This window comes from Bacillus rossius, chromosome 5, assembly GCF_032445375.1.
Source record: "Bacillus rossius redtenbacheri isolate Brsri chromosome 5, Brsri_v3, whole genome shotgun sequence".
Classification (NCBI taxonomy): domain Eukaryota; kingdom Metazoa; phylum Arthropoda; class Insecta; order Phasmatodea; family Bacillidae; genus Bacillus; species Bacillus rossius.
In genome coordinates, this window is record NC_086333.1 from 37,344,294 (window position 1) to 37,574,348 (window position 230,055).

Consider the following 230,055-nt stretch of genomic DNA (forward strand, 5'->3'; position numbering starts at 1 on the left):
ACTTGTCCATGCACATTCGTCAAGAAGGCAAAACATTAAATAAAACATTAGTAAAAAAGGAAGCAAAATCGTCAGAAAGGAAGCACATTCGCCAAAAATGAAGTACATTAAAAAATAATAAAACACATTAGTCAAAAGGGAAACACATCAGGATACAATGCCTCCAACTGTCATTGACTCCAACAGTCATTGACTCCAACAGTCTTTGGCTCTAACAGTCTTTGACTCCAAAGCTACAATTTATCCAAAGAGCTAATGCTTTAATGTTTCAAGTGTTTCAAAGCTCCAACTGCTCCAATGCTCCAATACAATGCACAAATTTTCCAATGTTCCAATGCACCAATCCTCAAATTGTTCCAATGCTCAAAATGCTCCAAAGCTTCAATTGATCCAAGTTTTCCAATGGTACAAAGCTTCAATAGCTCCAATGCGCCAATTCTTCAATGCACCAAGTGTTTCAAAGCTCCAAAGTGCCAAAGCTCCTATTGATCCAATGCTGCAAAGCTCCATTCAGCAGCGAAAATTTATTTATCTGATATAAGAAACTTGACGCAAGTAGTCCGCGATTCTTGCAATATTTGGCGCCACACATTGTATTGAGGTAAATATTATTTATTTTTTATGTGGTATACGGGATGCTCATTCACGATCGCAAGAGAAGGATGGATTCGCTAGATATCAAGAAGAAGAAAGTTCGTCTTGCATAATAGTGTTTCTCAGCTGTTTCAAAACATAGCAATCCACTCAGTAATGTAACTTTTATTCGATGTGTTTTACAGGCAATCGCTCTTTCATGTGGGATGCGATATGCTCCCTCACGATCGTAAGAGGATGGCTTCGCTGGACATCAGGGAGAAGGAGGATTTGTCTTGCATGATATTGTTTCTCAGTTCTTTTAAGACATAGTAATCGTTTAATTTTTGTTTGAATTCCATCTTATTAAAATATTTGTAAGTGCTGATTAAGTGACAGTAATTCCGAAATTCATTCGAAACTCTGAATGAAATTGCTTGTCTCATTACGAAACAAGTTACATGCAGGGATTGTTTTTTCAGGAATAACCAGAAATACTCAGAATATTAGCAGAAGTATCGTCAGGAATAACCAGGAACACATGAGAAAACAATAGAAGTCTCGCTATGAATGACCAGAAGAACCTGTAGAATCCAACAAAATATTGTCAGGAATAATGAGGATCACACGGAGAAAACAAATATATATATATATATATATATATATATATATATATATATATATATATATATATATATATATATTGGCAGGAATAATAAAGAGCACACGGATAAAACCTACGCACGTGGGCTCAATCAAGATCACTGCATGACAAAAAAAAATAATTATAAAACAGCTTCTGGCTTGTGATATAACTATATCCTTGCCAAACAAAGGAGAAGTTCATCAAGCTGGCTGAAGTTGTTTTCGTATCTCTCCGGTGAGATCGTATCCTACTCAGTTGCATTTTCGTCCAAAGCTACGTTCTTTTAGTTGAATAGGCTTCCTTTTTAATGTGCTTCCTTTTTGACGAATGTGCTTTCTTTTTTGAATTTGCTTCCTTTTTGACGAACGAATGAGCATCGACATGTTTTTACTTAAGACATGAATAGCCTCAAGATTTGGATGTGCTTGGTTTAAACCCCTGTCAATGAACACGGCCTGTTTAAATTTTCGTCGAGTATCGTCGGAAAATACCTCTTGGTTCAGAGACGCTTGGCTTAAACGCATGAGTTTGTACATGGCCTGGTTGGAAAGTTTTCCAATTAGACTTCCATTATAGGTACAGCGACAACGTATTTATTTCGTCGGATTGGTATTTTGTATAGAGAAGTTTTTTGTAGAGAGAATGATTAATAAATTATATGAAAGGGAATGAGAAACATAATTAAAATTTATTTTAAGCATTTGTTAATCTTACCACTGGTAGAGAATCGAACAAGGGCGGATGTAGACCGAATAAATAACTACACAGACCAACAATAGCTTTGGTGCCTGGGTATTTGCTACCCTAAATTATAATATGGCATTATTTTTGGCCTAGGAGGTCAAATTTCTAAGATATAACATTTTAGTAATGTAAGTTTAAGTTATATTATGTTAAATCCATGAATCAAACCTAAAAATTAAACATGAAATTCTTATTATTAAATTACACAAATATTACTATATTATACAAATATCATTATATTATACAAATATTATTAGTATATACAAATATTATTATATATACCAAGATAGTAACAAGTCATCGATGGAACCAACTAGTCACTCAACACTTCAGAAGCTTCTTTTTCGTGAACTTCTTGAATATATCTTGGAACAGTCCCTTTTTAAACTCCAGCAATAATCTACCATAATGACAAGTATTGACACTGACAATATTTATTGTGAATGTGGGAGAACTACCACAAAACTACTTCCAAGGTGGACTGTATTCAGTGCAGCATGTGTGCAAAGTGGCTTAATAAAACACGTACTTTGTACGGCACATTGTGTAATGAATGTGGAAGAGAAGATAGAGAAAACTTAACTCTCAACAAAAATGATAAAAAGCGGCATCTCTCCTGCAGGTAACTCTTTTCTGAAAAAAAAACCCTATAAATTGTTTACTTATTTCGAGACATATTGTTATTCTTATAAGTATTTGCCATTTTTTCTGATAAAGGACAACATTTAGTGTATGTAAAATTTTTATAGAATATTTTTTTACAGATTATTTTCAAAATGTGCGGCGTCTCTCCTGGAATTACACCATTAAAGTAAAGTGCTTATGTTTTATCATTTTTCACCGGGCACCTTAGGCGCCTTACAACCCCCTATGATCAATGTTGCCAAACGCGTGAAATTCGAAAAGATACAAACACATTTTTAAAGAAAGATACCAAAATACACCAACTTGGTTTCAAACATTCTGTGTTCAATTTTGCAAGATTTTGCGGTTGTTCATCATATATGATATAAAAAATTAGGGAAAATGAGAGCGATTCAAAAGTGGACATAATACATGTTTATGGTAAATTTTATGAAATAAAATCATCATAGCTGCATCATAACTGTTCCGAAACTACCAGAAGTGCATAAAATATACCGACTTTGAGAACAATTATTGTAGGAAATAAATAAAAATTAGCTTAACCCAACCTGGGTTTGGTTGGGTTGGGTTCGGTTCACACCAAATCATCGTAACTGATCCAAAACTACCTGCAGCGCATCAAGTGAACTTTTTCTTTGAAGTCACCCTGCCCACACCAGCGAACGAACTGCATCACAACTGTTCCGAAACTACACCCTTATAAATATATTAATTTAGAGAAAAGTCTTTTTTGAATATTTGTTGGATTAATGGACATCAGATGTTCACATAAACACATCTGATGACTTTCATAAGAATGTGTACCTTTCGGTGAGAGACAGGACTACTGAACATACACAACTATGTAAAACAAACACCACTTGCTTATTAAACATGACGAATGAGTATAAACCTTTAAGGTCCTGGTAATATTTCAGTCTTTAAAGAGACCGCGTGCACAGTGTTTGGATTATCGATCGTGTTTGACTACTGAAGAAATGGATGGCAGTATTTGTCAGAATTTACTTCTTTAAAACATACTCGTTTCGTCATAGACGAAATGACTTCTACTGCGGTAGTTAATGACTTAAAAAGGGTACAATGTTTGGTGCCGTTAAAAATACTGATTCCGTGAAGAGCCGATAAAGAAAAGTAGTGATTTCTGAAAACTGTTGTTGGTAGTTTATCTTAACCATTGAAGGCATTGTAACGCTTTATCATTGAAAACTATATTGGGGCGCTAATATCAAACAAGTGTAAACGGGATTGCGGAAGTACTAACTGACGATTATTATTTATATTATTTATAGAATGCCAAATAACATCTAAAATTAACTTAAGATTGATCATACAAACTGACAAATATTTTTCATGCCAAAATAAGGCTAAAAATAACTTCAAAATTAGCACACGATTAGGCAATTATTTTCAATCAACCTCTTTAAAGATGCAATATAGTGACATTGCTTACGTTGATGTTTATTATAAAGCCATTTGGAGGAGTTTGGCTAAAGTTCAATAGATCGATTGCACAAAACTTAAATCGACAACAATATTTATAGAACCAGCTATCTGGCATTAAGAAACAATTTACCCTATAGAGAGTACCTACTGGATGGGGCCTGCATTAAAGTAAATGTTTGTATGCATATCTCGTTAAAACTAAAATATATGTTCCAATTCATCAAACAATTGTCTAATTAAAAAAAGTTATGAATTAATTAATTAATAAATTTTTTTTCCTGCTCACGATTCTAATTACCTGATATCCTCAAACCTATAACTCAATTTGTAACATTGTCCATACGTTGATAGTTTGATTGAAACTATTGCCATCCAAAAAATAATACAAATTTTACATGTTGGTGAGGTCACGGACATACGGAAGTCAAGAAAATATTATACATACTTGTTTTAAATTGTTGTTTTAAAGTTCTTAGACAAAGAAATCGCTTGAAACCAACCTAATAAAGTTCATAGTTGAAGGAAACCGGGGAAAGAAATCGTCAAAGGCTTATGAAGAGAAAGTGGCAAGGAATCCTTTAGGATGGTAATTTAGAACAAGAATGAACAAGCTTGCTCCGGGCGAGTGAACGAGATTGTTGAACTGACGCACGCGCCTGCAGCCAGACGGTGAGCGCAGGCGCAGTTCCAACCAGGAGGAAGGGCGGGAGTGTGACTGAGATGGAGGCGGTACTCCCACAGCCGCACATAGCCGCCTCGCAGGATGACGAGACACTCTGCCAGTAAAGACAGGGGGTGCTTGTTCCTGGTTCAATGAACACCCCGCACAGTCCCGAGTGTCTCCTTCTGTCCGCCTGTCGCATGTGCACGTGGCCGGGCGTCTCCAAGCGATGCCGCGACAGAGACGACTCTACGCTCCAGGAACGTTGCATCAGGGCCTTACGCTCGTGTCAGTGTCAACGAACGTATTGCTTCCTTAACTGAACACATACCTACCTGCTCAGGGACGTGGATTCAAGGAGCATACTAATAATGCGCTAAGGATTCGACAGTCTGCATATCATTAATTAATAAATCCACGAAATTATACTTCACTTTATACTCAAAAAGAGAATAAAAATTTTCATCACATAAAAGTTTATTAAGTAGCTGTCAAGGACATTATTTTCTTTCATAACAAAATTAATAAATTTTTATACCTTTTAATATTGATAAAACTAACATAATTTATTACATATTTATATTTTAACATAATAATTAGTTACACAGCGAAAATAATGTAGTAGAATATAAAACATTAAATTTTAGATACACATTTTGCGATGTTATAAAATTATGTTATATTATTAAATTATCAAATTACTTTTTCAAACACAAAAGCACCTTTCAATTACAATATTAAAATGATTTGAACCATAAATTTTAATACTAAGTAGTGACAATATTATTTACGTATAAAATATGTTGTTTTATTATTATTTTATTTCAGTTGTAAAATTATTTTTTTTTAATTCTTTAGACTTATGACATATAATTCTCACGCAATTTCTCTAGTCTTTCTAGGCCGCTCATTTGATATTAATCTTATAAATTTATTTTTTACTTAAATTATTTTCTGTTATTTTTTAATACATTTAAAATTGTTTACAAAAATAATTTTAATATTGTGTGATTTGTTTCTTTACTTAATACTTTTAAATCAAAATTTTCTAATAAGTTAAACGTAATTATGTCACCTCAGGAAAAAATTATTTGTGTTAACAATGGGTCAGATAAGACTTTATAACAGATCCTACATGTGATCTCACAAAAAATTTAAGGCTAAGCGAATAGCAGGTACATAAGATAATATTGTTTTGTTTTTTAACTAGTCAAGAAAGGGGAACTCAGCAATTTCTATTCCTTCAATAGTGTTTAATCAACAATGCTTGTAATCGTTAAGGATTTGCAGACATAGTATACTGTGAAGCAAAGTGGACACGGGCAGCCGAGCATTATAGCCTAGCGCGGTTGAATCTGCATGCACGATTTTTGACCTGACGTTTACGTTACACCACGTGATTTATACATCAGTTGAGTTCAAGCGTTCGTAAGAATTGCCCGTCTACGGTATGCAGAAAATTCTAATGTGGCGTATAAAACAGTAAAGACTGGAACCTCTGCGTTTCTCCAGCCAACAACACCGGCGACCTCTCCGGATGAAAGCCACAGCCGCGTGTAGGGCCTGCATCTCGCGATCCAGCGAGCCCGCTGCTCCACGAGCAGGCTCGCGAGCCGCGCGCGCCCCGAATAACTCTCTCCGCCGGATGCAGGTGCAATGGCCTTCTTTACCGCCTCGAGGCAATTGCCCAACAGTGCGGCGCAGACACATCACATCAATGTACGGAGGGAGAAGAAAGGGAAGTCACAAAGCCTCACCCTGTGCCCGCCCGTACATTGTACAAAGGTTTACGCTATTTTAAACTAACCGTCACATGCTGTCAAGAGACACGTCACTGGTACTGTTCGATGATGAAGGGGGGGGGGGGGGGGAAAGGAAACAATTTCGAAATATTTAGAACTATTTAATTCGTCAAATTTGGGGACCACGTCAGTGCTGGATCAGAGTTTTTGCCGGTTTATCGATCGTCAATAGCAGGGCGTGGCCTTGTCTGCATGATTACATGAGTGAAGCCACTAAATGTTGCGCCACTTTGGCTAGACTCACAAAAATTGGCTGAAGTGGAGGTTTTTGCATTGTGGATGCAGTTTTAAATGACCTTTTATTTATGAAAGTTAATTTTTTTAACGACAAAGATTTTAATTCGCACTTACTATCCATCATCTGACGTCATCAAGCACAATTTCCGAAATGTTTTGAGTGGAACAATGTGGAACAAAGTGACTTCAAATTTGTCACACGATTCCGACTCCTGACATTTCCCAAATCTAAAGTCAGTAGATTGTAGATATAATGGGAATACCGTGGATGATCTAAAATCTCGGAAATTACGGAACGTTAATGTTCTTGCGTTACACGGGCCTAATCTCACACGTCGGACTATTTGTTAATGAAATGTTATGAAATGAAATGAAGTGTTATTTAAATACACCACTTCTTCCGAATGTGAAACGTTTTTTCCATCACTAAAGGAAATGAAAACATCAAATCATGCCGGACTAGAAGCGAGCGCCCAGCTTGAAGTCCATTTTAAGTAGCCTGTTGTAAAGAAAAAGTGATTTTATTGTTAATAGAGAATTTTTTTTTATCATTAACATATCTTTAAAATTATAACAAGGCCAAGGCCTGTAAACCTGAGCTATTGCCCCAGGTCGGGGGAGATACCGTGATAACTTCTAGGTCCTCCACTCTCCCAATTGGTTCGAGATAGCGGACCAGACGTCACCGAAATTGGTAGCGGCGCGGGGTGGTCCTGCTTGTGGAATGGGTCCCCGCTGAGGTTTCCTTTATCAGCCCAGGACTACAATTTGTGTCGGCCTCGCACTAGGCTGTGGTGCCCCTGTGCTTTAGGGGCAAGCACAAGGGTTTCCTAGCCCTGAGACATGCTGACGCAGTGAGCGACGGAAGACAGCTCCGGTTTACCGGCCTGGATACCGACTGCGTGAGGCTAGACAGAGCTGTTGGGCGGGAGAAACTGGGCGCTGCAGCGCGGGCAGGACGAACAGTGCCGAGTCTCTCCCTCTCTCCTCTCTCGGTCTCGGGGGACGGAGGCCCCAGACCCGCCTACTTGTGTCTAGCCGCTGACAACTGTGCCGCATCTTCGGCTTCATTCGGGAGTTCACGCCGCTGCTCGTGAGTGTGACAGTGCATGAACGACACAACAACCACAATAATTTTTTTGTGCGCTCACACTTTCAGTTACCGTGTTCAAATGAACTGCCTTCAACTTATAAGATGTCATTCTTAAAATTAGCAAGAAATAATTTAAAGAATCATTCAGTAGGTTAGCTACATTATAAATACTTTAAAAAATTGTGGATGGTTGGTTATGTTAGGTAAGTACAGCTACATCAAAAATTCTGTAAAATCATTTTATGGTTGCTTAGCAAATAACTTTTTAATATGTAGCTATCTAGCGCTAGGAAACCGTTTACATGATTTCACAATATCTTTAATGTAGCTATCTATCCTAACCAAATTAACCGTCCACAATGTTTTTAAGTATTTATAATGTAGCTAACCTAACCTAATTGACCATTGGTTATCATGAGTTGTCCATCCTTCCGCGCCGTCTTTTTTCGTCAGGAGTGTCGGGTGTGCCGAGCATACCCGAGGCTAGCCGAAGATGCGGCAGAGTTGTCAGCGGCCAGACACAAGTGACCCACCTGGGCCCGGCCTCAGTCACCCGGTGACTCCTCGTGACAGCGGGCTCACTCCGGACCTCAACCCCGTGTAGCCGGCGGGCAAGGGCGAGGACTGTCAGGTGAGCGCCTGGCTTCAACTGCGAGGACCTGTGTTTCACCGGCTACACTGCCATCTACGAAACTACACACGAAGTGACGTGATCGAAAGTGCGCAGTGATACAATGTATTGAAAAAAAAATATATTTCCAACCTTTTTTTTTTAAACTCGAACGAGGGCACCAGATAAGTATCATCAGCAATTATTGTATAAGGAACAGTTGGGAAATTGGTAAGAAACACGTGAGCCAAGTGATGTCAGCGAACCTGGCGGCATAAAGTGTACCTACGTTTTGGTACAATGTGTCTTAAGTGCGTGAGACCTAGTTAAACTGGTGACATCTAGCGGTGTGGAGTGTAAAATAGTTTTGAAGAAATGCAGTAAAGTGTCTCGCGCTTTGCCAATGCTAATTGGCCAGAGCTTCCCATATTGGATTATTGCGATATTTGCTATCAGTCTCGCAAAGTAGAGAATTAATAATAATATTCGCCTTAAGACTTGTTCATGACAACGATTTTCGATACATTTTCAGATTGCTGAAAGGGTTTTTCTTTTATTCGTTATTTAACCATTTCTTCTTTATATTATATACTGTATTATAACTGCTAGTTACATTTTCTTCAGTTATTATAGAAGCGATCAGGAGGTAACTCACTAACGTAAAAAAAACTTACTAAACCAAGATTGATATTAAATAAGACTTTATGTTGTTACCACAATTTATTATTTAATTGATATATTTGATTCTGTCACAAACATTTTAATTAATCTTTAATTATAAGTATTATGAATTTACAAAAGAACTATCTAGCTACAGTAGCGCTATCTGTCTTGCCGATTTGAAACACTACTTGGATACGTATCGGGCTGTTATAGTCGCCACCAGCTGGCGAGGATTTTCAAGCGACCAATGTCATGCCACTCCTACGGAAACTTTGGCACCGTGTGTTGGGAGACTCGATCATTCAGATTTTGGTTACATTTGATTCCTGATATCACTCTAAGAAAATGCTTTTACAGTTTCTACTACATGACGCAACCGGGTGTTAGCCCAGTGTTTTTGTTCCAAGTCATTTGAGTTCCCTTTGAAATGACCTAAATCTTTCAGTCCCTTTTTGTCAATTCCTAAGATATAACTAATTTTGAATTTTTATTTTATTAAAAAGTTATTTTTAAGTTTCGTGTGTTAATAATCATATTCTATAATTATAATGTTAATATATAATTATTTTATAATAATTTAAAAAGTAAAATAACATGTATGTATTTCATAGCCATAAAGTATGTGTCCACTAGAATAAAAATCACACCTTAAACCAAACATTAAAGTTTTGATAAACTCAATGTAACATTGATATATGAATTGTCCATTTCAGTGGACGAATAGACTGACATGCTTAATCTCGAGTCAAATAACAAAATAAATAAATAAATAAAAAGCAACGGAAATAGCAGAGCCACGGTGATTTGACTTTCAGAACACTTGATTCCCTCCAAGGAGATCTGCATGCTGTTTCAGGCAGGACTGAAACTAGACGCCGTAGGTGGCATGTCTTCTGAGTTTCCCTATACCCATGCGTTCCATCACTACCCTCTCTCATTTTTGCACCCCTTGTTCGTATCTAATGAACTAGATTTTAAGGAAACTTAATGTAGATATTAGTTAGTGCATTCACCCATAAACCCGAATCCATAAACGTTATGCTCTGACCTGTTTACGCTAAAAGTCCTCTAATGTTCAAAACGGGTTTCGATAGAGAAGCAGCAAAGAAGCGGGTTGATAGGAGGAGGGGAGAAAGTTACGTAAGAGTGACTTTCTTGTATTTAGTCATAGATGACTTGTATTCCTTGTTGTAGATATTTAATGTTACCCCCTACCGTTCTGGGCCGTTAGACTAAGTGGAGAATCAACGAACATATCAAACAAATTAAGATTTCTGAGTCACGCCTAATACTGGAATGTTGTTCTTGTTTCGGCTTTAAATAGTATTTTATTTAGAAAATTGAAATTGCTTTAGGTGATGTTTAAAAAACCGTTTATAGAAGTACTTAAATAACCACGATAATTATCAAAGCAGTAGGTAGGCCATCTAGTACTTACAACACAACATCATAAAATGGCAAAGTCACGTGTACGTAAATGTTGCTCAGAAACGATTTTATTACCGGAGAGGCTAGTGTCTTGCGTTTAGGGCGATATGGTGATTGGTTCGCCTGTCAAAGTCGTCCTTACTGCTTCCTGTGTACTTATGGTGGAGTTTAATTGCATTTACGGAAGAAATTAAATGAATTATGAAAAATACTTTTATTAGCATCTAGAATATGGTTATTATTGTGGTTTCCATTCAGATTTTGCCTGTTGACGTTTCAAAATATTTCAGGGGCAAATTTGATATTATCCTTATTTAATGAAGCAGTCTGTAAATTATCCCTCTGTGCAATGTATTACAGGATCAATTCTACTTACAACATAAATTATATACAATTTAATTAAAAATTATTTAGTTTTAAAAGTAGTGACATTTTCATGATGAAGATATTGTTGTAATGGGTTCCATTTTGTCATATCTGGAATAGTTATATTTACTTAATTTTTAACATAATTTACACGATAGTTTTAAGTTTCTCATGAAATTTAATAATAACAAAATCAAGCTTGTGCGTTAATTATACTAGTTTCTTTATGCTACAAGCGGTAATTTAACTATAGGTATTATCCATGTAATAAAATAGTACAAAAATGAAAAATACAAAAAATATAACAAATTAAACTCTTCTACTTCAAATACTAGTAATCTAAGAGCTAGCAACGTTTTCGAGAGAGAATTTTTGAAAAGCTGGTTCATTAATATATTTTTCTCTATGTTTTTCCGAACAGCGTGCGGGCTACCTGGCTGCCGGTAAACGTTGTGTTTATTAATGCGCATCACACCTGTACATGAAAAAATATTGATTTTTAAATAATTCTCTGTAGAGGAAGATTTTTAATACAATGGGACACTTTTTTCCTGTTGGAGTATTCCCGGTAGCCTAACTGGCTCCCATATAAATAATCATCGCAAGATTTGCGAATAGTGGGGCAGAACGCGCCGCGCGATTAGTCCACCCGCCTCAAAGCGGCGTCATGAGGGAGAGGGAGATACAGGCGCTGGCCCTGTTATCTCTGTTCCCTGGCGGCTAACTTCTTCGCAGAAGGCATCGAGAAGCCTGTGTTACGAAATGAAAAATGCCTAGTTCATTTGGGCGATTATGTAGAAAAATAAATAAGACTCTGCTGAATTTTTGGTGATAAAATTATTATGTTATGTAGATTTCTTTTTCATAGCCCATTTGAAGTTGAATAAAAACAGCCCTCGTATATTACACTTATCGAACATATGTTGTAAACAATTGTAAAAAAAGCAAATGCAACTTAGGTATCGCGCCAAAATTTCAGAAAAGACCCATTAATATTAGCAAGACGAACTTAAGCATAATCCTTAAGTCATAGTCTCTAGCCTCGTTGAAGTTATTTCACTGAATTTTAACTATTCTGGTAATTTTATTTATGTATATAATAAATATACATTTATGAAACCATTTAGTTATTGATCAAATAATAACAAATAAGCACTGTTTATTTCTTTACTATGAAAGCTATAATAACACAAGCATTTTCCACGGAATATTAGCTATTTTTACATTTGTTTAGTAATAAATATAAAAGATTTTTGTAAATTATTTTCTTAAATGCAGAATTTTAAAGTAATTCGCTATTCGAAAAAAATAATTGCTAGGGAAAAATACTAGAATTATTTAACATTTTTAATGTTGATTTTTATATAATGACTAAGAGGACTAAGATATATGTTTAGAAAAAGAAATTATGGAGACGTTCATACAAACGAGTACCATAGTGTTACAGTATATTTATTCGCGTATTATTTAACACATCGCACACAAAACAATATTATTTGGAAGATTGTTTGCGGTTGATCTTGCGTTCTGCTGCACGTAGTTGTTCACTCGGGACGTCGCTGGCCGAGAGTTGGTTTGCCAGTTTCTGGTCACCGCGATGATGCTTTATTCCTCCGCGACCTCCCAGGTGCATCGTTGGAGCAGGGCTCGAAGCAGGGTTTGAAGCAAGGCTCGAAGCAGAGTTTGAAGCAAGGCTCAAAGCATTGCTTGAAACAGGGCTCGAAGCAGGACTCGAAGCAGGGCTCCAAGCATTGCTCAAAGCACGGTTTGAAGCAGGGCACGAAGAAGGGCTCGAAGCAGAACTTGAAGCAGGACTCAGAGTACGGGCCGCACCGGCTGGCTTGGAGTTAAGAACGCAATCAGATGCTCCACCTCGAGTGTCACTCACTCCACGCGGCTACATGCACAGCTGCATGCAGAGCCATCAAAAGAGGGAAATCAATGTTCGGTCGAACCGAAAGGAGGAAGGGGGGAGGGGTGGCAGGTACCAAGAAGGCTCGTTAAGATTCCTGATATTTTTCAACGCGTGACTTTACACTGCTAGAGTAGTAAATTATATGGCTATTGCCAGGGCTATGTATTTTTCGCGAAAAGATTTACACACCAGCTGTGTGTTAAACATTTGTAGCATTATCTGTGTTTCGTGGTTGGCTGTTTTTTTTTTTTTTTTTTTTAGATAAATGTATACGGTCAGAACACCAATCATAGCCATCCAGTGCGGAAGCTAAGGTGTCCTGAATGTCCTGGCCAAATAAGGCAATGGCTTTTCTTGCAGACGGCCGCCAATCACAAGGAAACAATCACTAGCGAAGGCATACCTTATTGCAGTTTAACAAGCGATCATGAATTTCTTTTCGCCAAAAATACATCACCCATCCTTATTGCCAATATAATTAATTGAAACATTAAATAATTTTGTGATACGATCAGATCACATTCACAGCAATGGCCACGGTTGCATGTGAAACCTTAAATATATATTAAATATTGAACGGTTTGAAAAGTTGCTCTCTAAGTAATGGGGAAGGGGCCGGACCTAAATATTTGCCCCCTGTCACTTAGCTTTTCTTGACAGCCCTGGATGCACAAACACGTCAACCACACATTATTTAATTAATTTTGCTATAGTGAGTTAGCACATCCCTTTCTTACATGTTATAAAAAGGGATTGCAGTAAATACTGTTTGGAAAAAATATTGGTTTTTACAGTTTTATTATTTAGCACCACGCGAATATTAATGGGAAGTAATTACTGGTGCAAACGCCAAACAGTCTGTGTTAATAATTGCTCTCATCACGAGAACATTTCGTATACATGTCATATATAAATCAAAATTTATTGGCATAAAAATATTTTTTAAATGAAAAGACTTTTGCTACATGTTAAAAGAAGAACAAAGGGTAAACATGAGTCTTAATTACAAACAGGTGCATTGATGTGTTTCTTAATTATTTAATGGTTAAAAAGTCAAAGAAATTTTAAGATAGGCTATAATGGCACCTGCTTTGCTTCACTAATCTCGCAGTTATTTTGTCAAATACAACTAAGAAAATAAAATGGCACTATTTAAATAGTTACATTACTAAGAAAAAGTTATTTTAGAACTACAAATTGATTAATTAAATGGCTACTTCATTATTAGAAATTATTTTGAAGAAGATGTTCTTATTCAACAGGAATTTCGGGCAATCATTTAAGATATGCTCAATTAATTGATTTAAATGATATAATTTAGGCTATAGAAATTTTCAGAAAACATATTTCTATAAAAGGGAGTGATTTTAATGACTGAAATAACATTAAATCTAAAACCAAAATCTAAAATTTACAATATTTATACATTTCCACAAATATATTATAAATACATGTTGTTCTTGAAGTATTATTATACTTTTTTTTTGCTTTTAGAATTTTACGCAAAGATTTTGGAATGTGATTTATAAAGGAAAACAGATGGAGTTTTTATTAGCCACCTAAAGCTTAACAAATATTAAGGGTTTTATTCGCATTCATCTGTTTTAAAAATAGAATTTTTAAAATACCACTAATACCTATTTTGAAATGCATTTTATTTTCCGGAGACAGTACCACGGAGTTATTCACTCTTGTTAGAAAATGGTAAAAATCTCCCTTCTCATTCATCAGTATAAGAGGGGGTGGCACCCTCGATAATGTTTTTAACTTCCCATGTTAACGATACATGAGCCAGTATCTGCATTCAATCACAGGTTTTAAGTCGATGACGTCGTAACTAGTCAATGTAGGCATGTAAATCTCTAGGTTAGCAGTTCACCAGGCTGCCTTCCGGCCACTCAAGGCTGTGAGCTACAGAATGTGTCCAAGAAGTACTGCGTGACAAACAATGGACAAACAGCAACTGAGACGCAGACAATGCTGTAATGAATAGTTGACCCACAGGAAATTTTCATTCCTGTTGTAGAGTCGCTTATAATAAAATGCGTAACTGCCATCAGATATCTTAATAGTGAGATATTACTGTAAATTTTTATACTCTCTCAGCCTTCCTGAATTTCATATATTACTGATGAAGTTACATTACGATATTATATTATTTTAACATACCATTTACGAAAAAAGCTTGAGAAATAAAGTTAAATGTTTAAAAATTAAACATATTGCGATTTATGATTCCATTATATCAGATATTCTAAACGTTTGTTTGGCAAGATTTGTTTGGCAGCTGATTTTCGGTCATTTGGAAGTTTTGCAAAATATTAAATTTGATGATTACGCTCGTAGCAGGTTCATACTAACTTTCAGTCAGATGTGTGCACTCGTTCGCTGGATGAATCACACTCACGTCAGTACAGTCACTTCCCCTTGAGAGGAAGGCGGTTGGGGGTCTGTTTCTCGCATCGCGGAATGCCTACGCGCAAGGTATGAGGAATAGGCAGAAACTTGTTACACTTATTTCAGTAGATACTTTAAAATCGCTCCATCGATCCATCGATCCCTTATGTCTTAAAACATACCCCAAAATGCTCAAAAAAATATTAATTCCTGACAGCCCTCCCGCATAAATTTAATTTGTTCGTACATATTAGCCATTTTGACTCATGCTTCTACGTAGTTTTTAATCTGCCAATGGTTTTCGTTTTCTGTCCATCATAACACATCACAAATTCATAAACACTACTTAAATTTAACATGGCGTCAAAATTACTGAAATGGCAAACAATTTAAGTAAGAATTACGCCATGACACTTATGACGTTATAAAATACCAAAGAACACTTATCCCAAAACCATATAATTGCTGTAACTTTAGAACCTACGTTAATCGATGTCTTCGGTGAAATTTATTTTGGTCTGTAAAATTTAAAGCTCACAACAGTCATGGCACCACACAGAATGGTAACTGTTCGGCGTCCGACGTCTCTATGTTGTTTACCAGCGGAGTGGAATTTAAATATTTACAGGAACGTAATTTTTTTTTTTTGGAAAATATTAGTCTCACGCATTTTAATGTTAATGAACGATACTGATTTTCCACCAATCCATTTTGATCATTAAAAATCCGTGAAAAATCATATAATCCTAAAAAAAAAACCAGCTGGTTTGTAGTATAATGTAGGGGAGACCGGGGTAAGTTGGCGAACGGGGTAAGATGACTAATCGTATGTAACTAATCCAGAAACACAGATAGACGGTTGGCGCACCTGTGACCTTGTGTGTCACCATCTGCACCTACTAGGCAGGTGCAGCGGAATTTTCCAGTCAGTTTGAATGTGGCAGTTTTGAGAGGCAGTCTGTTTCGTGAGCCATTGTTGTAATATTGAAGGTACGTATGTTAAGCTATTACGAGAAAAGAGTCCATTTGTTTTAAATGTTTATGTATGTAAAATGAAATGCTGACTTTTGGGAGTATTTTAGTGTATAGATTGTTGAAGAAAATTTGTTAATGTTGTTCGTGATTTTGGTAAAGCAAAAATACGGCTGCTGGGGCAAGTTGACGGGGGCAAGATGACGAATTCGTCATCTTGCCCCTGCAATCGTCAACTTGCCATAGGTAATGACAGTGTGAGCATTATTTTGTATTATATGTGTTATTTAAACCAATGATGTACAGATATGACGAACATTTAAGTAAAATAAAAATAATAATGAAATTATAAAATATTATAAATAGTTCCTGTGTTAATAGTCGTAACAATTTTGTTTGATTTTTTTGTAGATGCCTAGGCATATTATAAGCGGAAAACGGAAAGGAGGCGTTGGAGTGACGAAGAGATAGATAGAAGAAGCAGAATGAAGAGAAGACAAATGAAAGAAAAACTAATAAAACTGAAAAACAAAGCTCTGATCATTCTGTAGCAAAACCATAAAGCCTAAATAGCGTTTCTTTCCCTGCATGTGAAGAAGTTTACGTGGAACCTCCAAATGAAGACTGGATTCAGTGTTCCACATGTTCTGAGTGGTGGCACGAAAACGTTTCCAATTATGAAGTCAAGGAATTATATCAAAGTCGTTCAAATATGTTACAATATATCTTATTTACATCCTGCACGTTGTTTAGTGTAGGATATCTATAAAACTATTGTTTACTTTGTCCATAAATATATATATTTTGGTTTCGTCATCTTACCCCAATAGGTTCGTCAACTTACCCCACTCCTGGGGCAAGATGACGAATGTGCTAACTAATTGGTTTCTTGTCAATAACTTCGGAACTACGCAAAGTAATACAACCTTTTCACATATTTAGGTAGAAATTAGAATGTACTTCGTATTGGTATCAAATTAGATATTATATATGCTTATTTATCTGTTAAAGGCCATTTCAAAGCTTAACATCGTCAATTTGCCCCGGTCTCCCCTACTATTTTTGTTTGTTGAAGTTATACTTCTTTAGGCGCGTTATAAAAAAAATGATGAGAGTGAAATTTTAAAATGCGCGCGCATCACCGTAACACAAAATTAACAGGTTGAAGCTGCCCGCTAAAGCGCTCATTAAGTCTCGAAAAAAAAGCTACCAACAAAATAGAAATATAACCTCTATTAGTCGCGCAGGTTGGCACGCTCGTCGCCTCTGATCACTGTTTTCATATTTATAATATTTAACCACATGTTTCTAGTTTCTACATTCACAACACGTGTTTTAGTTTCATACAAGTGCGAATTATATATTTGCTAATAAATCATATTCAGTAGTGATTTAAATTAAATATTTTTATTAATATTATTTACTATTCGTAAATATTAGTAAAATAATTGTGCTTATATACTTTTTCAAGTGCTCTAATATAATTGAGGTTAACTATCCGTATGTATTATTTATTGATATAAATTAAAATATTATTATTTAATATAATTAATACTAAATATTATTAAATTATTAATGTTAAATATTTGTTATTAGTTATTTAATATTTACAAAATAAAGAAATAAGTTTAATATAATATTTAATAAATATTTGTGATAAAAATTAAAAGCGAACAACAAATTAAAATATTAATTTTTAATATTTATTATTAAATTGAATAAATAAAAAATATTTTAAAAAAAGAACTTTAATGAAAACTTTTGGATAACAATGAAAAGTAAATATTTAATTAAGAAAATAATAAATATTTAAAAAACCAATAAATTTAAATTAAATTTTTGTATTTATTATTAAATTTATTTATTTTCTTTAAAATATTAAATAATCAAAAATAAATATTTAAAATAAAGAATCTTATAATATTTAGTAAAAATTATGTCATATATATTTATTATTCTCTAAATTTTATTTATTTAATTTTTCAAATTTAAACTGAACTTTATTGACTGTGTTGACTGTCTTTTTCCAGCCCTTTTATTATTTTATTGTAATTAATTATTTGCATGAAATCAAAAAACTATTTTTAATAATGCAAAAGAAGTATAACTTCTCACGCACGTACATAAGTACACGCACCCATGTTTTAAATCTCAAATGTATTTTTTGGAGTGACAGATACTTACTACGTAATACAAATAAATGTTGAATACATTTTAACTCTGGCGAGGCCCCAGAGTTCATATCCAATTCCCGGAATGACTCAATTTTAAAGACACTGGGGGAAAACTAACCCGTATAAAATATATTAAATATTACATAATTTTGGAGTTCAAACACTTTGTGTAAAATTTTAACATGGCTAATTTATGATAATTGCAAAACATTTTCCTAACTATTGAGTACCACGTAAGTATGACAGCCTTTTGTAATGATATGTGTATTATGAAATTAAAATCATGGCTAAATAGCGTTTGGCGAACTTCTTTAAACTGTTATAATTTTACTTTACATAGAATAATTATGCGTGATTTCATATATAAGATCTTGGAATATTGTTTTGTCTGTTACTTATAATTGTACTAGAGTTTTAACAACTAATGTAATGCAAATATATATTAAATAATAGGAGCTACATAAGAAAAATTGACTGTATTAGTTTCATAAGTTTAAAGTTAAGTGATATACATATACTTATGTATACATATCATGGACACAACGATGACAAGAATAAAAAATCTCTTTCGGCACAACCTACAGGCGTAGGTAGATTTCGAAGTACCTATTACTTCTGAGAATGTTTTGGAAACTTCTATTAACTCCTGGAAAATTTTGAGAACTTAATCTACATAACATCCTATATGTTCGCTTATATTAAAAAAATGATTGATTAAATATTTTCTCATATTTCACACAGCGAAAATATTTCCAATGTTTTTAACTTAATGCATCCAGCATTGAATGTCTTTAAGGAATTTAATATTATTACCACTAAGGTTGTTATGCAATTATTTTTGATCTTCAAACACTATTTTTCATCCCTTGCACTAATACATGGTTGTATAAATTTATTTTTGACAAATGTTTAAGGTCACATTAAGATGGTTATTAATAAATTTCGACGAATTTGATACTACAATAGCTTTATTTTTAAATTTAAAACCCCGTTTTTACAGTAATAGTACTTGCCATCAAAAATTGTTTCATCTAATTTTTTTAGATAAAGTTTAGACATTCTACAAAAAAATTATAATGAATTCCATAGTATAACTTAAAAAAAAAGTAATGACATTGGTCTTTCTTCTTTTGTTACTCCCACCCATTGAAGCGATCAAAAAATGTTTCAGAAAATAAATTTTAGGTAAAAATTGAAAGATTTAGAAACAATTTGAACGGATTTGGTAGTGTACCTAATAAACGAATTATGATTTTTTTTTAATCCTACCCCTATTTTTTCCAACCATTTTGAGCAATCGTTCGTCTAATCAGAAATTGTTTCAGACAAAAGTTTTAGATAATAATTAAAAGATTAATACATATTTTGTACAATTCTAAATTGTTTCTACAAAGGGAGGTATGATTATTTTTTGTCCTCCAACCCCTGTCTTTTCAACCTCTTGCAGTAATGGTTGGTCGTATAAAAAATTATTTCAGTCGAAAAATGTAGATAATTTAAGGATTTACACAAAAACAGAACGGATTTAGCAGTGTACATGATACGTAAATTATGATTTTTTTTTAAATTCTCCTCCTTTATTATTTAACCACCCCCCCCCCCAACTGCAACAATGGTTCGTCTTATAAAAAATTGTTTCAGACAAAAGTTTTAGATACATTTTTAAGATTTACAAACAATTTAAACGGATTTCATAGTGTACCTTCTAAGGATGCTATGATTTTTTTTTAATTCTGCCCCTTATTTTTTCAACCCCTTGCAGCAATGATTTATCTAATCAGAAATTGTTTCAGACAAAATTTTTTTGATAAAAATTATAATTACGAAGAAGCCATTAGGTAACGATGTTCTACTATTCCCGTATTTAGTTTATCATTGTTGATTGCAAGAATTGATTAATTTTAAGCTGAAAATAAAATGATGAACTAAGGACATAAAGATAACTGGTGAAAAAATTGCTCTAGGAAAACATAATTTGTTACTTTTTTAAGAATAAACATAGAGGGAAAATAAAAGCATATAATGATCAGACAGAAGTTTTTAAAAACTTTTCACTGTATTTCACTCCAGAAGAAGTAAAAAAAATTCTGACATGATCTAAGTAATACAGTGGTCATCTGAAGATATTGCATCTGATATATTGTAAAGAAGTATCAGCAATAATGCCTATCAATATTTGTGAAATACGTTTAAGTATTTATTTTTAGCAGCAACAGATTTGAGGATTTTTTTTAAACTTATCTGTGACCGAGCGTTGCACAAACCAATTATTTTTAATGAATTGTTTGCATCTAGTTTTCCCAAATACGAACGTACGACTGGACTGTCTTTTGACAAAATATAAGTCTCAAGTTCGTTTTGTTTGAATAAGAAATTAAGTTTTTTTTACTATCAATAATTACCTTAATTTTTTCATGAGTAGTTATTAATACTAACTTCCTATTAACATTCCGAGTCCTTTTATATAAAAAATGAATTTTTTTAAACAAAGAAAAAATTTACATCCATTGTGATATCTAAATCTATTAAACAATGTGAAATGATGTAATAGCTAAAACTTGATGCATCACTAATCATCATATTCGCTGTGTTTTGTTACGATTATATACAGTTAAACAGAATGGTCCATATGCATGCTGTACAATGTTCATTCCAAAAAGTTCTTACACTTCTTGATAACTTATTATATTCAATTTTTTGAAAATTAACTGTCTCCGCGTGGTATCCCTGCAAGCGCGCTGCGTGTAGACCGGGCGCACACTGGTCCCAAATCCCGAAAAACTGGCCAAAAGTCGAAAAAAAGTTCTTTCTAGGAACATTTGATTGTTGGAGTAGTAGTAGTGGTACCTCTAGCACGTATTATCACTGTTAGGGATGGGTAAGGGTACCTGGCTCAGGAATTCAGATTGTTTCGAAGCGTCGAGCGTGTCGCTTTGTCAGCGTGTGACGCACCCAAAATTTCATCAAGTTCAAACACATATAGAAAAGTGAAATGTGAACCGATTAGGATTCTGCAAAATGGATTATTCTGCACAACGTAAGTAAATTTTAGATATGTTGCCCTTAATTAATATTATTAATTATTTTAATAAAATAATAATAATAAATTATGACGTGATTTCTATATTACTTTTGAAGAAGAAGTTTTTAATAAAAGCCACAAGTTAAAAGTCCCACAAGATCCCACTCCGAAACCAAAAATAATTTGTAGATCATTAATATTTTTAAAACATGTCAAAAAATTTACAATAAATTGGTAAAACTATTTTTTAATAACCTTTAATTCTTAATTTTCAGAATCTCCAAACGATAACAAATAAATTTCTTGCACGAAACAGGAAATTTTTTCTCTGTTTGTGAAAACTGTAGTCTATTAAATGAACATATTAACATGGTGAATGAAATTGTTGAAACAAAGGTATGGAAAAAGTTTAGACATCAATACATTTTTCCACAAAATTTAAAATATGTCATTGCGAAATTGGTATCGAAGTTAGTAGTATATAATAGGGGCGCCGAGCGCACGGCTTCTGGCTGTGGAGCCGAGAGCCGGCTCCGCCATATTGGATTGTGACGTCACGGCGGCCATCTTGGATGGTTGTGACCTTGACCTTTGACCTTGACCTTGACCCCGGCGGCCATTTTGGATCCGCCATCTTGGATCCGCCATTTTGGATGACGTCATTGTGTTCTAGAAAATTCCGGCGATGTGTTTTCCGCCATATTGGATGATGACGTCACCGTTGCAATTTCCGTTACGGCCGCCATCTTTAACTTTTTTATTTATTATCCGATTTTAATGAAATTTTTTTTTAAAATTATAAAAAAATTAAATAATAAAATTTTAATAAAATACTTATAAAAATTATATTTTTACGACACGGAGTTTGGAGTCCTCGGTTCGAACCCGACGAGGTCAAAAAAAATTAAAAATGGCGCCCGATCCTTCCCTCACAGTGGACGCAGGCAGACTGATTCCCACCACTTTTTTTCAAAGCATACATATCGTCACCTAGTATGACGTCATGTCCGCCATCTTGTCTTCGATGCTGGAAGCCATCATCATTGTATCGTCGGCTAGAGTGCGCTGACGCCATGTTAGTTTAACTCTTACCCGCTAGAGTGCAGTAATCATTTATTACTAAGGTGCCCGCCATCTTGAAATTTGGCCGCCATCTTGAAAATCCGTAATTATTTAGCTAAAAATTCGGGAAAAGTTCCAAAATTCATTAAATAAATCACTCATTAATTTACATATTGATTCGATGGATTCCTGTCCTCGGTTCGATACCCGATCGATGCAATAATGTTTAATTTTATGTAAAAAATAATAATTTCAATAAACCATCTTCAACATTAGTAAAGAGACTCCAAATCCTCTACGGCCATCATCCTATCAGACATCAAGACCAACATATTGGAAATTCGTAATTTTAATGCTAGAGATTCGGGAAAAAGTTCAAAATTCATTAAATAAATTTGTAATCTATATAATGATTGATTCGATCGATTCCCGTCCTTGGTTCGATCCCTGGATGATACAAATCAACTTTAATTTTAAAAAAGTACCACTAATGTGTAAGGTTTGAGAAAATAAAAACACCACAAGTTCTATTAAAAAAAATTTATTACAAGTACAAAAAAAATACACAGACAAATTACTAAAGCCTTGTGGATTTCTCGATTGAAACAGTCTTCTTACTATAAAGACTAAGTCCTTTACATGACTTTAAATGTCTATTCAGTTTATCAGGTCGACATATTGGTACACCACAATTTGCACACAAAGCAGAATTATCGACTTCATTAAAAGGACAGTGATATATTTCGTGTCGTTGTGCACTTTGAATATTTGCCAATGTTTTGTTACAAAATATACAGCTTGATTCCGATGAATGTACAGCCAGTCTATCACAATTCCTGAGGTGCCGTTTTAATCTTCCATATTGTACAAACTTGCTTAAACATCTGTTGCACTGATATTTAATGCGTTCAGAGTTACTACTACAATTGTGTATTACATAATCACGTAATTTCAAGTTTTTGATCTTCTCGCAGTACGTGCAGCCGGATGATGGAACACCGTTGGATGCACCTTCCTTCATCAATGCCACTGGAACTGTTGACAACCATTGTAACACTGCTGACATGTTAACTTCTGAAGCCGTTGAGGTCTGCTCTGCAGAAGATGTTGCACGCGTCGAAATCTCCCGCTGTGCTGAGAGAGCAGGTGTAGCTGTAGACATCGTTGTCATCGGGCTCTGCACTGATGATGGTAGACCTTCGATCCAGGTTGGTGTTGATACTGGTAATGATGCCATCGAGTTCTCAAGAATAGATAGATACTGGTCCATTATGTTATACAAGTCTAACTATCCGAGCCGTTCATCACCGCAGCCAGAGACGGACTGAAGTCCATATCACCTGGGGTCTCACTTATATAGTCTCATTAGCCGGTACAACACATGAGTCAAATCAATAACCATGTTCATTATACGTCTCGGAGCATTTTTTATAATGAAGATGCAAGCTATCGAGACGTGAAATTAGTTTATTGCACTTTTTGCACTGAAACAGTATTCTTTGAGCATTATTCTGACAGCTGCTTCTTTCATGTCTGCGCGCATTTGAAGTTCTAGTAAATGGTGCGTCACAGTATTTGCACTGACGCAATGTACGCTCTTCATTAGTTGAAGAATCCATTGCTGACGATGAAACTTCGGATGATGGTGGTATCACATCTGTTGAAATCTCCTCCAATGTTAACGCCGTCGTTGCCAACGGGATCTCCACCGCCGCCGTGGTCTCCTCTGCAGTCAGTATCGGGATCTCCGACTCCATCATCGTTGCTGCCATCGAGGTCCCAGCTGCTGTCGGTATCGGGATCTCCGACTCCATCATCGTTGCTGCCATCGAGGTCCCAGCTGCTGTCGGTAAACATTCTATTCCGGTCGACATAACTAAATCTCACGAAACTTAATGGAGAGAGCACGTCCGTACTGCACCGCGACCAGAGGTGAACTGCGGGTCCAGTCGTCCGAACCTCGCTTATATACCCGCGGTCTACTGGTATACCTCATGAGTCAAAATAATGTCTGTATTTAAAATTTTTTTATTAGGTATCTAAAAATTGTAGAAATAAAAAGCATACGAGTTCAAGTTTTACACATTTATTTATAAAAATTACACAAATACATATTAGGTTAAGGAATCAAGCATTTTCACAAGCAAAGTCTTTAATGCCGCACGAACTGACTCGTCGACTCCGGTTCCAACTGGTTTGTCGACTCCGGTTCCAACTGGTTCGTCGACTCCGGTCCCAACTGGTTCGTCGACTCCGGTTCCAACTGGTTCGTCGACTCCGGTTCCAACTGGTTCGCAGGCCACAGGATCAGGAACACAGGTTTCCAGATGGTCATCTTCTGCGACGTTGACAACTCCGACAAGACATGGTCGGTGACGTCTGTGACCACGTCTACGCCTGGGCTTTGGCTCAGTGCTAGTTGGGACAGATTCACTGCCTGAACTGCGACGACGAGACGCACACCGTTTGGGCGTCTGCGTAGAAGCATCACAGGTCGCAACAGGTTGCAACACGCTCATGTTTGGTGTTGCACATGCAGACGAGGCGACTACCTCAGCGATGCTAGCAGGAAGGATTGTGTGTGGTCTCATGTGATAGACGGCACAGTTTCCAGGTTCGCAACAAGCTACCAGCTGCTGAGTCGGTTCGTAGGACACAGGAAAGTGCGCAAACCGCCAATGCTGAGCACCTCCATCACAGGTTTCTGTATATGTACGTAGATATCCGGAATCCCAGTAGCTGTACTCGACACTGCTGAAGCTAGGTCTTGCGCTCACGTACACGTTAGCAGGATGAAACGTAAACATCTTATTGCAGGTCGAACGTCAACTGAAGGCACGTACATAGGTACGACGTTTATATATGCAGACTCCTACTAACACTGTGTGTGCCATTTCTGCATTAGCTGCGAGTTTGTGCAGGCACAGACACGTTCAAACTTGTCACGTGGCTGCATGTCGTATATTGCACTAAGCTTGCGCAGGGAAGGACAGCCGTAGTCGGTCTGTATATCTACGATTTCAGCTGCTCCGTCGTCACACAACTTGCTCAGCCATTTCTTCTGTTCAGGTCCGGCAACGTAGATTATTTCGTTTTGAACTAGTAAATCTCCAATAGTGTTTTTCACTTGGTGGTACGGAATTTTTCCTTCGTCCCACTCTAGTCCGTGATAATATTTACATAGCCATTCGTTCGACCGTTTACTTTTTTCGTCTAGTAGTTTCCACGGATACGGAGGTCGGAAGCTGCGGGTTCGAGTCTTGTCTCCAGAGGTGACGCTAATTTCCTTGAGCACGAATCCATTTTGGCTCTGGAAACCTTGCAGGTTGCAGTACATCTTGTCGCTAGCAATGCTCGGTCGTAACTAAATTATTATCGAAAACGAAACAGTATTTATGTCAGGATTTTCACAAGTTTGTCTCGACAATTGTACGAAGCAAGCCGATCGTGAAGTATCAGACAAAAAGCATAGGTGTTTGGTGGAATATTTCCGCTAGTCGTTATCTCGATCCTACAGTCGATGATGTTTGAATTTATTCGATCATCCTGTTTGGAAACGTCAAACACCATTAACGGTGCCTTGTTCTTGAAACTGTCGGGACTCAGTATCGGTGACTGTCTCCGCCCATAGTAAGCTTGCTGAAACTTGGCATACATTTGATATGCTAGAAGGAATCTTCCACTTTCAAAGTCCATGTTCATGTCAACGTACGGATAACTTTCGCTGTTTAAAAATATTTTACATTGCGTATTTGACAGTTATCGAATACGGAGCGACTTACTCCTGCATTGAGCTGTCTTCCGGTCTGAAGCCCGACGATGATGTATCTTGGTTTTTCCGTAGCGAAGCTGGACTTTACTATCCAATTGATACGCTGACTATGAGGCAAGCCAGGATAAGTTTCAAGGCTCCAGGATCGGAATGGCACATCGAAATTCTTGCCATTTTCTATGTTCTTCAACATCTTGACTCGTTCAACGGTGCTCACTTGGATGTGGGGCAGCATCCACTCGATAGACTGTAGTGTTAGCGAGACATCCTGAGGGTTTTCTGCAGCGGCGACAATTGCATTAATGTGCGTGTTGGCTAGAAGTAGTACGAGCTCTTGTTTCGAATTAATGATTATATGCTTGTAGTCCTCAGCGAATCCGAGAAGCATGGACAGAGGAACACAAACTTCGAACTTCCCTTCGGCATAAACCGGAAGCTTATATTCATCCTCGAGAGCCCAACCGGCCATCTTTGCAGCAGACAGTTCATTTGGTGTGAGCGAAAGGTAATTTTTCATAGCAGATGTTATGCCTACATCTCTCGTCTGGTCTACCTCGACACCATTGAGTACATAAGTAATGCGCTCGATTAGGTGAAGAATACCATTGCAGGATATTGATGTCGTTGTCGGATGTGTACCATCCGCTTTTGTAAGCGTGCCTCTTATACGTAGAAATGACTGCGAAGGTAAAGTACAAATATCTTGGTGCTGTACTGCAATGCGTACTTCCGATGGTAGTGCGTACGGTCCGAGCAGGAAAGGCTGGTACTCGTGCAATTCCATTTTCGTAATGCTGTCATCAAAAATGACCGGATCTTCCACGTTGAGGATTTCGTCTTCCATATTTATTCGGCACTTGCCCAATACTGAGAAGATACTTTATGTTGTCAGGTGTTAATGCACCGATGTCTGGTAGAGAACTGTTCTTGTTCACACCAATACGATTTCTTTTATAATTGTTCGGTGTTACGAACTTTATGCCCATCGCTTCAAGTGCAGACGTAATGTAATTTCTTCGTCTTGAAAATTCACCAATCGTCCTCGCTGGTCAACGATTCGGACAACGACTTCGTGTGCGCACTTCACGACGACTGGAACGTAAATGATACTTTGCGGTACTTCGACCAGTTTATATCCTGGCGGGACCATCGGCGAAAACTCGTGCAGCATGTTGCTTAGTCTTCCGTTGAGATACGTTCCACTTGCCAAATTACAGTTTATTCTTATGACATTCACAGGTAAAATGTTTACTGCGCGCGTAGATTCGTACGTTCTTCCCGTATCATAAACCTTTGATTCGAATCCGAGCATGGTACCTATGGTGCCAGGTTTCGTAAAGTCGACATTTTCACTGCATGTTAGAATGCTTTTTTGAGTGTTTGGATTTCCACGCAGTTGAAAGTCTACATCCTGTGGTAACATATCCCTGATGTAATTTGCAATGTCGTCAATTTCGTAAGAGCCAACAGGTAACCGTATTTCATGAGCGGTCCCATCACTTTTCAGGAAGCAGATCTTGCAGTTTTCTTCGTCGATATTAGGTATGGCATTATACGTTTGAAAATCTACGAGTCCGATGCTCCATTCTCCGTCTAAATCCAGAGGCGGGAAATGAACCGCCCGCAGCTCAGATGCGTGACCTGTCAGGGTAAGTGTTATCGACATGACTAATAAATTAACATCACTGCACAACCTTTAAGTAGTAATTTTTTTTATTTGTCAGCTAATTTTTGTTTGTTAAAAAGCGAAGACACAAGTGTCCGCAGTTTGTTTGATTGGGCCTCTGTTCCGTTTCGTAATTGTAAAACAACGTAGTGGTCCGACCCAGGTACCACCTAAGTTCGGGCGGAGGGCGTAAATTACCGAAACTGTCGTAGTACTCGGCTATGTTTCCAGACTTTACATAGGCCACCCAGTGCGTGCCGCGACCCGCCGACGTGTCTAAATTAATTATGGCGCACTCACGTGTCTTTGGCTTGCTGGGCAAAGTGTCTCGCATAAACACGCCACGGAAATTTGGTATTTTAAGTTTTCGAGCGTACTTTATTAAATCTACGTTGGTGAGCGGTCGTTTCGGTAGGGAACTTAGGATTTTTTCATTCGTTTCTTTTTCATGCCTCGGCCTGCCTTGTGAGGTCGTAAGTACAGTCCTGCGCCGTTTTTTTTTTTTACCGATGGCAATGGCTTCCATGCTTGAATTATGTCTACGTGCTTCCTCCAACTGCTTTCGCTGATTCTTGCTAGTGTTGACTGCCCGCACTATACCGCTCGTTGCACCGATAAGGCCTCCGAGAGCACCCAATGCAGGCAAAAGCAAAGGAAGAAATCCTCCTATAATCTTCTTGTCGAGAGTCTGTAGTTTTTGCTTGGCTTTTTGCACGCCTGCACCGATCTTGCGCTTCTTGGTCTTGCATGAGTTAGTCTTTGACTTGATGTAGCTGGTTCGACGAGCACCCAGTCCTAATTTCGTCTTTGCCTTCATGATCTTAGATACGCCCCACGCTGCGATTTTCTCTCCTAGTCGCGCGTTCGACGATTTGCTTATATCTTCGTCTTCCTGTGCCAATATCTCGTCGGCCCGGTGCCTGGATTCCAGATCCTTGCTTAATGAATATGCGATATCGTGCTGCTTGCACTTTTCGTCGAGAGAATTAATGCCCGCGTCACCGCGAGCTAACCTTTTCGCTAGTTTCGTGCCGGGGCCGCAGAATCTGTAGCCGGGAATGTGTAGCTCGAATGGCAGATTGTTTATCAGCGAGTTTACGAGTCCCGCGCCGATGTGTTTTTTGTTCTTACCTCTTCGAGTCATTACGCACAACTGACCAGAAAGTATAAGTGTGTTTGATTTTATACAATTACTTTAGTACAATGCAGGTCGTCAAGCAAGACGTGTGTTTGCCCGTACGCATTACGCAAGACGATGTATTTAGTGCGCGTGAATCACGACATGGCTTGCTGTTACCTTCCACCGTACGTTGCATAATGGCGGGTCCGTCCAACTGCGGTAAAACGTGTGTTTTACTGAGTTTACTGGAGGAACCAAATGGTCTTCGGTTCGAGAACGTTTACTTGTATTCCAAGTCGTTGCAACAGCCAAAGTACCAGCGCCTAGCAACTGTTCTACGATCTGTGGATGGTCTGGAGTATTTTCCGTTTAGCGATAATACCGATGTTGTACCTCCAAGCGAAGCAAAAGCCAATTCCGTGTTTGTTTTCGACGATGTAATGTGCGAGAAACAAGGCATAATACAAGAGTACTTTTCCATGGGCAGACACGCCAAGGTAGACTGCGTTTACCTGTGTCAGACGTACAGTAGAATACCAAAACATCTCCTACGAGACAACGCGAATGTCATAGTTTTGTTTCGCATGGACGAACTTAATTTACGCCACGCTTATGATGATCACGTAAACACCGACATGACATTCCAGGAATTCAAAGACATGTGCTCCTTGTGTTGGAAAGAAGAACACGGATTCCTAGTTATAGTCAAAGACTGGCCTCTATATAAGGGCAGGTACAGACGAGGTTTCGATCAGTTTATCGCCAAACATGAGTCATAGCATTTCGAAATTCGGTCGTAGCAGTCGAGACTTACGTACTGCTCTCAAGTCTCATGACGACGTTATCCGCAAATACATTTCGCTACTGGCTCAAAAAATAGACGGGGTGAAAAAGGAATTACTTGAGTACCTCGTAGCCATAGACCAGCGCGTGGAAGCTTCGGATTCTCGCATTCGCGACATGATCGAAGTATCGAATGCACAAAGACGGGACGATCTGAGGACTTTTCAAAGTAGTCTGAAAGCATCACTATCTCACTTGTCAACAAATTCAGATTTGGCCAAACACAAGAAAGAAGTTTCTGCGAACGAATAAAAAAGTATATAAGGAGGTCTTGCAATAAGTTTTCAGCCAGTACAATGTCGGACCTGGCCAGTGACCTTCATCGAGCTATACAGTCTGTTCGCGAAAAATATTTACTTGCTAGACGAACCAGACTTGCACGTGAGATGGAAAATGAGGAGATATTTAAACCAATCACTAGTCGCCTCGACGAACTTAAAAACAAGGAAGAACCAGCCATCATTGTGAAGGCAGAAGTTGAAGATGAAATGCCGACTGTAAAGAAGAGAAAGTATGAACCGGATCGAGAAGAAGAGGACTTAACAAGTACAGAGTCCATGCACAAGAAAAAAATACCGAAAAAGGGACATCAAGTTAATGCAATGGTCCGACCATACCTGATATCATTTACGAGCCGGAATAATGACACGACCTATGGAGTGTACAGAAAACATAATAAGTGGTTCCTCGGTGCTAAAGAAATAGACTTTCTACCAGGAAACATCGTGCGCGTAGCAGAGTTCAAAACGCGCGGGACTCCGGGTCTGTACGAATTGCTGTTTCGCAGGAAACCTAAAGGATATTCTCACAACGACTTACAAGAGTACAAAAAACTGCTAGAGCTAACCAACGCACATTTTCGCGATAACGATCCAGATGGTGGTGTATATAAAGACGTAGATCATGAAAAAATGGACATTCTCGCTAATCTCTTCAGTGAACTAACAATACATGGCGAAGGTTTAAAAAAGCTAGAAAGTGGTCAGACATTTGATTATGTATATTGGGACGACCCTAATGAATTAGTTGATCGTCTTAGAATTCTACATGCTTCGCTTAGTGTAGGAAACTATTCGCACATCAACGAAATAGTCTCCATACTTGAAGAACTGAAGGAAGCCGGCTACATACAATGAGTCGAACCGGAATCGCTCGCGAACTTCATGCTCCTGCTAGACGAAAATACCTTCGTCGCAAAGTCATAGTTCGTGGAATTGATGATTTATTCCAGGCGGACCTTGTTGAGATGATACCGTATTCCCGATTGAATAAAGGTTTCAAGTACATGTTGACAGTCATCGATGTTTATAGCAAGTTCGCTTGGGCTAGACCTGTAAAATCAAAGACTGCAACTGACGTAACCAAGGCCATGAACAATATTTTGCGTGATGGACGTGTACCGTCGCACCTGCAAACGGACCTCGAGAAAGAATTCTACAATGCAACCTTCAAGGCTTTGATGAAGAAGTATGGCATCAAACACTACTCTACATTTAGTAACGTCAAAGCCTCCGTTGTCGAAAGGTTTAACAGAACTTTGCGTTCCAAGATGTGGCGACAGTTCACGGCTAACGGAAATTACAAGTGGCTTGACATCTTGCCGAAACTAATAAGCGAGTATAATTCCACTGTGCATTCTACCACGAAAATAAAGCCAAAGGACGTAAAGGACAATCGCTTGCTTCAAACAGTTTTTCCCAACACGAAGAAGAAAGATCCACGAAAGCGTAAAGCTAACGTCGGCGACATTGTGCGAATCTCCAAGCAGAAAGGTATCTTCGAGAAAGGTTTCACTGCAAACTGGAGTCCCGAACTTTTCCGTGTGACACATGTTCGTGAATCGGAGCCTAGGACCTACTACCTCGAAGATTTGGACCACAAACCTATCCATGGCGGCTTCTATGCCGAAGAGATTCAGCCTACGTTGTATCCCGATACGTACTTGGTGGAGAAGATTATAAAACGAAGAAATGGACTGTCCTACGTCAAGTGGTGGGGCTTTCCACCTCGCTTTAATTCGTGGGTAGCAGATGCAGACGTCGAGAAATCCACAAGGCTTTAGTAATTTGTCTGTGTATTTTTTTTGTACTTGTAATAAATTTTTTTTAATAGAACTTGTGGTGTTTTTATTTTCTCAAACCTTACACATTAGTGGTACTTTTTTAAAATTAAAGTTGATTTGTATCATCCAGGGATCGAACCAAGGACGGGAATCGATCGAATCAATCATTATATAGATTACAAATTTATTTAATGAATTTTGAACTTTTTCCCGAATCTCTAGCATTAAAATTACGAATTTCCAATATGTTGGTCTTGATGTCTGATAGGATGATGGCCGTAGAGGATTTAGAGTCTCTTTACTAATGTTGAAGATGGTTTATTGAAATTATTATTTTTTACATAAAATTAAACATTATTGCATCGATCGGGTATCGAACCGAGGACAGGAATCCATCGAATCAATATGTAAATTAATGAGTGATTTATTTAATGAATTTTGGAACTTTTCCCGAATTTTTAGCTAAATAATTACGGATTTTCAAGATGGCGGCCAAATTTCAAGATGGCGGGCACCTTAGTAATAAATGATTACTGCACTCTAGCGGGTAAGAGTTAAACTAACATGGCGTCAGCGCACTCTAGCCGACGATACAATGATGATGGCTTCCAGCATCGAAGACAAGATGGCGGACATGACGTCATACTAGGTGACGATATGTATGCTTTGAAAAAAAGTGGTGGGAATCAGTCTGCCTGCGTCCACTGTGAGGGAAGGATCGGGCGCCATTTTTAATTTTTTTTGACCTCGTCGGGTTCGAACCGAGGACTCCAAACTCCGTGTCGTAAAAATATAATTTTTATAAGTATTTTATTAAAATTTTATTATTTAATTTTTTTATAATTTTTAAAAAAAAAATTCATTAAAATCGGATAATAAATAAAAAAAGTTAAAGATGGCGGCCGTAACGGAAATTGCAACGGTGACGTCATCATCCAATATGGCGGAAAACACATCGCCGGAATTTTCTAGAACACAATGACGTCATCCAAAATGGCGGATCCAAGATGGCGGATCCAAAATGGCCGCCGGGGTCAAGGTCAAGGTCAAAGGTCAAGGTCACAACCATCCAAGATGGCCGCCGTGACGTCACAATCCAATATGGCGGAGCCGGTTCTCGGCTCCACAGCCAGAAGCCGTGCGCTCGGCGCCCCTATTATATACTACTGAAGTTTAGAGCAAAAGTGGAAACAGGTTAATAGAATTGAAAGAAAATTCTTCGAACAATTCGATATTTGGCTCAACGTTCCTGTATATTTCACAGTTGAAAATAAAGGTGCGGAGGCTTCCGAGAACAAAACAATAGGGCGTCCTTCATTAAGTTGGGACGAATTGAGTGAACGGTCAAAACGGAGGAGACAGAAAAGGTTCGAGAAGAACTTAGCGTCAAAGCACAAATGGGTCTCCGGGCTTCAGAAAATGTACATGCTTCGAAATTAATTAAGGATGTCACAGAAGGAAGTCCGTCAAAAGCATCAAAGTACCAGAAAGCTATGCAACGTGTTACAGAGAATACACTGTCAGGAAACGAAGCATTATCATTTGTTATGGAAAATAAACTTTACAAAAGTCAGTATCAAGGAATACGTTCTTTAAGCGTAGAAAAACATTGTAAATTGTACCCGCTTTATAAATATGTATTGGATTCTAAAAATAAGTGTTACCCTGTAATTCAGAAATTTCTGTAACTGAAAGTGGAGCTACAGTTACACTTCAATCATTGTTAAGTCATACAGTTGAAAGAATTTTAATGGTACAATCAGAGGTAGTTAAAATTCTTCCTGAAAACGAAGTTGTTAATTTAGAATTAGTATGCAAATGGGGATGTGATGGCACTTCTGGTCAAAGTACCTACACACAAACATTTAGCGATGAAGATGGCCATAAATTGGATACCACCATTTTCGTTATTTCACTCGTTCCGTTGCAAATCTATGATGAAGTCAGTTCACATGTCATTATTTGGAAAATTCCTCGACCTTCATTGCCAAGATTTTGTCGCCCAATTAAAATTAAATTTATGCAAGAAACTGCCGAAGCTACCATACACGAAGTTGATAGTATCAAAATGCAAGAAAGAAACCTTGCGCTCTTTCAAACTGCAATGGATGGAAAACAAATTAACATCAATTTCAAACTTATGTTAACAATGGTAGATAGTAAAGTTTGTAATGATATAACGAATACATCGTCGAGTATACGTTGTTTCCTTGTCAAGCTACATCCAAAGAATTAAATGATATCGACAGTATTTTACAAAAACCCATCAATGAGGATCACTTCGAATTCGGAATATCGCCACTGCATACTTAGATACGGTTTTTTGAATGTTGTTTGCACGTGAGTTACAAATTAGAAATAGAAAAGTGGCAAGGGTGCAAGGACGATAAGGAAAGTGTTGAGAGAAGAAAAAAAATACATACAACAAGGTTTTCGTGACAAATTAGGGCTTATTGTTGATCAACCAAAACAAGTATATGGAAATTCAAATGACGGAAATACAGCTCGGCGTTTTTTTTGAAAATTCTAAAATTTCAACTTCAATAACAGGAATTTATGAAGAATTGATAAAACGATTTCATGTTATATTGCAAGCAATTTTTTTGTGGTTTTAAAATCAATGTACAAAAAGTTTCAGAACTACACTGAAGATACTGCACTTAAATTTGTCGAACTATATCAATGATATTTAATGCCTACAACAGTCCATAAAATTCTTATTCACGGTCACAAAATTATAGATTCATTGATTATTCCTATCGGACAAATGTCTGAAGAAGCTCAAGAGTCGTGTAATAAGTACATTAAAAGATTCAGAGAATATTTTGCGTGAAAATGTGACCGAATTAAAAACATGAAATACGTTTTTTGTAGGCTTTTGGTAACGTCAGATCCACTGATATCCTGTTTGCGGAAACTTCCTCCAAAAAAACTTAAATCATTATCCCCACACTCAATTGAACGTTTGGATCCGCCATCATTTGCAGAATAAAGTACCTATTAATAGCTCTTCGATGGATGCAAGCGACGATGGTGGTGGTGGTGATGACAATGAATCTTCAAAACTTTCGTCGGATAGCGACTGAGAAAAGGTAAAATTTTGATGAAAATAATGTTAATTATCATTGTAATAGTTATTAGTTATTAATTACTTTATTCTAGTAATCTATTTTCTCGACCATAATATCTAAAGTATTACAATTTGTATTTATTTGATTAATTATCATAGTTATCAAATGCATTTTCTTATTTTTAAGTTCATTTTCGTTATCAGCAACATTTGAAACTATTACACACTGAATTTCTTGTCCAGAGAGTGACGTTTTCCCAAATTTTTTGTCTATAAAACGTTTGATTTTTTTTTAAATTTATGATTCGTGTCAGTGACTTTTGACAATATCTATATATGTATGTATAATATTCATGTGAGAAACAAATTCTGAGCTATGATATAGTCGCCATTTTGATTTTTTCTTAATTCTACTTTTTGATTTATAATCAGTGACCTTTAAAACCCCCCCCCCCCCCCCCCAGATACGAATTTTCATCGAAATTGATAAAGGCATTGACTTTTGGCCAGCATTTTAGGATTTGGGACCAGTGTGGGGGCGGTGCGACCGAGGTGACGTGCGCAGTAGAGACGAGTTTGGGCGACCGGACTCTTCCACCTCCTCTTCCTTCCACCCTGGCAGCGGCGAACCGTGTCACCGAGTGCTCCGCTCGAGACGCGCTGGGGGCAGAAACTCTAGTAGCCGAGAGTGAATCCTAGTTTTTTGAAGTAGTTTATGACCCACCTGCCAGATAGTACCTTTCATTATATGATACTAACACAGCTACATTGACTGTGATAAGTAATGCAACAGCTATCTGTCATCAGGTAAACACAAAACAGTGAAAATTTAATCAGTTCATTTTGGTAGCCACATAGTTTGTGATGCGGCAAAACCAGAAATACTGCATTATCATTACACAAAAGTAGTAAGTGATTTTTTTTTTTGCTATTTTTAAATCACTTCTACTAAGCAATGAGTCGTCAAGTAGTTGAATTTTCATTATAAAGTAAACATCTTGGATCTGAGCCTCCCACCCGGGTAGTTAATGATGGGTATACCCTAGGGTGACCAAATCATAAACTTGAAAAAACGGGACACATCCAAGGAGGGTTTGGGGGCGATACCCTCCAGCTAAAGGGGGGTCGGAGGGGCCTCCATCGAGACGTAATCATTGAAACATGCTCTTTTTTTTTTTTTTTTGCTAATTTGAGACCTATAAATCTTTTTCAATTTACCAATGAATATGTAATTAAATTTAAATTGTGAGGCGTATAATAAATAAAAACAACAATTTTGCAGTGAATACTTATTTATTATAAGTATTATGACATACTTAAAAACATAATGAAACAAGATAACTAAAATTGTTAGTCAAAGTTATGTTAAAAATCTTTAGGATTTCAATAGGGGATATTTTTCTTTCGTTCCAGCCAATTTTTAAACCTCTTTCTTTTACAATCTAAAGTTGTAAAAAACTAGAACAGTCCATTTTTTAATTGTAGAGTACCTGCAAGATTGCAGAAGGGGTATCCACTCCCATCTTGTTCCTTTCATTAGTCCATTGAATGTTCATAAGCGAAAAGATTCAGTATTACCATTATGGGCAGGGATCGCAAACACATACTGGCATATCTTCAAAAATTCAGAGTGCTGTTCTGGCCTGGTATGGGCGAGTTCAACTGTCGAGGAGAGGGGAAGACGGCCCGGAGGAGAGGCGCGACAAAAGTGTATCATCACCCAACGTAAATACGGGACATTTAGGCGTCCCGGGAGACTTTTTCGGGACCCCGTTTACGATCGTTAAAAAACGGGATAATCCCGTTTTTACGGGACGTTTGGTCACCCTAGTATACCCAGCAGATGGCGTCACGCGTCGTGGCGTGGTCCCGGTTCCTGCTGCGAGAGCCGCGCTTGCAGGCCTCGTGACGCGCCCCTGGGCGACCTCTGGGCCAGGCGAATGACGCGGGATGCAAATGTGGGGTCGCGCCATTGTCCGAGCGACTCTGGTTCGTAGCCTGCCGGGTCAGGGACACGCGGTGTGCGCATCCAATCCGCGACAGCTACCGGCCGCCTCTCAAGAGCACACCGGCAGCGCCACTCCCGTGCACCACTATACAGCTGCGTCCAGAAATTATTGCACCAGTTATAACATACAATAGTGTCACGTTCAAGGTCAGGATTAAAGAGTAGCCCAATCATTTTTAGATTAAGCACAAGCGCGAGTACTAGTTTGTTGTTCTCTCGCTTGCAGCGTGAAAGAATTGCTCTTATCCAATTAGTAAGAGACCTGCAAAATTCGCGGATTCATTTCGTGATATGCTACAATTCAAATAATTATACCTCAGCGCTGCTTCTGCAATTGGTTCACTGTTAATCTGGAGTAATGAGGGCCAATTAGAGACCCTCGCTCAAAGAAGTGTCAAATCAGAGACACTCGGTCGAGACGACTCACAAGTCAGCAGCCAATGAACAGGTGGCATTTGGGCCCGAGTGTGTATAGTGTTGTAGAGTCTATCCTGGAGGTCATTGATTCCGCGAATTTTTCAGGTCTCTACCAATTAGTATAGGGTGAACCTGTAAACTTTATTTGGCAACAGGATGAACCCCCTCCCCATTGGAATCTCTTTGTACGAGGGTGGTCGAACGTCGTAGTTCCTGACCGTTGGATTGGTCGTAATGGTCGAGACTACAGAGCTCTTTTTCGCTGGCCTCCACGTTCACCTGATATAATACCATGCGATTTTTTTTCCTTTGGAGGTTTTATAAATATATTGTCTACCTTCCGCCGCTAAACAATGATTCGCCAGTAAAGTGAACATGGTTTCAGTGAAGTAAAAGTTTGAAGAGGCTATTTCTTCCGTAATTCCGGACGTGTTAACCAAAGTGTGGAAAGAATTGGACTTTAGGTTGGATGTGTGTCGCATGACTAAAGGTGCACATACTGAACATTTGTAAAAGCAAATTAGGCTAGTTTATCTTCAATTTGATGTATTATTTGTTGTATTTAAAACTGTTAACATATACAACTGAAACTGGGACATTCTTTTATGGACACAGTATAGCGTGTCTCCTCCTTCGGTGGCAGCGTGAAATTTAAAGTACTCGTTCCAGTGCATGATTCCTGCCATCAGTGCTGTCTGTGTTTCGGTGTGCTCTGTTGCCAAATATACGTCACTTGACACAAATTTTTATGACACAAATTTATAATTCAATAAAAATTAAATATATCTCAAACATTGTAGTTTGTAAAAGAAAATTCGGAATAAGAAATTTGGAAATACAATTTTGGTTATTTATTCAATAATATTATCTGATAAAATTCAATATTCACTTCTAAGAAACGTCACTGAAAGATGCCGTCGCCGTTTCAACCGTTATGTCAACAAATGTTTTTATACAATTTCATATACAAATGGTAATGAATTGTTCTTACCAGTGACTGACTGCTACAAATAACTTCACCTGTGAAATATAAATATGCGTTAATTTTTTTTTCAGAATCACTGCAGATGTAATTTTATGGCGTTACAAAAATACTCAAAGAGTAAAATTAAAAAAAATAATTTAAAACTTATTAAATTACCGATGTATACAATTTAAGATTTTTAATGTTAACAAGAGTAGTATGTAAATGGGGCTACTGAAACTGGGTTCTGGGTGTGGTGCCGGTGCCGGTGTCCGCCATCTTGGATTTGTGACGTCACGCCGGCAAAAATTCCTCAAACATGACTCAAAATGACTCAAAAATTCCCGTTTTAAGAAAAAATTTCCCGTTTTCGAGGGAAAAATTCCCGTTTCGAGGGAAAATTTCCCGATTTAGTCCTTAAAAATCCCAACGGCTAGAAATGTCCTGATAGAGGCTTAAGCATCCTTAACTCAAGCCTCAGTTAAGCCTCTATCAGGATGTGACCTTGACCTTTGACCTTTGACCTTGACCCCGACGGCCATCTTGGATCCACCATCTTGGATGACGTCATTTCGTTTTCTCGAACATTCCGTCATTGTGTTATCGGCCATATTGGATGATGACGTCACCGTTGCAATTTACGTTACGACCGCCATCTTTAACTTTTTTATTTATTATCCGATTTTAATGAAATTTTTTTTAAAAATTATAAAAAAAATTAAATAATAAAATTTTTAATAAAATATTTAAAAAACAAACATTTACAACACGGAGCTCGGAGTCCTCGGTTCAAACCCGGTGAGGCCAAAAAAAATTAAAAATGGCGACCGATCCTCCTCCCGTGGTGACTTTTGGCAGACTGACTCCCACCACTTTTCTTAAAGTATATATATATCGTCACCTAGTATGACGTCATGTCCGCCATCTTGTCTTCGATGCTGGAAGCCATCATCATCATTGTATCGTCGACGAGAGTGCGCTGACACCATGTTAGTTTAGTTCGTATCCGCTAGAGTGCAGTAATCATTTATTATTACTGTGACACCCGCCATCTTGAAATATGGCCGCCATCTTGAAAATCCGTAATTATTTAGCTAGAAATTCGGGAAACATTCCAAAATTCATTAAATAAATCACTCATTAACTTACATATTGATTCGATCCGCTCCAGTCCTTGGTTCGATCCCTGAATGATGCAAAACATTTAATTTTATATAAAAAATAATAATTTCAATAAACCATGTTCAAAATTCTTAAAGAGACTTTAAATCCTCTACTACCATCATCCTATCAGACACCAAGACCACCATATTGGAAATTCGTAATTGTAATGCTAGAGATTCGGGAAAAAGTTCAAAATTCATTAAATAAATTTGTAATCTATATACTGATTGATTAGATCGACTAAGGTCCTTGGTTCGATCCCTGGCCGATACAAAACAACTTTAATTTTAAAAAAGTACCAGAAAAGTGTAAGGTTCGAAAAATAAAACACCTCAAAGTCTTTTACAAACATAATATTTATTACACAATTTCTATCCTACTACAGAATCACTTGCGAAAGCCAACAACAATCTTATAAACATTTAGCCCTGCATAGACGTGCAACGACTACTTCTTAGCTCCAAATGGCTCCCAAAGCTCCAACAGCCTCCAAATGCTTAACACAGCTCCAAATGGCTCCAAATGCTCCAAACGGCTCCAAATGCTCCAAATGTCTCCAGCAGCTCCAAATGCTTGACAGCTCCAAATGCTTCAAAAGGCTCCAAATGCTCCAACAGCTCCAAAAAAAGGCTCCAAATGCTCCAATAGCCTCCAAATGCTTAACACAGCTCCAAATGGCTCCAAATGCTCCAAACGGCCTCCAAATGCTTGACAGCTCCAAATGTCTCCAGCAGCTCCAAATGCTCCAACAGCTCCAAAAAAAGGCTCCAAATGCTCCAACAGCCTCCAAATGCTTAACACAGCTTCAAATGGCTCCAAATGCTCCAAACGGCCTCCAAATGCTTGACAGCTCCAAATGTCTCCAGCAGCTCCAAATGCTCCAACAGCTCCAAAAAAAGGCTCCAAAAGCTCCAACAGTCTCCAAATGCTTAACACAGTTCCAAATGGCTCCAAATGCTCCAAACGGCCTCCAAATGCTTGACAGCTCCAAATGTTTCCAGCAGCTCCAAATGCTCCAAATGCTTGACAGCTCCAAATGCTTCAAAAGGCTCCAAATGCTCCAAATGCTCCAAACGGCCTCCAAATGGCTCCAACAGCTCCAACAGCCTCCAAATGCTTGACAGCTCCAAATGTTTCCAGCAGCTCCAAATGCTCCAAATGGCTCCAACAGCCTCCAAATGCTTAACACAGCTCTAAATGGCTCCAACAGCTCCAAAAGACTCCAAATGCTTCAAAAGGCTCCAATTGCTCCAAGAGCTCCATCTTCAATTGGTTCCAACTGATTCCTATTACTTTTATCGAACTTGGCATGATTACTAACATGTCTTTATCAGTATACATTTTGACTGGCAGTGGTAACGTTTTTTTACACCTTTAAGTTATAAGTTTTATTTAGAAATCAGATTTCGATAAATGATAGCTTCCATCTGGAAAGAAAATATATTAATTTATCTTCAAGTTTATACACATACATTTAATTTAATACATTATTGTATGTAGCCAGCTTCCCTCAGTTCTTTGAGTATGAAGGATATTTCTTTAATGTTCGAATAGTTTCCTGCACAAAGCGATCCATGTAGTAGTCGTAGCCTGTTAACCAATATGTTAGGATCTTCCCATGAGGTATAATCAATCTCTTCTGCTGCCTTCATCATCCTTGCATGTTTATAATAAATATTATCTCTGGTGTTTATCGTTTTAACACCAACCACAAGGTCACTTTCGTCATCTTGCCAGTGATTATCACAAGCTTGATCAGGATAATTTATTTTATTACGCCGTTTCCATCGTTTTGGTCTCAAACCACCATCACAGTCTTCGCTCTTGCATGCTTTTGGTGCTTCAGTACAGTACTCAATCATGTCAGCCTCAGATGTGTCACCACAATCTTCAATCATGCCAGCTTCTGATGTGTCACCACAGTCTTCAATCATGTCAGCACCACAAACTTGATCAGGATAATTTATTTTATTACGTCGTTTCCATCGTTTTGGTCTCAGACTGCCATCACAGTCTTCGATCTTGCCTGCTTTAGGTGTTTCAGTACAGTACTCAATCATGTCAGCCTCAGATGTGTCACCACAATCTTCAATCATGCCAGCCTCAGATGATTCATCAAAGTCTTCGACCTTGTAAGCTTCAGGTGGTTCTCCATCTTTCACATTTTCATGGAGACGACTAGATATTGGAGTAAATATATTTTCATTTCTAATGTGGTTACAACTTCCTTCGTTTGTTTTAAATTTTAAATTATTATCTTGATCTAGATCAGTAATTTTAGCATTAGCTTTTTCGCCTTCGTTCCTCTTCCGCGATGTTGTAGCCCAGTCTTCGTTATCTTTATTCATCTTAATTGTACAGGTCTTGTAATGTCTATCCAAGTAATATCTTCTACCAAAGGATTTCTGACACTGACTGCAATGAAATGGTTTTTGACAAGGACCCAAATTACACTCGCTTCTCTCATGTCGTTTAGCATTCTTTCTCAAGGTAAACACCTTGCTACAGTATCTACAGTGATGACGTTTTGATACAGCAACAAATCCCGTTTCAGGATTCATATTAGTTATTGAGACTAATGCCAGATGCAAACTAAGAGTTTTAAATTAGATATATTACTTAAATAGAATTTTTTAATTATTTCATCAGCGAGAATTAATTTATCTCATTCAAAGGTACTTGTTGCAAGTAGTTCTGCTTTTCAACAACAGATGTCGCCACATGTTACTTGCAGGTAAATAATATTTAGTTCTTTTATGCGGGATGCGGGATGTTCACTAACGATCGCAAAAGAAGGATGGCTTCGCTAGACTACAAGGAGAAGGAAGTTCGTCCATCCTGTTAGTGCTTCTTAGATTTCTCAGAGATTATTTGACTGAGTAATGATATTTTTTTTTAAATTTCCACCTGATAAAAATATTACAAGTGCTGATTTATTGGCAGAATTTCAATAATTAAATGCGACCTTGAATAAAAAATGACATGACTCATTAAGTAAAAAATTCTTCATGCAGAGATCAATTCCTCATCAGTAACCAGAAGCACCCAGAGAAAACCATCAAAATATTGTCAAGAATAATCAGGAGCACACGGAGAAAACTACCATAATATTGTCAAGAATAAACGGGAGCACACGGAGAAATCCACCATAATATTGACAAGAATAATCAGGAGCACACGGAGAAAACCACAGCAAGTTTTCTTTGATATCATAAAATTTCAGGAAAAAAATAATACTAAAAATAAATTAATAAAAAATTAAAAAAAATAAAATAAAAAAAATACATAAAATTCTGGCTTGTACTAGAACTCTATCTTTGTTCAACAATGAGAAGTTCACAAGCTAGCAGAATATATTTATGTATTTTTTTTATTTTATTTTTTTTAATTTTTTATTAATTTATTTTTATTTTTAGTATTATTTTTTTCCTGAAATTTTATGATATCAAAGAAAACTTGCTGTGGTTTTCTCCGTGTGCTCCTGATTATTCTTGTCAATATTATGGTGGATTTCTCCGTGTGCTCCCGTTTATTCTTGACAATATTATGGTAGTTTTCTCCGTGTGCTCCTGATTATTCTTGACAATATTTTGATGGTTTTCTCTGGGTGCTTCTGGTTACTGATGAGGAATTGATCTCTGCATGAAGAATTTTTTACTTAATGAGTCATGTCATTTTTTATTCAAGGTCGCATTTAATTATTGAAATTCTGCCAATAAATCAGCACTTGTAATATTTTTATCAGGTGGAAATTTAAAAAAAAATATCATTACTCAGTCAAATAATCTCTGAGAAATCTAAGAAGCACTAACAGGATGGACGAACTTCCTTCTCCTTGGAGTCTAGCGAAGCCATCCTTCTTTTGCGATCGTTAGTGAACATCCCGCATCCCGCATAAAAGAACTAAATATTATTTACCTGCAAGTAACATGTGGCGACATCTGTTGTTGAAAAGCAGAAATTCTTGCAACAAGTACCTTTGAATGAGATAAATTAATTCTCGCTGATGAAATAATTAAAAAATTCTATTTAAGTAATATATCTAATTTAAAACTCTTAGTTTGCATCTGGCATTAGTCTCAATAACTAATATGAATCCTGAAACGGGATTTGTTGCTGTATCAAAACGTCATCACTGTAGATACTGTAGCAAGGTGTTTACCTTGAGAAAGAATGCTAAACGACATGAGAGAAGCGAGTGTAATTTGGGTCCTTGTCAAAAACCATTTCATTGCAGTCAGTGTCAGAAATCCTTTGGTAGAAGATATTACTTGGATAGACATTACAAGACCTGTACAATTAAGATGAATAAAGATAACGAAGACTGGGCTACAACATCGCGGAAGAGGAACGAAGGCGAAAAAGCTAATGCTAAAATTACTGATCTAGATCAAGATAATAATTTAAAATTTAAAACAAACGAAGGAAGTTGTAACCACATTAGAAATGAAAATATATTTACTCCAATATCTAGTCGTCTCCATGAAAATGTGAAAGATGGAGAACCACCTGAAGCTTACAAGGTCGAAGACTTTGATGAATCATCTGAGGCTGGCATGATTGAAGATTGTGGTGACACATCTGAGGCTGACATGATTGAGTACTGTACTGAAACACCTAAAGCAGGCAAGATCGAAGACTGTGATGGCAGTCTGAGACCAAAACGATGGAAACGACGTAATAAAATAAATTATCCTGATCAAGTTTGTGGTGCTGACATGATTGAAGACTGTGGTGACACATCAGAAGCTGGCATGATTGAAGATTGTGGTGACACATCTGAGGCTGACATGATTGAGTACTGTACTGAAGCACCAAAAGCATGCAAGAGCGAAGACTGTGATGGTGGTTTGAGACCAAAACGATGGAAACGGCGTAATAAAATAAATTATCCTGATCAAGCTTGTGATAATCACTGGCAAGATGACGAAAGTGACCTTGTGGTTGGTGTTAAAACGATAAACACCAGAGATAATATTTATTATAAACATGCAAGGATGATGAAGGCAGCAGAAGAGATTGATTATACCTCATGGGAAGATCCTAACATATTGGTTAACAGGCTACGACTACTACATGGATCGCTTTGTGCAGGAAACTATTCGAACATTAAAGAAATATCCTTCATACTCAAAGAACTGAGGGAAGCTGGCTACATACAATAATGTATTAAATTAAATGTATGTGTATAAACTTGAAGATAAATTAATATATTTTCTTTCCAGATGGAAGCTATCATTTATCGAAATCTGATTTCTAAATAAAACTTATAACTTAAAGGTGTAAAAAAACGTTACCACTGCCAGTCAAAATGTATACTGATAAAGACATGTTAGTAATCATGCCAAGTTCGATAAAAGTAATAGGAATCAGTTGGAACCAATTGAAGATGGAGCTCTTGGAGCAATTGGAGCCTTTTGAAGCATTTGGAGTCTTTTGGAGCTGTTGGAGCCATTTAGAGCTGTGTTAAGCATTTGGAGGCTGTTGGAGCCATTTGGAGCATTTGGAGCTGCTGGAAACATTTGGAGCTGTCAAGCATTTGGAGGCTGTTGGAGCTGTTGGAGCCATTTGGAGGCCGTTTGGAGCATTTGGAGCATTTGGAGCCTTTTGAAGCATTTGGAGCTGTCAAGCGTTTGGAGCATTTGGAGCTGCTGGAAACATTTGGAGCTGTCAAGCATTTGGAGGCCGTTTGGAGCATTTGGAGCCATTTGGAACTGTGTTAAGCATTTGGAGACTGTTGGAGCTTTTGGAGCCTTTTTTTGGAGCTGTTGGAGCATTTGGAGCTGCTGGAGACATTTGGAGCTGTCAAGCATTTGGAGGCCGTTTGGAGCATTTGGAGCCATTTGGAGCTGTGTTATGCATTTGGAGCTGTCAAGCATTTGGAGCCATTTGGAGCTGTGTTAAGCATTTGGAGGCTGTTGGAGCATTTGGAGCCTTTTTTTTGGAGCTGTTGGAGCATTTGGAGCTGCTGGAGACATTTGGAGCTGTCAAGCATTTGGAGGCCGTTTGGAGCATTTGGAGCCATTTAGAGCTGTGTTAAGCATTTGGAGGCTGTCAAGCATTTGGAGGCCGTTTGGAGCATTTGGAGCCATTTGGAGCTGTGTTAAGCATTTGGAGGCTATTGGAGCATTTGGAGCCTTTTTTTGGAGCTGTTGGAGCATTTGGAGCCTTTTGAAGCATTTGGAGCTGTCAAGCATTTGGAGCTGCTGGAGACATTTGGAGCATTTGGAGCCGTTTGGAGCATTTGGAGCCATTTGGAGCTGTGTTAAGCATTTGGAGGCTGTTGGAGCTTTGGGAGCCATTTGGAGCTAAGAAGTAGTCGTTGCACGTCTATGCAGGGCTAAATGTTTATAAGATTGTTGTTGGCTTTCGCAAGTGATTCTGTAGTAGGATAGAAATTGTGTAATAAATATTATGTTTGTAAAAGACTTTGAGGTGTTTTATTTTTCGAACCTTACACTTTTCTGGTACTTTTTTAAAATTAAAGTTGTTTTGTATCGGCCAGGGATCGAACCAAGGACCTTAGTCGATCTAATCAATCAGTATATAGTTTACTAATTTATTTAATGAATTTTGAACTTTTTCCCGAATCTCTAGCATTACAATTACGAATTTCCAATATGGTGGTCTTGGTGTCTGATAGGATGATGGTAGTAGAGGATTTAAAGTCTCTTTAAGAATTTTGAACATGGTTTATTGAAATTATTATTTTTTATATAAAATTAAATGTTTTGCATCATTCAGGGATCGAACCAAGGACTGGAGCGGATCGAATCAATATGTAAGTTAATGAGTGATTTATTTAATGAATTTTGGAATTTTTCCCGAATTTCTAGCTAAATAATTACGGATTTTCAAGATGGCGGCCATATTTCAAGATGGCGGGTGTCACAGTAATAATAAATGATTACTGCACTCTAGCGGATACGAACTTAACTAACATGGTGTCAGCGCACTCTCGTCGACGATACAATGATGATGATGGCTTCCAGCATCGAAGACAAGATGGCGGACATGACGTCATACTAGGTGACGATATATATATGCTTTAAGAAAAGTGGTGGGAGTCAGTCTGCCAAAAGTCACCACGGGAGGAGGATCGGTCGCCATTTTTAATTTTTTTTGGCCTCACCGGGTTTGAACCGAGGACTCCGAGCTCCGTGTTGTAAATGTTTGTTTTTTAAATATTTTATTAAAAATTTTATTATTTAATTTTTTTTATAATTTTTAAAAAAAATTTCATTAAAATCGGATAATAAATAAAAAAGTTAAAGATGGCGGTCGTAACGTAAATTGCAACGGTGACGTCATCATCCAATATGGCCGATAACACAATGACGGAATGTTCGAGAAAACGAAATGACGTCATCCAAGATGGTGGATCCAAGATGGCCGTCGGGGTCAAGGTCAAAGGTCAAAGGTCAAGGTCACATCCTGATAGAGGCTTAACTGAGGCTTGAGTTAAGGATGCTTAAGCCTCTATCAGGACATTTCTAGCCGTTGGGATTTTTAAGGACTAAATCGGGAAATTTTCCCTCGAAACGGGAATTTTTCCCTCGAAAACGGGAAATTTTTTCTTAAAACGGGAATTTTTGAGTCATTTTGAGTCATTTTTGAGGAATTTTGAGGAATTTTTGCCGCCGTGACGTCACAAATCCAAGATGGCGGACACCGGCACCGGCACCACACCCAGAACCCAGTTTCAGTAGCCCCATTTACATACTACTAACAAGTCAGGTAGTATCGACCTGGCAACATTTGGTGACATTTACTCTGTATTGTTAAATAAGAGTGAGTGGTCGTATATCACTCACGCGCTTTACTAGCACACAAGATTGACAATAACAGCGACAATCGTGTGTGTTCACAGCGAAACTCATTGTTCCTGGTAGTGACACGCCCACGCGGTATTACTGCCACTCGCATGATATTAACACCACTAATTCATGCACGTAGTATCACTCACGTCGTATACAGAGGGGCTAAAATACACGAAGGTTTTATAACTGTGAATAACTTTTTTTATTTATCATTACTTTCCATTGATTAAAACGAATTGTATTCCACACTGAAGTGTAAACACTCTTCCATCCTTTGTCTTTTAAGTCTGTGAAAAATAATGCAAACTAATGATAAATAAAAAAAAATTATTCACTGTTATAACCCCTCCGTTACTTTTAGCCCATCCTATAGTATGTCACTCATTTGAATAAGCGATGCCACACTCGTGTATTATTGTCACCAATAACACACATTTACAGAGCCTCGCACGCAACAGTACCTGGTAGGCACCACTCTTGTGCATTAGTGGCATTACCTCATTCGCGTTAGAACAACACTTAGCGTTTACACACACGCATTCTATTAGCAACACTTACCTGATAAATTCGTTAGTGATGCTAATAACACGTATAATAATACCAAAATGTAGCATGTTATAATATTTGTATACCTTAGTGAGGTATCTCCAAGAGTATTGAAGGTTTTCGAAGTGAAACCTTTTTACAGTCGGTTACATATGGCAGCCGCACGCATGATTTCGTATAATTTCTAATAATTTGTAAACGGTTACACACTTTTGAATACTTTAAATTTTTTTGCATACCCTGCAAAGCATGCTATTTGCATGCTTTTGTACTTTTGCATACTTTTTGCATAATGATTCGCGTACTTCACCTACATTTGCATAATTTAGTATACCTTCGAATACGTTTGCATACGTTTGCATACGTATGCATTCGTTGGTATACTTATACATTATTTCGCATAATTTGTCATTCTTTTGCATACTTTTGCTTACCTTTACACACTTTTGCAACTGGTAGTCCCAACACTAAATACTCCACTCTGAGGTTGGATCCGGCGTTGTCATCAGAATTGGAACAAAATTAGACATTTTCAATATGGTTGTGCATCAAATTTTTAGCTATCATAAACATATTAATTAATTATTAAATTACATTGAAAAATAAAAAAAAACATTACTAACACTATTTATATAGATGTGATGAGTTTGAAGTTTAAAAGCATCAAAGAAAATTTACTTACTTTGTCAAAAACAGGTAGAAAATTTGTGATCAAGAAAAATATTGGGGTGCTCGCAAGGTTTGTTATGTTTGTGTAGAGGATATAGCGAAATTATCTAAAAACCAAAATAAAGCAGTACCCATGGTAAGGATAAGCCAACAATATCATTCAAATATTTGTTATTTTGGCAGTGTTTATGCTTATGGGGATAACTTCAAAAATATGAAAGTAATTTTCTGCCCTAATCTTAATTCAGCTATTCGGGTGTGAGGACATGGATCGGGACTTCCTGTCTTGCGCCACCTCAGTATATTGATGTCCAGTGGACCCGAGTCTGATGAAAGTGGACCAGGTGATGAGATCCTTCTAGAACATTCTAGAATCATCTCTATTATTAAATTTAACAAGAGAATTGGAGGGGCAATAGGAGGAAAGGGGAGGGAGAGAAAATGGGTATATAATCTCGGGATTTTGACCAGTTAGGCATGGAGCAGCAGGACCATCACCACCAACATCATGAGGAATGAGAGAGAGAGAGAGAGAGAGAGAGAGAGAGAGAGAGAGAGAGAGAGTTCGACAGCAGGAAAGGTGTTTTGTAGAGCTAAGTATTGGTAGGGTTGTAATCATCTGTTATGAAATGGCCAAGTAGAGTTTGAATTTTCGATGATGATAATAACTTTGATAGTGTGTGTAGTATCTGTTGGACTTGTGTTTTTTGTGAATATGATGCACCTGTTTAAACTTAAAGTGTTAGCAGTTTTTTCTTGTTTAGGTGCTCATAATTTGGATTTGGCACTTGTTCCATTTTCTGCACCTCCTGTGCATTTTATTGTTTGGCAGCCATATTGTTTTCAATAACTTGATTTAGCGCTCCAAAGACCTTGCCTTATGAGTTGGTTAATATTTTTTTTTAATATTGGTAAATATATTGAGCATTCGAATGTAGCTTATAAATGTTGGCTTTTATAGCCTAGAGCTTATACCAAAGAAAACGTTAAAGTTAGATACAGCATTTATTGTGCGTAAATTATAATATTTGCTTGGACTAACTAGTCTTCATATATATAACTATTTTTGTACTGGAAGTAATTTATGAGATATGTTAAAGATTAACAATAAACGTTGGAACTAATTTTATCTGTTTGGTCAATGTTCTGCCACCTTACAATTTCAGCATAGGTTTTATCCCTTTGTTTGAATTTAATATGCATGTTAGGCCCCATCTGGGCAAGAGTTTACCTTGTGGAAGGTAACAAGAGTTGATGCTTGCAGTGGGAGTTGGGACTCTGATGGGGCCCGGCCTCAAGTTCAAACACTCTTGTCTTGTCTGCTTTAAATATGTCATAATTGTGTGTGTGTTTCAACGGAGAAGGCCTCGTGGTTCGTATACACTTGGCCTATGCGCCAGAAATTCTACATGACTCGGTCAAAATTTATGGCAATTCCCGATAAAGACCTCCTTGGTAGGCATAGTGTTATCGAGTAACATATTTATTCAGGAAGAAGGAGTCCTTGTTTTCAGTGAGGATGATAAATTAAATAAATATTTAAAAGCATACATTACTTTTTGAGTAAACCAAGGATCTACGTAAACATTTACTGAAATAAATTGAATTAATCGTTACATTAATAGGTGATTTTTAAATGATTTTTTTAAGCACTTTTTCCGAATTTATAGGTTAAATATTACGATTTTTTTAAGATGATTATCTATATTTCATTATCAGCTTACTGAAGGCTAGTAAATGAGGAATTTAAGAAGTTTTTAATGTTTTGACCATTTTGATAAAAAATTTTTTTTAACCTAGAATAAACATTTTTGAATCGAGCAAGAATAAAACCAAGGACAGGAATCGTGCGTGAAGAGGTAGGTTCGATTTTAAGAAGAAAAATGCATACTTCCAAATATTTAAGAAGAAGATGCAAGAAATTAATAAACGAACAGAATGCGAATAGAATAAGTTTATGTTGCTATTTTTGTTCATTTTTTTAAAATTAAACTTTTAAGGAAGTTCAAAGATGATAAGTTTTGTTTTATGAAATTTAAAAAAAAAAATCATATTTGCGACGAAAATCATGTTCTAAGTTAAAATTGGAGTACAAAAAATGTCAATGAGAAGTTATTTGCATGTTTTTATATTTTATCGTAATTCGAATACAAATGGGGTGAAAAGGCGTAAGTTTTGTATTACAGTAAAATATCCTTTTTCTTAAAAAAGAAAACAAAGAGACAGGTAAGAAACTGTGCATGAATAACTTATTTAAGAAGTAACGTAGCCTAATTTTATTTATTTTTAGAATTTCGACCGTAAAATAATGAAAACGGTTTAATTTTATTTTTAAAATAATGAATAGAATTTCCGAAACAAATCAAGTGATAAGTAAAAAAAAATAAAAATTTACGTAATGAATAATGTAAATCATTAAACTTTTTTTTAAAAAATTTAACAAAAGAGAGAAGAAAAATTGGTAAATTTGGATTAATAACAATTTTAACCTCTGGAGCAAAACAATTGGAGGTGGTTTGTGGATTTTTACAATTTTTAGAATTTTTACCCTAAAGTTAGTGAAAAGGGGATGGATGAGTTTGTGTTTATAGTAAGTAATCATATCTCATATCAAATACAGTGGGCGATAAGAAACTGAGCAGCGAATAACTTTCATAATGAGTTGGCTAACATTTTTAATTTTTTTTTTTTGCGATTCAAATGCAAAGAAGATAAAAATTTTAAGTTGACTTTATAAATATAGATCGTATCTCCGAAAAAAATTAAGCAGGCGATAAAAAAGCTGAATAAAATGACCTACATAAGTTTCACATAGTGTTTTTTGCCATTTTATTTGTACGTTAACGCAAATGGAGTGAAACAACAGTGTGTTATGTTTTATTATAAAAATCATAATAACGAATCTAATATAGCAGGAGGGGAAATTTTTGAGTGTTTTCTTTCACCAACAAATATAAATCAAAACTACTAATTTACTAATACGCACTAAAAGTATTTTTTATTCCTGTATCGAACATTTAAAATAAATATGCGATTGTTTCAAAAACCTGAAAATCATGTAGGTAATTAATGAGGTTTAACATGGGGAATTTAGTTTAAATTATTCTGTGCATACAACAAAATAAAATGATAGTGGAATTATAAAACATGATATAATATTAATAAAAAATAAATTAGTACGTAATTCACAATTTTAAAATATTTTTCCTCTTAAAATGAAAAGGCGGTAAGTTTGATTTCATCAAGGAAAATATATATCTCTGAACACACTAAAATTTGTCCCCTCTATCTGTATTAAAAGTTAAGTAGAATTATTCATTCTCACATTCATATTTCAACCTTAGACGGGTTTATTACTAAATAAATCTGATATAGATCTGAGATTATATATTTTTTTATTGCTGTTGTTCAAAAAGGTTTGTAATTATTCACAAACTTTCCTTAAAATGGTACAAAATCAGCAATAAATACCCTGAAATTGGCGCAAGCATAGCCACTTGTTATTAGCTAATGTGTGTGTGAGACTATATACCATATATACCAGGCGACGTTACTGTGGTAGACGGCGTGCAGGGGAATATTATACGTAGGCATATCCTATTATGCTTGCTATGCCATGAAAGACACACGCCACATCTAATCACAAAATTATGTTTCGAAAATTATTCAAAGTCCTTTTATCGCCCTTGGGGGATTGTCCCTCCCCTTCCTAATTTCACGGGGCTTCCCACCCTGTTCCTTGGACGAGTTCAATTACAAGTGAAACTTTCCCGTTGACTATGAATTTGGGTTCTAGGGGCCATGAAAAGAAAAACTATGTACTTATACATTTTCTGTAAGTTGCACCCATGCAAGAGGTAGTATTTCTTCGAATCTTACTACAATATTTAATGTGTGTCAAAATACGCAAACTTGCTTTCAAGAGTTACAGTTTCATTTTAGAAACTTATTTTAATTCTCGTATTGGAAAATTCATTTTTTTTGTTTTCACCAATATGTTTCATATTTTTACGTACCCACAGAATACTCAAGGGAGGGTGATAAAGACGCTTATTTTGGATGTATTTTGGATGTTTATTTTTAATGGTATATTATGTTCTGAGTGCATTAATAATAAGTTATAATTGATGCATTTTAAAATTTTATATAAATTTATCATTATAATTTTTTACTCTAATAATTAAATTTTTGGGATATAAGTTCATATCTGTTAATGATTTTGTCACCAACTTAGCACAAAAAAATTAATGGTTCTTTATGAGCTTAACACTTTCTTCTGGAAAATGCAAAGCACTGCATTGGATACATTAAACGTCGAACTGTCTGAAGCTCTAGTACAGTCCAGCTGCACTAACAGCCCGTTTATAAGTTATGTAATTTACTACTCAAGCTGTGTGACTTCTGTCCTTATAACATATTTGTTCTTGTGTTCGCTGTACTCGTTAAGACTTTATTTTTACTGGCTATACGCTGAGACTCTCGCTGCCGTAGATCTTGTAATCGACTTTCTCTTCTGTTACGACACTCAGTAGATCATTGCAAAATAGTGTACGTTCTCGTAAAACATTTAAACGGTATGATATTTAAAAGCATATAATTTCACAGATTATTTGAACACAAGTAATTTGCGCATTGCCATTTAGTGAGTCAATGGTTGTAATTATTGATTGAAAATACGGCTGAGTCAAAAATTAATAATAATAATATTTTACTATCAGAATAGTTTTATAATTTTCGCCTGAAGTTTCAGGGTTTTCTTGACGTCAAAAAGTTTAAAAGTTGTTAGACTTTGGTTTTCGAGAATGTTCTCTAGGCATATTGATATGCACGCTTTGTTATATATATATAATATATGTAATGTATATAATATATTATTAAAATAATATTAATTATCATTTTAAAATTATATTAATTATTATATATAATTATATATAATATATAAATATAATATATGATATATCATATATATAATAAATATATACATAATTAAGGGAAAACTAAATCATAATATAATTATTAGCTTTAATAGTTCTATCAAACCACTCGGAAACAGTACTCTAATACTTATTATGGCAATGATTAATGTACATAGCCTACCAAAACAACTGCTGCAGATGTAGGTGTGTTCCATTAATATAGATGTATTTCAGTCGTTAATATAGCTTATGTTAGAAGTGACACATTAAAGTATATGTTTTTTACCTGCATGGTCATTCACACTTGAATTTTACATATACTTTCATAATTAAAATATCTATTTGGCAAAAAAAAATATTTCTATGATATAGTTACCATCTTCATGTTATACACACATCTTTTATGTAAGAGTTTAAATATTTAAAATTTAAAAAAAAAAGTATTTTTGAAATGATTTTTTCATCAGTCATAACCTATCTAGATCATGTTATAGACCACGAAAAAACCTGTATTGTAAATATTAAAGAAATATTTAACTGTTTTCAAGAATTCCAGTAGTAGTGTGTAAATGGCGGCCCAGGGACTGGGTCCTGGGTGAGGTGCCGAGGCGCCGACCGCCATCTTGGATTGTGAAGTCACGGCGGTAATCTTGGATGAATGTTACCTTGAACTTTGAACTTGACCGTGACCCCAGCAGCCATTTTGGATCCGCCATCTTGGATCCGCCATCTTGGATCCACCATCTTTAAATCGAGCGCCCCACTCATTATGATGAAATTTTCGTCACGGCTGCCATATTGATTTATTTCTGTTCCACTGGAGGCCACCATCTTGGATACCGTCGATTTTGTTTCTGCTGTTTATTCCTAGAGAGCGCCAGCATCGCTCTTGATTTTTTTCTGTTCCACTGGGGGCCACCATCTTGGGTACTGTCGTCTTTGTTTCTGTTGTTTGTTTCTAGATAGCGCCAGCATCGCTCTTGATTATTTTCTGTTCTGCTGGAGGCCGCCATCTTAGATACCGTCGACTTTGTTTCTGTTGTTTGTTCCTAGAGAGCACCAGTGTCGCTCTGTCACATCACATAAGGTCAATGTTCCATTACCTACCAGAGCTATTATGGTCCTTATCGACATATTAAATTTAATTTTTTATGCAAAATACATTGGAAGCGCTGTGATTCGAACCATCGCAGCTCTGATCTCTAGGTTGGAAAACATACGCCCTTAACCGCATGACCATTGAGACATTTGCCAGACTGAGAATTAAATAAGATATATATAAAAATAACATGCAAATTCGGACTTGTAATTTTTTTAATTTGAAGTTATAATATGATCACCTGTTCGAGACAGAACCACCATCTTGTATTAAGATGTAACTGTTGCATTTATCGTTATGGTCGCCATCTTAAAAATCTGTAATTTTTACGATAGAAATTCCGAAAAGAAAAAAAATTTTTAAAAATGGCTACTTAAATGTTTAGTTATTTAAACGATTTCGGTCCTCGGTTCGACTCCCGGCGAGAGTAATCCAGTAATTTATTAATATATTTTAAAAAATTCTCAATAAAAAGTAATAAAAAAGTCTTACGTCACACGCGACATTTTGGATTGTCACCACTGTATGAATTTCCGTTATGGCCTACATCTTGAAAATCTTTATTTATTGTACGATTTTAATGAAAAAAATTCCAAAATTTATTAAATAAATTTGTAATCTATATTCTGATTGATTCGATCGATTCCCTTCCTTGGTTCGAAACAGGTAAGAGCAAAAAAAAATACAACAGATCCTTCCTCCACAGAAGCCACCCACAGACTGACCTCACACCACCAATACCAATGTATATATATATCGTCAACTGATATGACGCCATGTCCGCCACATTGTCTTCGTCCGCTGGAGGCCACCATCTTGTTTTCGTCTGCTGGATAACACCATCTTGTGTGTGTACTCGTATTACTATCATTACCATCATGCTAGTTTTATTCTAACCCGCTAGAGTGCACTAATCATTTATTACTACTGAGGTGCCCACCATCTTGGATTCGGGTAATTATTTTGCTAGAAATTCGGGATAAAATCCAAAAATCATTAAATATATCACTCATTAATTAACATATTGAATCGATGGATTCCTGTCCTCGGTTCGATGCTTGACCAGTGATAGGTGTAACTAAACATTAAATATATTTAATATTTTATTTTCCATTACCTTTCGTGGAATTTATTTATCATTCACTCTACGAAAAACTACTCAAGACAATATACCTGACCAACGAATTAAATACAGTACCGCTATGCCTTACATGAAAGTATAATTTTTCGATAATTTGAATAACCTATAAATCGTTCATGTACAAAGCCACACATACAGGCCAATTGACTTCGGACCATGAGACTGTGTCATGACAATATCACATGTATAGTCTAGTAATTTCAGGACCGCAGGACCTTCTTCGTCTTTAGCTAATTACAGTTAATTATCCCATCATACAATTTTTATACATACTAAAGGACCAAGTTACCTTGAAAAATATTTTAGTAAACCAAGAGGTTTTGAACTAGTAAATATTCAGTCACTACATATTTTACTACGTGCAATCAACAATAAGGAAGCACCATCAACAAAAAGGCAGCACATTATGGAAGCACACTCAAAAAAGGCAGCACATTTTGTAGCACAATCTACGAAAAGGCATCACATTTTGGAAGAGCAATCACAAAAAAGCAGCACATTTGGAAGCACCATCAACAAAAACGAAACACATTTTGGAAGCACAATCAAAAAGGCAGCACATTTGGAAGAACCGTCTAGGAAAAGGCAACACATTTGGAAGCATCATCAACAAAAAGGCAGAACATTTAGAAGCACCATCAACAAAAAGGAAGAACATTTTGGAAGCGCAATAAAAAGGCAGCACATTTGGAAGTACCATCAACGAAAAGGCAGCACATTTGGAAGCAATGTCAACGAAAAGGCAGCACATTTGGAAGTACCATCAACAAAAAGGCAGCACATTTTGGAAGCACCATCTACAAAAAAGAAGCACATTTTGGAAGCAAAATAAAAAGGCAGCACATATGAAGCACTATCAACGAAAAGGCAGCACATTTGGAAGCACCGTCAACGAAAAGGCAGCACTTTTGGAAGCACCATCCAAAAGGAAGCACCATCAACGAAAAGGCAGCATATTTGGAAGCACCATCAACAAAAGATAGCACATTTTGGAAGCACCATCAACAAAAAGGAAGCACATTTTGGAAGCACAATCAAAAAGGCAACACATTTGGAAGCACCATCAAAAAGCAGCACATTTGGAAGCACAAGTTACGAGAACTAAGTCTTAGATAGAAATCCGAATACAACAAATAAAAACATATTTTTACTTTCAATATTAAATTTATTTCTCAACATTATACAATTACAAGTAAAATAAGCCATTATTATATGTAGCCAGCTTTCCTCAGTTCTTTGAGTATGAAGGATATTTCTTGATGCACGAATAGTTTCCTGCACAAAGCGAGCCATGTAGAAGTCTTAGCCGGTCAACCAATATGTTTGGATCTTTCCATGATGTGTAATCAATCTCTTCTACCACCATCTTACTTGCTTGTTTATTATAAATACTTTTAATATCACAATCGTCCCAGTGACCATAATAAGCGTTATCAGATTTATTTATTATAACACGTCGTTTCCATCGTTTCGGTGTCAGGACACCGCCACATTCTTCGATCTTGTCAGCTTTAGGTGCTTCATCACAGTTTATGCCTTTGGTAACAGCCTCAGAGTCACTGTAACAATCACTGTAGAAGACATCCTCTTCACCCAGATTACCGTATAAATTCGATATCGATGATGTCGATGTGTGCTTGCGATCATTCCTGTGGTTTCTCCAAGTGCTTCTGGTTATTTCTGTGAAACCGATTTCTCAATGAAGGAGTTTTACTCTTAATGAGACATGTCATTTTATTCAAGGTTACATTTAATTAGTGAATTTATGCTACTAAACCAACACTTGCAATAATTTTATCAGGTGGAATTTTTAAAAAAAAAATCATTATTCAGTCAAATAATAACATACCCTGAGAAATCTGAGAAACACTAACTAGGAGAACAAACTTCCTTCTCCTTGGAGTCTAGTGAAGTCATCCCTCTATTGCGATCGTTAGTGGGCATCCTGCATTCCGCATAAAATAAATAATATTTACCTGCAAGAAACACGTGGTGTCATCTGTTGTTGAAAAGCAGAACTACGTACAACAAGTACCTTTGCATGAGATAACTTAACTCTCGCTGACGAAATTATAAAATTATATTTAAGTAATGGTTCCAATTGGAAAAATGTCAGTTTGTATCTAAAATTAGTCACAGTAACTAATATGAGTCCTGAGTCGGTGTCTGTCGCTGTATCGAAAGGACACAGGTGTAAGTTTTGCAGCAAATAATTTATCTTGAGAAAGAATGGAAGACAACACGAGAAGAATGGCTGTGTTAAAAAAAATCTACTACGCAATATGATAAGATGTGTTCGATGTAGCAAGTCGTTTACGCGGAGAGAGAGCTTAAAAATACATGACAGAACTTGTAACGTCAAGCCTGCGTACAAGCTAGAGGACAACGATGGATCTACTAGACTAAGGAAGAGTGATCTGCATTTCGACAATAATTTTCCTTGTCTTGGGAGAGATTATGTTCGTGGCTCTTCCGATCACGACGAAGAACTTAAATTGAAGGACGATGATGATTTATGAAAGAATGAATGAAGACAATGGAAGAATCCTTAACGTGAAAAGTGATAATACATTCCAGCCAAATTCAAATAGATCTTTCCTACTTTGTAAAAATAATGGACTCTTAAAAAGGAAGCATTAAGACGAAAATGACACTTCGACATCTCGATATCGAATTTATACGGTAATCTGGGTGAAGAGGATGACATCTACCGTGATTGTTACAGTGAATCTGAGGCTGTTGACAAAGGCATAAACTGTGATGAAGCACCTAAAGCTGACAAGATCGAAGAATGTGGCGGTGTCCTGAGAACGAAACGAAGGAAACGTGAAACGACGTGTTATAATAAATAAATCTGATAACGCTTATTATGATCACTGGGACGATTGTGATATTAAAAGTATTTATAATAAACAAGTAAGTAAGATGGTGGTAGAAGAGATTGATTACTCATCATGGAAAGATACAAACATATTGGTTGACCGGCTAAGATTTCTACATGGCTCGCTTTGTGCAGGAAACTATTCGTGCATCTAGGAAATATCCTTCATAGGTACTCAAAGAACTGAGGAAAGCTGGCTACATACAATAATGGATTATTTTACTTGTATTAGTATAATGTTGAGAAATAAATTAAATATTTGAAAGTAAAATTTTATTGTTTTTATTTGTTGTATTATGATTTCTAACTAAGACTAAGTTCTCGTAACTTGTGCTTCCAAATGTGCTGCCTTTTTGATGGTGTTTCCAAATGTGCTGCCTTTTTGTTGATGGTGCTTCCAAATGTGCTACCTTTTCGTTGACATTGCTTCCAAATGTGCTGCCTTTTCGTTTATGGTTCTTCCAAATTTGCTGCCTTTTTATTGTGCTTCCAAAATGTTCTTCCTTTTTGTTGATGGTGCTTCTAAATGTGCTGCCTTTTTGTTGATGGTGCTTCCAAATGTGCTACCTTTTCGTTGAAGGTTCTTCCAAATATGCTGCCTTTTTGATTGTGCTTCCAAAATGTGTTTCGTTTATGTTGATGGTGCTTCCAAATGTACAGCATTTTTTATTGTGCTTCCAAAATGAGCTGCTTTTTCGTTTATGGTGCTTCCAAATGTGCTGCCTTTTTTGAGTGTGCTTCCACAATGTGCTGCCTTTTTGTTGATGGTGCTTCCTTTTTGTTGATTGCGCGTAGTAAAAAATGTAGTGACTGAATATTTACTAGTTCAAAACCTCTTGGTTTACTAAATTATTTTTCAAGTTCACTTGGTCTTTTAGTATGTATAAATATTTTATGATAATCTAATTGACTGTAATTAGCTAAAGACGAAGAAGGTCCTGCGATCCTGAAATTACTAGCCTATACATGTGATATTGTCATGACTCGGTCTCATGGTCCGAAGACAATTGGCCTGTATGTGTGGCTTTGTACATGAACGGTTTATAGGTTATTCAGATTATCGAAAAATTATACTTTAATGTAAGGCATAGCGGTACTGTATTTAATTCGTTGGTCAGGTATATTGTCTTTAGTTGTTTTTCGTAGAGTGAATGATTAATAAATTCCACGAACGGTAATGGAAAAAAAATATTAAATATATTTAATATTTAGTTACACCTGTCACTGGTCAAGCATCGAACCGAGGACAGGAATCCATCGATTCAATATGTTAATTAATGAGTGATATATTTAATGAATTTTGGATTTTTTCCCGAATTTCTAGCAAAATAGTTACCCGAATCCAAGATGGTCTCTAAATTTCAAGATGGTGGGCACCTCAGTAGTAATAAATGATTAGTGCACTCTAGCGGGTTATAATAAAACTAGCATGATGGTAATGATATAAGACGAGTACACACACAAGATGGTGTCCTCCAGCAGACGAAAACAATATGGTGGCCTCCAGCGGACGAAGACAATGTGGCGTACATGGCGTCATATCAGTTGACGATATATATATACATTGGTATTGGTGGTGTGAGGTCAGTCTGTAGGTGGCTTCTGTGGAGGAAGGATCTTTTGTTTTTTTTTTGCTCTTACCTGTTTCGAACCAAGGAAGGGAATCGATCGAATCAATCAGAATATAGATTACAAATTTATTTAATAAATTTTGGAATTTTTTTCATTAAAATCGTACAATAAATAAAGATTTTCAAGATGTAGGCCATAACGGAAATTCATACAGTGGTGACAATCCAAAATGTCGCGTGTGACGTAAGACTTTTTTATTACTTTTTATTGTGAATTTTTTAAAATATATTAATAAATTAATGGTTTACTCTCGCCGGGAATCGAACCGAGGACCGAAATCCTTTAAATAACAAAATATTTGAAGAAGGCAATGATTAAAAAATTTTTGAAATTTTTTCGGTATTTATAGCTTAAAAATTACAGATTTTCAAGATGGCGATCATAACGATAAATGCAACAGTTACATCTTAATACAAGATGGTGGTTCTGTCTCGAACAGGTGATCATATTATAACTTCAAATTAAAAAAAAATTACAAGTCCGAATATGCTTGTTATTTTTATATATATCTTATTTAATTCTCAGTCTGGTAAATGTCTCGATGGCCATGCGGTTAATGGCGTATGTTTTCCAACCTAGAGATCAGAGCTGCGATGGTTCGAATCACAGCGCTTCCAATGTATTTTGCATAAAAAATTAAATTTAATATGTCGATAAGGACCATAATAGCTCTGGTAGGTAATGGAAAATCGACCTTATGTGATGATACAAAGTAACGCTGGCGCTTTCTAGGAACAAACAGCAGAAACAAAGTCGACGGTATTCAAGATGGCAGCCTCCAGCAGAACAGAAAAAATCAAGAGCGATGCTGGCGCTATCTAGGAACAAACAGCAGAAACAAAGTCAACGGCATCCAAGATGGCGGCCTTTAGTGGAACAGAAAAAAATCAATATGGCAGCCGTCACGAAAATTTCATCATAATGAGTGGGGCGCTCGATTTAAAGATGGTGGATCCAAGATGGCGGATCCAAGATGGCGGATCCAAAATCGCCGCCGTGGTCACGGTCAAGTTCAAAGGTCAAGGTCACAGTCATCCAAGATGGCCGCCGTGACGTCACAATCCAAGATGGCTGTTGGCACCTCGGCACCTCTCCCAGGACCCAGTCCCCGTACCGCCATTTACACACTACTTTCAGTAAAAGGTTTTTTAGCTTAAAAGTTTAATATTATAAAATGAAACAAAGCGGCTGTTTGGTGTTAAAATTCGTTAGTTTTCGAAGAAAAGAATTTATTATAGCCTTTACCAAGGTGAGACTTCCGGAAAATATTTGCATAGTTTTTCTTCAGTAGTCCATAGACCACAAAACCATTGTCCACTCAAAAGTTAGTAAATAAATTATACATACCTACCGTAAAGCATCACTTCCAAATGGGCATAATCCGACCAAAGAGGTAGAATTTGAAACGTTTTTTGAAAACCAGAAAAATGTTTGTAATTCCCTTGACATTATAAATATCTTATCAGTCAACATATATTATTATTCTTTATAAAAGATCTAATAACAAAAATGTTTATCATAACTTTTTGATACCACCAATTATAACCCCAAGGGGTAGAAAAAAACAAGGGTTGGAGGACTACATAATCATTGCTTTCTTACTAGGCACGCTATCAAAACCGTTATAATAGTTTATTAACCTCATAAATATTTTCTAAAACTTCTGTGTGTAACAATTTTTTTTACAACTATTGTTGTTAAATACTTAAAATCAGGGGTTTAAGGAAAAATAAATTCATAACTCCCTTACTATGTATACTATCAAAATGTTTGAATTTATTGAAAAAGAAAGTAAACATTTTTTCAACATTTAGCTGAAACCATTTTCGATAAGCCATTGCAAGTTGCTCCAAAGGGTAGAAAATACAATGGTTTAATTTAAGTACTTTCAAAAACTTTCTTTCGAGCTACATTATCGAATTCGTTGTAACTTACTGGAAACCATCAAACATTATTTTAAACCTTAATCAAAAACCAATTTTTATACGAACATTTATTAATAAAGGAATGAAAGATAGTATTTGAAGGTGAAAAAAATTCGTAACTACCTAAGTAGGCACAGCAAGAAGTTGTTTTTAGTTACTTCGATTCTGGATGCATTGAATTTAAAAAAATTCAAAAAAATTTCACTGCATGGAATATGAAAAAAATATATGATCGATCAATTTGGAATATTAAAAAAAGATAAAGAATGATATGTAGGCCTACATTAAGTTATGAAAATGTTCCAGAATTTTTAAGAATTTTCCATAAAGTTCAAGAAGAAACATGTACTGTGAAATATAACTGCGCCTGTAGGCTATGCCGATAGAGGTTTTTTTTTTATGTTAACTTCGCATAAAATGTGCAAATATGTTCAAGTGTATAGAACAGGAATTTATTAAAAAATAAATTGTACTTTACTACGGGACTAGTATAAAAAACCTTAATAAAGCTTCAATTTACTTCTCATTTACATTGTAACAAATAGTAAGCAAGTCTTCAAAGGTAAGAACGATTTTGTTCGCCGATCGTCTATATTTACATTTACAATATTTACGTTTACATTCGCCCACATTCTCAAAGATTGAGTTAATGCTTCGTAAAGCTGTAAGTATGTAGTAAGAAAAAATCTGATCAAAAAGCACACAACGTTTATGAAGATCGTGCTAATCGCTGTTTGTGAAACACGGAGACAAGAGACGCTACCTTGAGAAATAAGCTGGCCGATCTCCGTAATGTTGTTGGATGCATCCCGACTTTTAGTGCGAGAGGTATAGAAGTTTGATACAAGGGTAAGGCCTTAGCGTAACTTTGTATTTGTCTTAATAAGTCACAACTCTATCATAGAATCAACAAATCGTAATGTAAAAATTAAATTACAACTTTATCAAAATGCCATTAAACATTATATATATATTAAAAGAAAGCTCGCTTTAAGTCGTGTCTTGATACAGGAGTGTGAATTGCCCCGTAAACTTGACTCAGATTAAGCCCATAATGTGCTAAGCTCGAGGGTCCGCTGTCCGGGCGACTGGGGCCATGCCTGTCCGCCTTAGTAGCTTTATGTACGTAATTGTAAGAGCGGTTTTAGTTTCGGTAGCCTCCTCTCAGTGTGAGAAAAAAATATCGATGACTGGCGACCTATCTGCCGTGCTGGGATTGGGCGTCAAGGAGGAGGCAGGGCGGAGCAAGGTTGAGCGGGTGGGAGACACCATCCGCCCCTCAAAGCTCGGAGACTTGGCCGCTCGGAGAAGTGGTCACTCGGACAAGTGGTCCTTCGAACAAAAGGAGCTCGGAGAAGTGGTTATTCGGAGAAGTGGACATTCTAAAAAATGGTGCCCCCCCCTCCCCCCCCCCCCCGATGTAGGTTTCAAGGCAGCAGAAACAGCCACCACACACAGTTCCAGTACCGGCTATTATATTCTACTCTTAATTTTTTTTTTAGAAAATTGTCTCATTTCTCTCTTTCTCTCTATATATCTATACCGTTTTACCCCTTACAATATGCTTACAAGTCGAGGTTTGAAATGCCAAAGAAGTTTCACCTCTATCAAGTGTACTGATTTACACGTGCTTTTTTTTTTTTTTTTTTAAGGTTGTGTCGAACAAGTTCGATGGATCATAAGACTTGAATTAGACACTCAAGTGGTTTTGTACGCCACCCGAAACTATGGATTCGGTATTGGTGTCAGTGAGGCAGTCGCGGCATGGTTCGGGAGGAATATTCCACCGCCGGGGAGAGGGGGGGGGGGAGGATGTCACCGGAGCACACGTGACTCCGCGGCCTTTACACCGGGCGGCCAGAGGGCGGCGGGATATGCTAATGGCCGCCGAGTCGCAGCTGACGTACTCGCGCGCGCCTGCTTACTCAGCAGTTCAGGGCCGGTCGCACGGCAGCGCAGGGCAGACCACCGTCGCATTAGTACTGAGGCCGTACCCCCGGTGGCTTTCCTCGCTCCACAGGTAAGAGTCGCGGTCTTCCGAAACAACCCCGTCAATCATTTTAATTTTCATGCATATTTATTTGTAAATTTATTGATATCTTCAAGGAACAACCAGCTCAGAGCCAAAAAGGAAAAAAATAAATAAATCTCAGGTTTTCGTAGCTATTGTCTAGAGTTGCTTGGTTTCTGGGTCGTAGCCACGTCGAAGGCGAAGATTTCACCGACGTTTCGGTAACCCTTGCCGCCACCATCATCAGTCTGGCAGTTTCTTGCTAACCTTATGATGGCGATTCAGGGTCAACCAAAAGTCGGTGAAATATTCACCATCATTAGAGTAGCAAGATACTGCAACCCTGATGATGGCGACTGCCAGGCCAACCGAAACGTCGGTGAAATGTTCGATTTTGACGTGGCTAAATCCCAGCAACTCCAAGCTCTGAGTTTAGTTTCTTTGAACATGAACTGAATGAAAATTATTTTCGATGAGCGACAAAACAATCAAAAACTGGTTAAATAAACAGTAAACACAATGATATTTCACGCGCATGTGTGCCCTGTTTCCATCGGAACACAGAACTACGAAGTCGGAATCAGACGTTGTTTCTAAGAAGAGTGCTTAGATTTTTTAAGGAGCTTTCTTCACTTGGACATTCATGAACATTAATTTAGTGGATATACGATAACCCCTATCGTTTCTACATCACTCAAATCTAATGGGAAGTAGTTTAGCTGCTCAAAGTCCAAGGTCAAGGTTCATTTGAGGTCCTTTTTGTTTGTTGTTATATTTCAACACTTTGTCACGAAACATCGAACCTAAGCATTCTACGCTATGTTTATTTTTATTTTTGATGGTTTGTCTCAAACGCTTTTTTTGCTACTTTTCTTTTCATTAATGTAACATTTGTATCCTTTCTTTATGTTTGTTCTTAAATATTTGTAAACCGATATTTACTTATTATTATCATTATAATGATCACTAGCCTGACATTCCACAACTCGAAAACTTTCGCTAAGGAATGCCCCTTGACTAATAAAAAAGACAATAAAATGAAATAACTTACATGTTGTGTGAGACAGAGCATTTAAATATTTTTTTTTACCATATTATGTACAATAATTCTATTTTTAACTAAGCCTCAAAATAAGTATCTTATCAGTTCTGACATTTAGGACAAATGAACTTGAAGGAAATGCTTTTTGACGTGAAAACGTCTATTCGCTCATTTCAAAAACCAGTTGACCTAACTTTCCTGTGTGACAAACTACCGTCAGATTGGAATCGCTAATAACTACGAGACTAATAATGCGCCAACAGTGGTTTGAACCGAAAACGGATAAATAATGCCTGTGTTTGTTTGTCGCACAGTATTTGTACTATTCTCTTAAATTCGCATGAAATTGACGCATGAAATTCGGCATGATGCCCGTGACGATTCCAGCCCATACAACATTCGGCATCGCAAACATAGTTGTGACTTTCACTATACACTTGAATTCGATGCAGTGTGTGGTGTATGTGTGTTATTTTAGCTGCCAGAGTCCCTTTATACATGCAATAAATATATATTTACTAGCTGTAATACCCGGCGTTGCCCGGGCTGAACACAGGGTGAAGGGGACCTTTTTCGAAATCAGATGTAGTTAGTAATTGTCTTCTTAATTTGAATGTCAAGTGTGAAAATTAGTTTATATCACTTTCAGATACCGACAGACATTGTTCTGCCAGTTTATAGTTATTTACCTGGTCTGTATGTAATTTAGACTTTATAAAGCAATATAGAAAAAAGCTGAAAAATAAGAGATTACTAGGCCTAAAATTGAAAAGATTCCATTATCTAGCTAATACTCAGCCTGCATCGCAATGCCTCGTTCAGTTTTGTTTTATAATATGTTTGAAGTAGTTCCACATATACAAATCATCTATCCATTTATATATATATATATATATATATACATACATCTATATACATCTATGTATCTCTCTATCTCTATTTATCTCTTAATATCTACATATATACTTCCCACTATTTCTATATATTCTATATATAAGTCTCTATATAGCTCTATACATCTATAGGTATATCTCTTTATCTAACCCATTTCATTCTCTATACCTCACTCTATCTCAACGTATCTCTCCGTCTCTATCTCACTCCATATATATCACTCTATCTCTGTCTCTCTTTTATATTTAAATAAATTGTGTCATGCGTGCGCACTTCTACAACAAAAACAGACGAAGTGCCGCTATATAATGAAATAAACACATTTTTGTGACACGATTCATTGCAAAAATTGTTATACCGTCTCAGTAACCTTCATAAGCATGCGCATAACAAATCACCAAAATTTCATCGCAATCGGATGTATGGTATAGGAACGCATACGGCACAAACAAACGAAAATTAAAGACATGACAAACGCATCAAACGATGGTGCGCTTAAAATTGAATGCAACTCTATCTATTGACGAAGTTAAGAACACAACTGTTATTAGTGCCTTTATTTTGCTAGCCGCTGCGAGCTCCACTAAGCGGACTGGTCTCACCAAGGAGAAAAATATTAATTTGCCAGACCTTACTATGTGTATAATCGTGTGTGAGACATAGAGAAATGACACTCACTCACTATTTGTATGTTATGACCTATCATTTTTTCTGTTATAAAATGAAATTATCGCTTTTTCACTCCCTCAGGGATGGAATTTCATATTAATATGGGGTCTATGTGTTAATCCAGGTTATAAGCTAGCTGTAGGCCAAATTTCATTCAAATCCATTCAGTAGTTTTTACGTGAAAGAGTAACAAACATCCATCCATACTTACAAACTTTCGCGTTAATAATATTAGTAGGATAAATTTTTAATCGAAATAAAAACCATCCTATCTCTCAAGTTGGAAAAAAAAATTACACATAAAAGCCAATTTTCATTGAAATCGGTTGACTTGGTGACATGTACACATGTACTTATTATATCGATGGTCCATTACCTGCTAATGTTATTGTGATCTTTATCGACACATTAAATTTAATTTTTTATAGCTACAAAATTATATGAAAGTGATTTAATTTGAACCATCGCCTCTCTGACCTCTGGTTTGGAAAACATACGCATTTAACCGCACGGCCATCGAGACAATTACCAGAAACAGAATAAAAAAAGTTATATAAAGAAATATCACACACATTCGGAATTTAATTTTTTTAATTTGATGAATAGATACTAAATATCATCACCTGTTCGAGACCGAGCCGCCATAATTATTTTTTCAACACACGCTACCAGGAGCGCTAGTTAAACACATTACCTGATAGAGAGTGCTACCACCATCTTGTTTTCAGTAATCGATAATTGAAGCGCTATTATTATTATTTGGTCGTCGTAACCGCTATCTTGAAATTCATTAATTTTTAAGCAATAATTTCGGAACAAATTCCAAAATTCATCAAAAACACTCACTTATTAAAATAATAATTAATTCTATCACTGCGGTTAGATCCTTGATCAAAGCAAAAATCTTAATTTTAGGTAAAAATTTATTATGAAATTATAATTACTAAAAAAGGGACAGGTTCGAGAAATAGAAACACAAAAAATTTTAAATAAAAAATGTATTACATAATTTCTGCAAGTACATACAAAAAGCAATCAAATGTGTTGTTACCATAGAGTTGTAAAACTATTTGATGACACTTGACTTAGGATTATCCATTTCTTCATTTGAGATTCTTCTTCACCAACTATGTATCAGTATACATCGTAGTATGACCGTGTGTTTGGTCACGAGACGTTTCATCTTTAAATTCTACATTGGAAAACATTAAGGACATTGAGAGACAACACTTAACCTTGCCTGTTGATACCATGTGGACATAACATCTTGTGACATCACAAGTCATAGACAGGCTACTGCTGGGTGCAGGCAAACTCCAACCAAAATTCAGACGTTTCATTCAAAAAACCGTTTCAATATCAGGGGTACCAATTGAGATCTTAGTACGAAGAATACAATCGGAAGACTCGCCTGTGTATCGATTGTTTGGACTACAAAGAAGAACGATTTAGAACATTCTATTTTAGTCTCCGATTTTCTGTTTCTTCCCAGACAGGTGAGAGGCATAGGTGGGAAAGAGGGGGAGAAACTTAAGGTATATAAGCTGGGGATTTGGACAGTTAGTTATGAAGCTATAGGACTATCACTAGACTTGCCATGGATCGTTTACATCGCATATACTCACAGAGAGAGAGGATAACCCGAGACAATGGCAGGTTATTGGAGAGCTATGCATTGATTTGATATGTTCAGTAATGGCCATTATAATATTTTCTAAGCGTAGTTGGTAATGTTTGTTGTATTTTTTGCTGGATTATGTGGTAATTTTCTTTAAATAGTTTCGGTACGATGCACCTTGTTGAGTTAGTGTTTGAATCTGGGTGCTCGAGGTTGCCACCTTCAGTGCCTTAAACTGTTGGCGGCCATATTTCTTTCAGTTTGTTTTCCATACCTCTCCAAGACCTAAAATTATATAAATTGCCAAGTTTATAATGTTTGTTTTCAAGATATTTGTAGCGAATAATCGCATATAAAGTAAATATCATAGTATATTAAAATGAGATAAAGTAACTTTTGGGACATTTTTATAGTACCTAAATCAAAGAGATTTATAGCCCTATCTATTATTGTACGTATTTATATATTTATATGACTGCTTACGGAATAGATTTCTTTCTGTTGGAGAATTTTGTCCAGAGATCATATGATTAATCAAAATAAACGTATCAATGAATTTAATTTACTTGTCTTATTGATGTTCTGCCACCTTCCAAGTGTTCAACATTTAGGTTATCTTTACTTTGTGATTTTCTAATATGCAGGTTAGGCCCCATATGGGCAAGCAAGTTTACCTTGTGGATCTAAACCTTGGTAAATAGAGAGGTGCTTGCAGGGATTCGGGAACAAGTGGGACGGGCCTCAGTAGGCTGAAACTCTTCGGCAAAGAAGCCACCACGAATAGGCTTGTGGTAAAAATCTTCGAGGTAGTAGGTCCTAGGCTCCGATTCGAGAATGTGGGTCACACGGAAAATGTCCGGGACTTCAATTTGCAGTGAAACTTTTCTCTAAGACACCTTTCTGCTTGGAGATACGCACAATGTCACTGACATTAGCTTTGCGCTTTCGTGGATCTTTCATATTCCTGTGGGAAAACCCTGTTCGAAACAAATGATCGTCCTTTACGTCATTGGGCTTCATTTTCGCGATAGAATGCATCGTAAAATTGTATTCGCTTATTAGTTTCGGCAATATATCCAGCCACTTGTAATTTCCATTTGCCACGAACGGTTGCCACAGATTGGTGCGCAAAGTTCTGTTCAACGTTTCGACAATGGAAGCATTGACAAAACTAGATGTAGAGTAGTGTTTGATGCCAAACTTCTTCATTAAAGTCTTGAAGGTGGCATTTTAAATTTCTTTGTCGAGATTCGTTTGCAGGTGCGACGGTACACGTCCATCACGCAAAATGTCTGTCATGGCCTTGGTTACGTCGATTGCATTTTTTGATTACACAGATCTGACCCAAGCGTACTTGCTATACACTTTGATGACAATCAACAGGTACTTGAAACCTTTACTCATTCGGGAATATGGTATCATCTCAACAAGGTTACATCAAGAAAATGTTACTAAAGGATGTAAACTTTCAACATCATGGACGCCCAACCACCCAAAAAACATTCTAACATAGAGTGAAAATGTTGACTTTATGAAACTTAGGACCATAGACACGATTCTTGGAATCGAACCAAAGTTTTACAATGCAGGAAAAACGTATGAATCTACGCGTGCAGTAAAAATATTGCCCGTGAATGTCATACGAATAAACTGCAATTTGGCAAGTGAAATATATCTAAACGGGAGTCTAAACAACATGCTGCACGAGTTTTCGCCAATGGTCCCGCCAGGATAAAAACTGGTTGCAGTGCCGCAAAGCATCACTTATGTTCCAGGCGTCGTGAAGTGCGCACACGAAGTCGTCATCAGAATATTTGACCGCGAGGACGCTTGGTGAATTTTCAAGACGAAGAAATTACATTACGTCTGCACTTGAAGCGATGGGCATAAAGTTTGTGACACCAGACAGTTATAAAATAATTCGCATAGGCGTACAAAAGACCATTTCTCTATCAGACGTTGGTGAATTAACCTGATAGCATAAAATTTCTTCTCAGTATTTGACTAGTACCGAATAAATGTGGAAGACGAAATCCTCAACGTGGAAAACCCGGTAATTTTCGATGAAAGCATTACCAAGATGGAACTGCACGAGTACCAGGCTTTCCTGCTCGGACCGTATTCGCTACCTTCCGAAGTACACATAGCTCTACAGTAGCAAGATATCTGTACTTTACCTTGACAGTCATTTCTACAAATAATAGGTACTCTAATGCAGATGGCACGCATCCGACGACGACAATATCAACTAATGCCATTCTTCACTTAATCGAGCGCATTACATATGTACTCAGTAACATCGAGTAAACCAAACGAGAGATGTAGGCATAACATTGGGTATGAAAAATTACCTTTCGCTGATGTCGAACGAACTGTCTGCTGCAAAAATGACAGGTTGGGGTCTCGAGGATGAATTCAAGCTACCTGTTTATGCCGAAGGAAAATTCAAAGTTTGCGTTTCTTTGCCCATGCTTCTTGGATTCGCTGAGGACTACAAACATATAATCATTAATTTGAAACAAGATCTCGTACTGCTTCTAGCCAACACGCACATTAATGCAATTGTCGCTGATGCCGTGACCCCACATGATGTCTCACTAACACTACAGTCTTTTTAGTGGATGTTGCCTCACGTTCAAGTGAACATGGTGAAACGTATCCGATCGTATACTATCGTATCCAGTCAATCATATATAATCGTATCTTGCCTGCTGTTTCCTATCTTTTCCTACCGATCGTATGCTATCGAATCCTGCCGAACTTATCCTCAGTGTCGAATGTGTGTTAAAATGTGCCTCCTTTTTGTTAAATGTCTAAACTCTGCTGTCAGGACTGAATGTCTAATGTTTCAGATCATCTTGGTATTATAGTAAATGTATTTATAGTTCATGATTAATTCGTTCTATAGTTAGCATAAAACATGCTTAGTTTCGTCAAATTGCTTGCATTAGATTATTTCCATATGTTAAGTATAGCAGTGCGGAGACTCTTGTCTTTTTTTCTAATGTAAATATTAGAGTCAGATTTCAAGTTCGTAGGTCTTATAGTTTCAGAGAGAGAGAGAGAGAGAGAGAGAGTCATCCATTCATTTACCTTAGGTACCCATCCTCATCTCTTCTCTTAGACGTTGGCTCACATAAAATTAAAATTTATTGGATTGCCATAGACTATACGAAGTATTCCCGCCGAATTTCAAGTTTGTAAGTCTCATAGTTTCAGAAAGAGTTTCCTTCACCCAATTCCTCAACCCAATATCTTTTTCCCCCTTGGGCATTATTTTCCGTAAAATCTGTTCATAGTCGATGCTATAAGAGAATAAGGAATAAAATGGCCAATTTTCATTTTTGTGTGTTTTATGTTCCAGTGATTGCGTATCTCATTCAATTACCTAACCCAACCTCCCCCATTCCCGGGTCCATAAATCTCATAGGAAGTTATTTTATGTTAATCATTCCTTATTGGATGCTCATAGAGCATAAGGAACATACCTGCCAAATTTCAATTTTTTAGTTATAGTTTCAGACAGCGTGTAATCCACCAATTCCATAAAACTCCCTCAATATATTCCCATAAAATCAATTGTGAGTGTGTGTGTATGTGTTCATAGAACAAAATAAAAAAAAAAAAACTAGCCAAATTATAAGTTTGTAGGTCTTTTAGTTACAGAGTTGTGTCATCCATCCAATTTAATTTACCTATCCTCATTCACCCCCTTGGGAGAAGATATCAATAAAATCAATTTTTAGTGGGTGCTAAAAGAGCGTTAGGAACATGCCTGTTAAATTTTAAGTTTGTGGGTCTTATAATTTTGGAGCTAGTGTTCATCCCCGTCCCCCTTTGTTAAATGATTTTCGTAAAATCAGTTCCTAGTGAATAATCATAAAGTATAAGGAACATTCCTGCAAAATATTATTTTTGTAGGTCTTATTTTTCCACAGATATTGTCAACCACTGAATTCCTTATCGCTCACCCATTCACCCATATAGGCGTTCATTTCCACAAAATCCGTTCTTAATGGATATTTATAAAGCGTATGAAACATACCTGTCAATTTTCAAGTTTGTAGGTCTTACAGTTCCAGACAACTGATGACGAGTCTTTGAGTGGTATTTCGCTTTTATATTTACAGGGTAAGTGTGAATACGATTTAAAAACTTCGGCTGCAGGTAGATCACGACAAAATAATTGGAATAATGTATACGACTTATGGTCCAAAGTCCTTCTAAGGGTGGTATACATCTAAGAAGATGGAGCTGAAAAATCAATTGTATTGTAAATAATAAAGAAAATATTTACGAAGGATCACAGAGCACCTGGATTTATTTAATTACATGAATTTCTACAAACACTTAAAATTTTGTTGCGGTCGCAAAATTATTTCATTGTTTCATTTAAATAATTAAGGGTAGTAACACGTTACAAAAGTATGTAAAAAATAAAGGCGTTGCCCCAAATTTTGCGACAGCGACAAAATTTGTGAAGGTTGTAGAACTTAATTCAATTAAACATAATCGAAACGTTCAGTGTTAACTCTTAAAAAAAACATTCTTTATTATTTGCCATAAAAGATGTATACTACTCTTGAGAAGAAATTTAAACCATAAGTCGAATAAAGGTTTCCAACTGATTTTTGTCGTGATGAACCTGCAGCCGAAGTTTGTCAGTCGAGATAAGACTCACCGTGTACAGATTTAATGTACAGTATGTCCATAAAAGAATGTCCAAGTTATAAATTTTAATAGTATCAACTGTAAGCGTTGTAGAGTTTTGGTTCAAGGTCACAATTAAAGAGTAACTCAAACAGTTTTGGATAAGCGTATACGCGTTTGTTTTCTCGCTTTCAGCGCCACCTACGCAAAAATGGCGATACCTGAGCGTAAAGGGTTTTGTGTTCTTCAATTTGCTAAGAGTGAATCTGTATTTTCAGTTAAACGTGCGTTTTGTTTTGTAGCCTCTCGTGTTAAACACTCGAGGGGAACAAGGAGTAGGAATGGAACAGAGTGCGGCGAAGTGTCATCAAATAGTTTTACAACTCTATGGTAACAACACATTTATTATCGCTTATACATTAAATTATCCATTACAACTTCATTAATAACAAAAATGTAAACAGTTGATATTTGCGGCGTGGCTCTGATGCAAAAGTCTGCGAACAGAAACGTGTAGGAATTATTGCAACGTGAAACACGTGGATGCAGCTTAACAAATTTACTTCACAATTGCCCGTGCTCTCATACTTGGCACCGCGCTTGGCGCTGGGTACACCGTCAAAACAAAAGCTAAGTTACAAGCAATTAATGTACATAAATTTCCAGAGTGTAAATGAAAGTATATAACAAGACCCCTCGACTTATTGAATATTGTGCGACACACATCTGTCAATGCGCAAGTTAGCAAACATCACCTTAATCATTAATATCATTTAACTAACATGCTAATTATACACAACATCACTAAAACAACAAGGAACACTATACATGTTTTCACGAGGGTACGCAGACCTCTAATTATTAATATAACTAGTCGTCAACTTAGATTACTCTTGTCGACACGTATTTCTGCGGGCAAGTTCTTATTCGTCGATGCAAGGGTTACCATTGACTATCTCCCCAAACTAACATAGCGGGAGAAATGCTCGTCGGTGTGGGGACTGGCATTATTCTTCACGTGTCACTGACGGGATTCGCACCTAAGTGTTGTGTGTCCAGTCAGGTGTAAAGCCTTTCATCGGGACTCACAAGCTCACACCGCCGTCTCCCAGCCTTGCCTCCATCACCACTGCCCCTCTTCTCACTCTAAGTTTTCTACCCACTCGGTCTATAGGTGTCTACGACGAAACAGTACTTTACCAAGTGGTAGCTTCTTCCGACGGGCAGCGTGACGGCAGACCGGCGAGACGTGTTGACAGTGTAGCTTCCTTCGGCAGGGAAGGCCAGCAGGTTTTTTTTTTTTTTTTTTTTTTTTAAAGGTTTGACAAGTCAAGTATCACCTATTGAGTAAGGTACTCACTCGTATAAATTACACGATCCCACCACCTACAGTTGGGTTCAAACGCTCCAGCTCTTGGAGCTCTTTCGTAAACACTGCTACGAGCGGGGGAAATAAAGCAAAGAATGAAAATGAGGTATTACCAGCAAAGGTATAAATTGCTGGGAAAATTTGGAAAACCCAGCCCGCAGCCATGGTGGAGGGGCAGCAAAAAAGAAACAAAATGACATTTCGCCAACAAAAGAAAGAAAGAAAGTGGCACGGGGCAAAAGAAAAACCGATGCTGATGAACAGGTAGGGCGGTCAGCAAGAAGCCACGAGGAAAATAATCTTCACGTTAGAAGGGAGCAGGCAAAGTCATGCCAATGTGAGGATGACAGGCCGTGGTTCGTCACTAAGGTCAAGGGGGATCTTGCAGCAGAAAATCACGAATGCGGCGATGAGCATGTGGTGCCGCGACGTCATAATCGCCGATGGCCGCAATCACCGGGTTGGTATGCCGGCGGATCTTCCGGAAGAAAGAGGCAGCAATCATTCTAACCTGCTCCTGCAGGGAGGGCACATTCCCCAGTCGGTAGAGAAGGCGGACGGCAGTACAGAGCGGCCAGCCGAGGACGGTGCGGAGTCCGCGGTTGTAGCCGGAGTAAACGGGCCGCTTACAGTACTCCGGCACGTACGCCCAGACAACGGCGCCGTACATCAAGATGGGCAGGATGAGTGATGCCCACAGCCGGAGACGGGTATCTTGGTCCAGAGGGCAAGCGGGCACAAGGAGAGGGCGCACCGAACGGAGAGCAGAACGGGCCTTGCCGGCCATGGTGGCAAGATGATGGGTCCATAACAACGTGGAGTCCAAGTGGACTCCCAGGTACTTGATACGTGGCTGCCATGCCAGTGGGTGGCCGAGCAGAGTCGGCTGTGCAGGGGGACGCCGGCGACGTTTGGTCAGGAACATGACGGAGGTCTTCGCTGCGTTGGGCAATACTCCCCACCGCTGAAAGTACGTGCTCAGAGAACGAAGGCAGCACTGCGTACGGGCCTGAAGCTCCAGAGCATTCTCCCCGACCAGGTGGACAGCAGTGTCGTCAGCATACTGGTACACCGTGGCGCCCGGCAGATGTGGGAGATCGGCCACGTAGAGGGTAAACAGCAACGGGCTAAGGAGCGAGCCCTGTGGCACGCCAGCGGCAACAGGCCGCGGCCGGGAGAGGGCGTCGGCCACTCGAACCTGGAATCGGCGTCCGCGAAGGAAACTACATAGCAGTGACAAGAGGCGTTCGGGAAATTGGCGTGACCGAAGCTTGCAGAGAAGACCATCATGATGTACAGAATCGAATGCCCGGGACAAATCGAGTGAAATGAGCGAGGAGTGCTGGTGCAAGCAAAACCCCTCCGTCACTTTGTCAATAAGGGCCGCGACGGCATGGATGGCAGAGTGGCGACGGCGAAAACCGAACTGGTGGTCGGGCAGGAGTTCCAAGACATTAGCAGCAAGGACGAGGCGACCCAAGATGATACGTTCCGACACTTTGGCCAAGATGTTGATCAAGGAGATGGGCCGATAGGACGTCAACAGATGCGGCGGGCCGCCAGGCTTGGGCACTGGCACAACGATGGCCAACTTCCAGGCCGACGGGAAGTACGACTGGAGGAGCATGCCATTAATTAAGTTCACCAGGAAAATCACAGCCTTGCGCGAAAAAGAGCGAATGAGGCATGCCGGAATCCGGTCCACACCAGGTGACTTGTGGATGGATAGCTTGTCAATCGCACGGGCCACTTCCCTGGGTGAAGTCAGATAGCTGTACGGTAGGTCCGAGTCAGCTGCCGGCGAAAAATGCGTGGAACCTAGCTCGGCCCCCACGGCACCAACAGGAGAAATGACAGAGTGGAACGTAGCTTCAAACCGTGCGGCGAGAGCTTCGGCCTTGTCCTGGGGATCCTCGAGGACAGCCGTGGCATCGTGCAGGGGGGGAACGCCCCGAGGGCGGGCTCGCATGCTGCGGACGTGGCGCCACACCGAGCCCGACGAGATGGACAGCGAGCGGAGGCTTGCAAGTTGGACAGCCGCCTGCCATTGAGAGACCGCCCAGTTGGTAGCACGGCGGGCCCTGCGGTAATCATCCAGTCCGGCCTCCGTGCGCAACAACTGCCAGTGGGAGCGAGCACGATCCCGGTGGCGAATCAGGTCTTTGATGGCGCGCGGGAAAGGCATCCCAGCGTTCCGCGGCCGGCATTTAGGAATAGCCAGGTCCGCAGCACGGAAGACGGCAGCTGAGAGCACCTGGACAGCGGCGTCGATAGCGGCCGGCGAGCGAGGCGAAGCGGCAAGATTGAGCTGTCTGTCCAAAGAACGCCTGTACGAAGGCCAGTCGGCACGGTGGAAGTCCCAATGGAGAGTGGCGTCCGAGAGGTCAAACGTAGCCTGGAGCTCGGCCACTACAGGCAGGTGGTCAGAGGCAAGGCCGAAATGAGTGCGAACAGCATATAGGGCAACACCAGGCGTGGTCAAGAACAAGTCCAGCGTGGAAGGTCGCTGGTCGCGACGCACGGGCACATAAGTGGCAGATGGCGGAGCGAGTATGCGGAGACCATCAGCCGTAGCGACACGGAGTAGGCCTCGCCCCCGATAGTCCGTGGCGGCACAGTGCCAGCGGGTATGTCGGCTGTTGAAATCACCAGCGATGATGACAGCTGCATCCAATTGAGCCAGCAGCGAAATGCCCGCAGAAGGAAATGGCCCATGAGGCGGGAGGTAGGCCGCCACAAACGTGAAAGGACGTGCCGTGCCAGTGATGCGAACAGCAACGGCCTCAAAAGGCAAGACTTGAGGCAGTACACGTCGATAATGGCGCACATTCCGGCGAACGAAAAGCGCGACCCCGCCGCGCATCGCATCCAAGCGGTCAGCACGGTGGATGACATAGCCAGCCGGGGAGAAAGAGATCCGGGGTGTGAACCAGGTCTCGGTGACGCCAGCGACCAGAGGGCGATAGGTGTCCAGCAAAAGCGAGAATTCTGCGCGGCGACAGGCCAGCGAACGGGCATTCCACAACAGGAGATTGTCAGGCATGGTGACTGGCAACATCATCGGACGATGGAGGAGCATCGCCGTACCCATCGAACAGCGAGGACAGGGCCATGAGGACCACGTCACATTTGTCCGCCAGAGAGCGCGCCGCTCGAAAAGAAGCCAGCAGATGTCGGAGACGACCGAGCCACGCACAAAGATCCAGCTGACGGAAGAAGGCGAAGAGCTCCCGTAACGATTCCATAATCGGCACGTCTTCGGTCGAGGCAGATGCCGCAGGACCCCGGAGTCCGGAAGACCGGGGGAGACCAGCAGCGGCCGCAGCAAAGGAGCGTGTTGGGTCACGCCAAGCGGGAGCAGAAATCTGCGCAGGAGCTCGTACTGCCTGGGCCTGCTGACGGCGGGCCTTCCGCTGAGTCAATTCATGACGCTTGGGGCAGCCGGCATAATTGGCCGGGTGGTCACCACCGCAGAGACAACAGGTGGGCTTTTCAGTCAGAGGCCGAGGGCATTCCTTCGCCGTGTGGCCTCCTGCACAACGCACACACTGAACAGGCTCGTTACAGTTGTGGGATGTATGTCCCAAGGACTGGCAACGGTAACATTGGACCAGCCGGCCACCACCCCGAAACAGCTCTATCTTCACCGCCACGTGGCCGAGGTGGGACAATTTCAGCACCTCCTGAAGTTGGTCGGTGCCTTCCAAGATGACCAGGAACAGTGGATATGGTTCGCGATACGACCCCAATTTCTCAAGGCGCAGAACGCGGGAGTGCCGAATGCCTGCCTCGCGGAGACTGTCCGAGATATCATCCGTCGGCGTCTCAATATGTAGCTTCCGAATGACCACACGTGCATTCCTATCTTCGGGGCAAGTCCACGTATGATAAGGAATGCCGCGCTGCCGAAGGAGGTCCGTCATCTTGACATGGTCGGCCTTGTTGGCCATCTGAAAGGTAGAGGAATCATTGTAGTGCGCAGCAACGAAATCGGCACCAAACTCGGCGCGCAAGGCAGACATTTCCTTTATGGCAGTAGGTGGTAAGCCACCACGACAGACAATAAGAGGCGGCCGGCGCGACCGCGCCAAGCGTTCGTCCGCGGGCGGGGCGCGTGGCTGTTGAGACGGAGCAACCCGACGGGAGTCAGAAGAGGACGGACCGGATGCATGGACGGCGGGAGAACGTCCAGGAAGAGTACCAGAGGGAGAAGGGCGTGAGCCAACAGGGGCAGAAGGATAGACAGCACGACTCCTTGCGTGCAGGTCGGGAGCATGGGCAGACGTGGAACGGGCCCCAGCAGGACTGGCCGATGGTCGGCGAGAAGCAGGAGAATCGGAACGCGCCGGCGTGACATCACGGCTTCCGGCCCCAGGGGCCCCAGCAGACGAACGAGCAGACGCCCGAGCTGCTCGGGAAGACTTGGCACGTTGGTGCTTGGGTTGAGAGGCAGTCCAGTCGTCGGAGTCGTCACACCAAGCTGTCGGGCCTGGGCGTTTGCCAAGCCGCCCTTCGGCCACATCCATGTGGTCAGGATCAGGCAGCTGGACCAATGAGTTGGTGTAGCGGTAAGCAGGTGGCGCAGGTGGGCCCATAACAGCGTTAGCCTGTTGCGTAGGTGGCAGTGGCAATGGAGAGAGTGCCGCAGCAGATGAGAGGTCAGGCAGCGAAGACATCGTAGTCGATGCTGCCTCAGGTCGGGGCAGCACAACACCAAGCGGCGCAGCAGCCGGAACAGCAAGACCAGCAGGCAAGGCAGAGACAAAATCCTCTAAAGGTGACGAGGGCAGAAGGAAAGGGGCGACCGACTGGCATGGGTAAGAGAGACTCGGGTCAGGGAGGCCGTGCGACTCGGAAGAAGGGTGCGGAGCAGTCACCGAGAGCGACACAGACGTCTGCGACAGGAAAGGAGACTGATCGGAAACAGTAGAGGACCTGGTGGACGGCTGAGAGAGAGACGCAGCAGCAGACATGCACGTGGAGCAGACAGTGGTCGTGTAAGTGCTCGTTGTCAGTGTAGTCGTGGGCGACGAGGCTGGCACTAGCAGGTCCCCCGCTGCAGATGATGGCAACACGGAGACGTGATGCGGGCCAGGGGCAGCACTCCTTGCCCCCTGGGAAAGGGCAGCACCATCCGATTCATCCAGGGACGACGAGGAAGCTGCACGGGAAAATTCGGGCGAGCTGCACGACGTGCGGCTGGAGTGAGACCGCGACGGCGGCTGCAGCGATATTGGGCGAGTGGGGACGCGGCCACAGCCAGCCGCATCGAACTGGTCGGAGGTGGAGGGCGCCTGAGGACGCCTGTGTCCTCTCCCACGGCGCGCAGCGGCGGACTTCGCAGACCCAGCATCGGAGCCTTGACTGGCAGCATCGTCAGCAAGCGCCGCAAATTGATTGCTTGTGGGCAGCAAAAAGGTCGGCGCAGAGTCCGGGATGGACTCGGCCGGATGAGCAGCATGCGGTTGCCTCCGAAATGGGCGATCAGCCATAATGGAAGTACAAAACACAGCCGCAAATAGCGAACAGCAATAGGTGGCACAGACAGCAGGCGACAGAAAACGCAATCAGCAACAGACACAATAGGGCAAAAAACAACAGGAGACTACAACAGGATCCAGCGCAGAACAGGCAGCAAAAACAGGAGCACGAAACAAAAGCAGCGAACAGCAGAACAGAAAAATTATACGAACTAGCAACATAAGCAAAGCACAGGCAGCACAATGCACAGCAAAAGAAAAGAAACCATACGGCGCCAAGCAACAAGGGACTGTACAAGTGAGGCGAAAGCAAGCAGCACTTGGATAGTAACATACATAACACACTAACTCGCATGTAGAAGTAGCAGCAGGAGGAGAATAACATCAGCGACGAATAATCGGAGTCAAAGCGGAAAACCAACAAAAACGAAAAGACGAAGTGCAAGTGACATCGCAAACAGCAAAAGGACTGGCACACCACACAGACAAACAGCGAAAACAGCGAGAAGCAGGGACGACCAGCAGAGGAACAGCAAAACAGCAGTCGTAGATCCAGGATGCCAGCGAGGGTGAAGTAGCTGAGCAGCAGCACGATAGGCGGCAGCACGGCACGCGGCCGATGCTGCCACCCAGTGGAGACGACGTAAGCTCGACGGAGACGGCGATAGGAGTTTGCGTCCGGCGACACCCTACTACAGCTATATGCACAAGTTCCCTAATTACGCTACGACGTTCACGAATGCGGCGCTCGGTGTCGGAGCAGCGAGGCAGCCTGCTGGCTGGATATCCCTGGTGGTCGCGACGAGTCTCCTCTCTCAGCGGAAAATGGGACCCCTTTTATACTCTGTGAACTGCTAGTATCGAGCATGGTAGATTGTTCTCGGTCGGGGCAACCGGAACCGGCGCCTGCGGCGATGTCCAGTTGGCAGCCCGCCAAAACGAGCCTCCCCGAGGGCTCCCGAGCGGCTCCGAACATAATGCGCGCAGCGCGCGAATACTTGGCTTGTGCTGGTTGCATCGGCGCGCGGTTAGGCGCCGCGCGATACATCTTAATGTGCGTATGCGGAACACACGCAACAATTTGTACGAGAGTGTTTGAATATCGTCATTCCTGACCGTTGAATTGGTCTTAATGGTCGAGACCACAGAGCTCTTTTTCGTTGGCCTCCACGATCACCTGACATAACATCAAGCGATTTTTTTCTTTGGGACTTTATAAAAGATCGTGTCTACTTTCCGCCGCTACCTAATTATTTGCCAGAGTTGAGACACAGAATTGAAGAGGCTATGGCTTCCATTACTTTGGACGTGTTAACCAAAGTTTGGGAATAATTGGACTTTAGGTTGAATGTGTGCTACATAACTAAAGATGCACATATTGAACTTTTGTAAGAATAAAGTGGTCGTTTACCTTCAATTTGATGTGTGATTTCTTGTAAATAGTAAAGATTAAATTGTTATAGCATACCATTGAAACAGGGAATTCTTTTATGGACACTCTGTACCATGTTCAAAACAGCGATGTTCAGAACACAATAGAGACGCTCTGTTGTCAGCAGGATCCGCAACTGGGCACGATGGTCGCGGTAGAGCTACTCGCCCACGAGATGTCCATCAGCAACTACCTGTTCTACTTCCTGGTGACCATCACGTCGTGCTTGTTCGCCTACTACTACTGGGAGAAGAGCCGGCAGATCGCCAAGATCGGAAACCTACTCCCGGGGCCCGACACACTCCCGGTGCTGGGCAACATCCACTTGCTGATGAACGTGAAGTCGCCCCAGGGTGAGCACATCGCACTCACTTCCGTGGCATAGAGAGTGCGGTGCCTTATGTTTAACGCCTTAATGCACGCCGAAAATAATTCTGTAGCGGTAAGCAATAGTATTTCACGTGCCAATAGTGTGTTCTATGATATTTTGCAGATTGTCTTTAATCGGAAGATATTTTTTTTCAAATCCAAATGTACCTACAGTTTGCTACATGCAGTTTTTTTAAAGAGATTTTTCCCAAATGTAATACACCTATTAATCGAAAATCCAATTATCATAGACTACCCTAGTTAGTAACTGTCAGACAGACAACTGTTATTTTATATTTTCATGACTGGTTTGTTCGATATATTTTATGGGAAAAACCAGTGACTAAAGCCTAAAAGAAAGTTATAGTCTGAAAAAAATGCAGGAAAGTATGACAGATTTTAGAAATGATTTTAGATGAAAAATTAATTAAATATAGTACAAAACCTTAAAACTAAATTTATAAGTGGTTTTACTTAATGAAGAATAATGAAATTCGGATAAATTTTTGTGAATCAGAAAATTGTAAATCAAGTATGACCTAATTCCTAAGATTTGTCACAAGATTAGCATGAAATTCAGCAGACATGAAATATTTTGTATGTTATTTATATTTGGCATCACAATATCAACAAATTTAATTGAATCTAATATTTATACATAAAATTGCTTATTATGTCCATACAGCTCTTTTTTCAATTTACATTTCAGTATTGCCACACCTATTAAAATATTTTTTTTTTCAAAATCATGAATGCATGCTGCTTCTGAGATGTGAGACAAATACGCATAGCGTTAGTTGGCGAGGGTGTAATATTGTGAAATGCTGGTATACAAACTACCCTCTTGCCGCACAATTGCACAAGGAGCAAAGAAGTATAAGGGCGGAGTTGGACCGAGCCATGCAAATACCAACCCAAAACTAAACAACAAATAATCAAATAAAATAACTGATTACTTTGAACGAGGTGTTAGAGATCAAACCTATAATAACTATAAATAAATTATTTCAATTACCCAGTTAATTTAAAATGTTATTATGACATTATTTATTTTTATTTGGAGCTACCCAAAAAATAAAGGCAAAACATTTTGAACAACTCAATGCGATTGTTACATAGATATTTAAAAACATCTTTCGGATGCTATGCAAACATGGCTAAGCTTATAAACTGTACCAGGAGTGTGTATTGGGGGCTCCGAGCGCAGGATTCAGGCTGAGGATTGAGAATGGGGTCAGTAACTGATTGGTATGACATCATGGCGGCCATATTGGATGAACTTGACCTTGACCTTTGACCTTGACCCGGCGGTCATCTTGGATACGCCATATTGGATCCACCATCCTGGATGACATCATCGTTACACTTTCAGTTACGTCTGCCATATTGAATTCTAGATCGTTGCACTTTTCATTATTGCCGCCATCTTGAAAATCTTTATTTACTATACAATTTTAAAGAAAATAATTAAAATTTATAAAAAATTATAATAAAATTTAATAAAAATACTAAAAAAAAACACACTTACGTCATGGAATCCTTGGTTCGAACCCGGTGAGGTCAAAAATAAAAAATGGGGACAGATCCTTCCTCCACAGAAGACGTCGTCAGACTGACCTCCCACCACTAATGCCAAACTATATATATCATCAGCTAGTATGAAGTCACGTCCGCCATCTCGTTTTCGTCTGCTGGAGGCCGACATCTTGTTTACATCTGCTGGAGTCCACTGACGCCATGTTAGATTAATTTTTTGTTCACCATATCTTTGACCTTGACTATTGGCATTTTACTTTGACCTTGACCTTTAACCATGACCTTGAAATTTGACCTTGACCATGGACATTGACATTGACTTTGAACTTTGACGTGGAACTTTGACCTTGACATTGACACCGATTGCCATCTTGGATCCTCCAACTTGTGTGTTCAGTACTCGTTACCAGGAGCGATAGTTAACATATATATCGTCTGCTAGAGGTCAGTGTCATCATCTGGTTTTCGTCTGCTGGAGACCACCATCTTGTTTTTGTCTACTAGAGTGCGATACATTCATATTAGTTATAATTTAACGTGCTAGAGTGCATTAATCATTTATTATTACTGTGACATCCAGGGACGTAACTAGATATTTTTCCACCCGGGGGAACATTTCATCTTGGCGCCCCCCCCCCCCCTTATTTAATTTTTCCCCAAACCAACAAAGAAAAATTTATCGACAACATGTCATCATATTACCACTACATATGAATTCCACAATTCCAAATATTTTTTATTAATTAGATAACAAACGAATGTATTTATTTACAGAAATTTCATTTTTACTACAAGATAAAATACCCACTTATGTCTAAGCTACTTAATTGACATGTAATCTAAGAGTAGCATTTTTGATATATACTTTCACAATATTTAAATAAATGCTGCAAATTAAATAAAAAGTTTATCATCAAATGACAGAACAATATGTGTGGACTGAATCGACAAAAAGAACAGGATATATGATTATGATAAATTGAGTTAATATTATGAATAAAATATTTCACTCAAGTTGTTATCTTGAGAGTCATAATTATACATTTGACACAATATCTTAATCTACTAGCTAACTGTGATAAAAAAATTAATTCACACACAGAATGCTTGAACTAAAACTTAACTTTACGGGCTCTCTTGGCTGCTAATGTTTTTACAATGCCCTCAAAAGACAGCTTTGAAACTAACTTGTGCTCTATTGACATGATGCTCAGGTTGGTTAGTCGTTGCTGACCTGTTAAATTTACAAGGTAATTTTTTATGATTTTTAGTTTGCTAAAACTCCTTTTATTAGAGGCGGTTGAGACTGGTATTGTGCAAAAAATGCTGTCGTTATGTTGGGGTATGCGTCTTCAAGCCCATTCTTATATATTAATGGCAGAGGATCTACTGGTGAAGCTGTTTTCATATTAGGGCTTAAATCCAAGGCATGATACTTAAAACTTTCAACTTCTATCGCCAGCTCGTCCCTGTTTAAGTCTTCTTTATATGTGGTAGCTAAATCAAGTGCCTGTTTCTTCAATTCTTCTCCATTTAGTGTTTCAAACAGAGCTCCATTGTGGAAACCAAATAATATATTCATGTTTTGAATAGTTTGAAACCTTTGTCTCAGTTCACTCAGAATCCGATCTATTATTTGTATAATCAACAGTCTGAACTTTTTTCTTCTGAGAATTCATAGCTTTCATCTTCACCCTTTTCATCAACCATCCGCTTTTTCTTTCTTCCCCTTACTTGTTTATGCTATTTCTTTCGCTTCTCTGATTGCGTTTGTGGAACTATTTAACCTTTCTGATCCTATTTCTGATATCAGACGGTTAATATGTTTTGCTGATAGATCGATAGTGATGTCATCTCTTTGTAATAATTTGTTGACGATATCAATACGGCTTGGTTCCCTATACCAAAAACAGGAGAAGACAATGAATTCAAACTTTCTGATATTTCTTAGAAAATAAGTTGCTTCTGTTTTTGTTTCAGCTGTTGTTATTGGTCTGGTCACGAAATCATTCAAAGCATCTATAATCTTGTCTAGATGCTTATATATTACAGCTACAGCTTCTCTCTTAGTCGACCATCTGGTATTGCTTTGCAGTTTGAGATATAAGGGAACATGTTGCACTAGAACCTCCCATCTATTGGTGGAGGAAGCAAAGAAATTGTAGAGACAATTAAGTTGGCCAAAGTAGGACTCTGCCTCTGGTGATAAGCTAGCAGCATTCACCCCAACTAAATTTAGCGAATGTGCTGCACATGGCACGAAATATGCCAAACTATTTACTTCTTTGATTCGAGATTGAAATCCCTTGTACACACCAGCCATGTTTGACCCATTATCATATGACTGCCCTCTGCAATTATTAATATCTAATCTATCATTTCTGAGTTTTTCTAAAATCTCTTCTGAAAGAGCCAATCCAGTTTTTTCACTAACTATTATGAGATCAAGAAAACTTTCCACTTACTCAGGGCCATTTTCGGTGATCTTCACGTAACGAAGAACTTCAGACATTTGTTCAAAATGGCTTAGATAGGGCGTGCAGTCAAACATAATGGAAAAGTATTTAGAAGCTTTTATGTCTTTAACTGTATGTTCTCTTATTTTTCAGTGATAATTTCTAAAAATTCATTTTGGATATAAGGAGAAAAGTAGCTGACCTGGCCCTTTATATGGCGGAGAATATGCTCTCTCAGTTGGGGATGATAATGAGATACCAGCTCTATTGTGTTTTTTAAAAAGTTGCCACATCTAGGGTCACCAAAGTCTAGGGATTCATCGGAATCTCTTAATGGACTACCTTGTTTTGCTAAATGTATAATAACATCAATTATTACATACAAAACTCCTCTCCAGTGTGTTTCCTCCTGTGCTATTTGATCCTGCAGGTCTTTATCAATACAAGAGCATTTATTTTAGGATGATTCCAATGTTTTCCACGAGTAAAACACTTTTTGTGGTTAAGTGAATTTTCATGCTCAGGAATCCTTTCACTCAACTTTTTCCACTTAGTAAAACCTTCCTCCTTGGCCAAAACAGATACTTTTTGTTCAGAGAACATGTAGGAAAAAAGTTTGCATGGTATACAAAACAAGGCATTTTTTGATTGACTGTATGTTAGCCATGTTCGGCGTTCCTTTAGACCACCAGCCAATGTTTTGGTGAACCAGTTTTTGGTTAAATTTCTTCCATCTCTTGAGGTGTTACTTAGATCAGGTTCTACCTTCCCCTCGTTCAATAATCCTGATACTATTAAGCATCATTCTGTATCCGAAAATGCTGCAGGCCACTTCCCGGGGTCTCTGAAATAAAAATTAATAGCAGGCTCACCCTGGACGAGGTCCTTTGTCGGAATTGTAGAATCCGAAAAAAATGCCTTTGATGTTCCAACAGTAGTCGTAAAATGCTGCTCGGATGCAGTGCATGGTTGGAACTCATCTTCATTGATGACTTGTGTTACTGGAATTTGAAGTTCTTCTTGATGGCTTCTTGCCCGCTCACTCTCTGTTCCAGTTACACATACCTCTTGAATTGAATGTTCCTCAGGATCGTTACTGCTACTGCTACCACCTACAAAACAAAACCAAAGTAATTAGACTTGTTTGATCAATGAGTAAGTCTAGATATGTGATTTCTGTGTAAGCTATTGCTATACTATTTTGAAATTCTAATTTGAGCTGGTAAATCCTATACTCTTTGTCTGAAACAATTTTTATAAGACTAACCATTGCTGCAAAGGGTTGAAAAAAGAGGGGTGAAATTAAAAAAAAGAATAAAATTCTTACCATTGTAACACCCCTCGTGCCTCACAATTGAATTATTTTAAAAGGAGCCTTGGAAACTTGCTGGATAAAAAAAAGTTAAATAAATTGAATTACCAGAGGCGACACGAGGTGGGGAACAAACAAAATTTAGGAACTTCCTGTAACAAGCAAGGAGGAAGTGGGTGGATCGTTAAAATCAATAAATAAAAACTACACGATTAACTTGATCTATAGTTTCCCTGTTTTATTTGCCCTGATGAATTATCTTGTTTCCATTATTTTACATACAAAAGGTTTTAACAAGTTTCAAAGATAAAAAAAAACAAAAGAAAACGAAAAGGGGCCGGCCCGCGATTATTTAAAACAAAGTACATTCTTAGTTTGAAATATAAACATTTGCATTATGAGTTTCACACCCAAAATTGGATGGATCCGATTATTACATTGATAATTAGTTCTATTCGTTCTACATGTTCTTGAGGAAAACACTGGTCGCTGGTGGGTTGGTCATCCGCTTAAGATAGTTCGTAGCTAGGTAAGGGGAAAATGTTGAATTTACATTACCACCAGGGGTCTTCAAACGATCACGTCGTGTAGTAGAAACGTTTCTTCTAATGTGACCCACGGAACAGGAGGGGGGGGGGGGGGTGTGGCCACGAGATGGGAGCAATCAGTCTCTCCCTGTCTTCGACCCTGTCTGCAACAGTCCAAATCAAAACTGATTAGAACTTGTATACAGGCAGTCTATGGGGCAGAAAATGCCCAAAAAAAATTTAAGGGAAAAAAAAGGGGGGTCGCGAATTATCACTCACCAAAACAGGGGAGTTGCCCAGCACGCTGCAGTCGTGGAGTCAGCCAGGGTCTGGAGCTCGCGAATTGCGCGGCAGGACGCGGATGATTTCTTCATGATAATATTTCAAAGAAAAAAAATTTCGAAGGCAAATAATTAAACTATGCAGACAGACTAATCTACTAGGATTGACTTGAGGGATAGCATCCCTTATACAAAGCGACTACATAGTCGTTAGCGGTCGGATGAAGTCTTGCAGAGTCTGCCGATTCGCCGATACTCGCTGGAGATCTGTCTGCAGACGCGACGCGAGTTGGTCTGTTTCGCGGCAAACCGCGTCTCGTAATTAAAAGTGGCCGCCGGCTCTTACAGGTGGAGGGGGGTCTGGGCCGCCGAAAGATTCCGAACTTGCCCGAATGCGGGCGGAAAAAAAACTCTGGCAGCAGTTTTGAAGTTGGCATCACTGGGCGACAGTAGAGGACTCTGTCGGAGGGGTCTGAGTTGAAAACAATCGACTCGCCCACGGCGACCATATAACTCAAGGGAGAGCAGGTGCTGCTCTCTGGCGCCCTAGAGGGTAGGCTAGCAGAGAAGTTCGCGACTTGGTCGCTAGGTAGCGCTTGCAATCAGTTTTGGCGCACTCGTTTTTGCGAAGAGACCTTGGGGACGGTCACTGTTGTCCAGGGGGTTACGACCGGTCATTGGTCTTACTTGGAACTGAGAAGGGGGGGGGGGGTGAGGGTAAAATGCAACGCTGCTGGGAATCTACGCCCCGTCGTGGCTGCAGAGGAGCGAACTTAACACTAATACGTGATGAAAAAGGCCAATCTCAGCTCGTCTCTGAGAACTGGTCGCCTGCAAGCTACAGGCTTGTCTATGCAGTTAGGGTCACGAAGAGAAATGATATTACAGGCTTGAGGCGTGACTGAAGGCGGGGGAAATGGTAAGCTGTCTGCATGTCAGGGATTAGGCCAGCAAAATATCCGATACGCCGATGGGAAAGGGGCTTCAGAGCACTGAGACAAAGTTTAACTCAGCGGAGTACACCCGAATAACAAATTAAAATTACACTATAGTAGAGCAAATAAAATTTCCACACAAAAATTTAAAATCATAATAAAAATTTAAAATATATCGTGTCGAATTTACTAATTAATGGCACATACTTCCCCCCTGAAAGACGGAGTCAGGGTGGCCCACTTGAGCCACCAAAAACCTGGGTTCCAGAAACTTACCCTGTACCAGGATCTACTGTAGTAAACTACTTACATATAAAAAAATATCTTGATCAAATCGAAGGTATGTTATAATTAATTAATTAACACTTAACGATGAATGAAGTAATGAGGAAAGTTGATCTCAGATGTTGGGAATGGTGTCACGTGACAAAACTCTAAAGATGGGCACTGTGAGGCGGGCCGAATAGCACTGAGGCCGAAACAAGGGAAATGCGTCCTTGAGCACTCAGTGACTGATGGGGATTGTAACCCCTGGAAATGGGTATGGTAACCCGTAACTTACAAAATATATTTGGGAATAGAACCCCTGTACAATTGTCTTTCCATAAAAAACCGAAGGCATAGGGACTTAGCCCTGCACAGTCAGGCCATGGAGAAGACGGTCAAATTTGCTGCTTCCCCGAAGGTAAAACAGTTCCTCAGTCCCAGAGTGACACAGGGCCTAAGGGTAAGATTCCCTTGGCGGGTTTTTAAATTATTGGGGTTGGAACCCTAAAAGACCAACAATCTTTATGAATGAATGAGTTTTAAAAAAAATTAAATATTCGACAGATTTAGAAATTTTAGCGCATACAACTCTGATGTTCAATATAACTAACTAATATTTATTATTTAACTGTTCTCTGCAAACAAAACAATAAATTAACGACTCTTCGCACTCAAACTTAAATTATTTTTTTTGGAAAAGTAAAATTCAATAAACCAACAATTATAAATCAAAAAGGGATAAATTATAATGGAGCGGTTAGATCTTCCATGACTGCTGATAGGTTTCACACTGCCTGAGAGGGGGTTTGAACATAGGCCTTCTAAAGGTGAGTGGTGGGAATGTAACCCAAAGAACACTCGAAAATGGTCATGGCTCGTTGGCTCAGAGGACCCTAACTTTTGCGCCGCTCGTTGGCTAGCTTGACCTAGCTCCTATTTTAGAAAAACACATAAAAGAAACCAGTTTGCCGTCTGGAAGTCACGTAGCTCTTAATTAAATAAACAATCTCATCGATAGCGATGTAAAAGAAATACAGCTTTGGGGGTAGAATGCAAAGAAAAAAAAATGGCTAGATGTGACAGCTTCTGTGCTTAGAATCTATGTACGTCGCTGTACATCACATGTACGTACAAGGAAAATAAAGAAATAATCACATAAAGGTTTTTACGCTACGTCAATTTAAAACAAACTACAAACATTATTCTTGCTTAATTTACGAATTATGATTATTAAAAAAACTGAACTTAATCAAAAATTAAATAGAAAAATTCGTCAAACAAAATTCATGAAGATTAAAAAAGAAATGTCAGAGAAGTATTACTAAGTTAAAAAAAATAAAACAATTTACGTCAAGCAGCTTGTTCAAGACTGAACTTACATATGGAAAAATTAAAACTTTAAGGTATCTTAAATTACATAGAGTGGGCTAGCCTCGAGACAGGATGCTTAAGCGTACCCAAATTAATTTAGTGGACCTCTCGTTGGAGGTTGAAAGGATTTCACCACTCTCGGTGATTACTATAAACATTACAATGAGGCTAGTCACCTCGTAGGTACTTAATTTCGGGCAATACGTATTTTAATATGCTTGATTATATTATTATTATTTTATTACTCTATTATGTTTTCAAGTATTATTACTTTAATAATGTAAGACGTGAAATTCTTATAAGGCAAATGTCTTTCAGTATAGTTAGAATTAATTATTAAGGTGGGGGGGGGGGCCCTTGATATGTAAATTAAAATCTATATTTAAATATTATGTGCGTGTTTATTAGTAATGGCGTTAGTAGCCTAAAAAGTACTCTTAACTTATAGTTATTTGTTCATATGTAAATTTAATAATTAAATTTAAACACATTTAGCTGACTACTGTGGGACAACAGTGGAAAACTATAACTTATTTGACTCTCAGTCATAAAGTAACTACGGCGGGCGGAGATAAACCAAGCCCGGCGTCACGACAAAGACGTCAGCTGTGGTCACCCCTCGAAGATAAGCGGGCGGCAGAGGCCGCTCAAAGAAGAAGGGGGGGGGGGGGAGGAAAACAAACATGACAGCTCCCATGTGGCTGTCGGGAAAAGGATGTGAGCGGAACAGTTGCTCACGTAAAAATTTGCTATGGTCCAGGATTAATTGGACAAAAACAAAAAAATATACGTCGCGGGCATTCGTCTCGCGCTACTGGGAAAGTAAGGTTCCAGGTGAGATTACAGTTGGACACCCCTACGAAGGTCGTACCGGGCGCACAGGGCGCTGAACTGAACATGAAGCCACGGACGTGCGCCGTGAGAGATAACCGGCACGTAGAGACGGAGGAGGGGTGTCTGTGGCCTTGTGTGTGTCTGCGGCTGCGCCGCAGCAGGGACAACAGCTGTGGCTTGCTGAAAGACGTCTCGCGCGCTACGCGCTAGCCTAAGTCCACACGGAAATTTTACTCAAGATAAATTAATTTTAAAATTTTAACTCAATATAACTACAGGGTGTACCAGCGATCAGTTTACAATATTATTACAAAATTGCTATTATCAAAAATTAATTAAAAATTTTTTTTTTACTTTTATTTTAATTTTAGATATGCTTATATTATTCAGGTATGCCTATAGACCAAGGAAACCATGCTCTGCTACCAAGTTGTAACACCCCTCGTGCCTCACAATTGAATTATTTTAAAAGGAGCCTTGGAAACTTGCTGGATAAAAAAAAGTTAAATAAATTGAATTACCAGAGGCGACACGAGGTGGGGAACAAACAAAATTTAGGAACTTCCTGTAACAAGCAAGGAGGAAGTGGGTGGATCGTTAAAATCAATAAATAAAAACTACACGATTAACTTGATCTATAGTTTCCCTGTTTTATTTGCCCTGATGAATTATCTTGTTTCCATTATTTTACATACAAAAGGTTTTAACAAGTTTCAAAGATAAAAAAAACAAAAGAAAACGAAAAGGGGCCGGCCCGCGATTATTTAAAACAAAGTACATTCTTAGTTTGAAATATAAACATTTGCATTATGAGTTTCACACCCAAAATTGGATGGATCCGATTATTACATTGATAATTAGTTCTATTCGTTCTACCTGTTCTTGAGGAAAACACTGGTCGCTGGTGGGTTGGTCATCCGCTTAAGATAGTTCATAGCTAGGTAAGGGGAAAATGTTGAATTTACATTACCACCCGGGGTCTTCAAACGATCACGTCGTGTAGTAGAAACGTTTCTTCTAGTGTGACCCACGGAACAGGAGGGGGGGGGGGGTGGCCACGAGATGGGAGCAATCAGTCTCTCCCCGTCATCGACCCTGTCTGCAACAGTCCAAATCAAAACTGATTAGAACTTGTATACAGGCAGTCTATGGGGTAGAAAATGCCCAAAAAAAATTTAAGGGAAAAAAAAGGGGGGTCGCGAATTATCACTCACCAAAACAGGGGAGTTGCCCAGCACGCTGCAGTCGTGGAGTCAGCCAGGGTCTGGAGCTCGCGAATTGCGCGGCAGGACGCGGATGATTTCTTCATGATAATATTTCAAAGAAAAAAAATTTCGAAGGCAAATAATTAAACTATGCAGACAGACTAATCTACTAGGATTGACTTGAGGGATAGCATCCCTTATACAAAGCGACTACATAGTCGTTAGCGGTCGGATGAAGTCTTGCAGAGTCTGCCGATTCGCCGATACTCGCTGGAGATCTGTCTGCAGACGCGACGCGAGTTGGTCTGTTTCGCGGCAAACCGCGTCTCGTAATTAAAAGTGGCCGCTGGCTCTTACGGGTGGAGGGGGGTCTGGGCCGCCGAAAGATTCCGAACTTGCCCGAATGCGGGCGGAAAAAAAACTCTGGCAGCAGTTTTGAAGTTGGCATCACTGGGCGACAGTAGAGGACTCTGTCGGAGGGGTCTGAGTTGAAAACAATCGACTCGCCCACGGCGACCATATAACTCAAGGGAGAGCAGGTGCTGCTCTCTGGCGCCCTAGAGGGTAGGCTAGCGGAGAAGTTCGCGACTTGGTCGCTAGGTAGCGCTTGCAATCAGTTTTGGCGCACTCGTTTTTGCGAAGAGACCTTGGGGACGGTCACTGTTGTCCAGGGGGTTACGACCGGTCATTGGTCTTACTTGGAACTGAGAAGGGGGGGGGGTGAGGGTAAAATGCAACGCTGCTGGGAATCTACGCCCCATCGTGGCTGCAGAGGAGCGAACTTAACACTAATACGTGATGAAAAAGGCCAATCTCAGCTCGTCTCTGAGAACTGGTCGCCTGCAAGCTACAGGCTTGTCTATGCAGTTAGGGTCACGAAGAGAAATGATATTACAGGCTTGGGGCGTGACTGAAGGCGGAGGAAATGGTAAGCTGTCTGCATGTCAGGGATTAGGCCAGCAAAATATCCGATACGCCGATGGGAAAGGGGCTTCAGAGCACTGAGACAAAGTTTAACTCAGCGGAGTACACCCGACTAACAAATTAAAATTACACTATAGTAGAGCAAATAAAATTTCCACACAAAAATTTAAAATCATAATAAAAAATTAAAATATATCGTGTCGAATTTACTAATTAACGGCACACCATTAACACTATTAAATTCATTACCTTTTATTGTAAAACCTAAAAATATTATCTACAAGCTTCGTCTAAATAAATTATTTATTTTTCATATGCCCAGCCATTACTGCAAGGGGCGGAAAATAACAGGGGTTGAAAGACAAAAAAAAATTCTACTCCCTTAGTAGGCACACTATTAAATCGGTACAAATTATTTGAAAATTGTATTTGTATTAAAATTGTTTTGATGAGTCAAACCATTATTGCAAGGAGTTGAAAAAACTTGGGATTGGAGTAAGAAAATAAATAATATTTTTCAACCATGTACACTACAAATCCATTCCTATTTTTTAAAAAATTTCTAAATATTGTCTAAAACTAATATTAAACAATTTTTTATCTGACCAATTATAACTGCAAGTAACATGGTTTGAAATTAAAAAGAGGCATTATATTTTTTAAATATACCTATATACTATCGAATCCGTAATAATTTGTTTATAAATTCTCAACTTCATCGAAAACTTTGGCTGAAACAATTTTTGATGAAACGAATTACTACCGCAACACAGGTTTTGAAATTTAATAAAAATTAAAACATCCTTAATAAGTATAAAATTGGTTCGAATTTATTTTAAACCGTCTTAAAATTATCATAATCCTTGTTGCAAAGAAAATTTTTATATGACCACGTTTTTAGTGCAAGGAATGAAAAAAAAAGTGTTAGAAGGTCAAAAAAATTAAATAATTACCTACCTTAGATGACACATAATATGAAAATCGTTCTATGCCCTTAAATGCTGGATACATTGAGTTAGAAATTTACAAATATTCAATCGAGCATTTTGTAATATTAGAGAACATAAATAATTTAAGTACATTAAGTAATTAAAATGTTCCGGAAGTTTATAGGAGTCTTCAAAATACTTCAAGAGTAAATGTGTATTACTTCGAAATCTACATGCACCTGTAGGCTGTGCCAAAAGGGATTTTATTTTTAATATTCATTTCAAAGGTCTATTTGATCCAATTTCCATAAAAAATATTTTTATATCCTGGCTACCGAACTGGTATCTTAGGATTATTGCTAATCCATCCAGTATTTTTGAGTTTTTATAGTGAACCTTGCTCTCTCAAAATGCATTCTGCTAAATCATTGATTAAAAAAATATATTATTATTAGAAAATATTTAAATTACTGCTTTTCCAAAGATGTTAATATAAATTACCCAAAAACCTACAAAATAGTACAATAATTGTATACACATAAATATCAAGTTTAATCATACATAATTTTGCTTTACAAAGCGTTGAATTAAACATACATTACCAGCAAATAGGCAGATAGACATGCGCAGCAAAGTACTAATGTCATTTATTTGCGTATCGACTTAAAAAATGTTCAAAATTATATATTAGATCTAACAGTGGCCCTATTTAAGTTCTAATGCAATACTTTTCTATTGCAAAAAATATAATAAGAAAGTAACATTATAAAAAATATTGTTACCTTCTTTTTTTCAAGTAAGTTAATAACGTACCTTCTTCATTAACGTCTTTGACATTAAGCCAAGATGATAACAAGGACAAAGACTGGCGAGCTTCTTTTACTCGTTCTTTAGCTCTTCTTTTGAATTCTGCACCAGACGGTTTTTTGACATGTTTTGAGATTAAACACGATTGTCAAACACAATTGAAACAGTTTGCGAAATTGTGTATTCACATTAGCAAAAGTGACGTAACTGAGAGAACAGAAATGCTTCACACATGAAAAGATACTCCCGGGCGAATGACCCTACTGGGTTGTGGTTGTGATCAACTGAAGCTATTTCAGACATCCGATGCCTGACCTGGCCTGGGCGGGGCGGTGGGGGTGATAAATGTAGCGACTTTCCAAGGTCAGGTGGGGATTTCCCCCCATGGTTCCCACAGGGCCACGGCAGAGTTGCCAGACGTACAATCTAGAAGGTATTTGTACCTACCAAAATTCAGAGGTATGTACCTACCAGTTACCACCGTACCGTCGCAAGTTAGAATGTATGCGAATAATATCATTTTTATTAGCTTAAATATTATATATCTTCCAATATGAATAATTTCGTTAAACTGCTCTCGACTTTTTTTTTTGTTCTAGCACTACGATATTGAAGTAAATATATATAGTATAAATTACTCTGCCAGTTAAGCGCCCCTCCAAAAGCGGCGCCCTGGGCACAAGCCCCGTCTGCCCCCTTCCTCTAGTTTCGTCCCTGGTGACACCCGCCATCTTATAATTGGGACGGCACCTTGGAATTGTGTAAATATTCAGCTAGAAAATTCGGAAAAAATTCCAAAATTCATAAAATAATTTTTTAATCAATATACTGATTTATTTTATCGATTTCTGTCCTTGGTTTGATCCCTGGGCGATGCTAAAATTGCAATTTTATGTAAAATATAATAATTTCAATAAATCACGTTTAAAAACTGAAAAGTGGCTTAAATTATTTACTACCAGCCTCCAGTAAGCCGTTATGACTGCCATCTAGGACATTTTAATTATTGACCCATAAATTTAAAAAAAATTCTTAAATTCGCCAAAAACATCACTCATTAAAATAATGATTGAAGCTATAAATTTCTGTCCTTGTTTTGTTACACTCCTAAGTCACAACAGAGTAAACCCAAGTTATGTTATAACTTTGTTACACTTCACTCTCTCTTGATGACTGGGGGTAACTAGTGGATCTTTTAGTTTCAGAAGGCAAAATAATGATTTCGTCTAGATATTAGTACCTCTTTATTAATTTTACTTTTGATTATTTTCACATTAATATTTTATATGTTAATTAACAAAAATATATATAACATGGATTTATAATCATATTATTAAAAGAATGGGCCGGCCCTTATTAGACAATTTAATTTATCATTAACACAATTTAAATAAAATACGCAACAATAAACAGATTAAGCTCCCTAGGAGTGAGTTAAGTCCTGAAATAAAAAAAAGTATGGTGTTCAGATCAGTTCAACATCGTGGCCTAATGTTATTCTGAAGATCTAAAAGCTGAAGAACAGTAAGTTTGACGAAGGCTGGCCAAAGTTATGCTGCTACCGAGGCGTCCGGTTCTTGGAAACTTGTCTGTTCCTTGGAAACTTGTCCGTTCCTTGGAATCTGTCCGGTAATTGGAATCTATCCGGTTCTGGGACTGTCCGGTACTTGAACCCTGTCTGTGAACAGATCCGAAACACATATGTTCAGGACTGATTCACGATGATGGTCGGGATGTAAAGGTTGTTAAAACTCATCAAACAGGTAGATGGCTTCCAGGATCAGCACGAATGTGCTGAGCTCGTGAACTCGCGGTTGTCATGATTAAAAAAATTAATAAATTAATAAATTATGATGAAATAAACATGACTACTCCTACGAGATAGAGCTACATGGACTGACTAAAGACTAATCACTTCAGTCCAATATGACAGACGTAACTAAAAGTGTAACGATGATGTCATCCAAGATGGCGTATCCAAGATGACCGCCGGGGTCAAGGTCAAAGGTCAAGGTCAAGGTCATCCAAGATGGCCGCCGTGACGTCATACCAATCGGTTACTGACCCCATCCTCAATCCTCAGCCTGAAGCCTGCGCTCGGAGCCCCCAATACACACTACTTGTACCAACCCCAGAAAGTCTCTGCCAGCCAATTATAAATTATGTTGGCAGTAGTACATAATAGTTACTACTGTGGTGGGAGTAGGAATGAGGTTCCAGGATCCGATTGCCATCTTGGACGACCAAATTTTTAGTGAGAATTAAATATATAAATTTTTAAATTGTTGTTTGAACCCAGAAACAATAGCAGTACATTAATTAGATTCATATATCACATGGAAGTGTGAACCAAAGCGCGTGCCTTAGTTCCACAGATCAACCTGCCCCTTAATCTGTAGTCCGTGATGATCTAGGGCCACTCAACAAAAACCATCACATGCTCTAGTGCCTAGAAGTCTCCGTGTAGACGTATCTCGACCAGCGTGTAAGGCTCTTCATCTGCCCTGTCCCGGTTTGTTTAATAGGACATTACATCATGAGGTTGTTCGCACAGGCGTTATATCGAGCTCCGACCACTTGGGTACCGACTCGGTGTTCTTGGTGTTCACAAATTTGAGTCAAGCCGGAGTTTGGGGCTTGAACCATCGACACTTGCTATGTGAGTGTGACGGCTTAGGTATCATGGCCACCGTGGACCATTTTGTGATGTAGGCACCATGATGATTAGGTAGTTATTCAACAAGCGTGAAGCACTCCACATTCTCGCAATAATTACACAGCATTATACTATACTTAAGTTTTTTATTTACTCGTTTCTGGGCTAAATTCATGGCTGCCTTGCTGAGCGTCAGACATTATAAAGCTTATGTCATACCACTTTGAATTTCTCATGAGAAAAAGTGGTAAGTCTCTCGATGTCACTCGTTTATTCGTACCACCTAGCCTCCTTGCGTTAGCATCCTATTGGCTGGCTTATTGCTGAGAAGGTGCCAGCAATACTGGTGGGTAGTTCACCCGTGACACTCTCAGGCGAGACTGGCTGCGGTTCTTCTGGGCTTAGTCTGGGCGTGAGCAATCACTCACTATCCCATTGTGGTTGGCGGGAGTGGGCCTGACCCTGCGGGGAAGATGATTGTCGATTGAGGTCTCGGAGCTGTTGTAGGCTCTAGTTATCCGAGACATGATCCAACAGGTTCACAGAATGGGTGCATTGATGCAAATATATATCCTCTCTGAACCAATGGTAATCCCCTGCCTCATCGTGGCATCGCTGTTGGGGGCGTGGTGGTAGCTATGCTGAGATGGGCTTCCTCGGCCTATGGTCATAGCTTCGTCTCTAACTAAAGAGGACTCTGCCGGGCTAACCCCGCCTCACGGCATCTTCAATTGCCTGGCTGGGACCAGAAATGGTGATTGGGCTGAATCTGCGGACACCAGCAGATGTGATTGGAACCTTTATGGGGGGTTTGAATGCCAAGCCCTGGGGTATGGGTCCCAAAGGCCCCTCATAGTGAATGAGGAAATACCTATGGTAATGGTAAGGACTGAGAATTCCGCTGGAGTGCATGGGAGTACCCGGGCCTAAAAGGGCTGTAAACCATCTGAGCTCTGCCCAGCGGTTGGGTCGGGGGAGGTACCGAGGCACTCCGAGGCCCTCCTGTTTCTTTTCACAGCTTTCCTGGTCGCCGTTAGAAGAGTCCGGGCATGTCCGGGTCTTAATCGGATGTAAATCCTCTGGGTCAAGGTACGGCGTGTCGGAGGATCATCCGAGGAGATGAGGTCGTTCCAGTGGTGTGGCTCTGATACACGGCTTATCGGCTAGCTGTTGGCGAACAGTCTATGCCCCTTATAGACACCGAAGTTGGCAGTAGTGCGGGAACGATCGTTGATGGTGAAAGGATCACCGTTGAGGTTTCCTCTAAGGCCCTGGATCTGACTGGGTAGGACTCGTACTTGGTGGTGGTGCTCCGATCGCTTGGAACAGACTCTAGGGGTTCCCTACCCCTTTGATGAGTCGACGTTATGAGCGACGACACAGCTCCAGTTACTAACTAGCCTAGACCACTAGGAGAGGTTGGACAAGCCTCCACCAGACTACGGGTTCACTGAGTGTTTTGAAGGGTCCCAGCGTGATGTGGTAGATCGAGGTAGGCGTCAGCTGTGCATTAAGGTCTAAGGACTAAGGACACAGCCAACTGTGTGGATAGCTGAGTGAGGCAGGGGGCCGAGGGGAAAACTATGTTGGGATGGATAGTCCTAGTCTCTGGTAATAGCTGAAGCTCTAAAATCTTTCCCGATCAAAAGGGGACGCAATCCCTTATACAATTCCGGATTATTACTGGCTCTGGAATGATTAAAACAAATCTGTAGTTCTATTCTCAAACTACCCTAAAAGGGCGCAGATTTGGGAGGGGAGATAGAGAGGATAAGCCAGCCTTCGGGTCGGAAAACACTGTGGTCTAAAGTTGTTATTTGTTTGTATTACTCATTTTGTTGCAACTTTCTCGTCGTTGTGACCCCACTGAGTTCGTCTGTGCTGTGATATTTCTTATAACTAGTTACTTACACAGAATTTTCTGTCCTGTCTTTATATTTAATATTTTACATCATCTGATTTTGGCTTTTTTACAGTGTGTTTGCTATTTATCTTTTCTTTTTAGTTGTATCCATGATGTTCCGTACAAACTATTAATTTAAATGTCAAAAATATTGATTTTAATCGATCTTCCCCATTGCAAGAAACATTCAAATAAGTTAACCCTCAAAAAAGATACTCGTGATTTTTACATGAACTTATAATAATGCATTTCTAAATAAGCTATTGTTTCTTATAAATTTTGCTCTCACTTGCTTATTTGAAAAGATATCGTTCGCCGAGACACTTATAGGTACTGCTAGGCTCTGTGATCTTTTCTCAGACACAAAATGAGGAACTCTATTTTCTTGGATCAAACACAGCTACATTGGGAATTTAAACATTTTCCTAAATCCTACCTACAAAATGCAGAAAAAAGTATTATTAAATACGAGGGCGTATCAATTAGTTACACACATAACCATATTTAAGTAAGACACTAAACAGCAAAAATGTAATTATTAACTTAAAAGGGCGCTACTGACTGGGCGCAATGCAATATCTCGTGATTTTACGTACCGATAGCTTTCGTCACTCATCGGTGAAATGGGATCAGTCATTTCATCGTCAACTATGGGAGCAACGAGCGCTCTCCGATTCCCGTCTGAAGAAGTACCACCAATGAAGAAGTTCCATCCATGAAGTTTCACCCATGAAGGCGGTGAGAAGTTTGACTCCGATGCGAACTCAAACAGGCCGTGCTCTTCACGCATTCGACGGATTTCTATCAGACCAGGATTTTAAAACTCACCCATCGTCGGGACAAATGTTTCAACATGCATGGAAGTTATGTGGGAAAGTAATAAATGGATAATCCTTTCATTTCTGTTTCATATTGTCATTAATTGCTTTGTCCCTTTTTTATATTATGTGCGGTATTTATTGATACGCCCTCGTATTGACGTAGAAAAACAATCAAGTTGTTATAATTGTGAAGATTGCGATTCGTATTGTGTAAATTAGTCAACTTTATGTACTTAACACAAGTATTGTAATTTTAAGAGATTTTATTTTGAACATTAAATTTAATCAGATAATTTGTTTTATGAGCATATTTGTAATTATTTGGATTTCCTATTCAAATGCTCCTTTTATCACTATAAAAGACAACAATGTTAAAAGTATAAGTTAAATCTATATTTCTATAATTCTCGTTTTCAGAAGCTATGTCCAAGCTAATAGATGTTACGGCACCATATAAATGTTATGGTATTGGAAGAGGATGGCTTGGTCCTAAGCTTTTGGTATTCCTAGGAAAGCCTGAAGATATAGAGGTGAGTACTACTTGCCAACTTGTTATTGCCAGTTTCTCATCATAATAACAGAGAATTGTTCATTTCTGTTTTATGGAGGTTGTTGAAGGCAAAACCGCGTGTTAAATATAATTAATGAAATAATAAACAAACGCAAGTATAATTTTAGAAATTCAAGTACCTTAAATACATGCATGTGCTTAACAGTAGAATATATTTTCGAATTCGCTAACAAAATTATAATTCAAATCACCCCAGGTATGTACAAAGAGTACGTTAGTAGTATGTTTTGGTTCCTCCGGCGCCAGGCGTCAGGGTGGGCAGCCGAGGAAAAGACCGCCATCTTGGATTGTGACGTCATGGCGGCCATCTTGGATAACCGTGACCTTGACCTTTGACCTTGACCTTGACCCCGACGACTATTTTGGATCCGCCATCTTGGCTCCGCCATTTTGGATGACGTCATTTTGTTTTCTCGGACATTCCGGCATTTTGTTTTCCAGCATTTTGAATTATGATGTCACCGTTGCAATTTACATTACAGCCGCTATCTTTAAAATCTTTATTTATTATCCGATTTTAATGAAAAATTGTTTAAAAGTTATAAAAAATTCAATTAATAAAACTTTAATAAAAATATTTAAAAACATACATGTATGACATGGAGCTCGGAGTCCTGGGTTAGAACCCGATGAGGGCAAAAAAATAAAAATGTCGACCGATCCTTCCCTCACAGTGGCTGCTGGCAGACTGACCCCCACCACTTTTTTCATAGCATATATATCATCAGGAAGTATGCTGTCATGTCCGCCATCTTGAAAATCCGTAATTTTAATGCTATAGATTCGGGAAAAATTCCAAAATTCATTAATTAAATTTTTAATCAATATTCTGATTAATTAGATCGATTCCTGTCCTTTATTTGATCCCTGGATGATGAAGAAAATTGTAATTCAATGTAAAAATAATAATTTCAATAAATCATGTTCAAAATTCTTAAGGAGACTTAAAATCATATAATACCAGCCTCCAGTAAGCCGTTAGGTCCACCATCTCGGAAGTTTGTATTTATTGACCCATAAATTTAAAAAAAAATATTAAATTCATAAAAAAATTAATCATTAATCTACTTATAGAATGGACAATAAACAAAATGAAGTAATTTAAGGTAAAGGTTACAGGTTTGAGAAACTAAAAACAACTCAAGTTCTTTTAAAAAACAAAAAAAAAATATTACACAAATTCTACACTACTACAAGTATAAGAAAAGTCAATAAAATTACTAAATTCTTGAACATTTCTCGATTTCTGCATCTGCCACCCACGAATTAAAGCGAGGTGTAAAGCCCCACCACTTGACGTAGGATCGTCCATTTGTTCGTTTTATAATCTTCTCCACCAAGTGTGTAACGGGATACAACGTAGGCTGAATCTCTTCAGCATAGAAGCCGCCACGGATAGGTTTGTGGTCCAAATCTTCGAGGTAGTAGGTCCTAGACTCTAATTCACGTACATATGTCACATGGAAAAGTTCGGGACTCCAGTTCGCAGTGAAACCTTTCTCGAAGATACCTTTCTGCTTGGAGATTCGCACAATGTCACCGGCGTTAGCTTTAAGCTTTCGTGGATCTTTCTTCTTCGTGTTGGAAAACACTGTTCGAAGCAGGCGATTGTCCTTTACGTACTTTGGCTTCATTTTCGTGGTAGAATGCACTGTGGAATTATAGTCTCTTATTAGTTTCGGAAAAATTTCCGTTAGCCGTGAACTGTCGCTACATCTTGGAACGCAAAGTTATGATAAACATTTCGACAACGGAGGCTTTGACATTACTAAATGTAGAATAGTGTTTGATGCCATACTTCTTCATCAAAGCCTTGACGGTTGCATTGAAGAATTCTTTCCCGAGGTCCGTTTGCAGGTGCGACGGTACACGATCATTCCGCAAAATATTGTCCACGGCCTTGGCTACTTCAGTTGCAGTATTTGATTTTACTGGTATAGTCCAAACGAACTTGCTATAAACATCGATGTCTGTCAACATGTACTTGAAACCTTTATTCAATCGGGAATATGGTATCATCTCAACAAGGTCCGCCTGGAATGAATCATCAATTCCATGAGCTATAACCTTTGCGACGAAGGTATTTTAGTCTAGCAGGAGCATGAAGTTCGCGAGCGATTCCGGTTCGACTCATTGTATGTAGCCGGTTTCCCTCACTTCTTCAAGACTTCTTGGAGACTATTTCATTGATGTGCGAATAGTTTCCTACACTAAGCGAAGCATGTAGAATTCTAAGACGATCAACTAATTCATTAGGGTCGTCCCAATATACATAGTCAAATTTCTGACCACTTTCTAGCTTTTTTAAACCTTCACTATGTATTGTTAGTTCACTGAAGATATTAGCGAGAATATCGGTTTTTTCATGATCTTCGTCTTTATATACGCCACTATCTGGATCGTTATCGCGAAAATGTGGATTGGTTAGCTCAAGCAGTTTTTTGTACTCTTGTAAGTCTTTGTGAGAATATCCTTTAGGCTCCCTGCGAAACAGCAATTCGTACAGACCCGGAACCCGTGCGTTTTGAACTCTTCTACGCGCACGATATTTCCTGGTAGAAAGTCTATTTCTTTAGCACCGAGGAACAACTTACGTTTTCTGTACACTCCGTAGGTCGTGTCATTATTCCGACTCGTAAACGATATCAGGTATGGTCGGACCATTGCATTACCTTAGTGTCCCTTTTTCGGTATTTTTTTTATTGTGCATGGACTCTGTACTCGTTAAGTCCTCTTCTTCTCGATCTGGTTAATATTTTCTCTTCTTTACAGTTGTCATTTCATCTTCAACTTCTGTTTTCACATTGAAGGCTGGTTTTTCCTTATTTTTAAGTTCGTCGAGGCGACTAGTGATTGGTTTAAATATCTCTTCATTTTCCATCTCACGTGCAAGTCTGGTTCATCTAGCAAGTAGATATTTTTCACGAACAGACTGTATAGCTCGATGAAGGTCACTGGCCAGGTCCGACATTGTACTGGCTGAAAACATATTGCAAGACCTTCTTTTATACTTTTTTATTCATTCGCAGAAACTTCTTTCTTGTGTTTGGTTAAATATGAATTTGTTGGCAAGTGAGTTAGTGATACTTTCAGACTACTTTGAAAAGTCGTTAATTCGTCACGTCTTTGTGCATTCGATACTTCGATCATGTCGCGAATTGGAGAATCCGAGGCTTCCATGCACTGGTCGATGGCAACGAGATACTCTAGTAATTCGTTTTTGACACTTTCTACTTTTTGAGCCAGTAGCAAAATGTATTTGCAGATAACCTTGTCATGAGATTTGAGAGCAGTACGTAAGTCTCGACTGCTACGACCGAATTTCGAAATGCTATGCCTCATTTTTGACGATAAACTGATCGAAACCATGTTTGTACCTACCCTTATATAGAGGCCAGTCTTTGACTATAACTAGGAATCCGTGTTATTTTTTCCAACACAAAAAGCACATTTTGAATTCCTGGAATGTCATGTCAGTGTTTACATTATCGTCATAAGTGTGACGTAAATTCAGTTCGTCCATGCGAAAAAGTACTATTACATTTACGTTGTCTCGTAGGATAAATTATGGAATACGACTGTACGTCTGACACAGAAAAACGCAGTCTACTTTAGCGAGTCTGCCCATGGAAAGGTACGCTTGTATTATGCCTTGCTTCTAGCACATTATGTCGTCGAAAAGAAACACGGAATTGGCTTTTGTTTCGCTGGAAGGTACCGCATCCGCATTATCATTAAATGGAAAATACTCCAGACCATCCACCGATTGTAGAATTGTAGCTAGTCGCTGGTACTTTGGCTGTTGCAACGATTTGGAATAGAGGTACACATTTTCGAACCTAAGACCGTTTGGCTTCTCTAATAAACTCAGTAGAACGTACGTTTTACAGCAGTTGGATGGACCCGCCATTAAGCATCGTACGGCAGAAGGCAACAGTAAGCCATGTCGTGATTCACGCGCACTACAAACATCGTCTTGCGTAATGCGCACGGGCAAACACACTTCTTGCTTGACGACTTGCATTGTACTGACAAAAAATTGTATAAAAGAAGCATATGTATACTTTCTGGTCAGTTGTGCGCAATGACTCGAAGAGGTAACAACAAAAAACACATCGGTGCAGGACTCGTGAACTCGCTGATAAACAACCTACCCTTCGAGCTAAACTTTCCCGGCTACAGATTCTGCTGCCCCGGCACTAAACTAGCGAAAAGGTTAGCTCGTGGTGACGTGGGCATTAATTCTCTCGACGAAAAGTGCAAGCAGCACGATATTGCATATTCATTAAGCAAGGATCTGGAATTTAGACACAGGGCCGACGAGATATTGGCACAGGAAGCCGAAGATATAAGTAAATCGTCGAACGCGGGACTAGGAGAGAAAATCGTGGCCTGGGGCGTTTCCAAAATCATGAAGGCAAAGACCAAATTAGGACTGGGTGCTCGTCGAGGCAGCTCTATCAAAAATGAAATATGACAAATTAAAGCAAGACCAAACGCAAAACTGGTGCAGGCGTGCAAAAAGCCAAGCAAAAATTACAGACTCTCGACAAGAAGATTATAGGAGGATTTCTTCCATTGCTTTTGCCTGCATTGGGTGCTCTAGGCGGCCTCATCGGTGCAACGAGCGGTATAGTGCGGGCAGTCAACACTTCGAAGAATGAGCGCAAGCAGTCAAAAGAAGCACAACGACACAATGCCAGCATGGAAGCCATTGCCATGGGTAAAAAAAAAAACGGCACAGGACTCTACTTGCAACCTCACAAATCAGGTCGAGGCATGAGAAAGAAACGAATGAAAAATTCCTAAGTTCTTTGCCGAAACGTCCGCTCACCAATATAGATTTAATCAAGTACGCTTGAAAACTGAAAATACCAAATTTCCGAGGCGTGTTTATGTGTTTATGCGAGACACCTCACCCAGCAAGCCAAAGACACGTGAGCGTGCCATAATTAATTTAGATACATCGTCGGGTCGTGGCACGCACTGGGTGGCGTACATAAAGTCTGGAAAAATGGCCGAGTATTACGATATTATTGAACATTTACGGCCTCCACCAAAAAAGCATTCGAACATGCAGTGAAAATGTCGACTTTACGAAACCTGGTACAATATGTAGGGGAAGTCCAGGCAAAGCAAATATCTTAATTTTAAACTAATATCTGCATGTCATTAAATAACTCTGTGACTGAAATTTGTTGTGTTGATTAGTTGTTTTATGTACTTTTAAGTTTTGCCAAAATTAAATTAAATTTTAAATTATACATTGTTTAAATTATTTATTTTAAAATATCATGCACATTATTCGCTTTGCCCTTGTATAGGTCCAAAGCGAATAAGAGCAAAGGGCAAAGTGAATAACAATGATATCATAAACAATATTAAGCAAGTACAATTTAGCTATGACATGACAGATAAAACTTAAGTGGCAAGTTACTTCTCTTGTAAATAATAAGCTTTAATTTGTCATATTTCATTTTTTTCATAAACAATATAGGCTGCAATGTAACTTTCTTAATGTTAATGTAGGCCCTAATATTTATATTGCAATAGAAAAGCATAAAAGTCCCAACTAAGGCATATTCTGAAATTCTTTTACACTTTAAAACATCATGATTGGGATGTTGCAGCATTATATTAAATTCTGACACCTCACTCACACTCACGACACAAATATTGTCCAGTTCCACAATATGAAGTGCAGAACTCATGACTCCAGAGTTTGCACAGAGCACACTGAATCCAGTCTTCTGTTGGGGGATCCTCATATGGTGCTTCACATCTTTGACAACTGTATTCTGATTCTGTGCTTTCGACGTGTTTATCACTCTTCTTCAATATCAACAATTTTTTCTTTGCTGAAACGTGAATAGAAGTGCATTTTTTTAGCATTTTGTTCCAGTTTTATCTTTTGGTAGACGTTAACTGGAGTGCTAGTCAGTACTTCAGCTTGCTGGGATTTTGTTTTTCTTGTGTTTTGCTTGCGAGATGCAGTTGGCAGGGGTCTAATGTCTCCTCTTGGACTAGTCCTGGAAGCACCTGATGGTCCTGCTTCACCTTCTAAAACATTTGAAGTGCCAGGGACAATGCTGGAACAATAATTGCTCTGCACTACTGATTCTCCACTACCATTTTCAAATCTTCATCACCAAAGATATTTGGGTTGTAGGGCCACAAGCCAGCAGACTTGAATCCGCTTACAGCATTCTGTGTTGAGGCAGCTTTCAAGTATGCTGGGGAAAGCAATTTAGAAATATCGTATTGGTTGATAACTCTACCAGCATGGTTCTTCTGAAACGAATTTACTTCTTGTTCAAAGTATTTCTTCAAAGGCCCGTAAACATCTCGGTCAAGAGGCTGCATTTTGTGAGTGGTGTGTGGAGCAAAAGACACAAAAACCACATTTTCAGTGGCAAACTAAAGAGCAGGGTAAAATTTGTGTGATTCGTGGTTGTCAAGCAAAAGCAGAATTTTTTTTTCTGGTTTAGGGCGGACATGTTCAACAAAGAATTACAGCCACTGCAAGAATGCTTCACCATTACTCCATCCATTGTCTGTGCACGTTGCTTGTGTTCCTGGTGGCGCATGATCCAGCAGTCTCTCTTGCATGCGCTTTCTAGCAAAAATTAAGAAGGGTGGAATGAAATCTCCAGCAGCATTACAACAACAAATAACTGTAGTAAGTGTTCCTCTTTCTGCACTTGAGATTATTCCTACCTGTTTCTTTCCACAAACTGAGAGAATTTTAGGGAGTTTATTTGTCGTCGTCTGAATGCCGGTTTCGTCCGTGTTGAATAATGTGCATGCACTCACATTATATTTCTCCATCTGGTACCATAAAATCTTGTAAAACCTATCAACTTGCGGCCGATTTAAGCCCCTTGCTCTAGCGATTGTTGTCGGTTCCGGCTGTCTGAGTGAAATTTCAGGATGCCTTTGCTGAAATCCCATAAGCCACTCATTACCAGCACTACGATTCTTATCCCAGTTTGATGGATGAGCTATGTTGTTCTTCTGGGCGAAGTCATATGCTAGTCCCATGAATCATTTCTTGTATATATTCTAAAAGTTCAATTTCTTTTCATCTGTGAATACAGTTCTAAACCTACCAAGCCACTTTTTGCTTGAACCTGACTTACGATGTCTATAAAGAGTTGCAAAGGGTATTCCATATTTTGTAGCAACAGAATTTATTGAATTAACTTCACATTCTTCCATCGCTCGTTTCATGGTTTCCTCCGACCAGTTTCCTTGGTTGGTTGTTCTCTTGTATTTATACACCATCTGTGGACAGAGTTCATTTTAATATAAACTGTCGTATACTGATTGTATGGTGTAATATTTATGAGAATTATGGAAACTATGAAAAATTATTAACTTATTATGAAAACACATCGGCCTAAACTTAGAATTTTTAAATTTATTCATTAAGTGCGAGTTCCTACCGCAACTGTATGCTTGCAGTTATAACATTATGCCAGTAAACGAAAAGTTTAAGAACAACAAATATGTGGTAGGTTTAGAAGCACTGGAAGATGAGTGTTTAAAATCTTAGTATAAAATAAGTTTTGTACTAACTAAAAAGTTCCTGCTTCGTAATTATAATACTTATATTTTATAACTCGGTTTTTATACAGTTCAATATTTACATGTTAAAGAAATTTAACCTTTTTTTACATGCAGAGAATAATATCTAATTTACAAAAAAAAATAATTCTAACATTGTCAACATTCCACGAACAGCAGTTTATTTCCACTGTAATTTTCGGTGTTATCCTGCTGAATGATACGACATGCACATTCGGGACACTTTAAATATCGATATGAATCATGTTTGTATAATAAAATTGTTGTCAGGGCAAAGTGAATAGCTAATAATATTAATCCGGGAAAAGTGAATAGCTATTCACTTTGCCCTATTCACTTTGCCCGCTTTGCAGCCATTACAGAACAATGAGAGTAAATAAAATTAACTGACACGTTACTATTTACGTTATATGCTATACATGTAGGCCATTGTATGTGTATCATATGATACAGTAATAATTATTCTGTCGTTAAAACTTCTTGAGTAGTTTTAAACAACTCACCTTTATAAAATCTTAACAAATCTTGAAAAATCTTTTGTAATTATCTGTATGCGCCGTTCCTGTCGATGTCCATCTCGTACCGAGTTCCTTCGAGGGCCGATAGGTAGCTCCACCTCCTGGGTGAGTAGGCTAGAGCCAACTGTTGTCGTTCAGTTAATACTGCCTTTATTCGTTTTACCCGGCCTATTCGCTTTGCCCTGACTTCCCCTACGATGCTCAGATTCAAATCAAAGGTTTATGATACAGGAAGAACGTACGAATATACGCGTGCAGTAAACATTTTGCTTGTGAATGTCATAAGAATAATCTGTAATTTGACAAGTGGAACGTATCTCAACGGGAGTCTAAGCAACATGCTGCACGAGTTTTCGCCGATGGTCCCGCCAGGATATAAACTGGTCGAGGTTGCGAAAAGTATCATTTACGTTCCAGTCGTCGTGAAGTGCGCACACGAAGTCGTCGTCAGAATCGTTGACTAGCGAGGACGATTGGTGAATTTTCAAGACGAAGAAATTACATTACGTCTGCACTTGAAGCGATGGGCATAAAGTTCTTAACACCGAACAGTTATAAAAGAAATCGCATTGGCGTGAATAAGAACAGTTCTCTACCAGACATCGGTGCATTAACACCTGACAGCATAAAGTATCTTTTTAGTATTGGACAAGTGCCGAAAAAATATGAAAGACGAAATCCTCAACGTGGAAGATCCGGTCATTTTTGATGACAACATTACGAAAATGGAATTGCACGAGTACCAGCCTTTCCTGCTCGGACCGTACGCACTTCCATCATAAGTACGCATTGCTGTACAGCACAAAGATATCTGTACTTTACCTTCGCAGTAATTTCTACGTATAAGAGGCACGCTGACAAAAGCGGATGGTACACATCCGACAACAACGTCAATATCCTGCAATGGTATTTTTCACCTAATCGAGCGTATTACATATGTACTCAATGGCGTCGAGGTAGACCAGACGAAAGATGTAGGCATAACATCTGCTATGAAAAATTACCTTTCGCTCACGCCAAATGAACTGTCTGCTGCAAAGATGGCCGGTTGGGCTCTCGAGGATGAATATAAGCTTCCGGTTTATGCCGAAGGGAAGTTCAAAGTTTGTGTTCCTCTGTCCATGCTTCTTGAATTCGCTGAGGACTACAAGCATATAATAATTAATTCTAAACAAGAGCTCGTACTGCTTCTAGCCAACACTCAAAATAATGCAATTGTAGCCGCTGCAGAAAACCCTCAAGATGTCTCGCTAACACTGCAGGCTATCGAGTGGATGCTGCCCCACATCCAAGTGAGCACCGTTGAACGAGTCAAGATGTTGAAGAACATAGAAAATGGCAAGAACTTTGATGTGCCATTCCGATCCTGGAGCCTGGAAACTTATCCTGGCTTGCCTCATAGTCAGCGTATCAATTGGATAGTAAAGTCCAGCTTCGCTACAGTAAAACCAAGATACATCATCGTCGGGCTTCAGACCGGAAGACAGCTCAATGCAGGAGTTAGTCGCTCCTTATTCGATAACTGTCAAATATTTAATGTAAAAAATATTTTGAAGTAGCGAAAGCTATCCATATGTTGATATGAACATGGACATTGAAAGTGGAAGATTTCTTCTCGCATATCAAATGTACGCCAAGTTTCAGCAAGCATACTATGGGCTGAGACAGTCACCGATACTGAGTCCTGACAGTTTCAAGAACAAGGCTCCGTTAATGGTGTTTGACGTTTCCAAACAGGATGATCGAATAAATTCAAACATCATCGACTGTAGCATCGAGATAACGACTAGCGGAAATATTCCACCAAACACCTATGCTTTTTATCTGATACTTCACGATCGACTTGCATCGTATAATTGTCGAGACAAACTTGTGAAAATTCTGACATAAATACTGTTTCATTTTCGATAATAATTTAGTCACGACCGAGCATTGCTTGCGACAAGATGTACTGCAACCTGCAAGGTTTCCAGAGTCAAAATGGATTCGTGCTCAAGGAAATTAGCGTCACCTCCGGAGACAAGACTCAAACCCGCACGTTCCGACCTTCGTATCCCTGGAAATAATTAGACGATAAAAGTAAACGCACGAATGAATGGCTATGTAAATAATTTCATGGCTGGAGTGGGACGAAGGTAAAATTCCGTACCACCAAGTGAAAAACACTTTTGAAGATGTTTTATTTCAAGACGAAATAATTTACGTTGCTGGACCTGAGCAGAAGAAATGGCTGAGTAAGTTGTGTGATGTGTCAGTTGAAATTGGAGATCTACAGACCAACTACGGCTGTCCTTCCCTGCGCAATCTTATTGCAATATATGACGTGCAGCCACGTGACAAGCTTGAACGAGTATGTGCCGGTACAAACTCGCAGTTAATGCAGAAATGGCACACACAGTGATAGTAGGAGCCTGCATATATAAAAGGCGTAAATCCGTACGTGCCATCAGTTGTCGTTCGACCTGCAAGAAGATGTTTACGTTAAATCCTGCTAATGTGTACGTGAGCCTAAGACCTAGCTTCAGCAGTGTCGAGTACAGCTACTGGGATGCCGGGTATCTACTTACATATACAGAAACCTGTGATGGAGGTGCTCAGCATTGGCAGTTTGCGCATTTTTCTGTGTCCTACGAACCGACTCAGTAGTTATTAGATTGTTGCGTACCTGGAAACTGCGCCGTCTATCACATGAGACCGCACACAATCCTTCCTGCTAGCATCGGTGAGGTAGTCGTCTCGTCTGCACGAGCAACACCAAACATGAGCGTGTTGCAACCTGTTGTGACCTGTGATGCTTCTACGCAGACGTCCAAACGACGTGCGTCTCGTCGTCGAAGTTCAGGCAGTGAATCTGTCCCAACTAGCACTGCAGTAAAGCCCAGGCGCAGACGTGGTCACAGACGCCATCGACCATGTATCGCTAGAGATGACGACATAGCAGAAGATGACCAGCTGGAAACCTGTGTTCCTGATCCCGTGACCTGCAAACCAGTTGGAACCGGAGTCGACGAGGCAGTTAGCGCGGCATTAAAAACTCTGAGGTAAGTTTTTGAACATACGCCATTGCTAAGAACTTTTTCTGTTGAAGAAAAACTAATAAATAAAATAAATAAATACAAATACCCAAAAAAGACAAAAAACACTCAAAATTAAGCAAACAATTGCTGTTGTCAACAAGGATATGAACACCACAAAATATTCCGAAACAGGAATATGGTCAACAAACAAAGAATAAGAAAGAAAAATGTACTAAGAGAACGAAAAAACCCCCCACAAATGATGACAACACAAAAATATTGAAACCAAAATAATTCAGCACAACAGTTGAAACGAGACAAAAACATGACAAAACGAAAAGACAAACAAACACAATAGTTTTACCAAGACAGAAACAAGCGACGTTTCGGGAACTGCTATCTACTCCCGTACTCAGGCAGAGACGCACATGGTACGGAAACACAGGTGCGTAATATTTTTGTGTTGTCATCATTTGTGGTTTTTTTTTAGTTCTCTTAGTACATTTTTATTTGTTTTTCTTTGTTTTTTGACCATATTCCTGTTTCGGAATATTTTGTGGTGTTCATATCCTTGTTGACAACAGCAATTGTTTGCTTAATTTTGTGAGTTTTTTTGTCTTTTTTGGGTATTTTTATTTATTTTATTTATTAGTTTTTCTTCAACAGAAAAAGTTATTAGCAATGGCGTATGTCCAAAAACTTACATCAAGTCATGCACTCCCATTGCACAAATCTTTTAAAGATAACATTAAAAACTCTGCTTGCGAAAATGCTTAATTCCTTAACCTAACATGCATTTGTGTAATTTTTATAAATAAATGTGTAAAACTTGAACTTGTGTGTTTTTTTATTTCTATAACCTTTAGGTACCTAATAAAAATTTAATTTTTAATACAGACAATATTTTGACTCATGTAGTATTCTAGTAGACCGCGGGTATATAAGCGAGGTTCAGACGAGTGGTCCCTCAGTTCACCTCTGGCCGCGGTGCAGTTCGGATCGGCTCTCTTCAGTAAGTTATTGAGATTTAGTTACTGCTCCAATGTCGACCGGGATAAACTGTTTTCCGTCAGCAGCGGAGACCTCGATGACAGCAACGTTGATGGAGTCGGAGATCCCGATACCGGCTGCAGAGAATTCATCGATATGTGCTGTTCCAGCATCAGCTGAAGTTACAACATCAGCATTGCAGACTTCAATGAATGAAGAGCGTACATCGCGTCAGTGTAAATACTGTGGTGCATCATTTACTAAACCTACAAATGCGCGCAGACATGAAAGAAACGATTGTCCGAATAATGCTCAAAGAATACTGTTTCAGTGTATAAATGTAATAAACTATTTTCACGTCTCGATAACTTAAATCGACATTATAAAAAATGCTCCAAGAAAGTTAGGTGCAAGTAAAATGAACATGGTTGTAGTTTTGACTCATGTGTTGAACCAGCTAATGAGAATATATAAACGAGACCCTGTCTATGAGAAATTCAGTCCGTCTCTGGCCGCGTTGTCGTGCGGATTGGATAGTTAGACTCGTATAACATAATAGACCAGTATCTAGCTATTCTTGAGAACTCGATGGTATCATTACCACTATCAACACCGACTTGGATCGAAGGTCTACCATCATCAGTGCAGAGCCCGATGACAATGTCGTCTACAGCTACACCTACTCTCTCAGCACAGCAGGAGATTTCGACGCGTGCAACATCTTCCGCAGAGCAGACCTCAAAGGCTTCAGAAGTTAACATGTCAGCAGTGTTACAATGGTTGTCAACAATTCCAGTGCCATTGATGAAGGAAGGAGCATCCAGCGGTGTTCCATCACCCGACTGCACGTACTGTGAGATGATCAAAAACTTGAAATTACGAGATTATGTAATACACGATTGTAGTAATAACTCTGAACGCATTAAATATCAGTGCAACAGGTGTTTAAGCAAGTTTATACACTATGGAAGATTAAAACGACACCTCAGGAATTGTGATAGACTGGCTGTACATTCATCAGAATCAAGGTGTATATTTTGTAAAAAAACATTAGCAAATATTGAAAGTGCAAAACAACATGAAATATATAACTAACCTTTTAATGAAATCGATAATAATTCTTCTCTGTGTGAAAAATGTGGAGTACCAATTTGTCGTCCTGATAGACTGAAAAGACATTTAAAGTCATGTAAAGGACTTAATCCGTAAAATAAGAAGGCTGTTTTAATCGAGAAATGATCAAGACTTTAAAAATAGTTTTTTTGTACTTGTAGTAGTGTAGAAATATTTAATAATTTTTGTTTTGTTTTTAAATGAACTTGTGGTGTTTTTATTTTCTGAAACCTGTAACCTTTACCTGAAATTACTTCATTTTGTTTATTGTCCATGTTTCGATTCTATAAGTAGATTAATGATTGATTTTTTTATTAATTTAATATTTTTTTATAAATTTATGTGTCAAAAAATACAAACTTCCAAGATGGTGGACCTAACGGCTTACTGGAGGCTGGTAGTATAGGATTTTAATCCTCTTTAAGAATTTTATGATTTATTGAAATTATTATTTTTTACATAAAATTAAAATTGTCTGCATCATCCAGGGATCGAAGAACAGGAATCGATCGAATAAATCAGAATATTTTTTAACATTTTATTTCATAAATTTTGGAATTTTTCCCGAATCTATAGCATTAAAATTACGGATTTTTAAAATGGCGGATATGACGTCATACTACCTGATGATATATATGCTATGAAAAAAGTGGCGGGGGTCAGTCTGCCAGCAGCCACTGTGAGGGAAGGATCGGTCGACATTTTTATTTTTTTGCCCTCACCGGGTTCTAACCCATGACTCCGAGCTCCATGTCATACATGTATGTTCTAAAAAAAATTTATTAAAATTTTATTAATATAATTTTTTATATTTTTAAATTTTTTCCCCTTAAAATCGGATAATAAATAAAGATTTTAAAGATGGCGGACGTAATGTAAATTGCAATGGTGACATCATAATTCAAAATGCCGGAAAACAAAATGACGTCATCCAAAATGGCGGTTTCAAGATGGCGGATACAAATTGGACGACGGGGTCAAGGTCAAAGGTCAAGGTCACGTACATCCAAGATGGCTGCCATGATGTCACAATCCAAGATGGCGGTCGGTTCCTTGGCTCCTCACCCTGATGCCTGGTGCCGAAAGAACCAAAACATATTACTTACGTGTATTACGAAATTTTCTGGAAAAAAAACTTTCAGTCTTATTCGTATGGTTATGGTCGGTGGAACACCTTTGTCCGATATTTGTTTAATAATTAAATGAAAAGAGCATTTTATTATCGGAAATAAGTATTACAGTTTGGTACCAGCTACACCCTGCTTCTAGGCTGTGGTGCTTAGTGCCGGAGTTCACGCTGTGGATTGTGACGTCACGGCGGCCCTCTTAGATAACCATGACCTTGAACTATGATCTTAATTTGAACCTTCAAATATAAACAAAATTTGTAATAAATTACTAAAAATATGGAAAATTTTACCCGAATCTCACCAAAATCCGCCAAAATCCACATTTTATGTAATAGAAATTCCACAAAAATTCTTTGAAAAAATTAAAATTATAAATCCTTTATTTATAGGGAAAAATTCCCGTTGTAAGGGAACATTTTCCGTTTTAATCCTAAAAAAATGAAAAAATCGGAATTCTAAAAAAAAAAAAAAAAAAAAAAATTTGTCTTAGAAAGGAGGCTTAAAGTCCTCATCTAAAAGCCTCCATAAACCTCTTGTGCCCGTCTCGGATGACCTTGACCCCGACCATAAAATTAAAATTATTGAATTTTCAAACAAAATATTTCAAAAAAAATGCAAAAAAAAATTAATTAATAGATTTTGGCCCTTGGTTTGATTACGGAATAGAGTAAACATATATTTTATTAATTAAAAATTAAAAAAATCAAAATTGTAATTATAAAAAAAATTTTTTTCACAAACCCCATCTTGAATTATTATGTAACTGTTGCAATTTTTTTTATGGCCATCGTCTTAAAAATCCGTATTTTTTATGTAAAAAAAATGAAATTCATAAAAATAATAATAAATAAATTTAATAAAAAATTGCAAAATCTAGAATTAAGACATTACCGTTGAATATTTTGTTTCGGTCGGATTCTAGAAATGTTGCACGTTTCGTTACGCCCACCAACTTGGGTGTGCATGACGCCATCGTTGCACATTTATTTACGGATGCCATCTTGGATTCTAGAACTTTACAATATTCGTTAAGGCCGGCATCTTGAAAATCCATAATTATTTTCAGAAAATTTGCATACATTTAAAAAATGTATAAAAAATAATTAAACAAATTATAATAATATATTATTTTAAAAACACACTTTCGTCATGGAGTCCTCGGTTCTAACCCGAATACGTCATTCGATTAAAAATGGCGACGGATCCTTCCTCCACGGAAGCCACAGGCTGACCAACCTCCTACCACTAATACCAAGAAATATAAATCGCCAACTAGGATTATGTCATGTCCGCCATCTTGTTTTCGTCTGCTAGAGGCCGCCATCTTGTTTGTGTCTGCTAGAGTGCGTGCCGTCATGTTAGTTAAATTTTTACCCAAAAGAGTGCAGAAATTATTTTATATTACTGTGGTACCCGCCAATTGAAAATTTAGATGCCATATTGGAAATCTGTATTTGTTAAGCTATAAATTTAGAAAAAAATCCATAATTCATAAAAAAAATCACTCATTAATTAATTTTCTGATGGATTCGATCGATAGCAATCCTTGGTTCGATATTTGATCAGTGCAAAAAATATTTTTTACAAATAAATATTTTTTAATAAATTATGTTAAAATCCTTAAAGCGGTTTAAGTTCCTCATATACCAGACTCCAGTTAGCCGATGTGACCACCAACTTGTAAAATTGTATTTATTGACATAGAAATTGGGGAAAAATTCCAAAATTAAAAAAAAACTTTCATTAATGAACGCGATAGATTTCCGTCCTTGGTTTAGTTTTCGGCCAATGGTAAGAGTAACTTAAGCATAAAATAAATTCTAAATTATGTTTTCCATTACCTCTCATGATGTTTATTGATAATTTACAATACGAAAAACAACTCTAACCAAGAAACCAATCAACCGAATTAAATATTTGCCACACTGCCTAACACCGAATTCTATTATTTTTCGATGCATGAAATACCTTCCAGCCAGTTCATGTACAACGCTATACATATAGTCAAAGTAATTTTTTGATGATTTTTGTCTATTCCCCAAGTTTCTAGGTTAATTATTTAAAATTTTTAAGTTTTTGGTAAAAATGTCATCAGCTTATTAGGGGCTGGTAGTAGAGTAATTTAAGCTCCTTTTAGGACTTTCCACCATATTTATTAAAATTGACATTTTTTACTTAAAATTAATATTTTTTGTATTTATCAAGAATGGAACAAAGGACAGGAATCGATCGAATCAATCAGTAAATTAATGGGTGAATTTTTTGATGAATTTTGGAATTTTTTCTGATTATATAGTTTAATAAATAGGGCTACAGATTTCCAAATATGCGTCTAAATTTCCAGGTGGCGGATGCCACATATTTATAAAATAACTAGCTGACCCGACAGACGTTGTTCTGTCATTTAATTCAAACTGGAATACTAAACTATTAATAATTAGTTATATTGTTGTATCTTTTGATATTGTATATGTTTGTAATTTTTTATTATCTCTATAACATATTGTTTATTGTAATTCTTGTTGATACACAACATTGTTAGTTTTATTTCCTGGTAGGTAAATAAATAATGCTGATGGTTTTCCGAAACGGGAACAGGCGACATACAGTTGGCCATGTGAAAAACATGGATTTTCAAGATTAATGCCACAAACACATAACGACTGCCATTTCGATTTATTTATTGACATTGCAAATGCAAGCCGCACTGGAAATTGTAACCGTTTAAAGTCGAATGGCATGTAGTTCGGAATCATAGGGATGCGTGGAATCGAAACGTCTTCGCCTTTATACTTCCCTTTTAAAATTGTAGCTTCGATGACCTTGTTCATTAATTTCTTCACCGCAGCCGGGTGCCATTACAAAGACGTGGCTGGTTTATGTTTCGTAACATTATGATTACCAATCCGATTTTTAGTTGCAGATTATGAGGTGGTAATCCGGGCAGTTCCAGGGAATTTAAAAATTCCGTTGGATAGTTGACAACATCATCTTGGTTAGTAACGGAATCAACCGATTTGTATGTCATCAATTCGCCAGCTATCTTACTTTGAATTTGAAAATTCATTTCGTTGACATCATGGTTTTCTGCAGCCAATATAACACTTTCACTTAACCAAACATGATTTTTGGAATTTTCAGCAATGTTTGGGTAAACCATCTCGATGAGTTCGGTCTATTATTCAGTAAAGTGACAAAAATTTACAGGAAAAGTAATGTATCCAGACGATGTGTCAACATGAATTTTGCCATTACCAATATCGAGCAATTGTTTGGAAAATACTTCACCAGATTCGTCATTTTGCAATACGACTCGCATATTCATATTTAATTTTAGTGTCTTGACGTATTTCCATAAAATGGACGACTTCAAAAATGCATTAAGTTCGTAGGCTGGCGTTGATCGAGGCATTACTGGCAATGTTTGTCGAAAATCACCTACCAATAGAATCATCGCGCCACCAAACCGGTTTTCGTCGTTTCGTAAATCTTTCATTAGGCGGTCTAATACCTACAAAGATTTTTTGTGTGCCATCGTTCATTCATCCCAAACGATTAATCAACTTTGCTGCAACACTTTGGCCATCGCAGAATTCCTCGAAAGGTTGCAAGTTGGAGTTTCATTAACTTGCAAGTTCAACGGCAATTTGAGTGCTGAATTAGCTGTTCGACCGCTTCCAACAACGTTGCTGCAATACTTGATGATGCAAATGCAAGTGCAAAACCGTTTTGCGATCGAATCTTTGCCAAAATCAATGATATCAAGAATGTTTTTTCCAGTTCCACCGGGCGCATCTAAGAAAAACATTCCACCAGTTATATTGTTCACTACTTGCATGAGTGTATCGTAGGCATATTTTTGTTGCTGATTAAGAATGGGTACGTGTCTTTGAACGGTTTCTCTTAATGTTTCGCAATCGTATTGGTTTTCGCGTCTCAACTCTTGATTAAATGCATCGTGCGTTGGGTGATTGGGCGTTGTCATTCCTAATTGTAATAATCTTTTGTTGGTAAACATCAAGCACATGTCCTCAATTAAAATTAATGCTTCATCGTGAATTTCTTCGTTCATTTGCAAATCTGCATTCAATGTTCTAAGACGCATCTGATTCAATATATCTTCGGCCATATGATCTTTATATTTGTTCCATATATCAATCGTTGTGGATGGGAATCATGTGCACAAAATTGTAGCAAACAATGTTCGTATTTGTTTAGCATTTGACGACATTACAGCATCTTAGTGTGTGTGGTCCCAATGAGCGTCATTCTCTAGCAATCCCAAATGTTGGCAGGCTTCTCTGTATGTGCCGCACATTACACCATTAACTGTTCGCAGATGTTGGAATGATGTTGGGCCACGATTATTGACTAAAAGTAAACGCAAATAAAAACACTCGTCTTGATTGGGATGGACTGTGTAAAAACGTCCTAGTGCATCGGCGGAAAATATTTGTGGGTAACCTGGAACTGGCTGCCCTTGTTTCCGTCGTTGAAATTTCTTTGACGATTGGTTCCAGGTATAATATCTTGGCACTTAAGAGTAAAGCAGCGTTCTGGCAAAGTCATCATTCTGACTCATTTCAAAGAAGCTGGTCAATGTTGTCGATGGCGGCCTGTCAACTCGTTGTAATACATTCTCCGTTGTAAAATAACCTCTTTGACCATTTTCTAAATGTATGCCTAAGTGAACAATTGTGGGGTGTCTTTCATGTATTTCAAATAAAAAATACGCCACATCGCTTCGTTACTGCTAATATAGTGGCCCATTAGAAATTGAGTGACGTCATCGTTTGGCAGCAACTCCGAACACAGCCATGTCACTACCTTTGTTCAGGTACTTGCAAATATACTTAATAGATTTCACGGACTGGCAAAATTCGACGTTTATGTGTGCTTTTAATGTCTTTGAGAGTAACGGCGAAAACGGAACAACCCAACGATTATCAACTTCAATGTCCTGTTGATTCACTTTGACTTTTGTTGACCTTCAATTGTCATCTGTAGATCTGCGGCGATATAGTGGATAACCATCATTTCCAGTAATTTTTTCTGCTACTAATTGTCTTAGGAAGCGTTTTGAACATTTCCCTTCAACCATACATGGAGAAATAGGATTTAATATTCCACAGGGACCATGAATCATATTTTTTTGTAATCACCTCATGTAACAGTGGATCTTCATCATTATCGGGAGTTTCTGCTGCTATTACCTCATCATCGATTTCATTAGGTCTTATCCTCTCAACCAACCCAATGAGGATATGTGCATGTGGCAATCCGCGCTTTTTCCACTCGACTGAATACATCCAACAACGCGTCTCTCCGAACACACTATGCTTGACAAGAAAATCCATGAGTGATTTTAATTTTATTTTGAACACCCTTGCAGTGATGTTGTGGCGATCGATGGGTGATTGGCCAGGTAATAATTCTGGTTGAATTTCTGTCCACTGTGGATTGCACATGAACGTGATAAACAAATCTGGTGTTCCATAATGACGTACATACGACATAGCATCTTGAGCATATTCATGCATATGCCGAGGATTTCCGACGTATGTTGCTGGGAGAATAGTTGTACTGCCGACATTCTGTGCATTTTCGTCAGCAATAATTGCATCCCGCTGATGAACGTATTCTTCGGAACGGTGTTTTGCCTGGTTCATTCTGATATATATGTCAATCGCTCTGTCTCAACTTTCACGTACATATCCACAGCATATTGGTGAAATAGACGCTGACATTTAAAGATGTGGTTGTCCTCATTTTCCCGAACCTTCAGTCGGTATGAATAATAATTCATTGAACTAACTTTTTTGTTAGTTTCAGCGCCTGTAATTGGATTTATCATCTTCATTGAAAAATGATACCCATCTTCACCTTGCCAAAATAAGATAGGATATTCTAACGCATCATATGATCGATGTGTTTCGGAGACACGCTGCAGTTGATCGTTCCGCCGATGTAAAACAATATCTCGATTTTCTAAATTTTCACCCACGACGACAATAGCGACTTCATCAATTGTTGGTGCATTAAAAAGTCTTGCGTTTTGTCCTACAGGCATCTTATCGGCTCTGATGACAATTTTGTGGTTATCAGGCGGCTTGCGATCTAATGTGGTCTTGAATAATGCAACCAATTCGTTGTGTTGATGGAAAAATATTTGTAGTTGTTCCACAATTTTTTGGTCTTTTCAATGAATAATTCAGCAAGACAAGTCGATCAACGTTTTACACACAATAATTATTATTGTGTGCACAACGTTGATCGACTTGTCTTGCTGAATCGCCCATAAATTAAATTTGCAAAAATTTGTAGTCAATATCTGGCGTTGGCAATAAGGAACCTGTTTGATGATATATTTGACCCTGAATCTTGAAAGTGGGCATAAAATTATCTCGAATAATTTTTTTATGCAACAAATTAGGTCATTTGAAAGCAATTATTGTATTTCTGGATATGAGATAAAAAATGTTTGGAATCTTGCCCATTTCCAGAAACCAACGAAAGTAGTGGGTCTGGTGGCGCTACCAATGGCATCAATTTGACCTGGCCGCTGGCGCAACACAACCCAGGGGCTTCATTTTTGAACTTCAATGCCTTGCAATGTGAACATACAACGTTCATAGGTCCAATAGCAACGATTTGCTGTGATCTGTAATCCATTGCCACGTTATAATTGAATGCAGCTCGATGTGTATCAAATGAAACATTTCTATAATCTTGATATCGATTACGTTCAACTTCATTTCGCGCTTCGCGTTGCTCATCAGTTTGACTTGCTCTTAAATATATTTGACTTGCGGCATTGCGAGTTCTGCGACCTATGTTTGTACGTCTACTTCTTGGCATTTTTAATGTCAAAATTTCAACTGAAAATTATAAATGAACAAACTTAAAACTCCATAAATATTCCAATTCAATCGACTGTGCAATGTGCACTAAGAAATGAAAACCATAATTCATTAACAATATGCAAAATCAAAGCAAAATTGTTTAATTTTACCTTATCATTCCGATAAGGGAGCTGGGTAAAGGTTATAATTCGTTATTAATGCTGACCATGGATTTACATGATGAAGTCCTTGATTCCGACCGATAAAAATAACTAACGCAAAGAGAATATAACGCTACGCTAGAATTATGCGACCTTTGTAAACGATATTGGCGATGTGCGATCTGTCTGAACAACTGACACACAACTGTCAAACAACTGACAGTTATTTCAAACGTGCTTAGCAAAGAGTATATGACGCTGGGGCTAAGGTTACATTAAACAAGTTTATAATAAAGGTAGTCGTTAAGTTTTCTTAAATTTTATAAGTTTATGCGCAATTTTCTTAATTTTTTTAAATGTAAGAACTTCCTAGGAAGTATTATAAAACAATAAAAAAAAGATTAATGAAATTGGTATAGCCATTCTCAAGTTATAGAATGACCAGAAGAAATAGGGGTTCATTCATATATATATATATATATATATATATATTATTGCAATCTATTCGGTAAAAATTAAACTAACATGGCGGCAGTGCACTCTAGCAGACACAAACAATATGGCGGTCTCCAGCAGACGAAAACAAGATGGCGGACATGACATAATACTAGTTGGCGATTTATATTCCTTGGTATTTGTGGTGGGAAGTTAGTCAGACTCCCTCTCTTTTCTATGGTCAGACTGTGGCTACCATGGAGGAAGGATCCGTCGCCATTTTTAATCGAATGACGTCTTCGGGTTAGAACCGAGGACTCCATGACGAAAGAGTGTTTTTAAAATAATATTTTATTAAAATTTGTTTAAATATTTTTTATAAATTTTTTAAATATATGCAAATTTTCTGAAAATAACTATGGATTTCAAGATGCCGGCCTTAACGAAAATTGTAAAGTTCTAGAATCCAAGATGGCATCCGTAAATAAATGTGCAACGATGGCGTCATGCACATCCAAGTTGGTGGGCGTAACGAAACGTGCCACATTTCTAGAATCTGACCGAAACGAAATATTGAACGGTAATGTCTTAATTCTAGATTTTGCAATTTTTTATTTAAATTTTATATATTTTTTTTATGATTTTCAAAATTTTTTATTATTTTTTAACATAAAAATTACGGATTTTCAAGACGATGGCCATAAAGAAAATTGCAACAGTTACATCATAATTTAAGATGGTGTTTGTGATAGAAGCAATTTTTTTATAATTGTATTTTGATTTTTGATATTTTAAGTAATAAAATATATATTTACTCTAGCCCGTAATCAAACCAAGGACCGAATTCTATTAATTAACTTAATTTATGTGCATTTTTTTCGGAATTTTTTGTTTGAAAATTCAATAATTTTAATTTTATGGTCAGGATCAAGGTCATCTGAGACGGGCACCAAAGGCTTACTGGAGGCTTTTAGATGAGGACTTTAAGCCTCTTTGTGGAATTTTGGTTCTTTCTAAGGCAAATGTCTTTTGTGTGTTTTAGAATTCCGATTTTTTGATTTTTTGAGGAATAAAACAGGAATTTTTCCCTCAGAACAGGATTCCCCCCCCCCCTGTAAATAGAGATTTTTTTAATTTTAAGAATTTTTGTATGATTTTATTTTCCAAAAAACTGGAAATTTTGTAGTATTTTGGTGAATTCTAGGCAAAATTTGGCACATTTTGAGTCATTTTAGACAAAATTTGAATGTGAAGGCCAAAGTAAAGTTCAAGGTCATCCAAGATAGCATCCTTGACGGTACAATCCCTAGCCTGAACCCCGGCACATAGCATCACAGCCTCGTAGCGGGCGCTTGGGGCGCTTGGGGAATTACTGAATTGATAAACAGTTTTTACACATATATTATATTGGATTATGATTAATTTTATTCCGACAATTTTTTTTAAATGTGAACTGCAATAATATTTTTATAAATTTTGTACATTACTTCTCGTAATTTGCTGTATACTTAATTAAACGTGAATAAAATTATGACTGAAAACCAAAGATTACAAACCATGGAAAAATGAACCTTTTTTTTCCGTTTGAAATCGAAATGAAAGGTTACTGTGTTTATTTCATAATTAGCCTTAAATCAAACAATTAATAAAACGTACATGCTTATCATTCCTTTTTTTCATAAAGTATTACATTGGCACAAAAGGATAATAGAACCAGCAGTAATTTCTAAACTATTGAAACTTCCTTAAAATATGAAATTGTACATACGCCATTGAATTTCGCACTGTAGGTCATATAAAATTCGAAGAAAGGACAAGAAGGATACATATATGAACACACAGAAAGCAAGCCAAAATCAACCTATGCCAAATGTTAATTGTATAGAGAGCACAGAGAAATCAGTGAAAGAAATTGTTCGGAAAAATATAACAGTACAGTCGAATACAGTGTGCTGACAATGAAGAGACAGTTTAAAAAAGGAAGTTAAAACAGACAAATAACTAACAACTTTGGACAAACATAGTGACAGAAGAGGTACAAATATTTTATTAATAATCTAGACAATATAACAACTTTAGAGCGAAATACATGCGAACCTAGCGATGAAAGTAAACACAACAACGACAGCATAGACGAACACTTCTCAAGACAAGACAGTTGTGACGTTTCGGGAAATTAGATCTCCTCCTGTCATCAGGCACAGACAGACTGATCAGTCTGCTCCGTATGCTTGTGCCTGAGGATGGAAACACATCTCAGTTCCCGAAACGTTGCAACTATCTTGTCTTGGGACGTCTGCTGTGTTCGTTTGTGCTGTCAGAATACCAGTTATGTTTCATCGCTGGGTTTGCATGTGTTGCCTTTTTTTTCCGGTGTTTTGATCAGATTGTCTGTTTAGTATCATCGTTGGGTTCATCTGTCTCGCTGTATGCGCCAAAGTTTTTTTGTCTGTATTTACTGTTTTTGTGGCAACCATCTCATAGCTGTCAGCCCACTATGTTCACCTGTGCTGTTATTTTGTTCTGATTCCTTCCATGGAATTATTTGTGTTATATACGTATAACAAACATTTGATTTTGGCTTGTTTTATGCGTGTTTGTGTATTTATCTTTCTTTTTCCGTTTTTCGGCTTTCTCTATGACATAAAGTGCAAAATATCAATCGCGTTCCCCCAAAGTAGTGATTCAAATTAATCTTTTGCATTACAAGAATCTTGAACGTACGTATTTAAACTGGGTAATAACCTTTGGGCCTTTTAAAATGAAAGACGCACGATCTTGTTTTGGAGTATGAAATAATCTGATAAATGTATATTTACAAAAGATAATAATAGTTCCTAGTTTTAAATAATATCAATTGAATTGAAAAGGGTAAAATACACAGGTGTAGAGCTTCAATGACTTGGCTATGTGCATATCTCACTCTGAACCAAATTGTTTATTGCTCCCTGAGCAGATGATCCTCAGCAGTCACGAACACATAGAGAAGTCATCCGAATATCGCCTGTTCCGGCCTTGGTTTGGGAATGGTCTTCTCATCAGCACAGGTAAGACGTGAACCAAACTATTCTCACTCCACATAAAGTAATAAATAATTCACTACGTAAGACCCTAATACAATAACGTGCGTTAAGTTTCTACTTGGCTGGAACAGATAATTGAATACGAATACATTAACCGTTACTAATTTGTCTATGTAAAGTAAATGTTTCAGCACGTTTTACCATAAAATCTCTATGTTTTCTTACCTTTAACTTTACTGTAAATTCAATGGAGGTATGCCCAAAGGGAACTACAATTTTTGTAATCAAAAGTAAAATTATTCTTATTTAGCAGTATAAAATTTTCTAGTTTGGTGATTTGTATCTTACAAAATGAGAAAAGTCAGATGCACAGTTCTCAAGTATTTTATTTCACAGATAGTTCCGATGATAAACAAAAGAAATCTAAGTGACGTTTCACTGAGTCATCAGATTCACAACTATATTTGCCAGTGAATACAGCAGTTTACCAATTCCCTGTCTCTGAGAATTCATTTAACTTCCAACCCCATGAGTCAGGGAATAGCTTACAGCTATCGCTCAAACAGCTTAACATCAAAGTATCAGTAATTTAGGAGGAAAAGGCGTGCTTCATTTTTTGTAGGAGCTGAACGTAATTCTAAATATAGCATTAAAATATAAATGGCCTATTTCAAGTTGAAAGTATACTGGAAAATATTAAATAATTATTTAAATACCTGATACCAACGGTTTACCAAAATAATAAGCAAATAAAATTTAAAAATTTGGCTCTCTAAATTCACAGACGCGTAACCAAGGAAATACTGAATATATGTGTGTGTTAGAGAATGACAGTATCATAATAATATTTTAATTATATTAATTTTTTTAATTTAAACCAATACTTAATACTCTTAAAGTTCGTATTTGTATTTTAATATCTATATTGTACTAAAATATTTTATATGGTTTGTGTTATTTGTAAACTGGGATGTTAAATTAGTAGATAATTAATTAGTAATTGCTGTAATTTGTAATTTGTTAGTATGTAATTTCTCGTTCTTTAGGTCTCGTGGTTCATTGTAAGAGAAGACGTACACGACTTAACTGCCCCCAAAAAAGTCGATTAAATAAATAAATATAAAACTACATCCGCTATTGGAGTGTTAAAACTGAATTTTGTGTCACATTAAATCTGTGACTGTTGAAGAATTAAACGATAATAATACCTGGCAAGAATATTGGAAAAGGACGCATCATAACACTAACTTGGAGCGAGCCCAGGATGACTCATGCCAAATTAGAACCTGAGTAACTATCTACAAAACAACTGTCAAGTAATACAGTGTATCTATAAAAAAATTTCTCACTTAAAAATTGTAATAGTATCAACTGTAAGCACTGTAGAGTGTTGGTCACAATTAAAGATTAACTCAGTTTTAGATAAGCGCATGCGCGAGTACTGCTTTGTTGTTTTATCGATTGCAGCCACACCTACACAAAATTGCGACTTCTGAGAACGTATATCGTTTTGTGTTTGCAATTTACTACGAGTGAATCTGTAATTTCAGGTCCAGATGCGTTTCGTTTAAAGTTTAATTGTGATCCCTCGATGGTACAGGTAATTCGAGACGACAAAGCTCTTTTCCGCTGGCCTCCACGTTATCCTGACATAACGCCATGCGATTTTTTTTTTCCTTTAGGGGTGTTTATAAAAGATTCTGTATTTTTCCCTCCGCTACCTAATGATTTGCCATTGTTGAGACACAAAATTGAAGAGACTGTTGCTTCTATTATGCCGGACGTGCTAAACAAAGTGTGGGATGAATTGGACTTAAATTTTGATGTGTGCCGTATAACTAAAGGTTCACATATTGAACATTTGTAAGAATAACTAAGTTAGTTTACTTTACATTTGATGAATGATTTGTTGTGAATAGTCTAGATTAAACTCTCGTGTTATACAATTGAAAGTGGGACATTCTATTATGGACTCTTGACCATCCGTGCCCCGCAGGCGACACGTGGAGGAACCACCGCAAGCTGATCGCGCCCGCCTTCCACCTGAACGTGCTCAAGTCGTTCCTGGCCCAGCTGAACGCCAACAGCCGTGTGCTGGTGGAGCGACTGCGCAAGGAGGCCCTGAGCGGCGGCGAGTTCGACGTGCACGACTACGTCGCCGAGATCACCGTCGACACGCTGCTGGGTGCGTACACGCGAAGCTGCTGCGTGCGCACACGCGGAGCTGCTGCGTGCGCACACGCGGTGCTGCTGCGTGCGCACACGCGGAGCTGCTGCGTGCGCACACGCGGAGCTGCTGCGTGCGCACACGCGGAGCTGCTGTGTACGCACACGCGGAGCTGCTGCGTGCGCACACGTGGAGCTGCTGCGTGCGCACACGCGGTGCTGCTGCGTGCGCACACGCGGAGCTGCTGCGTGCGCACACGCGGAGCTGCTGCGTGCGCACACGCGGAGCTGCTGCGTGCGCACACGCGGAGCTGCTGCGTGCGCACACGCGGAGCTGCTGCGTGCGCACACGCGGAGCTGCTGCGTGCGCACACGCGGAGCTGCTGCGTATGCACACGCGGAGCTGCTGCGTGCGCACACGCGGAACTGCTGCATGCGTACACGCGGAGATCCTGCGTGCGCACACGCGGAGCTACCGCTCGCGGAGGTCGTGATACGAGAATACGGGAAAATCTGGCCGGAATAGCATTGGTGAAGCGCGAGACACTTGGCTTCAGTGCTTTCTAGCTATTTTACACTCCATGCCGCTAGATGCCACAACTGTAACTGGTTTTTTACGCACTTAAAAACGTAGGTACACAACAAGCCGCCAGGTTCGCTGCAATTACTTGTCTCACGTGTTTCTTGCCAGTTTCCCATATTGTCCCTATTACGATATTTGGCGTGGATTACTGTGTTGGGGTCAGTGCGGTCGTGTGGGAGGGACAATTTTCCCTTCTTTTTCATATTACCCTTTTGATTTCAATAAACTTTACACATAACTAAAGTTAATCTACTCCGCTACATAACTAATATAACCGCACCTGATCTTTTAAGTCGACTCAATTTTTTTCTTGTGTAAAAAGTTATTTAAGTTATACTTAAAAAATGATGAGTTATACTTAAAATGATAAGCTATACTTAAAAAATGATGAGAGTGAATTTTTACGATGCGCACGCACCGTGCAACGAAATCTTCACAGGATGAAAAAAAGGCTACATTCAAATAAAAATTATATATGTGCTTTTTAATCGTATACTTTAGTTTTTGATATTGAATACTGGTACATCTAAATAAAATAAAAATATTTATTTATTGTGAATATTAGTGAAATAAATTATGTTTATAAATTTTTTAAATGAGTATATTTTCTCATCTATGCATTATAAATTATAAAAATTTGAAATTTATTAATAGTTAGAATTAATAAATAATAATAACATTTAGCATATTTATTGATATAAATTACTTATTAAATTTTATATCGATTAGTTTTCAAAATTATATATTAATTTTATACACGTATTTGTATTAATATTGAGTATTTGTTAAAAAATTTAGTTTGATTGAATTTATAAATTATCAAACCTGTTCATGATATAAATCCAGTATATTTATTAGTTTATTTATATCAATTTTTTGCATGAAAAATTAAAGTTAATTTTTACTACGCCATATATATATAACTTCTAACGCGCGTACATAAATACAAGAACCCATTTTTTATTTTACAATTTTCATGTTACTATACTGTGTGTAAATTTATTTAAATTTATTATTCATAACAATAAGATAAAACGTAGTTTCTATAATGACTCTTCAAGAAATGGGTTATAAATGGGTTGTAAATGGCCGTTTAAGGGACTATTATTATTATTATTATTATTTCAAAATGACGGACTCCCCATTACAATGAAAAGTATTCCATACCACCTGAAACTCTTCTATCATTCGTCCTCCCCAGCATTCGAGGCGGGTATTCCACTGGTTGGGGTGGGGTGATATAAATTGGTTGGAATGATGTGGATATCAATGGTATGACGTATGAGGTAAGTGGTAAGAGAACAGTGATAAGGAGAACACAGGGTTGAGGTGGAGATCAGAGGATTGTGATAGAGTGGGTATCAGTAGATTGGGATGCGATAGAGATTTAGGGGGCTTGTGTAAGCATTGAGTGTCTACAGCGAAGTGAAGTGGAAATCAATGACTTAGGTTGCGGATGGAAATAAGTATATTGGGACATTTTGGAGTGAAGATCATCAGACCATGCTAAGTCACGTTATTTTACCCCGCACGTATAGAATATTGGAGTCGGTAAAGGAAACTAGGGTCTAAAAAAGAAAAATACGTTTTAAAGAAACTTATGTTCTCCTAAGACAAATACCTGTACACATTAAAATTCACTTCTTTGGTTGCAGTTACTAATCTCAGCTACTGAATAGTGACTGCATGACATGTAGTGTTCTAATAGAAAAGAAATAACAAAACAAAGATTATTTTCAGTTTGATTAGCAAGATTTTTATATACTCTTAATATGCTGATGTAATAAGTAGTTTTGCTCTGCATAACTGAGTATAAGCATGTACACAGACAGCCTCAATGTAAACGTCACTTTGACAAGTGCACTTAAATCTTTATTACAATATTCATCCATTTATGTTTGTCAGTTTAGTGTATCTAAACTGTAGCAGCGTTTATCTTGCTAATTTGCGGGATATTTACGTTTGACACATTAGATTTTAATAGTCCTTAGCAATATTTTTCAGTTAACAGATTCAGTGCAAACTCTAAGCGTCAAAATGCTGAACGACACAAATAAACAAATGCCTTAATATGCGATATTATTTGATTGTTTGTTGAATTATTTGTCCGGCTAGGTAGATTATCATCGAGTATATAAGTTCTTGAAAACAATACCTCTGAGTTGAGAATTTTTTTTATGTTATTGCCCTGGTTTAGTAAAAATTTAAACTCAGAATAAAACAAAGACTGTTTTATGTAGTAGTGAACGGTCTGTGTGTGTGAACTCACTGCGGGTTTTTAAATAGATGATTTCACCTCTAATCACAGTCCCGTCAGGAACAGCCTCATGTTTCTAAGCTAAACACACATAGTACATGTCCCTACGCAACCGTAATATCATGGATTCTTACATACACTTGAAAATAAAAATGTTAGTATAAACGTTTTAAAAATAAAAATATATGAGAATGCTTATGTATACTAGGTACATAAAGTTAGTCAATAAAATCAATACACAGACCATTGCTCCTTAGAGAGGTTCTCTCAATTGAGTCTGAACGACTGATCTCTAGGCCTAGAGTATGTAGGTTCATAGGTTTTTAACACATCAAACTGCAGTAAATTTTTTTTATTAAATGTCAATAATTTAGTAAATAACAGCTTGAACAGTATCTGAGTGTCCATTTCGACACAATGTACCTATAAATATGTTTCTTCAATTCAAGTTATAATAGAACATTGATTTGGTGGTGAAAGGGGAGCAAGAAATACAAAAAAAACACGTTTAGATGTCATTTTTGTAGTTTCTGTTAAAATATAGTCATTTAATGTAATATGATTATTTTTAGTCAATAAAATACACACGTAGGATTGAATTTCGCCTTCAGTTTTATTCATATTTCAAAAACAGATTTTTTTTAAAATTAAAAAAATAAAATTGAAAATTAAAACAATAATAATTTAACTATTTGGTTGAACTCTAAGCCCAAAATTCCATTCATCGTTCAAACATTTATTAAGCGGTAATTATTACAATAACTCTCTCCTTTGTAAAATTCCACAAAAGGTTCAATAGAAATAAACTGTTTTTCCTCAATTCAAATTATCCTCTGCGATTTTTTCAAATTGCATGAGTGGAAATTATTACGTAACGCAGCACATTGGCGTATGGAAGTAGGAAGAGGGAGATGGGGCTTAAAACAAATCCTCCCTTTTAACTCATTAAATGTTATATACTAACCAGCGAGATAACTAAGAGTTGTATGCTAAATATTATGTGTATTACGGCAGTGCCAAAAACGGAAGAATCAGTTTAACAAATATTTTTTTTTACTCATGTGAAGCTACATAAGTAATTAAAATATAATTAGTCCCACTTCGTCCAATCTTGCTTACGTCACGGCCTGGTATTGACCACTCACTCCTTGGGCGAAGATTCATACCAAGCCGCGTCTATCAGCAAAATATTACTAACGTAAACAGTTTTCAAAATCGTATCAAACAAACAATTTGTGACAGATCATTTGTATCCTGAATACCAAATTCACATCCTGCGTTTTACAAATTATTCGTCACGCACACACACACACACACACACATATATAAATAACGTTTGTAGCCAAAGAAAGGTTTTTAAATGGCAAAAAACATGAATATTAAATACGTAGTTTAGACAATAATATATTTCCATACTAAAAAAAACAACATTTTTTTTTATATTTTCTAAATGATAAACTTCAATACGCTATGACAGAACAGACGTCATTTTATGTAAAAACAATTCTTCTATTTTATCATTTCTGTAACATATTTCCATAAACGTAATTCCATGACATTTCCAATTTGTTTACTAACTTTAAACTTATAATTATTAGTTAAATACCACATAGCTTTATTTGTTAAATACATTTTTTTTCTTATAAATGACTCAGATGTATTTTCAACAAATATTATTTACTTCCAAGAATTTCGTAGATATAAGCGATTGTATGCAATTAAAAATCGTCTTATTCCTTAAAAATGTCACCCTGAATTTAAATCAAAAGATTGGGTTATTTTATTTTTTGAACTTGATTATTCAAAATTTTATTTAGACAATTAAATATTTTTTTAATTAAAAAAATTAGAAAAATTATTATGTGATTCATTCCAAAACTAAGATAACGCAAATTTCAACAATTAAGTGACCTTTATTTGCATTATTTAATTGTAACATGTAATTGATTTACAATACATAAAATTGTTTGTAAATTTTTAAAGCCCAATCCATAAACAATTTAATTTTACTTCTATTTTATACTAATTGTTAAATATTATGTTTTAGTATTTGTATATAAAAAGTAAAATGTCAGTTGTTTATAATTTAAGTGCTATATTTTAGTAGTGGTAAAAGTTTCGTTCAATAAATAATGATTTATAATAAACTTTCACTTTAAAAATTATTTCCCCTAAATACATAATTATATAAATCATAAAACTTGTTTACCATTGTTTTTAGGCTCCTGCGTTAATTATCGATGTGGTGTTTCTCAAAGAAGTCCTAACCCAGTGCACCTACACTTGTGAGTGTTGAGATAAATATGTAGTTTGTTTGTCCAGAAACTGTGATGGGAGTGAAACGGCAGGAGCAGCAATGCAGTACCTTTAGTTATGCCATGGCTGTCATGAGGTGAGTATATTTATGTATTATACTTTTTTATATACATTTTAAGTTTCATAACTTAAGACTTTATGATTCTTTACTCAAAATCAGGCAACGAAGGTGGTCTGGGGATAAGTATTTCGATTGACACAATTAATATTCTTAAGTATACCTACTAATACATGGTTATATAATCATTAACAAAAAAAGGGTTGCATTTTTTTTGTTTTCGTTCACGATTCTCATTTGAAACGTAAAGCATTCTTGCATATATTCGTTTACAGAATGAATTTTTAAGAATTTAATTTTTAAACAGAAAATATATTTTTAATAAGATAAAATGTGTTTATAAAATAGAATAACTTATAACACATAAGAGTGCATAAAAATACTAACAAACGTAAAATACTTAATGGGGCATTTGAGAAAACTTTATTTGTTAATAATTGATAGATTCTTATTCACTGTCATGATTACGAACTCAGTTATAAAGGTGTATGGTAGGACTTAAAGGATTAACTTTGTTTCTAGTTTTCAAACACGTGCAATATTAAAAGGAAAAGTTTATTAGGAACACAAGTAATAAAATACAAGTCGTAATATTTCTTGTTTGATTTTATTACAATATTTTATTAATATGAAAGATAGATAGCCGATGACATGTATTTTTATAAAATCAACCCTTCCCCCTTTCAACCATTTATGATGAAATTTCGGGGAATGGGTAAATGGTAATTTTATTAATTACTCATTATTTACATCTAATAAATAACTTCTGCTTGAATAGCATATAAAATTAGATATAATACTATAAAAATTTATTTCATTAATTTTCATCCTGTTTTATTGAAGAATTTAGAGAAAACCTTTCCTCTAGCATCAATGGCCTTGGGCAAATGTAATTATTTAGAAATCTAATCCAATCCCATGTTAAAATCAAAAGGGCGGGACTTCATAAAAATATACATAATATAGCTTATGAATAAATCAAATGTATGACCTGGTTCTGTTCCAAATTGTATTTAAAAGGTAACAGTAGTGAAGACGTGATTGGGTAGCAAATATTCAAACATCTAAAAATACAAATAACTATCATTGTTATAAAAAACTCTTACATTTGTTTACTTTTAAAAAAAAGATGAGTTTAAGTATTATTGTTTAGAATTTTAATTTTAATTTTAAAAACCAAGAATTCCACAAAGTAATTAATGTAATTTTTTAAGGTCAAGAAAATAATATAATCATTAGTTTAAGTTTTTGTCCTTAGCCAGTAGTATGATTTATATAAATATGTGATATGATATATTTTTTGAATAGAATAGTGTTTACGACTAAGTGACTTTAAAAGTGTTAGCAGATATTAAAACTTCAGTTAAATAATAATAACATTGTTTTTATTATGTAGATTAGCTTTAAATTCCTGAACTAATGAATTCCTGTCAATAGTCTGCAATAAACAATTCAGGCAACGTTAACAATAGTGAAATTAAGTCAATAATTTGACTGTTGTCAGTAAAAATACGTTGTTTTATTAAGTTGTAACCCCTTTTACACTTTGAATATTTACAAAACATGTTTCATTCGAACATTAAATTGAATATTTCACCTACTCAATAAAGTAAATTTATAATAATTCATAGTAAACTATTATTTTAAAACTATAAACCCTAAAACCCTCTAAGATTTAATTAAAGATCAATAAAATACTAATAATAATTATACTTAACAGGAATTTTTGTTTAAATATAATAATTGTATGTTAAATCCCTTCATAGCAATAGGAAATTGTTTTTAATTTTGAGGTTTTTAAACAAAATTTAATTATGTTTGTTCTAAATTTGAAATAGCTTCTCAGAACATTAAATGTTCTGAGAAGCTTTTTTTCTGCCCAAAAACAGACACAATATGGCCCTATTATATTTCGTTTCAAAACATTTACTTTGCCACGGCTTGCTGAAAGAATACCTATTGTAGTTGTACTTCACATGTTATAGTTGTGCCTCTTTAAGTTCATGTAAGTGATTTGAACAGCTAGTCAATGTTCCTATGTATCTTTATTTTCACCAAACAAGTAGTTTAGTTATTTTGGGTAAATAAATTTTTTAGAAAAAACTTCAATATCGTTATTTTATCACTTGCCACATATTTTATATATTAAACATTGTATCGAAAATGTAATATGTAATTATTTAAAAAAAAAATCAATATTAATTCATACATAACTGACTGTCAGATTAGTTTCGAAAGTGATATATGGCCCTCAAAACGACTTCAGTTGACTATCACTGTAGTAAAAAAATTTGAATACGGGAATGTTAGAAAATTTATTTGAAACATTTATATGTTTGTAAGAATGTAAATGGTTGTTAATTACCACGAAAACGAAGTGTCACTATCATAGTTACTTTCACTCCAATGTGTCGGTGCTTATGGCTAATCACTAGAGATTTTAACAGCTATTCATCGTGACACATATTTAAATAAATTGTTGATTATTTTCATAAGCGTAAGTTCCCTTTGGTGCGCCGATACCACTCACCTGATTTGAGATCACAAACGGTCCTAGATGAACAATTTTAAGAAACACGTACAGAGCATCTGTTTCTATTTCACATCATACTGATGAGCCACTCAAATATATTTTCCTTAAAATCAATGAAAAATGTCTGTGTTAAATAAGAATGCTTCACTTAGTCACAAGATAAGGAGGATTATAAGAAAACACGACTTTCATATTTTATCACCAATATCCAAACAATTATAAAAAAAAAGTATTTGGAGGGAATAATTTAACGCAAGCTGTAATCTTCTGGGCTTGAGCCGGGTATGAATGTCACTCACCACCGATGTTTCGGCGTACAGTGATTTCTACATCCACAGGACACAGCATATACCGACTGCAATGTGCGCCGAAACGTTGGTTTTGGCGAGAACAAGACGCAGGTTAAGCCCCAAAGATTACAGCCTCTTAACAAAGCTCGTGAAAGGCTGCGTGCTACACGTCTCCATGTGTGGTATTTACAGGTTGTGCAACATCATCCACCAACGTACATACAAGATATGGTTCCAGATCAAGAAGCTGAACGACTTATGGGGCTATGGAAAGGAAGAGGCTCATCTGTTGAACATCGTGCATGACTTGTCTGAAAAGGTAGTTATTTTTTTTCCCTTGACAGACACACGAATAAGATTGTCATGTTTTTTTCTTCTCTTCGCAGCCATTTAACGTCAGATTTTTACAAGAAAGCCAAAATGGCCTATATATAAACTGTCAAGAGTAGTATTTAATAGGGCATCCGAGCGCAGGCGCCAGGCGGTGGAGCGTGGAGCGGGTCAATGACCGATTGCTCTGACGTCACGCCTGCCATCTTGGATGACCTTGGACCTTTTCCTTGACGGCCATCTTGGATGACGTCATCCCCGCCATTTTTTTCCAGAATATTTCGCGATTTTGAATTATGTATTAACCATTGCAATTTTCGTTACGGCTGCCATCTTAAATATCCGTAATTTTTATTTTAGAAATTCGGGAAAAAATTTTAAATTTGTAAACAAAATTAATTGATAATTTTTTTGTAAAGAATCATTTAAAAAACATCGTTGCACACACAGTTATGGTCGCCAACTTGAATTCTAGAAATGTTGCATGTTTCGTTTTGCCTGCCATCTTGGATGACTATGATGTCATCGTTACACTTCATGTTACATCCGCCATATTGTATTCTAGGACGTTGCAATTTCCGTCACGCCCGCCATCTTGAAAATCTGTAAGTTAATGGCAGATATTCTGGAAAAACTTATAGTTTATAGAAAAAATAAAGTAATAAAATTTTAATAAAATACTATTTTTAAAAAATGTGTTTACATCCTGGAGTCCTTGGTTCGAAACTGGTGAATGCAAAATTAAAAAAAAAAATCGATTAATCCTTCCTCCACGGAAGCCGCCGGCAGACTGACTTCCCACCACTAATGCCAATATATATATCGTCAGCTAGTATGGCGTCATGTCCACCTTTTTTTTTTTGGTCTGCTGAAGTCCACCATCTTGTTTTCGTCAACTAGAGTGCGCTGCCATAATGTTAGTTAAATTTTTACCCGCTAGAGTGCAGTAATCATTGAATATTACTGTGGCATTCGCCATCTTGAAATTTGGATGCTATCTTGGAAATTCGTTATTATAGAGCAACGACATATTTGACTACGCGCATTTAACGAAACGTTACACAATCAACAAAATAAAATAACACAGTGAACATACAGTACACACAGTACACAGGACACGGAATGAACACACAGTAAACACAGGAAACGCAATGAACACACAGTAAACACAGTACATACAGGACAGAATGAACACACAGTACACACAGGAAATGGAATGAACACACAGTACATGTAGTAGACACGCAATGAAAACACAGTACACACAGGAAACGATGAACACACAGTACACAAACGAAACGAAATGAACAGACAGTACACACAGGTAACGGAATGAACACGCATTACACACTATACACGGAATAAAAACACAGTAAACACAGGAAACGGAATGAACACACAGTACACACAATAGACACAGAATGCACACACATTTCACACAGTAGACACGGAATGAACACACAGTACACATAGGACACTCCATGAACACACAGTACACACATGAAACGGAATGAACACATAGTACACACAGTAGACACGGAATGAACATTAAATCACATTACACACACAGGACATGCAATAGACATATAATGCATGCATTGATAATGCTGTAGCGTGAACTTAGGCCTAGAAATTTTAATTCGGGAAATAATAAAATAAATCTCTTTTAAAATCTTTAATATAATTTTTTATTTTTATTTTTACAAATGCAGGTAAAACAAGTCATTATAGTATGTAGCCAGCTTCCGTCAGTTCTTTGAGTATAAAGGCTACTTCTTTGATGTACGAATAGTTTCCTGCACAAAGCGAGCATGTCTTAACCTGTTAACCAATATGTTAGAATCTTCCCATGATGAGTAATTAATCTCTTCCTTGTATGTTTATTTTAAATTCTTTTAGTATCACTATTCTCCAAGTGATCATTGTACGCTTTATCAGACTATTACATCGTTTCTATCGTTTGTGTCTCAGGGCTTCATCACAGTCTTCGATCTTGTCTGCTTTAGGTGATTCAGCACAGTCTTCGATCACGTCACTAGCTTTAGATTCACTGTCACCATTTACATAGTGCAACCCGCCTTCCTTCCCCAAAGAAAGGGTGGTTGCGTCCCCGACACACTCTGGGTAAATTTTATACTGTCCTACAAACATTTTAAATAATAATAAAAAATGTCAAAATCACTATTTACCCAAGTAGTCGGACTTAAACATAAATAAGTAGCAAACAATCTAAGGGCTAGTCTTTGGTAATTTAAAAGACAAAAAATTAGATATTAAAGAAATGATATATAAAGGGTGCAGGAAGACTGAGGCCCAGCAAGTGGCCTCAATAGAATACAGCGTCTTCATCTGAATTACTGTAAGAACTCGAAATCGTTGATGTTGGAGCTTCTTTATCGTCTGTAATCTTCCTTTTTAAGTGTCCATCATTATTACAAAGTATGGAGGATCTACTGAATATGGGCTTCAATGTATTCTCACTTTTCACGGTGTTGATACTTCCATTAGTTTCAGTCTTCCCGAAGCCATCAGCATCCTTCAATTTATGTTCTTCGTCACGATCAGATGAGCTAATACCAGCACGCTCAGGACAAGGAATATTATTTACATCAACCAGCACACTCTTCCTTTTTGTAGTGTCTTTATCTATCTCCTCTGTCCCGTAAGTGGGTTTGGCTTTACATAATCTACCATGTCTTTTTAAGCTGTCAATTCATGTTAAAAACCTGCTACACCGATTATAGCTTAACATTTTGCGTAGTGGGTTTTTAACACAATCATTCTTCTCATGACGTCTAGCATTTCTTTTCAGATCTAAATCCTTGCTACAGTATCTACAGCGACCTCATTCCGATTCAGCTGCAGACAACAAACCAGGTTCAATGGTAGCTTCTAAAAATAAAAGCAGATGTTGAATGATAGTTTTAAATCAGAACCATTACTTAAATATAATTGTTTAAATATTTCTTCAGTGCGCGTTAATTTATCCCATACAAGAAACTTGTTGCAAGTAGTTCCTATTCCCGCCATCAGATAGCATCACGTGATGTGTTGAGGTAAATATTAATTTTTTATGTGGGATGCGTTATGCTCACTAACTATCGCAAAAGAAGGAAGGCTTCGCTAGACACCAAGGAGAAGGAAGTTCGTCCTTGGTGATGGTGTTTCTCAACCGTCTTATTGGTTTGAGTAATGATATTTTTGTTAGAATTACACCTGATAAAAATGTAGTAAGTGCTGATTTAATAGCAGAAATTTACTAATTAATTGTAACTCTGAATAAAGTGGTTTGACTCATTAAGTAAAAAAATATTTCATACAGAGATGGATTTCTCACAAATAACCAGAATCACTTGGAGATCACCAACATATGTCTAGCCAGGAATAATCAGGAGCACGTGGAGAAAACCATCAATTTATATTGGCAGGAATAGTCAGGAGCATACGGAGAAAAAATAACGCAAAATTTCCTTAATAACGGAAAAATCATAGTAATAATTAAAAAATAAAATAAAAAATAAAAAAAAATAATTATAAAAAAACTAAAAATCAATTACAAAAACAGATTATGTTAGCTTGTGAACTTCTTTTTTGTTGAGCAAGGATAGAGTTCTAGTACAAGCCAGAATGTTTTGTAATTTTTTGTAGAAAATGTATTTTTATTTATTGAACTTATCACATTTATAGTAATTTTAATAAAATTATATTTTTAATCAAAAAATAATTATTTGTATTGATAAAGGTTCTAACCAATTTCGGATATCGATTTAGTCAATAATTATTTTAACATGACTTTTTAAAAATGTATATTGCAATTTTTCCAAACTTTCTTGGTCATTAATAAAATATTTTCTATATGGAGTATTCAAATATGGCGACCGTCCGGGAAATTAATAAATATGAACTTAAGCGGGTGAAAATTAAATAATTTGACGTCAGCACAGTCTAGCAGACAAAAAACAATAAGTCGGATTCAAGATGGCTGTCTGCAGCAGATAAAAACAAGACGGCTTCCATGAAGTTTTACGTCAATTTTAATCGAATGACCACTTCGGATTTGAACCGAGGGCTCCATGATACAATTAGTTTTATAAAAATTGTATTAGTTAAATGTTTTATATATTTTTTAATTTTCCCCTTTAAATCGAATAATAATTACGGATTTTCAATATGGCAGCCGTAACAAGAGTTGAATGTTTCTAGAATCCAAGATGGTGGTTGTGACGTATGCATGGATTTTTAAAATTGTAATTAAATTGTTATTAAGATATTAATTTTTTTTATAAATTACGTTTTCATCCTTGACTGAAATCGAACCGAGGACTTAAATCGATTCAGTAACTAAAGTTTTGAAGTAAACAATTGTTTTATATTGTTTGGAATTTTTTCTGAATTTTTGGGTGAAAATTAAAATCAATTTTACGGTTAAGGTGAAGGCTATGTTCTCTGATGGGGCTTCTGAGGAATTATGCCCCTCTCCAAGGTTTTGCCCCTCTCTGAGGAATATTGCACCTATCCGTGGAATATTGCCCTCTTCTGAAAAATTTGGCTTCTCTAGATTTTTTTGGGAATAAAATGGGAAATTTTCACTAAAAACTGAATTTTCCCCTCAAAATAGTAAAATGTCAATGATTTTTGAGTAATTTTTCAGGTATTTTGAATAAATTTGATCCCAAAAATGTCCGCCGTGATGTCAGGGTTGTCGGTCATTGAACCTTATCCACAATCCACCACCAGGAACCAGTAACAGGAACGGTTATTATATACTACTCATCGTACAAAATTCTCGAGAAAAAAGTGGGTCAGGGAGGAAATACCAATAAAAATAAAATCCAATTTGAGGCTTGAAAGAGTCTTAGTCTAACTTAAAGTAATAACGAGTTTTGACACGATAAACGTTTACAAAATAAATTATTACTCTGTACTGCTGACCGGTAGTTCGCGCAAATTGCTTTTGGAAAGATAAGTTAAGCTGTATAACACGGGATGTTATCCAACACATTATGGAGTGTGTTGGCGAAGTCGTAAGAAAATGGACTCGTATTCAAGAGGAATTCCGGTTTGGCCATCGTGGTTTATTTCCATTGTTTTTTACTGTACGCTATGATAGAATCCTTTCAAAAAAATCCGGAGGTATTGTTCTTAAGTTTAAAACATTAATTCGTACATACGCCACTGCTGGTTTTTACGGTATGTCATAATTCGAATATGTTTTTTTTTTTAAATGTAATACGTATTACTATTTGTTACTTTATTTTTAAACTTTTTTTTCCCTTAACGTTTAGCTGTACAAAATAAACATTAAACAAACCAGTAATATTTTGATTTGATTTTTTTAACTGAATGATACTTGTATTTAAACAAAAGTAATTTTTCATTACAGTTTTATAATTTCGTTCGAATGTGAAAAAAAATTACTATTTATAATAAATTAAAGTTGGTTTTTCTAGGCAAGTATGCCACGATGCCATGATAGACTTCAGATAGTACTGCGAAAATAAAATGAACGCCTCGAATTTAGAAATTGTGACAAATAAATTTAAAACTCAACTCATAGATAGCTTAATGCTTTGGCATCGTGGCATTAACTGGTAACATAACTTAAAGAAGTGGCCGAACAAGAATTTTCTTCCCACAGTATAATATGTACTTTGTAGTATATTCCCTGTTAAACTGATCGGCCAAAGCGTGTTTCTATTATTTAATATTGTATGTAGTTAATACTAGCAAAACTGCCGTGGCTGCCGAGCTCCCAGATATGCGGTCGATGAAAGAGTTACTCTCCTGGCCAATCGCATTGAGCCGAGAACGGGAAGGCGCACGGCTCAGAACGCCATTACGGGACCATGAACTCGCAGCCCAGGCTACAGCAAACCTATCCGAACAGTTCAGCTGCAGGAAGGACTTCACGCATTCGATATCATAAGAAGTTTCGATGCCTGCACGACCAAACTTCCTCATCAATTCTTGTTCGAACACTTCCTTTATGAACTGGCTTAATGTGTTTCTTTACTACTTGTGGTGTTCTTTGTTTGCTTTCAAGGTGTTTACCTCCAAGAAAAGGGACTACTTGCAGAAGCTCTCAGACGGTCCGGAGAAAATCGCAATGGAACATGAAGCTGCTGACATGGAAACTAAGGACACTTACTTCGATAACACTAAGGGATTAACGGATGACCTCGATGAAGACATAGGTAGTATAAAAATATATGTGTATTTTGTACAAAAAAATATCTCTACGGTACTGAAAAATAAAATGGGAACATAATTATTACTATAATTATGAACTTTGACATAAATAAATATGAGTAATTTTAGAAAAGAGACTAGGTACTCACATTTGTGTGATAGTAATCTGTAAACTTGAATTATATTATCACTTTAAATGTTTTTACACACAAATAATTTACGTAGGTATTTATTCTGAAGTATCTACGACATCTCTCCATAATAACAATTATGATACATTAAAAATATTACAATAACGAAAATTTTGCACCCAGTAACTAAATAAATAATTCAGACACCTAAGATGTTTCCCAACCAATATGTGTTAAAATTAATTCGGATAACTACTTCGGTGCATTATTTTGACTAACTAGGTACACTTTAGTGTCTTCTTTTGGCATCTGTACTGAGATCGCAGGAGCAAAGAATTAGTGACTCTAACTCCGAATGTCTAAGATCTAGATAATAGGACAAACTGAAACACATTTCCTGGTGTGTTCAGGAGAGAAGAAACGACTTCCATTTCTGGAGCACCTGATAGACACAAACCAAAACGGTGGCCCGATATCCGAGAAAGAGATACGGAACCAACTGGATACCATTATGTTTGAGGTGAGTTGAACAATTTTTTTCCTGGAAAATATTTTTAAAGGTTTTGATCTTGCAACTTCTTATTTTAATATATATTCTACGAAATGGTACATTATAAATTAATCTTTCTGGTCAATACAAAAATATTTTGTCACTTAATGTCCCAACAAATATTTTGTTACTTAAGATTCCATCAAAATTTTTTATTGTTACAATAAACTACTTCTTTAGTGTCCAGGAAGAACCTTATTTGTGACACAAATTGCTGTCACTTAAATATATGGTTTTGTAGAGACTAAGAAACTATGATGTTTGACACATAAAGACAAGATATTTGATTGGAGGCTATTTTGACAAAATAGTTTTGTGTTGGCTCCACAACTGTTGTTTTTTAAGTGTAAGAATAAATAATTTTTTTTTCTAAGACGAATACTTCGTAGATGTATTGTTTGGTTTGCTTATATGTTACACCTAGGCGTAGTCATCGAGACAAAAACCAAACAGGCAATAAGTATAGGCAAACCTAATAGAACGGATGTTTTACTAAGTGAATGCTCACGTTGTTAAATGTAGCAACATGCAATAATATTTTATTTTAATCTTACAGGGTCACGATACAGTTGCAGCAGGATCCAGCTTTTTATTGTGCATACTAGGATACAGGCAAGATGTCCAGGTAATGAAATTAAACTTTTAAAATAACTAAATTTTACTATACGCCCATTAGGTTTTTTTAAAGCTCATGTAAAATTTTACGTATTTAAGTACTTAAACTACTGTTTAAAAAAAAAGATAAATTATTCTAGACTAAGAAGCCATAGCTTAGTTTATTTTTGCTGGTAATTTAATAACTGTGTTTATTCATACGCATAATAAAACAAATAATTTTAATCATTGTTTTCAAACTTAACGAAGCACACGTATATGACGAATATGACTAAGAGTGTTTCGTGTGAGTGCTGGCATAATACTCTTACCATTGCAATATATTTTGAATATATTTTAATATTTATTTAAAAGATTGTGTTACAGCTTATCTGATGATCTTGGTAGCGCAGGCGGATGTACGTTGGCTTTCGAGGTAAGGGGTACTGATTTTAAGTCGCGGTTGAGCCGTGGGTAGACATATTTTATAAACATGTTCAGAAATAGATCACGAGTCTAAATAATGGGCCAATATCGTCTAAAATAAGTCAAAAAAGGTAAACTGGGTTTGTTTGTCGTAGGTAATGAAAGTTACCAACGAGCCAAACCTAAAAGCTAGGTCAGTATTTTTTTTAACTATGTAAACATAAACCTTTTCTGGGTTCATGATTGGATATTGTGCAGTACCTAAACATCCGTATAGCGGAAGGCAACCGCGATCCACACCAGTATCATCTCACTCAGCACATCCCAGTCACGGTATGGTCACCTCCCCTTGGCAATAGTCGGGGATTCGAAACCAGCCTTAGAGCCGGTCCGCCCTTATTCAAGAAGTTTCCCCATACACATCAAACAAGCATTGCCATTAGTTAGGCAAGTCTGTGGTGTGATAGCTGTGTTTTTAACGTATCATAAGAAAGAGGTGATATAGAAAAGTGCATCATTGGTAGAAAGTATGAAGAATAGAGGATGTTTACATGTTTATATCAATTTCAAATAATTGATGTAAACATGTAAGGATAATGAAGAAAACTGTCACTAAACTGCAATCTTTCAAAAGTAAAATTAAGTATATTTTTTCAAGTCTGTTTGAGTAATTATCTATGATTGAACCAAGCATATTCCAATTGGGATCAGACCAAGGTGGAAAATAAACACAGAAGAGAGTAAGACATTCTTCCTGAAAATGTTTTGAATTCTTTAAAACATAATATGCTTCAATGTGCTATTAAGACAACTATCCAAACATGGGTGAAAATAATGTTAACTATCCAAAACAAAACCTAAATCTCTTATTTGATAAACATGTTTAGTGTCATAATTTGCGATTTGCTAATTTTAACTGATTAAATGTGTTTTCCTAGGAAAGGTGGTACAAATATTTTCTTTTAGTTAAAGTAATTAAATAATATCATCACTATTGTTAAACATAGAAAAATATATTGTTGAAGGGCTTCAAAATAAAATATGTGGTTGAAGGTTTTATAAAATATTAAATGTCATCGGCATAATGTAATACCTTTTAGTTGTAGATAATATTTTGATAAAATTTATGCCATTTTTAAATCGAAATAGGTTTAATTATGACTTTGATGAACACTTGCTGTAAGAGAATATTATAATGATACTGCTTTAGCATTTCCGAATCAAAAATATATATTGGTGAGGTAATTAAAAAAAGCCATATCACTTATTGCTTGTCAAGAACTAAATTGATTATTTTTTGTAAAGAAATTAATTATAGTGTCATGTGTTATTTATTTCGAAATATAAAGCATCAGTTACGTTTGGGAATGTTATGTCAACAATAAATTTCAAGTAAACATGTATGTAGATGTAGATCTGCCAGTTTGAATAATTTGATATTAAAAAAACTAATGAATCAAAACAGATATCAATGTGTCCGTAATTAATATTGTTAAGAAATTTTAAAAGAATTATGCAGTTATTTTATTGTTTTATTGTTTATTAAAATACATATTTTTCTTTTTTAAAGATATCATGATTATAATTTTCCTAAATAAAGAAAAAGTAGAATTTTTTTTTAAATAAAGTTAAATATATGCCTTAATATTGGTGTAAAGTTTGGTTTCCCTTCATATCCAGTAGATTTGTTTGCTTGATTTAAGTTTATAAATAGTCCTCATTACCAGACTCTCTGTCACAGTTAGAAATGAAATGTTTAACACATTAATAAATATTATTAGTTCCTTATAGTTTAAATATATATTTATGATCCAGACGTTTTGATGACTTAACGTATGTCTTGCAGAATATTTACAAAAAACTTTTATAATCACAATGTTAGGATCTCGTCATTTAAAAACATATTTTAATCCACTCAAGAATGGTTTTCATAAATTTATTATATTCACTGAATATAGAAGATTGCTATTGAGTTAATCGTTTGTAGGGGAAGGTTGCTATCAATGGGCCAGTTAAACGAAACTCTTCATAAAATCGTTAAATAAAATAAACATTCTAAGTTTTATAAGTAAATGTGAACTCTGTATATTGATAAACACTTTATAAACATGACAAGCCAAAAGGATGTAAATGTCAATAAATATTTAAAAAACTAAAAAAGGTGTAAACGGCTCAACGAAGGAAACCCATCTCCATCATTGGGCCAGGCAGTTGCCATTAATGGGCTGTTGTATAACAACTGTTTAACACGAAACACCTGGTAATATATTCCATTGTCAGTATTTAAAGTCACATGTGGGACCTCTGTTAATTGACTGGTCCCCGCCTGAGCCAATTGTTAACTGTTAAAACTCTTTGGAAAATGCATGAACAAAATTTTTATGACCAAACATAGCCTAAATATTTCGTCATTAATACATAAAAGCTATAGGCCTACATAGTATTGCAGATACTGTTTTCTGCAGATGAATACATTGAAAATATTAATACAAAACAATTACCATCAAAACCATTCTAGAAAACAAGCAAGGCGATATTCTTTTACAAATTAGTCACAGTTTTCACAAAATAATACTTTATCCCCTTTCTTAACACCAGCACAACTTTCGTGCACCCACTCCTTGCACCCTAAACACTGAATCATATCTTCCTTTATGTCCTGGGAACAGATTGCACAAAACCATGACTCTTCCTTAGAATGGGACTTTGCTGACAAAGGTGAAGGAAAACAGAGTTTGGATCTTGAGACTTGCCGGAAGTATGAAATTGGAGACGTCGTTTCTTGGTAGTCTGATTTTTCTTGGGCATTCGTTTCCTTATTTCAGTGTCTTCCAGAGTCTGTTTATAAGGACTGCTTGTAATGACAATCGCGTTCTGTCCCTTTTTATTTGAACCTCGTCCAGCGTAACTTTTTTCTGGAAATGGAGAGATTTTATCTAAGGAATAATGCACTTGTGATGCCAGTGTTTCAACTAATGGAGGTGATTCTTGATCATCGTTACTGGTAGAGGGTACAGCTTCTTCAGCTGAAAATGTAGTAGGATGAATGTTTCTACTGAGTGGTAAGACTGTTTCTGGAGTTTCAGTAATGGGTATGTCATCTGTTTCAAATTGCATTGCTGCTACAAAATGGCAATCCTGAAACATATCCCTGTTGACTGGCCAAACTCCAGTTTTCGCAAACCCATTCACTGTTGTCCCTACTGTCGCAGCTTGTCCATATTCTTTTCCAAATAATCGAGCTATATGAAACTGAGTGACAACTTCAAGTTTGCCTTCGCTGCGTTTTTGGCGAAAGAACTTTTCAATTTCATTTATGTAATAGCTACTCAGCGGCTTAAAAAAAAGACACATCAAGGGGCTGGAGCTTGTGTGTGGTGTGGCCTGGAAGCGACAGCATTATTATTCCGTTTTCACGAGCAATCTCTAATGCACTGAGGTTTTTAGTATTGCTACAATGACCATCTAGAAGGAGCAAAACTTTCCTTTATTTTGTAGGGTTGATAGTCTTGATGAAATGTTGCAAGGAAACTACAAAAATATCTTTGTTTATGTATCCACTTTCTGGGTTATATGCAAATATAGTTCCTGGTGGAGCTCCTTCTTCCAGCCCGTTAGCAGTGCGAGAACGCTTATATATTATTAACGGCGGGACATACTGGCCAGCAGCACTCGCGCAGCAAACTGCCGTGGTAGTTGACCCCCGTTCTCCACTGGCTATCGAACCTACTACCCTTTTACCTTTTTCAGCTACCACTTTCCTTGGTTTCTTTTGTACTGTTGACAGACCAGTCTCATCAACGTTAAACACTCGCGTTGCATCCAGCTGGTTTTCATCAACGTTCCTCTCTAGAATGTCATAAAAATGATGCACATTCTCCTTTTAAAACTTTTCGTTCGAGCAAAAGAAGTTGACTCTGGCTGTCGCAAACTGAGTTCGGGATGTCTTTTCATAAATGCATAATACCATTTCTTCCCTGCTATTTCTTTTTCTGTATTAAACCTGTGTGGGATTTCATTTGTCACAGCAATTTCAAACGCCAATTTATGCAGATCTGTAGGTGTTATGCCAAACATGGATTCCTCTAATTTTAGCACATGTGAAACTAGTTCGTGTTCTACTTCTGTAGGTAGATCAGCAGTACTGCCTATCATTTTTTTCTGTTCAACGGCAAAACTATTCCTACCTGCCAAGAGTCTCTGCAGTGTTGCCCGTGGTATGCTGTACGTTCTGGCAGCCTCATTGACGCTCATATCATGATTACGCGCTGCAGCTAACGCGCGACTCATGTCATCCTCCTCCCACCGACCGTATTTACTCCGTACAGCCATCTACAACAGAAAAATAGGTGTTTTTGTGTGAAAATATACCTAAAACGCTTTATTAACTCCAGCATTAAATTAACGGACGCAATTGTGTATTCTACAGCTCAAAATAATCGTTGTGATCGCCAGCAAACACATTTACCTTCATTGAGCCAGTGTTTCCTTGATTAAGCCAGTGGCCCATTCATGGCGACTCGATATAGCTCATTGGAGGCAACTCGCACTATCCTAACCTAAACGGCCATTTCTATACTTGTAAAACATTCGTTTAAAACATCAATATGGTAACATAATGGGCATGAAACATGCTTTCAGTGAATGTAAGTGAAGAATATATCATAATGAACATTTCCCTTATATTCTTGTTTCTGTAACACTAATCAATTACAATTAATATGTGTAAAACTTACCTTCGCTTATATGTGCCGTGCAGCTGCATGGGACAACTCGTGACAACTATGGCGCGTGTTTGCCTTCAAGTAGTTCACGTTACAATCAACAGAGCGCACCACTTGGCTATACGTGTGGCGTTATCGAGGAGGCCCGATGAAGGAGCCGGCCCAACGATAGCAACCTTCCCGTATCTAGCAGCCACTTATTCTTGTCGAATTTAGATATATAATTATTCACTAATATACTTTAATCGGAGAACGGGATATAGCGGTAATAATTTTCATTGAATAAATTTTTTTATGATAAGATTTTTGGTTCAATATTTAGTATCTTATTTTGAGAAAATATCAGATATTGAATTAGGAAGTATTTTTTAAATGAAAACCAACTTGTTTTTATAGTTTGTGTATTACCAATTTAGACGTCTAAATATCATTTACTATGTTTATGATATAGTTAGGTCTTCAAACCAATTAACTTAGAGCATTGTTACAATAATCATGAAAGAAATATAGATTTATCAATTTTCAGTTTTTTCAATTTTCTTTAATAGTGCAACTAAAAATAATTTCAGGATGATAGACATTATATCAAACAGCTATCAAATATTTAAAAACTCTTCCAGGTAAAAATGAAAAAAAATGTTTAATATTATTTTTCCTTTCTTGAAGATAAATTTTTCAGTTGTATATATATATATGATTTATGGTCCTTTGAAGTTAAAGATCTCACAACTTGGCTTATTAATTGACTCTATATTAGTTTCAATTTTTTTGTTGAATGCAAACCTGGCACATTGAAATTACTAAACAAATTCGAAAGTTATTTAATATGTTTTGTGAAAATAATAAGTAGCTAACGTGTTCATGCCAACAAACAGAACATTAAAGACGTAGCTAAAAAAACACAAATTAATAATTTCTTAAATTGGCGATTGTGATTTCAATCCAACTGGCTTAAGTTGTAGTAGTCAAATTCACACTTATAATTGTCAGTGGGGAAAAAAACTGAAAAAAAACTATAGAAAGGAGTGAGAATCTCTATCCTTGTTAAATTTGTTATATTTATTGGGGTAAATATTTTCTAGGAATATTCGTAATAGAAAAAATATATTTGTATCTTCCTAGCCAGTAATAACGTAGCTTATACGGTTAAAACGTCAGGCCAATGTTTTACTTTTTATGATTTCGGACCTACATGGCAAAGTGTAGACCTGCCTAGGTTTAGTTTTGAATCACGTACACTTACGAGCAGTGACCTTTTTTTCCCCCAAGGGTTGGGTACACTTGTGCCGTGTTAAGCTCGAATGGACTGCAGCCTCGCTCTACCCGGTCGCAGGACAAGGTGATGGAGGAAATGTACGAGATCTTCGGCGACTCGGACCGACCCGCCACCTTCAACGACACGCTGCAGATGAAGTACCTGGAGAGAGTGATCCTGGAGACGCTCAGGCTGTTCCCGCCGGTGCCCATCATCGCGCGCAAGATCAACAAAGACGTTAAAACAGGTGAGCCGCGACGCTGCGCCTGAGGGACATGCAACCACGCACGACTTCCGCGTGCGAGCAGTTGCCTGTTCGCGCGGCGCTATTTACACGCGCATCTGGAAATAAAAAGCTTAATATTTTCGTCCTCCATTTAAAAACGACACTTTTACTTTTTTTTATAAACCTTCGTTTTAATTTCTATAGTTAAATACAGCAATATTTTGCATGACAGCGGTGTACCAAATTTCGATGGATTGGATTTTGGTTTTGCGACGGTTTTATAATACACGTAGACGCTTAATGTATTATTTTAGAACATATAATGTTATTGGAATCAAATATATAAGTAATTTAACGTAGTGGCGTTTCTCGTCATATCTCTAAGTTTTTTTTAAAGCTTTTGGTTACATGTTGTTTGCCATTTAAAATTTTTCATAGTTCAAAAGCGGTTTTAGAACTTAGTTTGTGTTCACCGGGATATTAAGTTTCAGACTGTATGTATACTTGCCTTTTTTCAGGTAGCAATTTTCGTGCATGAATGTTTTAAAATATTTTTGGCAAAGACATAAATGAGACTTTGATACTCTAACTTGGACTGGGTATTTGTGGCCGGAGTGGAGACACTAGCGCTGCGGCGTGAACGCACGAGCGCGGCGGTAACTAAGACAGTCGAACAGAGGGTAAAGCTGGGTTCACAATTTTAAAAATAACATAAGCGAGTGTACACGACCTGTGTGAAATCGGTTTGCAATTGAAATATTAGTGTTTATTTCAGCCAGTGGAATTTCGTGATGAATCCGACGTCGTCTGACCAGCAGTTTGTGAACACAGTTATTCAACATAGAAATAAATTTGGGTTACCTATGTAAAAAAATTTGGTTAACCATTCTAATTATGAATTTTTTTATTTCTTAGTTTCATTTATGACTTGTTTTATTTGATAAGTAATAGATTTAAGGAATTTTTTAAGATAGAATTACAACTCGCAATTTTTAATAACTCTCAAAACAGTTCTGGTGTCCGATCAAAATGGTATCGTAAAGCACTCCGAATGGCTGTCGCGCTACGCTGGGTGACAACGGCACGTGCGGAGGTGCGGACGCGCGGAGCTGAGAGGAGTGGTTTCCGCAGCCTCCGGCTACACGATCCCGGCCGGGGCCACCTGCATCATCCCGCAGTTCTACCTGCACCGCCTGCCCGAGGTGTACCCCGACCCGCTGACCTTCGACCCGGACAACTTCCTGCCGGAGAGGACGAGCAAGCGCCACTACTACTCCTTCATCCCCTTCAGCGCCGGGCCCAGGAGCTGCGTGGGTGAGCGCGCCTGGTCCAGGGATCTGGCTCCTGTGGAAGCCCCCCCTTACCCCCCCCAACCCCCTCCCCGGCTCCCCTGTTCCCCCTTACCACCCCTCAACAACCTCCCCGGCTCCTCGGTTCACCGCAAAGTGGCTGCTCCCGTGTTCCTCCCACAGAACCGTTTTCAAAAGACGATACATTAACTTGACTTGATGCAAGCTTTTGGACATACGCCATTGCTTAGCACATGTATATGTCTGTAGAAGAAAACTTCAAAAAAAACACAAATGACACAAAACACAAATTAAGCAAAAAATTGCTGATGTCAGGATTTAACGCCGCACAATACTCCACAACAGGAATATGGTCAACAAACAAAGAAAAACAAATAACGGTACTTTAATACGCGTTTTCAGCAATCCGATGACCTTAAAATGCTTTTTTTTTTAAACGTTACACATATTAACAGTGTTATCCTCACGATATGTTCTAAAACGCGCCGAAGGAGAACGAGATAATTTTTATTCGTGTTCAGTGGCCATGAATACTCGTTATTTGCAGCTGGTTAGTGTAGTGAGTATCTTCAGAGGCTGACCACGGTCCTCGCTGCCCCGCCCTGGCTACGCCCTTCTTCCTGTCCCTCGAGGGCTGCGTGCCTGCCGCGTCGTCGACGTCAAGGCCACTATGTGAAGAAATACCGGTGGAGAATTGAAGAAAATAACTAGCGAAGGGAATGGGAACGACCCGAGAACTCCCTCCCACTTAAGGCAACGTGCGTTACGTTTCCCAATTGCTAGAAATTCGAGGTTAGACTCACCCGGGAATCGAACCCCGTACAGCTTTACTTGTCGTTTGTTTGAATAATTTTTTTTCTGTAGTTTGTGAAGTGTGTCAGTTTAGTTTAGCGCACGTTCACACCCATGACTTGCACGGGACTCGAACCCAGAAGCCCCCCGTACCGCGAGACTACATGCGTGCGTCCAACTGCAGACTCAACCACTGTGGTGCCCTTGAGCGCGCTAAGGCGTCACGATAAGCGCTGCTCGGGATGCTCCCGAATAGTAACGACGTGTCCTTCACGGATGCAGTCTTAACCCAGATGATACTTCAGTTTATCAAGTTTGACTTCATTAAGAACCATCCGTGAAAGAAGGATTGCCAATATGTAGGATTCGCAAAGAAACACCCAAGGAAATTCTTAAGGATGGGGTAGAGGGCAAAAGCTTTACGCGTGGGTTTTAACCGACACAAGTCATCTTATGATGTAAGTAGTATAGGAATGGGGTTCCGAGCGCACGGCTTCTGACTGAGGATTGAAGATTGTTTACATTGTGACGTCACGGCGGCCATCTTGGAGGAGTGTAACGGGACACAGCGTAACGGGACAAGTTTGACCTTGACCTTTGACCCTCAAAATCCGCCAAAATTGGGCAAAAATTGCCCAAAATTCATCAAAAATCGTTAAAATTTGCATTTCTGTGAAAAAAAATTCCGCCAAAAAATTTCAAAAAATTCCTCAATTAAAAAATTTATCTTTTCGAGGGAAAAATTCCCGTTTCGAGGGAAAATTTCCCGTTTTTAGTCCTTTAAAATCCCAGAGGCTAGAAATGTCCATATGTAGGCTTAAGCATCCATGTCGACAGCCTCCGATAAGCCTCTGACGTCATCATGGATTATGACGTCACCGTTGCAATTTTCGTTACGGCCGCCATCTTTACCTTTTTTTATTTATTATCCGATTTTAATAAAAAAAATTTAAATTAATAAAAAAATAACTTAATAAATTTTTAATAAAAAATATTTAAAAAAACAAACATTTACGACACGGAGTTCGAAGTCCTCGGTTCGAACCCGACGAGTGCAAAAAAAAATTAAAAATGGCGACCGATCCTTCCCTCGTGGTGGGTGCTAGCAGACTGACTCCCACCACTTTTTTTCAAAGCATATATATCGTCACCTAGTATGACGTCATGTCCGCCATCTTGTCTTCGATGCAGGAAGCCATCATCATTGTATCGTCGGCGAGAGTGCGCTGACGTCATGTTAGTTTAGTTCTCATCCGCTAGAGTACAGTAATCATTTATTACTATGACACTCGCCATCTTGAAATTCGGCCGCCATCTTGAAAATCCATAATTATTTAGCTAGAAATTCGGGAAAAGTTCCAATATTCATTAAATAAATCACTCATTAATTTACATATTGATTCGATCGATTCCTGTCCTCGGTTCGATACCCGATCGAAGCACTAATGTTTAATTTGATGTAAAAAAAATAATAATTTCATTATTCCATGTTCAACATTCGTAAAGAGACTCTAAATCCTCTACGACCATCATACTATAAGCCACCAACACCAACATATTGGTAATTCATAATTTTAATGCTAGAGATTCGGGAAAAAGTTCAAAATTCATTAAATAAATTTGTATTCCATATAATGATTGATTGGATCGACTAAGGTCCTTGGTTCGATCCCTGGCCGATACAAAACAACTTTAATTTAAAAAAAAATACCACTAAAGTGTTAGGTTTGAGAAAATAAAAACACCACAAGTTCATTTAAAAAAATTTTATTACATAAATTCAATACACTACTACAAGTACAAAAAAAACACTGACAAATTAACAAAGCCTTTTGGATTCCTCGATTCAAACAGTCTTCTTATTGTACGGACTAAGCCTTTTACATGACTTTAAATGTCTATCCGATCCGGTCATCACCGCAGCCAGAGACGGACTGAAGTTCAAATCACTTATATAGTCTCATTAGCCGATACAACACATGAGTCAAATCAATAACCATGTTCATTATACGTCTCGGAGCATTTTTTATACTGACGATGTAAGCTATCGATACGTGAAATTAGTTTATTGCACTTATTGCGCTGAAATTTTATTCTTTGAACATTATTAGAACAACCGCTTCTTTCATGTCTGCGAGCATTTGAGGTGATAGTAAATGATGCACCACAGTATTTGCACTGATGCGAAGTATGCTCTTCATTAATTGAAGTATTCAATGCTGATGAAACTTCAGCTGATGGTGGAACAGCACATATCGAAGTCTCCTCCAGTGTTGTCAGAGGCGTTGCCAACGGGATCTGCTCCAACATCGTCGGCGCTGACGTCATGGTTCCCGTAGTCGATGATACATCCTCCATCGAGTACGACGTTAAAGTCGGTAAAGATGCCATCGAAGTCTCAAGAACAGGTAATTACGCGATTTATGCACCAGATTAAACAATCTAGGTGATCCTTACACCGCTGTCGTCAGAAACAAACTGAGCGTCCTGCTGTCTAGGACTCGCTTATATACATGCACCGGATGGAATAATACGCTAGTCAAATCAAGAACAATTTATTATAATACTAGAGTCAAAACAACATTAAAAAAATAGAAGCGCCATCAAAAAAAAAGGAAGCACACTTGGAAGCACCGACTACGAAAAGGCAGCACATTTGGAAGCACCGACTACGAAAAGGCAGCACATTTGGAAGCACCAACTACGAAAAGGCAGCACATTTGGAAGCACCGACAACGAAAAGGCAGCACATTTGGAAGCACCGACTACGAAAAGGCAGCACATTTGGAAGCACCGACTACGAAAAGGCAGCACATTTGTCATTGGCTCCAATATTCATTGGCTCCAATATTCATTGGTTCCATCAGTCTATTGATTATATCAGTCTAGTGACTCCAACAGTCATTGACACCAACGGCCTTTTTCTTCATCAGCTCCAATGATATTTGGCTAGAATGCTACGAGTCTAAGAGACCATGAGGCTACAATTCTACGAGTGTACAAGACTCCTCCAACTACCTTCAAGTGTATAAAGCTCCAAATGCTCCAACAGCTCCAACACGCAATGTACGCGCAATACATGTAATTTACACACAATAAATGTAATGATTACACAGTACACACACACAGGAAACGGAACGTACACACAGTACACACAGGAAACGGAACGTACACACAGTACACACACACAGGAAACGGAACGTACACACAGTACACACAGGAAACGGAACGTACACACAGTACACACAGGAAACGGAACGTACACACAGTACACACAGGAAACGGAACGTACACACAGTACACACAGGAAACAGAACGTACACACAGTACACACAGGAAACGGAACGTACACACAGTACACACACAGGGAACGGAACGTACACACAGTACACACACAGGAAACGGAACGTACACACAGTACACACAGGGAACGGAACGTACACACAGTACACACAGGGAACGGAACGTACACACAGTACACACAGGGAACGGAACGTACACACAGTACACACAGGAAACGGAACGTACACACAGTACACACAGGAAACGGAACGAACACGTAATATTCACGCAATTGACACACAGTACACGCAGAGTACACACAATTTACGCAAAGTACACCCAATGTACGCAATGTACGCAATATATATGTAATGTACACACAATGACTACGCTTCGTTCGCGCAGGACAAGCATTTAATGAAAACGAAGCACGTTTGGACGGAAATTCTATAAAACGAAAGCTCGTTTAACGAAAAGGAGGCGCATTCTCTCGTTCATTCAACTTGGTAGGATACGATCTTCAATGATAAGTTAGGATATAATCTCTCCATCAGTCTATGAATCCAACAGTTTATATTTCCATTAGCCATCGACTCCAACAGTCATTGACTCCAACAGTCATTGGCTCCAACAGTCTTGCCTCCAACAGTCATTGTCTCCAACGTCCTTTTGGTTCATCAGCTCCAATGATATTTGGTTAGAATGCTACGACTCTAAGAGACTATGAGACTACAATTCTACGAGTGTACAAGACTCCTCCAACTACCTTCAAGCGTACAAAGCTCCAACTACTTCAGCAGCATTATGTTATAATAGTACAAGGCTACTTGACTACGAAGCTACAAGTCTACATGGCTCCAATTGCGGCATCTGTCTTCGTCTGAATTTTCTCTTTGACTCCAACTCCGCCCGCCAGCATCTCTTCGATCTGCACCTCGATTATGTTATAATAGTACAAGGCTACTTGACTACGAAGCTACAAGTCTACATGGCTCCAATTACGGCATCTGTCTTTGGCTGAATTTTCTCTTTGGCTCCAACTGCTACAGCAGCATTATGTTATAATAGTACAAGGCTACTTGACTACGAAGCTACACATCTACAAGGCTCCAATTATCACATCTGTCTTCGTCAGCATTTTCTCTTTTGCTCCCACTGCTCCAACAGCATTATGTTATATGATTCCATGGATACTTTGTTACGTAGCTACAGGTCTACGAGGTTCCAATGCATCATGTTTACGAAGCTTCCAGAACACAGGGTTACGAGACTGCGAGGCTACAGGACTACGAAGCTTCCAGGACACGAGGCTACATGGCTACGAGACTACATGACTCTAACTGATTACAATAGCACCACTCAGTGGTGAGAGTTAGGTTATCTCATGCAAAAGTACTTTATGCATGTAGTTCTGCTTTTCAACAACAGATGTCGCCACATGTTGCTTGCAGGTAAATAATATTTAGTTCTTTTATGCGGGATGCGGGATGCACACTAACGATCGCAAAAGAAGGATGGCTTCGCTAGACTCCAAGGAAAAGGAAGTTCGTCTTGCATGTTGGTGCTCCACAGATGTCTCATGGCGTAATATTAATTTGACTGAGTAATGATATTTGTCAATTCCACCTGATAAAAATATTGCAAGTTTTGATTTAGTAGAAGAAATTATCGAAGTAAATGTAACTCCAATTAAAATGACATGTCTCAATAGACAAAAAAAATCCATGCAGAAAGTGGTTCCTCAGAATAGTCAGAAACACTTGAAGAAACCACAGGAATGATTGCAAGAACACGGGAAAAACCATCAAATTATTGACAATAATCAGGAGCACACGGAGAAAACCATCATAAAATTGGCAAGAATAATCAGGAGCACACGGAGAAAACCATCATAATATTGACCAGATTAATCAGAAGTACTCGGAGAAAACCACCACATGTTTTCCTTGATATCATAAAATTACAGTAAAAAAATATTTAAAAACAAAAATAAATTAATAAAAAAATAAAAAAATAAAAAAATTGCATAAACAGTTTCTGCTAGCTTGTAAACTTATCATTGTTGAGCAAAGATAGAGTTCTTGTACAAGCCAGAAATTTATGCAATTTTTTTATTTTTTTATTTTTTTATTAATTTATTTTTGTTTTTAAATATTTTTTTCCTGTAATTTTATGATATCAAGGAAAACATGTGGTGGTTTTCTCCGAGTACTTCTGATTAATCTGGTCAATATTATGATGGATTTCTCCGTGTGCTCCTGATTATTCTTGCCAATTTTATGATGGTTTTCTCCGTGTGCTCCTGATTATTGTCAATAATTTGATGGTTTTTCCCGTGTTCTTGCAATCATTCCTGTGGTTTCTTCAAGTGTTTCTGACTATTCTGAGGAACCACTTTCTGCATGGATTTTTTTTGTCTATTGAGACATGTCATTTTAATTGGAGTTACATTTACTTCGATAATTTCTTCTACTAAATCAAAACTTGCAATATTTTTATCAGGTGGAATTGACAAATATCATTACTCAGTCAAATTAATATTACGCCATGAGACATCTGTGGAGCACCAACATGCAAGACGAACTTCCTTTTCCTTGGAGTCTAGCGAAGCCATCCTTCTTTTGCGATCGTTAGTGTGCATCCCGCATCCCGCATAAAAGAACTAAATATTATTTACCTGCAAGCAACATGTGGCGACATCTGTTGTTGAAAAGCAGAACTACATGCATAAAGTACTTTTGCATGAGATAACCTAACTCTCACCACTGAGTGGTGCTATTGTAATCAGTTAGAGTCATGTAGTCTCGTAGCCATGTAGCCTCGTGTCCTGGAAGCTTCGTAGTCCTGTAGCCTCGCAGTCTCGTAACCCTGTGTTCTGGAAGCTTCGTAAACATAATGCATTGGAATCTCGTAGACCTGTAGCTACGTAACAAAGTATCCATGGAATCATATAACATAATGCTGTTGGAGCAGTGGGAGCAAAAGAGAAAATGCTGACGAAGACAGATGTGATAATTGGAGCCTTGTAGATGTGTAGCTTCGTAGTCAAGTAGCCTTGTACTATTATAACATAATGCTGCTGTAGCAGTTGGAGCCAAAGAGAAAATTCAGCCGAAGACAGATGCCGTAATTGGAGCCATGTAGACTTGTAGCTTCGTAGTCAAGTAGCCTTGTACTATTATAACATAATCGAGGTGCAGATCGAAGAGATGCTGGCGGGCGGAGTTGGAGTCAAAGAGAAAATTCAGACGAAGACAGATGCCGCAATTGGAGCCATGTAGACTTGTAGCTTCGTAGTCAAGTAGCCTTGTACTATTATAACATAATGCTGCTGAAGTAGTTGGAGCTTTGTACGCTTGAAGGTAGTTGGAGGAGTCTTGTACACTCGTAGAATTGTAGTCTCATAGTCTCTTAGAGTCGTAGCATTCTAACCAAATATCATTGGAGCTGATGAACCAAAAGGACGTTGGAGACAATGACTGTTGGAGGCAATGACTGTTGGAGCCAATGACTGTTGGAGTCAATGACTGTTGGAGTCGATGGCTAATGGAAATATAAACTGTTGGATTCATAGACTGATGGAGAGATTATATCCTAACTTATCATTGAAGATCGTATCCTACCAAGTTGAATGAACGAGAGAATGCGCCTCCTTTTCGTTAAATGAGCTTTCGTTTTATAGAATTTCCGTCCAAACGTGCTTCGTTTTCATTAAATGCTTGTCCTGCGCGAACGAAGCGTAGTCATTGTGTGTACATTACATATATATTGCGTACATTGCGTACATTGGGTGTACTTTGCGTAAATTGTGTGTACTCTGCGTGTACTGTGTGTCAATTGCGTGAATATTACGTGTTCGTTCCGTTTCCTGTGTGTACTGTGTGTACGTTCCGTTTCCTGTGTGTACTGTGTGTACGTTCCGTTCCCTGTGTGTACTGTGTGTACGTTCCGTTCCCTGTGTGTACTGTGTGTACGTTCCGTTTCCTGTGTGTGTACTGTGTGTACGTTCCGTTCCCTGTGTGTGTACTGTGTGTACGTTCCGTTTCCTGTGTGTACTGTGTGTACGTTCCGTTTCCTGTGTGTACTGTGTGTACGTTCCGTTTCCTGTGTGTACTGTGTGTACGTTCCGTTTCCTGTGTGTACTGTGTGTACGTTCCGTTTCCTGTGTGTACTGTGTGTACGTTCCGTTTCCTGTGTGTGTGTACTGTGTGTACGTTCCGTTTCCTGTGTGTACTGTGTGTACGTTCCGTTTCCTGTGTGTGTGTACTGTGTAATCATTACATTTATTGTGTGTAAATTACATGTATTGCGCGTACATTGCGTGTTGGAGCTGTTGGAGCATTTGGAGCTTTATACACTTGAAGGTAGTTGGAGGAGTCTTGTACACTCGTAGAATTGTAGCCTCATGGTCTCTTAGACTCGTAGCATTCTAGCCAAATATCATTGGAGCTGATGAAGAAAAAGGCCGTTGGTGTCAATGACTGTTGGAGTCACTAGACTGATATAATCAATAGACTGATGGAACCAATGAATATTGGAGCCAATGAATATTGGAGCCAATGACAAATGTGCTGCCTTTTCGTAGTCGGTGCTTCCAAATGTGCTGCCTTTTCGTAGTCGGTGCTTCCAAATGTGCTGCCTTTTCGTTGTCGGTGCTTCCAAATGTGCTGCCTTTTCGTAGTCGGTGCTTCCAAATGTGCTGCCTTTTCGTAGTTGGTGCTTCCAAATGTGCTGCCTTTTCGTAGTCGGTGCTTCCAAGTGTGCTTCCTTTTTTTTTGATGGCGCTTCTATTTTTTTAATGTTGTTTTGACTCTAGTATTATAATAAATTGTTCTTGATTTGACTAGCGTATTATTCCATCCGGTGCATGTATATAAGCGAGTCCTAGACAGCAGGACGCTCAGTTTGTTTCTGAAGACGGCGGTGTAAGGATCACCTAGATTGTTTAATCTGGTGCATAAATCGCGTAATTACCTGTTCTTGAGACTTCGATGGCATCTTTACCGACTTTAACGTCGTACTCGATGGAGGATGTATCATCGACTACGGGAACCATGACGTCAGCGCCGACGATGTTGGATCAGATCCCGTTGGCAACGCCTCTGACAACACTGGAGGAGACTTCGATATGTGCTGATCCACCATCAGCTGAAGTTTCATCAGCATTGAATACTTCAATTAATGAAGAGCATACTTCGCATCAGTGCAAATACTGTGGTGCATCATTTACTATCACCTCAAATGCTCGCAGACATGAAAGAAGCGGTTGTTCTAATAATGTTCAAAGAATACAATTTCAGTGCAATAAGTGCAATAAACTAATTTCACGTCTCGATAGCTTACATCGTCATTATAAAAAATGCTCCGAGACGTATAATGAACATGGTTATTGATTTGACTCATGTGTTGTATCGGCTAATGAGACTATATAAGTGATTTGAACTTCAGTCCGTCTCTGGCTGCGGTGATGACCGGATCGGATAGACATTTAAAGTCATGTAAAAGGCTTAGTCCGTACAATAAGAAGACTGTTTGAATCGAGGAATCCAAAAGGCTTTGTTAATTTGTCAGTGTTTTTTTTGTACTTGTAGTAGTGTATTGAATTTATGTAATAAATTTTTTTTAAAAGAACTTGTGGTGTTTTTATTTTCTCAAACCTAACACTTTAGTGGTATTTTTTTTTTAATTAAAGTTGTTTTGTATCGGCCAGGGATCGAACCAAGGACCTTAGTCGACCCAATCAATCATTATATGTAATACAAATTTATTTAATGAATTTTGAACTTTTTCCCGAATCTCTAGCATTAAAATTATGAATTACCAATATGTTGGTGTTGGTGGCTTATAGTATGATGGTCGTAGAGGATTTAGAGTCTCTTTACGAATGTTGAACATGGAATAATGAAATTATTATTTTTTTTACATCAAATTAATCATTATTGCATCGATCGGGTATCGAACCGAGGACAGGAATCGATCGAATCAATATGTAAATTAATGAGTGATTTATTTAATGAATATTGGAACTTTTCCCGAATTTCTAGCTAAATAATTATGGATTTTCAAGATGGCGGCCGAATTTCAAGATGGCGAGTGTCATAGTAATAAATGATTACTGTACTCTAGCGGATGAGAACTAAACTAACATGACGTCAGCGCACTCTCGCCGACGATACAATGATGATGGCTTCCTGCATCGAAGACAAGATGGCGGACATGACGTCATACTAGGTGACGATATATATGCTTTGAAAAAAAGTGGTGGGAGTCAGTCTGCTAGCACCCACCACGAGGGAAGGATCGGTCGCCATTTTTAATTTTTTTTTGCACTCGTCGGGTTCGAACCGAGGACTTCGAACTCCGTGTCGTAAATGTTTGTTTTTTTAAATATTTTTTATTAAAAATTTATTAAGTTATTTTTTTATTAATTTAAATTTTTTTTATTAAAATCGGATAATAAATAAAAAAAGGTAAAGATGGCGGCCGTAACGAAAATTGCAACGGTGACGTCATAATCCATGATGACGTCAGAGGCTTATCGGAGGCTGTCGACATGGATGCTTAAGCCTACATATGGACATTTCTAGCCTCTGGGATTTTAAAGGACTAAAAACGGGAAATTTTCCCTCGAAACGGGAATTTTTCCCTCGAAAAGAGAAATTTTTTAATTGAGGAATTTTTTGAAATTTTTTGGCGGAATTTTTTTTCACAGAAATGCAAATTTTAACGATTTTTGATGAATTTTGGGCAATTTTTGCCCAATTTTGGCGGATTTTGAGGGTCAAAGGTCAAGGTCAAACTTGTCCCGTTACGCTGTGTCCCGTTACACTCCTCCAAGATGGCCGCCGTGACGTCACAATGTAAACAATCTTCAATCCTCAGCCAGAAGCCGTGCGCTCGGAACCCCATTCCTATACTACTGATGTAGTGCTTGTATGCTTTATACTGTTGGGCCATTATTAATTCAGTATGCCAGAAAACTTTAAGATACACAGAATGTTTACGTTTGACTGTCCCATTTCACAGTCACGATTTATGAACTGCTTAATCCCAGGGGGACCAGGCCTCCCTTCTCCCGGGACCAAAGTGTATGCATTAAAGTATTTCCGATTTCTTTCAACGCCAACACAGACTTTGTATCAACAAAAACGTACTCTCTTGGCCGTCATTTGTTTGCGTTTTCAAAAATTTATTCACTTTACATTTTTCGGGAAAATTTCCGTTTTTATGCGAAGAAAATGATAATTTCACAATATTATTTGGATATTAGAGGGTCGTAGACGGTAGTTGGCTGGCTAAAAAACCTGTTATCATTACTTTTTTCCACCAAAAGACAGCGCCACAAGCCGCTCGAAGGCTGCATGGCAAGAAGCGACTCGTCCTATCACGAAAAGCAACATTCGCGATTCTGTGAGGATCCTTGCAACCATTAGGAAGCTCAACAGAAATGGCTGATATACTCTAAAAAGACTTTTCAAGAATCACCTAGGCTAATTCGTAAATAGCTAATACACGCGGATTAATATAGGAATAAATTAGTATTAGTGAGAAGTGCATCACTTCGAAACGTATGACTCGCGAGACGCTGCTTAGTTTCAGAAGAAGACTCTTCCGTTCGGCGTAACCTTGCTGCTCTCGTCTGTGATGTCATTCGCGAGATTTGCGATTTTCTTTTAGGCATGTTGTCGTTATTATACAGTTACAGCCACTATAACTTTACACAAAACTTGACACATTACACGTAAGAAAACTTTATACATAATTTTAAACAAAACTGAAATAAGATAAAAGTTAAAACATAGCCAGAAGTGGTTTTCGAATTAAAAAAAATATATTATGTCATAAATGTACTCGCCCAAGCAATCCATACTGATTTTTTCCCGAACGATTATTCATCAAACAGCACCAAATCATATTCATTTCCAGTTAGAAGCAAGTACATTTACTGCGTAGAAAGTACTGTATGACCCAGTTTCAATGGTATTGATGACACCTGGCTCTCTGACCCCTGTTGCGAGTGATTCCCTGTCGTGAGGATAGTGCCGGCCAGCCTAAAACTCAGGGAGTGAACGGGTTCTCACCTTGTGGTTTACAAAAGGGGGCCAGGATAACAGCGACCCCTCGGGCTGTCGGCCGCTCGAGACGCCATTTAGTTCGGTCTATGTATGTCCGTAGTTCGGTCTATGTCGTTAAGGCACTGGCTGCTAAACGGCGAACAATTCACGAGTTGCTAGTGGCGAAGCGCGGAGCAGCGCTCAGACGCGTCCGTCGTGGATGACAGGCGAGCTACGACTGACTCCCACGCACTGGCGCACGGCGAGCAGGGAGCAGGGGAGGGGGACGCACGAAATTCATGGGAGACAGTACGCAGTCCGGGTCAGATAACACTGTCATTCATCACACCAGACGCCATGCTCGGGTGCGCTCACCACTCGAAGCACCACTCAAACACTTTTTCACACTCATGCCCGGACCAGAAGGCTATGGGCAACAGCGGGCCTAGGGACCAGGATAGACACGACAGCTTTCGTCATATGCTCCCCCCCCCCCCTTCTCCGAGGCCACTTTGCCCATCGATGCCGGACAAGGCTGCCTAACACTCCTGTGGTCTAGTGTGTTAGTGTGTACATGGATGAGGTTGTCTGTGGCAAGAGGATGAGGTTGGGTGAAGTGGGGCTTGGGGAACCCACGGGATGGCTCTTCTGGGAACATGTCGATGACCAGGGGCTGTGCCCTGTCAACCTTACCCTCTCGGCTGAGGAGCTGGATTGTCAGCCCTTCTGTGTTAATTTGGTGCATTGATGGGCACTGGGTCTCGACAGCGCCACGGACTCTCACTGCCACCCCTGTGTGTGACAGGGTCATCGGGGGCCATGGCTACTGGTTCGTCAGGTACACTGTCGTCCCCAGAGACATAAATCACCCTTGGCCCCTCGGCATTCGAGTCACCTAGGCCAAGGCCGCGAATGGATTGTTGTCCTCCAGGAAAAGGTGGTATATGAGCAGTTCAAGCTCGCCCATGTTTGCGCCGCGCGGCACGCCCACGGCATTTGCGACTGCTTGCATCCCATTTTGGTTTATCAGGAACTGACTGTGGTTGTCAGATGTACTGGTTTCTGGGACACTGTTCCCTGGTGTGGGATTACCTGGGACTGCTGTTTGCTCTCAGTCGGGTGGTGTTCGTACAGGCGGACCCCAGGTCAGGTCTACCATGTGCGGGTCGGCTGGAGCAGCAGCTAGCTGCACATCGGGTGGGTTGGCCAGCCGAAAGTCGTCCCGGTGAACCTTCACCTCTCGCCCGTTGAGACGGCGAACCAGGTAGGAAGTGGACCCAAGCCGGGCCACGACCTTCTGCGGCCCCGCCCACTTCGGCGCTAAACCAGTGCGGAACTTTCGGTCACCAGCCAACAGGTGGTGGCACCGGATGTAGACCTGTTGACTCGGGATCAGCGGGGCCCGGGGTCGTGTTGACTGGGGGGTGTGCTGCACCAAGAAATGTGCCTAGTGTTGCTGCGCCTCCTCCCTCAGCTCTTCTACTGGAGCCTGCTCCATGACTCTTCCCGCCTGAACTTCCCCAGGCAGGATGAGGTTCCGGCCCTGCATCAGTTCAGCTGGAGAGTATACCATCACCACATTGGTTCTACGACGTAGACAATACAGGAGGGTGGGGAGGTGCAGATCCCACTTCATATGGTCTTCATCTAACCTGATATGCAACTGAGTCTTGATGTCCTGATTCCTACATTTGATAGGGTTCGCGCATGGATGGTAGGTGGGAGTGGTGTAGTGCTGCACCCCCCACCTACCACAGGACACCTTCCACGGCCTCCCCGCGAACTGCACCCCGTTGTGCATCAGCAGGACACCTGGGTACCTGTATCGTGGGAAGACTTCATGCTCCAGAAGTGCAATCAGAGTACCTTGGCCACCGCGAATGCCTCAAACCAGCGGGTGAAGACGTCAGTGACCACAATGATGAAGTGCCGGCCTCAGGACATACGAGGATATGGCCCCATAATGTCCATGGCGACCGTGTGGAAAAGGACCTGAGGCCGTCATGGAACCTGCTGTTCCTCGCCATCAGGACAGCCGGACTTTCGATGCTGGCAGATCTGGCTAGCCCGAATGTAATGCCTAATGTCCGAGGCCATGCCTGGCCAGTGGAAAGCCCGCTTGACATCCCGCAGTGTCTGTTCTGCACCAGGATGACTGGCTAGCATATTGTCATGGTAGTAGTGCTGAATGGCAGGTCTGACTGCTGGGGGCGCGTACGCCTGCCATCTACTGTTCCTATGAGGCCCCTTAGTCTGGAGCAGCCCCTCCAGACTCCAGTGATTTGGTACCAAACGGGCCCCACAGTCGGCTAGGCGCGCGAGCATGTCTGGGTTCCAGTGCTCCTCCTCGCGCACCTGCGTGAGCAGTTCCACTACTGTGGCTGGTTAAAGGTCGTGAATGGCAGCAGGTGGTCCCTGCATCATGTGCAATGTAGTACGGTGGAGGCTCGGGACATTCGCCAGTGGGCTCTGGCGTCGGGGAGAGGAGATCCTCCCATCCCTGGTCGTCGTGGAACTCGTTGTTTGGATCTGAATGCCTCGAAATCTCGTCTCTCTTCCTGGCTCATGATCGATAGAAAAGGAGAATCTCATGAGTATCATGGCCCAATGAGCAAACTTTGATTTCTGGCCCTGTGCTGAGTCGGGCCAGCACAAGCACTGGCTGCTGGTACATAGGGTGAATGTGCGGCCCTCGAGGTGGTGGTGGTATCTCTGGATGGCCCAGACCACTGCGAGACATTCTTGCTCATTCACATGGTACCATCTTTCGGCCGGGTCAAACTTGGCACTGGCATACTCGACAACCTGCTTCCGCCCCTCATCGTCAACCTGGTAGAGGACTGCGCCCATCCCGTCCTGATTGGCGTCAGTTTGGATGAAGAGGAGGCAGTCTGGCTGAAGGTGTGACAAGGTGTGACAGGGACGAAACAAGGACTTAACTTGGTGGAAGGCATTGTCCACGGCGGCTGTCCACCGGTACTTAGTCTTGGGTGACAGAAGGCTGGTCATCGGAGTTGTGACCATTGAGAAGTGTGGGATGAATGCCTGCAGCCAGTTCAGTAGTCCCATCAGTTTCTGGAGCTGCTTTCTGGTGCGTAGCACTGGCTTCTTCTCAATCAGCTCCAGTTACACAGGTCTTGGTCGGCATCCCTCAGCTGTCACGACATGCCCCAGGTACTCTATTTCCTCCGCCCCAATGTGACATTTTTGGGGTGCACAGGTGAGCCCATGCCTGGCCAGCCATTCCAGGACCAAAGCCAAGTGGTGGGCGTGGTCCTCCCATGTACGGGACCTGATAATGACACTGTCGAGGTAAGCAGTGGCGAACTTCTCAATATAGCCGTCCAAGACGCGTACCATCATGGTTTGAAAGGTAGTGGGAGCGTCTATCAGTCCGAATGGCATGGCACAGATTTGGAACCGCCGACCATCAGGCACTGTAAATGCAGTCTTGGGGCGGTCAGCAGGGCTCACAGGCACCTGCCAGTATCCGGATTTCAGATCAATGGTGGTGAAGATCTTCGCATCTCCCAGCCCGGCCAGAGCATCAGTAGTGTTTATGAGTGGAGGTGAGACTGGGATCTTAAGGCAGTTCACAGGCTTAAAATTCACGCAAAAGCGAAGTCTTCCATCCTTCTTCGATGCCATTACTATTCGTGAGTTGTAGGGAGAGGTGCTAGGTTCAATGAACCTGTCGCGCAGCATCTCACTTATCTGTCTCTGAATAGCATCCTGCTCGCGAGACCCAAACCCAAACACTTCTCATAAGGTGGCTTGTGGGGCACCATAGGACTACTGTGTTCAGTAACGGTGGTGCGCCGCAATCGGTCTGCTGTGGCGAAGACCTGGGACTAGCCCTCCAGCACACGGTTGATGAGACCAACATATTCACTGGGCATGTTGTACCGAAGATCGTTCAGGTGGGTGACTGAGTATGGGGGAGGAGGCTGGGGGTGGTGCACACTGTAGTCTGTCCAGTGTCCACACGTACCGAGATGGAGTCGCCCGGCACCTCTATGGTCGCCTCCACCTGCTTGAGCCATGGAGCCCCCAGGATTAGATCTTCCTGCAGGTCAGGCGCCACTAGGGCCTCGGTGTGACTGACATGGTCCCTTATGTCGAGTCTTACCTTTGTGGTGCCCGCCATCATTGTGCTTGTCCTCCTGGTGGCCAGCTGTACCACTCCTGGGCAGGGCATTACCTCGGTACTGGGGACGAGGTGCGCCGCGATGTAGGAGTGGCTCGCAGCCGTGTCCACCAGTGCCAGCAGGTCCCACTCGTTCGCACGGATAGGGATCTGGAGCTGCCCGGGTCCTTCCGACCCCAAGTGGCCGAGTCGGGGCAGCTCTCCCTCCACGTCGGCCACTGCTGTCAGGGTTGCCAGGGCCGGGATGCAGCAGGGGAGCTCGTCGGCGAACCAGGGCGCGAACCGTCGCGCTGTTGTCGGCCAGCCTCACCGGCGTCAGGTGGGTGGGGCGACTCGGCTGGTAGGAGAATCGGGGGTTGGGGCTCAGCTTCTTTCCCGCCCCCGCTTAGGCGTTTCCCGCCGATGTTGTTCCAGTTCAGCTTATCTTTTCTTGGGCGGCCTTGACTGAGCACTCCCGGTGCCAGTTATAGGTCTCGGTGAGGCAGTAGCAGGGGATCGCTGCTGCTCCCCGCGTGGTTTCCGCCAACTCTGCCGCGACAGGTATTGTGGTGCGGCAACGCGTTGTTGTGGTCCGCTCGCAATGACAGGCTTCCCGCGCGGTGGCAGTGGCCATGAGAACGGCACTACCGCCATGGCGTCCTCTGGCAGGGCAGAAGAAAGTCCGGAGTTTAACATCTGTTGTGCGTGTTGTCGCGGTGGCAGTATGGGCGCGACCCGCAGGTGTTGCAAGTCCTGCTCCACTTCCCACACTACCGACAGGAAGTATTCGAGACTTCTTCCCACCGCGGACCTCAAGAAGGGGTGAATTTCGGGGACCAGGAGCTCTACGATAATGGGCAGCACTCCGCTCAAGTCATCACCTGGTGCTAGAAGTCGGTGCAGTCGCAATTTGTTATATATGAACTGCTCCACTCCTTCCCCTTCACGCTGTGGTTGGCAAAATAATGTCCTTTGGCACTATGTGCGCGCGCGTGTCGTCGAAACGCAGCTCTAACTGCGTCGCGAACTCGTCCCAAGTCACTCGATAGTCCCCTGTCATAGTCCACCATGCTTCGGCGCGACCCCACAGTTGAGCGCTCGCCCATGGTGCCCATTCGTCTGGGGGCACGGAATAGCACACAGGTCTGTCCTGACATGTCCACTGAACTCCGGTAGTGCAACAGACGCACTCGCATACCGTACTGTCTGTGTCATTTGTCCCATCTGTTCGCACTTTATTTTTGTCTCGCAGTTTAGGCACAGAAATAGTACATCGCGAAAATTTGCGAATTCACTGGGCTTGTGCACTTGCTGTATTTCACCGCGGCACAGCTGTGACAGCGCGCTATCTCCCCCTGTTATCCCTGACAGTATGGCGCCGCGCACGTCACCTTGGTGCTGTCACTCGCACTGGCACTTCGCTTTACGGTTGTCACTTTCAGGTCCTCTGCGCACCGCGCGTCTGATTTGTTATCGACCACGCCTGTTCCTTCTGTGCCTTGAAAAAAATCAACTAGGTTTTTAACTGTCCCATTACTGTCCTGTTTGTCCATGGTCGCGGCTGTCCGACCCAGTCGATAGGTCGGGAAAACGTCGATGGCGGGGCGCGGGTAAAATAGAGGGTCCGCCTCCCCTCACCCTGTCTGGTGACTCGTCCCCGCATGCACACCGCTTCACGGTTGTCGCGCCCGTGTTATCTTGAAGATACCGAAAATGCTCCCGCGGCCGGAAGAAGCAGTCATGCGATACTATCGGCATGTCGGCATGTTGGCGTGTCGGCGGCTTGAAGCTTATCTCCGCTGAGTTTACTCGACAAGCTGGGAGGAAACTTAATCTTTGTGTGAAGCAGTGTATAAGTTGTGCTCGCCGACATCCCATCTCCGCTCCGCAACTGTCCCTACGCGAGTAGCTGTTGCAGCTGAAATGGCAGATTTCATGACTGCCAATTTCGCGTTTTCGAAGCCACACAAGTTGGGAGCCAAATGACGACACCTGGCTCTCTGACCCCTGTTGCGAGTGATTCCCTGTCGTGACGAGAGCGCCGGCCAGCCTAAAACTCAGGGAGTAAACGGGTTCTTACCTTGTAGCTTCATCAGGGGGCCAGGATAACAGCGACCCCTCGAGCTGTCGGCCGCTCGAGACACCATATAGTTCGGTCAATGTATGTCCGTAGTTCGGTCTATGTCGTTAAGGCACTGGCTGGTAAACGGCGAAGCACTCACGAGTCGCTAGTGGCGAAGCGCGGAGCAGCTCTCAGAATTGTCTGTCACGGATGACAGGCGAGCTACGACTGACTCCCACGCACTGGCGCAGGGCGAGCAGGGAGCAGGGGAGGGGGACGCACGAGATGCGAGATGCGTGGGAGACAGTACGCAGTCCGGGTCAGATAACACTGTCATTCGTCACACCAGCTGCCGCGCTCGGGTGCGCTCACCACTCGAAGCACCACTCAAACACTTTTTTACACTCATGCCCGGACCAGAAGGCTATGGGCAACAGCGGGCCTAGGGACCAGGATAGACACGACAGCTGTCGTCAGTATATTAAAACATTAATTAAGACTATTTACAACAAATCATACATCAAATAGAAGGAAAACTAACCTTGTTTTTCTTACCATTTTTCAATATGTGCACCTTAAGTTGTACGGCACACATCCAACCTAAAGTCCCATTATTCCTGCACTTTGGTTTTCAAGCCCGGAGTAATGGAAGCAATTGCCTAATCAATTCTGTTTTTCAACTATGGCATATCATTACGTAGTGATGGAACGTGGACACGATCTTTTATAAAGCCCAAAAGGAAGAAATCGCATGACGTTATGTCAGGTGAACGTGGAGGCCAGTGAAAAAGAGCTCGATCGTCTGGACCATTTAAAGCATTCCAACAGCCATTTAAAGCATGGAGTAACTGTAATGCATGAAAACCGGTATGCATTTTTAAAGTACTGATATAACTGACTCACTCTTGGCGAATTGCAGGACACATAATCGTTTTACGATTAGGAGTCGCCATTTTTCGTAGGTGGTGCTGCAAGAGTGTACTCGTGCATACGCTTATCTAAAACCGTTTGAGTTACCTTGTCATAGCGATTTGAACCATTACTCTACAACGCTTACTGTAAATACTACTAACATTTATATTTGGGACGTTCTTGTGTGAACATATTATAAATTTCATCGTTCACTCACATAAATATTCATGTTTATTAAAGAACAAAACTTAACACTAGCATGTATAAGTGTCAAAGTGCTCACATTTTGTAGACCAACAATCCTTCTTTAAAAAAAGGTGTTAAAAGGCAATCTCTGCATTAATAAAATTACCACAACTACATTCCACATACAAGTGTGAATTAACGATGGACAGTCTGTAAAATGATTTCGTTAGATGTGCAGTTGTTTTAACATACAGTAATGAAAATGTGCGAATCTTGGTTAGGTAAAAGGATTCTTTAAAGATTCGTGCAATGGGGAGTTTAGATTTAATACAATTTCTTGGACATACGCCATTGCAGTTTTGCACTGTTTGTCGTGGGAGAATCTCATAAATGCAAAATAGGAAATAAAAATAATAAAAAAAACATTTATCACACAGAAAACAATCCCAAATCAGTTGATTTCACACAGACAACCCCAACGACGAACCTAAACAGGCATTGTGGACAATGCAACGACGACGACGACAGCACAATGAAGACACATTCAAACTTAAATATCGGACCGCGCGAGAATTTATTCATTTTGCATTTATGAATTTTTTCCCATGACAAACAGTGCAAAACTGCAAGAGCGTGTGTCCAAGTGAATGGGTACAAGGGACGCATACGCGAGAAGTCTTGGCAGTAGGCATGAGACACGGTTTGAGGGTTTGAGGGTTTGCGGCCCCGGGGGGCAGCGGTAACCACTAATGTGTCTTCGTCCCGCAGGTCGCAAGTACGCCATGCTGAAGCTGAAGGTGATGATCTCGACGCTGGTGCGCAACTACAAGGTTCTGGCGGACATGCCGTACGACCAGTTCCCCCTGCAGGCGGACATAATCCTCAAGAGGAGCGACGGCTTCATGATACGCGTCGAGGAGAGGCGCAAGGCGACCGCCACGTGAACGCCGACTGCTGTAATTGCCGTTGGTTTGTCACGTGCCGTGGTGTCCTTCGTCTAAGCACGTTGGCTGATATCTCTGACAAGAGCCCGTCTATTCAAATATATATTTTTTTATTGTTTAACATATCACAAGATTATCTCTTATGTGCAGACCAAAATGTAGGCATTGTTGTGTAATTAAGTGACATTTATTGTAAATTATTTTCTATGTATGTAACAAAAATCTTAATAAAGGAACAAAAATATGTGTTTCGCATTTTTCCTTAGCTGAGAGTTCATGTGAAACATATAAAATAATCAATAAAATTATTAAAAATACAAAATAGCATAGAATAAATTATCGGTAATACCACAATGGTCTTGGCACAATGTAATAAAATAAAAGTAAATTTGTTTACCTTTGCATAATTCGGTGAAATTAAAGCATAATAATTAGTCGTCGAAACAGTAGATGCAACAGCCAGCAGATGTGAAGTACTAAGCTGGAACAGTACTATCTCCAGTGGAATCGGACGTCGCAGCAGTTAGACACTGGAATCATGTTTCAGAGCACAATCCTGGTCCCATCTTCCTGATTTCGAAATGCCATGTTTCCCTTGAACGGGTTCACGCCTCGCCATCTTGCCATTCCATGTATTTTAGTATCGCTTGCAATAAAGCTTCCGTGGAAATTTTTTTTTGTTTGACATGGCATAGGACTTAGCTTTGGCTACTTGTTGAAGTAAACACTTGTGAACTGGTGTGACTCTCATGATAGTTAGTGTCGGCCGCGTGAAATAATAAGTTAACTCGCGACACTTCGTAAATATGTGGTTTCAACAAGGTTTAGAAGGTCTAGAAGATATTATTTGTGCCTTGACATGCCAAAAAATGGGATAAATAATTCGAAATTAACATAATTGTAAAAAGAAGGAAACTCCAAGATGACGGGGCCTAATCTCTCTGAATTCCTCCACCAGTTAGGTGGTGGCTTAATGGCATAGTCCATGGCCGATTACTTTCCTAACATAATTATTCTTCTAACTGTATTATCGTTTCAAACGACTTCGCTGTAGAAAAGAATTCGAACAAAAACCAAATATGCTTCTGCCTCAAAAGGGATTAAAAGAATTTAAGACAGAAAATGGTAAATCTACTATGTTAAGAAATAATTAAATAAGGTGTGGTGAACATATAAAACATAAAATTGATTCGTAAGCAGTGGAAAAGTGCTCAACCAAGCTCAAGCTCTGCGGGCGTTTCTATTTACAAGATAAAAGTAATAAGAGATCAAGATAGCAAAAATTACATCTCATCACTAAGAATTTGAAATGTTATTTGGACTTAGCTCTTTGTGATTCTTAACACTATGGTGCTCAGGCTGACCATTGCTTCAATAGACAACAAATCTTTAACTAGGCTTTTTGGAAGAATTAATTGTGTAGATGGTACATTAACTAACAAAAAGAAGCCACATAGTTTTTATTTCAGGCACTTCATGAGATTAATGCTGAAGCTAAAATGAATGTATTGATAACATTGCAGTAGCTGAGACCCACCACTGTGCATCCCAGTGAGCCTGCTATTTAGTTTATGTGCACCGCTAATGTCTAATCCCTCGTTAAAGTCCTGCTTGAATAGTCTCCAGAATTATCTGTTCATTTTAATTACTTGTTTCGCTTGGTTACAACTCTCTGATGTGGTGTTTTCTAACTCGTTTAAAATATGTTTCAGGATTATCAACAACCTAAATCTAAAGTTATATGTTTTACTCAAATGTGCTCAAATTTATGAAATCTATCTATACATATCATTGACTTTAGCAGTAAAGCTTGCATTGATTAATTGTAAAACTTTTAAGTCCAAAATGTTTTCTAGTAGTTATAGCTTTCGGCTGGTAAGACAAAGGTCCAAAGTTTAAATTCCCGGCTGGGTCAGGAATTTTTATCAGTTGTTGAAAAATTTTTCATTCTTATTTAGGAACTGAGTGTTGTTTAGTCACATTACCTACATGCCGCATAAAGCAATGGCGATCCATTACAGTTTCACCTCGTCTAGTTCTCCGCGGTAAGTAACTGTGAAGACTATGATGGCAAATCACACAAAACAATGTCACCAGCTTATATCAAAATGAATTTCTTTAAACACATTGTTAAAGGCGAGTTAGTAGGCAAAGCCGCGACGCGTTCCAGGTACCTGAGCGGGCCTTCCAGCGAGTCTGGCCAGTGGAGCTGCATGGGCGCTGACGTCACGAAATCCACGCGTGCCCGGCCGGTTTACAAGGGCCTCGCTACACCCTCTCCCCTTCCGCACCACTCTCAACGTCCTGCCTCAGGCAAAGTTCAACTACCCTTTTAGCAGCCTAGGAAATATGCGGGTTTCCCGAGGCCACCCCGCGGAGTGGCGCGAATAAACACCTCCTTTCTGGACTTTTCGAGCGTCGGGTCGGCCCTTGATGACGAGACTCGTCACAGTCGTACTGGTCCCTTAGAGAAAGACACCAGGGGGATATAAGCAACTAAGCCGGCCTCATCGAATGTTCTGAGAGTTCGAAGAGTTCAGCGAGTGAAGGGAAGTGCAAGAACGGCGACGAGAGCGGCGTGACTAGTAGCGACGAGAGCAGCGCGACTAGTAGTGACGGGACCGTGAGAGTGCGACCGAGTGTCGCAAGACTGTGCGTGTGGGCAGACGCGTGGTAAGGGGCGAATCACTGTTGAGCCTAGCTCCAGTGAGTAGTGCGAACTGTGGAGCTTGATAGACATTGAGTGACTTGCAAATAAACATTTTTAAGTGAAAGTGATTGGTGGCCAGACATTTTTAAGTACAATTATTTATTAGTAATGTAAATATTAGTGATTAATAAAACTGTAATAACACTTCATTAGGCTACCCCTTACGAACCCAGTTCTCCTCGTAAGAGGAGAATTTAAGGTATTTTGAGAGTTACATTATTTTTCTTTAAATTATGCTGGCTATCAAAATAACTTACGATCCTATAAAAATGGAAAAAAAGTGCAAAAATATGCACCATGAAAATTAACTTCATTAGCACCCAATTACAACAAAACTAACTTTCTCATTTGTTATCAGGTGCATCACGCAAAGGTAAAATCCAAAGAAATATCGTCACACCAAAAGAAAGAAACATTTAGGAAAACTATCACCACACAATGTCAGAAAATCAGACTCTGAAACATTACTGGCCATCATAGAAAGAAACAAACAACTACAATAATCAGCTCTCCAATACATCTTTCTTTTGTCACCCTCTCTCTCTTAGTGCTGTCTTTGTTGTGTAGGCGTCGTGATTCTCCTCCTAATCTACTCAAACCTTAAGTACATATTCTCTAGAATACATTCCCCCTCCCCCCTAATGCTCCTAAAATCCCCTGGGAAATTGACACGTCTGGGAAGCAACTGAGCCCTTCTTAAACATTCTTCACTAGTTTGAATTAAACTTGACACAATCAATTTCTGGGAGAGAATTCCACTCTTATTCTTATTCTTTCCTAGCTCTTGACCTGGCCGGTTGTTGCCCTTGAGTCTGTCCTGGAGACTAAAACAAGATAGTTCACTCAATCCATTTAACCATTGCTCTGAATGTCTAATGTTTCTACAACACACAGCAGTACCCTTCGTATGATGTGTTTAATAAACGTTTTATGATGACGCATATTTCATTTTTCTCACATTAATTCTCAGTTAAGTTTAATTATAAGATTATTCACGTTATCCATAACCAATTAGTAGAGACCGGAAAAATTCGCGGATTCATTCGGCGATAGGCTAGAAGTCAAATACATATACCTTTTAAATGATTTTGCTATTGGCTTACTGTTCATATGTACGAATCTCAACCAATTATAAACCCTCAACCAAAGAAGGATCGAATCACAGACAAACTAGCTGAGACGACTCACAAGTCAGCAGCCAATGAACTGGCGTTATTTGCCCAAGTGTACAGGGGAATGTGCAGTCTATCCTGAAGGCTATTGAAACCGCAAATTTTTTCGGTTCCTTACCAATGAGTAGTCTATGACATGGTTCCCAAAGTGTGCCTGTGACTCCCTGGGGTGACGTGGAGGGTAGACACGGGTGCTCCTGTTTCCTCTTATCCGGAAACTAAACTTTCTTGTGTACGCAATAAAGAATAAACGTTTCAAATCACGCGCGCTGCGTGCATCGCTCGCTGCGTTCGCCGGTACTCAAGCTCGGCTTGTATTCGGAAATGAGATTTCACTTCAGCTTGTAGGTTTGCATCCCTGCTTGACTAACAGCCCGTGTGTACAGCAGACGTGAACACTGGAAGTCAGGCCGACTTGGGTTCATGGCCTGGAGCCTCCAACATGTGCTATGAAAACTGTGATCTGATCAGCTGATTAACAATGTTTACGTGCGCTGAACACACGGGTCGTTAGTGAAGTAGGATTGCCAACCTGCGAGCTGACGGAAATATCATTTCCGAACACAGCGAATGTCAGTTGCTTTGTTTTAATTGTGTTGCTTTGTGTTTGCGTAAAATCTCAGTCGCAAAATGGAAGGATCTCTATTAAAAAAACAAGACGATATTTCAAGTGGGAGTGACCAAGCATCGACAAGTAGTGGCAGCGGAGCGAAACAGCAGAAATATCGCAAATGTAATGATAGATATTTGGATTTTGGCTTTACTTTAGTAGAAGTAAACATTGAAGAAAGAACGCAGTGTGTGTACCTCTGGTTGAAAATTCTAACGCCAGACAGTATACTCCCAAGTAAGCTAAAGCGACATTTCAAGGCCATTCGGCCTAACATGGTTGAAAAATCTAGCGAATTTTTTTCTTAAGTCGAAGTTGCAAGATTTACAAAAACAAAAAAAAAACTTGTTCCCTCAATGAGTCTCAGTTCCTAGCAAAACATTAGCAATAAGGAGGAGCGTATCTTAATTCCATCACAGCTGGACCAATCCAACTATCATGGAAAAACACAAAGAAATTCAAAACGACAGATTCAGTAAGACCAGGTAATCTTGTTTTAGTTCATGTTTAATATAACTATAACACTATGTTCATCTATTATATTGTACGCTAGTTGTTAAAGAGCAGACAAAATAAAGTACATCTCCCAGTGAACTTATTACTGTCCAAAATAGGACAGTATTGTATCAGTTAATTAAAATCCCATAACGTAAAAAATTTCTTAATTGAACAAACCCTATTCAGAAAAGTAAATATTCAATTTTTTGAGTAGTTAGGACTTATTATCGTTGAAAACCGAAAATCATACAAAAACGACGTATTTAATATTCCTCTATTTATTTTTTCATTAAATTTTTTGTAGGTGGCATGATTAAAAATATACGCCATTTCTTAACATATTGTTATAGTCATATTAAACATAACCATCAACGGTTTTCCATGTTTAATGTTAACTCAACAATCGCCCATTAAACTTGAAGTGAAGTGCAAAGTCCGTAATACTTTTGCGGTGTCTCACGAGACAAGTACAACAAAACATGTTATGTATGTACATGTATATAAGTTAACGGCAGTTAAGTGACAAAAAAGTAACGTGACCAAAATACTGGCGTCTTTAAGCTAGTAACATTTATCGTTAAGTGCATGAAAAAATTGTTAAAATTGTTATAAGGCTTGTAACTGTAAGGCGAACATTGTAAAAAACTGTTGGTTATAGTTATGCTACAGAAATAACATTATAACAAAAGTATTTAACGATTAATGCAATAATTTTAAGTTGTAATATTTTTTAATGTTGATAAAGTTAAAAAAAATTATCTTGCGGAATTATAATAAATTGCTTCCAGATAAGCAGAAGTTGGCAGGGTGGTATTTCCTTCGCTGACACTAGGATCAGAAACGTTCACTAAAGCCATCAGACAAGAGTCATTTGTATTTAACTATTTTTGATCATAATTATCTAGAAAATGTGATTAATGGGAAGTATTTATACCTCTTATACAAAAAAACAAAAAAAACATGAAAAATTATTTTTTTAAAATAACACGTTTTTATGATGATTCCCAATATACAGTTAATAAAACTAAACGTACACCTTGTGCGTTGTGGCTACTTCAGCATATTTGTCATCCAGTACATATGTTCTGTCAATGACTACTGGGAAATTTCCGGCTCATACAAAATTCGGGACTTCGTTGCCTACAACAGTTGTGTACCTACATTGGAAGTACTATACTTTCCGAGCCTTTGATGACTCAAGGATATAACGACGAGTCATCTGTGTAGGTACTGTGACAAAAGTTTTAAATTCCGTCAACATGCAAGAAGACATGAAAATCATGTCTGCAGAAGGAACACTAATCGTGTGACATCTCCATTTCACCCATGGGGTGTTCATTTCACGAAAAAAAAAGTAATTTGATTAGTCACTGTAAAATCAAAGTTCATTTTCAAGTTGTACAGCAGGGAAGCTATGGTAATTGCTATGGATATCTCTATCAGTGTCGCTACTGTGGTAAACGTTTTGATTCCCGAATCCATAAAAATCATGGCTGTAGAAGCAATTTTGACCGTGTAAAATTTCTGTGTTAGAAATATGGTGTATAGGTTACACGAGAATTATACTTGAAAAAACATAAATTTTGTAAAGGTAGGTATAAAACATCAACATCGGTAGTCCTCTAAGGTTTAACTCTCCCGAACAGTTCTATCGAGATCTCTATGACTTAGTTATAATTTTTCACTCTTAAAACAAACTAAATTATTTATTAATATAAATTATACGTATCATGGACTGAGAAATGTATACGATATATATACAAGTGTCAGGTTTTACTGTATATAGGCCTGAATGTGTGTAATATAAAATAAATTATAGCATTAAGAAAATTTATGTTTTTATTTTTCTTAACATACTTCTCAATTTTTCTTAATGGAATAAGCTACAGGTGACAAGTAATTTTGTTACTATATCAGATCTGTAATGCACATTTTGTCTAATTTGTGGGTATTGTTTTTCAACAATAATGCTAAAGGCAGTTTTTTTGCTAACATAATTTTTGCCTGAGTATGGCATCTGCAAACATAATTTTTTTATTGGAATTGATATTTTATGGGTTTCGTAATTGTTTATGCATGAGTGTTAAGCATATACTTTGTGTGAGAGTGCTATGAAGTTCGTAAAGTGTTCTCACATGTAATAACAGAGCATTAGAGAAAATCTGATAGAACTGTTTTTATTATTTCTGTGACAAAAAATTATTACTCCTCGAAATAAAACTAATACAAATCTGTGAATTTTATAGCCTTAAAATCATAACCTGACATATATCGTCGTACATTACGGTGGCAATATTGAAATTTAAAATGTTAACCAATTAAGCCAACTAGTGAATAAGCTAGTGCACTGGATGGACTGTATCATTAAAATACTGAATAGTTGGTAAGCGATTCTTCGTCAAATTCACTCACTCCTTCTTAACTGGTTACTAACAAGAATTTTGGGCACATAAATTAATGTATACTAGCAGGTGGCTTGTTGAAAATTTTTGTTGATCATAATTTTCAGAGTGTCGACTTTCACAGTATGGTATGTGGGTTTGATTCCTCCAGTACATGCACTACACATATTTTTTTTGGTCGCAAGTTACACGGTCGTAGGCTGGTTTTCTGCTACGGTTCCGCGTTTCGTACTTTGAGCTGATTGCGTCAAGCTTGATTATGATTTCAACCATGTTTTTTTTTACGTAATGACGTGATGGCTATGTGAGTAATGCTACGTGTATCGTGCGAACATCTGGCTGCCGTGTCTCTGGGTACCCCTTCCTCCTCCATGAATGAGAGGTCGGGTAGAGTAATCACCAGGCGATTAGTCTGCCAGCCTAAGAAGCCCTCAGCCCATTTCTGTCAGGGTTACTTCATGGCAACAGTGGACCTGGTAGATTACAGTCCCATCTACAGTCCAAATTTGCCTATGACGTCCTGCCTGTGAGTCTCTCCCCGCACGTGAGGGTGCAATGTTCATTTGCAGGTGCCTAAAGGCGTGCCTCGTTCGACAGCTCCAGCCTCTAGTCACGAGAATTTGGGTACTTTTGATTTAGTTGTGAGTACTTTTAACTTCACATTTATTGGAAGTTATTCTCCTACTTGAGGCGAGAAAAAAACAAAGTTGGTTCATTGCCTGAGGTAGGTATCGAACACCTTGTCCTTACCCTATGGGTGACTAGCACTTGTGGCGTGTACTGTCTCCAGTGACCAGCTTTTACTTTGTGATATAGATGAGATATGATAGTTTTCAGAGATGATGGTTAAAATGTCTTGGACAAAGAGCCCTTTGTAGAAAATACTAACTGTGGTAGTTATTTTGGTCAAAGTGGAAATTTAATAAAACAATTAAAGAATTATAAGGTTTTTTTGTTTATAGTGTGAAAAAAAAAGTCATTTACATGAATGATTTGTAGAGATGTACAAGATAACTCATAAATAGTGTCTGGAATACAAGTTACAAGATAATTTTGAGTAAAGCATTGAGATATCAGCTGCAAGATGCTTTTGGAAATTGTATTTAAAATACTAGATAAAAATATGTATTTTCTAAATACTTTTTAAAAATAAAATACTTTAAAAAATAATATTTTTTTTAATTTGAAGGTGTATTTATGTTATGACATTAATGATGTATAATTAATAATTTATGAACAGTGATCGTGCAAATATAAGAAAATATTTTAATTTTTAAGGTTTTTATTGAAACTTAAGTGAAACCAATTTTTCAAACATTTCATCATTCATTTTTCTTCTATGTGGTCTGATTATCATCCCTCCAAAAAAGAATAGTCGCTCCACAGGGGTCGAACTCGGCAAACAGGTGTTGTATTAAAAATAATTTTCTTATTGTTTGTTAAACATTAAAGCTCTTTAGGCTGGTGTCTTTACTATTTAAGTATTTAAGTGTTTCGAAGCCAGCGCTGCTCCCAGTAGACCCTGTGTTGTCGCTACATGCAGCAGAGGAATCAGAGTCCTTTAAAAACATGTAATAAGAATCATATTTTGCCTTTTTTTTATGTCTTCTACTCCATTTCTATTTAAAGCCTTCGATTTTTGTTTTTCAGATCGATTAATTTTACGTGTTTCAGTTAGGATATGTTCGTTTACATTTTCTTTAAGTGCTTTTGGTACCCATTTCATTTTAAAAAATGGATGTGACACTGATGCTAATATTGCATCATTTTCTGCAGGCTATAGTGGCAAAAACATTTTAAAACGTCCATTTAGGTTTTCTTTAATGACAGATAGTAAAGAGCAGCAACATTTTATGTTTTCCATTTTAAGATATTTTAATTATATATTGGATTCTCATTAGTTCTGGTAATAAACAACCATAGTAGGTGTCTTTATCTTCTTGCAGACTCTGAATAGCTTCTATTATTGGCTTTCAGCATTCAACATATTCACTCAATAAATGTACTTCCTTTTCCTTAAATATAAGTAATTTCAAGTTTTTCATGGTTTCATTAAGACGTTCCTTTACTGCTAAAAGGTATTTTATGAAATTCCGTCGCATTGTGAAAATTGTGGCTTTCCTATCAATTACAAATATGTTTCACGTGATTTTGGTGATCTAGAATATAAATTACAGAGTGCTTGGCACTTTGCTTATGAAGCGTCATGCAGTTTCTTATAAAAAGTGTTTTTTTTTTTTTAATTTTGCTTGTTTATATCGGTTCTGAAAAACAAATGCAAAGTGTGCTTAGCGCATCTTTTATGTCTAGGCAGTAGAAAATCACTTTCTAATTCTGATGAAGCATCTGGAATAGGTTCTGGTATAAAATCATCATCTTCTTCATTATCTTCATCTAATGATGTTCTTTCTAAGATAATCTTCATGTAAAATATATTCAGGGCTTACAAGTGTCTCAGAATCCGAATCATCTTTCCCAAATACTTTGAAGGTCATCACCATATTTGACCCATTATCTGTTACTGCTTTAAAATTTTGGATAGTTTAAAGTCATAGCTATCATTTTGGCAACTGTATCTTATGTGTGAACCCCATTAAATCTTCTGAATGCAATGGCAGCACTTTTCCTCTCAAGAGTCTTACTTTCAATCCATTGGACAGTAACCCCCAAATAACTTCTTTTAGAGGAAGACCAAACATCAGCTGTGTTTCACACAAATTCTGCAGGCTTCAAAGCAATCTTTATTTTTTCCTTGAATTCATTGTATTCATCTCTAATTTTATTTTTGATTGAACGACGTCATAAAACTTTTGGAGGCTTTGTTAGTTGCTGTGAACCTTCAATCAAAGCTTTATATGAATCATACTCCACTATTGTTATTGGTAACACACATTCCACAATAAAATGAACAATCAACTTGTCCAAGTTAACGGATATTGATCCATTTATATTTGTAAGAGTATAGTGGTTTAATTTTTTTTACATATTACTGCTGATTCTGAACCGCTACTTATCTCAGTCGGTTTTCTTTTTTTAAGATATGAATTTTTAAGTTTTTCATAATTTTCCTAAAGATCTGCGTGGCTTTTCCTCTGAAGTAAAAATATCTTTCCAATTTCAAAATACAGAACGATTTATAAAAAGGAAGGTTTAAATAAAATTAAATACTTCTAAACAATGAAAAATCCTAATAAAAATATAGTTAGTAAGTAAACAATTGTGTAAATTATGTAGAAATAATTAATAATCATACCTTAAAATGCTTCAGGAAATTTGAAGTAGAAGTAACACTACCCTTTATTACTTAAGAACATATTGTTACAATTATTATTAAAATGAAATAATAAATCGTCTTGGAAAAACTAATGGGTTCGTAAATGGATAGCCCAATTAAAGATTTTACGACACAGTTTTATTGTTTGCCAATATTTACATCACTAACAAATAATCTTCTTAATCTAATAATCAGTTACACTTAAAAATGTTTATTCCCCAGTCACTCGGTTTTTACACACCGTACACCTCGCTGGGCCGCACCTCTGGCGCAACTCTCGCCGCAGCACTCCTCGTGGACCTCCGTCGCGGGACTCTGTCGCCGCACTCCAAACCCGCCGTCGCACTTCCCTTCGCCGAAGTACGGCTCGACGTTTCGCTCGGAATTTCGCTCGGGACTCTCGCCGCACCCGCGGCACTCTCGCCACCCAACTATCACCGAGAAACACCTTGCCCAGGAACTCAGCCGCACCCGCGGCACTATCAGACACTCGCCCTGGAACTGAACTCCCAACTCCCCACTGAATTCCGAGGCCGGCGTCCTGGGCTTTTATAGGCCCAGGTGTCACTTCTAGAATTCGCGAGCGCGGCTGGGGCCAGCTGCGTCATTCCGCGCCGACCCGAAACCAGATATCTCTAGAAAGGCGTCGGCAGCCCACATGGCGGCGCGCGGAAATCCCCAGCTGCCAGGTGTCAGATGTCAGGTTAACGTGTCAAAGGCAGAGCGTCGCGCGGGGAGCGTAGGGCAGGAGGGAGGGGAAGCAGCGACCCTTGTAATCCACCAGGCGCGCGCGGCACGTCTCACGTTGCGGTGGCCACGTGACATCAGTGACCGTGCGGGGCCGCCAGCCAGCTCCGAACCTGCACGCGCCGCGGCCCTGCTCACGTTCGTAACAATATATTGCACACTGCAGACAGATTCACGTTACTACAATATTCTTGTTTAATATCTTTAAAGCAATGCCTTAAAATGAGTGGTATACTCAAATTGTTCTTATTCTCTTCATCCCCGAAAACACAAACAATAAATTCGCTGAGAAAAAATCTATGAAAATGTATAATGTTAGTAACTTGAATGAGAAAGTTTATTGGTTAGAATTTTAAAAAGCCAGTAGATACTTATATGATTTTTGACAGAAAAATTCAATCAAAATAAGTTATGTTTGTACAGTAACAGACGAAAAAATACGTAAAAAAAAAACCTCTGAACCAACTCAAACCTTTAAACTTATTATTCATATCACATACACAATAATGAAACGCAATAAATAAAACAAAATGTAGGAACTAGCAATTTTAATAACTTTATTTTTTACCTAATTTAATAACCATACGAGATATTACACACGAATGTGTAACACTACTGTTTTGTGTTGTTTGTTACATACCAAACACATCTAAACTCTAACCGATCTCATGTGCACTCACTACATTACATTTACATACACATTCCTGTTGAGCGAGAGAAGAAAAAACTTGCATTTCCTTGTTATCGTCTTGAAATATTATGATCCTTTAAATAACATTGTAAGCAATAATTCAACTTAAACATTTTGACACATATGACACGACCAATAAAACACAATAAAATATGGTGCAGGTAGCGACAGAGAGAGAAAGAGAGAGATAGATAGATAATGGTAACTTGACCATACACAATACAGTCTTTTGATAGATTGAAAATTAAAATTTTAAGGTTGCGTTCAGATTTGTCTGTATGATGGAATGCCGTAAATTAAAAAATCCATAGGTAGGCAATTAGTAAGAGTTTTTAGAAAAAATATCTATCTAAATTAAAATTAAAATGAAAATTAAAAAAATTATTTCAATATAAGATGAAAGTACACATTTTGTATATTGTATTTGTAACAAATATGTTATTAAGTTGGAAGCAGTAGCACACCAGAAATATTGTACATCGAGAGACAATCCGAATTAATGGTGAATAGGATAAAACTTCTACTTCGATTTAACATGTTTAGTTTTATATTCAATTTGATTTTGTTAAATTCAATGAGAGGAATGATACGTGTTATCAAATGTTAGTCCTTTTATAACTACTGTGATTAAAAACACTGAGTTTTTGAGGAAAGTATGACCAATAGGATATTACTATGTGGCATTTATTTGATACTCCGAATGAATGAAATTAATTTAAATATAAAGTTTGTAGGATGATTACTTTCTCGTTGAAAGCTGCAAGTGCGTGTATTGCCTGGCCATTTATTTTGTCAAATTTGCTTCTATATGTGTTTCAATATTTTGATTGTGATTCCTTTTTGAATGTTGTTTTGACTTGTGTATTATAGTAAATGGTTCTTGTTTTGACTAGCATATTATTCGACTGGTTGCGGGTATATAAACGAGTCCCCAGACGGCGAAACTTTTAGTTTTTTACGGGCTGTGGCGGTGTGAGGATCACCTAATTTATCTCATCTCGTGTTTAATCACGTAATTACCTTGTGAACTCGATGGCATCTGTACCAACTTTAACGTCGAATTCGATGGAAGTTTTACCATCGTCTACGAGAACCCTGACGTCAGCGTCGACAATGGTGACGCAGATTCCGTTGGCATCGTCGACGACGACGACACAAGAGGAGACTTCAACAGACGTGGTACCACTAGCAGAAAAGAGCTTAATGACTACAGTGCTGGCTGCAGAGGAAACCACGAATAAAGACGTTTCACCCTAGATAGACACTTCAAGGCCTTTTATACCGTATACAACTATTGAGCATTAATGTCGTTACTGTGACAAGATTTTTCTCAAACAGTAATACTCGGCGACACGAGAAGAGAGAATGTGCTAAGAATCTATCGTGCAAAATGTTAAGCTGTGAAAAGTGTTGCAAGCAAATTTGCAAGAAATGATACATTTAAAAGACATTTGAAGACCCGCAAAGGTCCTGCTGTGCGTCAGAAAGTAAAGGTTGCGCTACAAACAACGATTGATTGATTTGCTTAAGAGTACACCGGGAATTGGTACAGCTGCAGAAAAATCAGTATCCGGTGCGGGCATGAAAGGATCGTCTTAGATGACTAAACATCCTTGCGGCTACTGCGTTATGTCGTTTACATTTGTTCACGATGCACGAAAATATGAGTGGAGTAAATGCATAAAGAATCCATCTCGTATGAAGTTTCGCTGCGATAAGTGTCATGTGTATGGTTTACTCGTATTGAAAATTCTAGATGGCATGCGTAAACTGTAAAGGTGAAATGCGTTTGCCTACTGATGAACTACCTGCAGACATATCGACTCCTCGCTTTAGATTGGTGACTCGTATGCGTCCAAGCACAAAACCGGGTGTTCAGCAACCGATTGCGATGACTTCTGGACATAACTCTAAGCCTAAGACTGTGCTTGGTGCATTACAGGTAAATGATAAAGGATTCCACTTGGTGAAATCTTCATTTCATGGAACATTGAAAGACTACTATTATCTATATACGTTTAGTGAGTCGAAAGACTTTTGTACTTTTCGTGACGATATCAGACAGAACATTATTAATCAGCTTACTGATGAAGAAACTACATACGGACCTGTGCATATGGCAAACCATATCCGTTCGAGGAAAAATTGTTGAAGTGCGCATTCAAGACAGTGAATACTACCATTTACAATTCCGACGATATGAAGCAGTCTGTTAAACATAGTATCGAGAAACTCTGTCGAGAAGAAAAAGCATATGTAGGCAAAGGATCTGGCTGGTCATTGATATCATTAAACCGAATGGAGCTAAGAATTAGTCAGTTCAAGCCAATGCAGAACTAAATGTTTATAAGCTTGATAAATTTAACAAGTGTTCCTGTAGTAGAGTATAAATTATGTAATAAATTATATTTGTAAAATAAGTGTTGTTTTATTTCTTGTACTTGTCACTTTTAATGAAATTTTTAATTAAGTAATATTTTTGCAATGTATATGGATTCAACCGAGGAAGTATATTGATCGAATATATTAGTAAATTAATGAGTGTTTTTTAATGAAATTTTGAGTTTTTTTTTTCGAATTTCTAGGTTAATTATTATGAGTTTTCTAGATGGCGATCAATATATGTAATCACCGGCTTACTGGAAGCTGGTTGGCTAGGAAACTAAAATGCTTTTAGGAATTTCCACCAAAATTATTAAAATTAATATATCTTTTTTTTAATTAATAGTTTTTTATATAGGTCAGACCAAAGATATGAACCGATCGAATCAATTTAAATATTAATTTAATTATAAATTTTTTTTAGGAATTTTCTTGAATTTATATCTAAATAAATACTGATTTCCAGTATGGCATCCAAATTTCAATATGGCAGGCGCCACAGTAATAATAAATGATTACTGCACTCTAGTGGGTAAAAATGAAACTAATATGGCAGTAGCGCGCTCTAGCAGACGAAAACAAAATGGCGGACATTACATACTAGCTGGCGATATATATACTTTGGCATTAGTGGTGGGATGTCAGTCTGTCGGCGGCTTCCGTGGAGGAAGGATATGTCGTCATTTTTTAATTTTGCCCTCATCGCGTGTGAACCGAAAATGTAAGTTTTTAAAAATAATTTTTTAAATAAATTTTAGAATTTCATCCCATTAACATCTAATAAAATCTAATACTAATAATTACTGATTTTCAATATAACGGCCGTTACGACATAATCCAAGATGGCAGCGTGTTTTTTATTTAATATTTAATTGTTTTTTTTATAAATATTAACATTTTTCCGATTTTCTAGCACATAAAACACATATTTTCAAGATGGCGGGCGTCACGATAATGTGCAATGGTTATGCCATAATACAACATGGCATCAGTAACTAAATCCGCAACGATGATATCATAGACATCCAAGATGGTCGGTGAAACAAAACATGCTAAATTTATAGAATTTAAGATAGCAACCGTAATGATATGAGTAACGGTGTTTTTAAATGGTTTTAAATTAAAATTTCAAAAAAAAAATTAATTTTTAATTTTTTTCAAATTTTTTTGATAAAAATTAATGATTTTAAAGACAGCTGGCGTAACAATTATTTATACAGTCAGGTATTAATTCTAGATGCCTTCATAGGTTCCTAATTGTAAAGGTCATGACCTTGAAGGCTTATGGAGGCATAAAGATATAGATTCTTAAGCCTCATTACGGACTCTTCTAGCTTTTGACATTTTTGAGGAGTAAAACGGGAAATATTCTCTCAAAACGGGAATTTTTCCCCCGAAAAAGAAATTTTTTTTTTTAATTTTTTGAGTTTTTTGTGGAATATTTTTCCTATAAACTGGTAACTTTGGGCAAAAATAGGCATATTTGGGGGCCATTTTGGTAAATTTTAAAAATCAAGGTCAAGGTCAAAGTCCATGTTCAAGGTCATCCATGTTTGACGCCGTAACGTCACAATCCAAGATGGCGGTTTGCACATCGGCACCTCAACAACGGACTCGCTTGGACATACCCTTTTCGGCGGCCCGTATAAGAACTTGGATTCTGAAATTTATTTTTACTTCTACTTAACAGATTTACTGTGTGATGGTCTAAAAACTTATTTTTTTAACGTAATTTTTGTTGTGAACTTTGAGGGGTGGAAGCCTATCAAAATTTCCCTTTTAACTGATTTTAAGGAAATTGTTCATAGTGATTTTCTTGCGTGGCTGATCAATAACTACTAAGTATTCCCTATGAAATGGTTACTTTGATTTGCATAACTTTTCATGGAGATGCAAAAGTGACCCAAGCACCATTGCAGAAAAAAAAATTAAATGTTACCTGTGTTAAACAATGCAAGACAACTTTGTTCGCAGCACTGATGGTGTTGAAGATCCATACTTCAGAGGCTACTTCAGATATTTCTCCCTTGGTTGTTCATTTGTTTTCTTAATATGTCAAAGTTGTTTTCATTTTGAAGTGTCTAATAAGTTTATGACAAAACCTTTAGTACTACAGTTCACTGACCGCATGTGTGCCCCTCCTCTCCTAACGAAACATCTTTTAACATAAGATCATTTATTATTTTGAGGACATAATCCCGTGACTTATTTTCAAGTAGGAAATTATACTCGCATATATCACATTACTATCAGGCGTAAAGTTGCTAAAGAATCATTCCTCCGAAACTTTTCGCTCACTGATGTCACAAGTTGTGAAATATGTCACCTTATCGGGGAACTCTTCTGGATGTCTGTCATTTGCTGGTTATCTTCTCGCTACTTCCTGATCAACAAAAGTGGTGGCTCTTGTGATAGGTAATTGCTTTTTGATTGCCTGCATTTGGACGCCGAGAGTAGTAGAACAAACGTATACTGAGAAAAATAATCACTAAGCATTAAGAGTGCACATATTAATGACATCTGTCATTTGGAAATTCCAAACTCAAACCTACTCGATTTTAGTGTCGAGAGACGTGCCAGCTGCAAGACCAAATCTTCTCACTTCGTTTGAAACACTAATGTTTAAACCTTATATAATTAATTATTTCAGTTCCCTTAAGCTTTTATAATACATATTACATTACAAATCAAAATATTTTTAATGATTACTTTAGCAAGAAATCTTATTGTAACATATTAAATATTTTGCTTCAACCTCTCAGATTGGGACCATAATACCAAAAAAAATATCACACCAATAGTTTGCAGCACTGAATAAATATGTAAGAATAACTAAAAGTTTGTCGAAATAATGATATCCTAGAATGTTTTACTTATCGCCCTCTGAGAGATTTAAATTTAATTATTTTTTAGGAAGTGAGAAGTCTATTTTAAAATACTTAACTCAAAATAATATCAAGCAAATTACCTTTTATTTCCATTTTTTAAAATTGCAATAATCGGCTGTTTTATTTTATTCCGTTGATTCACTTCAAAATCACTTCAAGGTTATTCAAGGTGAGTGTAAACGTGACAAAAGAGTGTGACTACGCGAAAGCATCGTTAAACAGTTCCGTTAATTCAGGAATGAATATGCATGAGAAGTAAAAAAAAAAGAGCTAACAAACCTACCTACCTATTATTTTTTTACTCGGTTCAACAACTAAGACTATGATATCATAAAGCTGTAACGAGATAATGTTGCTTTGATTTATAAACTTTCCAAGTGTGCCTCGTACTTTATTACTTGCAATTTATACAATTAGAAATTTAATCATTAAAAAATTAAATTTAATATATTATCTGGTAACTGAAGTATTATTTCAGCTGTTTGATTTAATTTTTAGTAAATGTCTTAAATATCTAAAACTAACCCTGCTTTGTCTTACTTGTAAACCATAACCACCATTCTCCTGATGTATTCAATATAGACCAATATTTTAATACTTTTTTGATTCATTTAGCCTATATACTACATATTATATTTTAACCCGATTAATTTTTTATATTATTGATGCATAAATTATTGTTAAGTAGATCAAAAAATGGATTAGGGTTTTTTATTTCGATAAATAATATTTAAAATTGTAAACATTATGTGCACAATTTTCGATAAAGAAAAAACGTGTTTGTGATTAAAGTTTCATGTAATATTCATTTTCCTTTTTTTTATCGTAATAATTTCCAAAAATTTAAAACCATTTTCTCCAAAATTTTTATAATGGTACATAAAATACTGCGGAAAACAGATGTTTTCAGAATGATAAAGAAAACTTAAAATATCGTGATACGTGGTTACTTTACCGAAATACTTTAAACGCTTTGTTACAAAAATTGAAATTAAACTCTTCAACTACTGGTTATACTATTACTTAATAACAGAGTTTTAATGTCGTTTTAAACTTCGAGGAAAAGTAATTCATTTGGTAAGTATTTTTTTTGACTAACTGCAGTAATTAATTTTAGTAAACTATGCACACATTTTTGTAATATTACAGCTTATTGGGTAATATTTTCGAAAAAAGTATGATTAGTGAAATTTTACACAATTTGTTTTATAAAATCAAACTGTGCTAGAAAATTGGGTTAAAAAGCACAAATTGTACATATTTTTTATAACTTACGTTTTCAAGTGCACATTTGGATATAAATGTGAAATTACAAAACTGAAAGTCCCATTTTTGTCAGTGCACTGTAGTTGTAAAAACATACGTAATTATAAATTCACCAGAGTAAATTTACAACTGACTAGTAACTGTGGTATTATAAAAATTCATATTAAACGTATCTCAATTTATTTACATTAGGTATTGGTAATATAGTACATGTTATAAAAGTGAATATTTTCATTATATCATTACATTTAAGTGTGTACTATGTTTGATAGGTTAAGACGCAATATTTAAAGATAGGTACAGAAAATAATTAGTCTCTGCTAGTTCATTCGGATGTTTTATGATCATCTGGCTTAGTGTAACACCAAATCCCAAAATTTAATATCCCACGCTTGGTTATTACTTGGGACGAAACTATAGCTGTTTTGCCGGATACCGGATACCGGATATACGGCCAACCTTGAAGCCGGATAACCGGATATTGGACTCGGGTGAATTCGGGTATTTTTGTTCATGAGCGAAGTTAGGAAGTGTTTCATTGACTTGTTGAACTGATTGTAAACACGATCATTTGATGTTATTAAAAACCGCGCTATCGTAGTTTGAGGTTATTATAAAAGTATTTTTTAATATAATTCTAAACAGGTTTAGCGATGAAAAACGATATCGTTAAAGAAAAGATCGCCTTCATGGAAATATTTTGATATAAACAGTGATGATAAAAAGTTGCTGTTTATTTGTTATGCAATGTTAAAATTACTCGTGGCGGTAAAGGAAAAAAGTAGGTATGTACAAAACAAAATAAACTAATATTTTTTTTTTGTTTTTAATTACTTCATTGGAGGTACATTCCATAATATGAAAAAAAATTAAAAATATTTTTTGAACGTTATTGTTGTAAATTTTATATGATTTTATATAAAACATAGTTTTTGAATAAACTTCTGACTCACACAGACAATACTATAACAACAAAATCATTCACATTGAGTTAATACTGCAGAGAGGCTTGGGTATATATATTTTTCAAGATTTGGTAAGACAACATATTTATAATTTGGTTGACATTTGCAAAGCGGTTTGTTTCCGGTATTATATATGGCTAATATCACTGTGCTGTGTGTTGCGAGACAAATTAACATTGTTTTAAAGGAAACCATTTAAAAAGACTCATTAAGCAATCGATGGATCACTTTTATATCACTTTTCCATCACCACGGCGTAGCTCAGGGCGTTAATGAAAATCAAAATATCTTGGGTTTCACAAGAAAGTTTTTGTTAAGAAAATTATTTAAAATGTGTATTTTGTTATGTTATCACTATAACTATATCGCGGGAAAGAATATACTGGAACTGTAGTATCAGATTGTATGACAGCCAATCTGCGTGTTGTGAATGTTCATACGTTCTTTAAATGATTTATGCAATGGGTTAGTCATGGAGAAAATTCCAAAAATGGAAAAACGATACTAATATTATAAAGCTGAAGAGTTTGTTTGTTTTAAGGCGCTAATCTCAGGAACCACTGGTCCGATTTCAAAAATTCATTCAGTGTTGGATAGTACATTTATCGAGGAAGGCTATAGGCTATATTATATTATCAATAACATTAGGGATACTTACTAAAAGTCCAATTTAGAATCAAATGCGTTGGAGGGGGTTAGATACAACATGCAGTACACGTACGAAGTGTGTGTTAATGCCGCAGGCGCTATTGCCTGTTAACATTGTTGCTACGCACTAGATGCCTTATCATTCTTAATTTTCCCATACAAGTAAAAAACACCCGTGTAATATTAACAACGAAGCAATCAGTACCCTCATAAGAGTTCAATTAGTATTTAAATACTTTTTATCACTTTAAATCTCAAACCTAAACTATTGTTTTTTTTCCTCTCTCTGTGTTTAATTTGTTTTTTTATTGCCCTTTATTTCAAGTATATATATTTTACTGACTTGAAACTTCACAGTAATGTTCCTTATGTTACGCAGGATGACATTTTCCGAAAATTAGATCCCATGGGTGGTTCAAACAAGGCAACAGTGGGTACTTTGCATGAGAACAGGATTTTGCATTGTTTATGCCTTCTACGTCTCCATGGCAACGGGCATCGCGCGGCAGTGGCGTACCCACAAGGAGGGGCATGTATAATGAGCGGCGCAAGAGTGATCTGCCTGTAGACTGCCGTAGCGAAGTACGGGTACATCAGTTGTACAATGCGTGCACGAGTCGGGAAACCATCGGTGCTATTAATTTTCTCTCCGGTACATTATACAGCATTGTAATAAATTTTCACTTAAATTATTTTTAATTTACCATTACTGTAAATTGGAGATGTGGCTTAATTTTTTTCCATCAGTATAGCCGTGCGAAGCCGGGTCGGGCAGCTAGTAAGAAATAAAATGCAAAATATAAATAAAACAAGCCTAAATAATCTGATGTCGAACAGATGGACAGGTATTATGGACGATGAAACTAAACAGGTCGTCTGTGCTGTCGTCGTTGTGTTGACTTTAATATCTGTTTATTTTCATCTTTGGGTTCATCTGTTCGACATCAGATGATTTAGGTCAAATCTCTGTGGTTTATGTTTACATTTTTATTTATTATTTGACATTCAGGATTTTTTTTCAGGGCAAACAGTACAAAACTACAAGGACGCATGTCACAAAAATTGTATTAAAAGGGAATATTTACCTATCCCGTGCGTGCACATTTTTATACATAAATATAAACTTTGGACTTAACATAAAACACATTTATTATTGACAAATGACCCTACATGAAAAGGCTAGAGTCTGCTGCGAGTTATGGCCATGATTTAGTTAGCTGCCTCTATCTGATTGCTATATTCTTTTTCTGAAAATAAGATATCACATTTTCTAAAGTTACACATCACGAGAGCCCCTATGAAAATAATATGATTAATTTATTACTATCCTTACAAGTAAGAATATATCAATGCCAATCACACTGCATTACTTATGTTAGTCTGAGAAGCATTTTATGTTTGTTTTTTTCGTTACGACGATTTGAATACAGTGATGGTGAGTGGATTATTTTGCGACAACTACCTACATTAAAACCAGAAGTATAAAATGAGTTTAAATATTTGAGTTTATAAATACTATTTTTTGGGTGTAAGATATTTTAAATCTGGTGCGCACATTTATTTATTTACAAAGTTATACCAAACAACATTCTATGTCAACATGATACTCATATGAAGGATATACCCTCCAGAAATTCTCATCACAAGAGTAGTTTTCAAAATTTATTTTCTTCAAATCCTTGTGCCTGAGTGATACGTTGTAGCAAGTGACTCTATTTTGGCCTTACTAGCCTCCGAAGGCCTCTATTAATGTGGTCTTCGGTGTCGCAGATTCTGCTTTCCGGTTAAATGCAAAATAGGTGATAGGATAGGTTTGAAAGTATGTCAAGGTGGTTTGCTAGTTGTTAACCAACAAAATATCTATCACTCAAGGAAAGTTAAAAAGACGTGAAGTAGAAGAATGATTACATTTGATATTTAAAAATATAGAAGTACAGTTTCGTGTGCAATTAGATTTATTGTAGGAGCAAAGCGATCACAAGTAAGTTCCTTTCATACCTTACTAACATATTTTTTATCTTTCTTCGCGCCAAATTTTTAAGCCGTATAAGTTTTATCCGTTAAAGATTATAAAATCTTAAAGAACGTTTGTAGCTTTTCATAGCCAAACTTGGTGTATTACTATTTGTTGATAAAATATTTAATTAAACATTAAAAAATTTATTTTAGAACATATATGATTAACTTCAGTTAAATCCTAACATAAAAAATGCATTAAAGTTTATTGTATATCTGTGAATAATTAATCATTATGTGACATTTACAAGATTACTTGTGTCTTTATACTCTAGAGCTGTATTTTTTTCTTCGTTTGCCTAGAAAATAAAAATTAATAATATCGGTTGATTTTTATATGCCTAGAGAAATTTAAACATTTTTCTAAGTTTCTTACATAAAATAAATAATTGCATATTATTGTAAATAATTCGTTTTTAAATATTGTATTCTCTCTTCGATAACAACAATTCGAGACATTGCACATATTACCTATATTGCAAGAGATTACATTGTTTTTAAGTTGGTTTCAAAGTTATACTTCTTTAGGCGGGTTGAGGGCGTAATTTTAGTTTGCGATGGAAATGCATGAAGTTCTAAAGCACCGTGGACGGGATTTCAGCACGATAAAGTATGAAGTGTATGCTCGTTTCTGTTCCAACCACGAGCCGAAGTCATCTAGACAGCCGAACGTGTGTGGCGTTATTAACCTGTATATATTCACTACGTGAACATCGGGGGACATATCAAGCGTATCGGTGTATGAAAAAAGTCTTTATGATTGCAAAATTGTAATGGAATACATTTTACAAACTTCAAATCTTACAAAATTCAATATTAACAAATTAAAGAATACATAATTAATTATCTTGTTAGGCATACCAAAACTTTTCTGTAATAAGTAATGTGCATAATTAGCTTGGTGATTGAGTTCATGATTCGGTCTTTAAGGGTCCAACAATACGTTCTTCTCTGTAGAAAAATTTATTCATTCATAACACTAATTTGTAAGAAAATTATATTATAACTTGTTATTTATTTACTTATCGTTATTATAACTTTTTATTCAAAGCTCAGTCCGTTGATTTGTTAATTTTACACTAGTAATGAATACAAACTTCCTTTTCCTTATAGTATAAATTCAATTTTTGATTACAGTTAAATTTATTTATTAGGAATATTTGAATACTTGTATGTACATAGCCTACATCTAATGAAGAGTATAAGTTATTTTGTTTCCATTATTGTCTTTTTTGCAGAAGCTTGATGAAATTTTTACACTTTTCCTTCAAGACAAGAGGAATCTTACACTGTATGCATAAAATTGACAAAATAAAATTCGCCTTACTCAATAATTCTTAAAGTAAAATTTTGGAAATTATTGGTGAGATTTCGCACAACTCTCGTTCAAAACTGGAGAAATATTGCCGTCTTTATCTGACTTAGGAAATTAGATTTCGTAAAACCGACGTTATCCCCATTTCCTAGCCCATAAAACGGACTTTTAGTACTTCTGGATGAAATTTGTGACAGTTGACAAAATTACTTTCTATATCTTACTATGAAAAAATAAAGAGAAAAGTAGATCACTGACTCCATGAGATTTTGAAAAAATTCACCTTTTCCTACACTTCATCCCCTTAAAAAAGAATTTTGGAACTTTTGGAGGAAATTCTGCAAGCATTACATCTAAAATAACAAAAAAAAAATACTGTCAAGATCTGATTTAAAAAAATACTACTCCCATCCTCCACTTATAATTAGTAGGTATACATTTCTGAAACAAATAAACTACATTTTTGTTTCCGAATTACTCTCTCTTACTCTCTCTATCTCTCTAAAAAAAGAAGTCTGTTTTTATTGCGCAATGTCCTAACAATACTGGCTATTTCAGCTCATAGGCATTTTATTAACTCTATATCCAATATTCTGAATATATTTTTACAAAAGTTATTAATCTAATTTAGGATAACATTTATAACTATTCCTTTTAAAATAATTTAGTGTATTCTATCAAAAATAAGTGTGACCAGTGACGCACACACATAAGAACACGCACGCATTTTAAAAATCAAGTTTACTGTACGGGGACGTCCAACTATCAGCTACAGACCCGAGTCTCAAAGACCTAAATAAATATTTTTTGCATCGAAGCTGAAAAAGGCGTGTCCAAACAAGTCCGGTGACCCATCGGAAGCGCGTGATTGATTTCGTAGAACATGCTGGGGGGTCTACGTGGCGGAAAAACTTTCCGCCAGCACAAAAGACGCTGCGGCGGCGGGTAGGGAAAATGCAAATGGCGCGTGGCGACAAAATGCGCACGAGGCGTGGGGCGGTCCCACGGCCGGACAATGGTCGCGAGCGGCCGCCTCTCACGCGCCTGACGTCACGGCGACACAAAACCCGCGGGCCTTACGCCGCCGAGGGCCACTACACTCGCACCCTCGGTCAGCGCGCTCCCGTCCGTCAGCAAGAGCACTAGACCACAACACGCCAGCGTGAGTTCTCTGCGACATCGTCGCTGCATGCGTTCCGTTACGGTAGAGCACGGACCTTCAATAATAACCTTTAAGGTTGTTATTGATGGTACCTTATAATCAGAGGGACAGTAATTAACGTCATAAATATGTTCATTTCTTTCAATACATCATTTATTAGTGAAGCTACTTTTATTTCCTTATAAGTCTAAAGCGTTTATATATATAAGATACCTAAGTCCACTATTTTAGTTTCACTAAGTAGGCCTAAATTTCCAACCTGTAACAGTCGAAAAGAAAAAAATATATATATTATTTACAAGATAGGCTAGTTTTCACAGTGCAATTGTTACTTTAACAGAGTGACAAAGATATTTAAAATGTTTCTCAATCCTTTCACTCAGGTTTTTTCGATTAATGCTAATTAATTTTAGGAATGAATCTCAAAGATACACATGATTTAATAGAAGTTTTTTGCTTTAACACGAGGGCTTTTCAGAAGGTGAATACCTTCTGAATCCTGTAACACTATATAACACTGTAGAATTATTACAAACTTTAAGTTACGGGTCAGACAAGCTCAGTGTAACAAGCGAGGGCTTATGTGTTTTCTTTAGCACAACAAGAGTTAGTTGCAGCCCCGCTGCGTGGAATCAAAATGAATGCGTAATGTACTCGTAGTCAAACTTATGTGCTGGGAAGTTCTTTTCTAAGAAAATAAATATCGCAATGAAACTACCTTCAAATAATATTAGCTTGCTGTTATTCAGTGGACTAAAATATAGTTTGAAATTGCAAATGTGAACGTGATAGATGTTTACAGTGGCTCTTCTAAAAATTCGATTTGAGTTTTCAATTGCACTTAAAATATGTTTTATTAAATTAAATGCTCGCTAAAAGAAATTTCATAATTTTTCTTTAGAATTTAAGGAATATAAGTATCACACTCATAGGTAGGCATGTTTAATTGTATAGCGTATTCATGCTTAAACGTATACTTGTCGGGTAAAAACCTGTTCTATTGGACACGAAAAAGATTTTTTTTTTAATGTGTGATATAAGCGTTTTGTGGTCCCTAAAGTGTTATAGATATTTGAATGCAATCGTTTGAATGGCTTTATTAAGAAAAACAGATGAGTTTATCTGCAGGGATGGCATAATAAAGTAAAGCAGTATAAAAAGTGTTGAGTACTTGTGTACACGCATTATGTTTTATTTCTGTGTCATAAATATAAAATATCTGAAATATTTTAAAACGATTACTACATACTATGGCACTAGGTATATATACGTATGTAAAATTGTTTTTGCTTTAGAGAATTAAGAAAAGGTGTAAAAACTTCCTACGGACAGAAAACCTTATTAAGCTGATTCAACATTTAATATTAAACAGTAAACATTTCATCACGAAATTATTTCATTTAACATGGCGTTTAATAAATGTAACAATTAAATTTTTGAGTCCCTATAATATAATAAACGCTGCGCTATTTCTTGCTTATGCTGTTAACTACAGGATTATCTCAATCTGAATGCCAGCATTTTAATGCATATTTAATATACTAGTTTCCATTATTCCTTGCTACGTATATAATTTTTAAGAAAACGTATTACAGGATAGTCTAACTACAATAAAGTTCTATTTTTTATACCTATTAGCTGCGTATGTCGTGTGATGTTAATGAAAGCAATTCATATGGATAACTAGCAGCAATCTCCCATCTTTACGAGATTTCTACCCTTAAAGGTATATAACTTCCATTCCCAAGTACATACTTCATTAGAACACGCGCGCGAGCAGCCGAAAGGTAAAATTTCACCCCCAAAAAGCCGCTAAAGAATTTAAACTTCATAAATAATAATCCCCAAGAGCCTATTGTAAGAAGTCACCACGTCAGCACGCTCATGTAACCACTCCTCGGGTAGACGGCCTGGAGACGCCACGCGCCGGGGAAATATGCAACCCGCTTGGCACCAGTGCTGAGACTTCAGCCGTCCGAGCAGGCGACACCGCAGCTCTGGGCAGAGCCTCGCTTCGAAGTGCTCACCAAGCGAGAATTCTCATTTATAGTCATTAATTATCTTCCAGCGTGGTTAAGCGTCATATCCGCAATATTTTGGGTGTTTCATTATGCTGGTGGTGCGGTGTAAATTGACATTAACTCTATTACAGCATGCCATTTCTTTACACGCTTTGGTTTTGTTAGTCGTGTACCTTGCCAATTTGTTATTTCACCTTATGTTACTGTACACGGTTAGGCCTGTCTCATAACCAACGCAAGAACGCAATACTGTAAAGATGCAAAATGTTCAGCAACCGCATTGTACAGCACCGGTTTATAAACTACGCTAAAATGGCAGTAACGGAACGCAAGTATTGTTCATCTCGCGTTTTGGCTTGCTTTTTCGAGAGTCGCATTTGAAGATAAGTGTTTCGAAAATTTTAAAGAAGCAGACATGTGCACATAATTCCACAAAGTTATTTTTATTACGTACACAATGTTAAGAGTTATCAAACCTTCACACAGTGGAAGAAATAACACTTCTTTTTTCATGATAAACATGAACTATCAAAAGATGCCTAGGGGGAAATTTGCTTTCTTGTTTTAAATCTTCGGGTTGGTGACGTCTTACGACTTGCTTGCTTTGTAAACGATAGTGATTTTCTTGCGTCGGTGACGTGTGGCTCTGTTTGTGACGTAGCGCCTCGCACTTCTCGGGACACAGAGAAAAAAAGTTTGTTTCAATCAAACACATATTTGTTTATACATGGCGAAACAAATATTTACTTGGTGGAACAAATTATTTTGTTATTTTAACCAAACTCAGTAAGTAACAAAATAATTCGTCACAACTAACTAAATATACATTTGAGTTGACAAAATCATTTTGTTGGGTCAACAGAATCTTTCCTACTGCAAAAAAAATTGTTTGAACTAACAAAATATGTTTATTTCGCCATATATAAACAAATAGTTTGTTGAGGCAATCAAACCTTCCTCTCAGTGCGATGTTCGCGCGCACGAACCTCGCAGTTACGGTTTACCCCCCCCCCCCCCCCCTGTTGGGTCAACAGAATCTTTCCTACTGCAAAAAAAAATTGTTTGAACTAACAAAATATGTTTATTTCGCCATATATAAACAAATAGTTTGTTGAGGCAATCAAACCTTCCTCTCAGTGCGATGTTCGCGCGCACGAACCTCGCAGTTACGGTTTACCCCCCCCCCCCCCCCTGTTGGGTCAACAGAATCTTTCCTACTGCAAAAAAAAATTGTTTGAACTAACAAAATATGTTTATTTCGCCATATATAAACAAATAGTTTGTTGAAGCAAACAAACCTTTCTCTCAGTGCGATGTTCACGCGCATGAACCTCGGCAGGAGATGGTGGCCGTGACGGAGCCGCTGGTGGCCAGCTACCTGTTCACGAACGTGCTGTTCTACCCGCTGCTGGTGCTGAGCGCGGTGCTGGCAGCCTACTACTACTACCAGCAGCAGACGCGCTTCGTGAAGCTAGGCAACGAGATCCCGGGCCCGCAGCCGCTGCCGTTCGTCGGCAGCCTGCACGAGCTCGCGTCCGTCAAGACGCCCAACGGTGGGTCCTTCAGCGTGGCTGACAACATTGCAACAAACAAAACCCTGCCAACTTTGAAACAAACATGGCTCCCAGTTAGAAGCACCAAAACATACGTGTTCATATAGTGGAGCCCTTAACGTCTGGAATTGATATTTCTTACAGCTTTTATTCGAATATAACAAAAAAAGTTTAATATAATTAGGAAAAAGTACAAATATAACAATAGTAGTAGGCGGCAAGATGCCAGGACGTGGATTGTGGATCCATTGTGGAGCCATATTGGACTGTGACGTCACGGCGGCCATCTTTAATGAACTTGACAGTGATATTTGACCTTGACCTTGACTTTGGAGGTAATCTTGCATTAAGTTGACCCAGGCGGCCATCTTGGATTCCGTCATCTTTGGTTCCACCATTTTGTTTCCTAGAATATTCCACCCTTTTGTTTTCTAGAACTTTCCACCATCTTGAATTCCGCCATTTAGAATTAATAAATTCACATTCATCATATTCAAAATCTGTAATTATTTATCAAAAAATCCGGGAAAAATCTTAAAATCCAAATCAAATATTTTTTATTATATTGCTTATTTAAATCGATTTCTGTTCCTAGTTCTATTTTAGCTCGATGAAAAAATAATATTTTTAATCGAAATTATGTATTTAAATAAAATCACTTCAATACAACATTTCACCATGAAAGTGCAAGGTTCAAGAAATAAAAAAAGCAAAAAATGTTTACATATTACAAAGCAAACATTATTTCTACAATACTTTAAGATTAAACAAGCTAATTACTAAAGTCTTTAGCGTTTATAGATTTCTGCAAAAGCTACTCACAGAATAATGCGAGGGAGGAAGCTCCACTACTTGACGTAGGAACGTCGATTTCTTCTTTTTAGAATCTTCTTCACCAAATACGTGTTGGAATGCATGGTAGGCTGCATCTATTCTGCATAGGACTTACCGCGAATAGATTTCTGATCCAAATCCTTGAGGTAGTAGGTCCAAAATATTTATTTCAGCTAAAATAACCAGGACCGGAATCGATCTAAACAAAAACTTTTATAATAAGTGATTTTTAAAATGAATTTGGAATTTTTTTCCGAATTTTGAGGTTAATAATTACAGATTTTCAATATGGTGGACGTTATATCATATTTAAAAAATAGCGAAATCCTAGATGGTGGAATATTCTAGAAAACCTAATAGGGAATATTTTATAAAATAAAATTGTGGAATCCAAGATGGCGGAATCCAAGATTGCCACTGGTTTCAAGGTCATGCAAAATGTTCTCCGAGGTCCAGGTCAATGTCAAATATCACGGTTAAGGTCTTACAAGATGGCCGCCATGACATCTCAATCCAAGATGATGCCAACAATTGCTGGCTCTTGCTGCCGGACCGCCATTCATCTACTACTAACCGAAATTGTTTAATTTTTTGCCCCAACCACTAGACTGAAGAAATTAAAATTATATTTGACACCTAAAATCATATTGTATAAAGGTGAGCGTTTACAACAAAATTAAACTATTAATAGTGTGTAAATGTTAAACGCTGTGCATAAAACTAATATTTGCTGCTGAGCATGATAATAGCTAGGGTACCCTAAACTGCCTTTAAAGATGGATTTATAGCTTTAGTTTTTTAGAAAATATATATGCGCAGCAAATTTCCAAATGTTGAAATAAAAACTTGATAAAAATAGGAATAAAAGACAATTTTTATTCCGTGTTATTTATGAACATGAACATGACTGATTTTTTATTATAATAATTTATTATTTAAAACTGTAATTTTGAACATTTAACTTCTAAATTTTAAATTTTAATCACGTCATTTTTTTGTTAAAATTTATGGTTCTGAATGTTTTGTATTCATTTGTCACCAGAGCGATGAAAATGCTCCGACTACATTTAGGATTGCAACGAAGGTTAATTGAAAAGCTATAGACTTAAGTACATCAAAAAAGAGTAAAGTAAGCCATCAAAAATTATCGTAAAGTGAAGCAGTGTGTGTGGATTTAGTATCGGAAAATTGTTTTAACAGTCAACAAAAGTAAAGTTGACAATTTAGACTGACAACGTAAAAAGTCATCACTTTAAAATCTGTAACAAGTAGGCATTCAATGTTTACGGTAAAATAATCTTCTTTTAGAGAATAACCCTCTTTGGATACACTCTTTTAGGTTCAAAGTCTGTTACAGTAAAGTCAACTGATGCAATTATTCTACTAACTTTTTGAAGTTCAATGTGCGAGAGTGGCTTTTGTGGTAATGTGGGCATAAACAAATACACTAAAAACGTTTACCTGACATAGAAGACAGCGCGGCGAATAATTTAGAGGCTTTTCTTTACACTGCACTTATGAGTTATTAGTTAATATCAAAGTAATATATTTTAATATGTCGCAGAAAAAAATTCTTCGTTCCTACACAAGTTTATTACAAACTTTCAGGCAATTGAGGTTTATTTCAGCAATACATTTTTAAAACTACAAGAAATGTTTAGAGAAAAAATTATTTATTTATTTATAAAATATTTGTGTAATTATTTTAATTTTAATACATACTATATTATAACTCTTTATATTGTCTGCTATCCTTCAGACAGGTGAGATAACAATGGCAGAAGCTGTTCTATTTATTTCTAGTGTATTTTGTATAACCAAGTTAAATAAAATAACAATGTTCGTATAATATATTATTTAATTTAAAAATACATAACTATTTAAGCTTTCTACACATTTTGCTATAAGTGACTCACTTCAGTTGCATTAAACTTATCGTTTCATTATCGTTTTAATACCAAATTTGTGTATTTAATGAACACAGATTTTCTAAGACATACTAGTGAGGAAATGTTTTTATCAATTCGGCGCCAATAATTAAAAAATGTTCATCAGAGTCATTAACAATATGGGCATTTTTCTGTTACAGGTAATATTTCTCTGTGAACTATATAAACGTAAGTGGGTAATTCTCATGAAATCCCGAAATTACCTATCAATAAATTAATGAAAAATAATTAAATAAATTCATCTTCGTTTTCTCTTAAATTTGTAGTACTTATGTTACTAGAAGTGAAAAATATCGTGGTCCCCAGAATAAATGAGTTTTGAACAAATTTATGAGTACTGAAAATAATCAAATGTGAGGGAATGATGACTGAGGTGAGGAAAGGATGTTTATATTAATTTCTCATATTAAATCGTATTATTTATTTTTTAAATATCTTAAGAATTCTACTAGGTTACATTAACTTAAAAATTATGAATTAAAACTCATATTGCCACTTGAAGATGAGTAAAAGAATACTTAAATCAAAACTTTTTCTTATCGTAGTAGTAATCACGGTTCAATTACAACAATAAACTATCAATATAAAATTACCAAAAATGTTGTACTTCTTTAGAAATACTTAAAATCTCTTAGTGAGATTCTTGAACATTATTTTGAACAAACTTATAATATAACTGAAAATAATCAAATGTAAGGGAATGACGGTGAGGGAATGACAAAATAAACCATAACCTAAATAATCTCGCAACATAACCTTTTGTAACCATCTAGCTTTTCTCTACGCTTTCTACCTTTAAAAACATACTTTACTACGTCATCAAAATTCAAATATTACAATTAACTTCTTTATTCTTCACTGTGATGGAATGATTGTTTAAAATGTAATCTTTAACAAATTACAATGACATCTTCTTCCAACAAGTACTTTAACAAGCTTGAAGTCAATTTGCCATTTCGAACAAGTGACCATACTACCAACTATCAAAAACTAATGAGACTATTACTAAAGTCCTCAAGAATATACATACTTATCGACTGTTGGTAATGATGTGAGGGAATGATACTTTTTCATGGGACACATGTTAAGTCAACATTAGACAACTTGTTCATGACTTATGATCCTAAACTCAGAGAAAATTTTAAAAGTTGTTGTATTTACAATAGACAAGCCATAATTGCAAACAGATTTTGTAAGAAATTTTCGATAAAAACTTTAGACAATGTTTTAATCTGGAGTTTGGGACATAGTGAGGGGATGATTTTCAGAGTACTATATATTTATTATTCTTCACAAATGCCCGTACGGTTCCTAAGTTATGACCAACATTTTTAGCCTTGATGATATTCTTTCCAAAAAAAAATACCATCCTAAATTGCTTAGGATTATTGTAAAAATTGCTAGGACAGGAATTTCGAGTTTCCATGAGAATTACCCAAGTATTATTCTAGCTGATGTGTTTTTTTTTTCTTTCTTTTTTTTTTCAGAAATCATGGAAAGAGCTTTGGTTCTCGCAAAACCGTTCGAGAAAATAGTAAAGGTTTGGCTGGGACCAAAGCTGATTGTATTCCTCGTAGACCCGAGTGATGTTGAGGTAAGTTGGTCAAATCTCTAGGTGAAAACGACATGCCATAATTTAAAGAATATTTTTTTTATTTAGTCTATTTGAAAAACTGCTCGCTTAGTGTGTACCCTGACTATCATGTCTTTTTTTAAAAGATAAACATGTATTATAAAGATGTATAGAGTACATTTTGAGGAAATTAATTTTTTTCTTAAAGAAAACAAGCTTCAAGCGATCCGTGATTTCGCTGATGTAACTTTCAGCATCATTATAATATACATATGTAATTTATATCGCACAAAATCAAATAATTTAAAAACAATGTCGCTTCGATGACGGTGTGAATGTTATTAGAGTTTAAAGTACGTTTATATAAATTTTAAAAAGTTTTATGCCTTTTAATGATTGTTTGGTATTTGATACGCAAAATCGCAAAACATTCTTGCATCCACAATTTAACGAAAGACAATTCTAATGGCAATTGAGAATATTTAATTGTCTTTTCAATCGAATACTTTCATTGGTTTGTTTACCTACGCATTATGAAGGACTATTTAATCAGATTCTTGTAGCACATTACTATAAATAAATATCCAGAAAATATTTTACACAAAAAACGCATTCTTCATTCATCTCTGTACCACAAGAAAGCAACCGAAAAACGTTTACATTCAAATTAAGTTATGTTTATCAGGTTGGTCCCAACATGCTGGAGTTCCAGAAATACCCTTATTGGTTGTAAACAGTATTTAGCAACAATGCTGCATTAACGGAATGAAGGTTATATGTGTATACATATCAGGCTCAACCATAAGAGTAGTATAGGAATAGAGCTACTGGCACAGGAGTCGGAGTAAGATGTGAAGTGGGGTCAATGACCGACCAACCTCTGCCGTCACGGCGGCCATCTTGGATTCAAATTTCTGTTCCTCAAAATTCCCCAAGAATGTCTCAAAAATTCTCAAAATTCCTAGAATTTTTCCTATTTCTAGGTATACATTCCCGTTTTGAGGGAAAGTTTTCAGTTTTTATTCCAGAAAAATTCAAAATATTTAAAATGTCTCCATTGAGGCTTAAATTCCCCATGGGCAAGCCTCCAATAAGGATCTGGAGGGGAGCTTTGACCTTGCCCTTGACCTCTACCACCATCTTTGCACTTTTCGATACGGCCATCAATTAAAAAACCTTAATAATATCCGGTTTAAACATAAATTTTTATAATTAATACAATTTTAATAAAAACTTCTGCCATCTTTAATAAAGACGTCACCATTGCACTTTTCGTAACGGTTATTATCTTGTATTCAAGACGTTGCATTTATGATTACGCCCTTCATCTTGGATGTTTATGACATCATATTTGCATTTTTTGTTACGGCCGCCATCTTGTTTCTAGAAAAGTTGCACTTTTCGTTACGCCTGCCATCATGGAAATCTGTATATTTATACTAGAAATCCGGGAAAATTTCTAAGTTAATAAAAAAATAATTTTATTAAATTTTAATAAAAACACGTACTTGCGTCATGGAGTCCCCGGTTATAATCCGACGAGGTCTTCAATTAAAAATGGTGACGGATCCTTCCTCCAGGAAAGCCACCGGAGGCTGACCTCCCACCACTAATACCAAGGCCAGCCAGTATGACGTCATTGGAGCCATATTGGGACCGCCAATTTGTTGTCTCCTGGTGAAGGCAGCCATCTCATTTCCGTCTATTAGAGGGTGCTGTCGCCATATTAGTTGAATTTTTACCCATTTCAGTTTAGGAATCATTTATTACCGTGGCGTCCGCCATCTTGTCAGCCATCTTGAAATTATGTAATTTTTAAGCTAGTAATTAGGAAAAATTCCAAAAATAAAAATTAGTTTTTAGAATATTAACTGTTTCGATCACTCCAGTTCGATCCTAAACTGATGAAAAAAGTAATTTAATTAAAAATACAATAAAAGTGAGAGGTTCGAGAAATAAACCATAAAGTTGAAACAAAATAATTGATCGCATAATTTCTACTCTACAACAAGAACAAAATACAAAGTACTACAATTTCACGATTTCTACAGACTTCTTAGAAGGCGAAGCGAGTCCTTCACATGACTTGACATGTTTTTTTCAGAGCATTTCCACATGTAAGTCGATTAACCAGACACGTCCAGTAAGTGGCCAGCCACACCCAGTTTGTAGCCAGACGCATACATTAGGTGGTGAAACACATCCAGTCAGTAGCAAAGAGGTATTATTTGTCGATACTCAGCATACATTTTAAACTGTTCATGTACAAACTAAAGCACTTAGGCGAAGCTCCTCCGAAACAAGCGGCATTATTAGCCGATACGCGACCAACATTTTAAACAGGTCATGTTCCATGTCAGGCGTATATACCTGTCGTCCCCGAACCACGAGTCCAATCATGTTCTATAGGTACAGACTTGTCGATGCTCATTCATCGTAAGGAAGGAAGAATGTTTAACGAAAAGAACACACATTTGTACGAAAATTCAACTTGTTAGGAATGCAAACTCACCAGAGGGATACGATCTCATCAGTAGGATATGATCGGTATGTAGAATAAGATGCACAAGGAAACAATGCCTCCAACAGCTCGCAATGCTCCAATGATCTAATAGCTCCACAGCTCCAAGTGCTCCAAAACTCCTGTCCTAAGTGAAGCCATCAGTAGTCTCAGACGATCGACCAATATGTTTAGGATCTTCCCATAGTGTGTAATCGATCTAGTTTAATGCTTTCATCTTCCTTCCATGTTTATTATAAATATTTATTGGATCAAAATCGTCCCATAGATCATCGTAAAATTTATCAGAATAGTTTATTTTATCTCAATATTTCCATTGTTTTGGTCTCAGGTCTTCATTACAGTCTTCGATCATTTCATCTTTAGTTGCTTCATCACAGTCTTCGATCTTGTCAGCTTTGGTCGTTCTCTATTGTTCAAAATGACACGGAGATGACTAAAATTTGGTGTAAATATATTTTGATATCCTATGAAGAAGCTACTTTCTTCATTAGTTTTCAATTTTAAATCATTAGCGAGATCTGGGATAGTATTTCAAGCATTAGCATTTTTACATTCTTCAGCATCATTATACTCGTCTAATATTTTGCCTTCATTCCACTTACTCGGTGTTGTAGACCCGTCCTCGTTATCTTAGATTAGTTGTATCTCAGATTAGTTGTACAGGTCTTGCGATGTTTATTCAAGAAATATCGTTGACCAAAGACTTCTGACACTGAATGCAAATAAATAGTTTTTGGCAAGGACACAAAATACACACGCTTCTATTATGATATTTAGCAGTTTTTCGCAAGGTAAACTCTTTGCTGCAGTATCTACAGCAGTGTCCTTTTGGTACAGCAACAGGCAAAGAACCAGGATCTATGTTAGGTTTTGTGACTAATACCAGATGCACTCTGAGAGTTCTAAATTATATCATCTACTTAAAAATACTTTTTAACATTTCGTCAGCAAGAGTAAATTTATTCCATAAGAATTTAGTCGGAAGTAGTTTCTTATTCTTGGCAACAGATGATGCCACGTAGTGTTTTGAGGTAAATATTTATTTTTTATGTGGGAGGCGGGATGCTCTCTCAGATCGCAAGAGAAGGAGAACTTAGCTAGACACCAATTAGAAGGAAGTTTGCCTTGCATGAAATTCATTAATAGCCATCTAAAGGCATATTTTTTGACTGAGTAATGATTTTTTTTTAAATTCCACCTGATAAAATTATTATAAGTGCTGATTTAGTAACAAAAAGTCACTTATTAAATGTAACTTAATAAATTTTGCTTATCTTATTTAGTAAAAGATTTTTCATGCAGATAATCATTTCTCAGAAATAAACAAAATCACAAGGACAACAACAACATAAGTCTCGCAAGGAATAACCAGGAGAATACCAACGAAAGCGTTGCCATGAATGGTTAGAAGAACTTGGAGAAACCTACAAAATAAAGGCAGGAATATTAAGAAGCCCGCGGAGAAAAACAAAAAAAAAAATATAACGAGATTATTAATTAGTAGCACACCGAGAAAAACATCATAATTTTAGCATGTTCCGGAGAAATGTGCGTTTTGCAGGTGATCCCTAGTGTAGGCCTGACTGGAGGCGCGGTTGTGTGAAGGCAATAGGTGTGGGGAACCACCATGTTCCGGAGATCATGTTCGTGTTGAAGGTGATCCCTAGTGTAGGCCTGACTGGAGGCGCGGTTGTGTGAAGGCAATAGGTGTGGGGAACCACCATGTTCCGGAGATCATGTTCGTGTTGAAGGTGATCCCTAGTGTAGGCCTGACTGGAGGCGCAGTTGTGTGAAGGCAAGAGGTGCGGGGAACCGGCATGTTCCGGAGATCATGTTCGTGTTGCAGGTGATCCTGAGCAGCAACGTGCACCTGGACAAGTCCCCAGAGTACCGCATGTTCCAGCCGTGGTTCGGGAACGGCCTGCTGATCAGCTCTGGTGAGTGCCCGTCCTGTCAGCATACAGCTCCTGCAACACCCGGACATATGACTCCAATATTAAAATATAAACGTTTCTTTCAGCGAAGGAGTTCCGATGATTAAACCGTGATGCAATCCTTGAGGAATAAATTCCGAGTTCAGTCCAAGTCTGCTAGTCAATTTAATTCTAAATAAATATGTTTGTTTTTCTTTAGGGACTAACATAGTTAATCATTTTTTCACCGCAATAGTTTTTTTTAAGTGTTCTGATCTCGCTCGTGTAAGGTCGCACTGTACTACGTTCACTTTACTTAAAGTGCGGGTACATGAAAGTGTGATATCCAATTCTAAACTGTATTTTTATTCGTCCTCATTCAGGTAGGTTCATTGGTTGGGTGTCCTCGACTACAGAAATCACGGATTTTTATCAAGTTATGTTGTTTCTGTTCGGTACAAATTTTGCAATCTATTTTAAACTAACTTCCCGATGAGCTTGAGACTTGAAAAATTTAAACATAGCTCATAACTGGATGTCAATGTACAAATAATACTGAAAAGCAGAATTTAATTATTTTAATAAAAAATTATTACTACACCACAATTTAAAACGTACTTAAAAGTATAAAACAATTTCTCATGGCCCCATAAATATTTATAACACTATACAGATTCCTGAACCAATACAGATTATCCTGAAAATTAATTATTCTGAATTTTTAATACCTATAAAAAAACTTGTAGGTTTTAAAACGAAAATGTAGGGCACATTCAATAGATAATAGTAAGGAGTGAAGGAAATAACAGTCCTTGAGAAAACTCACACATCAGTTCACATCTCTTTCAGCGCAACAAAATGTTTAGTGACTTGAGTGAACTATTAATGCATCAATTATAATATATTGCATGCACCCCACGTTTATCGATTTAAATCTGACAAGTGTTTTCATAATTATTAAAAGTTCACAATCACAGTTTTTTTATAACCATGTGCATGGGACTGTCTGTATGGGATTATAAATATGTATGGAGCAAGGAGAGATTATATTATATCTTTTTAGTCCATCTTAAAAAAGGTGGTATATTAAAAAAAAAATTTCTAATTTATATAATTTCTCTTGTTCTCTGTGGCGTGTCACTGACTCTTGTGCAGAAAAACTGTAATATATTACAGCAAAATATTTAAATAATATGTTTTATAATCTGATATTTCCAGCATTACAAGTTTATTTCCACTGTAAATATGTACAACGAAACAAATACATATTTGTAATGAAAATAAAGTACTAGTTCCACTGCTGTAGAGTTGGTAGGCTACGATGAACGCCAGCGGTGATGCCGGGAGCTGACACGAGGACGCACGCGCGCAGAGACACGCGAGTGCAGAGTGTGTGGTCCACTGATCCCGTGCCCTTGCGTCCTCCCGCAGGCGACACGTGGAGGAACCACCGCAAGCTGATCGCGCCCGCCTTCCACCTGAACGTGCTCAAGTCGTTCCTGGGCCAGCTGAACTCCAACAGCCGCGTGCTGGTGGAGCGACTGCGCAAGGAGCAGGTCAGCGGCAAGGCCTTCGACATCCACGAGTACGCCGCCGAGATCACCGTCGACATGCTGCTGGGTGCGTGCCTTCCCCCACCTCCCACCAACGTGAATCACGCGTGTCAGAACAACGTGAGGACATGTGTCGTTTTGCCTAAAGGCGTTTTGCCTAATTTTAGGCAAAACGCCGTTTAGGCAAAACGCCATTAGGCAAAACGCCGTTAGGCAAATCGCCGTTAGGCAAATCACCATTAGGCAAAACGCCGTTAGGCAAATCGCCTTTAGGCAAAACGCCGTTAGGCAAACCGCTGATAGGAAAAACGCTGTTAGGTTAGGTAAGGTAAGGTTAGGTTAGGTTAGGTTAGCTTAGGTTAGTTTATGTTAGGTTAGGTTATGTTAGGTTAGGTTAGCTTAGGTTAGGTTAGGTTAGCTTGGGTGAGGTTAGGTTAGGCTAGGTTAGGTTAGGTTAGGCAAAACGCTGTTATGCAAATCGCCATTAGCAAAATTACGATAGGCAATTCGCCGTTAGGCAAAACGAGGTTTTGTCATCATAGTAACATTGTAGGCAAAACGCCGTTAGGCAAATCGCCATTAAGAAAAACGCTGTTAGGCAAATCGGAGTTAGGCAAAACGCCGTTAGGCATAACGCCGATAGGCAAATCGCCGTCAGGCAGAACTCCGTTAGGGAAAACGCCGTTAGGCAAATCGCCATTAGGCAAAACGCCGTTAGGCAAATCGCCGTTAGGCAAATCGCCGTTAGGCAAAACGCCGTTAGGCAAATCGCCGTTAGGCAAAATGCCTTTAGGCGAAATGACTTTAGGCAAATCGCCGTAACGAATTCATGTTTAGGCAAACCGCCGTTAGGCAAATCGCCTGTTACTCCAACGTGACTGTTCCGTTGTCTCACTCTTGATACTTGGCCACTTAAAAACCTTTCTGTATGAGTATCGCAAATTTTTTAAGTGAAACTTCTTTTAGCCGGATGAGAGTAAAATTTCAAGGCACAATTTTAATGCAACGTTTTCTTCAAAAAATTTTGTGAAACGTTTCTAACGTGAAAAAGAAAGAGAATTGTTAATTAAACAAAGATATATTTATATATATATATAAAGAGAGGACTATGCTATATAAGTTGCTGGGCTCGTTTTAGTTCTCCTCTTTGTGCAATGATTCGTCCCCCGCAAAAAAAAGGACCGAGAGAGGTAGATAAACGGAAGTAAAAGACAGAGAGAGAGAGAGTGTGTACATCCGCTTGTTTCAGAAAATAGATATCGGTATCCTATACAATCACCTGCGAGTGCCTTAAATTTTATATTTGCTACCAGCGCGCTAGCGTACCTCCTTCTTCAACCAGCAGCGTAGAGTGCGCTGTTGAGACATTCCGTGCATTTCCCGCATAGAGATAGCGCTACCTGTTTTGAATTTCATGTATCGTAAAGAGATTAAGCGTGTCCCAAATTGCAGAATTGTTTAAAGAAACATTCACACGCACAGTTTTTCTTTATGGTGTATTTTAACAGTGAGTCATATTTAATGTTTTTTATTCATTATTGATTTATCAATAATTATTTATATCTGGAGCAGTTAATTTGAAGTGGGTAGTAATTTTTTTAACTAATGTTTACTTAGAAACTTGTCTTCTTTCTCTCTCTCTCTCTGCCATTTTACCTCTTACGATATACTTACGAGTCGAGGTTTGAATTGTCAAAGAAGTTTCACTTATATCACGTGTACTGAGCTACACACACTCTTTTCTTGCTTCTAATATTTAGTGTTTTTCCACATAAATTAATATAAAAATCATATATAATTATTTCCCAATTTTATACTTAAATATCCTTATTGAATGTTTGTTTAAAATCTTTAGGGCAAAATTTTATGTCAGTCATAGTATGTATGAATACAGTAAATCATGTGAAATACTATTTTTTATTAACCGTTAGCATGTAGCGTTCGTCTTCATATTCTTATTTTTATTAACGCATCTTAAATCTAAATAAAAAAATTTTTTCCCAAACTTTAAATAACTAGGATATGGTCTGAGAAAACGATGTATATATATTTTTTTTAATTTAATGAAGGATATACTTAAAAATAAAGATTTTGAAGACGATGGCTACGTACGGAAAGTAACGCAAAACTGTGTATTACATTATTTAATACTTTAAGTACATGCTAAAACTGCTATAATTTTTATCTTCAAGTTCATAAAAAATTTAATAAGGACTTTAGTATGTAAATGGAGGTCCTGTTGCTGGAGTTGTAATGTGGAGCGTATGTTTCTCCGCCATCTTTATGTGACATCACGGCGGCCTTCTTGGATGACCATGAGGTTGAACTTCAAAATTTGCCAAAAATTTCTAAAGATTAGTCAAAATTACACAAAAAAAACACCAAAATTTACTCTTCCTCCAATTTTTATAAGAAGAAAACACTCCGCTAAAAAAATAAAAAAAATAAAAAAAAAATTCTAATTAGAAGGAAAAATTCCCGTTTTAAAGGAAAAATTCCCGTTTTTATTATAGAAAACTAAAAAATTCTAGATATTCCAATTGAGGCTTAAATTCTTCAAGGTAAGTAATCTCTCGTGTCTTTCATTTCAAAGCAACCCCAAATTCACTGTCATCATCGTTTCAGCAAACAATTAAAAGCTTGATCAGAATAATTTATATTAACGCATTGTTTCCATCATTTACACTTCAATGCATCATCTTTGCAAGTTTGTTCTTGCATCGCACAGAATGAGACAGTTGAAGATTTACCAAACCGTTATTAGAGTTTGAGTTTCTATTTGTCGCGAAATGAATCCAATCATTGGTAAATGTAAACAGCGCCTTACGTCTGCCATGTTCACACTGCCAGAATGTATGTGGTATTGTATCATAACTGAGGGTAAACATGCAGGAAAAAAAATGTACCCACTGCGATGTTCTTAATTTTCTTAAATAATTAAGATACGTTTGTAGAAGTAATAAAAAATATTTATTGTTAAAAAAACTAATGTGTCCGCATATCGTAGGGACGTTAGGATTGCTTGAATACTTGAAGCGGTGTATTGATACTCTCAGGTTTTAACGTATAACGTGCTTGAGGACAATATAATCTAAATAAAAAAGTGTTCAAAGCATTTTTAAAAGTGATTTATTTAACCACTGAAATAGTGTGTTGTGAGTTTCAGCAGTAAAAAAAAAATGTTTTTTTTTTTCTGCCCGAAGTGTTACTTGTAGCAAGGCTGGTACAAATTTTTGAATTAACACTGAATTCAATTTTTTTAACTTTAATGCATTCATGGTTTCCGTAATTGTACGTTACCACATGGTGGATATGTTGATGTAAAGAACGTATGTATTATTTTTCACAATGTAATTTATTAATATATGCGCAGAGACGGTGATGGGTGTGAACAGAAAGGAGCAGAACGCCAGCACTTTTGACTACGCAATGGCTGTAATGAGGTAAGTGATGAATAGGGTTTCAAAAACTTTTAGTTATATTATTAGTTTCCCAACACACGAAACAGTTACAATGCTTGTACGATGAATATTTGATTTCATGACATGTTTTATTGCTGAAGTTACTATATGAAATTTATTTATTTAATACTGCGCGAAAGCCACTAAACGTCGTGTATTCAAGACAGTTATCAAATTTTAACAAAATTTAGTACTTTATAATATCACTTACAATTTACTTCAAATAACAACTAGTTCTCTTGTGTTCTGAAATAACTAAAACCTACAGTTACTAAGAAGCCCATAAAATTACCTATATCATTCTTGTCATTGTTACAGGTTATGCGACATCATCCATCAACGAACGATCAAGATTTGGTACCAGATCAAGAGCCTCAATAACACAATAGGATTTGGAAAAGAAGAAAGTAAATTGCTGGACTTGATCCATGATCTGTCTGGAAAGGTAACTATGTGTGCTCTCTGTATTTTTTTCATCCTGGAGTGTTACTGCAGTTTTCTGATAGTAAAAAAAATTGGTAAAGTATAAAATATTTTGTTCGATAAAAATAGAATACATTACGATGCAAAACTCAATTTTATAGGAACAAAGATGTATAGTCATTTAAATATTATAGCCATGTAAAAGTGATGACAAACATGATATCAATATAGAGATGCAATAAAAAATTAAAAATTTTTTCTAATATATTTTGTAGTGTATCTTTAAAAAATTCAACTTTCTTAACAATTTTTCACGAAATTTAATGTTTTTTTTTGGGGGGGGGGGGGAGGTTATGACACATTTTCTCAGAGAAGTAATGAAAATGTAGCAGGTTTAAATTCATGTACACTGAAACAAATTTACATTCATTATTACGTAACGCTACTATTATATAATTATCTAGTAAAACTTTAAATCAAATTTCAATAATATTTTTTATAATACTTAATGTCGCTTATGTCATTTTAATGTTTTCAGATTCTTTAAAATTCTGTTCTTCCGTCCTTTCCTGTGACTCGTGGCCACAAAGAGATTTTCTTAACATAGCTGTCTTACAGTTTTAAGTCTTGCATTATTTTAGTGCTCTTTCCCTCTGTCCCTCTCTGCCTTATTCCCCATACCGAAAATGGCACGATATTGTACAAAAAAAAATTCTCGTAGTATCTACATACACAGAAAATGTGACATGAATTACGGTAAAAAAATCTTAGACAATTTAATCTTCTGATGTTAGAAAAGGTAATTAAATTTAAAAAAAAAACTTTTATTAAAAGAGTAATGATTTGTTAGCAATCTAGTCGTCCTGTTATATTGGTTATATTGCAAGTTAGCGCAACGCTTCGTACGCAGGATTCTGTAATTGAACGCTATGTACAGGATAAATGTTTAGTCTTGCTAATGTTTGTAAACCATGTCTGATTATTCACCCTGCATAAGATAGAGAACACTGACGAACATGTAAATAAAATAAGTTATAATTCAAACGCTTTTGCGCTGCGTTATGAAACCATGCAATTAAACTTTAATTTGCCCTTTCAAAAATAGAAAACATGTTTGTTATAAGAGAAAGGAAAATTAAGGAGGCTAGTGGAGTCAGATAACTTAAAAGCTGGAGATATAGATTATTATCAAATCTTCTCCTTCATGATTGCACGCTCATAAGTAATTGTTAAAAGTGGTACTTGTTTACTACTTGCTTGAGTGATTGATTATTTATTTGTATTTTGGAAAGTTTTGTTTAGGATCTACTTTAAAAACATTAATACTATTTTTTCCGTTTGCCATGTTCCGTAAAAGTTTAAATATGGTTACGAGATAACACTAAGGAATAATTTGAACTTAAACATGCTATTTTAGCACCTTCTGCCAATTGAAAGTAGTAAATACTTATAATACAATTATATCGATAAAAGTGGCCGCAAATTAAATCATTTAGCTTTTAACTTAAAAAAACTTTATTTTAATATTGATTAAATAGGTTACACCAGGAAATATTTAGGTTAAAATACACGTGGTCGCAGGCCGTAAATAATTTCAGTTTTTATTCATGAACACCAAATCACACTTTGTATTCATGTATAGGCATGTCAGTATAGCTATCTCTTTATTAGGCATATACCATTTTAACATATTGTTGACATTTCGAAGCAATGTTTAAGCCATTCATTCGTACTAAGGTTTCAAAATACTCTCTTTGTCTCTGCGTTACAAAATTGTCCTATTTTAAAGTCAGTTACTAATTAATTACCTTTAGCCCAGAACATCAAATTGATATACATGTTTTGGCCAAATCTAAATAATCCTTACGATTTTTTAGTAAAAGATAACTACAATATTGTGACCTTTGATATTTAAGTTAATTATTGCTCAATAGTTGAACTAATTTAATGAAAGTATCCCATACAATTTGATTTCATATTTCGCTGTAATGTGCTGAGAGCGTTCCTTTAAAATAAAAATTCATTTTCAGATAAACCATCTTCTGTTCATTTGCATAAATGTAGAAAATAAATGTAAACCCTTAATATAAACATGTATATAAGTCTACCAATTATTTTAAATATTCTAATTAAATATTTTATACTTTTGGTCATCTTTAATTATTTAATGGCGTCCTATCACTATGCTTCATTCATGATAGCTGCATCTCCAGTGGACTGTGTAAGCATACATTACATATGTTATTAAAAAATGACTATTGTAAGTAATATTTTAACCAAACATACATCAGGATTTGACCGACCACTTCATGGAAGCTATGATATTTGTTGTAGAAAAATTTGAGCGTTTGGCTTGGTTATAATCAAGGATCTCATGTACTAAAGCATTAACAATTGTTTTCATTAAGTTTTAAATAATAATTTGGTAACTACATGTAAAAAGAAAGTTTAGTGGTACCATTGTAATCATAAATCCAATAAACTGTGTTGCAGGTTTTCAAAGCTAAAAAAGAAGAGTATTTGAAGAACAAACTATCAGGAGCCACCAGGAAGATAGTTGATGATTCGGACATCTCAGACGCGTCTACCAAAGGAACGTATTTCGATCAGACCAGGGGACTTAAAGATGATTTGGATGATGATGTTGGTAAGACTATCGCAAATCCTAAATAGTTTCAGTGTTTTTTAAAACCTTTTATTTTACGTTTGGTTTAAATATAACTTTGAGAAAAACACTAGATTGAAAAATTATCCATTATATCATCCATATTTCTACTTATACATTATATACTTACATCAACAAAATGTTTAATGTATCTATTACCCAACCTTCACTTGCATTACAAGTGAAAGATAAAACAGTAATAAATGACCCAAAATATATAATCCAATAAATTATTCCTTTACTTAAAACCTTACTTATATTGGTCACATATTGAATATAAATTAATAAAATGGAATCGTATAAATTTGTGAGAGCTAACACAGCTGTGATAGATAAGCAAGCAGTAATTTTAAAGTGTATACAACATGAATAACCTCTAAACTTAATATTATATTACTACAAGAGATCTTAATTTTTAAATATAAGAATGTCACAAATATGGGTTAAAAACTTGCGTTTTAAAAACACTCAAAAAATTCCCGCATATCATTTGAACTCACGTGGGAGTCGGAATGCGATTCCTTCAAAAATACCACGATGGTAACATTTTTATGCCAATACAAGCGGCCTCTCTGTACAATTTACTTGCTGCCGTCCGATAATAAGATACGAATAAATATACTGGAAAAAAATAATTTGACAGAGGCTTCGGAACGTTACTAATATAAAGCATTTAATTACTACAAAATATAACAAATTTAAACCAAATGAACGTATCTCTTGTATTTTGACGCTCTAATAAACACTTGTGTGTTTCGAATGTTACCTATCACTTTATTTTGTCCTGCGTAAAGTCAAACATGTACACTTTTTATTCACTTATAACTATACAAATGAGTGGAAATAAATCATAAACATAACAGAATGGATTTGAAGCTAAGTTGAACCATTTATTATGTATTTCCTAAATGGACTGTCTTTTTTTTTAAATAAACAAGCCGTTGGACATCTGTTCTGAGATAACGTTACTCCGAAATGTAAACTCTGTTGAGTTATTGTCATATAGCCTATACAATCGCTGAATATTTAATGAGAATCAAATGTGATGTTTTTCTTCTTTAAGGTGAGAAGAAGCGTCTACCGTTCTTGGAACTGTTAATAGATACAAATCAGAACGGAGGCCCGATTTCCGAAAAGGAAATCAAAAACCAAGTGGACACAATTATGTTCGAGGTAAGTTTTCAAGTTAAAGTATTTTTTCTTAAAATTTTTACTGTGGTTCATATGCTGTGGCACCACAATATCTTTACAGTCCATGCTAATTTGTTGTCAGGGTTATCGCCTGAGGAAGTAAAATGTTGTACAGTACTTCCTGTTTGAGCGTACTACTGCTGAAATTGTTTCCGTACTTAGTCTTCAGTGGCAACCCCTGACTGATGCATTTACGTGCAAAGTTGTGCCAACCAGCTCAGGTCCATATGTAACGATCCACTCTATGGTGGACGGGACGCTTCTGGCTGGTAGCCCCCCTTCCCCCCGCCCACCATCGAGCAGTGAGTGGCCTCCCTGTCTCCTGCCGAAGCCAGAAGTCTGTGAAGTTGAGCCTGTCGAGTTGGAGTCGCGGGCTGTTGCGCTCACTGCCACTCTGAAAGATAACCCACATTACTTGTCAGATACAGTGATCTGCAGAAGGAAGAATATAATAACTTTTATCAGCATGTAACATTTAAAAAAAAAGTTATTTTCCGCGTGTTTTTCTGTCTACATTAAGGAAATTTAATGTTGCAAATAGCAAAACAAGTTTTGCTTCATTAAACTGATAACTTGGCAGATAGTATGTGCACATCTTAGCATTATAAAGAGCGATTACTTATTTATAAAAAAGAAACGGGGGGTGTTGCAAACCAACTAAAGTTTAATCCCGTGAGACCTGACGGTACGTTCAATTCTCGGTTTTCATTCCACTCGTTGGTGGACTCTCATTAAAAATAATTTGTGTGTTATATTTTTTTAACTGGATTGCTGAAAGATTAGGATAATACCTGGAACACATTCAATGAAGGAATTCTGAAATTCGCATGGTTTTTCTTTCACAGGGCCATGACACAGTGGCAGCCGGATCCAGTTTCATCATGTGCACCCTCGGCGCTCATCCGGAAGTACAGGTAACATCGCCTATTGCGATATATTACCTAATATCTGACTGTAATTGTGTCAAAATGTTTTCGTCTAAGGATAAAGTGTCATATAAGAAAACGTTTATTTCAACTGTTTTAATTCCGTAACATCAATACGTTTGTACGAATATGATGTGAACTAATTGAGTTCATATTTTCTATCAGAGTAAACGTTCTCATACATGTTAATGTAAACTTACCATATAATTGTTATTGGGAATTTACCGTATGTATGGTAAATGTAAAAAAAAATTATTTTTAATGAAAAGTCTTTTTTCGTATATTTATTGGAAAGACCATAACCAGACGATAAGATTGGTTGCTTCCATTGTATGTTACGGAAGGTTACCTTAACCTTTTCGAAGTGCATGTAGGGACATGCACTCGCTATGCATTCCTCACGGAGGTACATCTGTTGCGTTGGTGAACGGGAGTTGACGTGTCCCCGGGGTCGCAGGACAAGGTGATGGAGGAGCTGCACGAGATCTTCGGCGACTCGGACCGGCCGGCCACCTTCAACGACACGCTGCAGATGAAGTACCTGGAGAGAGTGATCCTGGAGACGCTCAGGATGTTCCCGCCGGTGCCCATCATCGCGCGCAAGATCAACCAGGAGGTCAAGCTGCGTGAGTGTTTCGCTCGGCCTCCCCCGCGGCTGAAACCGCACACGAGGCGATGTGCTCGCTATGTCCGCGATGTTCGTGACGTCGCCAGCTGCATCTCAGGTGTCACTGGCCACCAGTGGCGTAGCCAGGATTTGTGTATGGGGGGGGGGTTAAGAAGCATGCCCCCCCCCCCCCCTAATAAAGCGGTGGGCCTGGGGGTCCATCCCCGGAAAAAAAATTTCCATTTTAAGGTGTAAAATAGTGCTATTTTAGCAGTTTTCGGTACTTAACTTTAAATATTGTAATGGTAAAAATATTATTAATTTTTAAATAAAATATTGTTTGAGTGATGAAATAAGAAATTAATTAAAGATATTTTTATCAATCCTAGTGCCTTGTTTACGTCGTCTCAAGATCATAAATCATGCTCGAAGCTCGACAGTACAAAAAAAAAGGAATAAAAAGGGTTGGGTTTCGGCATAACTGGCCTATTCCTGGAAACTTGAAGAGTTACATGACACCATGTCGTTGTCTTAATTCTATACACACACAGCGATCCTTACACTTTTGGAAGCCCAGTTAACACCTGCTTATAATTACCGCACTGGGTAAATACAATAGGTGTAAGATATTTGAAAGTTAGGGACCCGTCACGGCGTCACAACCTTATAGCTTCTGCTCGTGACAGGAGTAGGGGAAGGGAAGGAGAATCGGTAGGGCTCGCTTACTCTTCCCCTCCAGTGCAGTGGCCGGTGATAGCAGTAAGACACCCAGGCTTTTAGCTAACCTTTCAGTTAAGAAAAAATAATTGGTGCCAAGGGGTGGGGGGGTTAGATCTCATTTAACACCCCCCCCCCCTGGCTAGGCCCCTTCTGGCCACACACAGCTGTGTTCGCTACGTTCGTCAAGTACGCTAAGTTGACGACATCGTCTGATGTTTGCTGCATCTCTGGTGTCACTGGCCACACAAAACGGAGTTCACTACGTTCGCTATGTTCGCTATGTTCGTGACGTCACCTGGTATTTGTTTCTCCGCCTATTTCTTCCTAAAACGTCGATGACTTCGCTCATGCGCGGATAAAAAATATCCGTTTTTTTTTCTCGCGAGGAATTGTGCTGTACTTTTGTGTTTGCTTTGAATTAGTACCATTTCAACGGAATATTTTATTGAAGGAGTACGAAAATATTCGTGTTTATGAAATAAATAGGTAGAAGACTATATAAATCATGATATGTGGGATAATGCCAGGGATTTTATTTCAAGGGAATGTTATCAAACTGAGATGTATTTATTCTGAAATAATCCATAAATTTGGCTTCTTCCTCACCCAACTGCTTTATCAAGTGATGAAATTCTCCAAATTATTTTTTTTTTAGATTTTCATGAAAACTTGAAACTTTACATTTACTTACTGAGAGAGCTAGCAGAATATTATCATCGTCGGGTTCATCACTCTAATCCCACGTCATGCGTCTCTCCGACGTTGCGAACATAGCAAAGCTGTCTGTATGACCTCGGCTTTGATACACTCTTCCTAGGCTGTCCTAGGCTGTCCTAGGCTGGGCGCACACATGATCAGACAAGAAGCGACGCTACACGAAGCTACACAGTTTAACACCGTCTTCTCGCGACAGCTTTACAACGTATTTCCGTTTCGTAATCATGTAGTAAGGGACCAAATGTTCGTTACCTTTTCGTCAACTCTGTATATATTTCTGGCCTCATGTAAAAATATTTTCCAATACATGCGAAGTTAAAATTATTCACGTACGACTAACCGCGCGCGGGGAGAGATTCGCGAGCTTGCGGAAATTATTATTCTTCTCAATATTTTGTTGGTTTTCTCAATGTGCTCCTGATTATTCCAGACAATATTTAAATGGTTTCTACAAGGTCTTCTGATCATTCATGGGTACGCTTCTGATTGTTTTCTTCGCTTGCTCTTGGTTATTCCTAACGAGACTTCTGCTGATTTCTCCGAGTGCTTCTGGTAATTTATTAGAAATTTATCTCTGCACGAAGAATTTTTTACCTAATGAGACATGCAATTTTATTCAGAGTTATATTTAATTAGTGGATTTATGTTACTAAATCATCAATTAAAATATATTTATCAGATGGAATTCAAAAACGAAAAATATCCATTACTCAGTCAAAAAATATGCTAAAAGATGACTGAGAATCACTATCATGCAAGACGAAACTCCTTCTATTCGATGTTTAGCAAAGCTAACCTTCTCTTGCGATCGTGAGTGAGGATCCTTCATCCCACATGAAAAATAAATAATACTTACCTCAATGCAACATGTAGAAACATCTGTTCTTGAAAAGCAGAACTACTTGTCCATGAGTCTTTCAAAATGCCTAATTTGAATGCGCTGACAAAATATTAAAAATTATATTTAAGTAAATGTCCCAATATAAAATGCTCAGTTTGCATTTAGTAATAGTTGCAGTTTCTGATTACTTTTGGAATTTTTTTTCCAAATTCGTAGCTTAATAATTAAATAATTTCAAGATGTTACTCTAATGTCAAGATGGCAGGGCGTCCTGGCAATAAATGAATACCGCACTCTAGTGAGTAAAAATTTTACTAATATGGTGGCGACACCATCTAAAATATTAAAACAATATGGCGGCCTACACTAGAAGAAAACAAGATGGTCATCATGACAGCTTACTGGCTGACATAATAACTGCTTTGGAATAAGTGGTGGGAGGTCAGGCTGTGGGTGCCTTATATGGAGGAAGGATCCGTCGCCATTTGTATTTTGTCCTCACCAGGCTTGAACAGAGGACTCCATGAAGTAATTGGGTTTGTCAAATAAAATTTTCTTTATAAATTAAAATAATATTTTCCTTTTTGGGGGGAATATTGCGAAATACCAGATCACTGACGATTTTCAAAACGACTGAGGTTTTTATATTACAATTTTTATAGTTAAACTTTTTCTCATAGTTCAAATTTTCTGTTGAAATCAGATAATATTAACAGATTTTAAAGAAGGCAAAAGTAACGAAAAGTGCAACGGTGATGTCATACACATCCAATAATGCGGGCGTAACGAAAATTGCAACATTCTAGAATCAAAGATGGCAGATTTTACTACAATCCAAGATGGCGGAAAAAATTGCTGATCCAAGATGGCAGCCAGGTCAGGTCAAAAGTAATCCAAGATGGCCGCCCTTGATGCCAGAATCCAAGATGTTGGTCGTCATTTCAGGCACCTCATCCTTGAAGCCTGCCGCAGGACCAGCTATTATATACTACTTGTGTTTTTGTACATTTCTTAAAACATATAATTTAATAAATTAATATTTATAGTAAAATATAACCATATTAAACTTTTTGTGTAATTTAATTTACTCTTAACAAGTCTTTAGTAAATTTATTATGAACTTAAATGGAAATTTTATTTTAATTCCTATCATGCGCTGTTAGAACGAAAATTTAGATTAATCTATGTATCATTTGATTAAAATTATTTATTTTTAGTATAGCATATCAATTAAATTTAAATTTGACTTTCCCAAATGCATAGAATCTGTAACTTTTCAGGATTTGGGGGGAAACTTATTTTTTTATTAATTTAATTAGTTATGTACAAAAATAAACATTTCAAGACAAAGTCTAAATAAAAACATTTATCTCAAAATATTATAACAATATGACATTCTGCTTTTAGTACATACTAGACCTGACATAAAAATTTGAATATAAGTTAATTAAAAAAAACCTTAAATAAGGACATTAGTAAAAAACTTCTGTAAACAATGTAATAACTGTTTGTTAATGTTTGCATTTATTTAAAATTGTGTGCAAAAAGCTATATATTAGAAGCAAAATATTTTATGGCCTTAAAAGAATGTCCCAATTATAAATTTTAATAGCATCAACTTTAAGATTTGTAGAGTGTTGGTTTAAGATCACAATTAAAGCGTAACGCAAACAGTTTAAGATAAGCACATACGCGAGTACTGCTTTGAAGTTTTCTTGCGTACAGCGCCACTTACTCAAAATGGCGACTCCTGAGAGAAAAGCGATTTCTGTCATGCAATTTGTTATGAGTGAATGTGTAATTTCAATCAAACGAGCGTTTCCCAGTGGAATCTCTTTGTACGAGAGTGGTTGAACGTCGAAGCTCTTGACCGTTGGATTGGTCGTGATGGTCGAGACGACAGAGCTCTTATTCGCTGGCCGCCACGTTCACATGACGTAATGCCATGCGAATTTTTTTTTTTCCTTCGGGGCTTTATAAAAGATAGTGTAAACGTTCCGCCGCATACCTAATGATTTTCCAAGAGTTGAGGCACAGAACTGAAGAGGCCATTGCTTCAATTACACCGGACTGGTTAACCGAAGTGTGGGAAGAATTGGAGTTTAGCTTGCCGTGTAACGTTAGGTGCACGTATTGAACATTAAAAAAAAAAAAAAAAAAAAAAACAGGTTAGTTTACCCTCAATTAAGTATAGGAATTGTTGTGAACAGTCTAAATAAAAACTGTTGTAATATATACCATTGGAACTGGGACAGCCGTTATCTTTGTCTTTGAAAGATTTGTGCAATGGGAGTGCATGACTTGATGTAAGTTTATGGACATACGCCATTGCTAAGCACTTTTTCTGTAGAAGAAAACTAAAAAATAAAAAAACAAAGGACAAAAAAACACAAATTAAAGAAAAAATTGCTGTTGTCAACAGGATATAAACAGCCGGTAATGTAGGATGCTGCCCGTGCTTGCAGCCTCGGGCTACACGCTGCCGATCGGCTGCACGTGCGTGATCGCCACCTACAAGATCCACCGCCGCCCCGACTTCTACCCCGACCCCGAGGTGTTCAACCCGGACAACTTCCTGCCCGAGAACATGAACAACCGCCCCTACTACGCCTTCATCCCGTTCAGCGCCGGGCCCAGGAGCTGCGTGGGTCAGTACAAACAACTTTCTGTACCTTTACAAAAAAATAATCCTTGCAAGGATTTTCAAAGATATAAGATTTTAACTTCAATATCTCAAAAATGAGATATTTATGGTCGGTTGCAATATAATTTCAGTCTCTTAAACCTAAGTAAATGTTTTATGCTTGATAATGCAGCACCATAATTCCTAGATAATCTCTGAATAAGCACACAATGAGTAAATTTATAAACATAATAAAACTAATCAATGATATTTTGTCACAAAAATCAGATGCAATTTAATAGGAACTGTGTTCTAGGTTTGAAAGTGCACAGGTGTGCGAGTACGCAATCGTGCTAGCGTGCAAGTGTGCTGCGTTATTTCCACCTTTCCCTGCCGTATCCTCTACCGGTTCCCCCACCACATTTCTCCTTATAGGATTTAAATAATCCTTGCAAGTTTTTCACCAAATTAAATGGTACAATGCTCTGCCTTGCAGTTCTACAAATGATATCTTTACAACTGAGTTTCCAATGGCATTCCTTGCAAAATTAATTTTTTTTTTAGTGTAGCCTCGGTAAGTAGCTACACCACTCACATAAAGTTTCTGCAGAACCTGGAGTATTGTTATGTGCACGTCGCCAACTGTGTACAGCGAACATTGAATGAAAATGCACATATGGTATGGCACCAAAACAACAAAACTTTACCGTACTACCCTAAACAAAGTAAAAATCAGCTGTATGTGAGTTATACGTATCATGCATTCAATATAACTGGATAATAAAAAGAAAACTATATTTGATTAGTTTTTAAACCTTTGCGGCTAATCCGAACTTTTGGACATTTTGCTAAGATTTTTTCAAGGGAAGTTTCTTTGCGGAGGAGGCAGAAATTTATTTAAATCCTATGAGGAGAAATGTGGTGGGGGAACCAGTAGATGATACGGCAGGGAAAGGTAGAAATAACGCAGCACACTTGCACGCTAGCACGATTGTGTACTCGCACACTTGTACACTTTCAAACCTATGACCCAGTTCATATTAAGTGCATCTGATTTTTGTGACAAAATATCATTGATTAGTTTTATTATGTTCATAGATTTACTCATTGTGTCATTAAAGATAAAAAACAGTGCTTATTCAGAGATTATCTAGGAATTATGGTGCTGCATTATCAAGCATAAAACATTTACTTAAGTTTAAGAGACTGAAATTATATTGCAACCGAATATAAAAATCTCCTTTTTGAGATATTAAAGTTGAAATCTTATATCTTTGAAAATTTAAAAAACCCAATTTGTTTAGCCAAACTATAATATTGTAAAAATAAATCTTTGGTAAAAATATGCTGTTTTTCCGTATAAAGAGTGAAAATTTTTAGAACCCTTGGTTGTTGAGATTATTTCATACATCCCAGAAACATGTCTTTTAGAATAAACAGTAGACATAAAATAATTAAAATATTTGTACCTAATTAGTTTCAAAAAATATATATTTGTAAAACTGCAAAAATTATTTACAGCGAACATGAAACCATAAAAAAAAAATGCTACAGCCCTAGGCACGGGTGGTCTGAGGGAGGGTGGAGTTTGCGATTCCCTTCCCTTTTTCCAACGAAAAGATAATAATTTAGCTTAAACAACTTGAGCGATAGAAAAATTATCTACTACAAACCGCACCTGACTTTTAAAGTAAGTTCGATTTTTAATCTGTAAAATGGAGGTTTTTTTATTTTGTTATGCTACTCTAATGTGTAGTTTTTTTTTTAATTTCCCGAGACTTGATATACGCGTTTAAATATCGTTTTAAATTTTTTTTTTTGAATTTTTAGACTTCACTTTTAACTGGATAGTGTTTCATACGACCCAAAACTATTCGGTCATTCGCCCCTCGCACGATTCGAGGATGGGTCCGCCGCATGGGCATAGTGGCATGCCGGTCCTGTTCTCCAGAGCGGATAAACCCAGTTTGCTGAAGGAGCGCCAGTGTGACCGGCTGTTTTCGCGCCCGCAGGTCGCAAGTACGCCATGCTGAAGCTGAAGGTGATGATCTCGACGGTGCTGCGCAACTACCGCATCGTGTCAGAGGTGCCGCAGGAGCTGTTCAAGCTTCAGGCGGACATCATCCTGAAGCGATCCGACGGCTTCAGGATCCGCCTGGAGCCGCGCGCCGCGAAGGCCCGCAGCTGAAGTGCTACCTACACCCGCGCTCGCTTTATTCAACTAACACAACCCTGTCACTAACACTAGCGCGTAAGCACTGTATACATTCTACCCGTATCTCTTTAACCTAACTAATCGCATACCGTAGCGAACTAACCCAGTTGGCAATAAAAGTGGTTACAAACGCTTCTTTTTATGTTGTCTTTTTTTTCCAAGTATTTAAGTTTAATACTATAAAATACTAACGATGTGGACATTTCTGCAGTAGTTTTATTTTCCTCGAATCATTAATTTTTTTTCTAGGTACCTACGTATCTTTATTTAATTCAGTTTTAGTCCATGTGTCTGTATGATTTTTTTTTGCTATTTTTAAAACTAGAGCATGAACGATGATTTTTATGTAGTTAGTTGTTGTAGAAAAACCTTTTTTTTTATTGGTTTACTTCTTAATAGTGACGTATATCCAGGGCTGTATTTAATGAAATGCTTAAAAGGACACATTCTATTATTGGTTTGGACCAACTATAAGTTTTGTGTTGTTTTTTTTATTTTTTGAGTTGACAGAGGAAAGTAGTTTGGAAGTGAAAGTTGATATATTATATTGTTATTATATTTAATCTTTTCGATGTTATCTCTAAGGGATGAACGGTGTTTCTTTGAGAAACTGTACTTATCTAAACCAATTTGTTAATATTTTTAAATGTTATTAATATTTATAGTAAAATAATAATAACTTTGTAAGCCACTAAAAGTTGTTCAATAGAATAAAGTTTTATACAAATAGAACAAACTATATTCTGTTTTAACTAACTACAAAATGTATAACTTATTATCAAAATGTAAACTCAATATATATTAGTTGATATTCAACAATACATTTTGTTTTGTTTTGATTTATGTACTTCCTTTACTATTCTAAGTTAGAAGTAAATTTTTTTGGTAGGGACTAGTTTAGTGTGATAAGTAGACAAACAGACTGAGCTTACGGATTGCTTATAGAAAATGACTTTTAATATAACATTTCTTCAAAAGTAAAATATCATACATATTTATTTCGCTTACTTTGCGTTTTGAACCTCAACAACGTTCAACAGCCGGCATGGTCCAGAATTATAAATATAATGTTTCCATGGCAATTTCACTTTATAGCATTAAGGTATGGAAATGGAAAACAAATTTTTTATATAAGATTTAGTAGTTTTTATACCATAAAATATTATTGTGGTTTTTTTTATTGAATAATGCATTCTTCAGGAAGAGACATTTTCTGAGTGTATAAAATAGTGTTTATATATTATTAAATTTTTATTCCTTCTCCAAAATGAATACAATACGGGCAATGACTCCACAGTAAAACCTTTTTTTGATGCAGTCAATTACTTTCAAAGTTAAGCAGTCAATTCATATATGTGTCATGCTTTAACAAAGATCATTTTTGCACTATAAAACGATAAACATTTCTCGTGACCTTAAAACTGTTAGAACAAGATTGTACTTACGGCACTATGATGGGACCAACTGGCCAATGATTTGATGTCCATAACGGGTTGAACCATACCCAAGTCTGATCCAGACGTCACATGCAACGGAGAAATACACTCTCACGAAAGATTCAAGTAGGAGAGTGAGAGAAAAAACTTACTGTATTGAAACCTATGTAATGCACAAATCCACCCATTAATTTTCCCATATTCATGAATTATTTTATTTCAAGGGAAGTACACCTGACCTGTATTCAGTAGTTATTTGCAGTTCACATTTAATTTTCATTCAAAACACGAAATAAGTCATAGTTAAAACAAGAGTATTCCACAAATACTACAGAGTGATTAGCTGAAGTGCTCAACAATTGTCTCGCAACCTAGAAAATCCGTGCTTAGTTCATAAAGCAGGTCGCGATGATTTAGGTTTTCCAATGTGCAAACTAAATCACACCAAACAAAAGCTTTTTTGGTTTCAGTATTTAGACCCACTCCTATTCAATCCTTATTTACATGATACGTTCTGCCTTCCTGCCTTTACACAGCTTTTTTTGTTCTTTTACAAAGATAGTCCTTGGAAAATCAGTTGCCAACGATTTCACGTGTAAAACTGCGTGGTAGAGATTTGTACCATTTGCAAATTTTACAAAGCTCTACCCTGGAGTTTAACAATTGTTATCGCTGTGTAACGTACGCTGGGCAGCAGGTAAACACTCAAAAATGATTAATTAAAAATTAGGCCTTGGAAGCGTCGGCCCAGAAAACAACACAACAAAAACAATTACCACAGAGGTGCCCAGACGTTGTACAAAAGAATTTACTTATAACCTACTAGAAAATCTAGGAGGCTATGTGGATCGAGGATGAATAATAATGAAATAACAAGACTGGTGGTTTGATTTATATAACTGCCCTTTTACTAAAACAATTTACTTAGTTTTTTCTTTTATCTTTAAATATTAATTACACATTTTAATTAAAAAAGGAGGGAGCCCCGGTGCAACAAAATACATATAAAGGTAAAAACATCATATCTCTTGAACTTAACTCTGGTTTTAAGTGAGCTTGCAGGCTCAAAAGAAAGAAACAATTACATTTTGTTTTTAATTTTCTTTTCAAATGAAATTTAATTATATCCTGTGTCCTAGCACCGGAGGTTTCGATAGATTAAAGTCCAGAAGAAATCATTTTGTGTAGAAAGTTGTATCTCGACCGGAGAGGGGAGAAAACTTCTGACTGCATGAGCCCAATCACGGACTGCTAATTTGGCAGTGAAGTTCCATTCCAATTTGGGGTCTTGAAGCTAATCTTGCACATTATTCTTGCGCCTAATCTTGCAGCTAGTTTTGCAGCTAAACTTACACCCCGCCTGCAACCGAAGTCACAAATTACTTAGACTGGTTAACAGGCGGCTAAGCCTGGGA

At 37.7% G+C, this 230,055-nt stretch overlaps 2 protein-coding genes across 3 annotated transcripts; both read left to right on the forward strand.

The window, feature by feature from the left end:
* The first annotated feature begins 8,344 nt into the window (after positions 1 to 8,344).
* Positions 8,345 to 172,391, forward strand: LOC134531711 (cytochrome P450 4g15-like). 2 transcript variants are annotated; one of them, XM_063367530.1, is made up of 13 exons: positions 8,345 to 8,475; positions 81,461 to 81,686; positions 100,884 to 100,996; positions 125,787 to 125,877; positions 127,850 to 128,038; positions 133,182 to 133,251; positions 136,249 to 136,375; positions 142,430 to 142,580; positions 143,117 to 143,226; positions 143,813 to 143,881; positions 150,334 to 150,502; positions 151,613 to 151,795; positions 171,974 to 172,391. In XM_063367530.1, exons 2-13 carry the CDS (start codon positions 81,479 to 81,481, stop codon positions 172,147 to 172,149), a joined length of 1,656 nt encoding a protein of 551 aa, XP_063223600.1. In that variant the 5' UTR covers positions 8,345 to 8,475; positions 81,461 to 81,478; the 3' UTR covers positions 172,150 to 172,391. The 2 variants fall into 2 exon arrangements, with proteins under 2 accessions (XP_063223600.1, XP_063223599.1); XM_063367529.1 differs by lacking the exon at positions 8,345 to 8,475 and adding an exon at positions 64,014 to 64,188.
* A 24,346-nt stretch (positions 172,392 to 196,737) lies between these two features.
* On the forward strand, positions 196,738 to 227,340 carry LOC134531712 (cytochrome P450 4g15-like). Its single transcript, XM_063367531.1, has 13 exons — positions 196,738 to 196,895; positions 200,256 to 200,469; positions 204,740 to 204,846; positions 209,196 to 209,286; positions 210,694 to 210,882; positions 214,189 to 214,258; positions 214,595 to 214,721; positions 217,193 to 217,346; positions 218,428 to 218,537; positions 219,401 to 219,469; positions 219,939 to 220,107; positions 224,832 to 225,014; positions 227,002 to 227,340. The coding sequence occupies exons 2-13, from the start codon at positions 200,259 to 200,261 to the stop codon at positions 227,175 to 227,177; spliced, it is 1,656 nt and encodes a 551-aa protein (XP_063223601.1). The 5' UTR covers positions 196,738 to 196,895; positions 200,256 to 200,258; the 3' UTR covers positions 227,178 to 227,340.
* The last annotated feature ends 2,715 nt before the right edge of the window (positions 227,341 to 230,055 follow it).

Excerpts from the sequence above, each read along its gene's own strand:
- LOC134531712 (XM_063367531.1), top strand. The coding sequence starts at position 200,259 with ATGGTGGCCGTGACGGAGCCGCTGGTGGCCAGCTACCTGTTCACGAAC. Across the intron at positions 214,259-214,594 it reads TACGCAATGGCTGTAATGAG|GTTATGCGACATCATCCATC; the intron begins GTAAGTGATGAA and ends TCATTGTTACAG. Across the intron at positions 214,722-217,192 it reads TCCATGATCTGTCTGGAAAG|GTTTTCAAAGCTAAAAAAGA; the intron begins GTAACTATGTGT and ends ACTGTGTTGCAG.
- LOC134531711 (XM_063367530.1), top strand. The coding sequence starts at position 81,479 with ATGGTCGCGGTAGAGCTACTCGCCCACGAGATGTCCATCAGCAACTAC. Across the intron at positions 136,376-142,429 it reads TGCATGACTTGTCTGAAAAG|GTGTTTACCTCCAAGAAAAG; the intron begins GTAGTTATTTTT and ends TTTGCTTTCAAG. Across the intron at positions 142,581-143,116 it reads TGACCTCGATGAAGACATAG|GAGAGAAGAAACGACTTCCA; the intron begins GTAGTATAAAAA and ends TGGTGTGTTCAG.